General features: G+C 40.1%; 34 protein-coding genes across 42 annotated transcripts; 13 read left to right on the top strand and 21 right to left on the bottom strand.

Annotated features, from left to right (window-relative positions):
* Positions 1-2,471: 2,471 nt before the first annotated feature.
* Positions 2,472-5,473, bottom strand: LOC108038698 (glycine-rich cell wall structural protein 1.8-like). Its single transcript, XM_044460356.1, has 2 exons — positions 4,928-5,473; positions 2,472-3,164 (listed from the first exon to the last, which is right to left on the bottom strand). Exons 1-2 carry the CDS (start codon positions 5,415-5,417, stop codon positions 2,557-2,559), a joined length of 1,098 nt encoding a protein of 365 aa, XP_044316291.1. The 5' UTR covers positions 5,418-5,473; the 3' UTR covers positions 2,472-2,556.
* Positions 5,474-9,594: 4,121 nt separating this feature from the next.
* On the bottom strand, positions 9,595-10,781 carry LOC123037746 (glycine-rich cell wall structural protein). The gene has a single exon (XM_044459915.1). The coding sequence runs from the start codon at positions 10,757-10,759 to the stop codon at positions 9,695-9,697; it is 1,065 nt and encodes a 354-aa protein (XP_044315850.1). The 5' UTR covers positions 10,760-10,781; the 3' UTR covers positions 9,595-9,694.
* Positions 10,782-11,856: 1,075 nt separating this feature from the next.
* On the bottom strand, positions 11,857-14,654 carry LOC108045449 (uncharacterized transmembrane protein DDB_G0289901). Its single transcript, XM_017124782.2, has one exon. The coding sequence runs from the start codon at positions 14,651-14,653 to the stop codon at positions 12,044-12,046; it is 2,610 nt and encodes an 869-aa protein (XP_016980271.2). The 5' UTR covers position 14,654; the 3' UTR covers positions 11,857-12,043.
* A 2,088-nt stretch (positions 14,655-16,742) lies between these two features.
* Positions 16,743-19,980, bottom strand: LOC108045458 (lipase 1). The gene is made up of 5 exons (XM_017124792.2): positions 19,617-19,980; positions 18,744-18,921; positions 18,323-18,678; positions 17,323-17,460; positions 16,743-17,265 (listed from the first exon to the last, which is right to left on the bottom strand). The coding sequence occupies exons 1-5, from the start codon at positions 19,818-19,820 to the stop codon at positions 16,828-16,830; spliced, it is 1,314 nt and encodes a 437-aa protein (XP_016980281.2). The 5' UTR covers positions 19,821-19,980; the 3' UTR covers positions 16,743-16,827.
* Positions 19,981-20,609: 629 nt separating this feature from the next.
* Positions 20,610-26,055, bottom strand: LOC108043217 (lipase 1). Its single transcript, XM_044459696.1, has 6 exons — positions 25,948-26,055; positions 25,373-25,550; positions 24,660-24,937; positions 24,461-24,610; positions 21,484-21,612; positions 20,610-21,425 (listed from the first exon to the last, which is right to left on the bottom strand). The coding sequence occupies exons 1-6, from the start codon at positions 26,053-26,055 to the stop codon at positions 21,015-21,017; spliced, it is 1,254 nt and encodes a 417-aa protein (XP_044315631.1). The 3' UTR covers positions 20,610-21,014.
* LOC108045478 (aminomethyltransferase, mitochondrial) lies at positions 22,627-23,931 on the top strand. The gene is made up of 2 exons (XM_017124816.2): positions 22,627-23,091; positions 23,152-23,931. Exons 1-2 carry the CDS (start codon positions 22,633-22,635, stop codon positions 23,908-23,910), a joined length of 1,218 nt encoding a protein of 405 aa, XP_016980305.2. The 5' UTR covers positions 22,627-22,632; the 3' UTR covers positions 23,911-23,931.
* A 23,606-nt stretch (positions 26,056-49,661) lies between the features above and the next one.
* LOC108052797 (lipase member H-A) lies at positions 49,662-55,878 on the top strand. 2 transcript variants are annotated; one of them, XM_017135290.2, is made up of 6 exons: positions 49,662-49,783; positions 49,852-49,981; positions 54,116-54,264; positions 54,628-55,062; positions 55,468-55,672; positions 55,734-55,878. In XM_017135290.2, the coding sequence occupies exons 1-6, from the start codon at positions 49,720-49,722 to the stop codon at positions 55,795-55,797; spliced, it is 1,047 nt and encodes a 348-aa protein (XP_016990779.1). In that variant the 5' UTR covers positions 49,662-49,719; the 3' UTR covers positions 55,798-55,878. The 2 variants fall into 2 exon arrangements, with proteins under 2 accessions (XP_016990779.1, XP_016990780.1); XM_017135291.2 differs by lacking the exons at positions 49,662-49,783; positions 49,852-49,981 and adding exons at positions 51,161-51,823; positions 52,032-52,173.
* Positions 55,879-57,196: 1,318 nt separating this feature from the next.
* Positions 57,197-57,828, bottom strand: LOC108049627 (C-type lectin 37Db). Its single transcript, XM_017130882.2, has 2 exons — positions 57,705-57,828; positions 57,197-57,648 (listed from the first exon to the last, which is right to left on the bottom strand). The coding sequence occupies exons 1-2, from the start codon at positions 57,825-57,827 to the stop codon at positions 57,241-57,243; spliced, it is 531 nt and encodes a 176-aa protein (XP_016986371.1). The 5' UTR covers position 57,828; the 3' UTR covers positions 57,197-57,240.
* A 1,857-nt stretch (positions 57,829-59,685) lies between these two features.
* On the top strand, positions 59,686-61,003 carry LOC108052802 (replication termination factor 2). 2 transcript variants are annotated; one of them, XM_017135296.2, is made up of 3 exons: positions 59,686-59,777; positions 59,842-59,981; positions 60,044-61,003. In XM_017135296.2, the coding sequence occupies exons 2-3, from the start codon at positions 59,913-59,915 to the stop codon at positions 60,872-60,874; spliced, it is 900 nt and encodes a 299-aa protein (XP_016990785.2). In that variant the 5' UTR covers positions 59,686-59,777; positions 59,842-59,912; the 3' UTR covers positions 60,875-61,003. The 2 variants fall into 2 exon arrangements, with proteins under 2 accessions (XP_016990785.2, XP_016990786.2); XM_017135297.2 differs by having other exon boundaries at positions 59,712-59,777; positions 59,828-59,981.
* LOC108052803 (cilia- and flagella-associated protein 20) lies at positions 60,953-62,232 on the top strand. Its single transcript, XM_017135298.2, has 3 exons — positions 60,953-61,063; positions 61,118-61,309; positions 61,436-62,232. The coding sequence occupies exons 1-3, from the start codon at positions 60,980-60,982 to the stop codon at positions 62,003-62,005; spliced, it is 846 nt and encodes a 281-aa protein (XP_016990787.1). The 5' UTR covers positions 60,953-60,979; the 3' UTR covers positions 62,006-62,232.
* An 81-nt stretch (positions 62,233-62,313) lies between these two features.
* LOC108052795 (ER membrane protein complex subunit 3) lies at positions 62,314-63,336 on the bottom strand. Its single transcript, XM_017135288.2, has 2 exons — positions 63,096-63,336; positions 62,314-63,028 (listed from the first exon to the last, which is right to left on the bottom strand). The coding sequence occupies exons 1-2, from the start codon at positions 63,242-63,244 to the stop codon at positions 62,431-62,433; spliced, it is 747 nt and encodes a 248-aa protein (XP_016990777.1). The 5' UTR covers positions 63,245-63,336; the 3' UTR covers positions 62,314-62,430.
* Positions 63,337-63,811: 475 nt separating this feature from the next.
* LOC108052801 (protein dpy-30 homolog) lies at positions 63,812-64,408 on the top strand. Its single transcript, XM_017135294.2, has one exon. The coding sequence runs from the start codon at positions 63,926-63,928 to the stop codon at positions 64,319-64,321; it is 396 nt and encodes a 131-aa protein (XP_016990783.2). The 5' UTR covers positions 63,812-63,925; the 3' UTR covers positions 64,322-64,408.
* On the bottom strand, positions 64,385-67,422 carry LOC108052800 (nuclear pore complex protein Nup107). Its single transcript, XM_017135293.2, has 2 exons — positions 65,126-67,422; positions 64,385-64,807 (listed from the first exon to the last, which is right to left on the bottom strand). The coding sequence occupies exons 1-2, from the start codon at positions 67,299-67,301 to the stop codon at positions 64,443-64,445; spliced, it is 2,541 nt and encodes an 846-aa protein (XP_016990782.2). The 5' UTR covers positions 67,302-67,422; the 3' UTR covers positions 64,385-64,442.
* A 1,140-nt stretch (positions 67,423-68,562) lies between these two features.
* Positions 68,563-69,919, top strand: LOC108052794 (the record flags this gene model as incomplete). The annotated part of the gene is made up of 1 exon (XM_017135287.2): positions 68,563-69,919. A coding segment is annotated over one exon (1,248 nt), but the record flags the coding sequence as incomplete, so codon positions are not given.
* Positions 69,920-70,096: 177 nt separating this feature from the next.
* On the top strand, positions 70,097-73,407 carry LOC108052799 (zinc finger protein 354B). The gene is made up of 2 exons (XM_017135292.2): positions 70,097-70,499; positions 70,586-73,407. Exon 2 carries the CDS (start codon positions 70,598-70,600, stop codon positions 72,683-72,685), a length of 2,088 nt encoding a protein of 695 aa, XP_016990781.2. The 5' UTR covers positions 70,097-70,499; positions 70,586-70,597; the 3' UTR covers positions 72,686-73,407.
* Positions 73,408-74,282: 875 nt separating this feature from the next.
* LOC108052804 (protein SMG8) lies at positions 74,283-77,436 on the bottom strand. Its single transcript, XM_044460278.1, has 4 exons — positions 77,329-77,436; positions 76,201-77,278; positions 76,095-76,141; positions 74,283-76,041 (listed from the first exon to the last, which is right to left on the bottom strand). Exons 1-4 carry the CDS (start codon positions 77,382-77,384, stop codon positions 74,361-74,363), a joined length of 2,862 nt encoding a protein of 953 aa, XP_044316213.1. The 5' UTR covers positions 77,385-77,436; the 3' UTR covers positions 74,283-74,360.
* A 1,384-nt stretch (positions 77,437-78,820) lies between these two features.
* Positions 78,821-91,779, bottom strand: LOC108053123 (protein phosphatase 1 regulatory subunit 14B). The gene is made up of 4 exons (XM_044459873.1): positions 91,397-91,779; positions 80,005-80,301; positions 79,335-79,409; positions 78,821-79,272 (listed from the first exon to the last, which is right to left on the bottom strand). Exons 2-4 carry the CDS (start codon positions 80,218-80,220, stop codon positions 79,189-79,191), a joined length of 375 nt encoding a protein of 124 aa, XP_044315808.1. The 5' UTR covers positions 80,221-80,301; positions 91,397-91,779; the 3' UTR covers positions 78,821-79,188.
* A 7,087-nt stretch (positions 91,780-98,866) lies between these two features.
* LOC108052077 (homeotic protein female sterile) lies at positions 98,867-104,415 on the top strand. Its single transcript, XM_044459704.1, has 6 exons — positions 98,867-99,385; positions 99,937-100,416; positions 101,677-101,795; positions 101,860-102,229; positions 103,300-103,829; positions 103,915-104,415. The coding sequence occupies exons 1-6, from the start codon at positions 99,241-99,243 to the stop codon at positions 104,278-104,280; spliced, it is 2,010 nt and encodes a 669-aa protein (XP_044315639.1). The 5' UTR covers positions 98,867-99,240; the 3' UTR covers positions 104,281-104,415.
* A 93-nt stretch (positions 104,416-104,508) lies between these two features.
* On the bottom strand, positions 104,509-108,295 carry LOC108052079 (ubiquitin-conjugating enzyme E2-24 kDa). Its single transcript, XM_017134402.2, has 4 exons — positions 107,997-108,295; positions 106,467-107,088; positions 105,681-105,765; positions 104,509-105,615 (listed from the first exon to the last, which is right to left on the bottom strand). Exons 2-4 carry the CDS (start codon positions 107,065-107,067, stop codon positions 105,603-105,605), a joined length of 699 nt encoding a protein of 232 aa, XP_016989891.1. The 5' UTR covers positions 107,068-107,088; positions 107,997-108,295; the 3' UTR covers positions 104,509-105,602.
* Positions 108,296-108,849: 554 nt separating this feature from the next.
* Positions 108,850-110,647, bottom strand: LOC108052080 (ribosome biogenesis protein WDR12 homolog). Its single transcript, XM_017134403.2, has 4 exons — positions 110,359-110,647; positions 109,628-110,297; positions 109,323-109,569; positions 108,850-109,255 (listed from the first exon to the last, which is right to left on the bottom strand). The coding sequence occupies exons 1-4, from the start codon at positions 110,415-110,417 to the stop codon at positions 108,966-108,968; spliced, it is 1,266 nt and encodes a 421-aa protein (XP_016989892.2). The 5' UTR covers positions 110,418-110,647; the 3' UTR covers positions 108,850-108,965.
* Positions 110,648-111,893: 1,246 nt separating this feature from the next.
* Positions 111,894-112,403, top strand: LOC108052078. Its single transcript, XM_017134401.2, has 2 exons — positions 111,894-111,916; positions 111,986-112,403. The coding sequence occupies exon 2, from the start codon at positions 112,020-112,022 to the stop codon at positions 112,314-112,316; it is 297 nt and encodes a 98-aa protein (XP_016989890.1). The 5' UTR covers positions 111,894-111,916; positions 111,986-112,019; the 3' UTR covers positions 112,317-112,403.
* A 2,006-nt stretch (positions 112,404-114,409) lies between these two features.
* LOC108043023 (mucin-17) lies at positions 114,410-147,964 on the bottom strand. Of its 2 annotated transcripts, none has more exons than XM_044460092.1 (8): positions 147,747-147,964; positions 147,597-147,672; positions 133,665-133,904; positions 118,232-118,399; positions 118,039-118,152; positions 117,889-117,972; positions 117,163-117,264; positions 114,410-117,093 (listed from the first exon to the last, which is right to left on the bottom strand). In XM_044460092.1, exons 3-8 carry the CDS (start codon positions 133,894-133,896, stop codon positions 115,466-115,468), a joined length of 2,328 nt encoding a protein of 775 aa, XP_044316027.1. In that variant the 5' UTR covers positions 133,897-133,904; positions 147,597-147,672; positions 147,747-147,964; the 3' UTR covers positions 114,410-115,465. The 2 variants fall into 2 exon arrangements, with proteins under 2 accessions (XP_044316027.1, XP_044316028.1); XM_044460093.1 differs by having other exon boundaries at positions 147,597-147,656.
* Positions 135,275-135,908, top strand: LOC108054034 (outer dense fiber protein 3-like protein 2). Its single transcript, XM_044460094.1, has 2 exons — positions 135,275-135,387; positions 135,440-135,908. Exons 1-2 carry the CDS (start codon positions 135,372-135,374, stop codon positions 135,661-135,663), a joined length of 240 nt encoding a protein of 79 aa, XP_044316029.1. The 5' UTR covers positions 135,275-135,371; the 3' UTR covers positions 135,664-135,908.
* A 3,619-nt stretch (positions 147,965-151,583) lies between the features above and the next one.
* LOC108052360 (nitric oxide synthase) lies at positions 151,584-191,395 on the bottom strand. Of its 3 annotated transcripts, XM_044459870.1 has the most exons (19): positions 191,199-191,395; positions 182,726-183,493; positions 181,552-181,666; positions 176,143-176,279; positions 175,602-175,764; positions 173,584-173,675; positions 172,706-172,847; positions 171,861-172,000; positions 169,037-169,211; positions 167,450-167,631; positions 166,225-166,434; positions 163,093-163,237; positions 162,083-162,187; positions 161,913-161,980; positions 155,703-156,036; positions 153,694-154,836; positions 152,976-153,100; positions 152,133-152,199; positions 151,584-151,935 (listed from the first exon to the last, which is right to left on the bottom strand). In XM_044459870.1, the coding sequence occupies exons 2-19, from the start codon at positions 183,322-183,324 to the stop codon at positions 151,828-151,830; spliced, it is 4,050 nt and encodes a 1,349-aa protein (XP_044315805.1). In that variant the 5' UTR covers positions 183,325-183,493; positions 191,199-191,395; the 3' UTR covers positions 151,584-151,827. The 3 variants fall into 3 exon arrangements, with proteins under 3 accessions (XP_044315805.1, XP_044315806.1, XP_044315807.1); XM_044459871.1 differs by lacking the exons at positions 175,602-175,764; positions 176,143-176,279; positions 181,552-181,666; positions 182,726-183,493; positions 191,199-191,395 and adding an exon at positions 173,804-173,909; XM_044459872.1 differs by lacking the exons at positions 169,037-169,211; positions 171,861-172,000; positions 172,706-172,847; ... (4 more) ...; positions 182,726-183,493; positions 191,199-191,395 and adding an exon at positions 167,685-167,714.
* LOC108052364 (lysosomal aspartic protease) lies at positions 170,160-171,391 on the top strand. The gene has a single exon (XM_017134747.2). It carries the CDS (start codon positions 170,166-170,168, stop codon positions 171,351-171,353), a length of 1,188 nt encoding a protein of 395 aa, XP_016990236.2. The 5' UTR covers positions 170,160-170,165; the 3' UTR covers positions 171,354-171,391.
* Positions 191,396-191,643: 248 nt separating the features above from the next.
* LOC108052367 (leukocyte receptor cluster member 8 homolog) lies at positions 191,644-196,662 on the bottom strand. 2 transcript variants are annotated; one of them, XM_017134751.2, is made up of 6 exons: positions 196,429-196,662; positions 194,940-196,335; positions 194,109-194,868; positions 193,850-194,054; positions 193,583-193,790; positions 191,644-193,524 (listed from the first exon to the last, which is right to left on the bottom strand). In XM_017134751.2, exons 2-6 carry the CDS (start codon positions 196,247-196,249, stop codon positions 193,371-193,373), a joined length of 2,637 nt encoding a protein of 878 aa, XP_016990240.2. In that variant the 5' UTR covers positions 196,250-196,335; positions 196,429-196,662; the 3' UTR covers positions 191,644-193,370. The 2 variants fall into 2 exon arrangements, with proteins under 2 accessions (XP_016990240.2, XP_016990241.2); XM_017134752.2 differs by having other exon boundaries at positions 196,433-196,662.
* A 506-nt stretch (positions 196,663-197,168) lies between these two features.
* LOC108052365 (voltage-dependent anion-selective channel) lies at positions 197,169-198,679 on the bottom strand. Its single transcript, XM_017134748.2, has 3 exons — positions 198,116-198,679; positions 197,617-197,847; positions 197,169-197,548 (listed from the first exon to the last, which is right to left on the bottom strand). Exons 1-3 carry the CDS (start codon positions 198,595-198,597, stop codon positions 197,248-197,250), a joined length of 1,014 nt encoding a protein of 337 aa, XP_016990237.2. The 5' UTR covers positions 198,598-198,679; the 3' UTR covers positions 197,169-197,247.
* Positions 198,680-198,786: 107 nt separating this feature from the next.
* LOC108052366 (voltage-dependent anion-selective channel) lies at positions 198,787-200,621 on the bottom strand. Of its 2 annotated transcripts, none has more exons than XM_044459958.1 (3): positions 200,078-200,621; positions 199,184-199,414; positions 198,787-199,132 (listed from the first exon to the last, which is right to left on the bottom strand). In XM_044459958.1, exons 1-3 carry the CDS (start codon positions 200,557-200,559, stop codon positions 198,832-198,834), a joined length of 1,014 nt encoding a protein of 337 aa, XP_044315893.1. In that variant the 5' UTR covers positions 200,560-200,621; the 3' UTR covers positions 198,787-198,831. The 2 variants fall into 2 exon arrangements, with proteins under 2 accessions (XP_044315893.1, XP_044315894.1); XM_044459959.1 differs by having other exon boundaries at positions 199,039-199,132; positions 199,198-199,414.
* A 1,815-nt stretch (positions 200,622-202,436) lies between these two features.
* On the bottom strand, positions 202,437-203,914 carry LOC108052361 (voltage-dependent anion-selective channel). Its single transcript, XM_017134744.2, has 3 exons — positions 203,447-203,914; positions 202,930-203,154; positions 202,437-202,870 (listed from the first exon to the last, which is right to left on the bottom strand). The coding sequence occupies exons 1-3, from the start codon at positions 203,767-203,769 to the stop codon at positions 202,528-202,530; spliced, it is 891 nt and encodes a 296-aa protein (XP_016990233.2). The 5' UTR covers positions 203,770-203,914; the 3' UTR covers positions 202,437-202,527.
* Positions 203,915-204,611: 697 nt separating this feature from the next.
* LOC108052371 (voltage-dependent anion-selective channel) lies at positions 204,612-208,779 on the bottom strand. Its single transcript, XM_017134756.2, has 4 exons — positions 208,649-208,779; positions 206,047-206,366; positions 205,415-205,642; positions 204,612-205,346 (listed from the first exon to the last, which is right to left on the bottom strand). The coding sequence occupies exons 2-4, from the start codon at positions 206,364-206,366 to the stop codon at positions 205,046-205,048; spliced, it is 849 nt and encodes a 282-aa protein (XP_016990245.1). The 5' UTR covers positions 208,649-208,779; the 3' UTR covers positions 204,612-205,045.
* A 960-nt stretch (positions 208,780-209,739) lies between these two features.
* LOC108052362 (SET domain-containing protein SmydA-8) lies at positions 209,740-214,418 on the top strand. 2 transcript variants are annotated; one of them, XM_044459514.1, is made up of 5 exons: positions 209,741-209,852; positions 209,935-210,383; positions 212,479-212,808; positions 213,388-213,614; positions 213,678-214,418. In XM_044459514.1, exons 2-5 carry the CDS (start codon positions 210,028-210,030, stop codon positions 214,274-214,276), a joined length of 1,512 nt encoding a protein of 503 aa, XP_044315449.1. In that variant the 5' UTR covers positions 209,741-209,852; positions 209,935-210,027; the 3' UTR covers positions 214,277-214,418. The 2 variants fall into 2 exon arrangements, with proteins under 2 accessions (XP_044315448.1, XP_044315449.1); XM_044459513.1 differs by having other exon boundaries at positions 209,740-210,383.
* A 329-nt stretch (positions 214,419-214,747) lies between these two features.
* Positions 214,748-216,964, bottom strand: LOC108052370 (palmitoyltransferase ZDHHC3). Its single transcript, XM_017134754.2, has 3 exons — positions 216,481-216,964; positions 215,976-216,416; positions 214,748-215,277 (listed from the first exon to the last, which is right to left on the bottom strand). The coding sequence occupies exons 1-3, from the start codon at positions 216,594-216,596 to the stop codon at positions 215,007-215,009; spliced, it is 828 nt and encodes a 275-aa protein (XP_016990243.1). The 5' UTR covers positions 216,597-216,964; the 3' UTR covers positions 214,748-215,006.
* Positions 216,965-217,253: 289 nt separating this feature from the next.
* Positions 217,254-218,567, bottom strand: LOC108052369 (aurora kinase B). Its single transcript, XM_017134753.2, has 3 exons — positions 218,304-218,567; positions 217,535-218,252; positions 217,254-217,473 (listed from the first exon to the last, which is right to left on the bottom strand). The coding sequence occupies exons 1-3, from the start codon at positions 218,435-218,437 to the stop codon at positions 217,336-217,338; spliced, it is 990 nt and encodes a 329-aa protein (XP_016990242.1). The 5' UTR covers positions 218,438-218,567; the 3' UTR covers positions 217,254-217,335.
* A 683-nt stretch (positions 218,568-219,250) lies between these two features.
* LOC108052372 (signal transducing adapter molecule 1) lies at positions 219,251-222,771 on the top strand. Its single transcript, XM_017134757.2, has 4 exons — positions 219,251-219,606; positions 220,067-220,344; positions 220,404-221,607; positions 221,728-222,771. The coding sequence occupies exons 1-4, from the start codon at positions 219,564-219,566 to the stop codon at positions 222,258-222,260; spliced, it is 2,058 nt and encodes a 685-aa protein (XP_016990246.1). The 5' UTR covers positions 219,251-219,563; the 3' UTR covers positions 222,261-222,771.
* The last annotated feature ends 6,311 nt before the right edge of the window (positions 222,772-229,082 follow it).

The raw sequence follows: 229,082 nt of genomic DNA, 5'->3' as shown, positions 1-229,082 counted from the left end.
ATCAATCAGTTATATGGCAGCTATTCTATTCTGTATATATGGCTATATTCTGTAAATTATATTCTCCAAAATTATTTATATGATGCATTCTTAATACTCATAAAAAATTCCAACTTCAACTTTAAAAACACCAAAGTTATGTCATTTCCAATCGTTCAGTTATATTGCAGCTATAGGATATAGTCGGCCGATCCTTATGAAATTTGGCAGGTCGGATTGATTGGCCAAAAATAAAACCCATAGATAATCCCAACTTCCTAACTTTAACAACAACAAAGTTATGGCATTTCCAATCGTTCAGTTATATGGCAGCTACAGGATATAGTCGGCCGATCCTTATGAAATTTGATAGGTCGGATTGATTGGCCAAAAATAAAATCCATAGAAAATCCCAACTTCCTAACTTTACAAACACCAAAGTTATGGCATTTCCGATCAATCAGTTATATGGCAGCTATAGGATATAGTCGGCCGATCCTTATGAAATTTGGTAGGTCGGATTGATTGGCCAAAAATAAAATCCATAGAAAATCCCAACTTCCTAACTTAACAAACACCAAAGTTATGGCATTTCCGATCAATCAGTTATATGGCAGCTATAGGATATAGTCGGCCGATCCTTATTAAATTTGGTAGGTCGGATTGATTGGCCAAATATAAAACCCATAGAAAATCCCAACTTTCTAACTTTACAAACACCAAAGTTATGGCATTTCCGATCAATCAGTTATATGGCAGCTATAGGATATAGTCGGCCGATCCTTATGAAATTTGGTAGGTCGGATTGATTGGCCAAATATAAAACCCATAGAAAATCCCAACTTCCTAACTTTACAAACACGAAAGTTATGGCATTTCCGATCAATCAGTTATATGGCAGCTATAGGATATAGTCGGCCGATCCCGGCCGTTCCGACTTATATACTGCGTGCAAAGGAAAGAAGGGTGTGTGCAAAGTTTCAATCCGATAGCTTTAAAACTGAGAGACTAGTTTGCGTAGAAACAGACAGACGGACAGACGGACAGACGGACAGACGGACAGACGGACAGACGGACAGACGGACAGACGGACATGGCTATATCAACTCAGGAGGTGATCCTGATCAAGAATATATATACTTTATAGGGTCGGAGATGTCTCCTTCACTGCGTTGCACACTTTTGACCAAAATTATAATACCCTCTGCAAGGGTATAACAAGAAAGAACGCCATAGTCGAGTGCCTCGACTATTAGATACCCATTACTCAGCTAAACAATTGCAACTGTGTACAATGTAAATACATACATATGTATATGCTTACATACATACACACATACGCCATTGTTTGACTCAGACCTCCAATTTGGGTAACTAGATTTGATTTGCATAGTTCTTGGGATATAGTTCGGTATTGACAAATGAAAACCATCGCAATTTCCTTTAATAGAAATCCTTATCGAGAATTAACGTTGATTCTGTTGGCCAGCTGTTCCAAAGTCATCCGTTAGATGGCGCCATGAAAGGCGGAAATGTAGGCGCTAGCCAGGCTTATGCGTTTAATGGGTTTTTGGGCGTTAGAGTGGGCGTGGCAAACTTTTATTAGGCCAATCGATATTTATTGACGAAACAAATACATATCAATTAAAATTTTCATAATATCATCAAAACTTTGGCCACAGCTTGTGGCTTGTGGCGTCAGAGGGGGCGTGGCACCATTTTGAAACAAACTGGCGCTGCGTAGGAACTCCTAAAATCTACATGCAAAATGCCAATCTTCTAGCTTTTATAGTTTCCGAGATCTCAGCGTTCATACGGACAGACAGACGGACAGACGGACATGGCTAGATCGACTCGGCTAGTGATCCTGAACAAGAATATATATACTTTATAGGGTCGGAAACGCTTCCTTCTACCTGTTACATACTTTTGCACGAATACAATATACCCTTTTACTCTACGAGTAACGGGTATAAATAACGTTAACCAGAACAACAGATGTTGATCTTCTGATGGGAGTCAAATTTGGATTGGACACACATTTTAGCCCATTTTGTTTTTCTATATTTAACTTTATCACTTATGATAAAATAAGTAGTACGTCATGGTTAGTATGGAAATAAAGTATGTATTTAGACGTATGTATAAACAGTTTTCATACATATGTACATATTTTGTATAATTTATTATTTTCCATGTTAAGTAAAAAATTTATTTTATTATTTATTTTTATCAAATTTGTGAGTATATGAAAGGCATGAAAATGGTTTTCTTTTACTTAGAAAATCTATTAGTACATTTTCCACACCGATTAGGTTCTTAAAAAGTACTTTTCTGTTTGTTTCTTAATTGTTTATTTAATGTTGAGATGGTTTCTGGAACACTGAGATCCAACTTTCGGTTGGAATTTGTTTAATTTCTTTTAAACTGTGCACTGTTACGAAATAATTCCACACCAGGATTTGTATATTTGCATAACACTTATTAAAAAATTGTAAAAGTATTTTGATTTTATTTTATTAATTTCAATTCGTAGTCATTTCCTATCGCTTAATTCCTATTAATTTTTGGCTTGGCTTAACCGCGGCGTCCTCCGCCACTCGAAGCAGAGGCAGAAGAAGAGGCGGAAGCTGATCCACCACCACCAAATCCGCCGCCATTACTAGACGAAGCCGAGGAGGAAGCTGAGGCACTGGACGAACCGCCACCGCCGCCGAATCCACCGCCTGGACGACCTCCAAATCCACCACCGCCATATGCAGGGCCTCTGTTAAATCCGCCTGGGCCACCACCGAATCCGCCAAAGCCGGGGCCGCCTTGGCCGCGAAATCCACCTGGACCGCCGCCAAATCCGGGGCCACCAAATCCGGGGCCACCACCGAATCCGGGGCCACCACCGCCAAATCCAGGTCCACCGCCATATACGCCTGGACGACCGCCGCCAAATCCTTGGGCATTGGCATTGGCATTAGCATTGGCGTTGGCGTTTCCTCCGCCAAATTGAGGCAGGGCCGATGCCACGGCCACCAGAACGGAAAGCGCGATGAAAAGTTTCATGTTGAGTTGTTGCCGCCTCGAGAGTTGTCCACACACTTGGCCACTGGACCGATGAGCCCGGCTTTTATTCAGTTCCGCGTCGGAAAAGAGATTCATAGATCTCTCGGTGATCCACCCCGAAACGTACGCTTCGCAGCAGACCGACAGAGGAAAAAACAGTACGAATTATCAATATTTATAGCTCGGCTCGTTAGCAGGTTCGTGGCGTGCGATCGTTAGACCCTACGCCTAATAGACCCGGCCTTTTCGATCCCGCGCTGCAACCGGTTAGGTCCAAACTGGAGAGCACCTCGGACGTGCCCCCTTCTCTAGCCGTCCACTATAAAGACAGCATAACGATCGATTTGAGACCCCTGATGTCATAAGTCGAGTAGTTTGGGAGATGTGGACTGTGGGGATTTACATTATAGATACATGTTACCAAAGCGTTGGCTTAGTGAGCTGCAGGTAGAATTTGTTATGAAAAAGTAACCAAAATATTTAAGACAGCCATAATCTGCATGACAATTCATTTTTTTCTAGTCTAGCACGTATACATTTTATATATGTTTTTTTTCACTATTTCTACTAGTTCTATTTAAATACCATGTTGAATTTTTAAATATAAATAAGTGCCAAGAAAAAAAACTTTTACACCCGTGGAACTGGTTCACTTTTAGCATCTCTATACGGCTTATAAATAAATTTGTTCATTAAATCAAAAGCAGATGACTGATTTTAGTCGCAATAATTTATGCGAAATTTTTTTTTCAGCTTTAAAGCATTTTTTTGCCACCCAAAGATGTTTATTTGTTTGTCTTTTTCAGCTTCCATAAAAGTTTTAAAACTGGTATTCTGCCAAATTCGAAATATTAATTATTCTAATTAACAGCAGAGGCATGATAAAGGAAAAACATAGTCCCGAAAAATTTTAAATTCAAATGAATTTTATTTTTATTAATTGTGTTTACTCATTTCGGAAAGCAGTGGTCCTAAAAGTGGCACGATATGAGGGAAGCCCCATAAATGTGTGCCAAGTTATCTTACTAGTGCACATAAATATGTGGAGCTGTAGGGTACTAAAAAGTCTCACACTTCCCAAAGCCCGCATCACCTTAGCCAAATCTATCCAAACTTTGATGAATGTATGCGCAACAATTTTAATTATTTCTGCCGACTTATATGCATAAATTAACGGCAATTTTATTCAGTTTAGCCCCCGTCGCATGCGGATGTCAACAGTATTTAAGAGTATTATTGTCGTAGCTTCTGTTTGAGATATATTTCTAAATGACTCAGATAATGTTTTTAGGGTAGCAAGTTTTGGGGTGACTGATTCCTTGCAAATTCAGACAAATACTACATACATTATTTAGTGCTTAATTAATTCTTACATTAAATTAAGAACAAAATAAAAGTTGCACTAGAGTGTGAAATTTTCTTTTAACCTAACAACAAATTATAAACGCTCCTTACGTCGAATCTGTTCAATAGAAATTTCTGTGGGGATGGAAATAACGTTTTGTAAATACTATCATATTATTGGTTCTGGACCAGATGATTTCGTGATAGTAAAGCCGTGATAGTAAATACTGTTATCAAAGAAAAATTTGTTTTAACTTGAAAGTATTTGTTTATGCTATTCAATCAATCTTTTATAAATATTTTCAAATCTGAGTAGAACCAATTCTTAAATAATAAAAGGGATTTGGCTAAAAAGTTCTTAACAAAAAAAAAATCAATTTATATAAAATATGTTATGTTTTAGTCACGCATTCCACCTTTCATGCGCTTTTTATGCAGAACAATAAAATGCCTTGTATTTGGATTTTTAATTTTTTTATTTCAGACTTTCTTCAAACAATTATCTTAACTTAACCTGGGCTCTAGACTATCTCCTCTCATCTCGCTTAGCCTGAGGAAGAGGCCGACGAAGATGCGGAGGAGGAGGCAGCTCCACCCGATGAAGAGGCACTCGATGAGGCTGAGGATGAGGCCGAGGATGAGGGAACTACAACGCCACGGCCACCACCGCCATGACGTCTGCCACCACCTCCAAATCCACCGTAGCCGGGATAACTTCCATATCCAGAGGGATAAGCGCCAAATCCACCACCATATGGATCTACTCCATATCCGCCACCGCCAAATCCGGGCCCTCCAAATCCGGGTCTTCCAAATCCGCCTCCTCCGAATTCGGGTCCTCCAAATCCGCCACCTCCGAATCCGGGTCCTCCAAATCCGGGTCCCCCGAATCCAGGTCCTCCAAATCCGGGTCCTCCAAATCCGGGTCCTCCAAATCCGGGTCTTCCATATCGGGGTCCTCCAAATCCGGGCCTTCCAAATTGCGGCAGAGCCGAGACGGCGGCCACCACAAGAGCAAGAACAATCAGGGTCTTCATTTTATGAATTTGTCCTTTCAGGCTAATGAGTTTGCTGTGTGCGATTGCTGGACTGACTGAATTGGAACTGACGGACTCTCAGCAGAGTCGCTAAAGTATTTATACCGCCTGCATTGTTCACAAAAGCCGTCACATACTGGCGAGTCAAAAAGGAGGCGAGATGGCTGTGATAAATGGTTTTAGCCGATCACTTACCGGTTTTCTTTTTATTTTATTCCATCTGCTCTCAGATCTAATTACACTAGACAACAAAAATATATCATGTGGGAGTTGATTGGTATTTAACGATACAATTACGATAATAAATTGTTATTTCAGTGTTGTTTTTTATAGTCAAAAATGTAAGTTTAGTATTAATTGCTTCACAATTTAAGAACGCATTTAGTTCGAATGTGTTTCTAATTGCTCTAGTATTTGGACATAAACTGCAGAAAATATTCTCATTTAACAGTTTTTTGCATGGTCTTCAAAAAGTTTAGTTTTATTTTTACTGCTTCATAATTTAAAAAAGCATTTAAGTATTTGGATTTAATCTGTAGTTATAAAATCACAATTTTTGTATGATTCCCACCCGGTTATTCGCTTACCAGCCTTTTAAGAAATTCAAAAGAAAAGTAAAAACAAAGACTACTTCTGGTAATTCATTAAGTGATTTAAATTGTTACTTTATAACACTAATAAGAAAAAATAAAAAAAATTATTTAATTAGGACATTGCACTTTGGTTAACAATGGTATTAAATACTTGTAGCATAGTGTTAGCGGTCGAAGGGATGGCTTAGTTTGCCGGGTGGTTCCCCATGCTCGCTCCAAAATATATGAAAACGCATAATTATCGACCCACGCCCAACAGGTGACCCATGTGCTAGTGTTTGATTTTGATTACTCGGCTCTTCCTGGTCTGCGTAGTTCCCCACCAAAATCAAGAGTACTCGTCACCGGTTGATTTCGTCTAATGCCGATCATCTGACAAGTTAATCTTGAAGAGTTTATTCCCCTCTATCTTGTTTTGTTTGTCCGAAAGCGGTTTCGATGGCGATGTTTTCAAAACAGTGCTCGAGTGGAGTGGGCCAGTTGGAGGTGGTGAGATCACTGGCAGATTGCCGGTGGCTATTGGGCATTTCTTTGAGTTTTGCGGCCATTCTCCGCAAGAGATGGCTCACTCCGCCCCAGAAAGTCTTCAGTTCCGATCGCGCTACACATATTTCTTTAGATTTTAATTAATAAAGTTGCAAATGATTAATAAACTAATGATTACGGCTCGGCAAATAATAGCAAATATCATTCTCTGAAATGTAAACTAGACCAGAAAGCTAAAAAGTGCCAACAATTAGGTCTGCAACTTGTTGAAAACAATACCTACAATCAGCTGTGTTTTAAAACCATGTGAAGTGTAACAAATATTGTGCTTTAAACAAAAAACTTTATATCAAATTGTCTTATTATATTTTTTAATGGATTGCTTTATTTTCAGTGATACTAAAAATGTTAAGAAATGTCAAGTGAAAGTAAAAATTCCAGTCCACACAAATATAAATAAGTGGAAGCAAATAAAAATCTCATTATAGAAAATAAAGTCTGAGCATTTTGAAATAATTCAGATACTTCTGGGTCTAGTTTTTACTCGACCTTGTTTACGATAAGTAGAAGTGATCAGTTTCACTAAAGCAAACAGATCACACTCAATAATACTTACAAATGCAGTGAGTAAACAGTAGTCTTAGAGTGAAATCTATCATTCATGACTACTTTGAGTTTACTATCTCTTAGCAAAATGATATGTTTACAGCGATCATTAGGGTGAAAAAATCACACATTTTAATGAGACAGCACACGATAGTAATCGCGAAATCCCCATAACTCTTAGAGATCTGAGTCTTAACAGTCCATAACAATAAAATCTCCCAAGCGCAGCGAACAAGATTTCAGCGACTGTTAATTAATAAAACAACAAACACAAATATCATATCTATATAGAATACGGGTTAGATACGGGTTGGCAAAACCGGTTTCAGTGTCGTCACAGCAAACTTGGAGAACCCTCCGTTCTAGAGGAGATCACCGACATGTGTGACGATTAGCGACTCATATCCGAAGGGGTTTTCCAGGTCAGAAGTTGTCAAATTGAATTAGCAATGTTGTTAGAATTCGGTGATTTTTCGTGGCCGAATCAGCCAGTGGTAAATCCTTATATAGCAAAGTTTACTTGTACTTTGAACTACTAATAAAAGCGGCAGCATTTTGCAGGCGATTTGAATATTGTTTTCGTTTTTGGCTTATGCAAAAAATCCGTAACATAATCGCTTAATGGAACCGGTCAGGCTCGGGATCGTTTATTTGTTTATACTTTTATTTTTTGCCTCATTTGTGGAGAGGCTTTTTTGTATTTATATAAGCCTGGCATACGCATTATGTTGTTTCTCCCGGATAGGCTTCTTTGTGTTGCATGATTAACGGCCTTGAAATGGCGCAGTTTTAAAATGTTTAAATTTGCCGAGCAATAGTTTGCAACTATTTACATAATTAGCTGTCTAAGCGGGCAATTGAAATGAGAAACTTTCGAATTGATATGCGGTTCGATGAATAAATAACCAGAACACTTTAATAATAAACTGCGAGAGCAAATATTTGTTTATTAAAATCAATCAAAGTGAAATAATTTGAGCCTGGCCAAAATGAATATTATCACATTAGCCAGGGGGCAGAGACGTAGGGCGGAGCCATCTCCCATGACAACCTGAAATATTATTAAAATGCCAACTAATGAACGTCATGTTAATTTTGTAAACGCACAAGCGCACGCAATCAGTGCTCTGTAATATTTTCGCATTTTAGCCGGCGTTTATTGTTATTGGCGTTTTCCATAGTTTTTCCGCTGCACTCCGCAAATTGAATTACCCGCACCCAGGCAGTGCAAACTTTTCAATTATGTGGCCAGCGGGCTAATGAACAAAGCGATCTGACCAGAAAACCATTTGGCGACCCGCCCGATATGGATATGCACGACCACCACATAGAGTTCGATGTGCAATCTGAATTATTTAATTTTAATTAAATGCTGGCTGGCAACGAGCAAAGCCAACATTTATTGCCTACTTTTGGGGGCGGAAATGGTGAGAGATGGTTTTGCGGAAACGAAGTGAAATGCCGCACACTTTGAGGCGCTACCTGAGATGAGTCGGAGAGCAAAAATATGCATTGGCACATTGATAAACATTTCGCATTTATTTTATTGCCCAACATAAATTGCAGCAAACAAAGGGTTAGGGCCCGACCATATTGTCAATCCTACAAAGGCCAACAACTGTTGCAGAGACGACTGCTGTGTGGCACACCGCCAACAGTCTGTTGGCCCAACTTCCGCCTTTCCTCTTTTATGTTGCAAAACTGCACCACAGGGGTTCATCGTCCTTGTGCAAATTGGTCTCGCAGTTTATTGCCGAGTCCAGACTGCGGACTCCGCACCCGGACTCCAGAGCAGATGCCGCTCCTCCGGCAATAAAAGTGCACTTTTAAGCAAAAGCAGCAGAAGCTGAGTCAAACGCAAACGCAAACGCAAAGGAGCTTGCTTAAGATTTCAATTTGTTGCCATTGTGTGCAACAATTTGCAATAGTAAAACTTTACTTAATGATAAATGTTTGTGGGGGACACATAAAATTCAAGAAGAGCGCAGTCTGTCTTGGCCATTTAAGAGATTTATGTGGCCATGAGTGGCATCAATGTCTTTGGTTGGGGCTAATACAAGTCTGAGCCATCGTCCCCGGTCCCTTCTAATAGGCCATTAATTTTGGAGAAAACTTTGCATGCCAGATTTTCCAACCGCCAAAAGGGGGAAATCTTTTCCTTCGCGGTTCACACCTCAACTCTATGGATTCCATCAAGAACTTTCTAACCAACTTTCACACTTTTCATGTGGTTTACTTTTTAATGGGAAATACCTAAAGCTTCAGATTTACACGATCCTAAATGCTTCTAATTAATAAAAGAGACTATAATTATTTTTTAGTAATTTGTGAAAAATAACTTTGGTAATCGCATTATTTTACCAAAGCCTCGAGGTTTTCTTAGTCTAACAATATTAAATGCTTAATCATCCAAAGTTGTATAAGGTTCAGAATAATATTTATTATCAAAGAAAAATGTTTCTTTCTTTGCTAACCAAAATGAAAATGCATTCTTTTATATATTACAAAAAGTAATCATTTTATTGAAATCGTGGGTAATACTTTCAAGAGATTGGGGGAATTACAGGAATATAAGGCTCTGGGGAACTAGGTCTAGCCGTGGTATCCACCGCCACCACCCGCCGAAGAGCTGGCCGAAGCGGAGGCGCTCGAGTGGGCACCACCTCCATAGCCGCCGCCACCTCCAGGCGCTCCTCCGTAGCCGCCGCCACCTCCGCCGCCGCCACCGCCGTATCCGCCGCCACCTCCAGATCCGCCCTTGTATCCTCCACCGCCTCCATGTCCTCCGTGCTTGTGGCCACCTAGGATGCCACCAAACTGTCCGCCACCGGCTCCGCCTCCAATGCCAGGGCCAAAGCCTCCCCCGCCGATGCCAGGTCCTGGGCCGATCCCGGGACCTCCTCCACCTCCGCCAGAGTGTCCTCCTCCTCGGGAGTGACCGCCGCCTCCTGAGTGACCACCACCTCCTCCGATTCCTCCGCCTGGTCCGAAGCCAGGGCCTCCACCGTGACCACCTCCAATAGCACCGGCCGAAGATGACGCAGAGCTGCCGCCGCCGCCGTATCCTCCACCTGATCCGAATCCAGGACCGCCGCCGATTACGCCGCCTCCGCCGGAGTGACCACCTCCTCCGCCAATTGCTCCACCTGATCCGAATCCAGGACCTCCACCTATTCCGCCACCTCCTCCGGAATGACCGCCGCCAATTGCTCCACCTGATCCGAATCCAGGACCTCCACCGATTCCGCCGCCTCCTCCGGAGTGACCGCCTCCTCCGCCAATTGCTCCACCTGATCCATATCCAGGACCTCCGCCGCCTCCTCCGGAATGGCCACCTCCGAAGGGACCACCTCCTCCAGAATGTCCTCCTGCTCCACCGCCGGAAATGACACCACCTCCGGAATGACCGCCACCCCCGAAGGGACCTCCACCACCACCTCCACCTCCGAATCCGCCATCTAGCCCACCTCCGAAGTCTCCTCCGGATCCATGTCCTCCTCCGGGTTTACCGCCTCCGCCACCGCCAATCGCGCCGGCCGAAGCGGATGCCGAGGCGGAGGACCCGGCGTGTCCTCCGCCGCCACCTCCGCCACCACCTCCGTAACCTCCGGCGGATGCCACAGCCACACAAACACTCAGCACTACAAACAGACGCATCGGAACCTTTGCCTGCAGCTCACTAACTGTGCTCCCTAGAAAGATGTGGGCTTTTATATGAGACTCTCCGCCGCACAAAAAACACAAATAATAGCGAAATACTTGCTAAATAATTTCGCAGAGCGCGAAAAAAAGAACGTCAGTCACGTTCCGAGTGCTCAGATCCTAGGGTCATGCCAGGCAAAAACTAAAACTTGCACTAGACTACAAACATTATTAATATATCAATAATTTTAAAATATGCTACCTTAGAAAAAATTAAATATTTATATATTTATATTTTCTTAATTCTTTAAATTCTTTAACTAAGTTATTTGACCACTTTATTCATTATACATTTATGGCTCACTTGTGTTGCATAGTGTAATTAGCTCCCGCGGAGAACAATAACGAGTTTCAATACCATTTAATATTCTCGATTGTCTTCTGTTGGAAATTACAGTATACTCTAGGAAGAACCTAATGTCTTGAAAGGCGTGTTCAGCCCGCGGGAGATTCATGATAGCGATCAGAAGGAATGATCGATGAATTACCTTAATGATTCTAATGCCGATTTCTGTTGTTTAATCTAAAATAAACTAAAAAATATATTTCAAATAAAAAAGAAATATCTGTTGAACAATAATTAACAAGAGGGAGAGAGTATATACGGCTCGTCGCAATCCACTATTTAATCGCTTGATCTTATGTAAATTATTTTAATCATCACTTGCTTCGGAAATAGCTGCATTGACTCTTGGCTCTCCCAAGATTAGATTGATTTTCATTTAAATGATATTTGTAGGCGTTCGATGGTTACGACAATGACCCTTAAGGTCTACGTCACTCTGGTTCGATAGAGTAAAACACAATCGTAACAGACAGTGATGAATTATATAAAACTACTAAACACCCTCAAGGAGCATAGTAAAGATTATTTTCTTGAGAACTTGATTAGAAAACTTTGTTCAAGTACGTTGTAATAGTATTTTAAAGCAGTAGTAAATTCAAACATTCTTTGAATGCATTTAAAATGAAGAATTAAATTAAGCTTAACAAAATTATCACATGGGTCAAGCATTTCCGTTCCCCGTAACAGTTGTACCGCAGACTACATGTTTGGTTTAACTTCGTTTTATTTTTGATGAGATTTTTGATAAAACCTCTTATGTGGATTATAGCTAACATTTAATTTTACATTAACTGGCCTTTATTGAACTGGCTTGATAATTTCTAAATGTTGCAAAATTAAATTTACAATACTATGGAATACTTTATAAAAAGAAAGCGTAAATATATCTTAAATTAGCCAAGGAATAGTCCTGCACCGCGGTTGATCGATCCACCAATGTGTCCGCCGCCAAATCCAAGTCCGGTACTTCCTGAGTTTCCGCCGAGGTTGCCTCCCAGGCTAAGACCATTTCCACCAAGACTGACACTTCCCCTATGATAGCCTCCAGAGTTGGTGCCACCAAGGGACAGGGAGCTAGAGCCTCCGTTCGATCCCAGGGCTGCTGTGTTGCCTCCAAGAGAAAGGCTTCCCGAGCCAGCAGCAGGTGATAGCAGTCCACTGGCGACTCCATGGGCCAGAGATGCAGCCTCGTGCGCGCCAGTTAGTCCAACTGATCCGGCGGTGTTGGACTTGTGTCCATTCGCACCAAGGGACAATCCGCCCGATCCAAGGGAAACTGAACTGGCACCGTTGCTTATGGAGCTTGAGCCGGTATTTCCAGAGGACCCGATGCTCAAATGTCCGGCACTGATCTTGGATGATCCTGCTCCAGAACCGGTAGATCCGGAAATTCCGGACGTTCCGATGCTCAGATGCCCGGATGAACCAGTGGCAGAGGATCCCTTCGAGCTGGAGTCAGTTGCGCCAGTGGCCCCAATGTTCAGGTGTCCAACTCCAAGAGATGCTGAGCCAGAAGAAATCTTGGATGAACTGGACCCAGTGGATCCAGAAGTGCCAATACTCAAGTGTCCAGCTCCGTGAGAGGCAGATTGGGATGATCCAGAGGAATGAATATTCAGATGTCCAGCTGAACCGGCTTTCAAAGATCCAGACTCGACTTTCTTTTGTTCCGTCTTGATATGGGCAGATCCGGCGTGAGTTCCAGAGGCTCCGATGGAAGCGGATCCAGAGCTGATATGGGAATGACCAGCACTGATCTTTGATGACTCGGTTTTCGACGAATAGGTAGTTTCCGAACTTTTAATGTTCAAATTTCCGACACCATGGGAACCAGACTCGGACGAACCAATGCTAATATGTCCGGCAGATCCTGATCCCTGAGATGCAGAGCCGGCACCTGTAGCTCCCGAGGATCCAATATTCAGCTGTCCAGATGAGACCTTTGAGGACTCAGCTTTATGATATGTGGAGGTAGTTTTCATTGCGGTAGTGGCTCCAATACTAATGTGGTCAGTGGCGGCGTTTGATGCACCCTCCACCTTACTTCCAGAAGATTCAATTTTCGCATTTCCAGCAGTGATCTTGGCAGAACCGGCTTGTCCAGATGTCGATCCAGTATGCTGTGAATGAGAACCAGTCGTTGATCCAATACTTGCGTGGCCGGAAGTTATTTTGGCAGAGTTGGCACTGGAACCGGAAGATCCTATGCTCAAATGACCACTACCACTCGAAGCTGACCCAGAATTGGAACCCGTAATTCCGGTCGATCCGATGCTCAAGTGTCCAGCGTTGGAACCGGATGCTCCAGAGGTATCGAGGCTTAGGTGACCAGAATGGGTAGACGAACTGCCCACAACACCGCTGGCAGCAGTTGATCCAGCAGAGTGTACAACATTGGCTCCAGTTCCTGCCGCTCCCAGAACTCCGTTGACCACTTGGGCTCCATGGGAGGCAGCAGTCGATGCTGCAGAGTGAACAACCTTAGCTCCAGTTTCGCCAGCTCCCACGACTCCGCTAACAGCCTGTGCTCCGTGATTCGCAGCAGTGGATCCTGCGGAATGTACAACATTAGCTCCAGTTTCTGCAGCTCCAAGTACTCCGTTGACCACTTGGGCTCCATGGGAGGCAGCTGCCGATCCTGCAGCTCCAGTTCCAGTGGCACCCAGTACTGCGTTGGCAGCTCCAATAGTCGCTGAACCTGAGGTGGAATGATGGGTACTGGTACCCGTAATTCCGGAGGATCCAATGGTCAAGTGTCCAGCGTTGGAGGCACTGTTGCCAGAAGATCCAATGCTCAAATGACCAGAGTGGAGAGCAGCAGAGTCCTTATTTCCAGTGGCTCCGATGCTCAAATGACCGGCTCCCAGGAAAGCTGAGCCGGATCCCGTACTTCCAGAGGCCACATGATCTGCAACTGTCGATCCTGCAGAGTGCACAATGTTGGCTCCAGTTCCTGCCACTCCCAAGATTCCGTTGGCAGCTTGAGCTCCGTGAGATGCTGCACTGGATCCTGCAGAATGTACTACATTGGCTCCAGTTTCCGCAGCTCCCAGGACTCCGTTAACAGCTTGAGCTCCATGAGAAGCAGCTGTCGATCCTGCGGAGTGCACTACATTAGCTCCAGTTCCTGCCGCTCCCAGGATTCCGTTGGCAGCCTGTGCTCCGTGATTTGCAGCAGAGGATCCAGCAGAGTGTATCACATTGGCTCCAGTTCCTGCAGCTCCCAGCAATCCATTGGCAGCCTGATGCAGGATCGAAGATCCTGAGGATCCAGTGTTATGTGATGCGCTGGCAGATAGACCTCCAATCCCGATTGATCCACGGTTAGATCCTCCATTGTATCCTCCACCCAGACTCAAGCCAGGAAGACTTCCCTGGGCGGTGGACCCACCGCTATTGCCTCCCAGTCCAAGGCCACCGCCACCGAATCCCAGTCCAAATCCGGCGGATGCCAGGGACACGCAGCAGGCGCTCAGAAGTAAAATCAATCCCTTGGGAACCATTGTCTCAAAGTCACTAACTGCTTTCCGAGAAAACGGCTAGCTTTTATAGAACCGAAAATACGCCTAGTCGTAAGACTACGTAGCAACTACAGTTGGGCTTCGCTACATCGAATGCGCTTACCTATATTCTGGAAATTCTTAATTAACAAGAAGGCTATGCTAGAATAATTTAAAAAACTAAAATTTTGTGAGCAATTCGTTAGTTATAAGAAAACTTAGTCGATTTTGATGATTGCTGTGGCCCATTTACAGAGGGAAAACTGTGAACACACAAATTTGGTGACGATTTATTCATTAATTTATTCAAAAGAAGAAGGGAAAACAAGTTCCATAGCATTTATCATCATTTTTTTGTTTGCGCTCTGGGAGTTGCTTATTCGAGAAGGGGATTCACCATAGTCTAAAAATATAGCACGTGCTGAAGACTGATAACCAAATTAAGGTCAATCAATTCTCAAAGAAAAAGTCTCCAGAAAGTTAATATCTACATTATTTAAAATGTTAATTTAAGTCCATAACATTTATAGTTTACATTTAGTAATTTATTTAGAATACACCAAAAGCTTAATGGTAGTAATAGTTCCAACAAACTATTCAAAATAATTAAGCATTTATAAGAAGGATAGTGTATTCTATCCTCGCATTATGTTATTTTTATACCCGTTACTCGTAGAGTAAAAGGGTATATTGTATTCGTGCAAAAGTATGTAACAGCTAGAAGGAAGCGTTTCCGACCCTATAAAGTATATATATTCTTGATCAGGATCACTAGCCGAGTCGATCTAGCCATGTCCGTCTGTCCGTCTGTCCGTCTGTCCGTCTGTCTGTCCGTCTGTCTGTCTGTCTGTCCGTATGAACGCTGAGATCTCGGAAACTATAAAAGCTAGAAGATTGACATTTTGCATGTAGATTTTAGGAGTTCCTACGCAGCGCAAGTTTGTTTCAAAAAGGTGCCACGCCCCCTTTAACGCCCACAATCGCTTATATACGATTTTAAAAATTTAAATATTTCGGAAAAGTAAAAATGCAGTTTTATTGTGTTTATCAATACCTATCGAAATGTAGAAGAAATTTTTCAAATCGGACCATTCGTTAAAAAGTTATGCGTGATCAAAGTTTCTATCTCCATCTCTCTCGCACTCCCTTTACCTGAGTAACGGGTATCTGATAGTCGGGGCACCCGACTATAGCGTTCTCTCTTGTTAATTTTCGTGTCTACGTATTTCTGGCAATTAATTTGGCTAATCAAAGCATGATAAAATTAGCATCGTTTTACAGCTGCTATGACGACTATAGCCCTACGTCATACTCGTGTAACAATAATAAATAAATACCCACCTATTCCTCATTGGTGTTTACCAGTCAAACTAGATTTTAATATTCTGCCTTGAATGATTTATATGCCAGGTGTTTGGGATAAGTTATATTGGGTTTATGATTGTTAAATTTAGAAAAGCAAACATATTCATTTTTTCACTCTCTAACCTTCCAAGTTGAATCGACCATCGTGGCACTCTGTTGTCGCCAAACTTAGACACAGTTTTTCACTTAACTTGGCTGCTGGTGTTGCAGGAAAAGCGCAGTTTGCGAGAGCTGAGCTCGACAGAAATGCAAATGTCGAGACAATGTGGGCCGAAAGCCCAAGTAAGTCGAGCCGGGGGCAGGAAAAGCACCAGCTTCTTAGCCCCGGTGTCAGCTGTTGGCCCACTGGCATACGCTGGGGAAAATGGAAAATTGTACTCGCAGGAAATCTGCTTACAAATGCATGTATCTTGGCCCGCCAGCTGGCTGATGTTGATGCAAAATCTGTTACGGCTTTTGTGGGGCGAAAAAAACACTTGACTTCCGTTTCCGCTCAAGTTCCCCATGCATACTTGAAAATGCGAAATGTTATGCAAATACGGGAATCTGCTCCATTTTTAAAGGAAAGTACAACGAAGAGCAAATAAATTAATAAATATTGAATATAAAACAACTACCTACTTCGACAAATGGTGTTAATGGGCGCTCTACTTATTATTATTTAATCTTCTAGTTTTTAAAGGGCTTCTTGTATGCCAAAAGTTTCAAAACTGCCATTTAATAAGGGTCAAACAAATAATACTTACTATTTTATTTGTCAAATAAATACTTAATTGTTATAAATATTTTGGATATCTGTTTTATAACTAAATTCATATCGATCTTCCTCGGAGTGACCTTCTGGATCGATTAGCCTCTTCATGTGTGTCCTCGGGCAGTTTTCCCAGCACCTGCAGCATCCGTCGGTAGAGCATTTTCCGCACATCGATGGCCCAGAGGAAATCCATGTGGTTGAACTCCTTCTGAGGCACCAGGTACTTCCCCGTCACGTTGCCCAAGTCATCGCACATGGACTCCACGTCGTTGGGATGACACAGCAGATCGTTCGTGGAGTAATACACGAAAGTGGGCACTGTCACCTGGCTCAGGTTGTAACGTGGTGGCAGGTGGTCTCTGTACAATTGCATGTTCTTATTCGAACTGTAGCTATACGGCGCAAACCGACCGCTCTTGATGATCTGGATGAAGTGCTTCACCTGCTTGGCAGCCACTCCAGCCGGATAGTGACCCAGGATCACGGGAAACATTTTCTGCAATTACACTCAAAAGTTAATCCGAACTCCCACGAAATTTAAGTACTAAGTTACCCTGTTGAACTCGTTCCAGTTGCGCCCCACGATCCCAAAGACAGCCTCAATGCACAAGCGTTCCGTTTCCTCGGTCATTCGACATAAGAAGCGGAACTCGCCGTTGAACATCTCCCTGATTGAGCCGCCTACAAGGCTCTGCAAGTATATGAAAAGAGTTAGATTAGTCTAAAATTAGTTATCGGAAAAGTTTCATTTTCTTACCACCGGGCCATAAATTATAGTACAGAATACGAGAATTAAGTATAATAATGTCGAAGACTAATGAGCATATTTTAATGTATTTGCTAAAAAAAATAAAATGTAGTATTTACCTTTAGTTGTGATACTGAACCTCCACAAACTTTGACAATTGGGAAATGATTCTAACCATTTTCTATCCGAAAACAAAATATTGGTTTCAAGAATTTTCTTAAAAAATCAATAACGGTATTAAAACAACTGTAGAGATTTTAGATAAAATTGTTCCAAGAGACTTAGCAACTTACTCTGAACACATAATAATAAACCTAACCATTTCTATCAATGCAATATATTTTTCAAAGGATTTTTAAAAAATTTATTTAATCCAAACAATAGTCAGATATCTTTGGGAGTAAAACATCTTTTGAAATTCAATTTCACAAATCTGCTGTGTAAAAATAAAAAGGAAAGCATCATATTGCCCATACAAAATGGACTTTTACTTTAGTACATCTATTGAATTAATATAAATCAGACCACATCTTCATTCTTAAATAATATCGTGGGTTAAAATGGCCTGTTTCTTTTAGCCAATTAAAAGCTATAATGTGACAACTTTGGTCCATGCATAGGTGGGAGAAATGCTCCATGCTCTTTCATAAAATAATTGTTCTTGTACCGGAATTTCAAGCGCTGACAAAAATCATTAATTCATAAGATCCCAATAATGAAATACCAAAAGTGTCACTCTGTTTCTGCCCCAAAAGACAACAGTCCGTCCCTGCCAAAATGAAGCCATCTGCCCTGCGCTACTCACATTGAAGTACAAGCTGATGGCCCGGATGTAGGGATGGTCCTCCGTCTCCTTGGCGTAGACGGCGGGGGCCAGGGCCTGCATGGAGACGACCTTGGCGTTGTAGGCCGGCCGCATGGAGCACATCACGAAGAAGGAGGTGCAGCCTTGGGAGTGGCCGGCGTAGTGGAGCTTCGGGAATCCGGTGGCCTTCAGCACATGATCAATCATCGCCGGCAGGTCGTACATGCCGATCTCGTGCCAGCTGAAGTCCCAGAACTTGGACTCGTCCGGATCGAGGGTGGTGTGGTTCCTCGAGTAGCGATTACCCCGCGCGTTCCCCAGCCAAACGTCGTAGTTGTGGTCGGCCAGCAAGTAGGCTGTAAAGTGGACCTCGCTCGTAATCACTTGGCCATTAATCACGGACGGGGCGGAGGACACTTACCCAGGCTCACGTTGGGACCCATTACCACAAATCCCGCCGAGCTGTCCACGAGTCCGTGCTGGAGGAGGAATGGCGGGGCGCCCTGCTTCCGGATGCGGTGCATGGTGAGGATGTATCCGTCCTCGGTGGTCACATGATGCACCTCCGCCTCGTAGCCGTACTTGGCGATTAATTTGTCCTGTCGACGAAATGTGTGAAAAGCGTTGACAATCACTGCACGGAGAAGATAATCGCCTTATTGGCAAATAAATTCGTAACTTTTCCATTAAAAAAGGTAATGGCTTGAGAAGTCTTGCATAATCATAGACCAACCCGAAAGGATTACCATTTAAATAAAGCGTGGTCAAAAGGCCATGTACAATAAAATCGAATGTAAAATCGTTGAGATATTGAGATATTTTCTGTTTCAACCAATAACACAACAAATATGATTTTTTTAGTGAAAAAATAAATTGTTTGGTACTTTTAATACTTTAACAAGAGAAACAGAAAGTAAATATATAGTCAAACTTCCTCACTTGAACATCTATTAATCGAATTTTCTATAAAAACATTATACTTCAGAAAGTAGATTATTTTTGAAAAAAAATGTTTGCGCCTAAAATATATAAAGTAGAAATTAAAATTAAGAGACCACTGTCTTTGATAAAATTAAGCATAGATCAAAGTCTTTTAATAGAGATGTTAAAAAAACCATATATAAATGTTTTATATCTCGAGGTCTCTGTAGGTTGAATTTGTACGTTGGCGGTTCGAATATTCTTAAAATCCGAATAGGGCTAATAACAAAAAGATACTTTTATGTTGTCTTAAGATAGCAACACGGACTTAAATATTTTAAATTTGCCAATGTCCGTTTAATGATGTTCCTACCACGCTGAGGGTTGAGTCCTGCTTGATGTTTTTGCGCTGCAGTCGATCCTCCAGCGTTTCGTCCTCGACGCTCTCCTCCTCCTCTTCCTCCTCCTCCTCGTCCTCTTCGTCCTCCTCGCCGCCAATCAGCTGGCCCTGTATCCTGCAGATGAACACACACAGGCCCAGCAGCAGGATCAACCGCATCCTCAGGTTGGGCCGCATCTTGATTTGGCTACAAATTTCGGCGAAAGTGAAACTCACGGAAGCGACTCTCTCTCTGGAATTCAATATCAACCTCAACCTCAACGCAACGCGACGCGAACGCAACTGAAGACCAATTCGAAAACTGTCAACGGAATGAAACCGTCGGTTACAAAAACCACCAAAAAACGACGAACTTCTGCAGAGGCACTGCAGCAACTACAACAAAAAAATAATAATAAAAAGTGCCGAAATACGAAAAAACTTTCGATCAGACAACAACATTGCGCACTGTGACGTGCTAGCTGCTTTTGTTTACATTTTGATTGTGTCTTACGTTTTCGGCCAGTTAATTAAATATGGATACGAAAGAGGGTCTCGGGGGGGCACGTTTTTATTTCCGAAACAGAAACAAAAGCCTATCAAATGCAGCAAGTCAGAAATGTAATCAGCTGTCAAATTAAACCATGTTCAATGGAGTTACAAATTATCTTATCTCACAAAAAGGGCTCATTCATATAACTGCTGCAAATTTGTTTATGATTTCACATGAAACAAAGGAAAAAATATATAAAGCACGAAATGGTTTGTAATTAATAAACCAATTCAAATGAATAATTTAAAAATGTTTCTCTCGCTTGGCTGACACAAAAGTTTTATTTACGATATGAATGTTATGAATGATATTATATATTTCCCCGAACAAAGAAAGAAATAATTTAAATTATGAAAGTTTTTAAAGTAGCCTGTTTAAATTATTGGTGAATACCCTTAAATATATATAAAAGTAATAGGGTGAAACCAAAGTTATAAAAATCACAATATTTATTAAGTATACACCACCCAACTTTAAAATGCCAGTCAAAACACTTCCAATAAGGTAATTATCATTATTTGTCTTCGTTCGTTTTACCATCAAAATGGCTTAATAACCCAAACCTTTTTGGCCAAAAGCAGCACAAAAGACACTAAAAAACAGATACTTTTTTTGTTGGCCATCAAAAGAAAGTAAAAGTGTCGACCAGTTGTGGCGGCTGGCTTTTTGAATTATACATCTATATGTATATTTTTTATGGTCTGGCTACCGCATTACATAATTGGCATTTTGGACGAATGCCAAGGCAAATAAAGCATTTCGCTGGGCAATTATTATTTGTCATTTCTATTATAATGGGTTTCAATGAACGCCTTTGACGACACCTTTTTTTTTGGCGGTCATTCAATTACGTATGGCAATCGGCCCTCGAGAAACTGTTCCATTTGCTCGATTAATTTGTCGTTGACCAGGCTTTTAACGTCGCCGGAGATAAGGAAGTCCAAGTGGTTGAACTTGGGGGAGTTAATTCTCCTCACACTCCTCACCGACTTCAACATTCTGGCATAGATGCCATGCACTCCCTCTGGAGTGGCAATAGCATCGGTTTCCCCGAAATACAATACGATTGGCACAGTGATCTGGCTGATATTGTAGGTAAGTGCTTCCACTCCGTGATATATCTGCATGTTCTCCACTGGACCAAAGTCATACGAAATAAAGTCCCCCGATTTCCATATCTGTTGCAGATGTTTTATCTCTCTGTCCGAACCGCCTTGCAAAAGATTTTCATAGTTGAAGGCTTCCAGAAGCTGAGGAAAAGGGTATTAAAAAAAATATTCCTAGAATATCTTTTTATGAACTTATAACCTTTTTGTTGCTTTGGGCGCTGCCCACCAATTGCTTGGTGTAATATTCGCAAAGGTCGCGTTTACTTTGGCATGTTATTCGGAAATATCCAGGTGGAAAGATCTCAAACTTGTTTCCCTTTTGGCGTTTCTGAAAGAAATATAATAATAATATTATTGTTCGCGCATTATGACAAATGATTTTAGATGTACACAAACCACCTTTAGGTGTTACGTCTTATTAAATTTGTATCCTTCAACATTTTTTAGAACCAATTTTAAGATTATTTAAAAATAACACAGGTTTTTAAACATCAAACCACAATTTAATACGAAAAAAAATGTGTAAGCGCTTTAATAAATATTTAAAAAACAATCTCAGCTTTTGAATATTCATAGCAGTGCATTACTTTTTATAGAATTTTTCCCCTAGAATAGAATCCACTCAGCTGATTTGCTTTACTTTCCCTCAGACTTAAAATCCACTAAAACACATTTAAAGTCGCCCCGGGGGGTTATCACCAAGCATATTCAGCTCTTTTGATAATCTTACTGTTCCCCACCTCTCAATAGTTTCCAATCTCTGTGGAGAGGTCACGCGGTTTCACGGCCTTATCAGCTACACAGAGAGAAATATAAATGATTTTATGCCAACATAAGTACAGCTTTTTATGAACAAAACATTTCAAAAGTCCTAGCTAACTAGGTGTCAAGAAAAAATTAAACTTTTTCCATTGGTAAAAAATAGGATAAAATGTTTAAGACCAAAGTTTTTTACTTTGAAACCGAATACTATTTTAAATAAAAATTGGTTGTTAAAAAACATGAAGGGAATTAAAGTTAAATATACTACATTATTCAAAATGTTCTTAAATATCGTAAACCTGTGGGTAATGGAAAAAGGGAAAAAAATTATGAAAATATTCAAATGTCTCGTGAATATTTAAAAAGTTCAGTGTTGTATTTCTGTCTTTTTTGCACTATAACAACATGTGTTGATCTGAAAAAAAAAATACTTGCATTAAGGCATTTATTATATTTGATAACTGAGAAAGTAAAAGTGTGATAATAATGATTAAAAATCACACAATTATTAATCGTCATTTTTTTCAGTGTAACATCTAGAGCCGATCTTGGCAGTGGTCTCTTTTCAGGCTTCAGTCACCGCGCGATGTTCAGACTAAGCAATCGACTGCCCTCCGCCCTCGGCGGTCTACGCCACGCCTCCTCCGCCGCCGGCGAGGGTCAGCGAACCGCCCTCTACGATTTCCACGGGCAAAAAGGCGGGAAAATCGTGAATTTCGGAGGTTACGCCCTGCCGGTTCAGTACTCCGACCAGAGCATCATCGCCTCGCACCTCCACACCCGCCAGGTGGGCTCCATCTTCGACGTGTCGCACATGCTGCAGACCCGGGTGTTCGGCAAGGATGGGGCCGCCTGTCTGGAGTCCGTCTGCACTGCGGACATTCTGGGCACTCAGGACGGCAGTGGCACCCTCACCGTGTTCACCAATGAGGCGGGTGGCATCCTGGACGATCTCATCGTGAACAAAGTCAGCGAAAAGGAACTCTACGTGGTCTCCAATGCGGCGATGAAGGAGCAGGATATGGGAATAATGAGCGCAGCAGTGGTGAGTCTGGGTTTCTTTAGAGGCAGTGGTTTCATTATTGAGCTATATGGGTATTTCCAGAATAACTTCAAGTCACAAGGCAAGGACGTGGCCATCGAGTTCCTCACCCCCACCGATCAGTCCTTGGTGGCGGTTCAGGGTCCCCAGGTGGCAGATGAACTAGCCAAACTCCTGCCAAAGGAAGCTTCTCTGGAGCAACTCTTCTTCATGAGATCTTTCGTCACCACCCTGGCTGGAATTCCCGATGTCAGGATCACGAGATGTGGCTACACTGGCGAGGATGGTGTGGAGATATCCGTGGAATCCAGCCAGGCCCAAAAGCTCACCGAATCTCTTCTTCAGAGTGGAACCCTTAGGCTCGCCGGCCTGGGAGCCAGGGATTCCCTGCGATTGGAGGCGGGTCTTTGCCTGTACGTCAGTGACATTGATTCCAAGACCACGCCCGTGGAGGCGGCTCTTGCCTGGTTGGTGTCCAAAAGACGCCGCACCACCCGAGATTTTCCAGGAGCTGAAGTGATCCTTGGGCAGCTAAAAGAGGGAGTTAGCCGGAGGCGAGTGGGTTTGCAGATGTTGGGAGCCAAGCCGCCACCAGCCCGATCCGGAGTGGCCATCTTTAGCCAGGGTGAGCAAGTGGGTCAGGTGACCAGTGGTTGCCCGAGTCCCAGCGCTGGTCGCAATATTGCTATGGGTTATGTAGCGGAGAATCTCAAGGCTCCTGGCACAAAGGTGGAGTTAAAGGTTCGCGACAAGTTCTACGAGGCCGAGATCACAAAAATGCCTTTTGTAAAAGCCAACTACTATAACAAGCCAAAGAAATAAATTTGCCCAAAAATTCCTGAAGCATTTCTTTTATAATATTATACCCCAAAAGTGTGTCATGCTGCCAATTTATATAAGTTTAAATTACAACTAATAGCCTATGGTTATATCCAGTGGTCGGAAGTCAGATCAGATACTTTTACTCTGCTTTTTTTCTTTACTGGGTAGTAATTCGCTTCGGATACTAAGATAATTGATTTTTTTAGAATTTATTTATAGAATTTACTCGACTTTACATCGTTCACACTGTAATATGAAAAATAATTATATGTGATTTTCGCATTAAAGGTGCATAGAGTGCTGGATTTTGCTCAACCCAATTGACTTTTATCGTTTTTTTTGTTCTTAAATAAAATGTTAACTTTTGAGTTTTACCTTTAACTAGATAGTATGAAAATGTTGTATCTTTACCTAGCCAATGTCAATTACCTTCTGAAAATATCTATTATCTTACCCATGATTCAGAGTACGAATACTTTCCCCAACACTAGTTATATCTAATTTAAAAGAAGGGCTGCTTTGTTTCCCAGTGCAGTTTTTGAGTAATTACCTTGACAAACTTCATGAGATGGCGCACCTGAAAGGCGTCGAAGCGCACCTGGCGATGCAGTCGAGCCAGGGGCGCCAGGGCCTGCATCAGTTGAATTCGCTGGTTAAAGCGGGGATGCACCGTGCAGAGCACCAGAAACGCATTAAAGGCCTAAGAACCGTGCTTAGTGGGAGTTCGAAACGAGAACCACACCGCTCACCTGCGAGTGTCCAATTAGCAGCACCTGGTCCGGTATTTGCTCCCCACTTGCCCCTTGACCTCCTCCTCCTCCTCCTCCTTCTCCTCCTCCTTCGCCGCCGGTGACCTCCGCCATGTGGTCAATTATGGCCGGCAAATCGTAGGCGCCGTGCTCGTGGAAGCTGAAGCGCCAGAACTCAGCCATCACATCGGTCAAGTCGATGTGTCCGCGTCCATAGGGCGACACTCCGCGCAGGTTCGCCAGCCACACGTCGTACTCGCGATGGTACAGCTGAAAGGCTGCACTCAAAGAAAAATATATTGGATTCACAACGCAGACTCAGAGTTTCGATAGCTAAGTAATAACAGGTACTTAAATAATCTATTATTTTCAGAGCGAGCTTGACATTAACTAACCCTAAATTCAAAGGTAAAAAACATATTTTTATTGAACTATTTATCACAATTTTAAATCAAAAAAACAATTCAAAAATTTAGCACCCCTAACAGAAATTTTCCCTAATCCAATAAATATTGTAAAGTAATATTAAACTGTGTAATATTAAAGTGGTAGTGATACCATTCGTGTTTTGTTTAAGTTTAAACTCTTTTTTTATATTTTTTATAACTAAACATATTTAAAAACTTAGAATGAAATTAGTTATTAATTTTCTTTAAGACTAACAATGTTCTTTTAAAATTGAAGTGCATGCCCGAAGGTGCCAATTCACTTACCCAAACTCCGCTCGGGCCCCAGGCAGACCCATCCCAAAGAGGAACCCAGCAGTCCGTGGACCAGGAGCACGGGCTTAGCTCCCAGTCGTGGCAGCCGCTGCACCTGCAGCTGATAGCCATCCGCCGTGGTCACATTGTGCAATTCGTGGCTGACATTCTGGGCCTCCAGCCAGTCCAACTACAGAGAGGAAAAAATCAAGTATGTTAGATCTTAATTCCCAAAACAATGTTGCACTTTTAAAATAATTTTAATATTATTTTTTTTATAATTTGATGAATTTGTGTTCTTTAAATATCCATTTCCAACAATGTGTGTTTAAAACAACCTCTATAGATTAAAAATAAATAATGAATATATTTTACTACTCCTTTAACATAATTTAATTAAAAAAACCACACAGTTTCTGTAACATTTTTAAATGGTATATTTTCTAATTTGTTCTTTTAGGGTATGATAATCTGTCCTACCCATATAAGTACCTACTTTATTATGCAAATATAAGCATCTCACTTGTGAACTAAATTTAAGTGTACTGACGTGAAGGAAGTGGAGCCGCTATTAGCCTGACACTTACCGTCGTCCATTTATATCGTGACTCCGCTTGAGATGAGGTGGTATTTTTGCAAATTGCACACACGATGAGCATTACTTTGATGGCGACGATCCAGCCTAACCCACTCATTTCGCCCCTTAAACTAACCCGGGAGTCGTGGTCACTGCCCATTTCCCCAGATTAACTTTCCGCTCGAATAAATGCTTCAAAATCGAATAATTTGTTAGAGGTGAGTAAAAAGTAATCAGTGACTACTTAGCCTTTGTATATAATAATCTTTGATATCAAACAATCAATTTAAATCGTAAATGAAAGAGTATTCCTGGACTGAAGAACAAGCCTACCTTTAAATTAATGAAACCAAAACAGATAATTTAGAATCTTTTTCAAAAAAAATGAATAAAATGGTAAAGCGTAAGTTTATATAAATATTCTATATGTCGACGTCTATAAGTAAATGCTTAAAAACAATGAAGCTATTTCGATTTTCAGCTATATTATTTTCATAAAATCAAAATTTCCGGAGTATACCCGCATAAGTTAAGAAACAACAAAACTGTAATATTTTCCATTAAAGCCCTGCAACTTTAACTTGTTTTATTTATTCTCATTCTTTACATTCTGCGAAATGCCAGGCAATACAATTCGCAATTAAATAAAGCTTAACGGAAAGCTTAAATAAAATAGATTGAATTATGCCAGGGCACCCGCATTCATATCCACATCCAGACACATCCGCATCCGAAGTGCACTCCGTATGGAAACGCTCACAATTAATTGCAGTTCCCTGGCCTTATCACTCAGTAATATTCATACTCGCAAAAGGGAGAAAAGTCTGGGAAAAAAGAAAATGCCGAAAACCGAGGTACCCGGCAATCCAGTTGCAATTGCAACTCAGGACCAGACTGCTCCCACGCTGTCCACGTTTATTTACTTATCGCTGGGAGATAACAATTGACTACCCGAACAACAAAAAATCCCGGCGAACTTTATTAAAATTACGCTCATAAAGTGGAAGGGTGCAAAAAAAATGGGCTGAATAAAGGGCAAAGACACTGAAGAGAGCCAGAAGCAAACGCCAAATTAAATGGGATACAAAAACGTGAATGGAAAAAATAACCACAAGGCCGCAGGAGGTGGAGGTCGTCGATAAGGTGTGGGCCAGCGAATGCGACTGGCATCAAAGGACATGCACTGGCCATTGGTCCTGGAACCTGAATTCTCGATCCTGGATTCTGGATTCTGTATCCTGGGTCCCAGGAATAAAGGCAGCGGCATCTGTGTGCAGTCAACGGGATGCAAAAGTGCAGTCGATTAACGGAAGCCCAAAAGGGTGCGAGGTCCTCTGACCACCCTTCTTCCGCCCCCTTTCCGTCTGTGGGGGCGTGTCATGTCGGCACTGGCATATGTATGAATTTTTATTAAATTTAATAAAGCTGCAATTATGCAATTTACTCTGGCTGCATTTGTCACGCCCACACGGCAGTCAAAGTGAACCCAGGCAGTTGGAAATTAATTTGGCTGCGGTTACAACGGCCAGCGATGGAATTCGGAGTAAAAAAAATTGTTACATTTTTTCTGCGAATTTATGAAACAGCGTCCAGACTCACAGTAGACGGGGAGATAGTATCATATTTAAATCGATAAAGTCCTTCCTTGCCGGAGCCACAGATTTATGAGAACTGTCTAAGAGAGTAAATTAAATTCTTAAAAAGTTCGTTTCACAATAATAATCCACTTGCTTGACGTTTCAAAATCTTCCCAAGCCAGACCCTTCTGTTTTTAAGGCATATTAATGTTTTAGTTAGATTCAAAAAAACAAAAAAATTGTTTCCAAAGAATGATAGTATCTTAAATTTTCATAAATTTTTATTAATAGGTCCTCTTACAAAATTCGGAACATAAATTTAAAAAAAAATGTGAAATACCTAAATTAATAAGCTTATTTCTTCAAATACTTGTAAGAGATTGTGCTGCAATAATAATTGATTATTATGAAGGTTTATATTTACCATGTAGTTAAATGCATCCTTAGGCTTAAGTTGGTAGTTCACTTTATATCAACCTACACTGTCCTAACCAATTCCATCCATTTTCTCAGTTTAAAGTTTACCACAAGGATTAGAAAATGGTCCTAAATGTGGCAGTTACTCTAAAAATTGAACAAAAGAAATTAATACTTCATATTTATTCTGATTAATTTGCAGAAATATCAGGACACCACTTCAACTTATTCCACATAAACACACAGTTTAAAAATTTGCATGCATGTGGAATACATTGATTCGCATTTCCACCCATAAAACTGTGCACAAATTACACGTATTTATCTGCTCTAATGACATTTTTTACGCCTCGTAAAACATGAGCCATAAACAGGGCGAATGGAGCGAACTCAGCACGCATCAATTGACATTTTTGGCACTCGGCACAAAGGTGAATCGAAGCTTCAACAATGGGGCCAAAACCAAAACGACAACGATTCCGATGCTAAGCGTTTGATAGAAAAATCATTACGGCGAGTAAATAACATCGAGGTAAACAAGTTTGCGGCAAAACAAAAAAAAAAAGAAAGGGAAACGGAACGTGGAAAATGAAAATAGTAATGAAAATGGTGGCAAACAAAAGTCAATCACTTGCCGTTGTTGTCGAAGGAAATTGTCGAAAATATTATGGAAAGGAATCGAGCCAAAGGACACTTTGTATTATTAAATGGCAGATAGACAAATCAAAATGCGCCGAGGGTGACAATGGTGACGGCTGAGTTTTCCCCGAGTTTTCGCTCCCGTTTCCGCTGAACTTTTCCGGCAGGTGGAAATTCTCGCACAGACACAACCGCACCCGAAATCAATGTAATTGACGAACTGACTGGCTGGGTAAGTGAGTGAATGAATCGTGTCGTTTATTGTGGCAACAGCTTTTCAGCGAAGCTCGCCTCCGATTTCCCTTTTCCGCAGAATTTTCCCTTGTTTGTCTTTCAACTCAATTGCAAAACGACTTTCGGCGGGGTCGCCTTCCTTTTCCTCCTGTGGGACTCGCTTCTTTATTTTTATTATTTCCTATGCCTGAATGTGAATTGCTTTTGAAATGTTTGCGTGCCATTTGTGTTGACAGTAAAAGCCGCTTAATGATTTCATTTTGGTTATAAATAGGATTTTTGGCTGAATATGTATAAAGGAAGAGGCTTGGTGCTCACTTGGGGTAGGTTATGTGAAAAAGAGTAAGTATGTAGTTTAGATAAATTGTTAGATAAATAAGCAAGTCTTATTTGTACTTTGAAATATGCAACATTTTAAAAACGGTCTATGTTCTAAGTTGATCCGGTAATTTTATTTATTTAATATTGGTTTTAAAACCTAGAGGTACATATAAACATACTTTCTCTTAATATTTAAGATATGAGATCTATCCCAAAACTATATATTTTTTTTGTTTAAGTTTAACCTCAGTTTTAGGGACAACCTGTATATGGGTTATCACAAATTTAAATACCGCTTCTTGAAATTATTTCTTCTGTAAACATTACTGTATACCCAAAAAAAAGTAAAATCTTGTAATAGACTAATGGTCTATAGTTATCAAGTTTTTCGCTTAAGAGTCGAAATCATAAAATTCTTTACGCCTAAGTGTAATAAGCTTTTTAAACCATTGAATAAAAATAATGGGCAGAGTTCAGCGTCTATCACCTATTAAGTGCTCAGCTTTTTTCCCACCAAGTATCCGTCGAATTATATACGCTTCTTAAATAAACAAAACGTGAGTTTTCGAGCGAAATTAAAGCAAGTTTTAAAAGCAAATTTCCACCTTGCCTTGTCCGAACTGAAGAAGATTCCATTGGCCTGGCGTAGCAACAAGGGCAAAGTTTTCACATTTTTGTTTAACATTTTCCCAATGCCTTTTTATTTTTTTTTTTACACTTTTATGCATAATGGAATTAGTTAAATTTCTCTTTGCAGCGAAACTTTCGCTGAACTTGCGCCAAAAAGTTCGCTTCCTGTTTTCCCCCTTTTCCGGAATGTTATGCGTTTCTGATGACGTTGTAGAAAACGTTTCCGTTTTGCGAGTTTGCAATGAAAACTTTTTAACTTAGAACAACATTGGCTCGGCACTCGCTCGTATTTTAATTAAAATATTTATGAATTTGTCTTCCAAGAGCGACGAAATTGACAAGAAAAGCAGCTGAGCAACGTGCGCCAAGTATCTTGATTTTGAGCTGCACACAATAGAGCGTCCAAGAAAAATGAGTCAACTGGCGGAGATGCCAAACGGCAATTGTAACTCAAAGTCACTCATGTGGATGACTTTCTAATTAAGACAGCCAAACTGAAAGCCTCACTCAAGTCGGAATAATAACAATCAAGTCGAGATATAACAATTTTTAATTATTCGCAGTTTAACATTCTGTGTGCTGATGGTAAGATATACATACGTGCGTTGCTAAGTGAACAAAACACGATTTCATTGCAGCAGAGTGTTTAATCGTTGAATTAAAGTGACTACGTCACTGGAGATATCAAAAACTCAGTAACAATAATGCAAATCACATCTAAGGAAAACCCCCTATTAGCCATTAAAGTCAACACAATTGGGAGTTCATATTTCACACAAAATCAGCGATACCAGTAATTATTTATTTGCATATTTATCACCAACCGTCTAAAAAAATATTTATTATCGTTGATTGCTTGCTGTTCTCCGCCGATCCGGGTTGTCTAACCAGAATTTGTAAAGTTATTCAATAAATTGATCTTCAATTTGTTAAAAGCAATTAGCCAATGTTTATTGTTTTCGATTTGAAAAAATTAACGTGTTTATTCCGAGTAAACAGCAAACGGTGAATTGGGGAGAAGTTCAGTTGTACTTTGTTGAAGCTACTTTGAAGTATAAATATTTAACTTGAAAAGCCAATAATCAGAAATAGGTAAAAACAAAATGAAAGAAAATGAAATTAGCAAAAATTAAAGGTAAAATGTAAGTTTTTAATAAAACTGAGCCAACGCTTGAAAGTTTTGTTTTACAACTAGTTCAACAACTGTTGAACCTTAAAGGACCGCGATTTGCAGACCCGACATATTCCACAATAATTTGCATTTCTTTATGGCCCTCACAAGTATTTTTCAACCAACCTCCCCCACTTTCGTTACGCAACGCAAACAGCTTCCAACTAGTGCTCGACTGCCTGCTTTATGTCTTTCCATTATTGATGACTTAATTCCGGTTGATTTATTGAGGCCACAAACAGCCGGTCAGCGAGCTCAGTGAGCCCAGCGAGCCATGTTTTGCAATGGCCAGAACCAGGAGTCGGGACCTGGCCAGGATGCCAGTGCCATTTGGTATGCACACGTACTGGGGCAAATGGAACCACTCGAAGATGGGAAGGGCATACCTAGCAGACCAAGCAGCTGTGCTGGTCCAGAACGTGTTTAATAAATAAGCCCAGTTAATATGGCGCAAAAAGTTGGGGGCCAAAGCAATGTAAGTAGAACCCACATATTGTACAATTTAATCACCCCTACACATAAAATAATTACTTATAACAAGGGTCAATTTGATCTAATTGCGTATACAAACCTATTATGCAATCCTAAATTGTTGGACATTCACGTATGAACTTTGTCTTATGATGGTTAAAAGGCATATTTAAATTTTTAGTTAACCTTAATAATGATAAATAAATTGACAACAAAAATAAAATATAAATTCATTATAATTACATAGCTGGGAGTTGAATTTATAAACAAGGGGTGAAGGCAATTTTAAAATATTTTTACATCTAATGACTACATTGTAGAGACAAATAATTTAAATCTAAATTATTTTTAAAATCAAAAATTTAATATACATACTACGTTTTAAACAGTTTTTATTATATATATATTATATATATTTTATAGACCATTGTAATAGTTTTTCCTACTAATTTAGTCATAATCTTCACACTCATTAGGCTGTTCCTTTTTATTTTACTATAAATTATATTTAAAGTCGATCGGGGTTCTAGTTTATTTTCTGCTGTGCATTCAGCAAAGGTGCTTGGCATTGTCTGAGCAGTATTTATTTTCGAGTTACCTATCTCGGTGCATCGACCTCGTTGAATCGGCAACAGTTAATGATGTTAACAGGACCTCTGAATGGCCAGCGGCATCCATGCATTCAGCCGTTCCTCCATTGATCACTTCGAAAGGATGAAAAACGAGCTCTTTTCAGATGGAGATACTGCCACAAAAGTTCCAGCAGCAGTAGCATTCAGTAGTAGCAGCAGTAGGAGGTGTAATCGAAACGAACGCAAACTCGATTGGTGCACGGTAATTAAAATTTAATCATTGGACATTAGTATTCACATACACATTGAGGCTGCCGTGGGCGAAGGGGAGTGGCAGTGGGCGTGGTCGATGGCGCTGCGAGGGCGGCTTAGTCAAATGAATGAGTTCGAAGGGCGGTGGCCAGTCAAATGAGCTCGCTTTTGAGGGGCTTTGGCTTTGCCCTCCTCTGAACTCACTCCTAAATTGCATACTTTCAGGCATGTAAATGCACAATCCCCCACCAGCGATTTTGCGTGTGTGGATAAATGTTTGATTTAGAGGTTTGGGCCACTCGTTTGTTTGTTTGTTTGTTCGGTTGCCAAGGTATTTAAGTCGCCGGTGCTTTTGGCTGCGTTTCGCTTCGGGCTTTTAATAGATTCCTGCTAATGACATGCAATTAATTTTGTGGTTTTTCAACCAGAATCATAAGCTTTGAAAAAACAGATAGTTACATATATTAGTGAGTGACTGCATTCAATGTGTTGAAATGCATGTGGGCCATTGTGGGGTTATCTTGATCTCATTTACGGCCAACAAAATCATTTTCAAAACAAAAAACTTGTACAACTAATTTGTTTACTTTTTTATTAGCTCATATACTATGTTCGGATTTTATAAAAAAACGTATATTACGTTGTACATTTAAAATTAAGTCTAAACAGTTTCTTTTGTCGGGTCATTTTGTTTATGTACAATATTTTACACGTTTTTCTCCGCAAAAAAGAATGGTGGAAAAGTTGCTTTCAATAATCTGTAATAAAATAGTGTATATTAAGATTAAATTTTAAATATATGCATTTTCCATAAGAATATTGTGGCCATATTGGCTAGTCAGGACCAAAAAAAAATCTGTGGGTTGTAAAAACTAAATTAAACTTTTACAAAATAATTACATTTTTTTCTTCCACGTTTGCCTTTTTTAACAGTGTCCCAATAAATTTTTTCCTTTTATTTTGATGAAATATTTAATTACGTATTGACCCGCACAAACTCGCTTTACACGCTTTTAATTCGTTACTTGGCAACTCATTCAGGCTGGTTTTACCAATGCCCAGCCAACATTTTTATCAAGAAAATGCATTTTCTATGGATTACGAGGAGCGGCCGACGACCCTTTGGCACATCTGCCATTCATTTCAAACTTTTATCTAACTGCAAAGCTCACACATGGAATACACAATGTTTTGACCAGCTCCACAAAAGGGCAGCCCCAAATGCGAGTGGCCAAAAGGGGAAAGAGGGAAGGGGAAGGGGAAGAGCTCGGCCGGCAAATGACCAGCGATGGCAATTAACTTTATATCATTTGCATGGCCCATGTGCATTGTCCTGGTCTTGTTGTTGCGGGTAATGCACGCCAGTTGATTAATTGGAAATTGCGGTTAATGGATGGTCAGATCGGAATCGGAGTTGGAATCGACAATGGAGATGAAAAAGTCACCCAGGAGTCTAGACTTTTAATTAGACCTGGCAACTGAGCCTAGAAGTGTCCTCTACTCGAAGTATATGCAAAAGTTTGCGGCACAAACTTTCTCACTTGCCATTGAATTTTTTCTCTAGAGCCAGCCAAAAAGTTGACAGATTTGCAGCGGAAAATTAACAAGTTCCGTGCTGAAAACACATTTCTTTTTTTAAATAAACTTTGCCTTCGTAAATTCGAGTTAAAAAGTTATGAAAGTATGCAATGCTAAAAATGTGCTAAAAACTATGTACATGGAAGAGTTTTGTAGGTCTTTTTTTTGAAGCAGCTGTTTCCCGACCAAGTCTACTGCAACTTAAAAAGTCGTAGACGTCGTCGGCAGTTTTGTGTTGCCGCATTTTTATGCCCTTTTCGAGGAGGGGCAAACCCGAATTTCCTGCTGTGATCGCTCAACAGCCCAGAAACAGGATTTGTTGAAAATGAAGTTTTCTCCATGAGCTTCCAGTTGTTTGCGCAGCAGAAGCATATTTTCCTCAATGTTGTGGCGTCTTGCAGGAAGTCAAGAAAACGTTTCCATAATTTCGTAGTTTGCGAAAAAAAATGTTTTAAGTTTTTACCCTACTCCATGTAATAATAGAATACTAGGATAGAGAATAATTCGATTTTAATTGGTCCGACTTATATCGATTAAAATTAACACTTATTATGTATGCTCAGTGGAATAGGTAAGGAATGAAAGGGTTTCAGGGGTTAACCTAAAATTCAATATTGTTTAACATAAAACAATAGAAGTTCCACTAATATGCATTAAGATAAATCAACAACAAAATAAAACTTAGTCGTAAAACCGTTTCTTTTATTTTAATTCAGTGTTAATATATATCGGAACTTAAAGCAAATTTTTGTAAACAATATATTTCTTTAATATAAACAAATGTTCGAACCTAACTACGTTTTGTCACAGCTTAAGTTTTAAAACACGGCTTAGCTTTATTTTAAAAATAAAAGAGACAATCAATAATATTCTCTAAACACCTGCCCCACTTTTTAGGCAGTCATCACCTATTCTAGGTCCTAATTCATTCATCTAAATTCTCCTCATGACACGCGCTCAGCTGGCGATTGCCTTCGACCCAATTATCAGTTGTGATTTGAAAGGCAGGCAATCAGATAAATTTTTTATAAAATCACATAAAAACCCATTGGAGGCCCAGCATCTGGAATGTGCTCATGGTCAGAGCAACCCGCAATTGACCCCAATAAATTCGAGCCCCAAAAGGAGAACACAGCCGGCAGAGCAAAGTTCACGTGGGCGGCGACCTTTTTGCAGCCTTAAAAAGCCTGTTGATTTATGCAAAAGGGGATTAGCTGAACGGGGATAAATACAACCTAACCACAGACATAACATTTCAAGTTGTTTTCCGAGTAGGAAGAGCGTCCCGTAATTTCTGCCAGTCGTTGGCACTTTTAAGCCGGAATACTTTTTGAGCCGGCATAAAATAAGACAAATGAGCTAATTTCGCTGGCGGAAAGGATAACAGGATCGGGCCATCGCCTTGGCCATAATAAATCGCCCACAAATGTGATATTTATATGCATTTTTTTATACAGACATAAGCGCAAACAGACTATACGGAGAGGCTCCGTTGCTATTCGCCATAAATCTATTGCCGCATTATTACTCATACGCACTGTAGACGCTGTCTACCCCAATATATCAAGGCATTACTATGGCTATAATTCCCCGGGACTTCTTTCTTCTCGGCATCGGCATGGTGTGCCCTTTCATTCGAATAAATATACATTTATCTCCCGCACTGGAAAGGGGAAAGGTTAAGCTATTCAAATAACCTTAAACAACGTGGTCTTGGGATTTAAGGGGAGTTGTTCTACAGAATGCATATTTTTTCTCTAATTGGTCTGCCCTTCTTCAGCCTTTGATTGCTAATCCATAAGTAGACCGGAATTTGTGCATCACTAGTTGAACTCTGTAGCTACTAGTTTAAAGTTAAACTACATACGAAACACAGGAACCGAGTCAAGCACCGAAAGCCCACTCCAAATCCCTATTCTCGGTGCCGTGTAGCGTGACTTGGGATTTATGAACTCCATTTCGCATGTTCGCCATTGTAAAGATTAATTGCCACAGCTCCGAACCGCTTCCCAGTGCGGCTTGTTGTTATCATTCAGCAGCAGGCCATGTCGGAAGCTGGAGCTTTTTGTTGGCCAACTGACAGGGTGAAGCGCCAGTGAAGAGCTGCGCAGGAATAGAGCGATAGCAGCGACATCGACATGCGGGGGAGGTATGTGCCAAACTTAAAGTCGAAACCAGCATTGTAAACGCACTGCGAAGAGCCATTGTCGAACGAGACAACTTTGATTGAGAAAAACTAGTTGATAAGTCGCACTGCAAAAAAGATAGCTAACTTTTAGATATTGGTGAACTAATATTGTATAGGTATTCTATGATGGCGTGCTATATTTAAAGTACGCAAAATCTAGTTGAGTAATCGCTTTGAAAATTTGACATTTTACACAGTACGTTTATACCTAATTCATACGATGTTACAAAGTAACGATACAAAATTATTCTCTTTTTGAAGTTCTATTTCACCTATTTTTAAAGGCCTTTTTAAAATTGTTAATAAAAATTGAAAAAAGCAGTAAGTAATAGAATACAAATCAAAAACATAGATATACGGCAAAAAAAACGTTTAAAAATATTATATCTAGCCATTACATTTAAATTAAATGGATATTTTGCATTATGTTAGAGGGAAGTGCTTTCCACCAGATTAAGTCTCAATATTTCAGATTTTAATAGATGTCTATAGGACCAACAACAATGACCTTATGCTTTATATAATTTAAAGTAGATCGATTTATTAATATTTATATTTATATATCAATAAAATTTTATTTAAATAATCTTTCTTTATTTTAATAATTTTTAAAGACCTAGTAAAAAATAAAAATAAAAACTCTATCTCGAAAGAGCAATAAACTTCTTCTGCATATAAATGCATAAATTTAAGCTCTCTCCATAATGATTTAATTGACCCAACTCTTTGCACTCCCAGACTCGCAAAGTTTCTGCATCGTTGTTAATAAAATTTCGATGTGCATTATACCCAATTAAATGAACCATAATCCTTGGCCGGGCCAATGCAGACGGCTTTACCGTCATAAAAGTTCAACTCCTTTCATTATTCTACTTAAACTTTGTTGGGGCTTTCGCTCTTTGTTTGGGCTGCTGATGTTGTTGCGAGGCTTTACTGTATTTTAATTGGCATTTTATTTATATGAACCGAGAACCGAGTTCCCGAGTTCAAGATTGGCACAATAAATGTACTTCCGGTTTCAATTCCGAGGGGTTCCAAGGGCTGTAAATAATCTAGAGCCGTCTGCCGCAAAAGCGGAAACACAATTTTAAAAATAGTAAACTTTGCTTGGAAACGAAAGTCATTGAACAGTTTTGATATAATTTCTACTTTCGTGGGTAGTGAGTTTTGAAGGTACCTATCAGTATTCCCTCTTGATTACGATAATAGACGTTACTCACTGAGATTATTACTGATAAAAAAAAAACAGCAACACAAGATCCGCAGATTGTCTAAAATTTAGCGCCAGCACACCCGATTAGATATGGAAATAATTAGCTAATAAGCGACTATAAAGACCACAAAAGACTGGTGAAAGTAATCAGTTTTTGACCATGGCTGAGACATCAAACACGTTGTTCTTTTTATGTGCTATTTTAACACTTTCTTTGGTTTTGGCCCAGTTGAAAACCAAGTGTCCTTCCGGCTTCAGTTCTATCGGGAATAAATGCTATTATGTGTCCTACGAAAAGGTAAAACTGTCTCTGACTTTAAATTAAAAATCATGAGTTAAAATAAATTTAAATCCTCTTCAGGCCAACTGGTTTAATGCCGATCGCAAATGCTATAATTTGAATTCTACTCTGGTTGTTTTTGACGATGAGAAAGATATGCGACTGCTGACAGTGAATCTTGAAGTCTTGGGCATACCTTTTGCCAACAGCTGGAAGGATTCGATTTGGACAGGACTCACTTCCCTGGGAATGGACAGTACCTTCGTGCAAAATCGAGATGGCTTGGCCGTTGCGTATACGCCCTGGAGTCCAAATCAACCGAACAAATACTTGGGAAAAGACTGTGTTGCCTATGCCGACTACAATGGCTTTGGATACCACAATATCGACTGCAGCCTCTACGAATTTTCCTTTGTATGTCAGGCCAAAAAAGTTTCAACAGAAAGCTATTTGTGTTTGAAAAAGGAACAATTTTTAGAGGTAGACATAATTGTATGACTTCATTATACGTCTGTTATAGAGACGCCAGCGAATACAAATTAAATTTAGTTCTAAAAATTGAATTTTCCCTAACTAGTTTCTACATGTTTTCCCCACTCCAGAATGCAAAAAGCCATAAAAAAAACCGGCTAAGCCGATAAAATTTGTGTTGGCGTTATGGCCAGAAGAGGAAAACCCGCAACAGGTCATAAGTCATTATACCCGTTACTCGTAGAGTAAAAGGGTATATTGTATTCGTGCAAAAGTATGTAACAGCTAGAAGGAAGCGTTTCCGACCCTATAAAGTATATATATTCTTGATCAGGGTCACTAGCCGAGTCGATATAGCCATGTCCGTCTGTCCGTCTGTCTGTCCGTCTGTCTGTCTGTCCGTATGAACGCTGAGATCTCGGAAACTATAAAAGCTAGAAGACTGACATTTCGCATACAGATTCTAGGAGTTCCTACGCAGCGCAAGTTTGTTTCAAAAAGGTGCCACGCCCCCTTTAACGCCCACAATCGCAAATATACGATTTTAAAAATTTAAATATTTCGGAAAAGTAAAAATGCAGTTTTATTGTGTTTATCAATACCTATCGAAATGTAGAAGAAATTTTTCAAATCGGACCATTCGTTAAAAAGTTATGCGTGATCAAAGTTTCTATCTCCATCTCCCTCGCACTCCCTTTACCTGAGTAACGGGTATCTGATAGTCGGGGCACCCGACTATAGTGTTCTCTCTTGTTTTTTCCTGAATTTATGGAATTTATCGAAGTGGTCGCAAATTTGCAAGAGTCAGAAAAGAATAAGAATAGCACTGGGACTCAGCTCATTAAAAAATAATGATTTTCTGGTTCCAACTTTAAATGGTTTAAAAAAAAATGTTAAAGAAATAAAAATAACTTACCTGGAGCAGGGAGAAAAATATTTCATTGCGAGCAAACAGATGGCAACCGAGCACAAAGCGAATAAAACTCCTAGTCAGACTAACAAATACAAATCTCTTTTGTCCCCGAGAAGCAAAGAACTCATTTGGAGAAATTACAATTACAATTGCACTGGCAGGCGACTTACACCTGTGTCAACAGGCACTGTCCGGCAATCTTCATCCCCGGAGATTGGCGTGCCCAAAGCTCGGACAATCAATCATTTGGCTGGACTTCTAACTAAGTCCATGCCCAATGTTAGCCCCTTGGGATTCCCAGGCTCACCTGACTTAGTGGGTGAACAGCCAACAATTAATAAATTCAGTTTAATTAAATGGGAGACGGCGCACCTCTTTTGCCGCCAAAGTACAAAAGTCTGCCTTTTTCCCCGGCAAATGCAAATCATTTTAATGCGATTAATTAATATGAGGCAAGGCAGAACTTTGCCAGCTTCCTCAAAGAAAAGCGAAGAGCACACAAGTTGGAAATCATATTTGCCACCGCCCTTTTCTGCTAATGGGGCAAAGTGAGCACACACAGACTGTGAGAGGCTGGCAAATTGAGTGCTAATTAAATTAAAAACGAAGTAAAAATAGTTTCGCTAAAGTCAGGTCCCGTTTCTCCATGAGGTGGCATCCTATACTCCTTCCTTTCGACTTTGGTTTGTTCTTCTTGTCGTGTAAATGAGCTCCAACTTGCTGTGCAAATAACGCGTGTAGTTAAGTTTCCAAAGTGGGTGCAAGGAAAACGCCTGGCTGTAACTACACTCACGTATGCACCCGAAGAAATTTCCCGACCTCTCAATCAAATCCTAAAATTACTTTCGGCCACTGCAAAAAATTTGTTAGGACGAACATTTCCATTTAAATTAATGTATGGGTATGGCAATTATTGTTATATATCAAACATGGGCCAAGTTTGTTTGAAATCGGAAATCATTAAACGGATTTCGCTTGATTGTAGGTACTTTTCAGGATTCCCCTTGATTACGCTAAAATACGTTACTCATATTGATAATAAACGTCAGCAAGGGGGTGCCCAGATTGTCTGAATTAGAAATACATCGCTTTTATTAAGATAAGATATGAACTGAATTGACTAACAAGCGACTAGAAATATTGAAATGGAGGTGCATTAATAAGGTTTGGATTTAATTTTAATTTAATTTTAAATTTTAGAAAGATTCGTTAAAAAATTTTTAATTTTTAATTTTATTATTACATTTATATTTTTCAGACCAACTTTTCTCGCTGTGTCCCTTAAGCCATTCAAATCCTTAACCAAGGAAAAACAATTTCGAATTAAGTATGCGCATATGTTTGTGCAAATGGCAAGCAACTTAAAAAACCAAGGCAAAAAACAGGACAAGACAGAGCAAACCCGAAAAACGAGCTGTGGCTGCCGTCCCAGTCTCTAAGCCCTTTTCCCACCGCATTTCCACTTTCCTTTCCCCAGAAGCTAACCGCAAGGACCACCGAGCCGGAGTGATTGCAAACAGGATGAAAATGCAGCTAGCAAGACGAAAGCCAGCAAACTGAAACGCTGGAGTCGAGTGAGATGCGGGGGATGGGCGGCAAAGGGCAGCCGGAAACGGAAGTGCAAGGAGCTGCACAAGGATCAGGGGCGGAATGGGAAGGAGCAGCTGCAGCTCAGCCAAGGAGCCAGGCTAATGCTGCTGAACTGCGCTTGGAGCCGCTCCTCCACTGTCAAAAAAATTGACAAGTTTTTTGGCTCACTATATTATTATTTTAAGCTCTTGGTTTTATAGCTAGTACGTACCTCTTTATTTCTATCTTTCACAATGTAGAGGTCCCAATTTCATTCCTAACAATTATTACATTTTATTTTAACAATCATTAATATAATTTACTTTTTTTTTTGGAATTCATAATAATTTTATCGAAAGGCGAAGAATTTCAAAAACTAAGCTTTCCTTTAATTGTGATTGAGTTAAAATGAAGTGTTTTTAACCCTTTATATGTACAATGTATATATTATACATATGTATACATGTATATATTTATATTACTAATCAATAATAACAATTTTGGGCTAGAACTAAGATGGTTCTCAGGAACAATATTATCTTAACTTATCTTTATTTATTTTTTTAGGCAATTGGCTATAAAGCCACAAGAAACCCCGGCTTTACTTTGTATAATATTGCAACCAATATTTTGATTTAAAAAGACAAATTACACAATGTAAATAATGACTATATTTTTTCCGTGCAGCTCCGATTCTGGTTCTGGTTTTGTTTTTGCCTCAAGCACGCTCGAGATGCAAAGTAAATGCAAAACCACAGCAAATTATGTTGAGGAGGTCGAAATCTGTTGGGTGATGTCTACTGGCGCGATAAGGACGAAGGACGAGGGAACTTGGGACCTCCGGCGGAGCCGCTCAAGTGATTTTCCTTGAGTGGAGTGGAGCCTTGAGCAGGTGTCTGTTTAACCATTATGTTTAGTTGCAGGCAATTTGTTCTTTGCCGTGTTGCCAAGGTAAACTATTTTTTGTGCGCTCCTCCTTAAATTTTCGCCAAGCCGCTTCGGGTTGAGCTACACAGTGCTACCATGGTTGGTGTTCTTTTCAAACGGTGATCGCAAATAGTTCATTTTGTCTGACAATATAAACTAACCTTGTTTTAATAAATTTTCTGAAATATTGGTCACCTAACCAATAATAGAATATATAACCATGAAACTGCATCACAGCCGCCTTTTTCTCCTATTTAATGAAAATTTGTATGATAATAATTTTATTAATATGCAAGTGTTTTGAATTTTGTTTTGAATTTTCTCTTTTTTTACTTGTTTAAGCCAAAATTGTCAATCACCTTTAAGCTCAGCCCATGTTGGATAGTGTTTTTCTTATTTTCGAAAGGCATTTCCCAAAGTGCATTACAGGGGGAGATTAAGTTGCAAGCGGCTAAAAAAACTTTATTAAAATAGCACAAACAGAACAGGAGCGATTGCTCACAGCTCATCATGGAGCAGCCTCATATCCTTGAAAGTGGACTTGGGAGGGCCGCAATCCTCTATATCCTTCAACTTTAGTTTCTGCTGCAGGACTTGACTGCGGTACCCGTCGAAGAACTTTTTGGGACTGCCCGATATGTAGATTTCGGAAAACATGGGAAATAGATACACGAACTTTAGGAAATCGATGGCTATGAGAGGGTGATCCATTCTGCTTTAATCCATTTGATGAAAGGAATGTTTAAACAGAATGCCATCAACAGTCGAAATGTTTAGGTAACCCTTTTCAGTAGTCTGATTGATTTGGTAGATTTTGGCACTAACAGCACTTCGTTGGAGTGCAGTAAACTATTTAGGTTCGCCTAGCCGATCCGGGTCAAAACTGAGTGTATGGAAGGTCCTCCACCGGGAGTGCTATTAATAAGGTCTGCAGCAGCATAGAACAGGAAACGATAGATAGAATATAACAAGCATCCATACCTATCAGAAATAAATTTAATTTTAGTGCCAAAAAGTGTCACTAAATTTAAAAACAAATCGGTGTTAATAGATTTGTCAGTATACAAGTACTGAACAATTTTCAATACATTTAATCATAATTTAAATTACTTCATTGATTTTGTAAGTTAAAAAACACGACTTCTTACGTGAAATCAAAACTTGAAAGTCTTTATACCCGTTACTCGTAGAGTAAAAGGGTATATTGTATTCGTGCAAAAGTATGTAACAGCTAGAAGGAAGCGTTTCCGACCCTATAAAGTATATATATTCTTGATCAGGGTCACTAGCCGAGTCGATATAGCCATGTCCGTCTGTCCGTCTGTCTGTCCGTCTGTCTGTCCGTCTGTCTGTCTGTCCGTCCGTATGAACGCTGAGATCTCGGAAAATATAAAAGTTAGAAGATTGGCATTTTGCATGCAGATTCTAGGAGTTCCTACGCAGCGCAAGTTTGTTTCAAAAAGGTGCCACGCCCCCTTTAACGCCCACAATCGCAAATATACGATTTTAAAAATTTAAATATTTCGGAAAAGTTAAAATGCAGTTTTATTGTGTTTATCAATACCTATCGAAATGTAGAAGAAATTTTTCAAATCGGACCATTCGTTAAAAAGTTATGCGTGATCAAAGTTTCTATCTCCATCTCCCTCGCACTCCCTTTACCTGAGTAACGGGTATCTGATAGTCGGGGCACCCGACTATAGCGTTCTCTCTTGTTTTTATTTTATATTTTTATCAGTTATGTCATTTTTTGAGTTGTACATTATTTAACTTCACGATCTACAATAAAAGCATTTAAATTATTTATTTCCAGAAGGTATTTTAGATAAATTTTCGTAAATAAAATAAAGACTGAATTTTTGTTGAGCAAAGTTTTCATATTTAAATACTTCAGCACCGCTCACGACTGAACAAAATAACTTAAGCCATCTTAGACATTCCAATCCAACAACTGCCAGCACATAACTTGGCAAATGGCAAGTCGAAATGCCAACAGCTTTGCAGTCATTAAAGGGTTAAGTGTCGCCATATCGAGCAGGCGAATGTCTAACGAAAATAAACAGGCGCCGGCTCACTCCTCGGTAATCGTTTTGGACCGGGTGCAAAAGGCTAAGCAAATATTTGCAGCGGCAACTTCGCAAATGAGCTCCAAGCCCAAAAGACAGAGGGCACACAGAGACGAGGACGATGCGGAGTTGTCGTTGCGATGTCGCCAGGATTTCAAAAGGACCTCAACTCTGACGGAAACGGAAACAACAACTTTCCCGCTCTCCAGGAGCAGGATGGATGGGAAGGATGCCTGTCGTGGCTGCCATTTAATGACATTTTTGCGCCCATTTGAGCTTCCGGGCCTGCTGTCTGCCTGTCGATTTCTGCAATAATTTACTTAAGAAAAGTCTAAATATGTTTTCCAGCACCCAAGGATCTCGCCTCTTGTGGCCCCGGCAATTGTTTATTGCGTTTATCTGTCCGTCTGGAGGCGATAAAATGTTGTGAAAATCCAGCAACAATATCCAATAAATCGTTGTCCTGCTGGAAGGGTGGCACCCTGACCTTCGCAACTCTGTACGGTTTTGGCTGCCCCGTGTTTGTTTGTATTTGCCTCGCTTTGTCTGCTTTTTTCAAAGGGTTTAATTGTCCTTTTTGTTTGCCTCTGTTGACATAGGTGGCCAGGAGATGAGGCTGTGTGGAATAAAGGTCCTTCCCATATGCTTTGCAGTATTATGAATGGCTTCGGTATTCATTGTATTTTTGGGGTTAGGCCAACAAAAGTGTTAATTAACTTGTATAAATCAGTGGCCAATAGACTTGTGGAAAGGCCCGAAGGTCGTAAATTCAAGTTGAGCTAGATTGAAATGGGATCGAGAGGGTTCATCCAAAGTCTAATTGAGATAAAAGGGTGAACAACTTTAAACTTGTTAAGTTAAAGCAAGCAAAACTATTAGAAATATATTTAAAACAATTTGAACAGGTAAATAGTAGTCTGTCTCTTTAAATGGAAATTTATTGGCCATGAAAATATAAATAGTTTATATCTTCAAGGATGGGTATTTTATACTACAACCCCATCTTTTCTCCTTTGGCCAACCACAGTCTCTTCCATAAACCGTTCCCGGATAGCCAATAAATCGGCAAACCGTAAATCTCAATAATGCGAGGCGGGGCCATTAACAGTCAATGGAAAGCTGAGCGGAAAAAGAGCTTGTCAAAGCATCCGCATAATTCAGCCGAGACATTTCACGCCATCTCTCAGGGATCAGCACCACCCATCGCACCACCCACAGCACCACCCATCGCACCACCCATAGCACCACCCATGGCACCACCCTTATCATCACCCATAGCACCACCTACACCAACCCGGAAAACCGCTGAACTGAGGCTAAGCTCATAATTCTCGCGTTTCCCGACATCAGATTGAATTTGCGCAATGAACGCGACTTTCTGCTGATGATAAATGCATTTTGGGGCCAAAACGATTTGTTGCGCGTACTTTGGCGCAATCCGAATGCGACAATTTATGCGACTTTGTAATGCAATTCATAAGCTACGCGCTGCACTTTCCCGAAAGTTGCAATTTATTGTTGAGCCAAGTGGCCAACACGGACAAAAAATTGCCAATCCAATGCATTCGATATTGCCGCCCAAGAACTGCTTTATATGTTAATCCAAATGTTATTTGCAATAAAATGGAAATGCTGGCTTTTGTGGCACGCAATAGCAACATTGTATTAAAACTGAATAAACAATTGATTTTTGGCTTTAGACCAATGTCTCTGGTATTCTTTTAAGATTATTTTTAATTTCACTATTATATTATTTTTCTCTGTACATTTTTTAATTGGTTAATACTTTAGAAATACACAAAAACTTATAAAAACGAATATAGTTAAATATTACATTTTAGCAACAAGAATATTTTATTTCTAATTTCTATTAAAATATTAAAAATGCTTTAAATAAAATTGATTTTGTATTAGTCTTTTTACTGAATCATTGAACTAATTAAAAACTAATCTTATGGCCTTATTTCTATTAGTCAATTCTATTAGCACGATAAACGTCATTGACTATCTTAAACTTAATGTATTAATAACTTCTACAGAATTGTAAATTTTTTTTTTGAATTTAAAATATTAGTCAAATAAATTTATACCGCTTAAAAACATTTCTCTACCATGTATGTATAAACATCTCAATTTTCAAGGCAGATACTTATTAGTTTGTCCTCATATGCTGCACATTGGAAGGACCCATCTTTCTGGCATGATTTCACCATCCTTTTGGCCCGTCTCCCTTCTCACTACACAGCGTACTGTGACAAGTTTAATTATTGCCGTACTCCATCCATTTCCCGCCGTACTTGGGGTTTGTTTGCGCAGTCATTTAGCCAGTCTGTCATTCAGTCAGTCTGCCAATGTTGACAGCATCGCCGTCGCTTAACGCCTCACTTGGCAGCTCCGCCGGGAACCTGAGGGAGATGGAGTATTAAAACAATTTTGTTAATTAAGTAGGAAAAATTGTTAGTTTATTTACTCGTCAACTTTGCCAGTGCCAAACACCTCACACACTCTCCCGCCCATTTCCCAATGGATCTTTTTGCCGTAGCAGCTAAGTTTCAGAGTTTACTCAAAAATTCTCAAGTGCACAATTAATTAGTAAAGTTGGGGCCAAAGCAAAAGCCGAAGCAAAAACAAAGCACAACGCAATTTTCCACTCTTTCTCCGCATTCCCGGAATTTATGGCCCATTTTGATTAGACTCGCTGAAAAGCATAGTAAGTTTGCCCAAGTTCTAAAACTATCTGTAAGTAGGCAAAGCCTTCTGATTATTTCCCAAGGAGTTCGTTGAGTGTAGGCAAGAAATTGAAAATTGATTGCGACTTGCATAAGTAATGAGCCGACTCTGTGGAATCCTACTCTAGAGTTTGCTATTTGGGGAAAGCTTATACAATTGTTCAAAAGTAAATTAAATTGGAACTGGAATTAGCCTTGCATTTTAGAAAAAATGTTTAGGCCTGACGAGAAATAACAATGAGTCAGCTTTTTAAGTTTAATTGAATTTCGGACGAAGTTTTAATATAAGAGAATGCTGTTTCGCAGTCATGACCTTAAAAATTACGTTAAAAGAAGTCAAGAAAGAAAACTATACTTATCTACGACGATTTCTTAGGTTTTATTAAAAAAAATAATTTCTTAGCTCATTGGAAATTTGCAATATCAATCTTAATATTTTAAGGCAATATTATTATTATAAATATATTTTCGTATAGGAAACACATTATTAAACAGAAACGTATCCTTCTAAATAATGTTATTATCTTTTCAAGAATACAATATTTGCAAAAATATAAAAACACGTTAGAAATATCCGAAAATATAAAACGTAAAGTATTTAAAAAAGATTATTTTTTAGCGGAAAACATAATCATATCAAATTTAACGGATATTTTGGGTATGATTTTTCACAAAAAGCTCGCTGAACTTAATAAAGTTAGTAAATGAGCTTTCTTTTAACAACGTTTAGTGGGTAACAGCACCATAAACTGCTTGCTCAGTTATCACATCTTTGTACTTTAGTGAAGTGATAATTTATCCTCTTTATAAAAGTCTGAGACTATATCATATAGCTGCCATAGGAACGATTGTTTTTAAGCAGAAAAATCGAAATCAAAATATACAATGTATACAAATTTTTAAATTATCTTCAAGTGTATATAATCTTCGGATTGTCGAAGTTTCTTTCTTTACTCTTACAAATGTGTACCTGTGCATGTTTTGGCTTTGGTTAGTATTTTAAATTTATAAGAAGTTGGCCAAAAAAGACTATTAAATAATGGGTACTTTTATAAAAATAAAATCAATATGTTTAAAAAAACTCTTTTATGTTGTTTTTATTTTATAATTTACAACATAATTAAATAAAACAAGCGAGTTCTTCTTTTTATTTAAAGCAGCAGGAATCCAATAATATCAATCCCGAAACCATAACATTTCATTATAATTTGTACTGTGAATATTTTACGGAAGTTTCCGGCCTACGTTATGCCCCATAACTTATAAAGTTTATGAGAAATTTAAACTTCATTAAAAAAGAGAAACACAAATGAGCGAGGTATACCGAAATTGGTCATGGTCAATTAATTTGCAATGTGTGTAATTTCCAAAATAAAAAGTTAAAATCATTCAATTTGTAAACTGATTGATTGTTAGCGCAAGTAATTTTTTTAAGACTTTGGAAAATTTTTTATTTTTATTTGGCAGTCTTACTGCCTCACATTTCCTTGGTGTTCAAAAGTAGACAATTAGGCAGATTTCGATCTTAATTGGAATAATAATTAATAGGGCCGATAGCAAGACAATAGCAGTCGGATACCATCTGGGTGTGAATAAAAACTAGTTCCTATCAGTGCAACCCGGGAAAATGTTATGCAATTGGCACTTATTCTCCGTCAACCACAACCAGATGAATGAACAATTCAAAACATTACATCAAATGAACAAGTAGGCAGTAACAGCAGATTGGCTGAGACCTGAAACCGTGAAAAACAAATGAAAACCCCAATAAAGGAAAAGGAAAGCAATGGGCAACACTGAAAAATGTACTCTCTTTCAAATAAATATGCAAATGGCGCATTTCATTTGTCGACGCAAAATAAACACCAAGAAAGGAATTAAACAATTGGTGGTAGAAACAAAATATTAAAATTCAAAACTCGGAGCAAAAATAAATACTTTATAGTATTTAAAACAAAGGCAACCATTACATTTAAAGTACCAAACGTAAAACATAAATTCAGGGAAACATTTACTGTGACATTAGTTTTTTTCTCTCTGCACTACGGTTCCGTTTTAGTTTTCATTTGCATTATATCTTTTTTTCCTTGGCTTTTCGTGGGGTTTTGATATAGTGAGCCCATGAAAACGTTTTTGTTGCCTCCAGTTGACTTTAGCCCCGTTTTGCGGAGTTGTAGGCCAACGAGCTCATTACTTTCAATTAGATGCATTAGCCGCAGAGCCAACCGTGTTTACTTTCGTTTGGAAAATTGTTGTATGCCGGTAGAAAAAGCGTTTGATGTCACTTTGGGCATGGGCTCGTGTTTTTCGCAACTGAGATCTGTTTCCCTCTAACAACTTTTGTCTTTAAGGTGTAGGGAAATAATTTGGGCTGACTTTTAAATTAGACCTAAAGGTAAGGTTCACTAGCCTGTGCTTATTTGACCCCTTAGCTGATGCTAAAAAAAAGTATAGATTTCATAATATCTGCATGAATACTAAATACCACTCCATTTTTATAATGACTTAACCAACTTATTGTTAATCTATCAAATTTTAAAAGGAAATGTGGCGTGATAACGCTTAATTCGACTAAGATCATTGCCATAAATGCTAACAGCCATTCAATTTGTTTCCCAATTTATTTCTCTGCTATCTACGGCAAAGCTTTTTTAATTATTTTTATTCTTTATTGCTGTGGACAATGTGTGGAGCCTGCAGGTGGTCCCATGTGGCAATCAATAGCCGTTTATAACGATATAGACAATTGCGAAAATCCAATCAAATCCGTCAACTATATGATATTACACCCCAAAAAAATTTTGATGTAAATTACTTTCTCGAATACGGGATAGTTTATATTAAATAATCTTTAATTAAACTTCTTTACCTAAACTCATTTCGATGAAAGAAAAATAGTTTTTAAAATCAATTAAAGAAAAATTATGCGATGGCTTTTAAATTTGTATAAATAAATAAACTTAGTACACTCTTACGAATGTTCTTCTTGGAAAATATAATTATTTTTTTAGGAAATTAGATTTACTAATTTACCGCAAAGCTTTTGTATATTATTAAGTTATAAAGGTGACAATGCTTTTTTTTAACATTTTATCTCATATTATTATTAAATTGAAGAGGTTTGAAGAGTTTTTTTTTTGGAAATTGGGTGGTTAGTTTATGACTAATCACCACCGACATTTCAAGTGAATCTCAGTTCAAGTTCACCGCGCTAGGATGGGTAATTTCTCCCAGTGTACCTGGCCACATGGAAATCGGGGCTTCGGTTACACGCAGCTTCTGTGCACACGAGACCGAAATATGAAAACAAGCACTTGGCAGCTCCCCACAAAGCAATGTCACCCAAGCCGCAGATGGCGTCAGGTCGTTCGTGAGTGTCAATTTTCGGCGATTTTCATTCGTTTTCCATTTTCTTGTGCGGATGCAGCTTTTGAAAGCTCTGTGCTCCGCAGTTTAGCAGTAGGCGATGCGAATGGCGCATTCAATTAAACGCCTTCCATTTAACCCGATGTGCCTAGCTCTCCTCCGTGATATCAATGTAAATGCGGAGTTCATTTGGCCAACATGTCGACCGGCGTACTCGTATTGCTCTTATCATTACTTTCCCTGGAGCCGATCACAAACGCGTGTAAGTGGGAAGATCACGTCGCCGATAAGAAAAGTGTTTTATGTGCTAAGCTGGTTTCATTTTTATAGCCAAATATCACAAAGAGGCACTCCAATTCTTGTTGCGAAATGGAAATTTCGACTTGAATCCACTAAACTGTCACATATTACTGTGGGAAACATGCCCCAAGCGGTATTTAGAATTCCAGCTTTTTACCAGGTGAGTAAAGTGGGAATTTAAAGGTGTTACTATAGTAAATAAATGTGATTACAACCAGCGATTGTTAAAAAAAATAAATTAATTAGAATCATTTAGCAGATTTGAAATGCTATTCTATCTAATCTGAGCTTTCTTTATATTCATTACTGCTCTACTTTTTATGCTAAATGTCTGACTAAACAAAAGCTGTTTATTGATCGATAAAAGCAACTTTAAAATCATTGCTTAAAGTCCAATAAACAAGGTGAAAAGATTGTGGTTTATCTGAAGAAAAAAGCGAATTTTTAACCAGCCATGATAAATAAACCCCTTCTTTATACATTATTATTATATATAAATAAAGTATAAATAAAATTTTAAGTAATTCCAAACTCTTCTATGCACGATTGCAATATATTTCTCCCAAGACGATTTTTATTTATTCCATTACATTGAATTTATTTTAAAATATTAGCAAGCGCACCACGCAAGCCTAGACAAACATTCCAATCTTTCACTTTTCTGGAGCCAGATTGGCCTGATAAATGGTCGCAGTTGATCCCTGATTTTGAACCTTTCCTTTTTCTGGCCTTGAATATGAAAGGCCAGCCAGTCGCCAAAAAAGATGCAAGAGCGATAATATTTCACTGGGCCTTGGCAAAAACGAAAGACTTAGGAAACAAACTAGGCAAATGTCGTCAGGGAAAATGATAAGAATTTGCATTCAATGCGAATGTTATGTAAATAATGAACAGATGAATTACAAACCGCAGACACCATGAAAAAGGCAACGGCACTGAGTTGGAAAACGAAACCGAAAGCACCCATTTCCAACTCAAAACTCATAATCAAAATCAGTGCAGCGTTGCGTGTGCCATGGATTTTCATTTCATAGACGTCGCCAGGCAGCAACAACAACAGCAGCAGCAATTGCAGCAACAATAAAGCAAACACAGCAGCAACATTGTTTATTAGCCGAAGTCGTTCACGTTTGAAGTCGGGGTAAAACAAAGTCAAGGCAACAGGCGGTGGGCTGAGCAATTCTTTGGCCAGTTTTTACCGTGGCTGCTGTTGCTGCTGCTAATGTTGCCGCTTTTGGAGTTGCTGCCACCGTTGCAATTGCTGCAGCGACGACTGAATTTTCCTTCGTTGCGCATTTCGCGCTTTTGCAGCGCATTTGCAGCGCACAGCGCGAATCAGCAAGACGTGGTTCGGATTGCTCGCGAATAAATTAAAATTGCTGATTTTAGTGCAAAGGATTACGATGAAACCGATCGGCAAAAAAAAATGGATATCAATTAAAAACCATGTGATCGCAGTGCAAGTTGTCAATTTAAACGGAAAAGCGGAGTGGAATCTGGTTTAAATATACGAAATATGTGAAAGGCAATCATATTTGCTAAAAGAAAATCCGAATGTCCTGCACGAAAAAAAGTCAATAATTAAAGACTTAAAAATCGAAACACAAATTCTACAAATAAATGTGTCTAAGTGACATGTTACCTAATAAATATAGAGTGCTGATTTCAAATTAATTAACTTTAAATAAGTTAGAAATAAAACAACAAGTTTTTATAAGGAAAAAAAATGTCAAAAATAGCTAAACCAATTAAATACAAAATAAGTAAACTTCAACAATGATGAAGTTAAAACTTTGTCCAATGTGAATTTATTTGCGGCTCAAATAAAACTAAAAATATTTACAATTTAAAAAATTTGGTGTTTCTTGTGCACAAAATTGTGTCATCGGAAAATCAAAAAAGATTAAATTCTTTAAAAAAGTAAAATTAGTTTCAAAAGGTGAAATCCAAATAAAAATGAAACATCTCGTCGTGCTTTGCATATTCACATTCTTTGCCAAAGGTATACAACAAATGACAATATAAAATATTTATATTTAATCTGAAATTAAATGTATTTATCGAGTTGTAACAGAATGACTTCAAAAAATTGAAGTCAATGTCCTCATTTAAACTCCCTTTACTTTCCTTAATGTTATTTTAACTTACCTTGTGGAAAGAATGTCAGAAAAGGGTCTGAGAATTAAAGACCACATCAAATACATTTGCAGATGCACAAACATTGCTGCTAAGCCAAACGGATTGGAAAAATCTGCGTAACAGTGGAGCCTTGGATTTAAACGTCTTGCGTTGCTTTCTGCGCGACAAAAACTTCTGTCCCAGTCCACATATCGATCACCGACTGTATGCTCCGTAAGTTCGATTGAATTCTGCAAGGCTTCCTTTCTCTTGACATAACGAACACATTTTTAAATAAGGTACTCCAAAAATACAACATGAACTATAAAGCCCCAAAGTCATAAATTAAATTTCTCCCATAATTAACTTAAAGTTGAAAAAGTGAAAATTCCAAGGATCCCATAAATTCATAATTCCCATTTTATGAAATACACACACAAAAATTATTGTACACTTTGTATGCATTCTTTGATTTTGACTCTAAGCTGTTTCCTTTAACAGTTCAATTAGAATATGTGATCTCAGGTCATTTAAACATACTTTGATATTTTAAGGACAGAATCTACTTTGATTATAAATATTTGGTTAATTTTTTCAAATAAACATATAAAACTTTTCTCTTATTTACTTGTGTTAGACGTTATTTACTTTTTAGTTTTAAAAATTTAATAACGTTTAACAAAAAAAATTAAAAGGACCTTTTTTTATTTTAACAAGTAAATTTTTAAAAACGTTTAAAAATATTCTCATTTCTATTAATCTATTATTTAAATAATCATATTTTAGTTTTGACCTTTTTTAAGTTCTTAAATTTAAAATCGCATAACCCTAAAAAATATTAAAATATAAAAGCTTCCAATGGCTAATACTTTGAGATAGCCGCTTACCCATACTTTTTGTTCTCTGTGTAGCGAGATGACCGTTTCCTGTGATGATTTATAATAGCCACTGGGCGGGGGAGAAAGTTCCTCAGGTGTTAGTGTTAGGCAACTGGATTTTCTCACTCGGTTAGTATGTCAACTGCCGAAACACTTGTCGCACTGCACTTGTGCAACCACAAGGATATCGGCTGGCAAAGACCGAAAAACAAGAGTGTATTTAATCGGCGGTCAACTCGTTTATAGAAACCAGCCACTGACCCACTAAGGATGAAATGAGCCCGCCAAAGAAGGCCTGTTTTTGCCACATTGACCGCCAAGTTTGGCCGGCGATGACATCAATTGCAATGGCCAATTGGCCAATAAAATACTTTACAAACGACTCCTTGGTAGTTGCCCAACTTGTCTGGGCAAGATCAACTCCAGACAAAGTCACAACTGGTGAAGTCCGTTTTTGGAGAGCAGCCAAGTAATTGTCAACATTATACGGCGGAGGGGATTACATGATGACCAGCATTGAAGAGACTGCTGATTGATGGTTGTATAACAGCGAAAAATTACCGGATTGACACCACCGTTCTTGGATCACAAACGAGTGGCTCACACTTCGCCTTTAGCCACTATTTAGACTCTATAACTCGCTTATGAAAACCACTTTAAAATAATTTGGCTCTGAACACTGTTCTTGCGTAGTCTCTGATACTATTTGTAACAGCTTGCCAACCCTCAAAATTTCTGATGATAGAAAGTATATATATTCTAGATCAGAATCAATAGCTCAGTAGATTCCATCATGTATATGTGAAAGTTTTATTAAAGCAAATCCCAAATAAGACCTTAACGGAAAGATATGTAAAGAATTTTTAAATACAAAATTTCACATTTTATCGCAATCCGCCCTTATTTAAAGAAACAGAAATGCACTTCTTGTCCAAATTTCAATGGAAATTAAAAATAAAAGCCAAGAACAGAGCTAAACGGAGCTAAATGAAGAGCACTTGATTGGTCATGTTCTGGCTTCAGATCACTTGCCGCTCGAGAGGTTTCTCCGGTTTTATACCCACATGAAATGTCGATCGTTCCATTTAAACGAAGAACACGTACTAACAACAAAGAGATATCTGCCAACAATTATCACGTTTCAATACGGTCATATCAGCAGTGAGATTTCGAATGAAAATAAAGGTTAACGTATCTGAAAATACAATAATAATTAAGTCACCAATACAATAAGGGCTTCATATAGTTAATCGAATTTTAAATTGTATATTTAATCGACTCTGACCCTGTTTTTTTAGTAATGGGCCGCGTCGCGGAATTACATTAAATGTGAAGAACCCAATGAGCCTTTATAAAGGTGGTTTCAGCAAGCACCGCGAAACAGTCTTCATAATTCACGGATTCAATGGAACCGCCATCGACATTCACCTGCAATTTCTCAGGGATGGTGAGTATAAATAGATTAATTTATTTGGTTCATAACATTATAAATGGTTGTTCAAAGCTACAAAATAATATAAACTGGTTTTTCTCACAAACACATATTTCTTTACCCATTAATTCGCAAATTGAATTAACAAACGTTTAGTTGTTGGATTATATGCAAGAGAAAACACAGTTCATTTTTCGGTATCAACAGTGTGAATTTTATGATATTTTTCTGATATTTCGTACTTAATTTACTCATTTGAACTTATTTGAATTTGTTTTCTTCGGTGCAGTGATTTTTAGTATACGCTATTTAACTTTGTTTTCCAAATATTACATTTATGTTTGCTATTTTGATTATTAATCACGTTACCTCCTCCAGCATACTTATCCCGCGACTTTAACGTCATCACCGTGGACTGGCGACCCCTGACCCGCTATCCGTGCTACCTGCACTCCCTGATCAACACCAGGCTAACGGCGCAGTGCACTGCCCAGATCTACGCCTTCCTGACCCACTACGGAGCCGTCCGGGAGCGGATCACCTGCGTGGGTCACTCGCTGGGCGCCCACATCTGCGGGATGATCAGCAACCACCTGACGCGGAAGCAGTACCGCATCATCGGCCTGGATCCCGCCCGACCTTTGATTGAGCGCAAGAAGAGCAACACCTTCCGGCTGTCGCTGGACGATGCCAGTGTCATCCAGGTGATCCACACCAATGCCGGATTCCTGGGCCAGGAGGACAACACCGGGCACCTGAACTACTGCGTCAACGGAGGTCGCATCCAGCCCTTTTGCAAGGGGAATCCCATTAGTAAGAGCAGTGTTAAAGTATTTCAGATCAATTTTAATCAATTTGGCATTCTTAAAGCCGGTTTCTCAAAGTCATGTTAAGGTTTCTAATCTAAGAGAGAAAGTTAACATAAAGTAGACAAATTCGTTTCCAAAATATGATGTTCTTTGTGCAAACGACAAATATTTAAAGTTTTCTTAATAATGAGAAATATTCCATAGAACAATGTCTCTAGTTACCTGTCTTTAGTCAGATAAACTCTAACATGATATTGAAAAAATAGTAAATGTTTTCGAAATTTAACATCAAAATGAGAAATCGGCTCTAAGACTAATAAATTCAAATATATTGTTTAGGCTGGATTATTGATATGAACGACAACACATATGCTTTAGCATTTTAATTTGTACTCCCTTTATCCTGCAGGAAGGTCCCGATGTTCGCATTTCCTGAGCATCTGTTACTTGGCCACGGCCACTTTCAAGCACAAAAAGTTCATGGGGGTTCCTTGTCCCAACGGCTGCCTGAATCTCAGTGGACCAAAGCGGTTGCCCGTCAGCGGAAAAACCAATCCCTTCGAGTTTGCCTCGCTGCTGAGGGAGTACCACATGGGCAATGACGCCCCCGATGAGTAAGTTTTTAATGGAACATCGAATATATCTTTTCCTTAACCTGATCCCCTGAACTTTCAGCGCCCGAGGCTGTATTTGCATAGATGTGCCGTATGCCAAGCACTGCCCCTTCACGGACGCGTAGGAGCTGCTTTTCAATAGATCGTAATTGCATAATAGAGCTGTTGATAATAAATTCAATAAAATTAAATCTTTGTGCCTTTCCGTTGGTCGGCTTTTCATTAATTTGGTAAGATACCTCTTGATCCAAAGACACTAATCTGTGATAATTACCTACACAAAATATTTACTTCCAACATTTTAAATTGGCTTACAGTAAGTCTGTACTAAAACTCACTGTAATTTAAGCTCATTGACTGCAAAAATAGGATTATTTAACCAAGTAATGAGCCGTTAAATCGCCTATGTAGGACACTTCAGTAATAGCTTTACCTTTTACACAAATGCTATTAACTTTACATATTTCATCAAACTTACTATCAACATAAATACAGCCTAGAAAGTTAACAATTAGTTAAGATTTTAATGAAATCTTTTTCTAAGGAATACAAAACCGTATCCATATGATGCATTTCTTTTACAAAAATGTTTCCCATAAATTTTCTTTAGGAGAACAGTGGCAGAATTTTTTAATACAAAATGAAAAGTTCCTAGATAGGTAAGTATGTAAGCAATATTTATTACTCAATTATACAACTAAGATTTTAGCTAAATGACAGAAAAAATGAAGCTCCCATCCGGCGGCTCAAATATCAAATCAGCCTATTTTAAAACTTGTTTTTTAGAATGCTTAACTACAAATAGTTTTCCGCTTAAACTGTTTAAGAACCCATAAACAGGTATTTAATTCAAGAGACAATCAAACTAGAAAATTTTTTTCATTTTGGAAAGGCCATCAAAATCACGTTTGAGAATGCAATATCAGCCACAACAGCTCCAGTATTCAATCGATAAATACATTTTTCCGAACTGCATTAATACTGTAGTTTCTTTCGCAATCAGTAGGTGAGCTTCGACACTAATTGGATGTGATAGCCTTATCTGAGACAATTAATGCTAAGTTAAACAACAAATTCTTTAGGCAACTGCAAATTAAGAACTAGCCAAACAAATTTTGTAAACGGGCTTTCATTTGTGCTTTGAATATCTGTGTAATACCAAAGACCAATATTGGTCTTTGCTTTCTATCACTTCAAACTATTGTGGAGCCAATATTTTCACCTTTTCACGTGCTTAAGCTAACTCAGAAAAAAATCAAAAATTAAAATTCCAATTTCAAGAATAATTCCATATTTTCGAGTCCAAATATTCCATGCTGGCTAAAGATATACAAATTATATTAAATATTTATCGTCCGAGTTTCTCTTCTTCTGGATGTATTAACAAATCCGATTTGGATATTGGAGTGCTAATTTCAAAACTTATTGAAATAAATCCGAATGGGAGCTTCGGTTTGTTAATTTAAAAAAAGACCATCGAAAGTTTCATTTAATTTTGTACATTTAAACACTAGACTATAACAATTTCACTGTGGTCTGAATACATTCATTTATTTAATGTTATAGCTCTACAAATATGCCTCAAAGAACAGTTCCCTCTTGAGGCAGAGATAATCCTCTTCTAAAATCCTCTCACACACAAAAGGAAACTCGACCTTGCACTCTATATCGTGGTACCCGTATTCCCCATTAAAGAGGGCGAATCCCACACAATCCTCTTCGGGAGAAGCGTTGTCCGGCTGGCGTGGCACCCAGTTCAAATAGGGAATACTATCCCCATTTTTGGACCGGAGGAACGTGCGCCGGTTTCCCAGGCAATTGATGCCAACCCAAACGGAATGTCGCCAACTTTGGGTGAACTGAAGCCCCAAACTCTTAAGGTATGCGGTTGTAAGGAGCTTGTCCTCTTCATCGGCTAGAACCATTAGATCGCCTCCGAGTTTTCTACAGCTGCGATCGGCAACATGCCAGTTGGCCTGAAAATGTATTTTTTAATTTGAATAATGTGTACATATTTCTTTATAGTACCGACCTTTTGTAAATTCACGTGGTAGCACTTGTTGCCAACTTGAGTAAATGGCGATGGACAGCTCAGTGAATTGATACCCAGCACCAGGGCTAAGAAAACGCAAGCTAAGAGCTCTTGTCTCGCCATGTTTTCTTTAAAAGTTTATTAATTAATAAGTGCCGTTCAAAAAAATCAGCTTTTATATTCATCGAGCAAGGCACACGGTTCTATACAAGCACTTGGAAATCTCCTCTTAAACAGGTACAAATAAAGTGACGATCGCAGTTAAGCATCTACAATTTGGAATTTTCATTTTGTGACGAATATCTCTTTACACAATAGCAAATTGCAAAATATTTTTGTTACGGCACCATTTCTATATTTGTATTAATAGATAATGTATTTGCTAATAATTATTTCATTAATAATTATTAATTTTTATTTGTATAGTTACTTTTATATCTGGAGAGCTGGATTTAAAGCAAATGATTGCATTTGGGGTTACACAGAAATAACCAAATTATTTTAAAAATTTCAAGTAAACCGTATCTACAGTTCTTTATCTAACGTCCCGTTTTTCTAGCATGCAAATTAAATTTAAATCGAAAAAAAATTTCATATGTATATCTTATATAAGGACATTTCTTAGAATTTATATTTTGAGTTTTTAAAATTTAAAACTTATTTTTCTATATTTTTCTATAAATTTAAAACTTATTATTATATTCTTATATTTTCTATTACTCAATTATACAACTAAAATCTTTGCTAAATGAAATAGTGAATAGTGTAGTTATTTCCGCTCACAGTCAGTGCGCTTCGACACTATTTGGATGGGTAACTTATCTTAGGCAATTAGGGCTAAGATAAACAAAGAATTCTTAGGAATTATTGTTTATCAGTAAATTAAATAAGGTGTACGAATAAATAACTAGCCAAACAAAAACACTCACAAAAGGAAACTCAACCTTGCACCTCCAATAGATCTTATGATTTTGTATCACCATCTGCACGATCATGACTTATTTTAAGAATCTTTTTGAATTTTGTAGTATCAATCATTTCTCTAGAAAGGGAAGGGATACCACCACGAAAGCGATTTTTATTCTAAATAGTATAACAAGAGTAATTTAATACATTTTAGCACAACAAATCTTTTCCGATCTAACGTTCTTCTTTAATAAACAAATTAAAAAATAACGATTTTCAAATTTTTAAATGCATTTTTTATTTCGCTTTTTGTTTCTGTGCCAATCCAAAATTTAGTTAAAATAAAAATTCTAATGATTATCTTAAAATATGCGTGTATGCATACATAGTCTGACAATTTCGATGCTTTTCGTCACTACGTAGACGTCCATTCACAATGATAGCATATATTGTTTAATTACAGCTAATTAAACAGCATTATTTATGACTACTTCAATTATGGGTACCGCTTTCTTGCTTATCAGTAAATTAATTAAAGTGTTCAAATAAAAAATGTGTTTAACAAATATGGCAAAAGCTCTTTTATTGATGGCACTCCCGAGTCAAAATAGCCCCCAATTTGAAAAAATTGTATTATATTGTATCTTACGTAAGAGTTACTCTTAAGTAAAAATAAATTTATTGGTAGTTTTTACGTAACAATTGTTAAGCTACTTTACTCGACTAAGCAAATGTTTGTGTGTTTAAATACATCCAAATGTTAAAGACCATTTGAATTATTTTTAAATTTACAACGAATTTGTTTATCTGGAGAGCTGATTTTAATGCTATTGTTTGCATTCTCTTCTAACCAAATTCACCATATCTACGACTCTTTGTCTATCGCCCTGTTCTCCTGGAGATAAGAAAAAAACGCATATGTATGTCTTATATAGGCCCATTATCTTAAAAATTTATATTTTGAAATTTTCAAAAATAAAACTGTTTTTCTCCTTAATATCGAATTGGAAATATACCAAAAAGTATGTCGCCATCGATTGGAAAGTATACAAATATCGTTGTAATCGATGTCTATGTTTTCTCATCTCTATGAGCAATATATAAATAAATAAAAATTGTGATTAGCAGCGTCGTTTCCAGTTAATTAATATATATATTGATTATTTTGTAAGTAGTCTACGTTTAGCTTAAAAATTACAGAATCACTTAGTTATTAGGATGCACATTTCAGATACCTGTGGCCTCACGTAGGAATCCCTCGACAAAAGTTTGGAAAATCTTTAATAAAATCAACATACAACAATGGGATGTGATGGCGGAACTATTCCCAGGCGCGATGAGCTGGTGCGCGTGAAGCAAAAGCCAGAACAGGTAATATATTGTAATTGGAGCACCCCGTATCTAGACTAACTCCTTTTTTCACCCCTTTTCAGAAAGACAAGGATGCGGAGAGGGAGTTCCGATGGCGCCACTGCACCTTGACCCAGCAGGGGCTTCAGGAGCCGATCGCTATGTGTGGCATGGGCAGGCTATACTCCAAGCAGAGCGTCATTGAGCGGCTGCTGGAAAAGGAACCAATGCCGGAGACGGCGGCGCACGTGAAGAGCATGAAGGACATTCGCCAGCTGCACCCGACACCCAATCCCGCCTTCACGGAGGAGGACAAGACCGAGGGTCTGCTGGACACTCGTCACGCTCCATACATCTGCAAGCTGATTGGCCTCGAGATGTCCGGAAAGTTCCGGTTCGTCGCCCTGTGGAGCTGCGGATGCGTAGTGTCCGAACGGGCCTTGAAACAGATCAAAGGCAGCGCAGCCAGCACTTGTCCGTTGTGTCAGGCTCCCTACAGCGTCGAGGATGTGGTGGTGCTCAACGGCAACGACGAGGATCTGGAGCTGATGCGGGTCAAAATGGAAATGCGGGCAGCCAAGCGCAAGTCCTCCAAGAAGGAGAAGAAAGAGGCCAAAAAGGTGGAGGTTAAAGTTGAGACCGAAGAGACCCAGGATCCAGTGCCCTCTACATCAAAGTCTGCACCGCTGGAGAAGCCCACCACCAGCTCGAAAGTCAAGGCGGTGGCTCAGCTCAAACGACTGGGCGCCGTCAACGCCATGCAAGATCCCGAACTGAAGCGCCTCAAGAGCGATTTCAGCGTGGCCAAAGATCCCAAGGCCAGCGACGTCTACAAATCACTGTTTACCTCCCACAAGACGGAGAAGGACCAGGAACGCGCTCACTGGGTCACGTACAATCCCTTTTACAATTAGTCTAGATATAGTTTAAGATTGCTCTTTCACATCAGTCACTTGGGGACTTGTGCGTAGCTTGATCATATAAACCAGACACAGACAGTTCAAAATATACAAACGACGATGTTTCGTTCAGCCTACCAAAAAGGGTTCCTCACAGTCCTCTACAGCGTGGGCAGCTCACCCTTGAACAACTGGTCCTCCTATGTGAGTATCTGAAGTTCATCCGTCTTCGTACCGCTAGAATGTTTTCTTGGGCAGACCAAGAACGGCTACATCAAGCGCATATACGATGAGGACATCAAGTCCCTGGTGCTCGAGATCATGGGCTCCAATGTGTCCACCACTTTCATACACTGCCCCAGCGAGTGCAAGGAACAGCTGGGCATCAAGCTGCCCTTCCTGGTGCTCCTGATAAAGAACATGCACAAGTACTTCTGCTTCGAAGTTAAGGTTAGTTTAAGGGGTTCTCAAACGAATCTATATCGCTTACTCCTTGATGGAGGATTGGTTTTAAATATAAGATAATATTTATCTCTTTAAGAGATTACAATCTGTTTAATGCTGTACAAACTATAGATTCAAGACGATCAGCGTTTTATGCGCCGTTTCCGGGTGTCCAATTTCCAAAGCAAGACCTCCGTAAAGCCCTTCTGCACGGCCATGCCTATGGGCATGTCACCGGGTTGGAATCAGATCCAGTTCAACCTGGCTGACTTCACACGTCGAGCCTACGGGTCCAACTACCTGGAGACGGTCTCCTTACAGCTGCATGCTAACGTGCGCATCCGACGCATTTACTTTGCTGACAAGCTCTACACAGAAGCCGAGTTGCCCAACGACTACCGCCTGATGGGCAAGCCCAAGGACCTCAAGAAGCCGGAGAAACAGTTCAAGGTGCAGGCCACCGCTCGTCCTCCGTCTCCTCTAAACACGGCTCGCGGCGAGACAGGGCCGTCGAAGGACACCGAGCCGGATACAGCAGCTCCCGCCACAGATGCTCCCAGCGAGCCGGAGCCTGTGCTGCAGAAGTCTCCCTCGCCACCTGTTCCGCAGAAGGCTCCTTCGCCCCCAGTTTCTGCTCCTTCAGAGCCCGCCGCCGAGGAGCCAGCCCCTCAAACGGAGGCCACCGAAGAGGCCTACTACTAAGTTCTTGTTCCTATTTATTGTTACTTTTTATCAGTTGATGCGCGACTGGGAGTGGGAAGTGTACAACATCTCTTAAATTTCCAGTCATAGATTTTAGACTTGAACTCCCTCAATCAAATTGGTTTTCTTTATTGTCATTCGGAAATAGTATATTCTTGGTTTATGGCAAAATCTCTAATGCCTTTAATCTATTTTTAAAGAAATATGATGGTGATTAAATTCTTTAATAGTCTGCATTATCACTGATTATTATCGATGTAAGCTTAGTTATTTGCTAGCACCGACCGACCGCGCTAAAGAATTTATCATCATAGACACACAACTTTCTTTATTATAACCCTCTTGGACTCTAAACAAAACCTTCTTTGTTACATTGTGAATTTGCTAAAATATCTTAATTAGATCGAGCCCGCAGGCCTGGTCACTCAAGGACTCTTGTCCAAGGCAGCGCTGGCAATGGTCAGCATGTCCGCGTCAATGTTCTTAAGGGCATTGTGGTACTCGGTGATCTCCAGGGCCTCCCACTCGGCCTTAAAGGCCGCTTTTGGATCCTGGGGCATGGTCATAGCGGCACCCGTCATGGCATCAGCCTGGGCCTGCGTCTGGTCGGCGTGGTTGTTCTCGCCGAGGACCAGTGTGTAGATGGAGCGCAGGCCGAACACGTTGAGGAAGTACCAGGAGGCCGACGAAACCCAGGCGGCATCCAGGGAGGCCAGCTCCACTCCCCTCTGCAGCATGGGCTTGAAGCGCAGGGTTAGCGGGAAGGGCACTTTGGTGGTGACGAAGCCCGAGAACATCCAGTTGATCCAGCCGCCGATCACCACCATGGGCAGGACGTTGATGAAGTTGCCCTTGACCATGTCAGTAAGCATGGCGGATGAGTTCTGGGCCACGGGAGCCCTTTTCTGGGTCTTAAAGTAGCCGGTCTCCTCGTTGTTGAAGTAGTTCTTCCGCATGGAAAAGCTCTGGGCACTCAGATACTTGCCGTTCTCACGAAGAAGACGCGCACGGATCATCGCCTGGCTGTAGGTGAGATAGTATTATCAAGAGGGTGCTTCACTACCCTTTGGACGGCCGTTCGTTGTCTCACCTGTCTTGGATTTGGGTGATCTCGGCCTTCTTTTGCGTGGATATCAGAATGGAGACATAGTGGCGCACGATGCCCACTAGAAACGTGATCAGCACGATGGGCAGGAACACCCACACACGGATGTCCGGGTCGATCAGCAGCTCCGTCATATTTTAATTGATCTGTGAGATTTTCCTAGTTTTCACTCTAATTTTCAGCTGCAGATGAACCAATTGGCTCAATTGGGGATGACAATCGATTTCCCACCCGATAGCGGTGGTCAGCTTTTCTATCGAGTCACAGTCGTGATATCGGATATCGAAATGACCGTTTAAGAAAACTGTAAGAAAACAGTTGATCTCTATCTTAATTTGAGTATGAAAAACTACAAGATCAGGAAAAACAATCGCAAAGTAAACTATGATGTTTTTATGTCTTTAATAAGCTATGAGTACCTGTTAAGAGTTTGAGCTCTTTATTCGAGTTTCAGCAATTAAGAAGGTAATTGAGATAGAAATTATAACACAAATTTCTCTTGCAAATTACAAAATAAAGTGTAAAAACAGCTTTTTCCAATAAATATGGTAAGATATATTGAAAATATTTAGCGTATTTCCAATTTGAATTAAAAGTAGTTTTTTTTTAAATTGCACAGGAATACCTCAGTTGTCTAAAAATTGTGTATGCAGATATTCGATAAGCGGGCAAGAAATAATCGATTTCCGAATTGCATTTGGCAACCCTGCCCTGGTACCGGAGAATGTAAATTTTGAGCGAATAGTATTATTGGACAGATTCAGAGACGCCTGCTGCAAAACCCGAGATTTACTGAACCCCATTTAAACGTAGCCATGGAGGCCAAGACCGACGCTCCCATCTCCCCGGCGCCCACACCGAATCCGACTGCAGATTCCGCCAAAGAGCAGAATTGCACCAACAACTCGCAACCCAATTCGGGCTCCGCGCCGGGAGCAATTGCAGCTTCATCTGGAGCCACCGCTGGCCAATCCACGCCAGCGACCCAACAGCAGCAACAGCCGGCGGCCAAGAAGACCAGTGGTGAGACCAGCTCCATGCCCACGCGACAGTACCTGGACCAGACGGTGGCGCCGGTTCTGCTCCACGGATTACAGGCACTCGCGCGCGAGAGGCCCACGGATCCGATCCAGTTCCTTGCCTCCTACCTGCTGAAGCACAGCAACGGGTGCGAGGAAAACAACGCCGCTGCGGTGGACAACAACTCCTAAACCCTCTACCTACCTCCCCCTTTATCCGCTCCTTAGTTTTGTAAGTGATCAGTGCATAAATAATAAACGTTTAAAGTTAGAATGTAATCGCAAAACACACACATTGTACTGGGCTCGCGTCCTAGACTGTGATGGGGTAGCCCCAGGGATCCAGCTTCGAGTTGAGCAGCTCCAGTGAGGCGTCAGCGATCTTTGACAGCAGCTCGGCCAGCTTGTGCTTGGTGTAGACCTTGTACAGCTGACGACTCTCGCTGGATATCTCATCCGCCAGGCGCACGCAGCCCACAAAGTCTCCGGACTTGAACATGACCTCGTTCAGGAGTAGGGCGATCTCGGGCAAGCAAATGCACCGCAGCTTCTCCATCTGCAGCAGGCGGTTCTCCCAGTTTAGCTGCACGCCGTTCTCCGGTTGCTTGGAGGTGAACGGATCCACCAACCATCCCTTGTCCGGGAACATCAGCACGTTATACAGAGTTTCGATGGTTTCTGCAGAAAAAGGGATTGTGTTCAAAATTGAGGTTTTTTGCTCTGTGTTTTCAAATAATTGAAATTAAAGTGTCGAAATGGCAAATTAAAGTTTTGAGGGGGAACTAAACAATGGGGAACTAAAATTTAAAGCAGTATTGCCAAAGAAATTATGGGACATCTGCATTTGCAAAAGGAATGGAATAATAATTACGATATCAAACTTAAAAGCTTAAAAAATAAATTCAGATAAATAATTGGAGCGGAAACTTAGGTTAGTAATTGGACAGGTGTAAATATCTACGATATTTATTTAATAATAGTAGATAGTAAACTTACGCTTGGCCTGCTCCTTGACCTTGTGCTCCCAGCGCATGACTTCCGATCGGTGGGCCTGCTCCTTCCGCTCACTAGCCATACGTTCCGTGAAGTTGTCCTGTGCGGAGCCAGTAGCTCCAGCCTGTGGCTTCTTTGGCCTGTTCTGCTGCAGACGGTTCCACTCCACGAAGCTGTTCACGCCAGACAGGTACACCTTGTAGCAGAGATACTCCTTCAGGCAGCACTCTTCACGCGGCGGAACGTTGTCCATCGAGCTGTACAAGCTCACGATCTGCTGCACTATGTCGCCAGGGATCATGCGGAAGGTCTGCCGCACGCATTCCATCTTGCTGCAGGCCAGGTAGGTGCGCATCATGGCATTCGCCTGCCACAGCAACTCGCCGCGCTGTTCCGGCAGATGGAGGAGCCACTCCAGAGCCGAGATCTTACGCTGATCCGGCACAGAGATCTCACCCGAGTGCGGCTCTCCGAACTCGCCAGGTGCATGCTGAGCCAAGCGAATATTCTCCACGGTGATGCGCGTTATCTGTTCCACATCCAAGCCAGCTTGCAAGGCGGCATCCAGAGCCAACTCCCTCTGACGCTTCTGCTCCACCTGCTCCAAAAAACGCGAGTACAGCTTCACCTGCAGAGGATTCGACAGAGCTGCTGCATAGTAGGCTATCAGCTGGGGTTCGCCCCTCGCAATTAAGGCCTCCACATAGGCTGCAATGATCTTCTCCGCCTGCCGCTCCTGCTCCACGCGACCGATTTGTCGGAGGAAAAGCACAATGTGGGCCATAAAGCGCAGTTGGTGGGGTGACAATTGACCAGCATCCTTCTCCACCCAACGGACCATGTGCTGCAACAGTTCGCCGCAAGTGTCCAAGATCAAATGCCGCTGGATAACGCCTAGGTTCCCCTGGGCGAAGTCCCGCACTGACGCATCCTTGGCCACGTTTAGCTCGTCAAAGATCTGCTCCATGGTCATCTTGCCGTTCCAGTAATCATCCGGCATGGGCTGGTAGCGCTTCAGACAGCACCCGCGTATCTCGGACTCCACGCGGATGTCGATCTGGACTTTTAAGTGGGCCCACAGCAAATCGTGCCAGTTGCTGTGCAGGAGGGACTTCAGAGAGCCCAGGTGGCCGGAGAAGACGCCTGCTGTGGCTCGGCTGTACTCGTCGTAGTTTTTGGAGTCGGCCATCATCCAGGCGCACCGCTTCCAGATATCCCTCCTGGGATTGCCCTCGATGGGCAGCTTTTCGTGGACCGCCGACACGTTCTGCTCGAAATTAGGATCCTCATGGAGACGCCAACCTTCCAGAATGGCCGCCCGCCAGGTCTGCCCGTAGTGCTTGCACAGCTTCAGTCCTTCGTCCACGCGTCCCGAGCGAATGGCAGCAAAGATGGCGCGGGATAGGCGTACGTTGTCCTCCTCGTCGAGGGCGTGCAGTGGGCGCTTCTCGCGGATGGGGGCATCTGGATCCAGACGCGTCACGATCTCGTGGCCCTTGCCAAAGGCGGCCCCTTGCAGGTTCTCCAGCTGAAACAGTGTGTTTTCCCAGGCCATCATGCGATCGTGGCAGTGCAGTGGATTCTGTTGCTCCCCCGGATCGTAGCAGGCCTCCAGCCAGTCGACCACCAACTGGTACTCACGGAGAGTGGCGTTAATGGTGTACAACTGCTGGATGACTTCCTTTTCGCTGCCGCCTAGGGTGGGGCCGTCCTGCATCTCGTCGTCCGCCTGGGTGTCGGTCTGCAGCAGGATGCGGTCATAGTAGAGGGCATGCAGCAGGCGCCACGTGTAGATCTCCTGGCGCAACCATCCCAGAATGGACTCCCGCTGCCGGGCGCCCTGTGCCCCACCCACGCCGCGCTCTATCTCTAGCTCCAGCTGCTCCACGACGCCGCGACAGACGTGGGTCAGTGCCTGGATGACCTCGAAGGTCTCCGATCCGCCGCCCTGCGTCTGCAGGACGTCGAAGAACTGTGGGAACAGCACGTCGACGCGGCTCTTGCCGCGATCCAGATCGTCGCCAGTGTCCTCCACCAGCGATTGATCCTCCAGGGCGGCCGCGTTGCTCTGCTCCAGGAGGAGCAATGAGTGCGACAGGTTCTGCGGCGCCAGGGAGCTGTTCAGTGTGGTGCGCAGCAGGCCACTGCGATTGCTCATCGGGAACGGGCTGTCGGCCATGGCTGCTCTCTGCGGTTCCTGACTATCTGATTTTTTTCATTAATTCAAAAACAAAACAAGAAATTCACGCGCTATCTGCTAAAAATGCCGGGACATGCTAGTAGAGATGGACTTTAATAAGTCTCCGCAATCGATACATCGCAGTAGAAAAATCGAGTTGATTTATTGTCTAATTGGATCAAGAGGGCAAATATAACTGTTATTTTCATAAATTAGGGATTCCTTAAAATAAATAAGAAATACTTATTTTATTGCAAATGCATTTTTAAGATACAGTTTTAAATCTACGAAAATTTGACGACTATATTATTTGGGAGCCATGAAAAATGAATATATTCATCAATTAAAGTAAAATGTTTAGTTATGTCAATTTAAAATAGAGTTATTCAGATTAATTAAGAAGCATAAATAAATTTAATAGAGAAATACTAATAATTTTATAAATCTTATAAACTCATACTTTGGTTTTCCCATTCTTTCTTCTATTTATTGTTTTACTTGAAAATTTAAAGTAGGCCAATTAAAATTTGAAATTTAAAAACTTATCAGTTTACCCATGCATACTGTAAATGTTTTCTTGTCACTTTACAATTGCAAAATATTCAGTGTACTTCATAATCTTGTCGAGACACAAGCTATCTAATTTCAACCGCTCGAAAAATTGGTTAAACACATATTCTACTAAACTAACTTTTTAAAATATCATATTTTATTTATTTTAAAATCTAAACATTTCCAAGAGACACAAGGTATATAAGGCAAAGTTCATAAAAAAATATTTTGTAATAAATGCTTTTTCAACAGCTTGGGTTAACAGTTCGCGATGTCCAGCTGAAGCACCGTCCTCTGAAGACGATTAGATTAGCTAACTGGAGCGGGGGCAGGAGCACCACCTGATGGTGGGCCTTCTTTCACTCCAGGTAGCTAATCCTATCGTCTTTAGTTGCCAGTGACCAGGACGAGGTCAGAAAGGAAGGAAAGGAGAAATGATGAAGAATGGCCTTAAAAATCGGAATTTATGGAGGTAAGGATACAAAAAAGGACTAAATCACATATCACACTACATACTCGTAGATTGGTCCATTGCATTCGGACTTTCGAAGTTTCTTCCAGTGCCTACTCAGCTGCGATAAGGCCATCCAGTTCAGCTTTGGCACTAGTGAATCGTCAGAATGGATTGGCTTATCAGGCGGACCAGCCGCATCACCGACTGACCCCATACTAGGCCTAAGCCTAATCAGCTAACTAGCTCCCATTGCAACGACAGTTCCATGCAGGCTCTTCCATCCATCGGTTGTCTCAATCCAGTTCCCTCAATAAGATGTGGTGGTTGTCTTTCCTTTGCCTCATACCTTTTCTGCCAGTGGATGATGCACTGGACCTGAGTGCGAAGGACTTCCAGCTGACGTTCCTGCGGGAGTTGGTCGACCAGGTGGAGCAGCGGGCTGAGCTGAGCCTCAACGATTACCTGGATCAGCTGGAGCGAAGTCCAAGAAATGCCAACTACACGGAGGAGCTGAGTGGAGCTCGCGCAACTTCGAAGATCCAGTCGAAGGTGACGCTCGTCAAGCAGTTGCTCGACCTGGATCACCTGGATAAGGATCTGGAGCGCACCTCTGTTCTGCGGAACTTGGTCTTCCTGAACCGATTGAAGTCCACGCTAAGAGCTGCCCAGGACACCAGCACCCTGGAGATCCGGCAAATGCGGCTGCACCACTTGTGCCAACAGCTCGACCGTCCACAAGCGTCTCCCAGGAGTGGCCTGATTAACGAACAGACCGTGGGAGCGGCTTTGGAGCAGCTTAATCTCACCAAGAGGGCGGAGGGGAACTCCACCGGGCTGGATCTCAACGAGTTTGGGGCACAGCTTTACGAGAGGGTCAAACTATCTGGTGCCGAGATCATCAACAACTACCTGCAGATACTGCGCTCCCTGCTGCAGGACATCATCGAAGGCGACCATGCGGAGCTGGCTGAGAGCAGTGGCAAGCTGGACCACATGCTGCAGGAGCTGGACGCCATGTTGGCCACGCAGGACTTCTTTGAGAAGCGCCAGAAGGTGTACGCCTACCTGGAGCTCCACCTGAGCTCCGACTACGAGCAGATGCGCGACTCACCGAGGACGGAACAGCTCACGGATCACCTGCTGGCACAGCTGAAGACCAAGGGCCTCGATCTGTTCGTCATCTTCCTGTTCAGCAACTTCGAGTTCCTGGAACTGGTCCATGAGCACTGGGAGCCACTGCTTCCCCAGACGCCCAGCCTCTTGTACGACGAGACCGCGCGGCAGCTGTACGACGTGCAGCAGCTCTACGAGACCTTCAAGCTGGACACGGAGTGCGAGGCCAAGTACAGGGCCTACTCGGACGCACTGCGTCGACTGCACGAGCGCACCGTGGACCAGGGCCAGCGCAACCGCCACATCTTCGAGCTGCTCAACAACGCCGCACAGAGCGTTGGCACAGTCACCTTCAACATGATCAAGGCCAAGTGCCAGGAGCTCGTATAATAAGACCTTAAAATTATATGTTTGATTTAAAATTACTTTCACCATGATCAGGGCCAAGTGCCAGGGGCTTATAAGAACTGCAATAGAAAAACGATACTTACAATCTTTATATTATTTAATTAATTTTGTTCTCAATATACTCGATTTTCTCTTAGTTGGGTTTTTATTAAGTAGTTTTTTTTAGATCAAAATCTTTCGTTATAATTTGAATCCCAATAAGCGCGGTCTTTTGCCGTCATTCAGACGACATGCACGAGTGGCTTGCATGACGGTATGCTGTCCAACTGGCGCCGTCAGACCGTGCGCAGACCGCCCAACATAAAACATTTTCTTTTATTTGTTGTAACCATTGCGAGGACGCTTGTAATTGCGATTCTGTGACTTTGCGATGCGCTGCTTTCGTCCGACGCGCAGCTCCTGGCAGCCACATTTAATTGGCCACAAATCAGGGATTAAACTTGAGGAACAGAGAAACTGGTAAATTCAAAAGTAGGAGAGCACGAACACAAAACAGGAAGCAACTTTTTGTTTGGACGCGCATAAAATGGAACGGAGTGGAAATATGTTAAGAGCCCTGAAAGAAACACAAAAGCACGGAACCTGAGCAACACACCAGTGATATAATAGTAATCTACATAAGTCGTTAGACCCGGAACTCCTCGAATCCCAATCCTGCAATCTCACCCAAGGTACGGCATTGATTTTTCTCCCCGCACTCTGGCTTCTTATTATAGAGAAAATGTTAATGCTTGTACACTCGCCTCCTTTTTATTAGCCTTTCGCCAAGATGGCCGTGCAGCTGAAGCAGAGCTACCACCACCTGCCCCTGACGATCACCCCGATCCTGCATCAACCGCAGCAGCAGCAGCACCAGCACATCCTGCAGCCGGCACCGAATCCTCCCCAGCCGCAGCCACCGGATCTCACCTTCCACTGCATGTGCTGTGCCGAGTTCTTTGTCCACCCACTGGCCCTCTACCAGCACATGAACACACTGCATCCGAACGAGCCCACCAATGGGCAGCGGGAGCAGGAAAGTCCGGGCGACGAGGGCGAGGACTACAGCTGGATCTTTGAGCCCGTGTGCGAGCTGGCGGAGGATGGCAGCGACACCTCGGAGGGTAGCGACTCCTCCGAGTCGGACAGCTCCTCCTCCTCGGAGGACGACGACAGCAGCTCCAGCTCGAGTTCCAGCGGATCGGACTCCACGTCCGGCAGCACGGTGCCCAGCTCCAGTAACTCCAACACCCAGCAGAGCCAGGAGGCCATGCAGCCCATGCGTGGCTTGGTGGCCGGACCGGGCTTGAACGAGTTCCAGCTGCAGATGGCGGATCCCCGGGAGTCCACCTCCATATTCATGCTGCAGCCGAACATTAGCCTGGCCCCCGTGCACCAGTTTGCACCACCTGCACCCACTCCTCCCCTGGGATTCTCCCTGGATTCGGCGCCCATCAAGCGCAGGCGGGGAAGGCGCAGCAATGTCCAAACGCCAGCAATGGATCCGGCGCTGAATGGCAACCAGAAGTGCTTCCAGTGCACCCACTGCGAGGCCAGCTTTCCCAACGCCGGCGATCTGTCCAAGCACGTGCGCTCCCACATCACCAACAAGCCGTTCCAGTGCTCCATCTGCCAGAAGACCTTCACGCACATCGGCAGCCTCAACACGCACATACGGATCCACAGCGGCGAGCGGCCGTACAAGTGCGAGCTCTGTCCGAAGGCCTTCACGCAGTCCAGCAGCCTGATGGTGCACATGCGCTCCCACTCGGTGCGCAAGCCGCACCAGTGCCTGGAGTGCGACAAGGGATTCATCAACTACAGTTCGCTGCTGCTGCACCAGAAGACCCACGCCGCGCCCACGGAGACGTTCGTCTGTCCGGAGTGCGAGCGGGAGTTCAAGGCGGAGGCGCTGCTGGACGAGCACATGCGGATGCACACGCAGGAGCTGGTTTACCAGTGCGCCATATGTCGCGAGGCCTTCCGCGCCAGCTCGGAGCTGGTGCAGCACATGAAGAACCACATGGGTGAGAAGCCGTTCACCTGCTCCCTGTGCGATCGTTCCTTCACCCAGTCGGGCAGCCTCAACATCCACATGCGTATCCACACCGGCGAAAAGCCGTTCCAGTGCAAGCTCTGCGAGAAGTGCTTCACCCAGGCCTCGAGCCTCAGTGTCCACATGAAAATCCACGCGGGCGAGAAGCCCTTCACGTGCCCCATCTGTGGAAAGTCCTACAGCCAGCAAGCGTATCTCAACAAGCACATCCAGGCGCACCAGGTGGCCGCCTCCGCCTCCTCTTCCCCTGGATTGCTGGTCACCAAGCAGCCACACGAGACGCTGGTCTGCATCGTCTGCGGATCGCTACACGCGGATGCCACTGCGCTGGCGAACCACGTGACCAGCCAGCACGCAGCGCTCCTGGACACGATGAAGCAGTCGGCCATGAACACGGCGCCGGTAGGATCTCTACCGGAGGGAAAGTGCAGCCTAGAGGAGCAGCAAGCCTACATGCAGCGGATCCAATCCGTCTGGCAGCAGATGAACCAGCAGCAGCAGCAAATGCTTATCCCACAGCAGCCGAAGATACCGGCAATGGACTCCACTGGCGAGGATGAAGAGGAACCGGACGAAACGGAGGATCCACCGGATGGGGAGGAGGAAGACGAGATGCCAGAAGTGAAGGCTGAAATGCAGGAAGCAGAGGAACCTCTGACCCACCAGAGTTATCCGATTCTTGGTCTGCAGGAGGAGCAGATCCTTTTGGATTCTGACATGTATTACGATGATTTTGCCGACATGGACGTCGGCTGCCAGGAGGAGGTGTTCGGCGACTTTGTCTTGAACGAGGAGGAGGTCTACACCGAGGAGCTCATTTAGATTTAAGTACTACGATCGGCCATAGTTTATGAAGGCAGTTCATATTTACATTGAAAGGGCAGCTCAGTTCTTAAATAGTTTTAGGGTCAACGAATGGTATTACGCACCCAAACCTTATGTTGACCAATTAATTTGCCCGATTTTATATTTTTTTATTATATTGCTATTGTTTAATATCCGATATGTTTACAACGGACTAGAAAAAACAAAAATTGGGAATGTTTTAAGAAACGTCAAAAGATAAGAATGTCACAATTTAGCTTCGTGTACCATGTAGTTTTGCTAAAGACGAAGGTCTGTGTTGTAAAAATAACTTTAAAGATCACTGAAATATTTTTCATACAAACTGAACACTTACAAAAGTTATCCACCAGAAACCAATTTTTTTTGCCTAATCGTAAATAGATCAGAAAATATTTGGGGAGCATTCCTAGTACAACTTATTACACATTTTGTGCAACCAAAGCGAAATTCCACTTTTGTAACTTATTCAACACAAAGCCCACACGACTATGGATCATCAGAAAATGGACGTATTGTATTTGCACATCATCTTCTAAAGATATTACATTTTGTTAGTATTAAGACATACTTTATGCTGCTCATTTTACATCCCAAAGGATATGCCCTTACCCTTGTTGGAATTATAATGTTCCAAATATTCCACGTCGCGTATTTTCCTAAATCGCCTGAAGAGATTACATTAATCGTTAAATCTAAAAGTCAAGTGTTTTTATTCTGGGTGACTAAGATAATTAAAACGGTTGGAAATGACAAGCTAATTTATTTTTTTTAATTTATTAACTCAACGAGTTAACTTCTTTCCTTACAATCTTTGTTTTATACACTTATTTATTGTTGATAGTCTGAACAAAAAAGACAATTTTAAATCTCTGTTTAAATTTACAGCAACAACTAACAAAATAATTATTTTTTTAATTAAATAAATACGAATTTAATTTGAGAAAAATATTTAGGAATAGGATAAACTATTAATTTTTTTTAATGGTTTTGGTTATTGTACCTAAAAATAGTCAGATTCACATATATTCAAAGAAATCAGAATTCGTGTTATATTTTAAATAGATAACTAAATAAAACTAGCTATGGCAAGCTGAAATTTTAATAACTGCAGTTATTTATATGTCACGCTTACCGTGACTACAATTTGTAAGGTTTTATGTTCTTTACTTTTGCCAGATATCTGACAGCCATAGAATTCTGATATTGGAAAAAACTTAAGTTATTAATCCAAAAATTGACCAAAACTGCAAACACAATTACGTAAAAATTAAACAAATTTGATCCAATCGTTACTATGATCTGCGTCCAAAGACGATTGACTATGTTTTAGGTGTCTAGCTTTTAAACTGAGCTCGCAAACGTATAGAAAAACGGATATGCCAAGAATATATATTTTAGTTGGAAATATATCCTTCAGTGCGTTACAAACTTTTGACCGAAATTATAATACTCTGCAAGAGTATACAAATAAAACTGAAGATTAAAGTTTTTTTTATCAAAATAAAACGCACAGAACGTATGTATATATGTAATAAAACTGTTATTATTTGAACACAAAATAAAACTCAAGATATAATCGTTTAAAAGTAATTTTTTAAACTACTTCTTTACTGTGTTTATTAGCGTAGATTTTATCTGCCTACCGTAAGCTTTAAATTCTAGTGAAGTTTCCTGCTGCAGACGCTGCCATACGTCCAGGCTCATTCAGATCCTGTGTGGGATCCGTCTCGGCCACGCCGAACATCCCGGGCAGCAGGTAACCGCCGGCCATCGGATCATCCGGTTCCAGTTTCTCCGGCGGCGCAATCAGAACATCGTCGCCCTGGTAAACGTAGGGCAGCCGGATAATCCAATAGGCGCTCTGCGACAGGCGTGGCGGAATTATGCTGCCCAGGGTGAAGGTGTACTTGCCCTTGCCCACGCACACCTTGGGATCCACAATGATATTGACCGGCGCCTTGGGCGTGACCACGTGGATGCGCATAAGCTGCGCCAGATAGTTGTTCTGGGATCGGCAGGGGCAGGGATAGTACAGCGGCATGTTGTTGTGCACCACCTTGCTGCAGGTGTCCCGCTCAATGTCCGCTCCGCCGCGCAGCACCCGATCGGGGGCGCACATCATGAACCGATGCCCGCGGGAGCACTCGTACTCCATGCCCACAAAGATCTTGAGCGAAAGCCTGTCGCCCTGCTTTTTCCAGCGCTGCTGCTTCTTGCCAGGATGCTGCTGCTGGTGGTGCGGGTGGTGCTGCTGCTTGGGGGCGTGGACCAGCCTCAGTTGGACATCCCAGGGCAGAAGGAAATTGGCGCCAGACAAGAAACCGCTCTGGAAGTGCTCCTGCAGCCCGGTGTTGTGGCTGTAAATGGAGCTGGGACCCACGCAGGCCAGTGACCAGCTTGGGAAGAGCGGCAGAAGGCCGAAGTCGCTGACAGTGTGCACCAATCCCGGCAAATACTCCGTGGTGGAGGTGGAGAAGGCATCGGGTGGACCTGCGTCTTCGCGGGCCTCCTTTTTGGCCGGCTCCTGGATTTGCACCACGAGTTCGTTTTCCGTATCAGCGCTAGAGGTGCCACTGCTCGTGGAGTTCTGCTCGGAATTCGTCAACTGTTCCGAGCTGGCTTGCGATTCGTTCAGTGAGGCTCCGAATCCAGCTATGGACATGTTAAGGTCCGAGCCAAAAGTGGGTGAAAGTGGCTGCGAGCAGCCGTTGTTGGCCGAATTCGGCTGCTGCTCCTCCTCCGCCGGCTGCTGTGGCTCCTGGCCTTCTTCCTCATCATTAGGCTCCCCCTCCTCTTCGTCTTCGTCCTGCGGGGGACCACTCTTGCCCGGGTGCAGCAGAGGAAATGCCGCTTCAAAGGCCGCCGCCCGATAATCACTCACTGAGGGCTCGAAGATGGGGAACTGGTACTGCTTGACCTTAACACACAGGTTGCACATTTGGGCCATGTGCTCATAGTACTCGTAATTGGCCTGCCGCAGATTGAAAGGATCTTCGCGGCGTCCCTGTGTGCGGCCGCAGTTGCAGCTGGAGATGTGGATCACCCCGCTGTTGTGCTTCTCGTGCGGCACGTTTTTGGGAAGGGTGCAGGGATGGGACCGCAGGCTGAGCTGCTCGCACTGCTGCCGCCCATCCTGCCAGTGCTTTTGGCATACGGCTGCCAGCTTGGCCAGCGCCGCCTTTGCCTGTGGACCGCGTCCCTCTTCCTCGAAGGCAACGGTGGCCTCTGCCAGGAGTTGCTTGTGGGTGGAGCTGCCGTAGTTGGCGGGAGCAGCGTTCTTATATGCGGATATGCCCTTCTTTAGGCCCAATTCGCACAGGTGAGCCCAAAATCTGCAGGGAAAATGCTGTAGAGACTCTCAAACAATAAATGTTAACTCTCTTACTTTTTTTCATAATTCAAGCTCTCGTCGAAGCCCTGCAGAAAGAGTCTCTGGAATGATAAAATAAAGATAACTTACTTTCCTAGGATCACTGATATATTTTACTTACATAGTCCTCGTTGATGGTCTCTAGATTAGGGGTTTTGGAATTTTCAACCAGCAGCTTGTAGAGCGTGGCCATGCAATCGTGCCACTCCTGAATATTAAGTAGATGGAACTGCCCCAGATGGGGCGCCTGCTTGAAGGAGCCCTCATCGAAGCAACCCAACAAGGCGTCCTGCACGTGTCGCTGCAGAAAGTGCCAGACGGTGTGGTCCTTCTTGTACTGCTGTTCCTCCAACTCCTTCTCATCCGCCGGAACGCCATAGGGCTTGACGAAGCCTTCGAAAGGTGCCAGCTCGAGGATCTCCAGGTCTTCCTCCTCCTCCTTAGTATCCGGCTTGTACATCGCCAAATTAAGGCACTCGATGGCCTTCAGCAACTTGTCCGGATGCAACTCTTCGTGTGCGTTGAAGAAAACGAACTGCTTATTGTTGGGCAGAGCCACCAGTGAAGTGCTGCTGCTGTTGGTCACGATATTGTGGTGGCGGAGCAGCTCGTAGATGCAGTCCTCTGTCTGGAACTCATAGGCGGAGACACATTCCCGCGTCTTGGCCTCTTCACGCGGAAAGTTCTCAAACAGGAAGAGAATCCTGGGGGCGCACAGGCGACCCTTCTCGCCCATCCTGGCGGCGGGGGTTTCCCTGAGCATTTGCGGCAAGAACTGCATTAGATGCTGCTCCCTGGCGAACTTAAGCAGCTGGAACACAGTGACCAGCGTGGGATCGAAGGTCTGGCCGGTTTCCACGTAGACCACAATGTGGCAGACATGGAGTGCCAGCAGCATCATGCGCACAAAGCGGCAACGCATCCCCTCGTAGAAGCTATCGAAATCGAAGGGCTTCTCAGTGTCTTCCATGCAGGCGTCTATCATTTGTCCCAGGATCACCTCGTCATAGGTGGTTTCGAAGTGCAGCAGCAGGCAGGAGGTGCCCGGTTTGTAGTAGCACTGCATCTGGCCATCCCGCGCCGAGTGCTCAATCGGAGGTTCCATGCCGAAGGCCTGCATCTTGTTGGCCTGATCGCATTTCGACCGGCCCACGACTCCGACCACAACAAGCGAACTTTTCAGCTGCCTCAGTTCCTGGCTAAAGAAAATTCTTGGTGAGATGCTAACGGCAGGGTTTGCTTATCTTACGCCACATTTGCGGGTATATCCGGGTATGTCCAAGTGTAGTAATCCTTCATATCCATCTTTATTCAATATTGTTTACAACATTTTTGATCAGCTGTATCAGTGCTACCATCCCGGTAATATGCATCAAAAGTACATCAGTCTGGCAACACTGTCTAGCCAAGTATCGATTGTAGCGGTTCTATCGATTCCTTTCCGTTACCAGCCGCACTTTTTGAATTTGAATAGGCTGACTATTCAACAGATTCATATTATTTATGGTCAATTATTTAAATACCATTATTAAAGAACGAGAATGAGTCTCTAATGAAGGACAATTTATAAGCCGAGCTTGATTTTTAGAAAGTTGATACAATTTACTCTGTAATCAACAAAGTTTAAACATATCTTTTCAATCAAAATCAAAAAAAAAATAAAATGGAAAAGGGACAAAGGTAAAAAGGTTCAATAAAACACCCAAATTTGTTGTCTAAAGCAATTAAATTTTTATTGTAAACTTTTCTTTTGCGTTTTATAAATATTTTCAAATAGCTTTTCATAACAGCTCTTCGCACCTTTTAGCTCGTGTTTTTGTGTGTGCTTTTCTGGTTTTTTTTTTAAATGAGAATTGTGTGCATGATTAAGTATTATAATGCTAAACTTGCTTAAATAATCGATTTATGCGATCTTTTAATGTTGCGATGGGGTAATGCGATGATTAATTGGTTGTTACTAGTATGCAAATAGCATATTTTAAGAAGTTACTAATACTATGTAGACTTGATAGAGAGAAGTAGGGGTATATCCCTCATCTTCCGCCTATATTGAGCACATTTAAAATACTTTTACGTTACGTTTCGATTGCTAGAAAATGTTTAGATACTACTACAAAGTGGTGTAGATTTCGTGGAGTGAAGAAGTGTTGATGCTTTTCCGAGGGTATTTACAAATTGTTTGAGTGTCGAGCTGTGGAGGATTCATTAACATTTTATTTACAACTATTGAATTTGTGTAGTCTTGGCTTTCTAAAATGCAGTACCATTTATATGATGTGAGTTCTTGTTGTCTTGAAGCCAAAATCAGAATAGATTCGGTTTGCTGGATCAAGAGAACAAAGTATTGGATGTGTGGTTAAAATTCCTTTTTGCCAGGCTTTACTGTGCTTCTGTTCTCCATTACCGTTTGTACTTGCTAACTGCGCATACAATATCTTCCTCCTCCACGTTTTGGCAGTGAACCTGAGCTTTCATCTTTGACTTGGTGATCGCACACTTTACTTACAAAAATTTTATATTTTTCTTTTATTAAATTGCAGCTTTCGGCCACGTAGATATATGATATTTTGGGGTAGGTAGGTTAAATGAAGCACACACATGCAAATAAACTAGTTTTGCAAACAACCGGAGTGTCACAAAGGGAGTAAATGCCCCTCAATATTGGATCTACTCATATTTATTTAACTAAATGGGGTTCTCCTTTCCAAAGGTTTTCAATTCAAATGTAGCTAAACATTGACTTTTGGTTTTCGGCCATATCATGCTTGTGTTTTATTTAAAAAATATCATCACAAAATTGATGAAGTATTTTGTTTTCGCGGCATTACACCATAAGCTTAGGGCTAGCGATCTCCATCATGTGTATCATTTTCAGGGGTTGCTTAAATTAGGTTAAACTTCAAATAAGTCAGCGCAAAGATATAAACTAACAACTAAAGTACATGGAAAAAATCAACACAGTGTTCGAATAGGTAGATTAAAGACTTGCAAACTCAATTCTTTGTTCTTTGTGTTCCAAGCTAAACTTAATATTCTAGGTATTTGTTGTTTATCTGCATATTATATGTGTAGGTCTGCTGGATGATTGTTTAAATGAGGGGCTTTCGATTTACAGGGTTTTTGCGCGATCCAGCAGATCGCCAATGAACTTCGATATGTCCGATTGCGGGCGTTTGCAGACTGACAGTAATCTCTGCAAAAGCGGGAAAAAGGCAATTAGCTGGGTGTAATTCTATATTATACTTTGGTACTCACTATAAGATGAGATCTTCTAATGTCATCTGTGTCCATGTCCAGTATTTCGTCAATGTCCACATCGATGGCCTCGTTCTGGGGATACAATAAATATGGTTAATATTAACATATTTCATTAAAAAAATTAATTTTGAGAGTGTATTGGTATAAAATATTGTTATTCTCTTTAAGTTTAAATACTAAAAGATTTCAAAAATGGTATTGTTTTTAAAGAACTTGAGTTGAAAGTAAAAACGCGTAATTTTAGGAAATAGGATCTGGAAAAGAATTCACAGTTTTTTTAATTTATTCAAATTTCAGCAGAAATATCCATTTAAAAGTAATTATATTTACAAATCTGTAAGGCAGTTTTTAAACTGAGACTAGAGAGTCTGCTTTTCTGGTAATTTTTTTCTTGGTTGATGACCTAAAACACAATTGTTCTACCACTATTTAAGAAACTAAAAAAAATTAAATTAAATTGAAATACAACCGTGCAAAGAAAATTGCCTGTTTGTTTGAAAGCAGCAAAAACTGTGCCACATTTGTCCTAACTAAAGAATATTAAGATGATGATACTTTGTTGACAAGAAAATATAATAATAATCACAAAATGTGGTTTTATAAATTTTATTGAAGGAGTGCTCGTCACTTTCGACTTCCCAGCTTTTTTAAGATGAGAACTACTTACTGGTGGATCGAACAGCTTCTGGAGCTCATCATACAGCCACATCTCCACGGCCAGTCGCTTGCGGATGAGGCTCATCTGGTGTGACCCGTACTTGGCGGTGAGGAACTTCTCCCGCCGCTCCTTCACCTCCGCCCCCTTCTCGTTGAAGTTGACCCGGAGGTTCGTCCGGTTCGGCGACCGCTCACAGTCGTTCATCTGCTCCAGGCCGCACTGCATCTTCGGCGATCGATTAGGCGGTACAAGCCTCGTTGATTGAACTTTAATTTGCGGAACGCCTTTAATTGATTGGCGTGGTGGCTGCAATTGAGGAAAACAGTTGTTACCATAAGACTCAAGTGGCTGTGTAATTTAATAAATATTAATCGAATGCAACTGTGAGCGAGCTTTCCAAATGTGCGTCACACCCATTTCTCTGCGGGTCGAAAGCCCAGCTTCAAGACCCGTTTTCTGGGCCCAAAGGCATTTCCAACTTCCCGCATCCGTGACTCACCCAACTTCTCTGCCCTGCAGACCCTGAGGTTTCAGCTCTGATTCATGCATTCCATTATCTGCCCATTTATTCGTTAGTGGACTTTTTCTATGTCCAGGAATGACGACGACATGCGAGCCGAACACTGAACAGGAATAATTGCTCACGTGTCACTCCGCTTTTTCCTATCGCGGGTTCAGAATCTCCCCACCTTTCCATACATATATAATATATAGAAATATAGCAGCTAATTTAATTAACGTGCAACGCATGGCTCTGATTTTTGACATTTCACTTGCGGGAAATCTGATTTGCCATAGAGTATGCTTTGAAGGGCATAAACAACCAGTATCTCCGCACATTTGTAACTGAGACCATTAAAAAAGGTCAAAGTTTCAGTGAAACTTTATTTGCCAAATATCACCCGAGAGGCAGAACGAATATAATTAATAGTAACCGAAATATAAATAATTTTGGAAAAGACATTTCTTAAGTATATATTTTTGCAGGTAAAAAGTTCATAATTCTGAGAACAAGTACCAACATAAAATAAAAATATAGTAAATAAATGTCTAGTTACTAATGCTAATGCTAGTTACTATTCCTTCATAGCTAATAAAATATAATATTCATCATTTGATCATCTGAAAGTTGAACATAATTTTCATAATATAATATAAGTTTTTTTGTGATAAATCATATTATGTCATCCTTTAAAAGTTATTTATAGTATCTGTATTTTCCATATTTTCATCATTTTCACAAGTTGGCCCCCAAATATTAGAAACACGAAAATTCTCCAATCATTTTTGCTGTAATAAATCAAATTCATTGTTATTCTTTTAACGTTATTTCTATTCTCTGTATTCTCAATATTGGCTTTACGTATTATTTATAAACATTTATAAACATATTGAATCCAAGTGACATCTTTTCAGCATTTTCCCTAAATCGAAGGGGGGAAAACAAAGGTTAAACCCCAACCGAGTGTCAATGGCAACAGAGGTCGTCGTGCCTGGCACCGAAAAAAGTCCGTTAACACCTGTCCACCCCCCCACCTACGCAGTTGTGTATCCTTGATCTAGTAACACAAACCATCCCCAAAAAACATTGGCCCGTGCAAACGCGAAATCTGAACCTTGAAATTTCCAATTTCCCCCAAAAATAAAAAGTTAACCAACTCGTTTTTCTCTGGTTCTTGGCCTGCACTAAAACTAAATTGAATTGCAAATACTCACAGTCGAGTATTGAAATAGTTTTCGTTATTTTCTGTGAGGTATTTCGAAATTGTGGGCCATGTGGCAACAACTGCATTGCTTACACAAAGAGTTTTCCGCATTCGCTGCTAAAAATACATAAGCAATGCCCGACCCCGCAATTTTCACACAGCTGAATTTTTCCAGCCCGTGCGAAATCTGATACCAGATTTACTCAAGAGCCGTGAGCAATTATGAAACCGACGTTTAACTTGTCACTCGCATGTGGAGCGGCCAGCTTTCTGCTTTTCCGGGGGAAAGAAAGAAGAGAGGCCCAGAGATTTGTTCGGCTTGTAATATGATCTGACCTCCAGTGCCCCCGGGGTTCTATGCCACATGCACTATGCTCTCCGAAGGGCTTTGGCCCGGAAATTACCCTAAACGAAGTTAATTGTGTGGATCCGTTTGGCCTACTACTGCAGCCAGGGAACACTCCTATAGGCTTGCTGATAGGTTGGCGACATGATACCATTTTGGAAGACGGCCCCCGAGGAAAATCGTGTGAAGCGGAGGGTAACACTAACATCTTAGAATACCCTCTGGGAATAGACACTTTCTTCGGATTTTGGAAAGTATTTTTGGTATACCCGTTAGTCCATAACCAATAGGTATTCTGGCATTCAACCAAAACAGCCATTTCAAAATATTTATAAATAGAAAAACAGAGGCCAGTCTCAGTTGCTTATAATACAAAATTCAATATTAATTTATTTAAGAAAATTAGAGTATTACATTTATTAACAGATACAAACCTCTTCTTCTAGTTATTTTTTTAAATAAGTAAATATTTAATTAGTAAATTTATTTTGTCAACAGCATAATTGTAATGGTACTTTACTTTTTAAAGTTAGGGTAAATGGAAGGTAACCTAACACAAAAGAAACAAACAATTTCGAAAAATTTCTCAACGCTTAAAGTGATTGTTTTGCCAAGTCAACGGTAATTGTGGGATCCAATAAATTATGTTGACTACCAAGAAACTTATCTAAGGAATTTCCTCAGATTTTCCCAAAGACAATATTCATAACGTACAGAAACGAGAGCAAAAACTATTTGACCGTAGATTACGAAGGGCGAAGATGTGGAAAAGGGGGCGCAGGGCCAATTATACCTTTATTATTATGGCTTGCCACATCTTACGTTGAAACTTTGCATAAATATTATGTTGAAATGCCTACGGCAATGCGGCAACAACATGCAACATGTTGCATGTGCAGCAGCAACAGCTGGCCCAGCAGCAACAACAAAGTCGTAGGTAACTGCGAATATAATTGTATCAAGCACCCCTTTCCCCCTCACCATACACCCCTGCAGTGCACTGTTGCAGAAACTTCCGGAATTAGTGCACAGAAGAAAAATATTATATAATTATTTTATAAAATATAAATTATTATTATTATTATATTTTATATAAAAATTTTAATTTATAGAAATCAAACACAAACACGTGTTCATCTAGAAGATTAAGATAGAAATGAGATTTATAAAAATTAACGTTTTGTCCCGCTCGAATTTATTATTGTACTCAGGATTTTATCGTCTATTTAGGTTTAAAGTACCATATTAAAATTCCCTTTAATTAAATATTATTTACAATATTATACAAATTTCAGTATTACCGAAAATAGTATTAAGGGTTGGATTTTTCTTTATGTGTTGACTTTCTCACAACCCACCTTAATTTGGTTTTACCATTGGTTTTGTAAACGAAATTAGTGCGCCTGGGCAGAAAGAACCAGTACATCAATTGGCTGCATGCGATTGCAATTTTCGGAATAGTTTCATGCATTTGAAATGCGATCGATTGCCAGCCGCAGTCAAATTAAAAATGTAAATTGACATTTTGCTTGTCGACCCTCTCTTCTCCCAAAAGTGAATTGTCAACGATAAATATTTTAGTGGTGTCTGAAGGCAAGGTAAAATGTGGTAAAACTCTTCACTCATATTCCATCAGCAAATCACGATTGAAAAACAAAAATTATTTCTGCATTAGAGTCGGCTAATCAGATTTTGTGTAGCAAAAGTTCAATTAATTAACGTAAATTCGATGAGCCAGAAAATGAAAAAATACGAATACAAAGTCGAAGTCAGAATCAGGGCAAGCTCGAAACAAAAGCCCAATTTGTTCACCTTCATCAGCTCCACTTCCAAATTGAATTTTAAATGCCCGCCCCGACCTCTTGTACTTCCCATTGAACATTTATGGATAAATGCAAATCGAATGTGTCGCAATTGCCTCAGAAACATTTGGGTCTCCGAATTGGGAAATATCTGTTTTGGACAGGCGCCAAATGACGACTGCAGAAAGCGTATGTTAATTTCAAGGTGGGTAATTATAGATTAAATATACATTTATGTTGTGTTCATATACACTTATATGGCTGCGGGTCCATAAAACACTTTGCCCCAGCACTTAAAATTCTCTAAAAAATTAAAATGGCCATTTGAACGGTTGCTAAAAAATCTGAATTTGTTTTGGCCAACTTTAAAATAACATTTACCACAGATTTTAAACTTTAATGTGAATTACGTGTAGATACCGAGGCATTCTAAATCTGGGCTAATGATTTCGATTTCTTTTTGGACTCAGCCCCAATTTACATTTCTGAAAAATAAATATGTCAAAGAATAACGATGATAAGAGAGACCAAAACCCAAATATCAAGTTCATCAACTCGAACCCAGACTAAGCATGCCATTAACCCATATAGAAAAAATATTTTGGGATCGGCTTTGAATGTTTCTAAAAACTCATTTCAAGACGAAATTTTCACATGCAGAGGAGGAAAAGTGAAATGTGACGCTTTTATGCTAAAAAGCCTACAAAATAAAGCGCACAAAGGGGCAGCGTTTGTTTATGCAAATGCTTTATGATTCGCGGGCCGTGAAATCCCCAGAAAAAGTTTAAAGAAGAATTGAGAAAACTAAGACCCAGAAACAACTTAAAACCAGTTTATGAAATCTTTGAAAAGAAAGAGATGTGAACCCAAACTCATTGATATCGATGGATTTTAGTTCCTGCTATCAGCTTTGGTCTTCCACTATTAATTTATATTGTAAGTATACTGTTTATTAATCATGTTATTCAACGGTGGTCTTATCGGCCAGACAAAACATTGTACGCGTCTACAATAAATTATTATATAAATTACTGCCTCATTTCAATAATCAAAGGCATCGCATAAACAATCTTGATAACCCCCAGCTGCCAATGATTCATGCAAAGTGAACATGTAAGTCGAACTGACAATCTAATTAGTATATTTCCTTGCTGATTATTTTTGTCAATCTCGAACCTAACTTCTGAGTGATGGGTTTCCTCCCCTTTAGACACGCGTCTGTCTTTTTATAATTCTGCGGAGTTTCTGATCGCTCGTTAATTTGTCAAGAATATATTGTTAGGCTAATCTAAAAGTCAAATCTTTAACGAAGCTTTGAAATTAACTAAAATACCAATTAATCAACAGCACTTTGCTAATACATTCAGGTAGAAGAATTCAAAGGATACAAATGGCGCTGAGAATTAAAATAAATCGGCTGAAAAGTGGAAATCATGTTGCGGTAGCTTTAAGCAAATTTCTTAAATTAAATTTCCAAATAAGCTTGTTGTTGAATAACAAAGAACATGGGAACTTTATTTTAATTGACTTACGAATTTAAATTTATTTTTCCAAATAAATCTGTCTAATAAGCAAACGAATCGGAGCTCTAATAACCATTTAATTCAAAGTAAAAAGTTGAAAATTTTCCACGGTTAAATTAAAGGCAAATACAGAAATTGTTGAGTCGCAAAAAAGTCTGTCCAAGTTCTCAGATTGAGCAATCAATTGATTCGGGAGGTATGTGGTATGAGTCATTTTTTGGAGAAGGTAAACAGAAACATTTTTGTTTCTGTTCTTTTTTTTTGTAATATTCAAAAGTTAATTTGGCTTATTGTTTATTCAATTTGGTCAGCCCCTTTTCAGGCATTTTTTCACTGACCAAAACGAAACGAGGTTACAAGCCGGACAAAGCGAAAAATGACCAAAAAAAAGGCTTTGAGTGGCAACCTTATGGGTAAATAATTACAAGTGAAAACACCTACGATATCCGCGAGCAGTTGGGCAGTAGTCAAGTGGCCATTAGGTAGGCAGTAGCCAAATCCAGGGTCGTTGACCCCAAACGAGGGCGACTGTGGGTCCGGAGATGGGCATCTCAAATTCGGACTGCTTACTAGGCAGTTGCCAAAAGCGAATTGTCATGGAAAAATGATACACAGCATTATTTGGCCGAGCAAAAAGTTTTCCTGCATAAATTACCTTTGGCAAATGTTTGCGCACTTCGGTCGCGACTTCCCAGTATTCTAACCCCGAGTAAAGTATGTACATTAAGGCGGTCTACTTGACATGGTTTTCGAGGCGGAAAAAATCAAATGGAGTACAATGGGCTAAACTGTTTTTCCAAGCATCGTATTTGCTGGCTAATTTATTGTTTACGCAATGTTTTTGTCGTTCTTGGCTCACTGCGAGATGGCCATTGCGTCACGGACTCTGAGAAAATGTTCGGCTAGGTGTGAGAAGTCTCGGTGAGTGATGGTCGCAAGTGGAATAAAAGTTTTGCCATTTATAAATAGATGTCATTTCTCAATGAGTCCAACGAATTGACCGACATTTCGCAAAAGGCGACCGAAAATACGTATTGTGGAAATATTCGGGATCTCTTATAGCGATTGTGCAAGGAGAAAAATCTCAGGCACTGCTGCTTCTAATACCCCGAAAAATGCTAATATTTATAGAAAACGATTCATTGTATACTTTTGCTAACAGAAAACATGAACAACAAAATAGGGGGTTTTGTTTGTGAAATTCATGTATAAATAGTGACTAAGGATTTGTTTGTTAGAAGCCCTACTAAATTATAATAAACAGTAGCAAACCAGAACAGTACAACCATATTTCTTAGTACTAGGAATCTATAAAAATGCATCGCCAGAAAAAATTCTGGGGAAAGTCATTTGTTATCTTTCTATTTCCTGTTGATGTTTATTGGGTAATCACGCGAATGTTTACTTTTGGAGTTGGGGCTTTAAAGGCAGGAACCCCCTTTGCCCACGCCCTTGTTCAAGTTCCCTATAGAGGAAGTGGAACCCCAGCTCGGTTATCAAATGCTCCTGAACTCGCAGCCCCGCTAAAAAATCGATAATGAAAGCACACCGCACGCATTTCAAAGTCACAAAGTAGAGATGAAATTGGTGGATAGGTGGGTTTTTCGGGGTTGGGGAATGTGCACTGAAAGCGGAGCCGAAAGAGCAATCAACAAATATGTGTACTTGCATATTTACGTCTGACATGTCTGAAATGCCTATAAATAACAAAGGCAAATAATTGATAAATCGAGCCATAGAAGTCGAGAGGGGTTGGTGCTGTAAACGTGAGGCGGGGGTTAAAATCACGGAAATCACACGCAAAGTACACGCACCAAGCGAAGAGTCAAGTTCGTTGTACACTTGTTTATGATTGCCATTGGTTTATACATGTAACAGTGGTAATGGATGTTATGCCTGTTCGTATTCCCAAAGTTCTCGGGCACTGCCAAAGTCATAAAATCGTCAAGCGAATGAGTCCGCATAGCATTAGTCAGCTGCACTGTGGGAAAAGGGATTACACTTGGTCAACATACAATTATTTATCAACCATAAAAATAAGAAACTACTCTGGGAACGAACAACATGAAAAGTTCATGTTGTTTATGTTCTATTTAAGATCAAATGGTACTAAATCGTACAACATGAGAAGTTAATTAAACGTACAATTGATAGCATCAAAGATTTCATTTAGAATATTTTATACAGATCAAAATTTTACTTAAAAAAATATTTTGAAAATCATAAAATTTAAGTACAAAGTAAATTTATCAAGTATAACATTTAAATGCAAACTGTTGTATCGTTTTCGTCCAATTATACCAATAAAATGATAATTTTATCCATACCAATATTTTCATAAAACAAAATACTGTTTTTAGGCATTGTATAATTGTATTTTGGAATTTTTACGATATTCTCTTAGTTTTTTCGAGTACATATTTATATGCATAGAAAAACAACACATTTTTCGAGGCAGGGCACGCAGTGTACGATGTAGATCATAAAAGATGCAACGAACTGCGAACATTGACACAATGGACTCCCTCTATCAATACACCACGCACATACATTTACACACGTGTATAGGGCCATATAGTTGTGTTTATAAGTATAGTTTTATAGCTGCAATCACATTACACATACGCCATGTCGGCCCTGTCGATTGCCAGCTGTCCGCAGTGGGTTAGAGTTCAATGATTCCACCAAGTATATCTCTACTGTCTGTCAGTCTGCTTTATTTTCAGTAGTTTCAAAAAGACTAGAGTTTAACTATTACTTGCCTTAATTGGGAATAATTCTATTAGTGATTTATAAATTCAAATCATGCTCATACGATTCAGAACAATAATTTATAATTAAACGAATTATCATTGTAAACTGGAAGCAGGCCAAACGAGGCATTACAAAGATTTATTTTTATATCCGCATCGAGTAACGATTTAAATGGTTATTTAAACCACTGAAATAATTTTAAGGCCCATTCAAATGCACATAATCATTTATCATGATTTCTGAACTAGCCATAAATCATTTAAATTGTTTGAGATGCAGTTCATTCAATTGAACACTCCCCGTATTTGATTGGCATTCAAGAGACTTTGCCAAAATTGATATATCGGTGGTATATCACTTTTTTTTTGTCTGCTACACATACGGGCCTTCCGTTACTTTTAATTTTTGAACGAGCTTTTAATACATTTCCGTTGCGAGATATTATTCGGTGTATCTGAAAGATAACATTATGCCGAACACGTAAATGTCTGCCTCCGAATTAAAGACAAAAACAAAAGGGAACACCACGTAAAATTGCTTATTAATCTTTTTGACGAAATCGCCAGAAACAGAAACATTTGAGAAGTTACGTTTGCTTTTTGAGTGATCATTTTTCCGTTGAATTTGACTTTGCCGAATAAGAACAATGTTTGTTATTCTTTGGGCTATTCTTAGACGGCCCAGGATGTTTGCAAATGTTCAGCGGTTTAATGTTTAGTCTTGTCTATTATTTATGGTCGTTTGGCATTAAACACAGCATTTGCTGGGTTCAAGATCATCTTGTGATCTATCCCCGCGATGTGGAAACTTCTTGAAGCGACCTTCGCGGCAGACAAAGCGCTAATCTGCAATCTGCCAGCTGAGCTCGTCGGTAAATAAACAGCCAAGCAGCCTGGGTTTGTATCTCAAAATTGATTTTGTGCCCTCTGCAGTGAATGGCTCAAGTCATGCCAGACAATGGAACCAAAGACCCACTAGATTCACCAGCGGAAACGTGCGTAATGACTTAAAGATACATTTGCCTATCGGTATCGCCAACTGTATCGCCATTTGAATCTCTATCTGTATCTGTGACCGTTCAGCTGAACGGCAGTATTGACACGCTTCCGAGCACCCTGTAAGCATATCGATCGAGAGGAAAAATGCGAATAAAAAGCAAAATATGTAAGCATGTCAGAATCAAGCGTCGTGTGTCCAATACCCAATGTATCTTGTATCTGTATCTTGTGGCGTGTTTGTTTTTACTGGCTCTGCACAGTGATTAGACACAGGCGGCCGCAAAATGTTATGACTGCAAATAAAACCAGGTTACAAAACGCAGCAGACACAACATAAAGGAAATTACGGCTGTCGACACACATTATTCCGCGGTATACTGGCACCAGCATCCAATAATACAACTTCTGTGGGCCGGGGAAAAGCCAGTCTGCGATTGATAAAAAGTCAATTAAACTGAATTGCATTCTTGCACTTTGGAGTGCAGCTGTCTGCCCAAGAAAGTTTTCTCCTCCGCCGCACAAAGGATTCTCATTCAGCAAAAGTTTGAAAATACACAGAAAGAAAGGATCCAATAGATCGATGATTTTGTATTGCTTGACTTAAGAAATTCTTTTTGACTAAGCTCTCAATAAAAAAATCAATAGAATAAATTATCATTGTTATTCACCATAAAAAATAAATATACAAAAACATGTTTAAAATTTGAGATAAATGTATACATTAATATCAATTAAAGTACAATTTAAGCTGAACTGAGCATATGAATTAATAACCAACAAAAAAAAACTATTCTTAAAACAATCAATGTTAAACTTTATTAAAGTAAATATTGAAATTATATTATGGGCTTTATTTTAGATTTCAGAGAATTGCAGATCAAATAAATGAACTTGGTTATATTTTAAGGAAATCAAAGGCTTAATAAGACCCAGAATTGTAAATGCTTGATAAAACCCAGATTTACTTCCATTTCTTAGAATTTTTCTGTGTAAGCAGCCGTTGTTAATGCTAATATTTGCCATTTAATTTGGCCGCTCAGACGGGCAACTTCTGTGTTTGATTTGCGGGCCAGCACGAGATCGCTGTCTGGGCGCATGCGAATGCTAATCGGAATTGAAGCGCGTCTATTTGGCTGAGTTCTACCTCCCAAAACCCCCGGCAAGTCCCCTCCAAAGAGCGTGAAGCGCAGTTGCGTTTTCGTTACGTTCCGCTGGATGCGTGGCCAGAAGCGGCAACCGACCAGGTCCAGTCCGCCGACCACCCTTCGCTGCCAATAAAAGTTTCGTATATGAAGTTGTAAAATAGGAGAAATACTCGCGCGGATAAAAATAAAAACGTAAACGAGGCGGCAACCACTGCATAAAATTCCACAGCTCAACACGCACTGGCTGCTGTTGCCGCCAGTTGTTGCAAGTTGCTGCTGGGCAACTCAAACTATGCTTCTGTGCCGCAATGTCTGCGGGTTTTCGTGGCAGTGGAATGGAAGTGGATGTGGAAGTGGAAGTGGGGATGGGACCAGGCCGGGAGTGGGACTCGGCCTGGGACTGGACAGGTGGCCTGGACTGGCTGTGACGGGCACGCTTCTCCTGGACACTGGCCAGCTGAACCACATCGACCACATCGACCCGATCGACTGGTCTACGAGCAGAAAACACACACTACAAACAAGCCAGGTCCCACTTCATTTTCCGGTTCTTGACTGCGATGAAAGTTCTGGGTGTCGAACAGCATTTTCATTTTATGTTCACCAATATTGGGTGATTAGGAAAATGCATTTAAAAGCTCGAACTACAAATTGGTACACATCCAACATTGGTTTTACCAAAAAAAACATCTATATAATCAGTAAAAAAGTTCATAATTGACTGCTGGCAATCATTCAATTTTTTTCATCTAATATACAAGAGAATATAACTATTTTTCCATAAAAAACCTTGTTTAGTCTTTCCTTAAATTGTTTTCTAAATTTTATTTGTTGTTGTACTTACAAGTTTTTAAAATTTTGATCAGTTAATTTTTTTACTCTTTTATTGTACTTACATTATTGGCAATCTTTAACAAAATATTATTTGCTCGATAAGCAAACTCAAAGTAATAACTAAATTTAAGCAAATCTAGCAATTATATAATATTTTTTTGGCTTATGACACCAAACTTTTAAGTTGTCATTTCTAATTTTTATACTTCAAAATGAAAACCATTCAAATAGCATATATATATCCCACATTTTCCAATCAAAAACAAATTAAAAATATTTAAATAAAAATTTACTTTTGGCAATTTTCCAGCGATGGATTCGGCTTGGTTTATCGGTATTTATCTTAATTGCAGCGTCTAGTTCTCGACTCAAATTTCACTTGCCGAGATTTTAATTTATTTTCTTTTTTGCTGTGGCTGTTGCCGCTTTAGGATTTTCCACTTTTCTGCTGCTGCTGCGGCTGCGACTTTCTGCTCAATGAAATTTTCATTTGCACGAGAGCACAATGAGGGCGAAACACACACACACGGCGTTGTTCGAGCGGTTTGTTTAACTGTTTGTTTATCAAGCGGCAGCGGATTGCCCGGAGTTTGAATAATATGGAAAAGCTGGATGATTGTGGGCCAGAGCTAAGCACGCGCAGCCGGTGAGCACCAATGAAAGACTGAATCGGAGGACTGAATCGGAAAAGTATCTGGCGGATACACACCAATGTTACGAGAGTTGCGCTTAACAGAGCGCTCTCTTTCGCTGTTAACTCTCTAGGCTGAGCTGATGTGCCTGCTGATTTGTGGATTTGTGGAGCTGTGGTGCGATTAATGACCAGCGGCTCAGCACCCAGCATTTCGAGCTCCGTTGATTCCAGGTAGCTGTATCCCCTCCTCATCGCCAGATAAGCCCGAGTCGCGATCTGTAAATTTACTGTCTTGCCAATCGACTTTGGCTACACATGCCGACTGACGCCGTATCATAAAGTTCTATTAATAGTGCCCTTGCTGTCTATTAGATCCGTATTATTTTGTCCAGAACTTGTGAACTCACACCTCAATAAAATATCTTTCTAGGTTTAGGGTTATTCTAATTAAATTTATCAACAAATCTATCTTGTGACCATAACATCACTACTTTGTTGAAAAATTGTGATTAAATTAAAAATGATCGTAATGTAATCAAAAATAAGTTTGGTCAAGGAACGAGTAGGATTCATTTAATATAATCATCAGATAATAATTTAATTGATTTTAGATTTAAGACATTTTAAAAAAATTTTTAACTTTAGTTTTAGTTTACCTTTCATAATACACTACTGTAACAAGCTTGCCACATAAATGCTATAATAAATATTAATTAAATGTAAACTGAAGTGTGCCCATTTTTATAAAAATTATATATATAAATGTATTTCTAACATCTCTCGCCAACAACTCGAGTTTAATTATAGAGTTGTAGCTCTAGAATTATGAATCAGTATAAGTAAATGTTTTCCTCTTCGTCAGAAAATGATTTTATTTAACGAATGTAACTGTTTTGTACTATTTATAACTATTTTTGATAATTTCATTTTTGTATAACTTTTACTGGTAAAATGTACATTTCTGTTATTTCTCAGTCCTAGCAAGAATAATAAATAAATGACAATACTTTTTCATAATATTGTTTGATACGAGGTCCAATACATTATAATTATACCCTTGCAGAGGGTATTATAATTTTGGTCAAAAGTGTGCAACGCAGTGAAGGAGACATCTCCGACCCTATAAAGTATATATATTCTTGATCAGGATCACCTCCTGAGTTGATATAGCCATGTCCGTCTGTCCGTCTGTCCGTCTGTCCGTCTGTCTGTCCGTCTGTCTGTCCGTCTGTCTGTCCGTCTGTCTGTTTCTACGCGAACTTGTCTCTCAGTTTTAAAGATATCGAATTGAAACTTTGCACACACCCTTCTTTCCTTTGCACGCAGTATATAAGTCGGAACGGCCGGGATCGGCCGACTATATCCTATAGCTGCCATATAACTGATTGATCGGAAATGCCATAACTCTGCTGTTTGTTAAGTTAGGAAGTTGGAATTTTATATGGGTTTTATATTTGGCCAATCAATCCGACCTACCAAATTTCATAAAGATCGGCCGACTATATCCTATAGCTGCCATATAACTGATTGATCGGAAATGCCATAACTTTGGTGTTTGTGAAGTTAGGAAGTTGGGATTTTCTATGGGTGTTATATTTGGCCTATCAATCCGAACTACCAAATTTCATAAGGATCGGCCGACTATATCCTATAGCCACCATATAACTGATTGATCGGAAATGCCACAACTTTGGTTTTTGTTAAGTTAGGAAGTTGGGATTTTCTATGGGTTCTATTTTTAACCAATCAATCCAACCTATCAAATTTCATAAGGATCGGCCGACTATATCCTATAGCTGCCATATAACTGAACGATTGGAAATGCCATAACTTTGGTGTTTTTAAAGTTAGGAAGTTGGGATTTTTTATGAGTATTAAGATTGCATCATATGAATAATTTTGGAGAATATAATTTACAGAATATTCTGCAAGGGTATATCAACTTCGGCTCCGCCCGAAGTTAGCTTTTCTTTCTTGTTTTTTAATCGCATCTATCTTTCTTTTTCTATTAATTGGATTAAGTGGATTTAACTTTATACTAATAAATATAATTATAGTGTTATTGTAAAACAAAAGATGATGGTTTTGAATATACATTTATAATTTTTCCACTGTGCTCCGGCGGCGATAAATGTCACGCTGCTGAACACTAACAGCGGTCTAGCTCAGAACGGCCGCAACAAAAGCGCCGCCGACTGCAGCCAACTGCAACTTTGTGGGGGAGGAAGAGAGAGGGAGAGAGTGGCAAAGAGAGAGAGAGAGAGACAGGGAGATGAAAGCAGCAGCAAGCGAAACTGGTCAAAATATACAGTTGGAGCGGCAAAAGCGGCACGAGAGCGGATGCACAGCCATTGACCATAAACTTGAAAACAGAACAAAAACAGCTAACAGGCTAACAGCCGGCTAACAGTGGCCGAGAGCAGGCAGAATGTTGGCCATATTCGACTGCCAATTATGCTCGGGCCTTCGCTTGGAGAATGGGACTTAACACAATGTGACAGACGTCACTCAAATGGCCAAGAAGCGAGCGAAAAAGTGAGCAGAAAGCGTTTAAGAAAATCAATAAATAAATATTTGAAGAGCCGAGCGGATGTTAAGCCCGACGTCTCAAGCCTTAATTACCTTTCTTTGCCTTTTTGACAACACACATCTCCTTGGCCACGAAAGTAATAAGATATTTATGTGGCGTGCCGTGGCCTCTCCTTTCTAATACACTTTAAATATTAAAGTTAACGCCCTTTTGTGTTGTGTTGCATTAGATACACACTTGAGATGGCTGTTGGCCAACACTGCGTATGCTTAATTTGGAAGCCCTTAAATATTCAATTGGCAGGGCGGGCGCCTTTGACCCTTGGCATTCGTCCTGGCTTTGTCTTTTGGCCAAATCGTTGAACCCAAGTTCAAGAGTTCATCTTGGGGCAGCATCTGCCCCCTGGAATTTCATCTGCTCTTAGCCATGTTTATGGCCCCTTGTTGCGCATTTATTGTGTGGTAAAGCCAGTATTTGCCACCCCCCGAAAAAACACTGGAGGGTTCCTTGACGCCTTCGACTTTTGTATGAGAAATACGCTTTTATGCTCCCCATTAATTCCATTTGGCCACCCTGTCTGTGTGACTACCTCGCCGAAATAACGAAAATAACAAAAGCTAAAATTGGTTTAATAGTCGCGACGAAGTCTGGGCATTTGAAAGTTTTTTCTTTATTTTTCTTTTGCATATAATTAATGATTAGTTGGGTTTTTGTAGGGGCTTGGCTATACGCATCATTATTTGGCGTTCATTACCTTTTCATGTTTTTTGGGAGAGGGAAGTAGTGTTGGCAAAAAGTGTGTGAGAAGTGTGACTAAACCCAGTCGGAATGATTAATGCTGAAATAGTTTTTACTTTTCATCAGTTTCACATTTCCTCGGTTTACTCCGGGGTTTTGATTACACAAAGATGGTATTATTAGAAATGATTTCATTCCTTGGGTTTTTCTTAAGAAGCTGTTTATATTTTCTAGATTTTTATTCTCCTTCTTGGCACTTATAATTCTCGTATGTCTTTCACACATTTCGCTGTTATGTGGAACGGTTGATCCACTGCCTGTCCAAGGTCTTTTTAAAGCTCTATTATGTAAACGAGCCGACCATTTTATTATTTCTTTCCGTTTACTGTCACAAGCTAGATAAAAGTATCTATGACTGTTTTAATTAAAGTTACCATAGCCAACTGACCTAAGCCGTATTTATGGTGAGCTCAAGAGGCAGTTTAAAAGCGACAGAGGCGTAGGTAGCTCTTAAATTGAGGAATTCTTACTAAGATACCCCTTTGATACAGCCCCTGATCAAGCCACAGCTCATATATCTTGTTGGTTTGTGTGCTCTTCGTCTTTGGTTGGAACAAGCCGAAAGATTCATTCATTCGGAGTGTTGGTTGTTTGGCTTTTGTGTCTAAATGCGGGAATTAAATAGGGAAAGAAGTAACAACTTTCTGGCGAAAAATCAAAACACGTTTTTCAGCGGCAAGGCCACACAACACAAAGCAGCAGACGAGCTCCAAGTCCCACCAGGTATGTACACCTGGCCCACCTGGCGACTGATGAAGTCGCCGATCCCGGCACGTCTTGTCAGTCACATCGCCCCCATCCCATTCCAATCCAGATTCCCTCCCTCATCTAGTCATCATCCCGGCTCCCTTCTTTTTGTGGTTCGTCTGGCGAAATTTCCATTTCGTTAAATGTGGAGAATTTACGAGCTTTCTGGCTGCACGTGCACATGTCCTTTTGTCCGAAATGCTTTACGAGTCCTTGCAGTCATTTGCCACTGGAAATAGAGAAAAATTTTAGGGGGTGCCTGGGGATTTTCTAAATTTTTCTGTCGGTCCCCGACTTCAATGCTATTGAACTTTGGCGTCTCGACGTCTCTGACATGAGCGAATAAGTTCTTCGGATAACGCAAATAAATTTTAAGCAGCCCAGACTTTGGCCACAAGAACTGCAAAAATATATACAAATGCAAGGATATATACACAATACTACTGGGGCATTTTGCACTTGTGTCAATAACCCTTATTAGGGGAAAAGCACAAACTCCCACAAGTCATGCGAGCTCATGCAATTTTCTTGGAAATTTGTCGAAGCCAGCATAAAGGACGACATTCTGCAAATTCTTTGTGGCACACAGAAAGTTTGGCTTGAAAACGTAAAGGTACATCGATAATTGCTTTAAAAAACTGTCTCTCTCTGGTGCAATTAAAGGGAAAACACCCTCCGTGCTAAACATAAATGCAAATCACTTTTTAGTTGGATGTAATCACCAACCAAACGCCCTGCAAACTTCCATCCTGCCACGCCCTCCGCCCTTCCCTGTTTTTTTCGTCCTGCATTAAAAGCATTAACATTGCCAGTGGCAACACAGCAGAAACTGAACTGAAGATGCAATTTAAACGATGCTGCTGCGATGCCCTCTTAGTTTCGCCACTCTCAAGGGTAGTTAGAACTTGGGAAAATTATTTAACTTTAAGTAGTGACAGTTTAGAGAACAGTTTGCCAATCGTCACTGGGAAAAAAGTTTGAAAATCTTAATATTTTACAGACACTCTAAGCCTTTATCATCTTTATCAACTTTCAAAGAACCAATTTGTTATTTTTTCAAACGGTTTACAAATTGATTTGGTTTACAAACCTTAAGAAACCAAATAAATGGAAAAAAAGAAAGAAGAGAATTTTTAAGTAGTACTATTCTTAGTACATTTTTCGTTCCTTCATTAAATTTTTCAATGTTTTAAGGGATTATTATAGGTTTTGAACTGAAAAAGCTTATGGAATTTGCCATTGCAAGTCTTCTACATGTAAAAGACTACCAACATTTGTAATCCACAAAGAAACTTGGGAAGCTAAAATTCCCAATATATTGGGAATAGAACCTATAGGTTCTATCTGCATATTGGTGGTAACTCCTTCAATCGTGCTAAGTATTTTATCGATTTCAACGCTAAAGATCCGGATTGGCTTTTTTTGTATGTGCTGGTATAATGTCGCATCTTAGTCTTACTTCCAATTTAAGCCAACATTTTAAAAGATAAGTTTCTTTAAAATTTTATCGGAATTCGAATTAAAATTGTATTTTCAATACGAATATTGATTGTATTTTTCGCTTGACAATAAACACAGGGTAAGTGCTGGCGGTGCATTTGAAACCCTTCTACACCCACACATGTACACAAATTTCCGTGAGGAGGCGACTTCAACACGCAGCTGCCCACTTGGGTGACGTGACTCCGTGAAGTATGCAATGGTTTTTTGTTATGTTGCTACCAGACTTTCGCATTTTGCCCACTTTATGGCTCCAAATGCTGTTTCCCTTTACGACTGCTCTTCATTCTCCATCCTTTTCCCCCTTACCCCCCTTACCCCCCTTCGCCACCACTGTGATTGTGTTGTTGTCTTGCAACTGGCCTAAAGGGGTTGCATATTCGCCTTTTGTATTTGTTGGGCTTTTGTGCAGCGACCCACGGGGTGTTTTAATGGGCGGCAGTGGCAGTGGCAGTATGGCAGTGGCAGGGTGCAGATGCAGCAGAGTGCTTAACGCTTTATTTTCATTAACATTCCTAAGTTGCCTCTTCAACGGCTTTAAGCTGTACGACTGAACGGCGCATGCGTTGAGGGTGCTGTTAATGAACAGGGTCCTGCCACAGGACCTGCAATTAGCAATTCGCTTTTCGGAGATGTAATGATATGCTGATAATAATATCCATATGTCAAATGCTTGGCATTTAGTTAAACAAGTTCTTTGAGTGACGGCAGGGTTAACGTCTCCTCAATTCGAAATCGATCAACCTTCGCCCCTCATTGCAAATATGAACCACCTCTACCTTTTGCCACTTCCACAACCGCTTTTAAATTATTAAAGTATCTATAGACAAAAAAGAAGGTAAAAGCTTTTTATCGATTTTCATTGTTGCACAGCAAACAATGGTTTTAGATTCTGATTGAGTCCAAATGCAATTTTAAAAAATTATATAATCTTTAATACATTTTTTTGTTTGTTGTGATTCTTTCGTAAGTATCATAAAATGATCATATTTAACATTAAAATTAAGAAAGGTTTTTTATTTTTAATTTTTGCTTTGAATAGCTTCAAATCATCATTAGTGTGGTTACTTAGAATAAACGCAACATTAAAGGTTTTAAAAATTGTAATGTATGTCAAATATTATAAAAAACAAACCAATCATCATCATTTTTCATTTTGAAGGACTTATGAAATTTTTACTGTCCTTGCATTATTATTGTTTTAATTTCTCAATTTTTCTCTGTGTGCGCTATGTTTGTGGTTTGAAAACACAGACCCTTCTAAAGAGATTGCTGGGAAAGGCGGGTCGACATCCCCGGATGATATTTTTGTTGCCAATTGACAACATACATTACAAGGTCTGCAAGGTTGGGGTTGAAAGCTTTAACATATGGTGGCTGTGGGAGAGAAAGAAACGCTTTTGGCTTCCTGGAAACACATATGGGGTGTAAATACCTTTCGTCGTGAAATTCCTACTGGAATGGAACCTGCTGTTATCGATAGCATCCACCCTCATCAGCTGATAACGAAAGCTCCGATTTACTAAGGGTGAAAAAGCTTTGCAACGTAAATTTTCCAATTTTCTGAACGCCTTCCATTGGTTTACATTTCGCTTGCTCTCCAGTGTTTGACAAACCACGAAAATAAAATTGAAAAACCATTTAAAATATTTAGTAAGATAATGGTAAGGCGGAGAAAGGTCACAAAGTTATTATTTTCGTGCGCTCAAGTGTAAATCAAAGAAACGTGTGCGGTGGCAAATTTACGCAGCCTGAAGAAAAGGCCAAAAATCAATAAGCGTGTAACATTTGTAAACACGACAAGCCCTCTTGGATTTTCTCTACGGAACCAACCCCTGCCACTCCCCCCACCCCCCCCCAGTGAACTGTGACCGCCAGCTGCCCCAAAAAGAGAAGGAAAACCGCAGAAATAACCATTAGCCACCGAAATGATTGCCAACTTTGCGCTGTCTTTGCTGCTAATGATTGCGGGAGCAGCAGCCACCGCGGAGCAGGTGGAGTACCTGGATCCACAGCAATCTTCGCCAGCGGATCACCGTCTTAGCAAACGCATGGATCTGGAGGTGTGCATAGGTGAGGCTTACTCGAATACGAACATCCATATTGAACGATGGTAGTACCGATTGCTTTGAATAGTTGACTTATCTGCTTCAGAGTGTTTTTAGTTATAAAGAAAGCTTCTTGATCAAAAATATAATTTTAGCAAGTTATGTTTACCACCTGTTATTTTAACCAATAAATGATTAGATTAAACTGCACGAATCTCAAATTAAAAACTAAGAATGATATATGTTATTAAGTTTATATTTATTATGGAAATTATTGTTCAAATGCATACAATTTATTAAATATTTAAATAAATCAGTAAATATTTTATTTATATGAAACATTTTTTAGCAGCTCACAATTAATTCTACACACATTACAAAAAGTTTTACTCATATCAAGGTTCAAATATAGAAACATATTTTATCAAGAGTTAATTTTACAGACATTATAAAAAGTATTACTCACATACATTCTTTCAAAAATTAAAATTAATAAATATAGTTTCCTTTTTGTGATACATAGCTGTTACTTATAGTTTTTGAAATTGAATTGATTTAAATTAACTTAATTTCCAGGTCACTTTGACGTTCATAAAAACACCATAATTCGCACCGGGGAATCCCAGGCGATTGGAGGGAAGTACCTGCAGGGTCTCGAGTTGGACACCATCGAGGAGTGCGAAAGGCTCTGCTGCGAAACGGAGTCCTGCGACGTGTACATCTTCGAGCGGAAGGCCGGCGGCTATTGCTATCTCTTCGAGTGCGGCCCTCCGGAGGATTTCCGCTGCAAGTTTACGCGTCACGCCAACTACACCAGTGCCGTGCTGAACCCTCAACCCAGGCAGACCAGCGAGTTGGCCAGCACTCCGCGTCCGCAGTTGCCCCACATCCCCAGCAACAATGTGTCGCAGCAGGAATGGGAACTGAGCAATTTGAAGCTGAAGCCGGAAGCGAGGGACAAGCCCACAGTTTCCACCGCCGCGGTGGTGGCACCCACATTGGGCACGGGAACGGGAGCGGGCTTGGGCCAGTCAACAGCTTACCAAGCGCAAAGTGGTGAGTTGTGGCTGGGTTTTGATAACCAATAGCTGGTACTCTTTGAATTCGAGGGTGTAGTCGAATTATAATCAAAAATAAACATATATGTGGATAAACTTTTTGATTTGACATAAGATTTTATACCATATATTAATGATATTAATTATGCTAAAAGCAAAATAAGTATAAAAGTTCACTGGGCTTTTATAGTCAGGGGCAAATGCCTTACGACATGTCTTATTATGCTATTTTCCTTAAATTTATCGATTTAACATTATAAATATTTTTCTATCGTATAAAATAGGTTAATTTCTGTTTTTTTGTTCTGGGTTGAAATTTGAGTGAACTCTTTGCCAAGATCAATGACCAATCTATTCGTGTATATCCGTTTTTATACACAATCTGAACAAAGTAAAAATTATATTTAAGGGGTTACATCCAGTTAGACAGCCGAAAAAAGTCGATATTTTAGGAATTTTTTCTGGTAAAACAATGGAGTATTTTAGTTCACAAATTAATGCACATATAAAGAGTACTTTTAACTTTATTTTTGCATAGTTTATTTATAAAAATTATTTTTTTTACACCTTGTATAAAATATTTTCTGGAGCTCCTTCGAATCGAGACAGCTAGCGGTGAGCACGTTATTTCTCAACTGGATTATCTAAAATTAAAAATCAATGATTTTTTCGTTAATATAATACATTATCTTGTGATTAATCGAAGGAATAGACAAAAAAATAATTTTTAACAAAATGGCGCCTTCAGAAAGCGAAAGTATCAATTTTTGACAAAAATTCACGACATCAATTGTTTATAAAATGAAAAATATTTATTGTAAAAAAAAACCTTCGATTGATCACTAAACAATATTATTAAGAAGCTTGTGTTAAAATCTGAGACCGATCGGTGCAGCCGTTTTCGAGAAATCTTGCTCACCGACTTTAAAATCATAGTTTTGAGAAAAACGCATTCAATTTCGACGTTCCGCTTTCAGTCGCTCCGACACATGCATGTAAATTATAATATAACTTGGGAAATATTCATCGGATCACCTTGAAATTTTTTCAGGGTACTCTTAAATAAATATACTTTACGAAAATGCAATAAAAAAAAATCGATTTTTTCAAAATCCTAAGTGGATGTAACCCCTTAAGTCCCTTTCACAAATAATGTAAGAAATTACTTTACTGTCTTTTATGGTACCATTAAGTCGGTGTACTCGACTATTGCGACAATTTGTTTTATTTAAATGAGAAACTATCGCCCCAATTTCAGCTCCCGCTGCGCATTGTGGTCGCTTCCAGTTCACCTGCCATTCCGGAGAGTGTATCGCGGTTTACAATGCCTGCGATGGAATTCCCCAGTGCGAGGATGGGAGCGACGAGGGACCGGAAGTGAGTTGCCCTATCACCTGGCTTTCGCCCCTTTGTAAGCGTTAATTGCTAACCCATTTTTCAGTGCATCACGTTATCGTCAACGGCCACAAAATCGGGCAGTAGCAGCAGCAACTTGGAGGCCGTGAAGCCCATGGTACCGCAATATCTGCCTGTGCAGAACGTGCAACAACAGTTGCAGGTCGTGGCCCAGCAGCAACAGCAACAACAGCAGCAGCAGCAACAAGCGCAGCAGCAACCACAACATGTCATTGTCTTGGGTCCACCACCACCACCGCCTCCCCCACCGCCCATGGTGAACAACCGCGAAGATGCCGCCGCCTGGGCAAACCGCAAGATGATTGCCGAAGGGCAGCAGCAGCAACAGCCACTGCCGCAGCAGCAACTGCAACAGCAGCAGGCACCTCAGCAAAAGGCAGAAGGCATAAGCACCGGTAAATACAGATAAGGGGACATAGAAAAATATAATTATTTTTAAACAGGGTAAGATTTTACCAACTGAACATATGAAAAAAATTATTTTTTGACTAAGGCGGAGATCTTGGACAAATTGGGCACTAATGAATTGGAATCTGGCTAAACGAAATACGAAAATATATTTCTTTATATGCTCAGTTCAGAAAATCTAACGCAACACAAGAGTGGTTTCAACTTAAATATATTTTAATATTAATTTCGAAATTAAAGTACATTAAAATTTAATAAAAGTAAAATGTATAAAGTTGTCCATTGTTTTAGGATAAAGTTACAACCTTTTTTTTTAAGTTTTATGCTTTTTAAGGGGTAATGGGAAATAGGTTCAAATACTTAGCAAATGTGTTTAATATTTTGAATTTAAACCTAATTTGAATACATTACTTAAAAACATTTTTTGTAAACTAAATTTTGTCTTGTGCCTCTCAAATAATAATGTTAGTATACCTACTTGTATGTCTAACAAAGTTGTCTCTTAAGGCAATATGCATTGCATTCATATTAATAATTTTAAATATATAAAATCCCCTTACTCACGTCTTTCCGACTATAAATGAATACGAGTGACTTCCGCTTTAGCACTCCCTTTGTTGCTCTTAGTTGTTAATTAAAGTCGATTGAGTGTCCAGCAGCAATTAGGTATAGTCAGAGAGACAGGGCAGACTGACAAAACTAAAAATTGAGTAAATATTTATAAGGGAAAAGAGTGGTCCCCGGAGGCTCCGGCGCCCAGTGCGACATTAGCACACAAATAGCCGGCAAACCGCACGCAATGATCCCACTGCCAGGGCCATCTCCCTTCCAACTTCCAACTTCCACCCCAACCCAAAGCTTTTCTTCTGGGAAAATCGCAAATTGCACATCAGTTTTCATTGTGTGAAATAGGAGCTGCCGCCGTTCGAAATTGATTTACGGATGTTTTGTACATGTGCGTGCTGTGTCTCTGTCTTCTCGTAATTAATTCAATTAGCTGTGCGTGAACTGGGAGACACACTTCATACTTCCTTGTGACGCTTCCACTTTCTTGCAGATGAGCAGAGCCACATATTCAGCCACAAAGGCGGTCTCCAATTGCAGCAGCCGGCGAATGGACAGGGGCAACTCCAGGTTCAGGGGCAGAGCCAGGGACCAGCGGCGGTTCAGGTTCAGGGGCAATCAGCACCGCTCCAATTGCCCGGCTACGATGGCAATCAAGCTATGTATGGCATGTCGCTGCCACGCTCCGGAATTTACTTGTCACAGCAGCAACATCTACCGCAGCAGCAACTCCAAGCATCCGCCGGCCAGCCGCAGGTGCAGCCCAATGCCGTGTGGCCCCCACAAACTCCTTTGGCCCCGCAGCAGCAACAGTCGCCTGTGCAGCAGCAACCATCGATGACACCGCAGCAACCTGGTCATGTCTACGCCGCAGCTTCACCCATCCAATCCTCGCCAGCCCAGCAGCAATCCATGCTGCCTGTCCTGAATGCAGCACCCGCCCTGGGAAAAAATCAGGGCCCAGCGGTGGATGGGGACTACGAGGATTACGATGAGGAAAATTACACAGAGGCGCCCAAAAAGGTGGGATAAATTGCCATAATCTTTAAAACAAATTTAAATAATTTCCCCTTACCAATCTTATAAATAATTCCTTTTAAATCCACAGAAGCAACACAAGCACAAGAAGGTCAAGGCGAAGATGGCCAAAGATCCCATTGAACTAGCCCTGGAGCAAAATAAGCAACAGCAGGAGGGATCACGGCCAGCACTGCCCGTTCCCGTTTCTCCAGTGCACGAGCAGCACAAGATGATCCATGAGAATCTGGCGATGGAGTTCCGGGATCACGACGGCCACTCGGAGCGTCCCGGTGGAGCTGTCCTCTCGCTGACTTTGGGCCTGCTGGTGACAGCCGCCCTGGCCATTCTGATTGGGTGCAGGATGCGGACGGTGAGCCGGAGGGCACGACGTCTGGGCGGCAAGACGCCCTATTCCCAGGAGGCCGACTTCCTGGTCAACGGCATGTATCTTTAAGGCATCTGCCTGTGGGGTTTGACGGGGCTTGCCAAGATTCTTTGAGTTGTTCCACGCGCGGGGGATCGCGCGCAAATATTTATAATTAATAGTGTAATGAAAAACATATTTTATATAAACAAAGATGTATCAAATAAAATTAAAACAAAGTAATTACGTGACATTTATTTTTGGCAAGAAACCTGAGGAACCCGAATCGATGGTGAGTTGTTCAAAGAGCCGCATAAATAATTTTGCAATATTTTTTATTTAAGTTCGTTTCCATCCTCGATTTCAGTTTTTGTTTTGGTTACGAAAAAAACTTACAATTATTTTTTATGAAATCTTGCTTTCAGTTTTTTCATTGATGTGACACTGACTGTTTAGTCATTAAAACTACAAAATAGTAGGAAGTTGGTTTTTCATTATATTTTTGCTTTGTTGTTCCTTTATATATCAGCTTTATTCTCTTCATTGCCTTTGTTTAAAATAACAAATTCCGCTATGGTGGAGCTTCTTAATTTTCAAGTCTAAACTCAATACAAAATCAATTATTACTGAAAAGTATTTGGCCAAAAAAAACAAATTCAGAACACTTAAAAATATCACATTAAAAATTTAAACCGAATCGGATTTTATATATAAATAACACAAATTTATTTACTTTCGATTTGGAATTTGGAATAGGTTGTCTTAAGTTGTGTATACATAAATTTTTCGTTTTTCGTTTACCACTTCACATTTAGTCTTTTGTTGATGAGAATTTTTCTTGCTGTGGCCAGTTTTTGAATGAAAAGTATCCTTTACGAAGTTTACTGCCCTGACATTAGTTGCATTAATATATTACGCATTAAAATAGGCTTTTTTCGTTACTCGTTAGCTCCATTTTCACTTAACACTGTACACATATAATATAAACTAATTGTATTTATATTTATTTATGCAGTTGAATAGTTTATAGTTTAATATGTCAATGTGCAATTTATGATGCATTTTGTTTTTGAATGGGTTTCTCTCGAATGACTCGTTCCAATGTTTTCGGTTGCTAAGCGATCTAAAACAAAACTCGTTTCCGAAAAATACAACTCAAGAAATCTCCAAATGTTTTTACAATTGTTGTATTAACTCGACATAAATATAGGCTGAATTGGATCGACTGGCTGTTGGCGGTTGCTGTTCATGCTACGTGTACATGTTATGGTAGGTATTACTGTTAATTTATTAGTTATCGTATTTTAATATATATTTATAAAATAGACTTTCTCATTTGCAAGATGCGATTTTTCGTTTCTGTTGTTGCAGTTTTCGGTTTGTGGTACATGTACGATGCCAAAATTTACGCATCATGTTGCGTACCTATATGTAAAATAAGAGGTTAATGATTATTAACAATTTGCTATAGATAACTTGGAGGGACCTACCGTTTTGTCCAGAGACGCGCAATTCGATCATGTTCCTCACGATTCTGCAAATATTGCGTGGCAATGCTGCCAACCAGCGGATCGGCTGTAAAAAGATTAAAGTTAAGAAAAATATAAACATTTTATTTGGATTCTTAATTGTTATAACCCTAGAAGTAGAACCAAAGTGATCGGGGATTATCCAGAGCAACACGTTAAAAAACTGAGCACTTCTTTTATTTCAGTTTTTATGATTTATGTATTCGTTGCAAAGAAATTCTTAGGAACTGAAACGAAAAGCATGTTGACACCTAACAAATTTGTAATGCTTATGTAGACACTCGTACGAAATCTGCTTGTAAGTACTTTACTACTGACTAAATTAAAATCAAAATACAAAAGGTCCCTATACCAGATAATAAACGATCTCTAGAAAAAGTAAATAGTCCAGTGTGCTACAATTCTAGCAGAATTTGCAAGCCTTGGTTTCATTCAAAATTTCTAAAGGTTTTCCTTAATTTTTTTAACTAGCTAAGAATACAACTAGCTTGATCCTAGATCTTAGCATTCTTAGGAATCAGCATCTATGATAACTAACAGAGTGTGTAACCTGATATCCATACTAACCATTGAATGCTTAATAAGAGCCTAGCTATTCAGGAAGGACCTTTTAAGTACATTAAAAACTTGAAAATTTAAATCTGATTAAACCTGATGGCATTTGCATACTAACTACAAGAGAATTAACGATTAAAGAAATACCGATTTTAATTCTACTTGGGCAGGACTCTGTCTTTCATTCCTCACCTGGATTACAGTCTGTGAGCAGGGAGCAAATTGACAGCAAGACCTTTGATATGGTCAGCGCCGGCGACCAGTTGTCCTTGAGTATGTCTAGGCAGATGACGCCCTGGCTGTTAATGTTGCAGTGATATATGCGCGTGCGGAACGTGACTTTGGGCGGCTTGAAAGGGTATTCCGGCGAGAAGTGAATGTCGAGGAAGAAGACGCCGCCCTCGTAGACGGACCCGGGTGGTCCCAGGATAGTGGATACCCACTCGTACAGGTTGTCGCCTTTGGGCCCGGCACTGCAGTTGGGAGGTGGGTCCAGTGTGATCTCGGCCAGTTCCTTTTGGATGCGCTTGGCCGAGGTGCCCAGGGCCTTGGATATCCTGGGCGTGGGCTTGGCGTCCTTGCGCGGCTCATCGCCGCCGGCGGCATTGCTGCCGGAGGCTCCTCCGTTGGCGTTGCTACCCCTGCCGCCACGTGCCTGCGGCGTTCCGGCGGACACTGGCTGGCTGGGATTGCTCACATTGGTGGCCGTCGTGCTGGGTGCGCTGGGGACATTCGAGGTGGCACTGGAGGTGGCCACCTCGGCGGCACTGCCCGCTGCTGGGGTTGAAGACATGTCTGGCCGGGGAGGTTTGAGCTGTAAAGATCAGATCGAGAGGTTATAGGCTGTTTTAAATTTCGAATGTAGGTGATTTATTTGCAAATATAAATATGTAACCGACTTGAGATTTGAAAAAATGGATTAAAATATATGGAATAATTTTATTTTAGATTTCGATGGTGGGCGGTACTTTGGTACTATTCCTACTATGAGTGATATACCATCAAGGAGGGATGTTAAAACAAACGCAGACTATAAGGAATAAACAGAAAATTAGCTTGGACTTTGGAACAAATATTTTATTATAAATATTATAATATAAAAACATATTTTCAGGATATTTAAAAAATGTTTCCAGAAAAACACATGCCATGTTGCATATGTTGGAAAAGATTCTTGGGACTCCTCCAAAAATGTACATTTGGTTTGAATTTACATTCCATCCTCATGAAAAACCCTGCCTAGGGATGTGCACATTTGGCAGAAGGAAAATAGGTGCCAGTGGAATTGCGATATTATAAGCGGGTCTGGGCCAGGTTTCCCCAGGGTCCTTGACCTGGTTTTCCACCCAGTATTTTTTTCTGTTTTCGATGTCAGGGGTTTGCATTTTTCGCACAAACGCACACATTTCTATTGAGCAGCGGCAGCGGCCATTTTGGCAAAAGGGAAAGGGGGACTTTCGAGGGGTTCAAGGCCCCGTTACCGGACACTATCCCCGCCCAGGATCGGGGGATAGTTCCTCTGTGACTGGCCAACCAACTTTCCGCCGCATGTGCTGCATGCGGCAAAAAATCAATCAGCAGACATTTGCAAAATGCCGCCGCCGACTGATGATGATGATGATGATGATGCCGCCGCTTCCGCCGCCTGCGGATTGATTGCACAATTTCGGGGAACTTAAACGCCGATAAAGCGGTGGTCTCCCTAAAACACACAATACACACCTCACTATCGCAGTTTCTTTCACTTTTTTCAATCACAACACTTGCGAAAATAATTCGTTCGCCTCTGTAGCCGTCGCCTGCTGCCCTCTCGCTCGCACTCGTGCGCACACGGCCTTCGCAGTGGGTGCAAGGCTGTTCTGCTGGCGTCCTCGGTGGGTGGCAGTAGGGGCGAATCGGGTCTTTCACTTTTCACCTTTCCGGGTTTTATTATTTGGTTAAAATTACGGTTGGCTAATACGAGGAGACGCAGAGCCGTCTTTATCTTTGTTAGAAACTCGATAATTTATATGTTTGTAGGCAGCTATCGCCCCGGGTCCGTCACTAGCTGCTGGCGGGCCAGAAAAATATCGATGACGAGCTTCTGGCAGCTCCGCGCGCCCTTCACTGCTGTCTGGCAACTCTAAGGTTTTCTGATTTAAAAAATTATTCAAATATATGTGTTTCGAATTAAACATATTTGGATCTTCCATTTATACATTTTTTTAGGTTTTGATGCGGAAGCGCTGTTGCAATTTTTATTATTATAAACAAAACATTAAAAAGTATAGCTGGCTTGTAGCGAACAAAAACTATCTGCAAATTTACACCTAAAAAGTTGAATAAATTAATATTTTGATTTAATTAACCAATCGATAAGTCCAAAAATTGATTAAGTGAATAATATTTTAATAAGTTTTGACGGATTTGTAGAGTCTAAAGAAACAATATGTCAGAATAACGATATTTTGAAGCCTATAAAGGTTATTTTATGTAAGTTTTATTATTGAATTTGAAAAGTTCAGAAACTGCCCTTCAGAAGCTATGCAGGCAAATCAGATGTCTTCAATTAAATGCTTTCACAGCTTAATAAATATTGGCTTGCAGAAGTTTACTTTCCATCTCGTTTTTAGATCAGAACACAAACAAAAGTATCATTCAATATTTACTTAAAGCTTATCTTGTATGTATAAAGGTTTACAAAATATAGGGTTACTTCGTTTCCATATCGTCTGTTAACGCCTTGCGGGATTTGAATACGCGCACCGTATTGTCAGCGCCACCGGAGACGATGTACTTGGGATTCGACCAATCGATGTCCAGAACCTTATCGCCGTGACCCAGAAGGTCGTATAGTGGCGCCTTAGGACTCCTGCAGTCCCACAACTTGTTCTGGTTGTCATAAGCGCCGGAGACGAAGAGGAACTCCTCCGTTGTGGACCACATGACGCTTTGCACCCAGGCATTGTGTCCCAGGTAGGTATTCCGCACCACTGATCCCTCTGAAAGAGCAGATTAATATCGTGTAAGACTATATAAATTGATTATTTTGGGAAAATGTGATCCTACGGTTTGTCCTGGCATCGTATAGCCTCAGATTTTTATCCGCTGAGGCCGTCAGTATCAGGCGGTTCAACCTCGAGTAGCTGGCATCAAAGATGGACTTGTTGGTGGATATTTCGGTTTTGATGCCCTCGAGACTCAGATCCCACACCTTTAGCGTGTGATCCCAGCTGCCAGTGAGCAGAGTGGTGGCATCCATCCATTGCACAGCGGAGATGCTCTCGCGATGTCCTTGCAGCGTCAATTTGGGGGTCTGTAAGGAAATATACAAGTGAGTATAAATAATTTTCTCAATGAGAATGAATACCTACCCTGACGCCGCTCTCCTTCATCCGCTTAGAGGTGCCCTCTGCCGCGTCGTCCACCTCCGCTGACCACACCTTCAGCATGGTGTCCCAGGAGCCCGTGGCGAATCGCTGACCATCAGGACTCACGCTGACGCTATCGACGCCTCGCTCATGGCCCTTGCAAACGGAGACGCACTCCACAGAGTTGGAGGCCACGCTCCACTGCCACAGCATGGCCGTCTGATCCTGCGAGGTGGACACAAAGCGACCCGTCTCCTCGTCCAGTGAAATCCAGTCCACCGCCTTGATGGGCGCCGTGTGGCCGGGAATGGTGAGGATGTGCTTGCCCTTGTTGGTCCACAGATTCAGTGTGTTGTCATAGCATCCGCTCAAGACCCACTTTCCGCTAGCCTTCACCGCCGACACCCAGTCGTCGTGGAGCAGGCAATCCTGGGGCTCCGGCGCCGGAAACCGCTCCACATACTCGATCTCGATGGCGTCCTCGAAGCTGATGGCCTTCTCGCGCAAGTGATCGCACAGCCGGCCGCGCAGGTATTCGTCGAACACCAGGAAATCGAAATCGGTGTCAGATGAGGAGTCATCCTTCTGTCGGAGTAGGGCGTTCACGAATGTGTTCAGCTCCGCGGTGGTGACGGTTCCATCGATGGCATACGGCACATCCGGCACGGCATAGCTGAAAACAGGTTCTTGGATTATACAGTTCCATTTAGAACAGTTTCATTATGGACACTCACTGCTCCTGCTTGGTTTTCAAGTGTACCTGCACCTGCCCCTCTCCGTTTTCCACATCCATCTCCTGGCCCACGTGCGTTTTCCTATGCGGCACTTGATTCGACTTCAAAGTTGGGATTTTCCCAGAGGTAGGTTGTTTCTGGTGACTGGACTCCTAGTGGTTGGAGCAGCAATTGGCCACTCAAATAGTGTTTTTTTTTGCAGGAGCGTGCTCAATTCAGTTTATTTAAGAAAAGCGTGTTTTCAAACGAACGATGGCAAATGCAACAAATACAACTAAATGTATTAAATAAGGGCAAGCGCCTGCGGTAAAAAATGTTATCGCACTCTTCGCGATTCGCGTTAATCGAGTTATCGCTTACTTATCGCAAAACGGTTTTTTGAAATCCAAGAGTCAAGTAACTAAACTTTTAAAATGCACATTTCAATTCTAAATAATTTGTCTAAATTATAATAAAATGTTCAGCCTTAAAAAATGAATAATAGAATTGATTCTCTAAATATATTTGATAATGGTATAATTTTCAAATGAATTGCAAATTATCTTAAAATATTGTCAAGGGTTTTCCATTAATGTGGGCTTATGTTGCCTAAAAAAAAGCCTTCCTAAGACTTTAATGCCGCCTAATTATGAAGCATAAATTATTAGATAGAAACAGTAAAAGAGTTGTTTCCGACAATATAAAGAATATAAATTCTTGATGAGCAACATAAATTTGATGGAATCTATAATAAATTTTTTAAAGTCTAAATAAAATTAAACGAAATTACTGTACTCTTCATTTTTCCATAACTGCAAGGGTTTTTGAACTTAATCTTAACAATGTTCAAATTCATTCGAATCAAAGGCCATTGAATTGGTGGTGTTATTTCCTATGTGCTATATATAAGCTCTATAATCCCCTCATGACGTCGCCACTGAGTTTTGTATTACAACAAAAGTAATTATTTAAAAAGATACGAGCCAAATTCGCAATATTGATAATTAAATATTTTTTGCAAGCAAATCAGGCGCTGATGATTTTCTGCAATTTGGCTTCTCGCTCTCACTCGTTTTGGGCCGTCTTACGCAAAACGGAAAAATAAAAAACGACCAGCCGTGGCAGCAATTTGTAAATGACTCTTCACTCTTCAAAGACTGGTAATTGTTAATTTTTTTCGTACAGGCTATTAATATGAACCAGATAGCACCTGAAAGACCACTTCGTGGTTGAGTTGCACTGGAAGGTTAAATGCCACTTGACATTTCTGAAGTGGCGCTTAACCTTCGCATTAAAATTGGACAAATGCCCAAGAAAATATTTCCAATAAAAAATGTATTTACCTTAATGGGTCGATGGGATATTAAGCTGGAAGTAATAACCATGTTTGTTGTTATTATTTTTTACTGCAAAACTTTTGCTGCTACTGGGGCCTCACGAAAGCCAGAAACGAAGCGAAATGAAAGAGCTGAAGCTTTCCAGATTTTCGGGGCTTCCAGCTGCGGAGCTCGGAGCTCAGCTTATAAAACGGGCTCGAGGCCTGCGAAGCCGAAACATTACAACAAACGTCGCGCGCCAGGTAAGACACTATCCGAATTCGATTCGATTGATTCACGGGATCGCACTAAATACGGCTAAACCCTTGCAGTTCAGAGACCAAATCACATCCTCCAAATCACAAAATGAAAGTGTTCGCGCTGTGCTCGATGCTCGCCCTCCTCCTGGCCGGCGCCCAATCCCTGCCCCAGAATCGCGAGGGCGCCGCCTACACGAACGAGGCCATCCGGCAGGCCCAGCAGACGCTCCTCATCCCCAAGGACGCCCAGATCCAGAACGTCCAGGAGGGCATCGAGCTGGGCGCCTACGAGCAGATCCCCGGCAACCAGCGCATCAACCTGTTCGAGATCCTGGGCGACCAGGTGCCCTCCGAGGTGATAAACAACCTGCAGTCCCAGGTCGACCAGATCGGACGCAACTAGGAGTCGTACTCCTACTCCCTTGGTTAGGTCATTGCATTTCGCCCTCATTGTTAAGTTTCACAGTAATAAAAGAAAACATCACCCGTATTTAATCGAAGCGTCTCTGTCTTTTGCTTTTCGGTGGACGAGCGAAAGCGAAAGTGATCCTACCCGAAAACCAGTTGGATGGTTCCTCTGCAAACTTGCGATCGAAAAAGAGTGATTTATTGGACTTTTGTAGCTTTTTCCTAATGCTCTTCGGACACTTCACTTTCTCCTCGCTGATCCCGCTGCGCATACGAATTAACAATAAAAGTCGGCACATTAATGTTGTGGAATGGTATCCTCAACCTTGTTATGTAAGTCGGGGGATTGTGCACTGCGGTTCAATACGATGGAGTCGGCGGTAACCCGAGAGGTTGCCCCGCCGGCAACTTTTGTGTTGCCGTCGTGATGCAACAGTTGTCGTCGTGATTGTTTTCCTCACCCGTTGCTTTGCTGGGCTTCGGTTTGTTTATTTAATGTCTGGTAATTGCCGCCACATGCACTTGCATGTGTAATGAGATATAGGTACCCAAAAAGGGGGCGTGGCATGCCCGCAGGGAGCTGATGCTTGCGTAACATCTGGGTAGGACCGATGGTCGTAGGGCTCAAAGGCCTACTTACCTGCAGCTTTCAAGAGCGTTTTTCTTCTACATTTAATGTTAATTATAATTAATTAATCTAATTAGTTATGGTAAAACATCTCTTAAACAGTGGCTTATAGTTTAAACATTTAAAAGTCAAGAATAGGAAGTAATACATATTAAAATATAATAATATGAAGAAAAAAGCTATGAACTGCTTTTTCATAAAAAAGTCTTCTTTTTGACAGTTGGTAATAAAAAGTATCAGCAATAAAACATTGCAGAAATGAAAAGCTAAGAAAAAGGATATTATCGAATCTTCAGAATAAAATGACCTAACAATACCAAGAATTTTAAAATAATTACTTTGTTTCGCATCTCTAAAGAAGTGCAAGCAATTAAAGGCGTAATAATCTCTCATTGATGATTCCATCACTCGTAAGAGATAATTGTTTTCTTTTATTTTTATCATTTGTTTTTTTCACTTTTAATTTGTATTTTAAGTAAAGCAAGAAAAGAAACAAGCTTCGACAAGCCGAAGTTTATATACCCTTGCAGTTATTAGAAATCAACTACATTTCGATTTCTATGCCTATATTACTAAAAACAATAAAGATATGTCGATTTTTCGCTGGATTTCGCCATCGTTTCTATGGCAGCTATATGATATTGTTGTCCGACAAAAAAATGAAAAGCAACAAAGTTATAATTGTTTTGAATTTTTTTTCCGATTGTTCCTATGGGAGCTATATGCTCCGATCCGGCTCGTTCCGACTTATATGCTACCTGCAATAGAAAGACAACTTTTGGGAAAGTTTCAAGCAGATAGCTTTAAAAATGAGGGACTAGTTTGCGTAGAAACGGACGGACGGACATGTCATTTATTTCCAAGTTTCAATGTGTTGTTCAAAGAAGGCCCATAACTGGACTTCCGTAGTCCATAACTTTATTAAATTTTATCCGATTTCACAGTGGCATACCTCTAAAGACTCGTAATTTGATTCTCAAAAAATGTGCGTCAAAATTTTTCATTTTAGCGTTGGTCCAATTTTTGACCCATTTTCATGTCATTTATTTCCAAGTTTCCGATGTGTTGTTAAAAGGAGGCCCATAACTAGACTTCCGAAGTCCATAACTTTATTAAATTTTATCCGATTTCAAAGTGGCATACCTCTAAAGACTCGTATTTTGATTCTCTAAAAATCTGCATCAAAATTTTTCGTGGCAAACTTTTGACTGAAATTATAATACCCTCAGCTAGGGTATAAAAATGAGCCTTTCAATAAGATAATTTACAGTCCACTTCTTTTGAAAACGTATTCCAAGTTCTCGTCAATTTACTTGCATTTTTTAATAAGAGGCCAAACTATTATATATAACTATAAATCTTACCTGATTTAAAATTAACCTTAAAGCTCACCGTTTTAATTTTATTTTCTTCCCTTGACTCTTTTTCCATTGCCCCTCAATTGCATTTACTTGTTTTTTAGAATTACCTCATTTTTATTTCATAGTTCATACATTTTAAAATGAGCTTCAATCTAAATTTACGCTAGTTAAAGTATTTTCATAATATAGTTTACTTTATCTCAAAAAATCTGTGTGGCTGTGTGTGAGTGATAGTGTGCACGATCATCGCTTAAATAAATTATGTTCATATAGGTAATTGTTTATTTTATGAACTAACTAAAGAATGACTGCGTTTTTATTTTGACACTTTTCTGCTCTCGTTAGTTTTCAAATTCAGGCGAGCTTTGGAAGTCCTTTTTGGGGAATCCTTGTTCCTCACTTCGATAATCGCCGACTCAATGTCAAGTTTAAATTAGTTTAAATTGTATATAAATTATGGTTAAAGTAGGAGTAATTGTAAATTGCTTTAAATTAAAACTTTTCCATATTCAGTCTAAACTTAAAAGCTTTTCAAATTAAAGAGGACTATATAGTTTGCCATTGCATTCAAAAATAAACCGAAGGTGCAGCGATCGGTTCACTTACGTAACTCCCTCTTGCCGTTTTCAAATCATTTCCATTTGGTTACGAAATAAATTACAAATTAAATAAAATCATGATGAGATAAAACAAGTTAAAAATTTCTCCTTCTCGTTAATGTTGCGACTTATTCGATGAATTTTGGATTGTGGGCGTGGCAATGGTTGAATGTTGTATGTGCACTTAGGTCAATACGTATAAATAAGAAATATAACTAAGCAATTTGGATTGCCTTCGCTTGCGCATCGATGGCAAACTGATAATGAAACATTTCGTTATTGCATTTGGGGAGCCCAGCTTTGCTAATCATACTCATAATAAGTAAATGATTACGTCCATAAGGTTGATAAATTCAGAAGGTCGTTATGCAGTCTATGGAAATGATAAAAATCGTCAAAGGATCCTCCTCTCCCTTTATCTGGCTACTTAAACCTAACACTTTGCTCGCTCGAATGGTTGGATTTTCGTTGTTCTCCAAGCTCCTTGGCCTTACGGTGTATGTATATACAATAAAGGGTTTGATCTTCCAAGTATTCGCACTTCGGACGGCGGTCTTCAGTAGATCCGCTGCAGATAAAGACGTCCCAGTGGCAGGGCCCGCTCCACGAAGCTCTTCTCGGCCCTCGCCGAGGATTTGTCCAGCGCGCTGGCCCTGGCCTCCGTCTCCTGGCTCTCGTCCAGCTTGAGGCTCTCGGCATCGGCCTTGGGATCCACTCCGCCCACCTGACCCACCTGGCCCGCCCCCGAGCCCAGCTCATCGATCTCTAAGGTGGATGCCAGCGTGGACTTGGGGGTAACGGGCTCCCGCTCCCTGGCATCCCCGCTGCCCAGCTCCTGCTCCTCGCTCCGACTAATCTTCTCCAGCTGCAGATCGCTGCCGTTTTGGATGCGGGTCTCCCCGGATATGTCCTCGCCACTGTACATCAGCAGCGGCACCAGCAGGCTCTTCTCCCGAATGGAGGATTCGGCCGCCATCATCTCCTCAGTGGTGGAGGTCTTCTCCTGGTCGAGTTCTATGTCCCCACCGCCACTGCCACTGCCACTGCCATCCAGATTAGTGTCGGGCGTGAGTTTTACATGCCTGTGGTCCACCTCGAAGGGACTGGGAATGCTCCGGGGCTCGTCCTTTTCGGACTCGGCTATGTCCTCCAGCTCGACGAGGGGAAAGTTCACATCCCGTAGGCTGAAGTCGTCCTCGGGCAGGGAGGGATAGGCCGGATTGGACTCCACCTGGGGCACATCGTCCTCCACGTCCATGTGGTGTGTGGAGCTGGAAGGGGGCGGCTCACTGCTCACCGATCCCAGGCCCTCGGTACTGACTTCGATCCCCGACTTGGTGGTGTTATTGCTGATGACGGATCGGCTGGTGGCCGGGGCATCCGTGGTGACTCTGGCGATGGTTCCCGGTCCCTCGGTGGTGGATATGATGTGGTAGATGTTGTCACTGCCCGCCGTGTCGGGTTCGAGCTCCCCGTCGGAGGACTCCACCAGGGAGTCCTTGAAACCGTTCTGGATAAACAAGGGCAGGGATTCATCGAAGCCCTTGGTGCTCTGGGCGATGGAACCCTCCGTGGTGTACTCCCTCTTGATGTTCACCTTGCTGGGATCGTTTCCGGCCAGCGGCTGCAGTCCCTCGGAGATGTAGGTGACCAGCGGCCGCACCTGTTGCTCCACGACGTTGCTGCTGCTCTGGGCAAGGGGTCGCTCGATGTAGCCCACCGAGGCGATGAGCTTTAAGCTCTCGCTGCCGCCTGGAAGTGCTTTCGGGTTGCTGTCTTGGCTGGGCGTTGGTGTTGCCGCCGTGTCCGTTGGTGTTGCTGCTGGCACCGGCGATGTTGCTGCTGCTGCCGGACTGCTGCTGCTGGCCATTGGTGCTGCTGTTGTCACTGCTGCACCGGCTGCTCCTGTTGCTCCTGCTGATCCTGCAGTGGTGCTGTCCACGCTGGTGGTGGATGGTGGAGCAGGTCCCTCGGTGGTGGGCATCGCACTGCTCGGCTTCCGGGTGGGAATCGACGGCTTGGCCCTGTTGTCGTCCGTTATCCGGATCTCCGTCGGCTTGGTTATCTCCTTGATGGTGATGTTCCAGTTGAATCCGGCCGGCTGAGCCAAGGCCCCTGGCTTCTGGGTGGAGGTGGTGGAGCTGCTCACGGGTTCGCTAGCCAGCGGCGGGTTGTTGTCGAGAACTGGGGATTGGGGAAGAGCAAGGAATTAGTGACCACTGGTCGACCTGGCAGCACACACGGATGACTCACTCGGACAGTTGTCGTACTCCGGACAACAGCGACCGGGCACGTATTTGGGCATGCAGTCGTCACGGCGGAAGCAGGTCACCGAGCTGCAAACAATCTCGCCGCCTGCAACAAATGGAGTGTGTTCAGGCAAAGTGTTTGGTGTTTGGCTAACAGTGCTAAACTCGGCGAAAATATGTTCAAAACCTGGTGGAATGCATTCTAATATTTGCTACACAAAAAAAAAACTTTGGGCATTCAGAAAACAAAAATTAATTTCTTTTCGAAAATCGAAAGTTACACCAAATGTAAGAAATAAATTAAATATTTCTCTAATAACTTTAGGAAATAGTGTAATGCAGTGAACAAACTTCAGTAACAGGGAACATTTTCCTCCTGGTAAATAAAGTTACAAATATTCAAATTTTCAATAGGAACATTTTATAGGACACTAACTGTGCGCTTATAATTCTATTTCTTGTTTTGAGATTAAAAATTTTAAATAAAAATAAATACTTGATTCTTTTTAGGAAACACAACCTAATTATTTTTAATTTTTGTTTTTTAACAAAAATTTCAATTTGATGAATATAGGTTACTAAATTTTATTATAAAAACGCTAATCATATTAAGAAAAATTATTTATTAAAGTAAATTTATGATGGTTGGCATACCAATTAAAATATCTCAAGTCTTGCTATAATTTCGCCCACTTCGCAGCTAAATTTTAAGCAAACTGGATGCACTCACCTTTGCAATAACACACGGTGCACGGCGTGTCCGGATCAACCAATTTATAACCATTGGCATAAGTTTTGCCATCCTTTTCGCAATCTGCGGATGGGGGAGATTTGCATAAATGCATCCGAAAGGCTATTCGCCGGCGTGGTGTTCACTTACCGCATTTGTAATCGGGGCAGCAGTGGCCGGTGCGCTGGATGGCACGACAACTAGTCTGATACTCGCAGCGGGCCGCGGTCTCGGAAACCCAGAGTCCGTCCAGCAGGCATTGGCCTATAAACAATTTGAGGAGGCGGGCATTGTTAGTCATTTAGTTTAGGAGTGGGCGGCGGGATTAGTTTTCGGCTCTTACCCTGTGGCTGCTGCTGTTCCGGGGAAGCCGGGGACTCCGTGGTGCTGGCCGCGGGGCCATAGGATCCAAATCCGGCACTTCCGCCGCTCGAGCTGCTCGGAGCGATGCTCGGCGTGACCGCGACCGTGACGACTGTGGAGGATGCGCTGCTGCTTTCAGTGGCGGGCACTGCAAAAAAGGAGAAAAGCACGAGTGTGAAATAGGAGAAAGCGGAAAGTCAACTAAGGCCAGGGCAAGGCATCCTGCACTGGAAGAAAAAAAGGAGGTGGAGCAACAAAAAGAAAAACCAACGGAGCCCATCATTTTTAAGACGCAGATTTCCATATGGCTTACGAAGATTTAGTTCGCTTTAAACCTGTGGGACGGTGCCTTTCCTCCACATCTCCAAATTCTGTATCTTTACCTGTTTGGAGGGTGAAAATAGGCGATACAAGAGTGTATATACAAAAAAATTAATAAAATTTTGCTTAAACAAATGCATTCTTGCTAAGTCGACATTCTCTATTAAATAAGTTTAATGTGTGCAATATGAAATGTGAAGAAAATTCAGAGATTGGCTTAAGACAAAAATGTTTGTATAACTAATAATTATTCTTAAATGATTTCATTAAACACTATTTTAAAATAATGTTTACACAATCACTCGATTCGGTCTTTAGAATTTAAAATTTAGATGTACAGCTTTGTGACTCATTAAAAGCGTTTTTGCTCGCTTTGTCACTTTTATACACTATTATTAGGGTAATACAATTTTCATTTATGACCCTAAAATATTGTTGAAAGGCATTATAAGTGACATTTTTAATAAATTAAAGCCTTTCCGTTTTGTAACTGATTGAATACTTGTTGACTCATTCCAAGAAAAACAAATAAAATGGGAACCACTTTAATAAGTGAAATTTGTAAGTGCAAGTTTCTTTAAAATTAATTTGTTCTTTTCATGGTACTAAGATTACTGTTAATTTAATTTAACATCCATTAAAAAGTTAGTCTTTTTTTTAAATTTGTTTTTTATTTTAAAGAATTGTTCAACTAGTTTACTTTAACATTTAAGAGTAAGTTTCTTGTGTTTAAGATTATAAAAGATAATTGTGTTTCTAAGCTAAGTGCCTTTTGCGAAGCTATCCCGAATCTTCCTTTAATTAAATTAAAATGTAAATTGCATTCATGCTTTAATTTACAAATGTAATTGGATTAGTTTTTTTTTTTGGATTTTCGTAGAGTGTATCCAGAAGCAAAAAGGGACCATGAGGGAGGAGGGGGAACAACAGATGCCCTTTGCCCCCCTGTCACTGGGTACATATTTGAATGAATGACATTTTGATAACAGTTGTTTGTTGTTCCTGTTGCTGTTGCTGCTGCTTCTGCTTCTGCTTTTGCTTCTGCTTCTGCTGGGCAAGGTAAAATGCTATCAAAATACGGCAAAGTTAAATGAGTTTAGTTTTAGTTTGGCTTTTTTGTTTGCCCCGTTTGAGGCGACTCCCAATTGGGAAACCGAAACGAAGAGGAGCACAAGATGGAGTGGCAGCCGCTTTGTCTACGCCCGTTGATTGTCCAGTTGGCGTATAATTCCGATTGACAAGCCTTGTACGAACTCATTTTCCATTTGCCCCTTAAATGGTCTTTCTTTAAGGTCTTTTTGGCCCTGCAATCTTTTGAGCTCGGGTCTTGTCATTTGACATGAAAAATGATTAAATATGTGCGAGCATTAATCATACGCCCAGTGGTTCAGTTTTATTGTGCCTGCGTTGGCCATCCTTTATTTTGAGTCCCCTTCATAAACTGGGACCTATCTATGTACATCCCACGCCAAATTGTTTTCCTAGCGCTCATTAAGGGAACTGCATATGCTGCTCACTTTTCCTTTTCCCCTTCCGTTTTGGGAAAAAGGGGGGACTCTTGTTTAGATTTATTTCGCTGTTCAACTTGGGGGAATGAAATGTCCAGAGTTGATTAAATTTAAAAGTCGCTTTATTATGGTGAGTAAAATATATTTTATGTTGTCTAAGACCAGTTCTATTTTACTTTGGTTTATTTTTATTAAAGCCAATCTAACTTTAATGATAATAAATACGGTAGCAACAATGCCATAATTAAATATAATAAAAGAATACTATTGTGATTTTATATTCAAACAATTTTAATTTTAGTGATAATAAATACGGTAGTAATATATCAATTTCGATATAACAATTATAGAAATATTGTGAAAAGTTGTTATTTACAAGAATATATGATTGTCTTTTATTTAATTCATTCATGAATATTTAAAAATTAAAATACCGAATATTTCCTTTGTTGGGGTTATATATTTTTGATATTGTCAAGTGCCATTAAGCTTAAGCTGATTTTTGTATGAGTAAATCCTGCATTTTCAGCCTTAAGTTTATTTTAAATGAAAGTCCCCCGCATTATCTTCATAATGCTCAGAGTCCACCAGCTGTGCTCCATATCTTTGCTGGCATCTTTCCTTGTGCATCGCACTTAGCTAAGTATTCTGAAATCATTTTAAACGTCTACGACTTTCATTTAGCCTTTTTAAGCATTTTTGCTTGTTGCTCGTTATGCAAGGCACAGACACACATGGATGAAATCCGAAACGCTGCAATTAATAGAACAGCTTCCCGTTTTGCGCTCTGTTTTCATTTTTTCATTGTGGAACGCAGCGCTAATTCCGCGACTTCCCATTGTCTCTGGGTCTCTGGGTTTGTCTTTTTTTTTGTTGCTGTGGCTCCCAGTAATTTTTGGCTGGCCAACACGTTTCAAATGAGCAAAATTATTATTCACATTATGTGGAGCAGTTGGGGGGACGGATGGGGGACATTTGTCTGGGACTCAAGTAACACGATTTGGTCAGATTACGTATACGCCACCGAGAGATCTTATTTTAGATTTTCCCGTCAGCCTCTTCACTTGCTTTATCTCACTCCCTCTCTGGATGCTTAAATTCTGTAAGCCGGTGAATTTTTTTGTCTCGGCCGACTGACAATAAATTGTACTCTGCGAAATTGCATTGTAAATTAGCTTTTGATTGTTTTCCGCAAGACAGAAAGTTATTATGCAAATGCCAGTAAATGTGACGCGATTTGCCGCTGCAATGGCTGCTGATTCATACCCATAAATGTCAATGATTCTAAATTAATGTTGTTTTTATTTTGTCGTGATAAATGATAAGCACAATTCCGGGCAATTGTTATAAACAAGCTGGCAAACAACCGAAAAAGGGCCTGGAATGACTTTCAGTCAGTGCCAGGGGCGTAGGAAAAGCGTATATCAAGAGGGCTGGATTGTAAATACCCACTTAGGCTGGATATTATCAGCTAAATATCCATTAAAGCTATGCCAGTTGGAGCAAATTTTTGACAGCCTCCCCCGCGAATCCACACCACTGCACCGCACTATTAATAATACTTAACACCATTGATAAATACGGCCGGCTATAAACGCCTAAGGCCGAAACCAACAACAAATCATCCCAAAGTCGAGCCAAGGAGCGTGGAAATTGCGGAAAATTGTCTGGCTCGCCGTCGCCACCTACACTTCATAAACTAGTCAACTTCAGCCCGGCCCAGAAAATGTTTTCCATCATTATTACATTTCCAGCAAGTGGCTTTCTCGCCGCCATCCTCGCTTTTCCCGCTTTTCCGGAGCATTGCTTAGTTGAATTTCCGCCGAGCGCTTAAGTCGTTGCGGGGTCGGTTCATCTGGTCGCTCCTTCAGTTTTCTTAAGCAGTTTGCGGTTAGTTAGGCAGAAGATGTGTTAGTTTGACATGACTTCTGCTCAGCCAAATGCAATAAGGAAATTCCTAGCCCATGAATTGTGAGTGTAATTGCATTTTTATTGGGGCAAAGTTGTTTAAGTCTGCAGACCATGAAATAGTAGATGTTGCGAAGGAAAGAGCTGTTAAAAGAATTATAGAAAGGAATGAAGCGACCTATATACATATGAATAATTTGGTGTGGAATTTAAAAATATAATGAATATAATGTCAAAGTGGTTCTGTAAATTTTTAAAGGGAAAACAAAATGGGAAGATACTACTAAAAATTACAAAATTAAAATTTCTTAGCCCTAAAGATTCTTTGACATCTTATAAATTAAGTCTTACCCAACTTAATAACTTGAATGAGAACTAATTGCTGTATTTAAAAAATACAAAATTGGTTAATGTTAAATCTTGCATTATTAAAATGCTTATGTTGTTGGGAATCTGATCTTAGCATGCATGTCAAACTAAACTCGAAATTGGTAACAAGAATATGCCGTCATGCTTATAGACAGATTTATATACCACTTGATAATTCCATTGTTCCCATGGGGAATTTCAGCGGAAACCGAGAAACCAGCGGCGCGTAAGTCAGGCAGTTGTGAATGCGATTTCAAATTGACGCTTAAATGGCATTCAAAACGAAAGCAAAAACAATGAAAAACAATCAAAATACGGCGGACGGGTGATGGGATGGCGGACTGACAGACGGACAAATGACAACAAATGAGCTTTTTGAGTGTTCTGAACTTGTTGTTGCACTTGTCGTCGTTCTGGACAAAGATGATAAATGAGGTGGGCCAAAAGGCGGCGCAAGCGGGAGACTTTTTTCTCAAAAGCCGCAGAAAACACAAACTCATCGCCCGACAAAAAAAAACCTCAGAAAACAAATTATACGGTTTAATGGCAGGTGATATGCGCGAAGCGAAATACGCTGGATGATAAAAAGAGGAGAGGAATTCATTTGCTGGATTGAACAAAGTTGAAATTGGAAACGGTTGGTATTATGATGGAGCCAATCAAAAGTTTAACAAGCATTGTAGAAAAATAATACCATCTTATAAAAAATAATAATAATTTTGTTAGTTCAGGTTGTGAAAAATAATTTCTGTAGTTCTTCTACGCATGAGAAGAGCATTTAATTTGCAAGATTAAACATTAATCAAAAGGTTGACAAGCATTTAGGAGTAGTACTTTAACATCTTGGACTTAAAGTTAATAATTTTTGATCAACTTAAAATTGTATATCTAAAAAAGTGTAGGTTTATTATTATGTAAGGATTGGAATAACAAAGAAAATTGTTTAAATCTTTATTTATGTAATGTTACCTTTTAAATTAACATTCTTTTTAAGGTCCCCAAGCAAAAAATGTCAATTCCTGCACATGTATATTTATTACATATGTATAAATAGTTTGTAAATTAATCCTTTTATTTTGTAGCTTTTTAAAGTTATGGCCAATTGTATATAACCGATTTTATACAATGTTATATTTAGGGATTAGTTAAAATTGGGCAGCATTGATTACACTCAGATTAAAAACTATACAAGTGTTTACAAAGCAATACTTGTTAAAGGGAAGTCATCCCCTTTTTTTATAGCCAAACTAATTTTTACGATAGTTAAAGTACAAAGGTTATTTTATTCCCACCCAAATTATATTAAATTAAAGTATCTCACACCTAGCAATGCAATACAAACAAAATACCCGAAAGCCTATCAAATTATCAGCGCAGACGTGTGAAATGCAACAGTAATCACACGAGTGTTAGCCCAAACAATTTGGCACAATCGCAGTCGCAGTCACAATACCAATTCAATTTCGCATTTGGGCCCCAATGGCGTGTAAGCATTTGTAATCATGCCCATTTCCAGCCCCCAAGTAAAGCCCCTTACTGTCCCCACAACGATGTCCCATGTCCGAGGGATATTTAAATTAATAATGGCATGCCCTCAGCCGGCTGACTAGATGCCCCTTGTTTCATCATCCAGGCTGTCATTAGGCGCATTATCCCCTCCGAAACATGGCCAAGATCCACAAATGCTGGGTGAACACTTCGGTGTTCCATCGGAACCGATGGAGGTACTCCCTGCCAGCCTCACGTGTCCATCTGCCCTAATTGTAGCAATTTGAGTAATCACATACTGGTATTTGGGCTTGGCTGCGAGGCGGACAGCCACTGCTTATTGGCAGATACATTTCACAGCGGATTATTATTGCACCGACTGAATTATTTTAGTAATCAAATGCAATGCCAATAATTACGCTGTTCTACGCGATAGCATCTGAAAGTAATGCTAGCCTCAACAGGTTCAAACGGGTATTTCTTAAATTTAAAGTTGAACTGTGAGTGGTTCAACTTTTTTAAGGATGTATACTAAACCTGGAACTAGAGAATAAACTTATTTTACTAACGAAATGGACCGGAATCAAGACATTGAGTTAAATTGTTTTGTAATTTAACAGGAACGTAGTCGCTAAACGCTATTATCACACAGCTTTGTTAAGAAATTATAGAGTTTTTCCCAACTCATTTAAATTGGAATGGGAAATGAGACTTTCATATGTGCATCTAAACATATTATTGTGTAATAAAAGACTATTCTTTGTATTATTTTTTTAAATTTTGGAATGCAAAAATAATAATATACATTTATTTGTTGGTATGTAATTACAAATGTAAAACCATTATAGATGTTATGGTATAGAACAAATTAAAGTTAATAAGCAAATGGTCCCATTTGTTTCTTTATGTTATTAAAGCTATCCTTAAGATAAGTATATGAAATACTATCTTTTTATTTAAAAAACATTTATGTCTGCCCTTAGGGCCTTTATAATATGGAAATTCGGTTAGTTATTTAACAGTTTTTTATGATTTTTTTACTGATTAGTTGACTGACATTTGCAAGCTCATTTATTACCCATACGCCATGTTGGTCGCATCGGGTTTTCTTCTTGGAAGAAGATTGCACCAGATCCTGCACTCTGTTCCATTCACAAAGCCAATCCAAGTCCTAGTTGGATGTGGGCTCTTTTTAATTCAACCAGAGTTGTCATTAGCCCAGCTAATACTACTCTTTCTATTTGCCCGACGAAGAAGAGCTCCGGAGATCGGCGTTAAAGTGTAACACACCATAAAACAGATGCCTCGCCGGGACGTGACCACAATATAATTACCCGCAGCGAGACGAGCGCGCGCCACTTGTTGGCCAGGCCAGCGTCTTTCGGCCCGGCTCTTCAAAAGCCAATTTACAATTTACATGCCACCGAGCCGGCCCTTCGCTCTAGGCCAGCTCAAAAAAGCTGAACTCACACAAACCAGCTAGCTGGCGGGCATCGAAAGTAAAAGTTTTAACACTTTTCATTTTAGAAGTTGCTGCTCTCGGAGTTCGGCACGTGTGAGTTTCGGCCGTTGTGTGTCTTTTGGCCTCTGTTTGCTTTTCGCATTAGGCCAAAAGAGGATAATGTTCGGGCACATTATCAAGTGGCAGCTGCTGCTGCTGCCAAGTTGGCTTTTGGCTTTGTAATTGGTCGATCGCAGGCGAGTCACAGTCACAGTTACAGCATAGGTATGTGTTACATGTTTGTCTTATTTCTGGTTTTCTTGGCCACTCGTCAATTGGCTTATTTTGATAAGATCTTAGCGGTGTTATGTGAGCCGACTTCGGATTTCTCTTTCTGGGTCATATTTTGTCTAGTGATTTTCTCACTTAATTGGTTTAAGTGCACTTTTAAAGTTTATTAATTATTTAATGTTGTACTTATAATGATAACAAATTGTTTGTCTAGACTTGAGTTATGGTAACACGATATTTTGGCGGCGGCTTGGATTCTCCTTTTAGTGAAAAAGATTTATTTAATTCATGTCATAGTTTAACCTCAGTTTTTGGGCTTATATTTATATTTAACCTGGCTTCATTTCAAGTAGATTCTAATATAAAATTGAAAATATACTTGTATATTCATTATGCACAACACATTGATTAATTAACAATTTCGGTTTATGTTATTACTAAAACCAAGCAAAAATACAGCATGCTATTAGCATAACTAAATAAAATAAGTAATCAACTGAAAATAAAAATAAAGAATATGACAAAATCTCAATTGACTGCACCTGCTGCATTTATGTATCATTACTCTTACTCCCTTTCAGTGAGCTCCTTTAAGTTCATATTACCAAACTTGAAACATAAGCCAATTAATTCATTCATATGCACATACTGTAAGCAATGCCCATTCTAAACGCATTGAGGTCCTTTTTAGTTTCGGTGCGTACCGTCTAAGCCCTATCAAAACAGCAACAGTTTCGTTGTGCCCACTGGACATGGTAAACACCAGAACCCACAATTACACAAGCTGGGAATCCGCAAACTCATCCAGCATCCAACATGCAGCATCCACATCCACTATGGCGAGTCAGTCCAATTCGGTCCTGGCCAGATTCTGTTCGCCGAATCGTGCTGATGACCACTTAAAGCCGCTTTAAGCTCCCTTCGGTCTTGGCCAAAAATATGTGCCATCGTCATCGCAGTTCATATTCGGGCTTTTCTTTCGATGAACTTCCTTGGGGACTAATTTTCCGATTTCACACACAATTTTACATTGGCAGCAGCAAGGGGCAAACTTCGGTGAGAGTCCCTTGTAAGTTTTCCCAGATTTGCTGTTGTTACCCATTTGACCTGGTCGGAGGAAGTCAAACCGAAGTTGGAGCTCCGGTTTCTGTTTGCCCTGTCCGAGGATTGTTGTCCTTACAAGCCCAGCCCCTTCCCCTGTGTTATTATGCTTATTGCTGCATCTGGAGCACGTATTATGACAGTTAGTTACGGGGAAACAGGCCAAGTTTATACGTATTTGTGGCTAGTATGCTGATTGTTGGCCCTCACTGTTTGCACACTTTAAGTGCCGAAAGAGAAACAGATCTCCTAGAGTTTGTATTTAGTTTCCGCATTCATTGTGTATCCTCTGTATTTTCTTGATTAAGCTTGTTATCAGAAAGGATTTATATTTCACCTTTATCTGTTGCTTATCCTTAATAACCCTTTCATTTGAGGCAATAAACTACCAACGACCCCCAATAAAGTGGATTTTACCCATCTGAACTCGGCAGCAGCCAAGGAAAACTTCGCAACGATCTAGTTCGAATAATTTCCGCCAAAGTTATGGAACTTTATAGAATTACCTGGAACACTTGTAAGAAAATGCCAGGCACGCGTTGAACTAGAAGCAGTCCTTTTCGCGTTTGCATATGCCAAAAGTATACACTCATTTTTATTGCCAGACGTGACTACCGCGCTTTCGGCATAGTTATGGCGCAAAGTCAGCTGGAACTTTAAATTACGAAAATATTTTTCGGCTTCAAATCCCAGTGGTACACTCGGGATTGTATTGCAAATCTATGGCAAATACAAACGCAAAAATATTGCCTTGGTTGGTTGGTCGAGGGGGAAAAAGTTTTTCTAGGATTAAGCCCCACGTAAATGCTTGAATAATGTGAACAGATTTAACTTTTGCCATTGTGAAAAAGTTTTGGGAGGATGGGAAGTTGAGGAAGGTAGTTCTCAGACAGGTTAATAAAATGGCAAATTGAATGCGCTTCAGTCGGGCCGATAAGCTGATAACAGCTGGAGACCTGATAACGATGATAATAATGTATCCGTTTTACCTTTTTGCTGTCTGTTTTAAGCCCTTTTCGCTCTTCGCTTTGCTCCTTTGTTGGACTTCTTTCTTTCCTTTGACCAAAGGCGACAATTTGTTGGCATTTTTTACGACTGCCAAGTGGCGTTAAATTAACGGGGCGGAGAAAGTGGCTGTGGGCCCGGAAAGGTGAAAGCATCTGCTTCGACCCGCATTTTATTTTATGCCGTTTTGATTTTTCCTTTTCGTTTCCGCTCCTTTTTTTCTGTTGTCGTAAGACTCCATTAAACAATTCAATTAAGCCGCGTGGACCGGGCCACTGTTGTCTTTAAAATGTCAAGCTGGACATAATGCGGGCAGGAAAAGGGGGATGCCCCGCTGCCTGAATTAAAACATTTTATGCAAATTTTAACGCTACTTTCCTGTGCGTTTTTTCTCCCATTTTATTTGTCGACCTCCGCCCTCTGATGGCTTTTGCTGTTTGCCAAACGCTTAAAGTATTTACTTTAATTTAATGGTTAAAACGAAAACAAGAAACTCCGCAATTAAAACGGGCAACGTTTAAAAGCTGGCAACAGTGAAAAAAATTATAAAAATAAGGACGAGCGGTAGCGGAAATTAAAATATTTCCGGTTTGCTGGAGAATTTTTTTCCGCTTACGGAGGGCAAAAAAATATTTTTTTAAAGAGGAAGGGTACAACTGACAGCCAAGCTGCTTGACTTAGGCCATTGTAATGCTAATTGAAGTTGAATCGTTTTTGGAGGCAAATTGGTGGAAGTTGAGGAGTCTCCGGTAGACCATAATAATTTATGTAGTGTAAATAAAAGGGTGTTTGAAAACGAAACAAATAAAGGACAGAAAAAGAAACCTGTTTTTCGCACAAAAAAGTATAAAGTAGTCTTAAGGTCATGCTTGATATTATAAGTATTTTTAATTTTTACGAAAATTGCACTTTAAAGATGTGTGCGACAAAGAAATAAAAAAGAAGCACTTATCACTATCTTAGTTTTAATAATTCTTAAGCCATATTATTTTTTAAGATCCTTCATCTCCCGTTTATTGATGACTCCTGATCGAAAATTTAGCAATATGGCTGATGGCTTCTGCAGTGCCATTGCATATAAATGTCAGATAAATAGTTTGCCGGTTGGGGGCCTGGCCATAAGCCATAAAATTGCAGAGGCGAGGCCAACGTTGCGTATACGCAACGCCAAGAAGACAAGATGGGTGGCGGATGATGGCGTAGAAGAGGCAACTCAACTTCGCTAACAAAGTTATGACAAGGATTTATGAAGTATGCATTTAAAATGAGCAGCTATTTGCCGTTTTGCAGTTGAAGTGTGCTTAAGAATTTGTTTAAATCTTTAAGCCGGAGTCCCTAAAAAGGCGAAACAAATCTCGGACTCGCCTTGAAAACATTTGCTATTCCCACGCAGTTGAAACAAAAATTCGAAAACATTGTCTTGTGCATCTGCGTGTGTGCTGTTTGCCTGCCAGTTGCCGGGTGTTTGCTGTTTGCCCCGTTTGTTTGCATACAAATTCTTCAGACGACGAGCGGAGACGCCGCCGCATTTGTTTGCCGAGGCAACAGGCATCTGACAACTGGGAAAAGGAGTTGTCTTTCGGGCCGGGTCTTTCTGTGTTCTCCAGGCCCATTCTCAGATACGTGCATATAAAAATTCACATATAAATCAGCGACACATTCGCCATTCGTGTCCCACATTTTCCTCTCGCCCAGTGCCATCTGTAAACATATCGTTATTTATCCATTTACCCCGTTCCACGTGACAGACGCCCAAGAAAAAGGGACTCGAGGAGGGGCTTTTAGTGTAACAATATGTTGGTTTTCCTGGGCGCTCGGGATGCCAGTTAATAGGAGAACATGATGTGGTTGCGGTGCTCAGACAATGTTCTATTGCTCGGGCAATAAAACAGAAGGTTGGGCGAAAGTCAATCAATTTCAACAGAATGGTTTTAATTCAAGCATTTTGTTGGGGAAATGTTTTTAATAAAAATAAACATAAAGTTTCGTAGAATGTGTAGAAATTCTTTGTTTGGTAACTAATTTCAGGCAGCAGTACTTCTGTAAATGCCAACAAATACAAATTTTCATAAGACGACAAATAATTGAATAAAATATTATTCACTTATGTGTGATAAAAGCAACTATAAACAGTTTAATATTTTGATAATTGATAAGTTTCCTTTGTTATTGACTTTTATAATAATCGTTTGTAAATTGTTTATTTTTGAAAAAAAACATTCAATTTTTGTTCACAATAAAGTCATTCAGTTATTAAGTTTTAAAATTATAATAGCCTTTTCAGGCTATTGTTGATTAATATAATACATAATTTTATATAATATTTTATATATTTATATTAATTATATTCTTCATAGCGACTTAAGTTATTTAATTAATAATTTTGTATCTCTTTTCTTTATTATATTGATTTTTACATTGATTCATAATTACACATATGCTTAGTAAGAAAAGCAACTTTTGTCAGCAGTTACTTATTTGAAATTCTGTAAGCTTGGCATTCCTTTTTCATGTGGAATTTCGCTCACTCGAAGCCGTATTCCTATTTATAAGTTGTATCTGTTTGCATCTCTCCACTTAATCCCGGAAACCGTGTCCCCGGTGAAGCCATTCTCTGAATGTTTTTCATCCCCACCCCGAAACTATTATCAAAGCTTTTTGTTGGCGACCACAACATGAATATAAATCCAGTTCTATGCTCGTACTTACTCCTTATTTTTCTCCTTTTCGCGCTCAATGGTTCTCATTATCAAGGCGGCGGAGTAGAGTGGGAAATATGTATTTTTATATACACATGATGAGCTCGATTTTCTTTTCATTTTCATTTTCGTAATAGTGCTCTGACAATTTTCATGTGAACTGGCGACGATTTTTCACCGTCACTCTGCGGCGAACAGGAGTGCTCTGTGGCAGGACGAGACAGGACGAGGCAGGATGCAGGGACCTTCTGCTCGGCTTGGTTTCTTTCGGGGAACAAGCGCTGGGCAGGAACTTGAGCAGGAAGCAGGAAAGGCAACGTATCCAGCGTCTCTTACGTTTCTCCATCCCATTCTTGCTACGTGACGTCTTTCTCTCGAGACGTTACAAGATTTATTGTATGCAAGTTATGGGTTGTGTGTGAGATGGCCCCAGTGTGGGTGCCCGTTTGCACTTGTGTAGGTGTAAATATGCAAATCGCTTTTTTGCCACGCAACTGAAATGTGCTTAAAATTTGCAAAATTGTAGTTCATTTTTATATTCTGTCGAATTGTGTGCTTTTTGTTTCCCCTTTTCACCTTGACAATTGTCCTGGGGCCAAAACTGCTGCACACAAAATACAAACAGGGTTTTTTTTCCCTACGACCAAGTTTGATTTGGCTTCCCCAGATTTACCCGAACGCATCCATTTCTCATTGGTCTTCTTGTGGCTTGTTTATTCTTTGCTTTGTTGTGCCTCTTAACAAGAGTTTGAGTGCCATTTTTCGCTTTGGTTTTTGGTTTATGGTCGAGAACCATTCTTAGGTTACTAAAAAAAAAGGCAGTCAGCAAGGAAGCAGTTATTCTATAACCGTTTATTCTTTATACTCTATAGAAGTAGGGAACATAAATCAACTAAATATACTAAATTTGATTTTGCATTTTTAAAATTGTGGTATATTTCATATCAGTAATTTATTTTAGCCACGACTTTTTTGTTCCTCAAATACATTTATTTGCTTGTAAATTAAAATTATTTAAATGCTTTAAAAACAGATTGTGTAAGTGTATTTAAATAACTTTAACTGCCTTAATCTTTTCCTTATCCTTTTTTTCTTTTTGCAATTTCCCTGCAGGCTTAGCCTTAGGTAAATTCCAATTCATACGAATTAAACCCTTTACGTCTATTCGTAGCTATACAACTTAATTGAAAATTAAAAAGGTGCACATAAAAAATTAAAATTAATTTCGTGCCGTTTGACCAAATTCAATTTGACCGTATTTTTGGGCAAAAGTGTTTTGCTCTACTCCCATTTAATTCAACGGATGAAGTGAGCAAATTCCGAATTTCCCATTTAACATTTAAGCATGGCCGTTTTTAAAAATGCATTTTAGGCCACACCGCTCGTTTGTGGCGGATCTTTTAAACTTTTTTGCTGGGACAGCGCTGAACTTGAACATAATCCGAGAGGGAGGAGGAGATGGAAGATAGATATCCGGGAGGCAGGGGGCAAAAGGCATAGCGTGTAAAATGGCCAACGAAAATTGCAGCTGCCAAGCAAACACATGCAAAAGCCGCAGCCGCCACTTCCGCGAGTGCCAGTCCGGGGAACCCCAGGATCCGCACTTCCCGCCTTCCTTCCCGGGATGCCTCATTTGGCGGCTCGTTGTGGTAAAGAGCTCCAAAAAACATGGCACTGCGAAGTGGCTGGACTAAAGCATACTCAGGCTTAAATAGAAAATGGCATTACAACTGTTACATACATTTAAAAAATTGAATAATTTAAATATTGAAATTTAACATCATTTTCGTTCTGCTAAACTCTATTAAAAACATTTTTTTCAAACACTTAGGAGGAGTTCTGTTCTCAATAAATCAATAATTCAAGCGTCAATTAAATGATTAAATATTTAATTACTGATGCGGCTTAAAATTTTGCATTTTAAATTTACATTTTAACTATATAATTTAATTAAATACATTTATGTGAGTTAATGACTGTTTAAGGCTACTCGTAGTCAACTTTGTAACATTTTCATTTGTATAAGATACATTACATTTAATTATCAAGTAAAAACACAAATTAATTTTTTTGATACAATAATTTTTCCAACCTTTGTGCTTAGTCTAGCATAACCATAACCATTGCTACATAGGTACTATAACAACGGCCGAGTTAGCAAAAATGTTTAAACAGCTGGTAAAATACAAAGGACAAAAAGGGCGTAGGTAAATTTATGGGGAGGGGTGTGAACCTGTCGGAACACAAAATCTGACGCCTAAACGCAGCTTAGCGATTAAAGCGCTTTTCAAATTTGGCCTCAGGGGGATTTTTAAGCGACCAAAGCTGGGAAACATTTTGTTTTCCTTTTTTGCCGCTCCTCGATGTTTGTTTTGGCTGGGAGAACAGGGCCCAAAGGGAGCTAATGCCAGGGTAGTGTTAATTTTGCTCCGAACTGCAGCGACAAGTTTATTTTGGTTCGTTGTTTTCGCTTCTGCAGCATGCTTTGTGGCGTTTGCGGTTGTGGATTGGCAATTCCCAGGGAATTGGGGATAAATAGATACATGTACGTACGTACAAAGTGTTTACAAGCATTACGGGTGCTTAAGAGTTAGTTAATTGAGAGGAGAACTGGTTGAACCGCGACAATTTACTATAAAAAACCTAGGAACATTTAATAAAAAGAATTGTAAGCAAAGAAGATTATTCCTAATTGATAACGAATTTGATACGTGGCATCAATTTGCTTTGCCAATTTTCTATTCACCACACTTCACAACATTTAATATCCGTTTAACAAGTATTTCCCATTTTCAAGTCATCTTTACTTCTCTGCACCGATCAATTTGTAATTTCTCCCCATTCAAATGCACAAAAACGAATTGCATAATTTCCAATATTTTCTCGGCAGCAGTGGACAAGAAAAACCCTCTCCGAATTTCAAACCCCCCAATGTCGAGCAAGTCACAGTCACAGCTTGCGACATTGGCAATGTTGTTGCTATATTGTTAAATAAATCAAAATCCGAAATCACAGGAACCAGACCCTCGAGCTAAACTGGCACGCCAAGTGCCAAATGGAGTGGGGGAATCCCCGGGGTGGGGGTGTTCGAGTGGGCGGATCGAGTGGGTGGCGACTGTTATTGATGTGCTTTTAATTGAGGCTTGTGTGTCTGGTGCATGTTGCTGTCAGCTTTCAGCACCAGCTCCTCCCCGTCTGGCATTCGAACCCCTTACACTGTCGCTTGTCCAATCATTTGACTCATAACGGAATTTTATTAGTTTTTCAGTTGGCAACACTTACCGGCAGTCGACGTGTGGGCCATGCAAATGGTCAGCATCAAAACTGTCAGGCCGATGGACCCATGGACACCCCACAAATTCCCCCAATCAATCCGCCTCCGACGACCCCGCCGCTGTTGGTTATTATTGCATTTTTTCCTAGACATCTGCAGATCTGTTCCGGAATCCTCCTGATGAAATTCGAGGCAGAGTCTCAGCTGGGATGGCTCCGAGTGCTTCTCTCTTCTGTGCATTTCTGTGGCTGCAATACAAGATGAAGTGGGTACTTTGTAATAAAACACTTTAAGCTCTCTAATTATTAAATCCGTATTTATTATGCAAGTGGGCAAATATCTCTTCTTTATTGATTTCCCCTAATTTATACCAAGTCTGCTGCATCAGCCAGAAACTTTCAGAATTAAAAAATGTCAAATTATTATAAGTTTCTGGTGAAAGTTGAGGAGGGAAAGAGGAAGTTCAGGGTTCAAGGCGACTGTTACCAAAAGAACTAATTGAAAAAGTCAATTGGATAGTAAGAACGTGATGGACAAACTCATCTGACCCTGGGAAATAAAATTTAATGAAAGGAAGCATAAAATGATTTACAATATGTTTAAATATGAGATAATTCTGATTTATTTAAACAATGCTACTTTTGACATTTTAAAACTTTTTAAATTGGCTTCATCGCTTTGAATTATTATTAAATCAACTTTGTATAAAACAAAACAAAGCTCACATTAATTTAAACGTCCAAGCTTCAGCCAAACGAAATCATATAATTAGCATTTATTAAGTTTTCGCATTCTTAACAGCGCATGGTTAACACAATAAAGATGTTTAATATTTTATGGTAAGTGATTTATGTCAAACATGCCATGAATATTTCATGTCAACATAATTTGGTTAACGGTTAACATTTGTAGTAACAGGAGGAATGTGAGATGCTTAATTTGATAAAACGCTTTGCATTCGATCAGATTGGACTTGCATAAAATTACTAGAATTTGCCATTTGCCTGCTAAAAATGCGACAACGATATTCGACTTATGTAAATTAATGAAGAGCGTATTTGACAGATACAACAGCGTATTTGACGGATACAATATTGATAAAAAAATACATTAGTACACTACTGAAACTGTGAAACGAATTCCGGGAGCGGCTAGAACAATGCAAAGTGTTGTACAATTTGAGGCAAATTAAATATTAATTAGTGTGGCGTGTGCATAAAATTTAATTAATGTTTTTACGCCCTAGGTGTTAATAATTAATGAGCGTGAGTTGCTTTTTTGCTCTTTATGTCTGGGCGTTGGGAGTAGCTGTTGATTTACGGATAATTAAGCAGATTGCAAAGTTATGCACAATAAATAAATATTTAATCAATCAATTTGCGAGAATCGGTGTGCAAATGTATCAATCCATTTGTGGAGCAGAACTTTTAAAGTAGTTTAATGTGTTAATTTAAGAGTTTTTTATTGGACTTATTAAAGCTTTCCATGGTCTTTACTGCATATAATATTGGAAATATTTTAATAAATGTTTATTTACCAATCACACATTCCTGGACTTTTGTGTGTCGGGTAATTTTTAATTTCGCTTCATAGCTTAGCTTAACGTTTCTCGGCGAACACAAACTTTGTTGCTCACAAAATTTTTACTGATGTTTAAATAATTTTGCAAAAGTATTGAAAAAATCGAGTAGTTATTTTGTAAATATTTTGTAAAAATGTCTAAAAATTATGGTAAGTTTGAGCCGCTAATTCACTGAAAAAGCGAACTTTACTGAATTTTAAGGACCTGGACCTGGAGCCTATATGCTGCCCAGCAGCTTTGGACAAAAAGGACCTCAGTTTTCTTTTGGCCGCAGAATTGATCGGAGGAAGCACGAGAAGCTTGGTCCTGGCCCAGCTGCTTATAAGGTGGATAAGGTGACCCGATACGGCAACTCGGTGGGCCCCCAGTTCTCCATATTGGTTGGGAGTTCCAGGATCAAGGCACTTCCCGTCAGATTCGCTTAAAGTGTGGAATCTGATGCCTTTTAAGTAAACGTTTCTGCCAGGAAGTCCTTGTGATAGTAAACTCTAATTAGGCTTTATGTACCAATAGTTTTATTATGCAGGAATTATTTCAGAACTATTTAGCAGATTAAGTGAGCTCTAGCAGATAAATATATCATGATGGTGCCACATCTTACTTTGTTAGCCGCATCAATTGCAAGTGGCTAATTGTTTTGAAATTAAATAACAGATTTTATGAACCCTTACACATTTCCCTGAACCGGTTCTTTAGGGGACAACCCGCACAAACCCCTGATTTGTATTAATTAATCGGCAAGACATTGACGTATGTACAATTTGCATTCAAATCGATGCCATGGCAACTGGGATTACTAATCGCCAATTCCCTTTAACTCCTTAATTAATTCGATGACACATTCAAATCGACCGGGTAGATGGATGCACCAAATGCAAATTGGCAGCGGAAGGCGGGAGTAATGATAGCCTGCGGTGGCCGGTGATACGAGTATTGATACACAATGCGGCGACAACCACTTGTTGGGCCAGAAAAGCCTTTTGCCCAGGACTCTCCACGTGGAGGGCTTTGAGGAGGGCTCTTCAGCTGACTGTTGGGCTTTGTGACTGCCCGACTGGAGGACGTGGAACTGTAATGAAGCCGCCGGCCGAGCTCTTAAGTAACTCACTTTGCAGTCCAGTCGCAGTCGCCGACTGAGTGAACTGGCCAAAGGAGCAGCTTTTGGCTTCTTCTAAGCGAAAGCCTGTTATTTTCCCCGCTGCCTGTAATAATCACACAGTAAACAGGCAGCGAACTGAAAACATGACTCGGGTTGGGATGGCACTGGTACACAGAAAAATATCTTTTGTGTTTGGGATTTATGTGGTAATTTTTTTGATAATATAAAAAAACAACTATTTAACTTAAAGAACTTAGTAAGTCAAAACATGGTCAAAAGATCTTTTTATAAAGCCATATTTATTTTCTAAATACAAACTGTTTGAAAAAGTCGAACTTTTAAAATCAGGAAATTCGTTTTTAAATGTGGTGCTGATTGGCAAAATTCAGTAAAATAAACAAGTGATTTAGACTGGAAATGTAAGTAATAATGTAAGTAACTTGAATTTTAAGAGCGATTATTTTCGCTATATATTTGTTCTGCTTACAAAATTGGTAACACTTTTAAATGAATTTCCCACCAGAGTGTTAAACTTTGACCGGTCATTATAAAGTCACACATGGTCCGCGTTTCTTTCTGTGCACTGGACCTCTTCGTGGGAATGTTCAGAAAGGAAAGGGCTTTGGACTAACTGAGACCTCCCGAAGACCTCTCCCCCCCCCCACCCATCTGATGCGATGGCTGCCAGCCCAGTTGTAATTGCAACGTCAACGTAAATGCATGGCACCAGCAGCAGCGACTCAGGAATTTCACGGATGTGCGATGTGCGTGCATTTTGCAGATGCTCAAGCTGACCGCCGCCTGGACATCACGTATTCGCACAGGCACACCGACGGGAGTCCGCATTTGATTGCATTTTCGCTGCTGCAGGATGCGGATGGGGATGAGGGAAGGGCGGGGATCTCGGGAGCTCGGAAACTGGGGAGCTCTTCCCCCGCCCCGCACCCAACCCCTCTTCGACCCGAAGATTTATCTGTGCGCGTTTATTTTAATGTTACGTTCTGGCATCTTTGCTCATTTTTGCCTGCCGCCGCTTTTACTCAGTCTTCGTATTATACTCTTTGCCAAAGGTGTTATCACTGATGCCGTGCATTTGTAAAATAGAGGCAGCGTCTTCTTCATATTGTAAGAAAATTGGCTTATTCAATTTATTTATTTTATTTTAATTTAATTTACTTGAACTTCCTACTTAAACTAACCAAAAAGCAATAAAATTGAGTAAGTCCTGCATAACCTATTATATTTGTTTCAAAATAAGAGAAATTAAAATCAGAACGACAAAATTATGGAGAACTTAAATGCAGTCAAATGGTTTCTTAAGCATCAACAAATTAAATAATTTTAGAAAACTTTTTAGTTGAGCTTTAAGTTAAAGTTGTAAAACTAATGTGATAGATTATGAAAAAATGGTTCGCAAAACATTGGTCAAATCAATCGTGAACAATCCAATTCCTTAGCGGAACTGACGGATTTGGTGGACATTTTCAACTAGAAATTCTGAAATTGAAGGCGTCTATCTAGAGCCTTATCAAAAATGTGAAAAATGACTTTGGTTTGAATTACCGTTTCAGTCATCGTCAAGACTAAATTAAATTCCAAATTTGAAGTCTTTTATCTAAAGGTAATTTTGATAATGAATGAATTTGGATTTTATGCCGTCTTCGGACATCTATTAAATAAAACTCTCAAGTTGAAGGCGTCTATCCAAAGATGGCCTTTACCTAATTAAACAAGTAAATCTTCGATGCAGTGATCTTATTTCCAACCACCGCCAAGAACACCTTTCAAGGGCATCTAATCTTCGCGTGAGTAGGGTAATAGTGGCCGTCTTGCTGGGTTTTTGGTTTGTTTAAGCAGCCTCTTTCGATGCATTGCCCATTGGCTGGATGTCTCTGTCTTTATGAAGCCGTGGCTGCAGGTTGCCATCTCCATCTGCCCATCAGCAGCACCATCATCATCATCCGAGGCAGCAGCAGAAGCTGCATCCCATCCTCGATGGCGTGCCATTCCTGAACGTGGTACGTTGACCGCTCGGAATGTTGATTCATCTTCTTGGGTATAACTGCTGCTGCTAGTTTGCACGGACTACGACTACTCTCTGTTTTTTTTACAACTCCACTTGCTCTTTTATGTCAATCCGTGAGCTGGCTGCTCCGCGTTTATGGGCCATCATCGTCATCGGTTGGAAAATGGTTGCGTCTATTTTTAGTGGAGCACATGCGTCGCTTTCCCTGCTCTATTCTATTCCTGGCTCGTTCAGTATGTTAGATCCCATGTCGGACTCGGACTCGGGCTCTCTATTATTCCCATAATAAGCGAAGATTGCCCTTAAGTGGCTGACAGGCTTTGAGCGTACATATAATGCATTCTTCTTTATTTTTAGCACGATCTCAGCCTGTCTGGCCTGTTGCATGAATAATTGCCAGTTAGGTTTGCAGGCCCACATGATCGGAGTGGATAATTGTAAATGGGCATAGAACTTAATTGCATTTAAATGCTGGGAGGTGTGGCTACTGCTGAAAAGCAGCCTAAGAAATTCTGCTTAATGGGAGGCCTCAAAAAAGTACAACTAGATTTCAATCGTAACTTTAAATGTCTGTCACTATAGAAAGATTCGGATGTTCGATAATAGTTCCCAATAACTTTAAAAGATTTATTTTAATTTATTGCTTTACAATAGTTTGTTTATTATACCCGTTACTCGTAGAGTAAAAGGGTATATTGTATTCGTGCAAAAGTATGTAACAGCTAGAAGGAAGCGTTTCCGACCCTATAAAGTATATATATTCTTGATCAGGGTCACTAGCCGAGTCGATATAGCCATGTCCGTCTGTCCGTCTGTCCGTCTGTCTGTCTGTCTGTCCGTATGAACGCTGAGATCTCGGAAACTATAAGAGCTAGAAGATTGGCATTTTGCATGCAGATTCTAGGAGTTCCTACGCAGCGCAAGTTTGTTTCAAAAAGGTGCCACGCCCCCTTTAACGCCCACAATCGCTTATATACGATTTTAAAAATTTAAATATTTCGGAAAAGTAAAAATGCAGTTTTATTGTGTTTATCAATACCTATCGAAATGTAGAAGAAAATTTTCAAATCGGACCATTCGTTAAAAAGTTATGCGTGATCAAAGTTTCTATCTCCATCTCCCTCGCACTCCCTTTACCTGAGTAACGGGTATCTGATAGTCGGGACACCCGACTATAGCGTTCTCTCTTGTTTTAAAATAAACTTAGTTTGAAACTTTGTTTAAAATATAAAGTAGAAAGACATTAGATTAAAAGTTTTCTTTTCGTTCATGACACTACTTTTTTAATTAAACGAATTTTAAAAATACATTAAAGTATCGTAATTTAAATATTTTTCATAAAAAGGAATTTTCGTAGTTTTAGTGGAAATATATTATTGTAACTCCAAAAGCTTTATTTTTGTTCAGGACCCTTCATTAGTTGCTTATGTTTCTATTAAACTTATTTTGAAAAACATGTATACAAACATATTATTTACTACATTCTTTAAGGGGTTAAGAAAAAGCCATATTTTCATTATATTCTATTATACCCGGAAAACCTAGAAGGAAATCATGCACGACTTCCTAGCCCATGCTTAATATTCGTCTCATCCGAATCCATTCGGATAACTGTCATTAGCAATTCAGGCAATCAAAATCAATGAAACACTTTTGGCAAAACAAAACGTATTCGTAACAAAAGATAATGTTAATTTGACAGCCCCGGGCAATTGATTCAGTCCATCTGACAAACACAGGCACGTTGATTGAAGGGTCATTACAGGGTTAAAGGAAGTCGGAGCTTCGATTCGAGCTGACCTCACACGCACTTGGATTTATTTATTCTATTTCCGATTTTAATTGATATTACTAAGTTGAGTTGTTGTCTTTGGTCTAACCTCCCCTTGATTAGCCATAATCGACCCTGTTCCACGCACGTGACTTGTTTAAGTGAGTGCTAAAAAATATTTTTCGCGTATTTAATGTGCCTGCTAAAATTGGGGAAAATTGAGCGTCTATGCCGAACTAGTCACAGCAAATAAAACTATTAATTTAATTGCTTGGTTTTCGTTTGGTTGACCCAATTGTTTTGGGAAACATCGAGAACCCCGTTTATGAATATGAAATTTATTTTCGCAATATTTGCTTCCCTCTGTTTTTGGTGAATACCTTTAAACGGTTACCTTAACTTCAGTCAGCCGGAAAGATCCCCATAAAGCTGCTGAAAGTCATCGTCGGTCAGCTTAAACTAAGCTATCGCATTAAAAGTTTTCAAGAATTTAAGACCCATTTAATGTGAGTCAAAAAGTCAATAAACCCTAACGCTGAACGTCTTCCTGCTGTTCAGCGAAAAAAAAGAAGCGAAAAAACCAAAACAAGAAAACAAAAGTGGAGCAACAAAAACCTGTCACGTACAACAAAAGTGCATTCACATTTTGAAAGTCAAAGCGGGAGAGCGAACTTTTAATGTATCTTCGATGGAGAAGCCACCCCGATTCAGATACATTTCTATCTTAAAGCCGCATCCCAACAACTTTCGTTGTTGGCCAAAGACAAACTCAGCCAATTACTTCATTATGAGGTTTTTGGTAAGTCTGTCTGAATCCTTGGGGTCCTTTCTCCTCTGTCTGTCTGCTGTCGTCTGTCATCAGGTGAAAGGCAAATAAAACGTCAATTTGTATCGCCAGTTGTGTCCTTTTCTTATTATTCATATGCACATTACATATTCTGAATTTATTCATTCCTTTGCGGAGCAACCTTTTTGTGTCAATAATCATTTACATGTTTATCTAATTTGGGCGGCATTTCACCGTCGGCCTTTTGCGGCGGCTTCAACTTGAACTTGGGGTAAAATTGTGATTCGTGGGAATTCAATTATGGCCGGCAAATGTGGGCCACGGCACAGATACACAGATACACAGATTTCGGATTTCGGATTTCAGATTTCAGATCCCAGATACTCTTGCACTTGCGCTACTTTTGGGCGTCGCTTCCTCTCGTCGACTTGTTGGCACGCCGAAAACGAGTTGATGACCAAGCCGCAAAACTGTGCACTGCAACTGTTGTAAAGAGGCCAATAACTAAAAAACCCAAAACAAAATCAACCGACCCCCAATGCCAATGAAACGAGCAACTTTGTTTGCTGCTGCTGCTGTTGGCCTGTCGTCGACGTCAGTGCGAGTGTTATGGCAGCAATTATTGTGGTTTCCGTATGCGAATTTTCATTTTGACAGCAAAAGCAACAGAACACAGGATGGAGGATGTTTCGTAAATAATTCTTGGATGGGTGGCTGCACAAATCGATAGAGTTTGTTTCACAGCAGGCAAATAGATAAAACCATGCGTGGTATGGAAAGGGAATCGTAAATTCGGATGGGCTTGGCTTGAGAACATATTTGCCCAACAAACACCAATCACTAACGAAAACTTACCTAAACAACGAATCCTTATACACATAAACGCCGCCTATTACTTAAGAAAGCATTACAATAATACCTACTATATATTCTTTAAAAAACCCAAAATATAACACATCATTTATACACTCAATCTATATAAAGTTGTTTTCTTACCAAAATTAAATAATAAATAAATACAAAATTTAATCGAATTTTTAAAAAGTATTCTAAGGTTTTAAGAATATTAATTCAAAAACATATTTAAAAGTCTAAATCTTATCTTTTGTTTTTAGCACTTAAAGGGAAAATTCATTAAGACAATTTGCTTTCTCGGAAACATTTTCTTTCATGCTCTAAATATTTTTGATGGCCTAAAAGATCTGTAAGAACAGATTATATGAAGATTTGTCTTTCGATATTGAGATTGCGAATTTGTGTTCTCAAATAGGTAACTATTACAAACAAGTACCTTAACATTATGTTGAGAAATTATAACTTGATATGGCTAGAAAACGTACAAATCTTATTGAATATCCAATTTGTTTAATCATCCTTCCTTTGGTAGAATTCTTTCGAATCTTGACTATTTGGCAACTACCCCTTATCTGAAGACAATGACTCCATCTGGGAGTGTGTCTGTGTCAGCGCCACGTTTCGTTCCTGACACTTTGTTTAAAATGTTTGCTCTGCATTTTGCGACTAGCCGCAAGTTCGCTTTCCAGGGCTCTAAAAGCGGCGGTCGGTTGGTTGGCAAGAGGTGGAGAGGTGGAAGGGGGGGAGAGGGCCAAGAAGGCTGCCCAATTTGGCTTACATGTGCCGGCGAAACCGTGGGTCGTTCACTTCTGCCTTCGGGGCGGGCTGTCTAAACGCCTTCAAATTTGCGCTGATTTGACACAAAAATGTGATGTAAAGTAGTCGACGCTTTGCTGCTTTCGAGTCGCTGCCTCAAAATGCAAATTGTGCATGAATATTTACCCCTGTCCTCCCGGAAAAGGTTTCTGTTTACGCTTGTTTTGCTATAACTACAATTTGGGAACGGGTAGCGATGGCGGGGTTTTGGGCCTGGTCGAAAGTTTTCCTGCTCCCTGTTATAAATTTTGTATCCACCAGATACTTACAACAGCTTTGTGGCACTTCGCCTACATGTGGATGCTATGGCAACAAAAACAGAGGAAAAAACACCGAAAATCAACAACTTGAAATGCAGAGAATATACTTGGCCCAAAGTTTCCGCAGGGGAAACTTTACTGCAAGTAATGATTGTCAAAAGAATGCCTTAGTGCATTCGATACCAAGTCAAAAGGGCTTTTAACTTACATGAATTGGGGCTATGGGAATAGTTGATGAATTTGTTTGTTGCATATGAGACAATATATTGCGGAGGATGGACTTTTTTAATTATAGTAAATTCTTTCGAAATATCTTTACAAAAATCTTTTAAGCACAAGGTAAAATTGTTTCTGCTTCCTGAACTTCCGAACCTTTATTGGTAGTTTCCCTTAGCCCTATTGCCATATAGATTTTATATCCCCAACTGACATTGATTAACAAAAATATCACGCCCTAGCGCTAATTGAACATTTAGCTTAATGGGAATTCATAAATTGCTCGAATATGTTCAGCTCGACGGAAACCCTCAGAAAGTCAAGACGAAACAAGTCTCCCCAGACGGAAAGGTATTATTTGCGGTTTATAGCGCAGGTGATTAATGCCTGCAATAAATAGTATACTACCAGAAAAAACCCGAAACTAAATACGGATGAGTCAAAACGGGGCTGGACAAACACAGCCCAGCCGATCGATATTCAATATCATTTCAAAATGAGGCCGCCACATGCGAAATAATTTTTACACACGCTTTGGAATTGTTGAGGGCGCCATGGCGATTTTAAATATTTGTGTTTCGGAAAGCAAATTAATTAAAACTACACGTACGAAGGTTGCTGGGCGCCTTTATTGAATTATTTTTGTGGCATTTCGATTTTCAATGCTGGCCAAATGGCGCCACAGCCTCGTGTAATTAGATGCGCATTTCGGCCAGAACCACTTTGTTCAATTCCAAAGTGATCTAAGCTCACAAAATTCCAAAAATAATATGCATGCCCATCTTTCTTACCGATGAAATGTTGATGTTTTTGTTATGATTTTGGCTTGAGCAGAAATATGGAAACAGGTTTCGCCCAAAAATATAAACAAAGCCCGGCTCAAGTCATTTGTGAAATTTTTTCATCGACTTCATGTGGACCCCATGCATTTGTGTATTCATGAATTTCAACCGAAAATGAATAAATCTTGTAAAAGCTATTCTGCAGAATTTTTGCATCTGTTTCGAAGGTTTTCCCTCCAGACTCTCTTAAAAAATATTTCAGATGAGTCAGCAAAAAAAAACATCAAGTGGTGACCGGAAATTGGAAGTTGCTGGTTAAGTCATCTCAAACAATCTTAGCCAAAATTACTCACAGGTAATTCAACTGTTTACCTTGTCGAGGGGCAATTTGTTTCAAAATATAAACGACATTCATTTGATTACAAGCTATAAAGTAAACTGTTTAAAATGTTATGAAGCAAATATTGAAACAATTTCGATTTGTCTGGAGACATACATATCAGTTGATTTTTGGTCGCCCTCAGTGTTTCTGTTTATTTTCTTATCATTAAAAGTTGTATATTTATTTACTTCACTTTTTGACCAACAGTTGTCACAGTTGGTCAGTAAAAAAGTGTATATTTGACTCTTATTGGATTTTGAGCAAATATAATGTCCAGGTGAATCAAGCAACTGGGTATTTTTCAATGCCAGATGTGACGTAGGAAAAAAATTAAATATAAATTCGTTTCCTGGTAACCAATATGCAGCAAATTAATTGATTTAATATTTAGTGAGCGAAAAATGCCCGAGAGTAAATCCATTTTTTTCCCCTATTTATTTATGTGGCTTAAGTGCCTATATTAAATTTATGTTTTCACTTTTTATGGGTGGGCAATTAAAAGAAAATTATATGTGGGGGTAGTACCCTGACTTAGTTAATCCATCCGATTTTTGCAGGCTGTTTTCGTGGCTATTTTGTACGTAAGAGGTTTAAGTTTTGAAAAATGCTCATTATTTAGCCATGCAAGCCATGTACATATCTGCGATGCCACGCAATGTGAGCAAAAAGTTGGAAGACGACCAACAGCAATTCAAATTCAACACATTTTGCGTTTCATTCATAAAAATTCACAAATATTTTTGGCCATATTGAAGATATGTGCGAGTTTGTCGGCGCTGGATTTTGGTTTTATGGTCTGTCTGCACTACTTTAAATGGGTCCACGTGCCGTGTTTGTGGGCGAGGGGCGGGGCCGGAGGCGGGGTTCAAGTGCCCCCTCTTCTTCAAATCGGTAATGAGCGTTGTTAAAATGCGTTAAATGATTTTTTGCAGTTTGCGACTTCTTTCTGGTCTCCGCTTTCGTCGTCGCCTTGTCTTTGTCGTTTTGCAAGCCATTTGTGCACTGTGTTTGATTTGTTTGGCATGCCTGCCTTTGGTATTTGCCTATGAATGAAGTGGGTATATTTAAAGTGGTAACGGCTTTATACTAGCCACATTGCTTATACTTCATTCTTGCGCTTCTTTGTTGCGGCTTAAGTTGAAAGCATGAGCATTTGGGTCTGCAGGAAGTCTCAAGTTGAGTATAATAGATATAAAAGTAAGATATATCAAAATATTCCTTATTCGGAAGTCAGTTAAAAATAATTTAATATTAATAATCAATATAAAATATACAAAGCATATTACCCCCCTTAAAATACTTTCAAATACCTATTTAAAATGCCCCAATTGTTCTGACCCAACTTACCGATCTTAAGTTAAGTTGTCTTCTCTGACTGGTGACAATTTTGCTAGGTGCTTGTGCGCACGTGAAAGATATATAGTCAGGTAAAAATGGAAAACATCGCTGAACTATCATCAACACGCGACATTGTCAGAGCATATTGCTTAATCTCACGTAACAGAAATTATTCTATAATAATTCTCTTAACTCTACGCGGTCGGACAAAAGATTTCGCATGCATTTAGATGTATGATTTATATTTATTTGTGTGTACTTCAACAACACACAATTCATTTAAATGGCCATCCTTAACCTTGAACCTCGGGCATTAGTGCGCCAAAGTTAATAATTTAAATCAACTAATTGCGGCCATAATAAACAAATTTATTTACGGATGACTGTGGGGCGCCTGACCGACAACAAGCTGCGAAAATTTCTATAATCGTGAAGAAACGACGCTTAATTTGCAAAGAATCCCCAAATGAATGTGCCAAAAATTGAGGAACAAGATTTCAATACAATACTGGCTGGCTGAATTAACACGCTATAGAAGCTGTCAGAAAGGAGAAAAAACCCACAAGAAAAGTTCACAAGCCACGGCTAAAAGGCAGACACGCGTGGCTTGCCATTTGTTTATTGTTGATTTACTTGCCTCTGTTGTAGTTGTAGTTGTTGTTTGTGGATAGCTATAGCTGGATAGCCCAGCGACAATGCCATTAAGCTTAATGTTTATTATCTATACAGCAAGCCTACATGAAACAGACAAACGGCAGACAGCCAAACGACGGCTGAGGAAAAAATTGTGACAAGTAGCAATGAACCTTGTAAGGTCTGGGCTGCTGCCGAATGGCTTTATTTCATCTGCCCCACACATCATACAACACACATTGGCGGCAGTGGCAATAATGGTAACAGAGCCTCATACATTTTGAATACATTTCAAACACCTGTAATCGTAAAAATCAGCACTTAGTCACTGCCAGTCGAAATGCAAACAATTTGTGAACGCTAAAAAGTACACAGAAATAAAGAGCAAAATGAAATAGTACATAGTTGGGGGGGCATTTCAATTGTTTGTCAGTGGTATCGCACAGGTAACTGAACTATGTATGTTTACGAAGCAAAACAATCTCTTAGACACCTCATCCACCATTTAAGGCGAATTAACCAGAAGTTTTGTTCGAACAGTTTCATCGAATTCGAAGGAAGTGTGGGTAAACATATTTCGAGTATTCCGAGGAAAGCTGATCACCTCAAGATTTTCAACACCTGAACAAATTTTGTTGTCAAGCTAAAACTATTGACTGGGAATTCCCATAATTAAGCACTTTGGGATTTAATCAAGTTTTTTGCTTTAGTTCTTAGTATAAATATCGTACATAGGAGCCAAAAACTATTAATTTAAAATAATAAGTTATTCTCAACTTTGGGAAATGGATAAGAAGATCTGTTCTCAATTAAAAATACTACGATTTTACGTTATTTATTATTTTATTTGAGCCAATCTTATAAGGATCAATGTACTTTCAGGATCTTCTGTTCTCAAAACATAAATTTTTTTTTAAAGAAATTATTTGCCGTATGGTGATTTTTATCACAATAGCAACGAAATTTAGTGGAAGGGGTTCATAGTTCAAACATTTAGTTATTAAACAAATTAATACATTTTCAAAAAATTAATAATGCAAGCTCGATCAGTTTTGTGCATTTCATTTAGAAGACTGTTTTAGTCTCGATTACTTCCACATTTCCTTGACTATTGCACATAAGCCGTATATTTACGGCCAATAAATATTTTGGCGCATTTTGCCCCGCTTCGTTGGACTCAAAATCACCAAGCTAACCCTCCTGAACAAAAACAAATTTCTTGTTCAATAATTTCACTCTTGGCAACCGACAATCAACAACTTTTGTATAAGTTTTGTTGCTATTGCTATTTATAATAAGTGTCCCCTAGTTTGTTGTGCCTAATACTTGCACATATGTGGCTATATAGTATATGGTATATAGTACAAATCGACTTGCACATGCAGACACTTACGTTTTGGGGCCGAAATAAATATTTCGCGCTTTTTCGATTTGAGGCGCGCGATGCGATGGGCTTAAAGAAATATTTTCTGATTATCGCCGAGCTAATGTTGTTGCTGTTGCTGTTGCTTTTTGTCGGTTTCTGCCTCGCTTTTGGCCTTACCCACGTTTCTTGCGTTTTCTTTTGCGTTTTTTTATATTTTACATATATGTTATGTTTTAGTGCTTTTCCAATTTCTTATTCACTTCATGTCTGCGCCCGCACACAATCACACACTCACTGGCGAGTCGTTCAGCATAGGGAATACGCACTGTATTGGAGCTTTTTCTGCTCGGGCCTTTAGCCGATTTTCAGCCGCGACGTCAACGTTGAGCGCTCGAAATCTCGTTACTAACTAAAATAAACGAAGCGCGGTCCGACAAAAAAATCGACATCAGAGTTGCGATGTTTGCCTTTTGTTGTTGCAGCCGTCGGCGGTAACCAAGCTCGCTCACACACACACCCACCCCGCCCCGCCCCACCCTGCCCTGCCCCCAATGCACGCCCCGGCTTCGAACGGCGGCAAGTTCAAGTCGCAATGTTAGGCTTGAGCGGCGATGTCGGATCGGCTCTTTTCCAGCAAATGTTGATCGAAATGTGGAGTTTTATTAAGGTTTTACAAGAAACATATCCCCGCATTCGCACATTTAAATTATTTATCACATTTAATTTAATTTAATTATCATTTTTAAACATATGCTAAAAAATTATTAATTGAGTGGTAGGTTAATACCTTTCCTATTTTATAAGTAAGAAATATTAAAAAAGGTATGAAAATTATAAAAATTGCGTTTTTAACTCGAAGTTTTGTTACCTAAACAGATTTTTCTTTTGCTTAGTAGATTTTTGAGTTAAAAAACCGAATTTTTATAGAATGTATCTTGAAATCTCATACCTAATAACTAAGTTTTAAAATTAATTTTTTCCACTCATGTTTTTGAACGAAAATATTTTTTTTTAACTGAAAGTTTTTAGTTACTCAAAATATTTTGAATTTAAACTTAATAGAAAAATTATGTTAAAGTTTGGTTTTCCTTTTCTTTTCATAACTAAATCTTAAATATCAAAACTAAATGCAACAAAATTTGGTAAACAACTACCGATATACAGTCAAGGGAAAACCGAAAAAATAAAAAATATAACATTCTTAATTAAAGTTAAATACATATCTAGCTATTTTTCCTCCGATTAGGACATCACTGTGCTTGAGCCGGCTACGTCGGCGCTGATTTTAAGTTCGAAGCGAACTTTCCAGCCCAAGATCGAAGACAAAACTTGCGAGCCGGCAAAAATTTAATTTGCTGCTGGATTATTCGCAACATGTTGCTTCCGCTGGGAAGTATGTTTTATTCCCAATACATTTTTCGTATTTTGAATGGCTAACGATAAATAGATTTCCTTGATTTCTTAAACATTTTGTTTTATTTTGTTTAGCCACCCTTAGAAATCTAGCCAATTTAAAATTTGGCAAAGTTTAACCGAGTCGAGTCCTGAGAATATTAAAAATTTTAATTTCCCCGCCGGGCTTCGACTTTGCACCTTAGTGGATTCCACAGACTGCTTTTTGTGAGTCCCACCTTTGTTGCCAGCGGCAACTGAGGCTGCCTGATGACGTCTAATTTTTCCCGAACTCGTTTGCTTACTCACACACGAAATTATGTCAGGAATGTTGGTGGGACCCGGGCTATCTGAACGGTGGTTGTTGTGGCCGTCCGAGGCTGACCGTTGAAAGTCGGTTGATTAATTTGGAATCGAGAGTGTATCCATGGGCTGGACTGTTTGTGGAGCGGACCAAAAAGCCGGTTAATAGTCAAACATTTTGGTCACTTGGAACGGGAGGCGCGTGCCAAAGACCCTCTCTTAAGTTGGCCGTTGAGAAACTGCATTCCATTTGTTAGTCTGGGCTTATCCCTTAGTCACAACTAACCAAAGTCCCTTAGGTGCTGACTCACGTTCTGGGTAAAAAGATCAGGTGATTTCGTTTACGGGTCAAAAAAACCCAATAAGCCATTGACTTCAGTTTACGATTACCATTTCTGCAGAGTTTAATAATCGCATTTCAGTTGTTAAAAGCAAATTTAAGTGTTTTTACGGTGCGGTCAGCAAGTCTACTTACCTTTGCCAGCCATCTCATTCGTTCCGATTTCGACAGAAACCGTTGAAAACAGCAGTATTATTCTTTTTTAGCCACGCGACTTTATCAATTTCTACCGAATTTGCATAAGTATGATCGGGTGACGATAATGCCAGACAGCATTTTCTTTTACTTGTAAAAAAAAAGTACAACTTCTTTATAAAATATCTAGTAATGACGAAATAATAATGTCTGACTTTTTACAATTTATTTCCTAGTACAGGAAAAATAATGTTTTCACAGCAAAGTTATTTGATGCAATAAATACATTTTATTTGGCTAAAAAAGATAGCTTAAAACCGTTACTTTTGGCAAAGCGTCTTTATTAAACCTTTTTATTTCAATTTCCTAAGCAATATCTTTCAGTTTCCTGTGTTTCTGCCATTGACATATGTCAAAACCTGAAATATGAGAGGAGGCTGAGCTGATTGAAAGAGATACGCGTGCTCTATCTTAAAAAAAAGGGGAAAAAATGTCAATCAGAAGTCAAACCGCGATACTCACTCACTGCAGTAGAAATTTCCGTTAAAAATAGAAACACAAAAACGCGATTCTAAATGAAACGAGTAAAAACACTCCCGTCGAGTGTCCCGACTAAGCTAATACTTTTTTGAATGGCCATATTTATTTTTAGACGTACCATGAATTTGAATTTATTTTTAAAACAATACCAGTTATGTTTTACGGTAAAAAAATTTTATTTTATTTTTTTTGTGAGACCATATTTTATTTTACATCTTATTTCCAAGCCAACAAAATTTTCTGGAATATCCTTTTGTCAGGGTATCGCACTCCCCGTTGTGTCTGGGGATTTTCTACATTTTTGCCATATAAACAAATAGGAATAAGGACAGAAATATGGCGTTTTAATGGACAAACATTCGTCCATATGGCCAGATAGAAGCACAAATACCGACGCGCCCTGCAAACAGCGGGTATACGTATACCCTTTAATATATATACACAAATCAAACAGAAGCCAAGCAGCGCTCACAATTCAATTTCAGCATTGAAATCAGATACTCCACATAGTCGCCTGGTGGGCTAGTGGTGAGCCCCTTTGGTCGGAGTTAGGATGTAGATGTTTAGAATTTCGCACAAGGTACAAATCTGTTAACGCTTTGAAACCGCAGACAGCCACCGGAATGTTGGCGCAGCCACTGCGCTTTAGTTGCACATGGATCTGAGATAAGAAAATACTCAAATTGATGGAAATTACCGTTTTTTTACTAAATCTTTTTTGGCCCATATCTATATATCTGTATTCACCTGTTAGCGTAATTTAAAAATTCTTTTATGTTCCAAAAATTACTTTTTAATTCGATCAATTGGGTAATTTATTGGTAACTACGCATTCATAATGTTTAAATATTTACTAGTTTTTATAAACAACACTACAAAATAACTTAATAATTTATGAAACCCAATACTCATATTTAATTCTTTTAAACTCAATTGAAACACGTTTTTCTTGCATTTAGAACCACTGTTTTGCTAGTTTTTCATTTTATTCAAAGCGTAATGCAAAGTACGGAAGGTAAATATATATGATTCGACTATTTTCGAGTCTGACATTGTCAAGCCGGTATTATTCCCTATTATAGAGCAGAACCGGTCGGGGAAAAGAAAGTCTGAAAAAAATACATGGAAAGGAAATGACTATTTATTTTATAAATTGCATTTTCTACGCCATTTGCCAATCGTCAAATTTCCATTTCCCTTTAGCCCATTTAAGCCGCTTAGCCAATGGCCTTAACTTTGGTGCCGAAATTGGAAATTGCATTTGACTAATCCACACCCCCAGTTTTTGTAACAACTCGATAAACTTCTTTTTTGAATTGATTTATTTGAAATATACTTTAACATTTAGATTTTGATTTCTGAATTATTTTGTACATAAGAATCAATAATAAAGTGTAATTTATTTAAACGTTATTCATACGAATAAGTAATGAACAAAGCGACAATATTTAATTGCATTTGAATATGGAAGAAAGTAAAGACAAATGTTTGTATTCTTCACTTATTTGGATAAATTATCGCTCCTATTTTGATTAGTTCGAATGTACTTTAGGGCTGGGATGCCATGCGAATCCTGGCCGTGGCCCTTGACTTTGTGTGTATTTCAGCCGTTCGCAGCGTGATGCCAAAGATGTCCTCATGGTAGCGACTTTCATCCTAGAAAAATCGAAAAAACAGTGCAACACAATGTATGTAGATTTAGTGTCATCAAATGTTGGTTTACACTACATTGTTCAAAACTATTTTTATGCTTGCATGGAAATATTGCTCATACGCAGAGTGTGGCAGGAAGGAAAACCTTCACTGACGGTATTTATAGCTAAAGCTCCGCCCTTACCGCTAAGGATACTTACCCGCAGTGTTAGCAAAAATGTCTCAACTTCCGCCTCGCTTTTCTGCTCTTTGCCGGCAATGCACTTCCTGCCAAAGAGAAAGGAATATGTAAAAGTTAAAGTGTGTGTAGAAAATACGGAAAAATTCTGGAAAAATGTTTATTTATTCGCACAGGGATATGTAACGTAATCTATAGGGACAGTAAGGGAATAAGTGCTTAAAGATTTATAAAGTGTCGAGTTGAAAGCGCAGCTATGCAGCTATATTTTGAAAAATATGTTAAGGAATAATGATTTAACTTTATGACTTTTCTCAAATTATTTTATTAATTATATTAATTTAATGATATAAAAACAGACTCGCATCGGCATTTAATATGCTTACGGTTTTTTGTTTACATGGACATTATTATCCTTCATAATTACCAGACTTAAATAAGAAATTATATGAATATTCCTGGAAGAAGACCTCTAATTAGCAAACGCAACAGATGGGCTGCTGCCCCAGGATATTGTCTCGTTTCAATTAAACTAAACCGCTTAAGATTACGAGTAGGTCCCCATTGAAGTCCGTCCTTAAGGACTGCGCCATTATGCAATATCCTGTGTGTATGGATAGAGACAGCCCAGCCCGTATTTCACAATAAGGCACTTAATCAGGAGCTTTGAAAAAATGCGAGCCAGAGAAACGAAATATAAAAGCCAAGCGATGGTAAAATACCTGACCGATGAGCATTGGAAAACAGAGAACTCCCAGTGGTGTTCCTGGGGGAGGGGGTTGTGTGCCCACGGAAAGAGCAGCAACGCCCACTCTTTTGCCCAAACACACAAAGGCAATCAAACTTAAGGCAGAGCAAACCTTACCTGATGGTCTGGTACACATGCTCGGCCATTGTGACATCGCCGCAGACGTAGATGTGGCCCCTCTCCTGCACAATCAACTGGTACAGCGAATCGAATTCCTGCTCAATCAGGTCCTGCACATATGTCTGCAATGCACAAGCGATTCGATGCCAAATCAAAAAACAAATCATTGTTTAAGCGGGAATTGCTCATAGACAGAGAAAAAATTACAATATTTAGTACACATTTTGGTCTTCAGTAAATTAAACTAACTTTGCTAGGCCAACAAACTATGTATAGCCTTTTTTAATTTGGTTGAAACTAAATGAATAGGAATAGGATTATAATAATAAAGTACACATTAAGAATAAGAAAACATTATTACTTTTAAACTATATTTAAGGGATCTTAAATATATCGCATTTGTTTTGGATGTCACAAAATGTTTAATTTGTCATAAATTATTCAAAACGAATCTTTTTGACTTTAATATTAAACAAATATTATTCACTTTTCTTCGATAATTTTTCCCTATTTAAAGTCTTTTAATTGGGTGACACAAAATAAATAAATCTGTTTGACTTTAATTTTATTTTAATAATTAATTTAACAAAACCCGAGTAATAGGAATGCCAAACCCATTTCACTGTGTATGTGAACTATTTTTCTCTGTATATAAAAGTTTGGTTGGTTAAGTGGATAAAAACCAAGTTTAGATTGCTGACCACTATAAACATACCTTTGGAATGGCCGGCTCCCTGGAGAGAGCCAGAAAAACTCGGTCCAGGATCTGATCCTTCTCCAGCTGCGCCTTCTCCTCGGCGTAGAGGTCCACATCCCGGTTGCGGCAGCCAAAGAAAAGCCACATCTTGGGCAAGGCGGCCACGGGATCCAGGTCGCGGAGCACCTGGAACTCCTGCCAGAAGGAGCGGAAGGGGGCGATTCCGGTGCCGGGACCAATCAGGATGATGGGGCGACTCCGGTCGCTGGGCAAGTGGAAGCCCAGGGCGCTCCTCACGAACATGAGCAGCTCGTCGTCCGCCCGCAGGCCGGACAGGTAGTTGGAGCACACGCCGTACCGCTCGTCACCCTGCCCGTCCTCGCAGCGGTACTTCACGATGGCCACCGTCAGGTGGATCTCGTCGCTCACGCGGCGCGGCGACGAGGAGATGGAGTAGAAGCGGGCCTGCAGCGGCGTCAACTGGGCCAGCAGGAGGGGGGCCGGCGGGCGGCAGGAGGGGAACTCCTCGAGCACGTCCAGCAGGTGGGGCAGTCGCCAGTGACGCCAGTCCTCGTAGGCCGACGAATCGTTCACCAGCAGCTCCAGCCGCTCCTTGTCCGCGGTGTCCTCACAGAATCCCGCCAGCAATGTGAGCAGCTGTCGCGATGGCGGAGTGGTCAGGTCGAAGAATCGGGCCAGGAGATTCCGCAGAGTGTCCGGAGGTATCTTGTCGTGCGGCTCCCAGGACTTGAATATCCCGTTCGAGGTCTGCTTCTCCTTCAGCAGCTGCAGCTGCAGCACCTCGTCGGGATTGTCGACGCCCACCAGGCGATCCAGCAGACCGTCGACCAGCTGGGATCGATTCGCAGGAAAGATGCCCACGTGATCGCCCGGCTCGTACTCCAATCCCGGCGCACAGATCTCCAGCAGCATCGTGGTCTTGGCTCCCTCGCTCAGCCGGGTCAGATTGTGCGGCTGCGCCTTCACCTTGCAGCAGTGCACCTTCTTGTTGTGGTACTTGGACAGACTGCTGTCCAGCGATCCCTTGGTCACCCAGGGCACCAGTCGCACCGTGTTCACGGTCAGCGAGTCGTTCTGCAGCGCCAGCGAGGCGTCCGAGAGACTCTCCTCGGGATCCAGGCAGAAGGTCTCGCAGGCGAGCTGCAAAGTCGGGTTAAAGTTATTCAAATCATATAAGATCATTGGGTTATTGGTTGTTTATTTGCCGATAAAAATCGAAATCCCCTTTTTGAAATATAATTATAATTATAATTTTTCTCTTTTTAAGTATTTTAATTTTTTCTTAATCAGTACTTTTTGAGCCAGATAAACTTCTTCTTAATAAAGCCCTCATTACAAAGATTCATTTCTTATATAAACTGTCATATTATTTCTTTCTGAACATACTTTAATACTAGGTAAAGAAAATTCAAATTGTCAATTCTGATATAGATTTGAAATATATATAATCACATAAATGCTAAAAACTCTTCTGAGAAATAAAATTGTGTAAAGGCCTTAACTCTCACTTCATTTAATTTGGGTAATTTATCTAAAACACTAAGACACCATTCGTGTTTATAGCTTTAAATGAAAAATTAGTATTTTTTCTAAATTAAATAATTGATTAATAATAACTGCAATATTTTTACTGAACAGTTTTTGCCACCAATTTGAAATGACCATTTTAAAGTATTTGTTAAAGTTTACTTTTAAGAAAAATTTTGGTTAATCCTGCAATTTTTCGATTTATTTAAAGTATATTAAAACACTTTGTTAATTGACTTTGTAAAAAATTACCTATGTTAAAGGAAAACCTTATTTTTGTAAACAAAAAATGGCTATTTAAAATTATTCATTAAAGTTCTCTTCTAAGTGTTTTTTCTTTCAGTAAAAAGTGTGGTTTCACCCTGAACCCGTTGCGTATACGCACTGTTGACCACGAACATTTTTCAACCAAAAGCGTTGCATATTTGCTCCTGTGCCGTGCATAAAGATGTCACGCATGAAGATGTCACTCCACTCACCTTGAAAACCTCGGGAGCCCATTTCCGGAACGACTGCTCCTGGCCGCACATCTCGTCGCCGTAGGCCACCCTCAGCAGGCGCTCGCCGCCCAGCTCGCCCAGAATGTTGTCCACATACTGGCCGAAGGCGCAGAAGTTGGGATAGGCCGAGGAGCCGAGGGCGAAGACGGCGAACCGGACATTGGACAGGGGGCCAAAGGTCTCCTCGGTGAAGGTGTCCGAGGTGGAGCCCCGCAGCGAGTCCCAACGGTCGATTCTCTTCACCTGTTGCAGCGGCAGCTTCATGAACTCCTGTCGCGAGCTGGCCTTCATGAAGGACTTCGAGGAGCCGATGCTGTTGGTGGGGAGAAAATCGAGGGGTTTGTGGTCATAATCTCGGCCTGGGGGAAATTCGTGTTTTTTCGGCGACAGCCCAAAAGTATGCAGCTCAGATTTTTAAACATCCAACCAAGAACACTCAAATTAAAATGGGGCCTGTTAGAAGGGCTTTTCCCGCCCTCAGATTCATATTTCACAAAGACCGGCGCAACAAAAGAAAGGTGGGCGTGGTCAAGGGCAGTCGCCCCGCCCCTTTCGCCCCCTCTTCATGTTGTTGTTGTAGTGCAGGAACTAAACAATGAACAAAACACGCCAAAGGAGGCAACAATAAAAGAAGACAAGCAGAGGCTGACAGCAAAGCATTTATTACGCTTGTCATTGGATGTAGCTAAAGAGGAACAAGAAAGGAAAGCTAACTTCGGGCGGAGCCGAAGTTGAAATACCCTTGCAGAATATTCTGCAAATTATATTCTCCAAAATTATTCATATGATGCATTCTTAATACTCATAAAATATCCCAACTTCCTAACTTTAAAATCACCAAAGTTATGGCATTTCCAATCGTTCAGTTATGTATATGGCAGCTATGGAATATAGTCGGCCGATCCTTATGAAATTTGATATGTCGGATTGATTGGCTAAAAATAAAACCCATAGAAAATCCCAACTTCCTAACTTAACAAACAGCAGAGTTATGGCATTTCCGATCAATCAGTTATATGGCAGCTATAAGATATAGTCGGCCGATCCTTATGAAATTTCGTAGGTCGGATTAATTGGCCAAATATAAAACCCATAGAAAATCCCAACTTCCTAACTAAACAAACAGCAGAGTTATGGCATTTCCGATCAATCAGTTATATGGCAGCTATAGGATATAGTCGGCCGATCCTTATGAAATTTGGTACGTCGGATTGATTGACCAAATATAATACCCATAGAGAGTCCCAACTTCCTAACTTAACAAACAGCAGAGTTATGGCATTTCCGATCAATCAGTTATATGGCAGCTATAGGATATAGTCGGCCGATCCCGGCCGTTCCGACTTATATACTGCGTGCAAAGGAAAGAAGGGTGTGTGCAAAGTTTCAATTCGATATCTTTAAAACTGAGAGACTAGTTCGCGTAGAAACAGACAGACGGACAGACAGACGGACAGACAGACGGACAGACAGACGGACAGACGGACAGACGGACAGACGGACATGGCTATATCAACTCAGGAGGTGATCCTGATCAAGAATATATATACTTTATAGGGTCGGAGATGTCTCCTTCACTGCGTTGCACACTTTTGACCAAAATTATAATACCCTCTGCAAGGGTATAAAAAGAATGAAAAAGAAATGTGCAAAAACTGCCAAAATAAAATGAGCCCAAAGTAGGGCTGTATGGCCTGGAAGAAAAGACAAGACTTGAAGTTGAATTCGGACGAGGACTGGGTGTGTGCGAGCAATTCACTAAAAAAAAAGAACGTAATCATCCGCTCGTCATCTGCTCGTCAGTGGCAAGCATTTTCCCAGCGTGTGAGTCTGCTGCCCCGCCACTGCAGTTTTCCCCGCATCACAGCCCGGAAAAACCGCCCAGTTGAGTGATGATTCAACAATGAACAGTGGCAGTTTTTAACGAAACCCAGGAGCCGACGAAAAATCCGCTTTTGGCCAGACTGCTGCCAACTGCATCTGGCCATGGCCCACTCCGAGATGGCTCTATGGCATAGTGCGTTTAAAACTATTTGAGCTCCTGCTGCTCAGCTTGGCTTTGGGTCAAAGTTTATGGCTTTGCGGGGGTCGTAAAAAACCTGTTGCCCCGAGCAGAGGGCTCAGGAACCCGTCACGACTGGCTGCCACAGAGCTTACAAGTTGTAAGAGCTTGTTAACAGCGAGCGATGGACCAGACCCTGGCGGGGATTATGGCAAAGATAAGGCCACTACTCGGCAGTAGGCGATGGTCCTGGAGGGGAATATTAAATTACAGCATTACTACATAAGCGGCTGCATAATGCTAAGCAGATCTTCCAATTCAGGAACCGAAAGTCAGCTTTAATTAGATTTAAACTTCATAAGATGTATCTATATATCATGCCTAAGGCCATGTAATAAGGTTAATTTGTTCATTCAGCAAAAGTGAAAATTAATACAGCAGGATAAATATAATTGGTAGAGAGCAAATAATTAGAACATCAATATTTGAACAGCTAAATTCTGTTTCTATTTGCAGAGGGAACAATCCTAATTCAACCAATCATTTCCTAAACTTCTGCCACCGCTGAAACATTGTAAGTATAAGTAAGTTTAATCCCACTCAAATTTATCTGTTTCCCAGACATATACATATGCAGTTCATCACGACGCGAAGAAGCACAACTCAACGCTTCGGCGCTTAGCCAAGTTTTAAGCTGAGTGACGCCTATCAACTTAATCACACGCTCCTTAAAGCAGCAACAACGAACACGGCAAATCCTGCACGCGAACAAACAGACATCCTTTCCCCTTCCGCCCGCATCAGCAGTCCAAAAGTGCAGCATTGCGTGAAAAGAGTGTTGTAATTTACAGCTGAACTGCCGGGTGGGAGTGAGCGAAAGAGATGGGCACAAAGCAGGACAGGTGGCAGAGCAAAACTATTGAAAGCAAAAAACACTCGCGGGGCCAAAGGACGAAGTGGCAGACTGGAAATCCTGGACTCGGAATAATTAAAACACTGCCAAGCTGCGCTGAGAGTTGGCTCTATTTTAACACTTAAACACTGATAAAAACTAGATTAAATTAAAACTGTGTAATAAACAACAAGTTAAGTATTTCATCTACTCGATTGCTGCAAGAGCTTAGTAATTATGTTTAAAAAATGAAATAGTCAACAATAGTTAAGAAATTAAAGACCAACTAAAAATTCTTTGGCTCTGGTGTTTACAAAGCAAAAATCGTAATGCTTTCAAATTTTTAATTACATTGATTAAAATAAAAGAAGTGGGTGTATTGTAGGCATCCTACGTTTATTGTTTTTTTTTAATAGTGTGCTTTGTAAAGAAAAAGCATTTTCAACAGTACATTAAAACTGGGATCAAAAAAATATAACCCTTTTAGTTACACACTTAAGCCAAGACAGTCATACCATGCGTATACGTAATATTCGCAGTGTACGCTAGCAGCTTCATAAATTTACCAAGTTGCCTAAAAGCTTGCAGTGCCATTTTCTCGCGTATTTACTCTGTCTGCTCTTGAGTCAAGTGGCCCTATCCAAACAACTTGTACTTGTAATTATTTTCGTGCACTTGAAAAGCAGCTGAGAGCGGGCATAAAAAAAATGCTAATGATTTTGACAAGCATTTTATTCAAGTGTTTGGCTCCACTCATTATGCAAAGTGGAGTAATTGCGAGCTTATAGGTGGCATCATCAACGTGCAAACTTTTATGGCAAATGCAACGCCCCACACCATCAAGGACAGGTGACGTCTAAGGCTGGATAAGTGTCCCATTCCGAGCAGTTGCAGTTTACTGACAACAGGATACGGATGTCAGGTGCTCACACATAAAAACACAAACACCCACCCACTGCAGACACTTAAAAGCACACTCAGAGGCGTTGATGGCATAATAGACTGCAATTAAGAGAGCTAGAGCTGGCAGTCACTTGACTCAAGGCAGGACAAGCTTTGGATTTTGAGAGGGATTGTGCATTTTTTTTTGGATTTCTAGCTGTGTACCACAGACGAAACTAAAAGTTAGGCCACCGAAATTTTATTATAAATCGCCGACCACACAATTTATTGGCCTTAAAAGTATCTTCTCGCATTTGACTTTTGTTGCGAAACTATTCCGAAACTATTAAGCAACTACTTTAGTTTCAAATTCGGAAAGTTGCACCAGCAAGTTTGCAAGTTCTTAGCTTTAAAATTAAATCAATCGAAGCAAACAATTAACAGCAAAGCAATTTCCGAAGCGACAAAATGCCTCGGGAAAATAAGAAAAGCAAATACACGAGGCAAACGCACTCGAGCGTTTAAGCAGCCAAAAAGAGGACCTTCAGCAGCCAAGCTCACATGATGTTGATAGCCTCCCCGAAGCGATTTCGGCTTGCTTGTTTAAATTGCTCATACGCAGTGTGGGACAAATGACGAAGGAAAAGGGAGCTCGCCCAAAGAGGCGATTCTCATTTCTCTAATGCTTGGTTAGCAAAAATTGCAATCGATTTAAGAGAGTGCCGTAAATGTTTAAAAATAATTGAAATGATTAAATCCAACCTAGGCTGCCAAACATGAATTTCGCTTAACAATTAATCATAATACAAGTGGCATTCGTGGGCAGAGGGATGCCAATTAACGCAGGCTCGGATAATTTTCTGTGAAACTTTCGCCTAAATAGGCTTTACCTGCTTCAACAAGCAGATATACACTATGGCATCGTATAAAAGCAGTAATAAATCAAATTAATTGGTTTTTACAGCAGACAAAAAGAGAGAAACCGAAAGTGTGGGAGGCTAGTGTTCATTATTCGGCCATTATAATAAATACAAATTAATAAACATCCCACAACACACCAATAAACACGCACAATTATGTCAGATCAGAGATTCCCCCATTATTTTTCAATTAAAGCATCTCCTGCGGCCGCAGGACATTTTTTACAGCCTGACTTTCGAAATATCTTATTGAATTGGCTTCCTTCCGTGGGGGAGTGTGTTTCAGCAGCCTCTGGTCCTTCCGGGAGCTCCAGCCCCATATGAATTTTCAATTTCATTTTCAACAGGCAACTGGCAGCGTGTTTAGGTATAAATTTAGCCACCAAAGACGGTCTACTTGTATGTGTATGTGTGTGTGGGCCCCAAGTTGTCAAAGTTGTCAAGCGGAAATCCCCTTTACATCATAAAAACCCTCCACAGACATACGTGAGGGAAAATATCGAAATAACAAAATTATTGTTATTGTTTTTTTCCGCTTTGGTGGGGGAAAAGGGAAATTGCGCGGATTTGTCTGCTCTCTCAAGCGGCACGCACTTAAGTGCGTGTCTTTATCCTTTGTGTGTGTCGGTATGTGTGGGTTTGTAATTTTAAAGCTCTCGGCACGCACACAACATCAGAAAATGTGGGACAAAAACAAGGGCCAATTAATAATACAAAAATGCCAAATATGTGTCAGCAATAATGTGAACATATGAGAAAACCCGAAAATTCGGGAATTAAAAAGAGATACAGGGATCCAGAAATGAAATATTGTTGTTTGATTTGTAATTTGATTAATTCGTATTATTATTTATTATCTCTTGGAAGGCAATTTGGCAAATATTTAACCTAATTAACCTTATTCATTATTCTTCATTAAACAATTATTAAAAAAATTAAATTCAAAGGTGGTTACAGTTTTCATTTGCTTTTTTTAATTTATATTTCTATAAAATATTATCAAATAAATTTTTGGAAAACTGATTTAATGCATTTCGTAACCGATTTAACAGAAATAACCATATCCTTTCGTGCTTTATTAAAAATGGTTTAAAGAAATAATTTCAAAAGTAGATAAGTTTTTATATAACCAATGTTCTAACATATCCCTGTTTAAATTCCCTTTATCGAACCACATCGCTACCGCAGCTAAATAATTAATTAATCCAGCTTGTGTCCTTCAACCAAAACCAACGACAAGGGATTAAAATCTCATTGCAAGCCCCACAAAGTATGCAATAAAAATTGATACGGAAAAACGAATTTTGCATAAGCTTGAAATTCAAAGTGAAAGAAAACTTGCCTTAAAAGCAATTTCCATCCATATTTATTATCCTCGCCTCTCCACTACACCGAAGTAACCACAAAAAAATTGATTTATACGAAATTTATGCAAAGACCGCGCCAACAGAAAGGAGAGGAGGAGAACTAAAAAAGGGAAGTTATTGACTCACCTAGAATCCTGCAATCCATGCTCGCCAGACTCCTGGACACGCATCGCATACAATTCCTGCGAGAATAGCTGGGGAAACGACGAAAAGTTAAAGTTCACATTTCGGGTCATTAGGAGGCGGCTCGGCCTAATCCATTAATTAGTTTGATATGATCTGGGGGGACTACTTACCTCGCCGTTTTCGGGGGGATCGCCGTTGCCAAAGGTGGAGGCCACAACAATTAACAATGCCTCGTGCTCAATGGAGGATATATCGTAGTCGGACATGCAATATATCTAAATGAATAAACAATTTGCCGCTTTAGCAGTGCGTATTTGTTCTGTTTTTCTGCAAGGCCAAACACTTTTGTGGTCATTAGATGCTTAGCATATTCCCCCAACATACACGCATACCAGAAATAAAGACCACCTAATGAGCCTGGACTCTCACTCTCGAATGTATCTTGTAGTTTGTCGCAGGTGTTTGCAGCTTATCTTATTTTGCCAGGCATCCAGCAGATGCTTTTTACACACACATGACCAGGGGACTACTCCAAACTGAGTTGAATCCTGTGGATCGGACGAAACTGAACCGACCGGACGACACTAAGCTGGCACAAAAAAATGTAAAAGTAAATTTCGGTTTTATGCTAATTTGTCTCATGTGGCGCTGGCCTTTGCCCACAGCCTAAGGTCGCAGGTTAAGTCCAGAGAACCCGAAATGGGGCTAATTTTAGAAGTAGGTTAAAACGTTTTATAATGTCAAATTAGGGATGTCATTTGGCATTATGAAATATGCTTAATGTTTGTAACGAAACCTATTTCTAGGGCTAATTTCAACAAATTGGAAAATAAGTGCGTAGACTGGCAAGAGGCATAAGTATTTTGTGGGTTTTACATTAATTTCATTTAGTTTAAGACTAGTTGTTATTACAATAATTGTTACTATACTTCATCAACAACAATTATTCAATAAAAAATAATTTTTTAAATAAATTTCATTTTTATACAGTCGAACTTCCATAGTTCGAACTTCAAATCTCTTTAATAAATGCTTATTTAACTCGAACTATTTATAACTGGTGCTTCCAGTTATTGAGCTTTTTAACTTCGTAAACTAGTTTTGTTTACTCTATCAATGCCAGCTAAAGTATATATTGCAGTACCATTGATTATAGTATGTCCCTTTTTGTCAAGCTTACCTGTGCATTAAATGCATGTCCAAGTAGTTCACATAATTGCTTTGCATATTGCTCGGATTTTCCAGTTTCGGTGGCATACAGAACTGTTGCCTTTATGCGCTTCGACAAGGCGCGTCCGAATAATTTCGATGTAAATTTCACAGCCCTGCAACGAAGTGAAAACGAATGTTTAGCTCGTATTTGGGCAAATGCTCAAAGAAACACTTAAAGCTGCGTCAGCGGCAGCACGACCATCATCATTAGACCCATAAGCCTTCATGTCGAGGGTAAGGCCATAACATAGAACATAACGGACGCCGGCTGATATAGCCACTTTGATTGACATGCCATGTAATTGGAAAATTGTCTACAAGTGGAGCATATATTTTCTTGTGAGGGCCCACACATGGTTAGTCAATAATCAAAGGGGCGCAGAGGAATTTTATTGCCAAGAGTCGGACGATGCGAACTTTCCTCGCGCCTCTCATTTCGCCATTTAAAGTAGACTCGCATAAAATTTTATGCACAACAGAAGAAAAACAAAGAAGGGGGAGATATGTTGCTGGCCAAATGAAAAGCCAACTTATGAGAGGAAAGCCTTCTGTTGCTTCAGTGCCAGACATCATTCGACTTTATTTCGCCTTTATTTTTGAGATTTTCATACCCTTTTTTGGGTCAAAGCAAGTTGGGTAAATATTTTAATGAAAATATTTTAATCACGCGTTGTGTAAAATTATGATAATTTAATGCGAAAGTATAAAGCTAGGCTAACTCATACAAATTATACCAAAATGGACCCAAAGTAAAATACTGTAATTTTTAAACCTCAATAAGAGGCAATCGGATTCATTTTTTCGAAAGTTCATAACAAGATATACTCTTTGACTTTGCAACACATCCTTCCAAGCAATAATAGTTAAAAATCAATTTTAACAACATTTGTAAAGGAAATTTAGATTTAGAAAATAAAACCGTTAAAAAAATGTTCAAATTGTTTTTTAAAAGAAACTATTTTTGGATCTGACACCGAAAAGTATTGTAAATTTTCATTAATGTAACAAAATTAATGTAAGATGTATCACAACGCACTGTTATTATTGCCAAGTGTACAAAAAAAAAGTATATTATTTTTTATTATTATAATATAATATATTTTATATATATTTTCTTTAAGAACCCGAAAGCTCAGATGTCAAAATAGTCTAGGGTATTTCCCAGTTCAAACCCTCTGCTGTAGCAGTCGTATTTATTATTCTTCTTTCGGAAGCCATTGTTTTCTTTGCACCGCGCCTTCTGCCTGCTCCTGGCATGGAACTACTTTTTGGGATATGAGGGCAAATGGATGCTGATAGGCAGTTTAAATGTAATTCAATATGTCTGGCACTTCCCACTTTGCAGCACCTCGTGCCAGACCCACTTTCCAGACCCCTGCTCCTCCGCATCCGCATCCACATCCGCATCCGCACGCATTACGCTGCACACTTTTGTGCGAACATGAATATAATTTCATTTTCATAAAGTTGTCGATGTCAGCGCTGATTTAATTCCATTTCATCTCATCAGAGCTAAGAGGCGCGGCGCGTGCTGAAACAATTAAACTTAATTATGTCTACAGCCCGTCATTCCAACATGGATATACATGTGCGAATACATGTGTCCTCATAAATACGTAAATACGAATGATTTTTCAGTGGCAGCATCATTTAAGAGCACTGATAAAAAGTTTCGTCCTCGAAAGGACTCGATTTAATGGAAACTCGTACATGTGCAATTGCAACATTTTTAATTGATAACTTTTTAATGAATTTCTGCCAGTTATTTGTTGGCCATGCCTTCGTTGTACTGATTGCAGTAAATTAAAATTAATTAGCATGAAAAATACGCCAGCGTGGACAACATCATTAATATGCAACGATTTAAAGTGCGGTCGTTAAATAATCATTATGATTTTTCACGCTTTATTTAACAGCAATTTTCAGGTTTCCACTTTTTCTCTCCTGCGTATTTGTGTAATTAATTTTATTTGTTAGGGCTCACCACATTTGTTTGTTTGCGCATTCGATTAATTGATTGATGCGTGAATAGGTGTATGGATTAAATGCCAAGCTGTCATTGTTGGGCGTATAATTGCCGCAAATTTGCATAAGCTTATGGTAACTAATAGCTTCTGCTTTGTTTTTACATTTGTTCACAGATTGATTTCTGACTTAATTAAGCGTTTTTCACCTATTTCACAGTATATTAGCCACCTAAAGTTAACACATAACACGTGGTTGCATAAACACATCCTATTATTATTCAAAATTTTTTTATTTTTTTGAGAGCCAAAGAAACTTAAGCTGTTGAAGAATATTTATTTGGCATAGATACAGTCAAATGGTAATAACTTTAATAAACCTCTTAAATTCCACACTAAAGCCTTTAATGAAACTAATTAAATTTAAATTTATTTTACCTAGTTAAATTTCTTGCTATAAAGAAGAGTCAAAATTAATCAGGCTCCACTAACGAAAATATCTATTAAATCTGTTTTATTATCTTAGGTTGCCTTGTTTGTATTTTCTAGTAAGTTTGGAGCCTAGAAAGTTTAAATTCTCCCTTTAATTTGGTTGCAACCTATTCTCTTTTAAAGTAAACCCTGACGAATTTATCTTGCCAAACTTATAAACGTCTCAAATTTCACCTCGAATAAAATAAGGACGTCAAATTTGCATAACAATCAACTCCAACCACACATACGCTGCTAACTCGACGGGAGATTCCAGATAGAAAGGGCGGAGCAGTATCCGGCAAATAACATTTAAAATAACAATAACGGGCACAACAGACTTGATGCAATGTACCAAATTTTCCATGCGACTTGATAACAGTAGGACAGTAGGATGTAGGATGAAGGATATACATAGGAGCAGTGGAGGAGTCGCCCCGTGGCAATAAACCACAATCCATGTAATCTACTTAAAAGCTAATCCCTGCTGATGCTCTCGTGTGACACGCTCGCAAAACGACCGAACACACGGGCACAATTACACGGGCAAGGATGCGAGTATCAACATCATCATCAGCCGGAAAGGATAACGAGGTGGGGGGAGGGGGGTGCGAGCTCCACCAAAGGTCGCCACGTTAACGGTAAGCGCTGCTGTAAGTACTTACCTAGCGATTTGTTTAAAATTGAATTTACGTCTTGGCTTCTTGCCCTTGCTCTCGCCACGCCCCTTCTTCCAGACGTGAGTGCGCCAGGCGGGATCCTGGTACTCGAACGAGGGCTTCAGGTAGTACAGGGCCATCTCCTGGTGGAACACCGGCGTGATGGAGCCCGACAGAGGCGGCACGATCCAAATCCAATCAGCGGGACAGCCGTTCCTGCGGAAAGACGATTCCCAACGGTTCGTAAGTAATTGCTTATAATTGACGAGTGGGTGGCGGTGGCAGAGGCGGAATCCTTTGCATTCATTTCGCCCAGCATTTGAAATATGGCCATTTGTATTTTTAGTGCCCCAAATGGGAGATTACCATTAAGTGACTTAATTGTGGCTGCCCTGCCTGCTGTTGCCATAAAAATAGACACGTGGCTTACGATTTTGATTTAGTGACTTGCCAAGGTGTCGGTTTAAGGTGGTTTGGGAGTTTAAAAATACCCAAAAGTAAGCAATTTTGGGTCACAATCTAGTAAATGGAAAGTAGGTTAAGGCTAACCACTTAAAGGCAGAAGTTTAATAAAATTTTCTTAATTTATAGTATAATTTTTGTATATTTTCTTTGCACATTTTTGTACCCTCAACTAAACTTTAATCCTATATTTCATTCCCAAATTTTGTAAATAAGAAAATATATTTTTGTGACACTCAGTCAAAAAATTTGCATTAATTATATACGGATTTTATATTAAGTAACAGAACCATTTGTATTTAAAAATAAAAGCTAACAAATATTCAGTTGTTTTTTATTGTCTGCGACTAATAAAACTGGTAATAAGCAATGACTTAAAACCTAATTGATACAAATATAATAAAAAAACGCTTTATCCTGCACAAAGAAAGTAAACTCTTTTCGCAAAAAAACAGAAAGTGACACATTTATCTCCGCGAAAAGGGGCTTCTGCTCTTTTGCAAATGGAGGGAGTAAAAGTTTGACATATTGTGCGGCATTTATGTGTCTCGCGTGCACTTTACATAAACGCTGGCGACAGCAAATTGGAAACAATAAATTTACTTTCGCACCTGCAAAGAGTTTTCCGCACACTCTACCCCGCCGGCGAAAGTCAAATAAAACACGTTAAGCCATAAACATGCGGCTGGGATGTGTCATAAATGCGAGCCCAACGCGGCAGTAAACAAACACACAGGATATGGATATAATCGGCGATCGGGGGACTCACCTCAGCTTGGACTCGTTCTCGAAATGCTTCATGAAACTTTCACTGGCCGTGTGGTGATCCACAATGGTCACATTGCGACTCTGGTAGGAGTGCAGTACGGCGATGTTCATCTCGACGACGGCCTTGTCCTTCCACAGGGATGTGGGTGTCCTGGTGTCCAGATTCATTTTCAGCGCCACTGTCTGCGGTGAGTTAAAAATCAATTTCGATAGTGCGCCTAATCGGTAGTGGTTACTCGGTCTAATCGAATGACGTTGATGAATTTCGATTACAATTTACGGTTTTGTGGCCAGAATTTAATAATTACTAACAACTGTGGTGGCCTTTAAAAGCCTGGGCCCAACAAGTGGCCCGAAGCCTCTACCACTTTCCTCGCACCCGTCAGAAGCCACACCGAACGTCAATTATGGATTTGGCCACAGGCCATCGGATGTCATGAGTGGAGCCAAAACAGTGGCTGACTCTTGCAAATGAATGGCTTTGATGATGACAAATACCACAAATTTAATGGGAAATGCTTGTCATTGCACCCGTATTTCACACTGAAATATGAGTATAAGCTAGTCCGCAAATATCATATTCGAATTATTTGAAATATAGTGGGAGGAAGTGGAGTTTATTGGCAATAATAATATTTTTTGAACTATTAAAAATTTTTAAAAATACAGCTTTTGATTGGAAGTGTGAAAACTACTTTATACTTTATCATAAAACATAATTTCATATCTACTTTCCACTAAAGAAAATATTTTAATTGCTTCAAATATTTCGAGTTGAGAGTAGTCCTTAATTGCCAAACAGAACTTTATTTTTAAAATTCTCCCATGAAAAAGGCTGGTACAATTATTTCACTTTTTAAAAAATATACCAAATTTAAAATTTATAATTATAAATAAATAATATAATTTTAAAGCAAGTGAAATAAGATTTTACAGATCTCTGTTTTTCGAAACCATAAAATTAATTTCCACTCAAAATATTTTAAAGAGGAGAAAGCTATTAAATTTTCATAACTTGGAAAGACTTTTGTGTACCTATACAAGTGTAGGTGCAAGGTTGGAAATGCATCGATGTCATAAAATGTAGCTCGATTTCCAGAGAAGGGCTATGGCATATTCGTGCTGCTGAAAAACTAATTAGCCGGAGGAGATCGATCGACTCTTAACTGCAGTGCTAATGTGTTTAGTTGCAAGTTATATTAAGGTATATCATGTATGAAAGTACTCTACATTTCAGTCTGTGATAATAATTCCCCCATGGAAACTTTATTCCGGCCTTAAAGCGCCGCCCTTCTTAAGTGCTGTTAACCAGTTTACACCCACCACCCACCACCCACACCCACAGCCAATGGCACATTGCTGGTGGGTTAAAAGAATGCCGGCCCAGAAAAAAGCGCTTTATGCGAGGACAGCAAGAATGGAAAAGGCGGCAGTCCCTGTCTCCTCCGCACATTATGCGGCCTTATAATGAAATAAGCGCCACATCGCGATACAGCGACAAAGACATCAAGGACGTCAGGCAAGGACAATGTCAGGGGGCGGATATCAATACAGAAATTACTATATACGTCTTTTTACTCCAACTTACCTCCAACATATTGCGGCGATTTGTGTCGCATAAATTCCGGCTGCCAATCTCCGTGGACATGTACCAGCCGCTGAATGTGGTGGCCGTAAACTGGATGCCGCCCACATCGAACAGCATCCCGGAAACGGCGGGCAGAGCATACCATCGCAGTCCCAGCTCCACGAACCAATCGAATCTGCAACGGGAGCGGAGGAGTGGGTGGTTTTATTTGGCCAGTTCGAATGACACTCTGGGCAAGCACTGCCACAGGCCGCGATTGTGGATGCAAATCCTTGGGTATACATGCCATGGCTTATACGGTCAATGTTCGACGGACATTGGCTTAAAGCTAAGCGCTCTGGGTATCTAAACATTTCGGTATTCTCTTAGTCTTATAAAAAAACCGATTTCATAATGTATATAGTACTTAAACCAATTTTACACTTTTTGTGTAAAATTAATAAAACTATGGCAGTTGTGTAAACATTTTAATTGCCTTGACTTTTAAACTTACTTTGACTTTTTAAATGTTTTTTTTTTTAAATTAAAAGCATATATTTCAGAAACTATTTCATGTTAATATTTTTGTTACAAATTAAGCTCTTTAATTAAAAACAGATAAGTATTTTTTGATTTCGGCAAGTAAATAATTTTATTGACCTAATACGAGCGAGTACCGTGAAAAATAAATTGTGTTTGTTTTATCAAATTAAAAGGAAGCTCACAAACAAATTGGTAAAGGACTTTACCTATATGGTAAATTATAATTAGGACCGGTATTTAAGTTCGATTTATCTACCTACCTATTTTAACTGTAGTTTTGAAAAGGATCTTTATGTGAATGTTTTATGGTTTAATTTAAATAATCAGGCATTTGCCTCTTCTGTTCAAACACATCTTGTCTACACAGCTGACATAACGAACGATGACTAAAACGAATATCAAATATTTTTTCAGTTCTCTTGTTTCTAAACCTACTTATGTGTGTCAAATAAACCAGTAGACGTCATTGGAATCCAGAACTCTTTAGCAAATGGAAAGTTTTGGCGCCAATTTTGGACCAGAGCAGGCAGTCAAATATGGAAAGGCGAAACTATTTAAATTCCGCACACTTTTGAGACGAAGTCACAGTCGAATTCTAGCCGCAGACATGAGACAGTTGTTCGTTTTGTTGGTGCTGATCGGGATTGGTTATTCCGCTGCCAAGCTGAATCGCTTGCGGCTCCACTCGAATGGTAACTTTACCAAGAGCCACGGAAATGTGAAGGTGGAGAAGGCCGTCCTGGCGGCCAAGTACTCGTTTTTGGTGGACGCCACAACCAGCTCCAGTTCCAGTTCTTCTTCGTCGCAAACTGAAAATCTTCAGAATTCTTTTAACAAGGAGTACTACGGTGTAATTGAAATCGGAACCCCCGGGCAGCGGTTCAACATTCTGTTCGACACGGGATCGTCCAATTTGTGGGTTCCCAGTGCCAAGTGCTCGTCCTCAAACATCGCTTGCCAGAGGCACAACAAGTACCGATCGGAAGCATCCAGCACCTACGTGGCGAATGATACGGAGTTCGCCATCGAATATGGAACCGGCAGTCTCTCGGGATTCCTCTCCACTGACACTGTGACCGTGGGAGGAGTCAGCATCCAAGGCCAGACCTTCGGCGAGGCCATCAACGAGCCGGGAACCACCTTCGACTATGCTCCATTTGCGGGAATCCTGGGAATGGCCTTCGAGGCGATCGCCGTGGACGGAGTCACTCCGCCGTGGGACAACATGATTGCCCAGGGACTGCTCGACAAGCCCGTCATGTCGTTCTACCTGAAGCGCCAGGGCACCGCGGTGCAGGGTGGAGAGCTGATCCTCGGAGGCAGTGACTCCAGTCTGTATGTCGGCAGTCTCACCTACGTCCCCGTTTCGGTTCCGGCCTATTGGCAGTTCAAGGTGAACTCGATCAAGGTCAACCGCGTGGTGCTGTGCAACGGATGCCAGGCGATTGCCGACACCGGAACCTCCTTGATCGTGGTTCCCCAGGCGGCCTACACCAAGATCAATCGCCAGCTGGGCGCCGAGGATAATGGCGGTGGAGAGGCGTTCGTGAGGTGCAGCCGAATCGCATCCCTGCCCAAAATAAACCTTAATATTGGCGGCACCATCTTCACCCTGAACCCCAAGGACTACATCGTCAAGCTGACCCAGAATGGAGTGACCTACTGCATGTCCGGCTTCACCAGTATGGGCAGCATCTCGTTCTGGATTCTGGGTGACTTGTTCATTGGCAAGTTCTACACGGAGTTCGATAAAGGCAACGAACGGATTGGTTTTGCCAGGGTGGCCAACTATTAGGCGTCTTCATATGGCTTACAAATTACAAAATTTGAGTAATACTTCCAGAACAAAAATGACAATTTTAATTACAAAGTTATTGTAAAAAGTATTCTAAAAGATGTTATTCTTTGGACATTATGATTTCTAATTTAAGATTTGGACATTTGAAATCAGATCTCATTTTCAAACAGTTAAAATGCCAACTTAATTGTGTGAAAAATCTAAAATCAGACAAAATCTCAAATTATAAGTCAATGTTTCGTTAGGGCTGAGTTCCACCAAATCAAAAAACAAACGAAACCAAAATTCCTATAGAAAATATTGTTTATGAATATTTATGTGATTTTGTGTACAAAGATTTGGTTTGCTCTGTCTATTGATTCAGCTTTTGGTAATACAATAACTATAACTTGTTATACCATTATTGATAAGAATGTTACATTGTACACAATGTATGCTAGTTTCGAGTTCTCTTATAGATTTCTATTGACTACTTTTATAGCCTTCATAAGGACGTATACTCACTTGGGATGCGTCAGCGGCACTTCCAGTATCAATTCGGGCGGGTAATCGAAGTAGTCCGGATCGTGACCATTGGCCGAGACCACCACCGGCAGGATGTCCCACTCGCCGCCCTTGCCCTTCCAGCCCAGCTTGGTGCAGACCTGATGGATAGGGATGGGATTGGACATCAAACAAATGTGAATCGGAATCGAAAATCAGCATAGGGCCTGGCCAGGCCAGGCAGTGGCGGACATAAAAGTGACATGTGTAAAAATAAATGGAGATACTTTGGGGCTTGGTTTTATATGCAAATATACATCATTGCCGGAATGGGAACTTTCGAGCCCAAACCCAAGCCCACACCATAGCACATGTTCCACCCACTCGCTGGAAACATCTGCTACCGTATTTGTGCTCGTATTTATTGACAGCTTTGTTGTTTGTTCGGTTTTTGCGTATTTAAAAAGAGATTTATTACAACGAGTTATAGAGCGAACTTGCCACCGTTGCTATTGCCGTTGTTGTGGGCTCTGGGGCTTTTCCAACTTGTTGGTTCGACAAAAGGTCGTCGGGTTGATGGAAATTGGGGGGGGTCAAAGGGCGGGGACAGATTTAAAGGCAAAGGCAATTGATGCGTGTAAATATTGTGATGGCTGAGAAAAAATACATGTATTTATGCATGTATGATATGTAAATTGATAGCTGGATTACGCAGAACCACATGAATAAATGGGAGCCGTTTGATCGTGGTGTAAATATTTGCGAATCTATCAAATAAACAGGTAATGAAAAGTCAAAATAAACCTACAAGTTATTATTTCAAATTTAATATTCAGTCACATACAATTTATTTAGAAATCACTCACCTCAGTAAACTCAGCATTCATGGGATCGCCAATGATTTTCCCATCCGCCTGCTTATAGCCGGCATATGATATCAATTGGCTATTCCAAATGCGATAATCATGCTTGGCATCTGTGCGTTGCGGAAATATCGTAATAGCCGATCTGCAGTGATGAAATTTTGAAATCAATTATTTTAGCCAGGCAAACCCACTAAACAATTTGTGTGCACAAAACGTTAAAGTTCGACAAAGTTCAATGGAACTTTTGCAAACCGCCATAAGCGTTTTACGCCCTAATGTGCGTACAAAGTCAGAAGTGCAACACCAACCGGATCAAAAAGGGGAAGTTGAAAGGATGGCGCTTGAAATATTCATAGAATCAAATTGGCAGCAGGCCCCTCTCCATTCACCCTCTCAATTCAGCCAATTAGCAGGGCAAAAACATAATTTGGCCATCACTTTCCGCAAACATCCAAGTGACGCCTGCCACGTAGCGAGTAGATTATTTGTAAATTGGAAATTGTGTGTGCCAAAGAGCATAGGAAAATATTTAAAATTATGTACAGCTTCAATTTCGAGGCTTAATTCGATTAGCGTAGATGGTTTGTTCGCCATTATTACCATAAGCTTGAAATTAAGCTTTGCACGGAAATATAAAATGCAGAGTATGTTAATTGCTCAAACGAAATATTAGTAATAATTTTGTATTGTTCTATTTTTATGGTTTTTAATTTAAGCACACATTATATAATTCTATTGTGAATAAAAACAAATTTCTATTTTGCTTAAGTGTCAAGTGTGTAAGTATTATTCATTATTTTCTATAATAATCCTTGTTTATAAAATAGTTTCTGTTCAATAATAAATTCCCCCAGCACTTAACAGAGAATTTCAATTACCTCAGGTTGCCTTTATTTGTTGCATATTTAATGTGGTTGCAAATTGCTTCAAACATGCCACTGGTTGTTGTCACATAGCGACAGTCAAATACCTGCAAAATATACATATAAATTATAGAAATATCAGCCTGTCAAGAACGAATCACTTTCCACTTTGGAAGCACATGTAGAAAAGTCATGCCAGCGGAAAAAAGCGCAATTCCCGCAGAGCTAAAATTACCTAAAATATTCAAATGCTGGCAGCAACTAGAAAAAATATCAACAGAATTTGCAGACACAAAACTAAAAGTGTAAACAATTGTTTTTTCATGAGTTTTAGGTGCCAGCCCCCAAGCCCTGAAGCTGTCCAACAGTTTTTGTTGCGTCGTCCAACGGGGCGGATGATAAATGTGACATAAATTTCTATGTTACTTCTATATTTGTTTTTTTTTCTAGCATTGGGTCGCATTCGTATAAGAGAGTTGTTCGCAACTTGTTCATACACCGAAACCCTTTTTTAATTATTTCGCTTCAATGAATTTTTTGCAATATTTCTGTTTAACTGTCACACTCCCTCCTCAATTTTCGCTTCTGTTATCTGGTCCCTTACAATTGTTGTTTTTCACACCTGTTTTTGTGGCTTTTTCCCCTTTTGGGTCTAGGCCAGAGTAAAGTGCTTACATTTGGCTTTATGGGATTTCTATGTTTGAGCCACTCGAAACTGAAACTCATTTCTGGCCAAGAAACCCCTTTTCATTCGATTTTCTGCTGTGTTGGGTTTTGTTATGTTTTTTTGTAGAGGGTTTACCAATTTAAAGCGAGTTTCCTAATTAAGTTTGCAAAACGATCCAAACTGAACCCTTTTTAAGTGCTTCTGCCACACATACTTCATTTAATTTAAAGCAAAGTTGGCTGCTTTTTTTCATGTTTGAGTGGTATTGGATAACTTTTCTCAACTTTTTATTTAATTTAATGAAAAGTCAGGGCACAAAAGAAAATTATCATGTAAAATGTTTATAGGGCTTCACATTATACAATGGAAAACATGCCAAGGATACGATCAACGAAGTGTATTTTTGGCAGGGAAAAAGCCATGAAAGTATGTTTATTGGAGTGTGTCATAATGTTAATTTGATTCATTTAGAAGCTAGCACTAGTTTTACTCTACCATTATTAAATTAGTATTTTATTCGAATTAAATCTCTGAATACATATGCAACCAAGGAAGAATTCGCTTCGCATTTCAGGTAAATGAATTTGACAGTCCCCTGCAAATACATTCATATATGTTGATATATTATTTATTTGGCATGGCATATGTGGAAGGTGGTTGTAGTGTCGCCTTTCACTACTTGTCTTTGGAAATCAGCTTTGCCTTCTCAAGTTTTCCATTCACACACACGCAATTCACTCAGGCGGAAATGCAAATCAGTTCACACATTAGTAAGCAAACTCACAGAGGCTGGGACAGCCATTTTGCCATGCCAACTACTGATCATTATAATTTGTATACGAGCATAAGTATACGGGTGCATGTGAATAAATCTCTGCCTTGGGCCAAATTTCTTTTTCGGGTAAATTAAAATTTACGAGGATTTGCATTTCAAATTTTTGGCTTTGTTTTGCCTATTCTCTTTTCGACTCGGCTTCTCCACTTCGACATTTGTCATTTGCCCGAAACACGCATAAATCTAGAATAATGTTGCCCGACAGAGGCGCATATATTTGTCTGTGATTTGTGCTCTGACAAATTCGGTTGACTACTCCAGCGTTTATTTCACCCATATAATTTTTTGAATTGCACACATTTAAGCCTAATATGCCTTGATGAATTGTTATCATATTTTGTGGATGATGAAAGCTCGTTTCGAGGGTTTGCATGCGAGAGGTCATGAATCGTTGAGATCCTGATAAATTGAGGGTGTCTAAGGTTGATGAATAAAAGTTGAAGACTTTGCTTTGGAACAAGTTGGAAAAATCGAAATATTTTTATATAATTTTCTAATTTTTTTCATAAATCAATTTCTTAATCGACCCACCTGCAACTTCGACCATTGTATGCGACCAATGCAACGTGATGAATTGCGCCAGGCCAGTTTGGCTCCATAAATTAGTTCGGTTTCGGTTAGCTGATAATGTCCACTTGTCTCAATGCTCTGGCGCACCTGTTTCCACCGAGTTTCGTGGGCGGTAGATGATGTACTACATTCGAGATGAAAGATAAGATAAGTCACGAATGTACTGTTTCATTTTTAAATAGGTAACTGAAGGTACAATGCGCTTGAAATATAAAAATGACGTTTGTATTTTTAAAAACGTATCCTTGTAGTTAATATAATAAGTAATAATAATAATATAACAAAATGAAGTATTCTTAATTTTCAAAAACCATTATAAATTGTATTCTCATAAAATCCCTTTGAGTTTAATTAATGACAAATTTATATAGAAACATTTAATTTTTGTTTGCTATAAAAATACAATCTCAGACTGAATTTAAAGCAATAATCAACATTTTTAACGGTCTAAAATTTTTAAAATTAGTTTGTAAAATAATAAAACTTTTATATGAGAACCCACCGCTTTATCGAGGTGAAATACTGCTCCAGGAAGTCCTTGGCGTGCTCTAGAATTAAATCCGGTTTTCGGGCCTCCACCGCCGCGTTGCCAATGTGCATAATACTGCTCGTACAGGTGGCCTTCGAGCAGGAAAGTATCTGAAATGAGCAGACGGGGGGGACAAATAAGTCATCAAGCCGGGAAGAAAACAGTTAGTCCTCATGTTTTGACAGCTTTAATTATAAAAATGTAATTGCTCATTTTGGTAATTAAATTTTTATTGGCAATTGCCTTGCAGCGACGAACGACAATGAGTGGCAGTTAGACAAAGAGGGAAAAGTAAGGAACTGAAGACAGATGAGGGACAGATAGAGAGCAACAATGCTACGAAAATTAAATTGATAAAAAAATGAGGAACAGCAAGAGTCCTTGGAATCAGCCCCTGTTCAGAGAAAACGTTTAAAAAGCATTTCACTGTCAATTGCGGATGCTGCCTTTGCCTTTCCTCCACGGAGTTTCCTGTGTGCGCTTTTCCTCGACTTTTCTTGCCTTGTTTTTTATGATGCGTGTCGTTGTAATTTTCATTTGCCCTGCCTCAGCTTACCTCGGATTCTGGCTGGCGGAGTGCTTTCCTTACCTTTCTTCTCTCGGTTTGTTTTTCCGACGGTTTAATTTACTCAACGCCCCGTCTGTCTATTTCACCTCCGAACGCGAATGCCACAATCCGCCCAAGACACCCGCGGTCATAATTAGTTTGTTTTTCCAGGCAGTTGAGCTCTCGAATTGGCTTGGCAAAGTGTGGCATAAAAACTGCTCAAGTGTCGCAAGTGTCTAACTAAAAAATTTCATGCGGCGATGCTCGCTACAATTATGTCACTCATACGCACTGTGTACCGCGTTGAGAGGAGCTTGTTGAAGCTTACGACCGAATTTAGTGGGTAAGAATGATAAAAGAAGAAATTATCTGTTAAATTAAACAAGCGAATCAGGGTTCTAAATTGTGCGATGAGCTGGGATAAACTAAACGGATTAAGGATGTAAGTAAACGAGATGAGAAGTCATTTTCAAACGAAAATAATTATATGTGATGTGCGATGTAAGTTAAAATAATTTAAGGAATGTTGGTATTTTAATAACGCTGGTTTCTATATACTTTTTGGTCAAAATAAATCTTCGATTATGGTTAACGCATTTGTTCATTTAAATTTGTACTCGTTAATAGTTTTCTTTTTTAATCTCTCTACATGTAATATAATAATAAATATTTAAAAGAGCATAAACTATTAAATTTGAAATACATATACTGTTTAAATGGTGGTTATTTTAGAAAAATTATTACACGTTTTAAATAACTAAAAGCAGAACATGAACTTGAGAATGAGATTTTCTTATTAAAATTTAATTTATAGTTATACCAATAATATTCAAGCCAAAAGGTGGTTATTTTAGAAAAAATATTACACCGTCTAAATAGCCGAAAATAAAACAAGAAGTTAGGAGTGAGATTTTCTTTTTAAAATTTAACACCTCTCAAGGACCAAGATGTTCAGCCAGTCGTTGAGGTAATAAAAAGGGTAATTCTAGTAAATGTGGAATGGGCAGTAAAAGTTGGAGAAGCAATACCAGTCAAAGTAGCACATTTGGCAAAAGGCTGAGGGAGAAATTCTAAGGATTAGTTTGTGAACAGACCCATAGGTCTCACTTCAATGTTGAGCTGTGATTGCAGGAAACTCACATTAATTTTAGTACTCTTTCCCAGCAACCGCCCAGCCAGCCGCAATAAACTGCAGTTGCAACTTAAAGCCAAGCCACATACTTTGCTTTGTATGCACATAACAAAAATGCAGTTCCTCCTGCATTTCCCTGGTCCCCGCCCGCATAAACTTTGCCAATTTTCACTCAGCTGTGCAGAGCAAATTTATGCACAGTGCAAACAGCAAGCGAGCTAAGAAACCAAAAACAAGAAGCAACCAAACACGAGCGACACATGATGAAAATTCGTTAGTTAGCAACAGGGCGGAGTTATTATTCTAATAAGCCGGAATCAGACGCGGCATGCGTCTGGCTTAGTGGGTAAATTATTATTTTCCGCGGACGAGAAGCTTATGAGGCTAAGAGGCGCCGGCTTTCCATTTTCATTTGCAACTAAGCAAATGAATTTTTTGCTGCCAGGGTAGGAATGCAAATAATTGCCAGCGTGGGACTGGTTAGCACTCAAAGTTGTCCAAAATTGTTTTATGTAAATATAAACAGGAGGACGGAGGAGGGGCATTCGCAGCGGAACCGGAAATTGTTGCAGCTGCCGAGCGCCGAATAAATACGAAGGAAGGAAACGGGTAGCATTTCCCGCCCACCCAAAAAAAAACATACACAAGGCGAGGAGCTTAAAGTTTGGCGTGTAAGTTTGGTTTTCTTCGGGCCACGTGCCGCCCAACTTCGGAGGACTGCATCCCCACGAGAAACTGCACTTTCCCTCAGCGGGACTTGGCCTGCTGAATTTGTTCTTTTTCCCGCTACTCCTGGTGTTTGCAACAGAATTATGCCCTTCTGCGGAGGAAAGTGATAGAAGTGCTGCCGGTTTCACCCCGGGATATGTTTTCTTAGACAACAACGAACTGAAAATGTCCTTCTCGGGATTATATTTAAGAAATAACCAGAGATCTTAAGATGATTTCTAAATAAAAGTTTAATAAAGTTGTTATAAGACTAACACGAATCTTGAAGCAAGTTTTTGCAAGAAGATCGAACCAAAAAACCATTATTGTACAGTTCTAAAATAATCTAGAACTGAGTGATGCCTGAAAAGCATTTTAAGCATATTCATCCACTATTCATAAATTTTATGTTTACATAAAAATAATAATAAAAAATGTTTTCTTAAAGACCTCAATGCTTTAATAAAGAAAACAATTACTTTTGTCAAAAAAATGTTTGTTGATAAGCCAATTTTTTAAAATTACTTTTTTAATGTGCAAAATCACAAATATTTAGAAGTATGTAAAGTATAAGAAACTTAAGTTAATAAATAAATACAATTTACATAATTTTTTGAAAATATTAAAAATAACGTCTTTAACGATAAAAGAGCATAATTTTAATGCCCTGAAAAAGATTACCAAAAAAAATGAAGAAGAAAAGTTATTGGCGACATGACAAGTGCTTTCACCAAACTATCCTTATAAAAACATTTTCCAGCCAATTGGTTTTCCGGGCAAGCCATTGACATAAGTTTCCCAAGACGCTTGCCTTCTTCCGGAGCAGAGGCACAGCCATGGAGGAATTCAAATATTAACTGCATTCTGCGGCAGTTAAGTTTGTTTTGCCACTTCTGCCTCACCTTTTGGCAACAAAATTGAAATTGCAAGGCAACCAGCACACAAAATTAAATGAAAATGCTGGCTGTGGTAATGAAAAATTAAACGAAAATATTTGTTCACAGTTTCGGTAGTCAAGTGCATGATATTAACAGAGCCGGATAAATAATAAAATAACCCAGAACGCTCTGTTTTGTAGCCACAATAAGGTGAAGCCCATGCCAATATATGGATTAACCACACAAGTAGGAAGCCACTTTGCGTTAATATAGTTTTATTAACTCTAAAGGAATGAAGACCCTTTCCACATGCTCAACTCACTAAATCCCGAGTGTTAAATGCCCCAATGTAAACTTAATGTTTGCAACTTAAATGGCCGGTCCATCGTTTAAGCAAAGCTTCAGTATAATTACCTGCGAGCCGGAAAAGGGAGTCGTTGGGAGCAATTTGCATGTTGTTGGAGTACTTAAATAAAATGGCACACTGGCACATATAAATATGAATTTGTGCATTGCATAATTTCGCGCACGTTAAAACGCAGCTTGGTGCGAGGGCGGCGAAAGGGAAATGAAATTTGATTGTGAAAAAGGATTCGTTGCGCCATTTCCGTTGTTGGCGTTGATGCTGACTTAATTAGCATAGAAATTGTAGCTGTAGCTGGGGAACTGAACTGCAACTACCGCTCTGGACTTTTCGGGTCTGCAGGACCCCCCCCTCCTTGGCTAATTGAGGTTAGGTGTCGCAACTTTAAAGCGACTTCTGACACCGCTTCTGACTTGCCACTTCGCTTATGCAATTTGCACTTGGCAGTCCCGAGTCGGCTTAATGAGGTTCGCCAATCAGTTTTGGCCAACTGAACGGACCCGGCGGTAGGTGTGCAAATTAAATTATGCAGATTGGGATGGGCAGCGCCGCTGGAAGGCATCCAAAGCCATTTCCTTAATGAGCATGGCGAATTTTGAATACTGCTAGATAATATGAGTTATTCGCAAATTAAACTGTTCAAGAAGTATTTTAGTTTAATACAATTAAAGTTAATTAACTAATTAATAGTGTTTAAAAAAAAATAAGACACTATATTTTCAAGGCTCATTAAAAAAACACTCGTTAAAAAATACTAAAAGGGATTGCTTAGCTTTAATCAAAATAACATAAGTCTTATTAAAGAAGAAAGATTTTTAAGTACGTTAAAATAATTAAATTTTTTTAATTATTTTATTTTGGTTACCAAAATAACTATGAAAGTATAAGTTGGAACAATTCTTTACTAAATGCTAAAAAAGAGGACTGGTCACATTTTATAAAAAAGTGTTATTTAAAGTACGTCAGTTTGTATAATTTAAGAGTTATACACTGTACTGTTTCTAAATAAATACACATCCGGCTCCATCATTACTAAATTTTGTCGCACGTATTAGCTCAACATTTCCCAAAAAAAAGAGCCCCATTCACCACATTAGCCCCAAAAATAGTATATAATTTTACACCACGCAAAACAGAAAAAGTCCTGGGAAAAATGAGCCAACTTCAGGCCACTTTATTACGATGGGAAAAGTTTTGTGGTATGAGGAAAAAAAAGCGAGCAGCCGGGTCCTTTATTTAATCCGCCATCCAGCCTGGGCACGCACCCGGCTAACTTTTGCATAACAAAACTGCTGTAAAACGCTCCAATTGCAGACGAGCAAACAAACAAAGGGGCAGGAGCCACACATGCACGCTGCACAGACACAGTTGTACAAAAAGAAACAGGAAAACAGAGGAACAGGATCAGGACTAGGAGCAGGAGCAGGAGCAGTCACACAAACAATTACTTGGCCGACTAACAGCGTCATGAGTATTAAATAACTCCTGCAAGTATGCAATGCTTCTTGCGCTCGTTCCCCGACTCACTTTTTACGCATTCCGAGCTGAAACTTTCTGCACTTAGGCTGGAGAAAAAGCGAGTCTGGGAATTCAGGGAATTGTTTTACTGCCCTTTTATGGCACACTCGCTCGTGCATGGCCCACAGCTTTTCTTGGCCACGTGCAGTGGCTAATTACGGCCAAGATTCCCCTTCGCAGTCCCAGCCCAAATCCCAATCCCCATCCCAGTCCAGTTGCCCCAAACGTGACTCACCTCGCGACCCTTGCAGTGCAGCGTGTCGTAGACCTCCGGCCTGCCCTCGATGTTCTTCAGTCGCATCGGCTTGCGCATCAGCAGGCTGCGTCCCTCGTCGTCCAGGTGCATGAAGCTGCAATTTAGATTGCTCGGCTAAAGTATCTGAGAAGTGCGGCAAAGCAACTGCCAAGCTGGCAAATGAGAGGACCCCTGTATCCCTAAGCTCCAGACGTTATTCGCTCGATTTGTCTAACCGCTGGGAAATCCCACATCTAATCTCTTTCAACTGCTAATAACTTATCGCCTTTAAAAAGCATTATTCGCATTACTCAAATTAAATTTTTTACATTTTTTAAAAGGTATTTGTCGAACCGCTGGGAAGTTCTATATTTTATTTATGTTTAGTGGTGGTTACTTTGCCCTTTAAAACACATTGAATTTGAATATTAATTTTAAAATTGTTTTTTAATATTTACGCGGTCAAATTAAGTTTTCATATATTGAGCCTGCTACGAATTTTACTATAACACACAAATTCATTAAATGCGACAATTGAAATTGAAATAATTGAAATAAGCCCTTGCTCCGCACTTTAACGAACAGACGGGAAATTCTATATATTTTCTCTTTCTACTTCTAATATCTAATATATCGTCCTTAAAAGATATGCTTACATTACTTAATAATAATAATAAAAATAATAATGCTTAATAAGAAAACATTATTTTGAAAACCTTGACCTTTAGAAAGTTTAATAAATATGACTACACTAAAAATAAATTTTTTTAATTCTTTCTTTTGGCAAATAAAAAGCTTTGAAAGTTTATTGAAATATTAAACAATACCTACATAAACACTTATACCAAATGGTCTAAGTCAGCATACTTCAATAGAAAAGCAAAATAATATTCAAAGCGCTCCCATATTTACACTTTTCAAATCTTTACAAGTATGTCCTTTACACCAAACAGATTATGTTTAAGTAACTTTTTACAGGTGAAATAAAAATGTTTTGCTTCAGTAGCTATAAATTTCATTCAGCCAAATGCCGTTTGCCACAAATAAAACTTGTCTAGCTCCTAAGCACAACTACCTCTGCTAAGTCCTGCCTTTATCCCTTAGTTCCCACCAACCATTTATCAGTTTGGCTAGCACTCGTGTCTCCTATATCCGTGATAAATGCAATCCTTACCTGCCGGCACGCGACCGATAATCCTGTGACATTTTTCTGGGCTGCGGTTGGTTCTTGGGCGACGGGGACAGTTCCCGGGAACTTTTTCCCGATGCGGTGCCGCTGCCCGAGGCAGGAGCTCCTGATCCCTGGCCACCACCACCACCACCTCCACTGCCACTGCCATCCAGCTCGACCACGATACTCGTGTTGGTGCCACGCCGTTCGCGAATTGGAGGCGAAGCTGTGGAGATGCTGGCCCGTTTGGGGTGCCTCAATGGCGTGCCACTCGAAGTGGCAGCCCCTGCTCCAGATGCTCCTCCTCCCGCTGCTCCTTCTCCTCCAGGATGGTCCACTTCATGGCCGCCTTCTGGAGTGCCGCTCAAGAGCCCATTGCCATTCACCGTTGGCGTTGTTTGAGCTTTGATTTTTCTGCTATTTTGTTGCTGTGGGACACATGTATCCTTCTGTTGCTGTTGCTTCTGTTGAAGTTGCTGCTGCTGCTGTTGTTGCTGCTGTTGCTGTTGTTGCTGCTGTTGCTGTTGCTGTTGTGCATTTGTCGTACGTTTGATGGTCACGAAACGCAGGTTCTCAAATATCGATGCGAAATGCTGCGACATCTTGTCCTGGGACTTGGAACTCGTGTCCTCTCCGCTGATTGCTTGCCTCGTTGATTTAAAATGCAGCCAACAGGTGAACCACTTGGACAATTTACCCTCCAAGTTTTTGATTAAATTCTGTTGGAAACTTTCAGCGGTCTTCTTTTTCGGGCCACACTCAATTGGTTCACTGAGGATTGAAAAGTTTACAGAAAGTTATATTACTTGGTAGTCGAGACGGATAAGGGACTTAAAAATGTACAGGTGTAATGAGTAATTTAAATCGTGAAATTCAAATTCTGATTAAAGCTAATCTACATTGAAGTTTGAATGTCTTAACTTTGATTTTGTTCTTTAATTTCCATCGCTTGTATTAAAGATTCATACCGATATTATTGACTTTTATCGATATTTTACGATCAGCAAACTGCTTAATTAAAAGGTAAAAGAATAATTTAACCCACCACTACTTAAAAACAGACAATAAAAACCAAAAATCAAAATCGAACTTAAAACGATTTTGTCTATTCTACTTATAATTGCATTCTATTCTTCGTTAAAATAAGATGTTGAATTCATCTCCCAAATACTAAATTATTTTTATATAAATTATATTTTGAAAATGTGAGCTCTACAAAATTACTGAACATTAACTTAAAATATCTAATACTCTAAGAGTTACATATCTCGACAGACAAACGAAATACAAATATTTAATAAATATTAACTAAAATAATATCAAAATAATATCAAAATAATATACCTAATATCATTGGATTACTATTTTATTTTCTACGTAGATATTACGATTGTTAGGGCACTAGGCTCAAGAACTACCTTTGACTTAAGGCTCTGCTATGAAATGTCATCAGACATCATTGTTTTGAAGCTTTTCTGCTCCTTCATTTCCACTCAAAATGCCTGAGAGCAACAGAAAGAAAACAATAAAAGCACAAGGTCTGGCTTTTAGCTACAAAAATAGACTTACGCACTCAAAGCCAGCCGGGCAGTTAATTGATTGATTGATTAGCAAAACAAAAAAGGCATAAAAGCACATGTGTACATACCACCATGGAAAGCCGAAATTTGCGGTCATTATTTTGATTTGCCTAAGCAATTTTCTAAAGCCGCCATTAAACAAACAGCAAAAACAAGAGCAAACAAACAATGAACGGGTAATTAGAAAGCGATAGCATTTCATTGGACATTCTGTGTGACGGAGTGGGGGGTCCCATCAAAGCGAATGATTCGGCATTTGATTTCGAATTTTAATGTGCGTGGGTGCTCATTGAACTCGAATAGAAATGGGTTCGACCAGGTCAGTAATGGGCATGCCACCATGTCAGTTGCAGCCGGTGGCATTGGCTCATCAGTTTTGGATTTTGTGTAGAAGAGGACCAAATAAACATGTGAAAAACACTTCAATCTGGTTATTACCAATGATCGAAAATCTAATTCGCACAACATTTAGTTACATTTAGTTCTGAACTTCCAATGCTTAAATTACTAATTAACATGTAATTTAGGAACGATTTCATATGTTTACTGAACGATCATCGCACATAAAATATTTTTTTATTTTAAATAAAGTCAATTTATAATATAAAATGATTTAATCCCAATGCAATTATTCGTGTTAACATTGAAACTAGAAACTTTTTTTAAAAGTATAAATCCGACCACTTTATGTTTTACCATAAGAAAACATAAATTAAAAAAATTAAACATATGTTATAAATTTAAAAATTTTTTAAAAATATAAATTGTTCTTAAGCTTGCTTTAAAAATATTTATTCTATTTGAAACCCCAAAGCATAAAACTCAGCTAAACTTTTAACATTTTGTTTTGCATTTTGCCCAAAGACACTTCAAATATTATCATTTACAGTTCAAAATGTCCATGTCCTTAACGTTTTATTAAAGTACAAAAAAAACATCCCAGTCTAGCTTTAATAAGTTGATGGCTCAGCTCAACTGATTCCGCATCTTTTAAATTTGCACATTTTTAAGCGGCTAGAGGCCAGACAACTGCTGTCTAACAAATGAACGAGCCGCGAATGAAAATGGATTTTTGAAAGAAAGAATAAGGAAGCAGCAGCTGGCGCCAAAAAACAACGTGAAAATTGGCTGCGGAATGAATGATGAAACCCTTTCGAAAGCCGACTAGCGAGGCACAAACGAAGGGTTCAGCAGATGTTGTCTGCAACTTTTCCAACTCTAATCAGATGCCTCCTCACCTCGGTTAAGCGGAGTGTATAAATAGCTCCGCTGCCGACTCACCCACCAAATTAAAGGTAAACTAATTGAATTTTCATAGAGCGGCAAGGACTTCGTCACTTTTTGATTAAGAAAATTTATTATGGAGCGACGCGCGGAGGCGTCTGGTTTTGCGGTTTTTGCAGTGGCAAATTGCCATAAAGATGCTTTTAATTGCTACAAATGTTCGCTCTGTCAGGGAGAAACAGGAGTCTGCTTTTCATTTCCGCTTGCTTTTCCTCGTTCCCTGCTTAATCAGCCCAGAGGCAAATAAAACTGCTGGGAATTCTCTGTATAAATTGAGACAATGCCGCCAGTTATAGTTGCGGCGATTTGTTGTTCGTCAGTCTCGGTTGAATTGAAATCTGATGAGCTGAGTGGAATTTAAATGATACAAAACAATAATCCTGAAAGATAAAAGTTGATTGAATAGCAAAACGTGTGTTTTGCTAAGACAATTTGTGTTTATGAGGTCGAGGTTATTAATATTACTCATACGCAGTGTTGCACATACACTATCAACTAATAAAAAAAAAAAAGGAACATCTTTTAGACTTATTTATTAAGCAGTGTTGGAAGTTCAGCAGTAGCTTATTTTTTATATATTTTACAATAATTTTAAAATCAGAACCTACTATTTAGTTAAAGATAAAGCTTTCAAAAATGGTACTTTTCTTAGCTGCTCCTACCTCAATAAGTAAATTATACAATTTTTTATACATTACATTTTTTATCAAACCGAAAATCAATTCATCGAACTCAAGACAACACCAGGGCAAAAATCCTTTTGTGGAGGCACAATTTAATCGGAAAATCTCAGCTTTCCAACCCTCTCGACGCCTCCAGAACTCCTCCACATCGTTTTAAATCCAATCAATTGCTTTAAAATAAACCCTTGAACAAAATCAAAACCATTGAAAAAAATAACAACGACATTCGCTGAATGCTTTCCGTATTATCTCAAATGACAACACAGCCGCGTGAAGAAATGAAAACCAAAGGAAATTGTACAATTGGGAGACAAAGGCAAACAGTGAAAAAACGAGTGCTGCCAAGCACAATGCAAAACAGTAAAAAACGGAGAAAGGAAACTGAAAACCAGCAAATCTGTTAAGAAAAACCATTTAAATGGGCGGCACAACAAAGCCAGGACAATGCGCATGTGGTTTTCCACCCACGCAGGTGCTAGGAAAGCCTCAACCAAATCCTAGACTTGTGGTCAAGTGCGAATCATGACTAGAATGAGGGTCGGATTTGGGAGGATATTTGGAGACACTTAAAAAGCGCTGAAGACAATAATGCGTACGTGAGGGCAATAATTAGAGTATTTTCCTAAATTGCCATTAGGCTTGGCGAAGGCACAAGTAATTTGTATAACAATTGGAAAAATCCAAATAGGGTGTAGAATTTTAAATGACAATTACGTCTAAGGGTAATTAAATAATTAGTCATAAAAGTATATTTGCTTTTATTACAACAATAAAACTTTTTCACGGCACGCATTAACAATACACTTAAGTTTTTTACTAGACTGACACAACATTTTTATTACACTTATTTTAGTTTTACATTGATGTGCCGTCTAAAATTATAATTTTCGGCATTCCTCTCGCACAGAAAATTCAATTTGATTTTATTAAAACATAAATTGGCTTCGTTGGTGCTCAACATTACTTAACCTGTCATGTTAACATAAATTTCTGTATTCGATTTTTAAACCTTGTACTTTTTGGATACACGCTGAGCTCCGAAATTGATCCGCTTCTATAATATCTTGCGCTCGTCGGTCAAAATTTATTTTATGCTAATACAAATTGTAAATTATCCCAAAGTCAGTTGAGCAGTAGATACCATAATACATTTATGAAATGAAAGGCCCCTCCGCAAATAACACATCATTTTTGAAGATACCCGCAAAGTGAAGAAAATCCTTTGGCCATCCCTGGGTTTGCTCAGAAAAGGTAAACAAGTTTTATTCCCCCAAATGCTGACTAACCGGCTAAGGATTTACATATGAAAGGGATAGTCATGTGAAGGATTTTATGCCTTTGAAAAAGGATTGCCACGGAACAGAACCAAGTATGCTCACATCCTTAAACAGCTCGGCAAGTGTGCAAGTGTATGAAATATTCACACATAATGTTTCAAAATTTATACTCCTGTCGTCCTTTGTGATGTCAGCCTCAGCTGCGGTTCGCATTTTGATAGTCAATATTGAATATTTATTTATTGTTATTAGAAAACATGCCGAACACGGTATAATGTATTTTAATGCGTATCATTTGTGGTGTGAGGAATGGAAGTTCAATCCAAAGGCTGGTTGAATGTAAATTGACTTAGGCGTGCATGAGACATGAAAGAAAGAAAAGTCGCCAAATATTCAATATTCAGTCATCAAAGAAGAAATCCTTTAATATTAAATATTTTACCTGATGGAAAAAACTAAATTCGTTTAATTCAAAATGCATGCTACTTGATCCCGAAATATTCCTAATGCATTTTACTCAACAAATAAATGACAACATTAGCTAATGTAGTAAGAAGTCAGTAGTTTTTCCAGTTTGGATTTATTCGCCTCGCTGACTTTCAATGGCAGAGCCTATGCAACTTTGCAGTACACAATGGCCTGCCGAGCATCAGCATATTATAATTTTCCTAATAACGAAATGGTGAAAACTGACAGAGCGTGGATGGGACAGAAAGACGGGACTTGTCAACCGTTTGACATCGGCAGCTGCGACATCGCCAAAGGAAGTTGGCCTTCTGCCTCCCCTGAAAAGTTTGCTTGGCACTTAATTTGATGTTATTTTTTACTGCTAATTGTTTTTCAATTTATGTTGGAAATTTTCGTATTTCGTAGATTGCATGCTAAAGAGTTAACTTTCCTATCTTTGACAACCTTAATTACCTAATGGGGTATCCATTTTCGGAATTCAGTCTAAAGGCGTTTGGCCTTTGAGGGTATTTATTAAAGATTAATTCCCATTAATTATTTTCAATTGCTTGTTTTTCATTTTCCCATGCTCAAGTTATTCATTTAATTACAAGATAACTTCATTTTCAACTCTTGGAGACATTAATCATTTGATTGCATGAACTAGAGTAGCTTGTTCCTTAGGCTTGACTGATTATTGTGGTCCAACAATTAGTCAATCAATTCTTAGTTGGTATTGTGTTAATCTTGAAGTGATTTTCGCTGAATTTCAAATAAATCATTATGATTAATTGCCTGACGTATATGGAAATTATAAATTTATATAATAAGTAAAGTCCCAGATTTGTAATGTTCCCTGTTTCGGATTTGCTTAGGAAAACTCAGTTAGGTCATCAAAATAAAATTGATTGCGATAAGCTGTTTCCTGGATTCAGAAAAATTGATTTATATATAAATCGCTTATATATTGGAAAAATTAAAATTGTGAATCACAATTATATTGCATTTGCATACGAAATTCGAACAAAGTATTTGTTATTAATTTTTGTTTAAATATTTTCCATAAGCCTTCTTCCATGACTGTTATTTGCCTACAATTTTTTAAAGATATATTTACATAAATTATTTTAAAATATAAGCAAACTAACTTGCTTGCTTTCTCCTTCGGCATGACGGATTATTGTGGGTCCAACAATGAGTTAATCGATTCTTAGTTGACATTGTGATTTTCACCGAATTTCAATAAAACGCTATGATTAATTGTCTGACGTTTATGGAAATTATACATTATACAGATTGAAAAAGTTCCCTATATTGGATAAGCCTGGGAAAACACAACTAGGTAATCAAAATAATAATAGAAGTAATGAGTACAGCAAACTGTTTCTTGGATTCAGAAAAAAATGTATTTATACATAATTCGCCTATTGGATACTTCTTTTATATTAAATAAGTTTAGGAAAAAAAACGCTGTGAATCACAATTATTATACATTTTTGTATAAATATTTTCCGTAAACCTTCATACGACCATCACTGCCCAAAACATTAAATTATTTTAAGATCTGAGCAATCGAACTTGCTTATTTTCTCGATTTTTCCAAGCTCAAGTTATTTATTTCATTACAAGCTTAATTCATTTGCAAATTTTGAACATTTTAATCAAATAACTATAAATAACTATTACTGCTTAAGGTTTTTCTTTTATTACAAGCTTACTCATTTGCAAATTTTGAACATTTCGATCAAATAACTACATGAATTAGATTAGCTTTCTCCTTAGGATTGACTGATTACTTTGGACCAACAATTTGTTAATCAATTCTTAGTGGCTTATCTTAAAGTGATTTTCGTCAAATGTAAAGTGATTCATTTTGATTAGTTTTCTGACGTTTATTGAAATTATTCAATTTATATAATAATTGAAGCCCCAGATTAGGAGATTTCCCTTTATTGCTATAACATTTCAATTATAAAACCGGAGATGGTGAATACTTTAAACTGCATTCTGGATTCGGAAATATATTTATTTATAAATAAAGTCTTTTATTGTATTCGATAAGTTAAAAAAAATTCCCATTGTAAGTCTCAAATATATTGATATACTTTTTATTAAAGATATGGTGGCATTAATTATTTAAAATTTTGATCAGTTTCTCCATTTTCCCATGCTCTGGCTATTTCTATTTTTTCAAGTTTACTTCACTTTAAAATTTTGGACGCATTAATAAATTTACTACAGAAGCAACCGCATTTAATTTACCACATTTAATATCACTTAAACGGAAAAACTTTTATTTATTGCAAAGTTAGTAACTACGACTTTTTTCAAAAGTATTGAGGTCTTAACTTAATGTTAAAGCCTTTCTAAAAGTTAAATTTCCCAAAAATGATTTAAATGAAATATCAATATAAGGAAGTAGCATCTGATATTACAGATCACAGTAATTAAGCTGGTACAGCTCAGAAAATTTAATTCAACTCGTTTTTAAACGGATGGATTTTGATCAAAAATTGATGTCGAAAATGTTACTGCACAGCCAGTTATTTTTGAGCAAACACTTATTACGAATGGCAGACAGAGGTTTAATTATTATTATTTGTATGCACTAGTCAAAAAAAAATCTCGCATGGTTAAATTTTATTTAGCAGGAAAATGTTGCCAAAATGTTGGTGCTAAAGAATTTGTATGCAAATTTCGTTCACAAAATGGTTGCACTACTCGCCAAAAAGGTTTTATAAACTTCATTTTAAGACTGGTGTGTATATATTATAGTTGAATTTAATAATATATTTTTTGTAATATATAGCAGAAGCTAAACAGAGGAAACAAAATTATTGCAAGCTCTACATTCATTAATGTTCCGATCTTTCGCATGGCAGCTAATTATACTTTAATGGGTCGGAAATCCTGCGTTGCAAAATCCTCGGTTTTTAATCGGGGTTAGAAAACAATATTTTAAATTTAAATTAAAAAGAATTTTCAAATATTTTTTGTAATAAATCTTTAGGATTGAATTGTTAGAAAAATTGTGTTTAATTCAATTTTAGCCGTTATTGGGATCATTGAAACAAAATGATTTATGTATGCACTCAAAAAATTAATTTTCCATAAAAAACAGGTAGTTATGTTAATAATTTAAGAAATTAGTACAATATATACTGCATTATTTACCATCTATAACCTGTTTTGAATTATATTTTACCTCTGAAATAACCTTATTTGATTAAATCGATTTGTAAATGGTAATCACACACATCTATAATGTAAATAAATAAACAATGTTTTCATCTACTTTTCGTTGGGCCACTTCACTCATAAATGGGTTTTAGAATTCTTTTGATTTTCTAGCTTCTTTTGATTATCTTTGTTTGGTCCGAACAATTTAAGTTTTAAGCGCGATCCACAGAACTCGAACGCCGCGCGTTGACTGAAGCTAAGGCCGCAACGCAGCATCCTTAAATAGCGGCTGAACCTCCGCCAGCATCCGTTATGCGTTGTTGAAAAGCTTGGCTCCCACACTCCAACAAGCTCGGAATGGCGCGTGTCCTGGATAAAGCTCCCTATTTTGGGTGCAACTGGAAGAGGATTGGTGTGACGACGACCTTCTACTGAAAGGGAAAACTCAGCCAAGGAAAAACACCAGTTGCTTTGTTTTGTTTTGTTCTGTTTATTTTTTAAAGCGCGATTATAACTCTCACTATCCATGCAAACGGACTCCCATATTTTGCATGAATAATTGAAGATGCATTTGAAATTCTTGAGTTCTTTTCCATTATTTTTCCAACATTCAAGAAAATTAAAAATAAATATAACAGGTAAACTTAACCTAAGCAGATACCTATAATCCTAGTCTATTTACTGCAATTAACTATATAATATTAGAATATATAGTTTCTTTTTACTCCCTCATTTAAAAAAGCACTGAATACAGGATCTTAGCCAATTACTTATGTACTACCCCATATAATCAAAATCTGTATACAATTTCCTTTAGTAAGACGATTTAAAATTGGAAGAGCTTACAAATGTCGAGAATATCTGACGACTTTTTACTCCCTTTTGACGGATGAGTGGTGACGGGGAAGACCAGGTTGACGTTGCCATAATCCGAAATGGTGACTTGACTTTGAACATCCGAAGAATTTTCATGCAGGCTCGTTCTTGTTGTGGTTCTTGGTGGTGGTGGATTTGATGGTTGTATATATACAGGTATACAATAGAGAGACAGAACATTAGTATAATCCTTTTCAATAATTTAAATAAGACAACAAACATTAAGCCTAAACCTTAAAACTAGTTCAAAAAATGAAGTGATCAAAGGGCGTTAAAATGAGTAAATAATCACAACGAATCGAAGAAAGTGTTCAGCGCACTGCAGCACTTGTGCTCTGGGAGTTTGGTGATCGCATCTGTTCTTGTTCGTCTGCATGTGTATTATTTCGTGTTAGTTTTGCGGGTGTACAGGTTTAATGGAGTTGTTATTTAAGACGGTCGTGACCTCTTTTGGCATTAATTCACTTTAGTTCTCGAGTTATTTATGTTCATTAAGAGGTCTCGCACTTTGTGTTTTAGGTTAAGTTTTGGTTGAATTCATACGACGTTGCTGGATTTGTTTGGTTAAAAATGTACATAAAGAAGGCTGCTTTCTTAAACAAGTGATGTAGATGTAGACCAACGTTGAAGTGACGAACATGTTATCAAAGCCAATGTTATCCAATTTCATATTCACTTATGAATATTCCTGAATAGCGACTAAGATTTTTGAAGCCAAAACAAACTATGTAGAGGATTTCCGCAATTGTTGATCCTGGGTTCCAATGTTAAATTCAGAAGTCTGGCATTAATCGAACACGCCTTTTCCAATCCAAGCTGGATATTTCAGAAGTTCGGCTAATCCCAGTACAGCTGTGAAAGATTAAATTCGGGGATATGGCATCATCGTTGAAAGTTTAAGCTTTGTGATATCCTTAGTTGAACCATCCGGAAATGCGACCACTCCAGTGCTCTTATTGACTTTGTTCTTATTTTTCTTCTGCTTCGAATTGATGTAGAGTTAATGTTTCCTTTGAAGTTTTCTGTATCCTTGATTCCTTGTGAAAACTGTTGATCCCTACAAAGAACAGTAGACCTTCGGAGTTCTAAAGCGAAGAATTTACAAGACAACCGAAAGCTTGCGAGAGGAAATAAAGCAAATCCTATCTGTGAAACGCAGGGGAATCGCGATCTATAAAAATATGTACAAATTGTGTTAAACAGGGCCAGGGGAGTCACATCCGCTTTCGAAAAAGGACACTAATATCCGAAAAATTCGGAAATCAGGTACGAATTTAAATAGTGTTTCTCAGTAGCTAATCTACTTTCTGTGGAATTCGCCTCAAATGGCAACGGCAGCTGCGTTTTTACAATCGACTTGCGCACCATTGGCGGCGTAGGGCAAACTGAAGGTGTCAAGCCATTCTTTGCATTTTTCGGAGCTTTCGAAGGCCAGAATATTGGTAATATAGTCAACACTAATGTTGGGACGATAACTGAAAAATTGTGTTATCATAAGTGACGATTTTTAACAATGTGAAATCTTCAACTTACGATTTAATAATGACTCGCAAGGCAGCCTTGCGCTCTCTCTCCAGGAACCACTCAATCATGTGGCCAGACATAAGAGGCGCCGTCTTGTACAGGGAAAACAATTTGCAGTAGTTGCCCAGCGACCACGCAGAGCGGAATTGAAGGGCGTGCGCAATGACAGGATTCTCGCGCTGATCAGCCGTAATCGAACGGAGGACAGTGGTTATGTCTGCAAGGCAAAAGTAATGTTAACTTGAATCGCATATACTAGAGAAAAATCAAACCTACCCAAGGTATTCTTTGTGAAAATGTAATAGAGTATGCGATAGGCCGTGAACTCCAACGCATTGGCGCTCTTTCCGCCAATCTCCATGTACAGCATCTTCAGTTGCGTCTGGCACTGGTTAAACTCCTCGTGGTCTCCCTTTTCCATGGCGATGCGAGCGTGGGTCTCATAGACCTCCACCGTAAACTGATCGCGAATACCCTGGACCTATGGAAATCATTATGTTACAATCTTTTTTTACACCAAAATGAGGTTACTTACAGTCAAATCCTGTCTGATGGATTTCAGCTGATCACACGCATAGTGGTAATCCTGATTTGCACGCCATTTTCCCTTCACATTAACTAGGGAGTGGGTTAGCACCTCGACAGGTCGCACCTCCATTGGCGACGGCGCCTTTGTGAGACGCAAAAATGATTTTTCTAGGTCCCTACAAGTGCCTACAATATGCAAATCTAGAAGATCTAAGCCGCCAGCCGCCTCTGTGTCCTCGTAAAAGGAAGTGCGATGTTGTTGGTGCTGCTGTTGCTGCATCATCTTCCTCTTGTTCTTGGCCGTGGTGAGACCAAACGGTGAGCTTGCAATGGCGACGACAGATTTCTTGGCGGAGCTGGAGCTCTGCTGTGAGAATCGTGCCGCACGCTGTTGCAAGCGCGCTGTGTCATCATCAACGGCTCCGCCAATGGACGACTGGTTGGAGTAGAAATGAGGCTTCTTTTTTGCCTGGCCGGAGTTACCTCCGGAGCCAGCGGCCGCTGCTGCAGCTGCGGCTGCTCGCTTGCCCTTCTTCATCAGCATTTTCTGCTGTTTGCGGGATAGATTCGCGGTGAGTGGTATGAAATTTAGGGATTCGTTCGAGCCCGATTTGCGGATAACTTTACGCGCCGGGGGACTGCTGGCATCGCTACTGCGGGAGCACGATCGGGAGCGAGGGGACCGCGAGCGGGAACGCGAACGTGAGCGCGACCGCGAGTACCGCTTTTTGCTCGAGTACTTCAACGAGTTAGAGGATGAGTGCGAACTGTAAGGGGTAAAAAAAAAACAGGTTTAGGTTTTATGTTCAACTTGTCAAAGAGAGACCCCGAAACTTACCGCGAACGACTCCTGGAGTACCTGGACGACGAAGAGTGGTGATGGGAACCGTAGCTGGATGAGGACTTGTTGAACTGATTGACCTTCTGCTTGAACTGATTTACGATACCCGGGGTGGCCTTGGTTGGAGCCTTCTCCGGCTCGTGGTCTCGCTCCCGCTCCCTCTCCTGCTCCAGCTTTTTCTGGAAGTAGTTGCTTCGCTGCGGCTGCGGGGGAGTCACGTTGCTCAGCACCACATCGATGCCATCCCGCTCGCTGTGCACCGTGGGCATGGGCTCGTTGTCCCAGTCCCGCGTCCACAGCTCATTGCGATTGGCCGCCGCTATAATTTTGCCCTTCAGGCATATGTCAATCTGATCCTTGTCGAGGTCCGTGTTGCACTTTGAGTAACAACGTGCCACATATTGATTGAGGGCATCAGGCCAAGAGTCGTTAGAGGCCATTTGATAACTGTTAGGGCGCTTAAAGGTGGAAGTCTGCGCTGGAGCAGGAGAAGCGGTCTGCTGCTGTTGATGTTGCTGTTGGGGATTCTCTGTGGGAGCCACTATGGCCAAAGGCAATGGTGGTGGTGGCTTGCTTAAATCCGGAGTGCCCGGCACGCACACTTCGCTGGCGCTAATAATGGGCGGTGGTGGTGCTATGGGTGTAGCTTGTGGTTGATTGGAAAACGGATTGCTATATGCGGTTTGCTCAAAGCTTTTGTTTTTGTTGTTACGCTTGCGCTTCTTTTTGTTGCTGTTGTTGTTGTTGTTATTGTTGTACAATTGCATAACCTGTTGTTGCTGTTGATGCTGCTGTTGCTGATGCTGCTGTTGCTGATGTTGCTGTTGCTGCTGTTGAAGTTGCTGCTGCTGTTGTAGGGGATTGGGTGCACTTGCCAAACGCTTTTGGTTTAAATTCAAATTAAAACGTATTCCCCCGAAATTCTTTTGCTGCTGCTGCTGTAGTTGTTGCTGCTTGTTTTGCCCAGTTGGCTGGCCGCATTTGGGCGGAGGAGGAGGCGGCGGACCCGAGGGTAAGGGCGGCGGTGCCGCCAGCGCATTGCTGAAGCCGGGCGGCGCATTCGACGCGCTGACCGTCGAGGTTACCTGCTGTTGCTGTTGTTGCTGCTGGTAGCGCATATAGTACTGGTAGTACTGTTGATATTGCTGCTGGTAGGCGACGTTTTGGTTGGCATACCAGGCGTAGTTACTCCATTGCTGGGCCAGAGCGGCGGGATTACCCCCCTGTTGCTGCTGTTGCTGTTGCTGCTGCTGCATCTCCTGCAGCTGCGGAATCAGTGGCGGCGGGGCACTCATGGCCTCGGACATGGTACTCCCTCTCTCGCTTCTTTTCTAAAGGTGGCCTTTGACTTGTTTTACCTGAACTTACCTTTGTGTTTTTGCTATTTCAGCCCCTGATTTCGAAACAAAGGGTACGAAAAGGTGGAAATGTGATGATTAGTGTTAGTGTGTGTGTGCTGGTATGTGACGCCATTTTTATTTCTTACCTACTTTGGCCTCCGAGAACTTGCTCTTTTGACTTCAATTTGCGCGTTTTAAAGGCCGTTTTCGCTACGATAACAAAGTAAAACGACTGGATAACGCAAAGAACTAACTACGTTCGCACAAAAACACTCGGAATATGCTACTTTTTGCCTGCTTTCATCACGATAACTAAACACGTCTGAACAGATGAACTATTTTTTTATGACGAAAAAGAGACAGAATAATCGATGAATAGAGCTGTCAACGTATTCAGTGTGACCATCGCTTGCTGCGTCAAAAATCCATTCTAAGCGGCAATACTGCAGTACAACACCATATATTTGGGGTATTCTCTTAAGTCCTGAGCCGTTAAATCCTGGCATATCACACAAAATGCTTACAACAGATTCAAAATTTTAAAATAAAAGTAAGTTAAACATTCTTCGACAGACATCTTGGTTCGTAACAATGACTATTATCCTTGAGATAAGCAATATCAGTAAATACCTGATTCATTTCATAGTACACTCACAGAAAAAACAAACGTCTACCGCTATAATTGTTTTTTATTTGATGTTTTTATTTTCAGAGACTTACAAACGACTTTCTCTCAAGAATCCTAATTAAAAATAGTTCTTATAAAAGAACACCATTTTTTTATTTTAATGTTTGAAATTATATTTTTAAGCAAATATGCACAAGTTAAAAATCCCCATCATTTGGGCAATAATACCTTCAATTACATACAATAAAAATATGTTAGTTGTGATACTATCGATTTATATTTTGATATAACAACAAGACAACGATTTTATGTTATAAAAATAAAATTAAATGTACTTCTAACATTGGAAGTGCCAAGCAACGCCAATCTTATGATTCCCACCAATCGGATCCACGCCATCAAAAGCAGCATGATACATGATGTCAACATTTTCACCAAGTTTGGATTGATAGACAAACCCTATTCTTGAGTCATGCCGCAGCTTGGCCTTTAGCAATGATCCATTCTGAAAGTCATACTGAACGCCAATTGCGAACTGTTTGACATTTTCTGAATTATAGAGGTTCGATTTGATAGCAAAGGCCCACCGTTCGCCTATCCGTTGAAAGATAGATCCTCGCAAGTCCTGAAAATTTTCTCTGCAAGTTAAATATAAATTTTAAATATAAGATTTTTTATATCCTGAATTTAGTCAACCAGATCCTACAGTTTAAGGCCAATTTCGGTCGTCCCATTGTTGTAGCCCAAGCACAAAGCGTGCTTATCGAATCCCTTATCATCCATGTTGTAACTTGCTCGATATCCCAGCAGCCAATTTTCGAATGGAGCTACAACTACGTAGCCCAAAAGAAGAGGTTCGTTGTAGAGGGGCACCACCACTTCCACTTTCACAGGATTACGCTCAAAGCCACACTTCAGTTTGCTTTTAAATGTCACTCTATAAAGGAATTAAGAGAGATAAATGTAATATGGTAATAAGTCTTTGATATATCTATATCATATATAATTTAGGATACACAACAAGAAAGCGAAGATGGGTTAGCTAAATATTTTAGGTCTGAAAATAGAAATATAAGTTTTTAACAAACTTCTTGAAAATAAGGAATAAAATACAAAATAATAATTTACCCTTATTACCCTTATTTATAAGGAAGAGCTCTAAAATACGCCTTATCTTATCAAAACCTGATATAGATATTACTTACTCGTCCTTCGTGCCAATCATCGACTTGAGCAGGGCGTACCACTGACTGCCGAGGCCCTTGGCACGCACTCCGACCTCCGACACATATTCATTGGTGGTCAACCAGCCGAGGGAGACACTCCAATTACCGCTCTCCTTGAGAGCCTCCACACCCCCAAAGACGGAATCAATGGTCGGATAGCCTTCGCCGAAGGTGCTCAAGTAGAAATCCTGGTTCGTCTTTGTGGTGCACTGCAGCTGCCAGGCGCCCAGTTTATATCCGGTGATGAGGCAGTCCTTGGCCGCAGAGCCCACGTGGAAGTAGGAGGGCATTTCGCCCTCTCCCGGAGGTAATGGTATCTCTACATCGATCTCCTTCAGGTCCTCTTCAGCTGTATCCTTCTTATCCCCTTTGTCATCCTTACTTGTATCTTCTGGGGCAGGGCGGTTACGCTTTCTGTTTCGGCGAAACCAATTTAGAATTCGTTGCTTCAATTTTTGCATTGTAAAAAAATATAAGACCCAAATAATTCAAACACAATTTGAAATTTTAGTAGAAATAAATCGCTTTGAAACTTTAATCAACAGCTACTAGTTTATTCCAAATGTAAACAGACATGCTTCTGCTGAAAAAACTTATAATAATAAAAACAAGTTAATGATTAAAATAATATAAAATTAAGAACGTACAGAACAATATTATTTTTAAATAAGCAGAAACGCTTTATAATTTACCGTCTACAGATTAAAATACCAGGAAGTGCCGAATTTATGTTTACCATTAATCGGATCATTTCCTTCAAAGCCGACGTGAAACAAAACTTCAATATCCTCACGAATTTTCCGTTGAAATATAAACCCAAGGCGAGTATCCCCTCGAACTTTGGCCTTCAGCAATGTGCCCGGTTCCCACTCGTACTGGCCCCCAACGGTGATACTCTTAGGAGTCACGTTTCCGTACAGGTTCGCTTTCAAAGCCAAGGCCCACTTTTCTCCAATGCGCTGAAATATCGATCCTCGAACGGTCTCGAAATTCTCACTGAAATATTGGGATGTAAGTTAGTTAAATCAGCCGGGAATCACCACCTACAGTTTCAGTCCCACTTCTGTTGAATCATTGTTATAGCCCGCGCAGAAAGCGTTCATAATGAAGTCCTTGTCTTGAACATTGAATACCGTGCGGTAACCTAACAAAATGTGGTCGGCAGGCTCAACCAGAATGTAGCCCATAAGGAGTGGCTCCTTGTAAATAGGAACATACAGCTCCACCTTTCCGGGCCTACGTTCGAAACCACATTTTAATTTGCATTGATAGTCACATCTGTAAGAAAGCAACTAGTTTACAAAATTTGAATTCCTGTCAATTTCCTCTCAAGACTAATTTAGCATCGCCAAACTCCTTTTCAATTTTAAAATATATTCGCATAAATAGACCTCTAATATTTAAAGTCATTATAGAAAACGTATGGCATTTTATTATCGGAATTTTAATAAAAAAGTTATAATGTGTAATGTAATATTTTAAAAGTGCCTAGGACCTTTTTTTATGCATCTTGATACAGGATTGTTTTCTGGGTCTCTAGTTAAGAATATGAAATTAGTTTTATAGATACATTTATTTCAAATAGCTAAAATCTTTTTTAATTCTTAGCAATTTCAAAAAGAAAAATAATCGCTTAGACAAAAAAACATAGATAGCAACTATACATATAAAAATGTTGTACATTTATTTATAATCGAAATTTCGTAAGTGGTATGCAATAATATTATAGTTAAAACCCCTAAAAGTGATTTATAGCATATAGTAAGTTTTGGGATCATATTATCTTTGGCAAAGATTTTGTTATTTATAGTATGTTATTTTTAGCATTCCAAAAATGGGTTGGCCATAAATGCCCCGAGTGCTTAATAAAGCGCATGTTATAATAAGGGCCACCGACTTCAACGGTCTACTTTATAAGAATCCAAGTCTTCTCCGACTCACCCTTCACTCGTGCTGACCACAGACTTCAGGACGGCAGACCATATACCGCCCAGACCATTGCCACGAGCTCCAAGATCGGACAGCCAGTCCCCGTCGGACAACCAGGCGAGGGATCCGTGAAAGATGCCCTGCTCCTTGTAAGCTTCCAAGCCTCCGTAAACGGAGTTCAAAGTCGGATAGCCCTCGCCGAAGCTGCTCAGGTAGAAGTCCTGCTCCGTCTTCGAGGTAGACTGCAGCTTCCACCGACCAATGGTGTAGCCGTGGACCAGGCACATCTTCGCCAGGAGCCCCACATGGAAGTAGGTGGGCATCTCGCCTTCCTCCGGCGTAGGCGGCAAGATCTCCACATTGTTCTCTTTTTTAGATGCATCTTCGTTGCTCTTGTCCTGGGTATCATCACTAGTGTCAGGAGCGTATTCCGATTGCAAACGTTTCCGTTTGTTTTTCCTGAACAAGTTACGAATCCTGTCCCTCGTCGGCATTGTGCAGTTTCAAATTATTTTAGCACTTGGAATTTAGAGACCGTTAAATATATGAAAGCAAGTTCAAAGGGCCTCTGATTTGTGTACAAGAAAACGAAATTTCCGACTCACCCTTCACCCTTTTCACTTCCTTATCCTTAAGAGGACCGCGCCAAGGAAGATATGTAAATAAGAACTTGACTTTCAAACAAAAACTTAAAATTCGTTGGTTACAGATTGTTTAAACAAACATTTTTTGACAATCTTTTTTAAAGGTTTTTTTATTTGAAAAACTTGATAGTTTTTGGTTATAATATTAATATAACACAACCTTAATTAGCTTTCAACACACTTTCACTAACTTATTAGCTCAACTTAAAAACTTTTATATGAGAAGATATTTCACTAGTATGCAGCACCAACTTATGCTGTTCCCTTTTGGTATATAAATGTTACATTTTAACAAAGGATTTGATTTTAAATATTTTCAATAATTTTAAAACGAACTAATCAGCTCCTTCGATTACATTTTTGTTGGTGGAGAACATCATATTACGTTACTATATCATCAAACATTTAAATGCGTTGAAAAGCAAATATAATATATTTCATCTGTAAATGCAATTCGTTTATTTTCGATTTAAAAAAATTTACTATACATTAATTTTTTTCGGGGTTTTAAGATTTAAATACTCTTATATCCTTTTTCGCTTTTGATTTTTCAATAAAATTAGAAAAAACAAGAAAGGAAAGCTAACTTCGGGCGGAGCCGAAGTTGATATACCCTTGCAGAATACTCTGTAAATTACATTCTCCAAAATTATTCATATGATGCATTCTTAATACTCATAAAAAATCCGAACTTCCTAACTTTAACAACAACAAAGTTATGGCATTTCCAATCGTTCAGTTATATGGCAGCTATAGGATATAGTCGGCCGATCCTTATGAAATTTGATAGGTCGGATTGATTGGCCAAAAATAAAATCCATAGAAAATCCCAACTTCCTAACTTTACAAACACCAAAGTTATGGCATTTCCGATCAATTAGTTATATGGCAGCTATAGGATATAGTTGGCCGATCCTTATGAAATTTGGTAGGTCGGATTGATTGGCCAAAAATAAAATCCATAGAAAATCCCAACTTCCTAACTTAACAAACACCAAAGTTATGGCATTTCCGATCAATCAGTTATATGGCAGCTATAGGATATAGTCGGCCGATCCTTATGAAATTTGGTAGGTCGGATTGATTGGCCAAATATAAAACCCATAGAAAATCCCAACTTTCTAACTTTACAAACACCAAAGTTATGGCATTTCCGATCAATCAGTTATATGGCAGCTATAGGATATAGTCGGCCGATCCTTATGAAATTTGGTAGGTCGGATTGATTGGCCAAATATAAAACCCATAGAAAATCCCAACTTCCTAACTTTACAAACACGGAAGTTATGGCATTTCCGATCAATCAGTTATATGGCAGCTATAGGATATAGTCGGCCGATCCCGGCCGTTCCGACTTATATACTGCGTGCAAAGGAAAGAAGGGTGTGTGCAAAGTTTCAATCCGATAGCTTTAAAACTGAGAGACTAGTTTGCGTAGAAACAGACAGACGGACAGACGGACAGACGGACAGACGGACAGACGGACAGACGGACATGGCTATATCAACTCAGGAGGTGATCCTGATCAAGAATATATATACTTTATAGGGTCGGAGATGTCTCCTTCACTGCGTTGCACACTTTTGACCAAAATTATAATACCCTCTGCAAGGGTATAAAGATTTTAAAACATTTTGAATATAACAAATAAGCCTGTTGATTATTCTTTAATTCCCCACATTCGTCTATATTATTCCATTCTATATTCTTAAAAGAACTATTACCTCTGCTATGATGAAAAACTAAATATATTTGTCATTTAAATAAAGATAAGCCAATTTGGAAAGGAAAATCGTTGATTGACTGGCGTCTTAGCTCTCAGCACTGCAGGGCCACGCCCACACCGAACCGGTGGTTACCGTCCTTGATGTTGTTGCAGTCCAGCACCGCGGATATGGAGGCAGTGATGCCCTCACGCAGCTTCTGCTCATATCCCAGACCCAGCTCCACTACGTTGTTGATCTTGGCGCGGATGAGGGCGTCTTCCTCGAGGTGGTAAATCATGCCCAGGCTGACGATAACATCTCCGCCGCCACCCTCCTCGGCCTCTGGATTTTCGGCACCAGCTTGACCGCCGGCGCCTTTGGTGACCTCGGCACCAACATCGATCTTCTCGCTCGCCTTGTAAAATAGTGAGGCCAGCCAGGTGTCACCATTTTTCCTGGAAGGAGGACGAAAAGAATAAGAAAAGCTCTTGAACCAAACCTCTTTGGAACTTACAGCTCGCCATGGACGGTGGCCGTTTCGTTCGTCCAGCCAAGGGCAACCTTCCAGCCTTTGAATTCGGTGTTCCCGATGTCGAACTCTGCGCCCACGCCGCCCAGGAACTCCTTGTGACCCAAAACCAGAGAACAGTTAAGTAACGGCTCCGAGTTTAGTCCAATGTCGGCCAGGAAATTGAAATTCTCCTGAGCAAAGCCCAACTTGAACTTGCCATCCGCCTCGCTGTTGATAAATTAAATTAAATATATTTTTTAAGCCATCAGTGGAGTGCTACGATTATCAAATACTAGTTACTCTATTTTCCAATTTCAAAACCATTATGCTCTTAACAGATGACGCCACTTGCAAAAAGCTAACACCAATAGGTGAACTCAATTTCTGAATAACTTCTAAAATAGTTGTTCGATTTGGAAGATAGACCTTTCTAGAGTTAATAAAGAAACCAACTCTATATCTATGTTACCTATGTAAGTTGTAAAGATTGCAATAAATTTAATATAACGCCCCTACGTACTTTGTTCCCGGCTGAAGCTTGGCCTCGAGGGCTAGCATCAGACCCTCGGCCAGCTTGTCCCGCTGCATTATCTCGCCGAAGAGCCAGTTGTCCGTGTTCCATCGCTCCGTGAGGGTTAGGCCCTGGTCCTCGATTTTGTACTTGCTCTGCAGGGAGCCGGACACCTTGCTGTTGTCTTGGCTGGCGAATCCTGTGGTGAAGAACTCGATGCCCGAATTGGTCAGCGTCTTGCAGTCGATCTGCCAGATGCCCGGATGGTAGCCGCGCTTGAAGAGATCGCGGGCCAGCTTGCCCAGGTCGGGATATACCGGCGGTGGAGGCATTGTGGGCGAAATGAAGAGGTGGTATGGTATATAAGGCCCGACTGAATTCGGAATTTTTTACACTACGCTTTAACAACCTTGATTAGCCGAAAATTTGTACCTAATGCTGTCTGACCACTTTCCAGTTTTGTACAGCCTAGTGGGCCTTTGAAACTAAATGCATGGTTTCCTGAGCTTACCCGATTATTTTCTTAAGATTTTTAAGAAAATGCATTTTATCTAGATTCTAAGGATCTTTTTTGCTCATCAACTTTGTTTATTCGATAAAATGGGAAGACCACCCAAAAAAAGTACCTCCTTTAAAACACTTGTTAATGAAATATTAAGCAACATCAAAAATGTTTGTAAACTTTGTAAACATCTTTAAACAAAGTTTTTGTATAGCTATACCAATTTTTTGCTTTGAACTGCATATTGCCAATTACTACAGGTTCAAAAGGTCTAATATTTTTTCTAGTTTTACATCCACGATCACCATCCAGTTTGTACGAGCATCGACTTTCTTTAAAAATAATTACAATGCTTTTATAATAAACTTGTGTAACATTAAACATCACAAATAACTAACTAAAGTTGCATTCTAACCCAATATCTTATTTTACAATCGAATTTAGCTTTTAGGCCCATACCCGATCCCTTCGCCATACTGCATCAACGCTGCAATCATGACATTGCTTTCTTCTCGATTTATTTCTCAGATAAATGCACAACGAAAAGATAAAGATTGTTAATAGAAATATGGTTTGGGGTTGTGTGTGTCCTAGTTTCGCCGCCAGTTGTTGTGTGGGGCTATCCCCAATGCCCTGGCAACTGAAAAATGCAATGCTTTTTGAGCCATAATATTCCTTTTCAATTTTGTTTTCTTTTTAATAGGTAAATGTATTTTACTGTACTTTTGCCAACAACAAATTTGCTAATTTCAATGCACTAATCAAAGCTACATCCAACGACGACGAACTGGCCGACCAGCCCATTCACCAACCCACCCCTTGCATCGTTTGTTGGCAGTGTCTCTTCTGCAGATTCGGGTGTCTGGGGCAGGGAGTGGGCGGATCTGGTGATGGCCGGGTGATAACTGATCCAAAGTATTCGTTAAGATGTGCAGATTCCCTTTATATTTGACTGTGTGTTGTTATTTTCGAAGAATATCTTTACTCTTTTATTTTTTGTTCTTGTTGTTACTGCACTTGTCTTGCTGTTGTTGTTTTTGTTGTTGGGCGTGTGGGGATGTTAGACAACGTTCAAGGATTCCTCGACTGGCGGGGAAATCATCGACTTAGGCCTCCAGCTCCAGACCAACACCGATCTTGTGGCCGCCGGCATTGAAGTTCTTGCCATCGACCAGGGTGGACAGGGTCAGGGTGACGCCGTCGCGCAGCTTCTGCTGGTAGCCCAGACCAACCTGGCTGGCGTTGTTGACCTTGGCGCGCACGCTGGCATCGTCATCAAGCTGATATTTAGCGCCGATGGCGAACTTGGTGTTGCTGGTACCGCTGGCCCACGACAGCTGTACACCCACATCCAGCTTGTCCGAAGTGCGTTGGAAGATGGAGCCGCTGAATTCCTGGCCGTCGTTGCTGGTCGGAAAAAACGAAGATATTAATTCCGATTTATTTAAACCAAGTGGCTAAGTAGTAATACTTACACAGCTGTGTGCAAGACAAAGTCCTTGGTGGTGTAGCCAAGGGCAAAGTTGTTGGTGGTCAGCTTGGACTGTTGTGTGTCAAATGCGGTCTGGTAGCCGGCCAACCATCCCTGGTAGCCGAGCACGGCAGAGGCATTGATCAAGGGGCCCTTCAGATCAATGTTCACGTCCGAATCGGCCTTGACGTTCTCATGGCCGTAAGCCACCTTGAACTTGCCGTTCTTGTTGCTGTTGAAGATGCAAGAAAATAATAATCAGTGATTTGACCAAGTAAACAATTTAGAATGCTGGATAAGTTTCTTTAAAATTTCTTTGTGCGACTTCGACCAAATACAGCAAGAAAACTTATAAAATATGGAGTACATTGATTTCATAGTAAATTTCCAACCGCGTGAATATCACGCTTGATTTTGTGTTTAATTAATATTAAATATTAAGGTGTTAAATTATTTCATACAATTCAAATTCTTGTCTCGCAAATTGGTTGATATATATTTTTAGCGACTGTATTATATTTCTAAAATGAATTATTAAAATCTATTTTATAGTGGAAATAATATAAACTCTGACCCCTTTCCCTTTATCTTGTTTAAACGAAAAGAATTGCCCATATGTTTTAATAAATGTCTTACCCAGACTGGGGGGCAAAGTTGCCCTCCAGGGACAGCTTCAGACCCTCGAGCAGCTGATCCTGGACAGCGACCTCGGTGAACAGCGTGTTGTCTGTGTTCCACTTCTCAGTCAGGGTCAGGCCATAGTCCTTGACCTTGTACTTGGTCTCCAGGGAGCCAAAGACCTTGCCAGACTCCTGGTTGGAGTGTCCGGCTGTGTTGAACTCGATGCCAGACGAGGTCTTGGTCTTCAGATCGAGCTTCCACAGGCCGAAGTTGTAGCCTTTGCTGAAGACATCGCGAGCCTGTTTGCCCAAATCGCTGTATGATGGAGGAGCCATCTGGAATGAAGTGGATTAAAACGCGCCGCCAATTAGTTGGTGAATAATCGATAGTCGTGACGATGGGGGCATTTATTGCGAAATCATTTCACTGCCCAGGTCAATTATTGCGTGTAACGAACGATAAGTTTTATGGACGAGGCTGGTTTAATCTTATCAGCAACATGATGATAATTACTTTATATTTGATTTGAATTCGAGGTTCTCTATCGGCCGCTATAGAAAAGTGAAAACTACAACTAAGGGTAGCGAAAAAACAGCATCAACACGGGCAAAGAATTTCGCAGACCATTTCCTCTTTTCACTTTGGCTAAATGTCAATTTTGTGCGGCAAAAATAAATAAATCAATTTAAATTAGTGTTCAAGGCAGCCTGAGGGACTGAGTTACCAACGAGAGAGGGGTCAATGCACGTCTGGGGAAAAAGAAATTGAAGGCGAAAAGTAGACACAAGAAGAGCACATTGATCGGTGATGCAGTGTGACAAATAAATGTTAGAGATCTTCTTGTTTTTATTAGACAGTTAAAATCATGGATAAAGACTAAAAAGATTGAAGCTAAATTTAAAAAAGTTTTGTATAATTAAAGGTATGATCTAGATTTCCATTAAGAGTATATTAAGCTTTTATTTTGAAGGCGTAACGGTCTATTCTGTACATTTTTTGTTTACTCTATTTATTAACGACTGTGGTTTTATTCTGATGAATAGCCGACGATTTTACAAAGAAGTGATGATTTTGTTCACATGATTTCAACTTATATTCGCTTTCTCACATCAAAGTGATTATTGCTATCTTAAAATCTGAGTCTTATATATTTAAACAAGTGTTAAGTCTTGAAGGATGAAATTAAAATAAAATAAACTTCTAATCGCAATGAAAATACCTTTGCAAAGGTGCTAAACTTTTAAATGATTGACCAATATACAAAAAAGTAAATATGTTGTTCTTAAGTGGCTGCTAGATTGGTTTTGAAGACCGCTTCTATTAATCTGGCCATGGGTATGTGCTTCTATGTTTACGTTCCGTACTTGTTTGCATTAATTGGTGGTCAGTTTGCTAGGCAAGCGATCATTGACACAGAAGCTAACTGCACATTTTCAGCCTCTCGTTTGGTCTCTTCTTCGCTGTTTCTATTTGCGTGACGTCAGGAATGAGAGCCACAGTCGCCGTCCAATTATTGAGCATAGCGGCGGCCAAATAGAATACTATAGCTCCTAAATAAAGCTAAATCGATATAAATTCTACTTTTGATCTTGTAAAACTACACATACAAAATCTAGCTCTTCTGAATATATTGCTTTCACTCTTTTTTATAAACATAACATTGATATTATAAACTGAAAATATAGATTGAACATTCTTTCAATTTTGTTTTCTGTGTATGCACAATGAAAGGTACTCAAGGCAATAAAGGCGGAAAATTATGAAAAGCTCAGACAAAAGTCGTTATGGCCAGCAGCCAAACTAGAAATGTGATGAACTTATTCGGATGTCAGGTGATATAACCTGGTCACCAGATAAAGAAAATGCTGGGCGATGGGTTTCCCGGTGAAAAATGAATCAGCATCTCGCTGGTGACCTTGACGAGGAGGTTATAAAGTGGGAGGGCATGCACCCCTTTTTTCGCCAGTTGCATAACACCAGGGAAATCGATGGGGCCAGCAATCTGAACAGCACGAATAGGTGTCACAGCAAGGGGTATTGATTTTCCAGGTGACGTCACGGCGTTAGGTACCACCTACAACTAAAAGTGCACCTCACATGACCACAAACAAACAGTGATAAAGAACCGTCGAGAGAAAATGTTTATAGAGCGAGGTGGATAGTGGATGGCAACATGGCGATAACGAACGGAATTGATCAAAACAATTGAAACGAGAGCACTGCGAGTGTTACGTAACAGAAATTCGCCAGGCCTTTTCCATAGTTTTTTTCCGCTTCGTTCTCTTTTTTTTTCGCCGGCAGCTGCTGCCAATGAACTGTGCCTGCATTGGTGTGTGTGCGATAGTATGTGTGATGACTGACCGGCAGAATTTCCCCTTCGATTTTTGGTTTATCAATTAATTATTGTGTCAAACACTCCCCGTTTGCTGATAACAAATCCACTTTTTGTTACCCAAAAAGTGCTCAGCCCTTTTGCGTTCATGCGCGTGTCTACTTGCAATTTTTTCTTTTCGAGGTTATGAAATCACTTGCACCGAAAATCCCGACTTTTCGTTCTTTACAGGGTTTTATTGCTTTTCCCTGGCTTCAGGGGGGTCTTAGGACGGGCTGTACTTACTTTTGATGAGTTTAAGTTTGGTTAGAGTGTAATGCGAAACGCAGAGGAACAGAGACAACCACGACAAACGTACACCACAAAATTTTGAAATTTTGTAATTTGCCTGCTGGCTAGAGGCGGCCAGACATCGATGTTTTCGAAACATCGCTTATATCGATGTTTATCGGAGTCTCATCGGCGTTTTTCCATCTCTAACGGCTATCGAAAATCCCACTGCTGTTCTTGCTCACTGTTAACGATTCTAAACCAGTTCTTGCGCACTCTGTTAACTTCCACTGTTAGTTTCCCCTCCATTTATAACGCCATTTTACTCCTTGCAAATGGACCTGGATCATAGCACTGTTTAAAATGTTTGCTAATATACTGTAATATTCAAAGTACAAATGAAGGAAGTGTTTATAAAAATACAAATATTTATTCATTTACAAATTAACACAAAAAGCATTGCATGTTTGCCTAAGCACCACCAATCAAACGCTTATAGTAAATAAAATAACCACTGTGGAGAATACTCAATCAAATTTTTTTAAGGTATTGATGTTTTCCGCCAAAAACGTCGATGATGTTGTCGATGCTATCGATAGTTGCTCTCTTCGATTGCTGTCGATGATTGTCAAAAATCTCGGTAAGAACGTGGTCACATTTTTAGTAACGGACGTTCATGTTTTAACGGTTACTTGAAATTGGAATTGTTTAATAACATAATTATTAATGTTTATAACCACTAAGAAAACTTAATCTCAAATTAAGAAATATATATTTTTTTTGCACATTTTAAAAATGTAATAATTAAGCTTTTACTTATCAATTTCTGTAAGTAGATGTAAATACTTTCTCTGAAACAATACTTTTTATTGATTTAATCGAACGAGAAGAAAATTAACTTCGCGTAAAATGCTTTCCATTTTGTTTTAAAATTAATTGACCCCATTGAAAATGAAAGTTTCCCATATACATATATAAAAGAAGAAGTAAAATTTTAAAACTTTTATTGACAAGAATTCAAGTCTAAAAGAATTATATTATTTTTCCCAATTGATAAGTTCACCCTTAAATAAAATTTGCATTTGGTTCGTGGTGAATGTGAAATTTATCTCTCTTCCGTCTTTTGTTTATATGATCAAGTAATGATTTTTTACTGACTTTAAATGAGTGTAAGGGCCTAAAAAAATAATTATAATGTTTTTAAGGACGTATGCTTAGGGTAAATACTTAAATTTTAAAAAAATATAGAAGACAAGTAGCTTTCTAACTAAAATAGAGTGTTTAAATACATTTATTTTTAGAAACCGCATGCACTCTTGCAGGGCAACCACTGCCACTCAGCTGAATCAAATGGGCTCGATTTTGGGCCAGAGCATTTATCGTGAGTCGACGGCATGTTGAAGGCCCGTCTGGAGGAGGACGCCGTCCTGGGACGCTGTTTGGCCACCGCGTCCTCCGTGGAGCGGGGCGACTTGGTCCTGGAGGAGCGGCCCTTTGCCCGCGGTCCAAAGCGCGACAGCGGGATCGTCTGCCTCGGATGCTACCAGTTCCTGCAGTTCGGAGAGGACGGCGACTCGCTGGATCGCTGCGAACTCTGCGACTGGCCGCTGTGCGGATCGTGTGCGGATGAGGATGACGCCACCGATCACGGCGGAGAGTGCCAGGTCTTCTCCGCCGCACGTGTCACTTTCGCCGGGAATGTGAGCGATGACGGCGTCTGCCCGCAATTAGATTGCATAACACCATTGAGGTTAGTGCGACGGGGCTCCAGCGGGGTAATGGTGGCGTTGGGTGCTATGGGGGACACGGGGGATCTGGGGAACCTGCGGGAATATTAGTTCTGGCAGCCGCGGCCCATTTCTCGGAGATAGCATGTCGGCCGGCAAATAACGAAAACTCATTGCGACGACGTCAAAGAAGGCGGTGGATCAACAACAAAGTGTATCGCACAGTAGAGCAAAAATTGTAGAATATTATTTTATTTATTAAAAATCATTAGTTAAGTAGCTTTTAAGTATCAATCTAACGTCGAAACTGTTGAAAACCATTTTTACAAGCTAGTATTTAGAAATTTATTCTAAAATCTAGAAGTCAAATAATATTATTTATGATTATGGTAGCAATCTTAAAATGCTACTTGAACTTAAAAGCTGTACGTTAAACAATTAAAAATCAAAATATTAAAACTTTTATTGTTACAACTAAAACAATAAAAGTTTTAATATTTTAATAAGCTTCAAAAACGTATAAGCCTACTGTGTGCGACAATGGTAATGCATTAACGATTTTTCATTAGTCCTTAAAAAAAGAGATTTTTTCCATAACAAGAAATAAATTTATTAAATTAAAAACAAGAACGATCGGTTAATATATGTCCGATTTTTTCTCATTTCCGTTTAAAACATTTCCGATTAAAAACATTCGAATTTTAAAAGCGACATTTTTAAATTTTACATATATTTAATAAAAACATTATCAATTTTTTATTAAGTTCATCCTATAATTATGTATTCTAGTATTTTAGAAGCCGTATTGGTTTGATGACAAACATGAAACGTAAAAACTGTGAGCTATTATTTCTAGTTGTGTATTTTAATCCACCGCACATTTTAATATATACTTAGGGACATAGTAAATAGAAATAGACTGTTTGTTCTATCCATCAACTTAGGATATGAGTATTAGGGTGGACCAAAAATAAAATAGTTCCTTTCTTTCCATTATTCTAATATTAAATATTTATGGGCAATGTAATAACTCCTAATAAACAGGGTACATTTTGGTAATATATTGTCTTTGGAAACCAATTCATGCAAATAATTTGTATAAGAATCCCACAACTTTGGTTTGTAACCACTGTGCCCCCTGCAAATATGATGCTTTATGTCCGAGCAGGCCAGAATGTTGCTCTGTAGTGGGCCTTATGGCATCATCTCTGAGGTTTGCCCATGATCTGTGCTCGGTTAGCCGGCGTCAGTCAGCGAAATGACATCGACGTCGCCGCCAACGCCAACGCTGTCGGTGAATCGCACGTCGGTCCAATGGAGTCCGGTCTGCGGACGCTATCTGGTGGCCAAGGGAGCGACCCTGGGCCACGACCTGTTGATCGAGGAGCTCCCGTTCGCCGTGGGTCCCAAGTGCAATGGACCGGTAGTGTGCCTGGGGTGCTACGAACCCGATCCCGATCCGGAGGAGGAGTACTGCATCGATTGCGGCTGGCCGCTTTGCGAGGAGTGCTCCCGGAACGAGGATAACCACCACTTCCAGCTGGAGTGTCGGGTGCTCAGGGATGCGCGGGCACGATTCTTCCCTCTGCCCAGTGGGAGCAGCCACTGTCCCCAGCTGGACTGCATAATGCCGCTCAGGTGAAGCCCAGCGAGAGGAACAAAAATAGACCCAGGCACAAAAAAGCCGATACCGCCACCACTCGCATTTTTCGGGGGTGTAATCTCTAAATGTTCTCATTTTGCCGGTATTAAAAATATTGCATGAAATACATTGCTGATAGGAAGATTTTATTTTTTTTTTTAACGCTGCGATATTAATTTAATTTATTTTCATATCATAAAGAAATCTTTTAAAATTATAATATAAAATGTATATGTTTGAAAATATCGTTTGGATATATTCAGTGCACGTTATAACATTTTCAAGCATATACATTTTATAATATAATTTGTTATACCTAAAATTATCAAATTGATGTGTTTAATATAAATGATTATTTTTGCGTGACATTATTGGTGAATTATGTTTGATTTTATTTCCTGTTGTATATCGAAAATTTTTATCTGATATGGTTTATGTTTTTCTCTCTGTTAACTTTCTGTATTTCTGACTTCCAGGGTTCTGCTGGCCAAGGAGGCGAATCCCGGGCGATGGGACAGCGAGGTGGCCCCGATGGAGCACCACGAGGAGGAGCGGAGGAAAGACGCTGATGTGTGGCATGCGGATCGGGTTAACATTGCTCAGTATTTGCGGGGTCCCTGCAAACTGGCCTCCCGATTTAGCGAGGAGCTGATCATGCAGGTGGTGGGGGTGCTGGAGGTGAACGCCTTTGAGGCCAGAAGCTCGAAGGGTTATCCCCTGAGATGTCTCTTCCCCTACACCGGAATTCTGGCCCACAACTGCGTGCCCAACACATCCAGGAGCATCTATCCCAGCGAGGGCTACAAGTGAGTGGAAAAATAGCTATATTTAAAAACAAAAATTCGTACAAAATATCTGACACAAAAACATTATTCTTTTTGGTGATTCCAAATGATCAAAATTATTTAAAACTTATTTATTCATCTTCTACTGCTTAAAATTGGTATCCAAAATTTAGGAAGTAAATGTTTCCGAAAATTTGTATTATTTTATTTTATATATATTATATATATATATATATATATTTTTGTTTTATCCAATGAATCGATGGTCAAATATAAATATTTATATTTAAGTGGAAAAATCGTTGTGTTATAGAAGAAATTAAAATATAACCAACGAATGACCTCGAGTAATCCAATAGCTACAAATATTGTATAACAGGTCGATACAAAAACCAACATAAACTGACTTCTTATACATATGTTTATCTGAATCAGAAATATATTAGCTCTACTCATTAATTATATTTTCTAATGTCTGTTAATGCTTTTCTAAGAAGCTTATAAGCAAATGCTTTTCTCTCTGAAACTCATACCTACCATCTATTATCTATCTATATAAATCGATAGTCATAAAATCTTTTATTCCCGTCCGTCCTGTAGAATCCGCCTGCGTGCCATGGTGGACTTGGAGGAGGGTCAGCCGCTGCATCATAGCTACACGTACACCCTGGACGGCACTGCCCAGAGACAGGCGCATCTCAAGCAGGGAAAGTTCTTCAACTGCAAATGCGATCGCTGCCTGGATCCCTCGGAACTGGGGACACACTTTTCCAGTCTGAAGTGTGGTCAGTGCGCAGAGGGATACCAAGTTCCCAGGGAGCCGACGGGTAAGCCCGAAAATTCCAAAGAAATTGAATTAGCTTATCAAGTCCTTTCTTTTCGCCTTACAGAACCAGACACCAATTGGAACTGCGGCAACTGTGGATCCATCACCAGCAACTCGGAGGCACAAGCGATGCTCAAATCCCTCCAATCCGAAGTAAATGCTGTGCAAGCTTTGGAGATGGGGGCCAAGCGATTGGAGGAAGTGGAACGACTGCTGCGCAAGTACAAGTCCCTGCTCCATCCGCTGCACTTCATCGCCACGGGACTGAGGCAGCTGCTCATCGAGATGTACGGACGGGTGCAGGGCTACGAGATGGTCCAGCTTCCGGATCACCAACTGGAGCGCAAAGCGGAGCTCTGTCGCCAGGTGCTGCGAGTGCTGAACACCTTCGAACCGGGTCTGAGTAGAACGCGGGCGATGAACCTGTACGAACTGCACGTTCCTCTGGTGCTCCTGGCCAAAAGTGGGTTCATAGCCGGCAAGCTGAACGGCGGAGAACTGCGGGGTCGGCTCGTGGATGCCATAGATCTGCTCAAGGAGTGCGTGGAGATCCTGGAGTTCGAGGACAAGAGCTCCCAGGAGGGAGTGCTCTGCGTGGTGGCGAAGCAGGCGCTGGAACAGCTTACCCTCAGCGTGGAGGGCCTGGGAAGCGAACTCGATTGATTACTTAGGCATATCGGATAGCTTTATTGGGAACTGTTCAAGGGACACAAACTTCGGATGATAGTGTTACATTCAAAATCTTGTTAGTGCTGGTTGATGGTCGTAAATGTCAAAAGAACAATACACTACAACTAAAAAGTGATTACAATTATTACGAACTATTGCTGCACAGTATGATAAGTGTGTTTTTGTTCTCTTATTTTTTGGTATATGCGTCTATCTTCGGGTATATCGTAAATGCTTTTATAAGGACTTATACCCTAGCTCGGTATATAGCTATGTAGTATTGTATACAGTTGAGATTTTTTCGTGTCTCGAATTAGAATGTGCTGCTTAATTGGATACTGGTAAAAAATACCCCGGGTGGCCGAAGATTTCATTGGTGTTCATACATATAGGTGTACAAATGACCTAAGCATGCATTTTTAAACAAGCAATTGCAAAAAGTTCCTTATAAAATATTCATGTTCATTTTGAGTATGCTCTTTCTTCCCTCGTGGCTGCTTCCTTTATATTTATAATTTCAAACGATTATAAACTAAAGCATAAATTAAGTTGGAATCTGCATATAATACACAATACGAAATACGAATCAATTTGACTGGCTGTGGGTGGGGTGTTGAGGCTGATTAAAAGAAAATCACACAATAATTAAAAACTAAAAACACTCTCGGGCAGTTTTACCCGCACAATAAACACAGGGACAAAATATAAAGAATATTTCCGGGCCCTAGACCTCGTGGCTCAGAAGAGGCGTATCATGGTACCGCGAGGAGTGATTCAGGCTGGTGCAAGGCAGCAGCCACAGCGCCGGATGTCCGCGTCCGAAGACATCCGCCAGGAGCTGGTACTTGCGCCGGTTGGGCCGGTAGGTGCCCTTCTGCTGTATCGCCTCCACGGCCGTCTCGTCGTACAGAATCGCATGCAGCTGGTCCACCATAATGGCCGTCACGAAGAGCCCGAACAGAGCCGACACCAGCATCAGGATAACCGAGTGAATCCTGAAAAGGAAGAGGGATGACAGTGTTAAATATTATACTATTAAGCAATACAGAAAACATTTGTTAACTCCTACCGCAAGTTTAATCTTACAAGCTCTTTCATGCCTATGTGGCCTTTTCCAAGGTTTTACGCTATATGTTGTTACGAACTAATTACCTTTCCCTCAACTATATTTACAACCCCAAGAGCTCAATAAAAGCAACATTTTATATTAGAGGCTTGAGTGGGAAGGCATAAATTAGTCGTCGAGTAAGGTCACAATTACCTAGCATTCAAAATTTCACCACGTCATCGTATCATCAATTGTATCAGAGCATATTTAAATTTGGATCAGATATTTTGTATTTTTATGGGAGACCTACTCTTTTTTTTGCCACGCTTGCATAAACCTCCAAATTGTGTTGTATACGTGTTTAGAAATTATATAAATCAAATTGCTGCTCTAAGATATATCTATATCGATATGTCAAAATGGGACATTTTAGTAATGGAATACGTCAACTTATCATGACGTATTCAAGAGTGTCATGAAAAAAAGATAGTGAAATAAAAGTAATTACATATCTTTCTTTTAACTAAGAACTCCTCCCCAGCTTGCAATGAAATAGATTCGCACTTTGCATGCAGATGAGCGCACCCCAAATAAGGCCCCAGGTTCTCCCATTGTTGCTGCAGTGCATCTGCCCCCGGGACTTACATTCGCAACTGGGTTTCGATCACGTTCTGGCTACACTCCTCGCAGGGCCACACCCACGAGCCGACGATGAGGGCGATGGAGTAGAGGGAGAGCAGGGCCACGTAGATAAGGAACTGCAGGAAGTACTTCTGGTTGCGCTCGCCCACGCAGTTGTTGATCCAGGGGCAATGATGATCCATCCGCCGGATGCATCGCTTGCAGATGCGACAGTGGTGGGCCCGCGGCGGCCTGTACGTTTCGCAGCGGGTGCACACGGTCCACTCGCTGCTGTGGCCATTTCCCGGCGGATTGTTCTTGTTGGTGGTGTGCAGGTCAGAGAAGTCCAGTCGGTTGGCGGGGAGTGGCACGGTGCCCGGATCGGAAAACACGGCCTTGAAGTGGGACATGGCCAGCAGGAAGACGACGGTGTTGAAGAGGACCACATGGAAGGACATCCAGAGGCTAAGGGAAAAATGGGAAACCATTGGATCGACGTCTTCATTTGCGATGCAACCATATTACTCACCTGCCCGGCATCGTGGTAAGGATAATCCAGCGGATGACCACATAGTCCGCATACAGAACTGCTCCGTAGGTGACCACCAGGCAGGCGATGCCACAGGGATCCCGGATGAAGACCATTGCTAAGCTGGCTTGTGTTCGATTATATTGAACCGTTTGGTGTATTATTGCCTCTCCCCCTTTTTTTAATTTAATTAGAAACCGAAGGAGCTGATGTCCGTAGCCCCCTCCCCCTGAAAATCGACGGGTGAAAAATAACAATTGTTGCTGTACTCCCTCGGCCCGTTTGTCGGCCCTTGATCCACTCCTGGGTGGGATCAGAAGCTCCTGGCGGCGGTCTCGTCGGCTACCGCACTTTGCCCACTCACTGGTGGGTGCACAATTCACAAATCGAGTGTTTCATCGACTTTTTAGGGTTTATTTTACGCTTGAAATTGTCATTTATTTATTTAGGGTGACCGTTCGCAGAAAGAGCGAAAATATTGCACTGCCGAACAACTGGAATACCTATCTCTCATAAGCGCAGCACAATACATTCAAGGGGGATTTCGAATATTAAAATAAATTTAAATCTGGGAATAATAATTTTATATAATTTTAATAGCTAAATTTGACTTATTAATATTCACAAAATATACTCCAAAAGAATTAGGTTTTGACAGAACACGTTATATTTTTAAAACTCCAATTTCAAGAGCCTGTTAAGTTTGTTTTAAATTTCATACTTGAACAGCTAATAATTAAGAAGGAAAATAAATATGGTACTCAAGAAAGAACTTCATATAATCGCTTAAACCATTTATTAAACATAATAGTAAAATTATTAAAAAGTCGTTTAAAAATGCACACTCGAATTTACTCAATTCTTGGCTGTGTTTTCCTTGCCTCGCTCCTGTTTCTGGAGCTGCAGCTCCCTTTCGGCCATTCCCTCCTTTACCCAGGAGTGAGTCATCACCTCCACCAAGGTAATCCGGCCGTGGCTTTGCTTGCGGAGAAGCTGCAAAGATTAAGATGTGTCAGATAAAAAGATAACGCCTTAAAGGCTCCCACTATCTTACCCCGCCAATTAACTCCTTGCAACCCTTGGACAAATACGGTGGATAGGATATTTCCATGCGCCTGATCTTACTGTAGGTGCTCTCCGTGCTGTTCGACTCGAAGGGTGGGCAGCCGACGACGAACTCGTAGCACAGGATGCCCAGGCACCACTGGTCCACCGAGTCGTCGTAGGAGTTGCCGTCCACCATCTCTGGCGGCAGATAGTCTAAGGTGCCGCAGAGCGTCCTCCGCTTGTTGTTGGGCGTGTGCGCCGACCAACCAAAGTCGGCCAGCTTCAGATCGTCTGTGCTGGTCAGGAGAATGTTCTCCGGCTTCAGATCCCGATGGATCACGTTGTTCAGATGGCAGTAGTTCAGGGCATTCGCCACTTGGTAGGTGTACTTCGCAGCCCTCGGTTCATCAAACCGGTGATTGGGTGCTCCGCGCAGGTGCTTGAACAGTTCACCCTCGGAGGCGATCTCCAGGGCCAGATAGATCCGGGATTCATCGTGGAACCAGGTGAGCAGGCGCAGGATGTGCGGGTGCTTAAGCCGCGACTGGATCTCGATCTCGCGAAGGACTTGCCGCTGTACGCAACCTTTGCGCAGCTCCTCCTTGAACATGACCTTCATGGCCACCAAATAGTGCGAGTGGCGCTCCCGGGCCAGGTAAACGCGTCCGAACTTTCCGCGTCCCAAGTGGGCGCCCATATCGAAGTCGCGGGCACTCCAATCGTACCTAAGGAAACAACACTAAGTACGGTTTTTCAATTTATAGGGCTTCACTCACGGCTGGCCGTAGGCGTCGTGAGACATCATCTTGAGGCACATATTCTTGATCGGCTCCTGGTGCTCCTCGGGCACCTTGGTGAGCAGGTGAGGCAAGTGGTTGCGGTTTGCGTGCTTCGTGCGGGAAAGCGTCATGGCGCTGACTTATCAATTAAAATGCAATGAAAACAAATAATATGCTATTTTGTATCGTATTTTCCTTTTGGCGTCCCTTCTATTTGCGCGTTTTTTTCGAATGCTGAGATTAGAGTGACCGCATACTACTAACGACTCAATCTGTGACTTTTCACCGAAACGGTAGGGTGTTGTCACTGACTTTTTTTAACAGTATGTGCTAAATTTGTATAGTATCAGAAATATTTAAGATAAGCTTTATTTTATTTAATTAGGAGATTGGTGAATAGTTTTAAAGTCAACAAAAATGTTTACTAAGAAAACGACAAAAAATGTAATTATTTTGGGACTCTATATAAATTTTATTTAATTTCTCGGTGTTAGTTACTATTTAAAACTCAAGATATACTCTCCAATTTGATATTATGGAAAATCGTGCGTTCCACCAGTTCAAATGTTGTTGTTTATGTGCAAATAAAATATTGTGATAATCTGAGTAGTCTTTTAAAAGTCTCAACATTTATTTCCGGTTGGCTTAAGTGTATTATCAATAGGTTGTTTTTGAGAAGAAATTTACAAAATGTGTTTACCGAAAACATTTAAACTTCTCTAGTCTTGTATCAAACATAAGTAATACAATACTTATTGTTAAATGTCACTATGATGGTAGGATTATTAACATATAGCTTAATAGAAAAATATTTCAATGTAAATGTTTTTTAGACTCCTTGGCTAGCTGAAAAGTCATATATATTTGTAGGTCACGGATACCCCTAACCAAGGTATCGATACTTTCATGCAACCAAATTTTACGGCCTTTTGCGTCTTCCGAGAACTGGGCACACTTGCCATTAGTCACTTTTTTACACAATAAACCAAAATTATGCGAATTTGTAAGCGCATTTTGGCAGCTTTAAATCAGATCGAATAGAATTAGAAACCAGCAAGCCATTGAAAAAACGCGCAGAAGGTTTCTCCAGGCAATAGCAAAGCAAAAGCCGTATTTTAGACGCCGTGACGCACCAAAAATCGATTGCCCAGGGAAAACAAAAGGGAACCCAGACAAAGATTACACTGATTTGGATTTTATTGACCCGGGGCAGCGCAGATTGTTGGCAGATAGCTGAGCGAGCGTTTGGTCATTAAAATGGGCATCTTTGGGCAGTCGTCGCCATTCGACGCCGACGTAGGTGAGTGTCTATCGATAACCCAGTGGGTGGGCTGATTGGACGAGGCGCAGTTCCAATTGGGTTGCACATCTGACCATTGCATTTCATAGTTTTCTAGTTTAATCTTAGGTTTCAACCCCTGCACATCACCCTTTTTCCTCTAGAGCTCAGATTCCCCATTAACCAGACAACAAAGAAAGTCATGTGAGATGCTGTGCGCAGCTCTGCGTCGTTCGTTGAACTTCTTATTGGAGTTTTTGTCTGACAGTCGCTGACCTTGAGTGACGTAGTACGAATACCACCCCCTGTCTCACACCCACCCCCTCCTTTAATGCAATTTAGCGCGTTCCCAAGTTGTATTGATTTTCTAATAATATTGCAATCAGTGTTCAAACTGCCTTATCTTTATTTGGCATGAGTCAGAATAGGATTTCTGATATACTGTTAAGCTAATTTGGTTTCTTTGTTTCTAACATTATAGAAAAGGCCACCAGCGAGACTAACACCAACGACGACTGGTCTCTGATTCTGGATGTCTGCGACAAGGTGACAACAAATCCTCGACAGGCCAAGGATTGCCTTAAAGCGGTGATGCGCCGAATGGGCCACACTGATCCTCATGTGGTCATGCAGGCGATTACACTACTGGACGCTCTGTCCAACAACTGCGGAAAACCGCTTCATTTGGAGGTGGCTTCACGGGACTTTGAGACCGAATTCCGCCGGCTGCTGCTCAAGGCGCAGCCCAAGGTTTCGTTGGTAAGTATAATAAACCTATGCTCTTTTTCTCCTTCTATAGTATTTTCTATGACCCGCAGAAAATGCGCCAAGTGCTCAAGAACTGGGCTGATAACGACTACAAGAACGATCGGGAACTCGACTTGATACCCGCCCTGTACGCCCAGCTGCGCCAAGAGGGCCACGACTTCAAGAATCTGGGTGATAAGGGCAACAAGACGGTCGCCGAGAAGGCCGCCGCCTTACCCAAGGATCCGAATGTGGTCAGCAGCCAGCAGGAGGAGGACGACATAGCCAAGGCCATCGAACTGTCGCTGAAGGAGAACAAGGGCAGTCCCAAGACCGGGAGCGGAGCAAGTGCTGGCCCCGCCAGTACCTATCCCTCGTTGTATCCTTCCTTCGGTGCAACCACCTCTACTGCCCCGAGCAGCGATGCCAATGCCACTTCTGCTCCGGAACCGAGAAAGGTTCGCGCTCTGTACGATTTCGAGGCGGCGGAGGAGAACGAACTGACCTTCTTCTCAGGCGAGATCATTCATGTGCTGGACGACAGCGACCCGAACTGGTGGAAGGGGTACAACCAGCGCGGCGAGGGCCTCTTCCCTTCGAACTTCGTCACTGCCGATCTGTCCGTCGATCCCGAACGTCTGGACATCAATCAACAGCATAAGACGGCCGCCGCTGCCGGGCAAAGAGAGTTGGACTCTGCTGCGGCGCTGCAGCAAAAGACTGAAGCGGCAGCAGCTGCCGCCGCTGCTCAGCCGGTGGAGATCGACGAGTCAAAGATCGACCGGCTGTTGCACTTGCTGCACGAGGCCAATCCCGAGGATCCCTCGCAGGACAGCAACGAGATGCTGCAGCTGGAGCAGGAGGTCCATCAAATGGGTCCGCTGATCGATGCCGAACTTGAGCGTGTAGACCGCAAGCACGCCCAGTTGACGCAGCTGTCCAGCGACCTTGTGGACGCCATCAACCTTTACCATACCCTGATGCGTGACGATAGGGTTGCGGCTGGACAGTTTTCCGCCGCTACTGGTGGCTTTATGCCTGGACTGGCTGGCTTTCCGGGTGCCGCTCTCTACGGATCTCCAGGTTACCCCACTCCGGGTGGTTTCCCTCCGACCCAAAACTACCCGGGCATGCACTCGCTGCCATATGGCCCCGTATCTAACCCTCCCACTGGACCTCCATCGCAGGGTCCTGGAGCTCCTGGTGGTTATCTGGGACAACCGCAGGGACAGGTGCCACTTCCCTATCAGAATGGTCATGCTGCACAGATGAATTGTAAGTATAAAGAAACATTAACTTGCTGGTCAAAACTTCAAAAAATTATACAAATCGTAAAATTTTTGAAATTTCTTATTTTTAAGAAAGCAATCTAATATTTTACAATCTCTATTTCAGCGCTGCCGCCCCATCTTACTCAGCCCGCTGGTGGTGCACCCGGTCCCCAGCCCCTCTACACTGCTCAGCCCATTCCTGTGACCAACCAGCAGCAGCCGATACCCCAGCATCCCCAGCAGCCACCGCAACATCCCCAGAACAGCTACCACATTGAGCAGCAGTCGCAGTACGCCCAAGTTCCGCCAGCAATCCCACAAATCCAACAGCCGCAGCAGCCGTCAGCTCCCCACGCCTACATGTCGCCACAGCATCAGCAGCCACCGCCTCCACAAGGATACCAGCCTGGACCTAATCTGTATGCACCGAACGGATCGCCAGCCGTCAACCCACAGAGCTACATGTCACCACAGCAGCATCAGCATCAGCAGGCGCAACAGCAGCAGCAGCACCCACCACTCGATCAGTTCGGTCAGCTGCACCAGCAAATGGCCGCCATGTCCATGGCTGGGGGGCCGCCTGTTGGGGCGCCTGGCTATCACATGCAGAACGATGCTGTCAAAAACAACATTCCTATCTACCAACAGCAGCGGTAAGACCGCTGGAATAAAATAGAGCCCTTCACCTGGTTTGCTTTAGTTTTCCCCAAAACGAAGTTTTCCTCCTGTCTTTCAAAGGGATGTACTTTAATTTCGTACAACTTGTTGATGAACAAAAGTTGTCAAATCTCTTCTATGAATATTTTGTGAGGGCCGAGAGAAGCAATTGTCAGTGAACCAAAAATTTTGACTATCCTTAAAAAGAATGAAAGAAGCCAAATTAATTTAAAAATTGTTATCCCTCACATTTTTGGTTTTTTAAATTTTTTATTACATCCTATTTTGGCCTGAGTGTTGTGCAGCCAAACAATATGTTTTATGGAAGAAAGATAATCGATATATATATACCATATAAATATTATTCTATATTCAACACCATGTATAACTTTGTATTTAGTGCAGGAGAGATAACTATTATGTAATATGTTTATTGTACGGATTATGATATGATAAAAATAACGAAACGAATCACATTCATTAAAACCATTAAAGTATACTAAGAAAACAATGTCTTCATTATTGCTTTGAAAAGATAGAACTACTAAGCAAAAACATCGTTTGCCGTCAGTGACGGATCTCCGATTGAATAAGGATTCGGCGGTTTTAAGTGAGTTAGCGTATCCATGCGTATTCATGTCTATAAAAATGATAAGAGATTGGGTCGAATTAAACAATAAATTTTAACTCATAATTATGACTAGTCACAAAATTACGCACCGAGCTTACTAATTAATATTCATTATTTGCCTACCCTGATCATTTTTCTTATATTTTATTTTACTATTTATTTCTAATTTGAAGGCTTTAAAAATACATTGACAAGTCGATTCAAAATATATTTAATTATTTATAAAAAACGATTTAATAAAGTTTTGGAAAAGACTTGGAATAAGAGTATAAATCTCAATATCAGAGTTAATAATAATAATTCGTAATAGATTGAGTATAGTTAAAACTGACGTTTATTTTTTTTAGAAGTTTAAAGAATTTTTGATGTGTTTATTTGCAGTGCATCAAGTGTTGACGTTCTTAACGTGGTTGGCTCCAATCAAATTAGCTTATCCCCTTTAAGCAGAACCCAAAATCCGTGTCGGTGCACTTTTCAGATAGGATTCCAATATATTTCGAGCAATCCTTGCCACATGCCAATGTCTCGCATGCCAACAAACATGCAACAATTCAGCAATTCCCATTCGGCGTTCAATGGCACAAATATCCTATGAAATAAACTGTCAAAAAGCGAGACAGTCTGAGCTTAGTAAATAGAAAATGTCAATAAATGCGGAATGTCACAGCAGCAAAACAAGGCAGAAGACAGACGAACAGGTTATGCAAATATTTGTTGATTCCTACGGGCTGGTAGTTGCCGCATAACTGCAAGAATGTCAACAAATGCATGGATATTTTTTAAATTAATTGATTTTGCTGTCCTTGCACCCCTTTCCATCGGAGTGGGCGTGGTGGGGGGCGTGGGAACACCTGCACCTTGTTCGTCCTTTGCCCTTGGGCTGTGCAGTTGTGTGTTGTTTGGTGCCTTTGTGCAGCAGCTTCCGTTCGTCGTCAACTTTGATGCCGTTTTGCTCAGTTTCGTTCTCGATTTGATTATTCCGCCGGGTGATTTGCATTTTGTGCCGTGCTCCGCTGCATCCTTCAAGTCGGATGGCATTAATCAGAAACAACTGGCTCAAGGACGACCCTTCATCCGGACCTGTCTGCTCCTGCTCCTGCTCCCGAGAGTTGGCCTGCTTTTTTCCAACACTCGGCAATAAAATCAAATGATGCGGGCATCGTAAAGCTTCGCGCCTTTCGCGTTTTCTATGTCATAAAAGTCTACACGTTACCATTATTGCGTTATGTATCGTATTGCCATTTTTGTGCCCGGCTGCAAATCCCCGGTACCACGGACCACGGACTATGGACCATGAGGGCCAAACCCTGGCTTTCAGGCCTGCGGATTGTGGCTTTTAAAGCGGCATAAATGATTCCCTTTTTCAGCTCTTCATTCGCTGCGAATGGCACCAAATTTTTTCCCGCCATGTGGAAAAGCGGTGAAAATGTAATAAAAAAAAATTGTTTGAAAAACCAGGCAGAAATGGGGTAAAGAAAAAATATTTATGGCTATTTGCTTTTGATATTTATTCAATGGTCTATTGTTTGCCGATAAGCTGTGAATAGTTTTTGGTTTGTTCAGTTTTTTTTTCCGCCGTTGTTTAGTCAACAGTTAGTTAGGTTCAGTAAAATATGGGTTATTTAACAGGAAAAATTGAAAGATGGTCGTCAAGCAGGATTCTAAATGGCTGAATAATTAAAAATTCGGCGAAAGGGATTTAAAGTCCTAATTTTCAATAAAATTTTGTCTTTTCCATGTTTAACAAATGGTGATCTTTAAATTGTAAATATACAGATTATTTCAATGGTCTTGGTTTTTGATTATATTGTATTTTAAATGCTAAATGTGAACTACCAACATTTTTTTGACATTTGAAAAATGGTTTGGAGTATTAAGAATTTTCCTAAAAAACTACTTAGCAAAGCAATTTCCTTAGCATATGTATGTAAGTGGCATGTTGACTTGGCAAGACTATTTATTATTTGTAAATTTTCCACAAGGTCACGATGCATTCTGTCTAAGCTCTTTTGAACGTCTCGTTTTTCTTTAAGTTGTTTTCTGGAAGCGTAATTTTAAACTTAACGACCATGAGCTAGCAAAGTTTTTCAAACGAAAGTGCTTAATATTGTTTTGCAAGGAAAAGTGGTAATGAAAAATGTACACATAATATTCATCTTGTGTGATTGAGGGTGTTAGTCATTTTAATTGCGCGACAAACTTTTAGGATCCTCTTTATTTATTTCTTATCTTCCTTTTATTGTTACTAAACAAATAAATTTGTTTTTGCGATAAACCAGTTGATTTTCCAGTCTCTTAAATTTAATGCAGGCCAGAACCAGAAAGTCGGTATGTGTAAACAAATTCCGCAAAACTGTTTTTTTCGGAGAGGGAAAAGAAAAAGCGCAAGCAAAATGTCTAAATAAAGGCGTGTATAAATTTGCATTCTCTTTGTTCCGTTTTCCCTTGTCTTGTTTTGTTCTGTTTTTTCCTTCTTTTCATTTGGCACAACACACATTCCATGTGCTTACCGTGCCCCTCCAGTTTATCATGCATTAATTAACGATTCAATCCAACTTCCATGGCAGCTCTCTTGAGCCGTGCGAACAGCGAATACACAAACTTGAGCGAACGGCTTGCACTGCATTTGGATAAGTTGTACTCGAGCACACTACAAATACCCAGTGATGGCATGAGTACCACTTCTTTCAAGGTGGGGTACACTTGGCCACAAAATCTACACGCTTTTTATTATCCTTTTAAGGCAGGATGTGCGAAGAAATTGTGTTAAAAATTTACATGTTCAACAAATATCATTCTTTAAGTATTTTATGTTCCAACTGATATTGACAAGACTTACATATATATTAGGTGTACTGAAAATGTATCTGCCATCCAAAATGTGTATGTCATAGGAACTCTCTATTTTTGAATAATAATGGTCTACCTTGTACCACTTTGAAATCTGAAAGGTGAACCCGCAATTTAAAAATATTTTTACTTTATTGCTCTTTAAAAGTACACCTCTGTCTAAAGATTACTTAGTTTAAGTCTTAGTTTTAGCTCAAAGGGTCTATAAGTCGAACTTGTTTTATTGGCAATAGAAAAATTGGTAAAATCCATTCTACAGTTTGAGGTCTCCGTAGACTTAAAGTCTCAAAAGACTGTAATATGTATTTAAAAGTCATATTTATCCTTATTTCAAATATTTTTTCAAACCAAAATAATGTTTTTGACAGTTGCTATAAGACAGTTAATTTTAAGTAGACCGTCATCAATTTTGAACTATTCTGGATAGAAACTTTTACAAGAATTAAAAAAAAAAGGTTTATCAATAAATGTCAAAAGGATTCTATAATTGATACCATGTGTGTCTTAATTTGTAACCTTACATTGTTATCATGTTTGTACGGTGTAGTGAAAATAAGCACCCATGGATATGTGCCTAATGGGCATCACTGGAATTGGGTGGTGGAGTGGGTCGTGTTGTTTCTAAATCACAAACACTGGCGCACACTCGTTCACGCAGCTGCATATTGACTTCCGTTGAAGTTGGGCGCGTGATTGAGCCAATGAGTGATTGGAGAGCTGTGAATGATTGAAGGCCTTTGTCGGAGTGTAATTTAATTAAACAAATCAAAGTTGTGCACCGAATGGGAGGCGGTCCCGTGCCATCCGAGTGTTTTTCTGTTAATTGAAAATGCGTTCAACGAACGCGAATAAATATGCCGACAGCTGGAGGAGGGGCAGGAGGTGGGGTTCGGTGCTTTTCCCGGCCTTAAATAATTAACGGGGAAATTCGCACACTCGCATGGCTGCCTCTGGGTTTTCCCACTGCATTTACTGCCGCCTTTTAGGCGCTTTATTATTTTACTTTTTGGGGGAATTTGTGTTTTGTAATTGTGTTTGTTATCGCGTTCTATTTGTGTTTAATTATTTGCACCATCACCTCAACAAAATGTTATAAATATAAAAGCAAATACTTATGCATGAGGTGTATTTCTTTGCTTCCGGTCGACGACCAAAATTAAATGTGTGGGCACTTAAAAACATACTCATTTGCTGTGTAAGCACTTAGCTTTATTAGAATTTTGTTTCCCAATAATTTCAAAAATGAGCATATGACGTGAACAATTTATGTAGTTTAAATGCTGAACAATTGGTGAATATAAGATTTAAGGCCAACACATGGAAGTTTAAACGAATAATTAATTTTCTCTCACAATGATATTTATTCATATATAGTTGCCAATTAGAGAATCAATAGAGCATTGAAAAATATACTTTATTGTAAACTAAACTGTTATTAAATAATAAATAAATCCGACACTCTAAACAGTTTTAATTGATATGGAATTTCTCATTGGCCTACATTTTTGTATACATTTCAGCAACTAATGTTGCAGTTTTTATAAAAATTCTGTTCTTTATGAATAATTGTAAAGCGTTATTAAATTTCATTTGCACTACGAAAATTTTTTAATTAACTCAAACTTAATGGAATAATCGTGCTTATCGTGTAATTGTGATAAAAACAATAATAAACGCCTATAAATGTAAATGGAGCTTTCAACTATCTTTGCTTAAGCACTCAAAGTTATTCCGAATGTTTATTTGTTAAATTGTAACTTAAAGAAAGGGTTAAGTGGCTTTCTCAGCAGTATCTATTGCTCAACTTTAAGACATCTCTCCTTTCTAAGCCGTATATATTTGTGAAAATTTGTGGCATTGTTTTCCACTATCCTGTTATCCTGCCGCCGCCTAACACATTTTCCGAACACGATAACTTGGCTTTGATGCATCCAGCCACTTGCAGCTGCCGTTGACACATTTTCCGCACACATTTTCCACACCAGTCATTAGGAAAGTGATGACACAAAAGAATTTGTTGAGCCCGGCATGGGTCCATGCTCGAGCCGCTTTATTGAAAACTTATTCGCCAGCAGGGCTGGGGCTGCAATTAACAGCTCGAGAAAAGCAACAGCAGTTTGATGTACGAGTAGATGGCGACAAAGTGGATTTAATGCCGAAAGGGTCCAAGGCAAGTAAGTTTTATGCAAATTGCATGTAGCATATACCCCAGTGGACGGGGCGCAAAAAAGATAAATTACTTTTAAAGTGCGCAGAGGCAGAAATGGTCTATCCTCCTTCTCAGTTTTCAGTTCTCAGTTTTCAGCTCCCAGTGCTAAGTTCCCGTCTCGGCATTCCGGTAGTACTTACTTCTTCATCGGGCCGAATTGCAAATGGGGCTTGCCATTTCCCATTTTCCATTTCCCATTTCCCTGTCGCCCTGCACTCGCACTGCTGATGATGACTTTCTGATTTGCTTTGGCGAAACAAGTTTCCCATGTGCAAGTTTTTAGATAGTTTTGCCCTTTGGGCTTTTCTGTTTGGCAGTTTGTATATTATTTGTTAATTGATATGTCGCAAAAAGTTTGAGCCTTGCGTGCGGGGGGTGTGTGTGTTAGTCCATTTGTTATAAAACTTTGTAATGCCGAAATCATTGCAAAGCTCTTAAAAATCGCCTGGTCTTCTTCCGAACGAAAATAGTTTAGTTTTACAAGCATTCGATTGGTAAATACGAAATTTGATTTTATCAAAGCCACTTTACTTTTCCCATAAAAGCCATCTATTATCCTTACAGTAATCACTTTATAATTTCACATATGGCCAAGGCAAGTATAATCAAATTTGGATGCCACAGAAACAGCATTTCTCCAGAAAAGTTATTGAGCAAGGTGCTGGTTGAACCCGAACCCGAGTTTTTTGTCGAGTTCAGCAGAAAGCCAAAGTGCTGGGAACACAGGTGCACCTGGACCATGTTGGTCGTGCTCTGCATTCGGGTTTGTTTAACTATTTTCTATTCATTTATGCATTTTGCTAATAAAAATTTCATTTTTGCTTAACTAAGTGAAACGAAAAGGTTAAAAGCAGAGAAAGGAACTCAGGGAAACGGTCTGCGAACAATGGAGGCTTTTATCTTGGCCGAATGCTGTTTGGTCAAGCCTTTCCGCAAGTACAGTGGTCACTGGCTATATAGGGTGTGGAAATTCAAGCAAAACTTGGCTGTGAAGACGGTTTGCTTGTCCCGGATTTCAGTTATGATAAAAAGAAATCACTTTGGCTATAATTTCGTTTTCCTATAACCCACAAAAGTATTTGGCAAAGAGTCCTTGCACTGTACATCCGCTTTTGTGCCCGTTGTCTTGTTG

This window comes from Drosophila rhopaloa, unplaced genomic scaffold (assembly GCF_018152115.1).
Source record: "Drosophila rhopaloa isolate 14029-0021.01 unplaced genomic scaffold, ASM1815211v1 contig_2, whole genome shotgun sequence".
Classification (NCBI taxonomy): Eukaryota; Metazoa; Arthropoda; class Insecta; order Diptera; family Drosophilidae; genus Drosophila; species Drosophila rhopaloa.
Note: the sequence above shows the minus strand (reverse complement) of the source record. Positions and strands in the feature narration are given on the sequence as shown.

What these genes read in the sequence shown, in the direction of transcription:
- LOC108038698 (XM_044460356.1), bottom strand. Translation starts at nt 5,417, where the DNA reads ATGAAGACCCTGATTGTTCTTGCTCTTGTGGTGGCCGCCGTCTCGGCT. An exon ending in GTCGGCCTCTTCCTCAGGCT is followed by an intron (nt 3,165 to 4,927) that starts AAGCGAGATGAG and finishes TCTGCTGCGAAG; the next exon opens with CGTACGTTTCGGGGTGGATC.
- LOC123037746 (XM_044459915.1), bottom strand. Translation starts at nt 10,759, where the DNA reads ATGCGTCTGTTTGTAGTGCTGAGTGTTTGTGTGGCTGTGGCATCCGCC.
- LOC108045449 (XM_017124782.2), bottom strand. Translation starts at nt 14,653, where the DNA reads ATGGTTCCCAAGGGATTGATTTTACTTCTGAGCGCCTGCTGCGTGTCC.
- LOC108045458 (XM_017124792.2), bottom strand. Translation starts at nt 19,820, where the DNA reads ATGCGGCCCAACCTGAGGATGCGGTTGATCCTGCTGCTGGGCCTGTGT. An exon ending in AGGACTCAACCCTCAGCGTG is followed by an intron (nt 18,922 to 19,616) that starts GTAGGAACATCA and finishes TTTCGTCGACAG; the next exon opens with GACAAATTAATCGCCAAGTA. An exon ending in GGGTCCCAACGTGAGCCTGG is followed by an intron (nt 18,679 to 18,743) that starts GTAAGTGTCCTC and finishes TCCACTTTACAG; the next exon opens with CCTACTTGCTGGCCGACCAC.
- LOC108045478 (XM_017124816.2), top strand. Translation starts at nt 22,633, where the DNA reads ATGTTCAGACTAAGCAATCGACTGCCCTCCGCCCTCGGCGGTCTACGC. An exon ending in GAATAATGAGCGCAGCAGTG is followed by an intron (nt 23,092 to 23,151) that starts GTGAGTCTGGGT and finishes GGGTATTTCCAG; the next exon opens with AATAACTTCAAGTCACAAGG.
- LOC108043217 (XM_044459696.1), bottom strand. Translation starts at nt 26,055, where the DNA reads ATGAGTGGGTTAGGCTGGATCGTCGCCATCAAAGTAATGCTCATCGTG. An exon ending in CACGATATAAATGGACGACG is followed by an intron (nt 25,551 to 25,947) that starts GTAAGTGTCAGG and finishes TCCTCTCTGTAG; the next exon opens with TTGGACTGGCTGGAGGCCCA. An exon ending in TGCTAATTGGACACTCGCAG is followed by an intron (nt 24,611 to 24,659) that starts GTGAGCGGTGTG and finishes CACGGTTCTTAG; the next exon opens with GCCTTTAATGCGTTTCTGGT.
- LOC108052797 (XM_017135290.2), top strand. Translation starts at nt 49,720, where the DNA reads ATGTCGACCGGCGTACTCGTATTGCTCTTATCATTACTTTCCCTGGAG. An exon ending in GGAGCCGATCACAAACGCGT is followed by an intron (nt 49,784 to 49,851) that starts GTAAGTGGGAAG and finishes TCATTTTTATAG; the next exon opens with CCAAATATCACAAAGAGGCA. An exon ending in TTGCAAGGGGAATCCCATTA is followed by an intron (nt 55,063 to 55,467) that starts GTAAGAGCAGTG and finishes TTTATCCTGCAG; the next exon opens with GAAGGTCCCGATGTTCGCAT.
- LOC108049627 (XM_017130882.2), bottom strand. Translation starts at nt 57,827, where the DNA reads ATGGCGAGACAAGAGCTCTTAGCTTGCGTTTTCTTAGCCCTGGTGCTG. An exon ending in ACCACGTGAATTTACAAAAG is followed by an intron (nt 57,649 to 57,704) that starts GTCGGTACTATA and finishes ATACATTTTCAG; the next exon opens with GCCAACTGGCATGTTGCCGA.
- LOC108052802 (XM_017135296.2), top strand. Translation starts at nt 59,913, where the DNA reads ATGGGATGTGATGGCGGAACTATTCCCAGGCGCGATGAGCTGGTGCGC. An exon ending in TGAAGCAAAAGCCAGAACAG is followed by an intron (nt 59,982 to 60,043) that starts GTAATATATTGT and finishes ACCCCTTTTCAG; the next exon opens with AAAGACAAGGATGCGGAGAG.
- LOC108052803 (XM_017135298.2), top strand. Translation starts at nt 60,980, where the DNA reads ATGTTTCGTTCAGCCTACCAAAAAGGGTTCCTCACAGTCCTCTACAGC. An exon ending in TGAACAACTGGTCCTCCTAT is followed by an intron (nt 61,064 to 61,117) that starts GTGAGTATCTGA and finishes TTTCTTGGGCAG; the next exon opens with ACCAAGAACGGCTACATCAA. An exon ending in ACTTCTGCTTCGAAGTTAAG is followed by an intron (nt 61,310 to 61,435) that starts GTTAGTTTAAGG and finishes TACAAACTATAG; the next exon opens with ATTCAAGACGATCAGCGTTT.
- LOC108052795 (XM_017135288.2), bottom strand. Translation starts at nt 63,244, where the DNA reads ATGACGGAGCTGCTGATCGACCCGGACATCCGTGTGTGGGTGTTCCTG. An exon ending in ATCACCCAAATCCAAGACAG is followed by an intron (nt 63,029 to 63,095) that starts GTGAGACAACGA and finishes TCTCACCTACAG; the next exon opens with CCAGGCGATGATCCGTGCGC.
- LOC108052801 (XM_017135294.2), top strand. Translation starts at nt 63,926, where the DNA reads ATGGAGGCCAAGACCGACGCTCCCATCTCCCCGGCGCCCACACCGAAT.
- LOC108052800 (XM_017135293.2), bottom strand. Translation starts at nt 67,301, where the DNA reads ATGGCCGACAGCCCGTTCCCGATGAGCAATCGCAGTGGCCTGCTGCGC. An exon ending in GGTCAAGGAGCAGGCCAAGC is followed by an intron (nt 64,808 to 65,125) that starts GTAAGTTTACTA and finishes CTTTTTCTGCAG; the next exon opens with AAACCATCGAAACTCTGTAT.
- LOC108052799 (XM_017135292.2), top strand. Translation starts at nt 70,598, where the DNA reads ATGGCCGTGCAGCTGAAGCAGAGCTACCACCACCTGCCCCTGACGATC.
- LOC108052804 (XM_044460278.1), bottom strand. Translation starts at nt 77,384, where the DNA reads ATGGATATGAAGGATTACTACACTTGGACATACCCGGATATACCCGCA. An exon ending in AGACCATCAACGAGGACTAT is followed by an intron (nt 76,142 to 76,200) that starts GTAAGTAAAATA and finishes TTATCATTCCAG; the next exon opens with AGACTCTTTCTGCAGGGCTT. An exon ending in AGCTTGAATTATGAAAAAAA is followed by an intron (nt 76,042 to 76,094) that starts GTAAGAGAGTTA and finishes TTTTCCCTGCAG; the next exon opens with ATTTTGGGCTCACCTGTGCG.
- LOC108053123 (XM_044459873.1), bottom strand. Translation starts at nt 80,220, where the DNA reads ATGCAGTGCGGCCTGGAGCAGATGAACGACTGTGAGCGGTCGCCGAAC. An exon ending in AGAAGCTGTTCGATCCACCA is followed by an intron (nt 79,410 to 80,004) that starts GTAAGTAGTTCT and finishes TTGTATCCCCAG; the next exon opens with AACGAGGCCATCGATGTGGA. An exon ending in TTAGAAGATCTCATCTTATA is followed by an intron (nt 79,273 to 79,334) that starts GTGAGTACCAAA and finishes CCGCTTTTGCAG; the next exon opens with AGATTACTGTCAGTCTGCAA.
- LOC108052077 (XM_044459704.1), top strand. Translation starts at nt 99,241, where the DNA reads ATGATTGCCAACTTTGCGCTGTCTTTGCTGCTAATGATTGCGGGAGCA. An exon ending in AGCTTACCAAGCGCAAAGTG is followed by an intron (nt 100,417 to 101,676) that starts GTGAGTTGTGGC and finishes CCCCAATTTCAG; the next exon opens with CTCCCGCTGCGCATTGTGGT. An exon ending in GGCAGAAGGCATAAGCACCG is followed by an intron (nt 102,230 to 103,299) that starts GTAAATACAGAT and finishes ACTTTCTTGCAG; the next exon opens with ATGAGCAGAGCCACATATTC.
- LOC108052079 (XM_017134402.2), bottom strand. Translation starts at nt 107,067, where the DNA reads ATGTCTTCAACCCCAGCAGCGGGCAGTGCCGCCGAGGTGGCCACCTCC. An exon ending in GCTCACAGACTGTAATCCAG is followed by an intron (nt 105,766 to 106,466) that starts GTGAGGAATGAA and finishes ATCTTTTTACAG; the next exon opens with CCGATCCGCTGGTTGGCAGC.
- LOC108052080 (XM_017134403.2), bottom strand. Translation starts at nt 110,417, where the DNA reads ATGGATGTGGAAAACGGAGAGGGGCAGGTGCAGGTACACTTGAAAACC. An exon ending in TTGAAAACCAAGCAGGAGCA is followed by an intron (nt 110,298 to 110,358) that starts GTGAGTGTCCAT and finishes ACCTGTTTTCAG; the next exon opens with CTATGCCGTGCCGGATGTGC. An exon ending in TGAAGGAGAGCGGCGTCAGG is followed by an intron (nt 109,570 to 109,627) that starts GTAGGTATTCAT and finishes ATTTCCTTACAG; the next exon opens with ACCCCCAAATTGACGCTGCA.
- LOC108052078 (XM_017134401.2), top strand. Translation starts at nt 112,020, where the DNA reads ATGAAAGTGTTCGCGCTGTGCTCGATGCTCGCCCTCCTCCTGGCCGGC.
- LOC108043023 (XM_044460092.1), bottom strand. Translation starts at nt 133,896, where the DNA reads ATGCACAGAAGAGAGAAGCACTCGGAGCCATCCCAGCTGAGACTCTGC. An exon ending in GGAACAGCAGCAGCCACAGG is followed by an intron (nt 118,153 to 118,231) that starts GTAAGAGCCGAA and finishes AATTGTTTATAG; the next exon opens with GCCAATGCCTGCTGGACGGA. An exon ending in CTGCCCCGATTACAAATGCG is followed by an intron (nt 117,973 to 118,038) that starts GTAAGTGAACAC and finishes CCCCATCCGCAG; the next exon opens with ATTGCGAAAAGGATGGCAAA.
- LOC108052364 (XM_017134747.2), top strand. Translation starts at nt 170,166, where the DNA reads ATGAGACAGTTGTTCGTTTTGTTGGTGCTGATCGGGATTGGTTATTCC.
- LOC108052360 (XM_044459870.1), bottom strand. Translation starts at nt 183,324, where the DNA reads ATGTCGCAGCATTTCGCATCGATATTTGAGAACCTGCGTTTCGTGACC. An exon ending in TGAATGCTGAGTTTACTGAG is followed by an intron (nt 172,001 to 172,705) that starts GTGAGTGATTTC and finishes CCTATCCATCAG; the next exon opens with GTCTGCACCAAGCTGGGCTG. An exon ending in GGGCTCCCGAGGTTTTCAAG is followed by an intron (nt 154,837 to 155,702) that starts GTGAGTGGAGTG and finishes CCGACTTTGCAG; the next exon opens with CTCGCCTGCGAGACCTTCTG.
- LOC108052367 (XM_017134751.2), bottom strand. Translation starts at nt 196,249, where the DNA reads ATGTCCGAGGCCATGAGTGCCCCGCCGCCACTGATTCCGCAGCTGCAG. An exon ending in CCATCAGACAGGATTTGACT is followed by an intron (nt 194,055 to 194,108) that starts GTAAGTAACCTC and finishes TGATTTCCATAG; the next exon opens with GTCCAGGGTATTCGCGATCA. An exon ending in TTTCACAAAGAATACCTTGG is followed by an intron (nt 193,791 to 193,849) that starts GTAGGTTTGATT and finishes TTTGCCTTGCAG; the next exon opens with ACATAACCACTGTCCTCCGT.
- LOC108052365 (XM_017134748.2), bottom strand. Translation starts at nt 198,597, where the DNA reads ATGCAAAAATTGAAGCAACGAATTCTAAATTGGTTTCGCCGAAACAGA. An exon ending in ATGATTGGCACGAAGGACGA is followed by an intron (nt 197,848 to 198,115) that starts GTAAGTAATATC and finishes ATTCCTTTATAG; the next exon opens with AGTGACATTTAAAAGCAAAC. An exon ending in ACCGAAATTGGCCTTAAACT is followed by an intron (nt 197,549 to 197,616) that starts GTAGGATCTGGT and finishes TTTAACTTGCAG; the next exon opens with AGAAAATTTTCAGGACTTGC.
- LOC108052366 (XM_044459958.1), bottom strand. Translation starts at nt 200,559, where the DNA reads ATGCCGACGAGGGACAGGATTCGTAACTTGTTCAGGAAAAACAAACGG. An exon ending in GTGGTCAGCACGAGTGAAGG is followed by an intron (nt 199,415 to 200,077) that starts GTGAGTCGGAGA and finishes GCTTTCTTACAG; the next exon opens with ATGTGACTATCAATGCAAAT. An exon ending in ACAGAAGTGGGACTGAAACT is followed by an intron (nt 199,133 to 199,183) that starts GTAGGTGGTGAT and finishes CCAATATTTCAG; the next exon opens with TGAGAATTTCGAGACCGTTC.
- LOC108052361 (XM_017134744.2), bottom strand. Translation starts at nt 203,769, where the DNA reads ATGCCTCCACCGCCGGTATATCCCGACCTGGGCAAGCTGGCCCGCGAT. An exon ending in AAGCTTCAGCCGGGAACAAA is followed by an intron (nt 203,155 to 203,446) that starts GTACGTAGGGGC and finishes ATTTATCAACAG; the next exon opens with CGAGGCGGATGGCAAGTTCA. An exon ending in GCCACCGTCCATGGCGAGCT is followed by an intron (nt 202,871 to 202,929) that starts GTAAGTTCCAAA and finishes TCCTCCTTCCAG; the next exon opens with GAAAAATGGTGACACCTGGC.
- LOC108052371 (XM_017134756.2), bottom strand. Translation starts at nt 206,366, where the DNA reads ATGGCTCCTCCATCATACAGCGATTTGGGCAAACAGGCTCGCGATGTC. An exon ending in AACTTTGCCCCCCAGTCTGG is followed by an intron (nt 205,643 to 206,046) that starts GTAAGACATTTA and finishes CATCTTCAACAG; the next exon opens with CAACAAGAACGGCAAGTTCA. An exon ending in TTTGTCTTGCACACAGCTGT is followed by an intron (nt 205,347 to 205,414) that starts GTAAGTATTACT and finishes TTTTCCGACCAG; the next exon opens with CAACGACGGCCAGGAATTCA.
- LOC108052362 (XM_044459513.1), top strand. Translation starts at nt 210,028, where the DNA reads ATGTTGAAGGCCCGTCTGGAGGAGGACGCCGTCCTGGGACGCTGTTTG. An exon ending in GATTGCATAACACCATTGAG is followed by an intron (nt 210,384 to 212,478) that starts GTTAGTGCGACG and finishes TCTGACTTCCAG; the next exon opens with GGTTCTGCTGGCCAAGGAGG. An exon ending in TATCCCAGCGAGGGCTACAA is followed by an intron (nt 212,809 to 213,387) that starts GTGAGTGGAAAA and finishes TCCGTCCTGTAG; the next exon opens with AATCCGCCTGCGTGCCATGG.
- LOC108052370 (XM_017134754.2), bottom strand. Translation starts at nt 216,596, where the DNA reads ATGGTCTTCATCCGGGATCCCTGTGGCATCGCCTGCCTGGTGGTCACC. An exon ending in CTTACCACGATGCCGGGCAG is followed by an intron (nt 216,417 to 216,480) that starts GTGAGTAATATG and finishes TTTTTCCCTTAG; the next exon opens with CCTCTGGATGTCCTTCCATG. An exon ending in ATCGAAACCCAGTTGCGAAT is followed by an intron (nt 215,278 to 215,975) that starts GTAAGTCCCGGG and finishes CTTCCTTTTCAG; the next exon opens with GATTCACTCGGTTATCCTGA.
- LOC108052369 (XM_017134753.2), bottom strand. Translation starts at nt 218,437, where the DNA reads ATGACGCTTTCCCGCACGAAGCACGCAAACCGCAACCACTTGCCTCAC. An exon ending in CACGACGCCTACGGCCAGCC is followed by an intron (nt 218,253 to 218,303) that starts GTGAGTGAAGCC and finishes TTGTTTCCTTAG; the next exon opens with GTACGATTGGAGTGCCCGCG. An exon ending in GCAAGGAGTTAATTGGCGGG is followed by an intron (nt 217,474 to 217,534) that starts GTAAGATAGTGG and finishes TAATCTTTGCAG; the next exon opens with CTTCTCCGCAAGCAAAGCCA.
- LOC108052372 (XM_017134757.2), top strand. Translation starts at nt 219,564, where the DNA reads ATGGGCATCTTTGGGCAGTCGTCGCCATTCGACGCCGACGTAG. An exon ending in CGCAGCCCAAGGTTTCGTTG is followed by an intron (nt 220,345 to 220,403) that starts GTAAGTATAATA and finishes TATGACCCGCAG; the next exon opens with AAAATGCGCCAAGTGCTCAA. An exon ending in TCATGCTGCACAGATGAATT is followed by an intron (nt 221,608 to 221,727) that starts GTAAGTATAAAG and finishes TCTCTATTTCAG; the next exon opens with CGCTGCCGCCCCATCTTACT.